The sequence below is a fragment of the Cottoperca gobio genome, chromosome 15 (genome assembly GCF_900634415.1).
Source record: "Cottoperca gobio chromosome 15, fCotGob3.1, whole genome shotgun sequence".
NCBI classification, from domain to species: domain Eukaryota; kingdom Metazoa; phylum Chordata; class Actinopteri; order Perciformes; family Bovichtidae; genus Cottoperca; species Cottoperca gobio.
Genome location: NC_041369.1, coordinates 4876018 through 5132395, shown reverse-complemented (window position 1 = coordinate 5132395; position 256378 = coordinate 4876018). Strand labels below are relative to the sequence as shown.

Below are 256378 nucleotides of genomic sequence, written 5' to 3'. Positions count from 1 at the left end.
TTTTCTGGACTTAAAAGTAGTCTCCCTTTTTCTCCCCGATTTGATCAATTGGAGTAAGTAAGTATGATGTACATTTCCCCGTTGTGAGACTAATATAGGATTTCTGAAAGACATCATTTTGGGTCCAAAGGTAAACTTTTTTTGCAAGAAAACTCATCTGAGCCCAACCAATTATAAAATACTGTACAATCTGCATTGTCAAATATGTAAAATATGATATTAAGTGACCAAAGGTTTCTGGAGTGACTGCAGACACATTGCTTTTTAACAGCTTTTCTTACCGTCACAGTGTATCTGTATTGCAGCATATAGGCTAATTGGAATATACCGCCCCCACGTCTGAGATTCTCGACTCACGACTTTGCAAAAGTGCGCCATATTTTTCTCACAAGCCAATCAAAGCAGACTGGGCTTTTTCTTAAAAAGACAGGCAATACAATAGAGGTACAATACAGGTAGCTATACAAGACAGTATGACAAAATAAATACATTTTCAGAAATGTATTTATAAATTTGAAATAAAGCATGTAGACATGTTCTCGTAGTAACCCAAAATACAAGTGTGAACCTGCAAACTAGCACAAAATGTCCCTTTTAAGTAAGTTCATGTAGTTGCACTTAAATTTTGTTTTTTACACTTTATTTTACTTTATACTTCTACTCTACTGCATTTTGGAGGAAAATTACTTTGAAGTTTTATATTGCTAATACAATATTACTTAATAATATATATAATATATATATATATATATATATATATATATATATATATATATATATATATATATATATATATATATATATATATATATATTATTACAGATTAAGCTCCCAGCAGTATATAAAGTAATTCCAATTAGGCCAACCTTCACCAGCTGCAAAATTAAAGTGATAAAAACATGAATGCATCACTAAATATAATCCAAACTTAGTAATGATTATGAAATGGGACATTCTGCATAATGAGTACTTTCACTTTTGGTACCTTAATAATATTTTGTGTTTTTACTTATATTTTAGATGCAGTACTACAAAGTATTTCTACACTGTTGTAGTGCTACTTTTATTGATGTAAAATATCTGAATACTTCTATACTGCACCACTGTCATGTGTGTCTTGGGGCTCCACATGGCTGCTTTTAGTATTAGAGAGAAAACGGTTGGACGAGCTCATATATCCAGTTTATTCTGTAAACAATCACACTGAATATTTAAATCAGTAAATCATTTAACCTTGTAATACCATAATATGTTCCCCTGACACGACCAGCCGAGTCAACTGTGCTGCTCTGCGTCACCACAAGATGGCGCTATGGAATCACATTTCATCATCAAATCCACTGCAGTGCAAAGGAGCTGCACTGTGCAACAATGCACAGGAGCAATGAGATTAACTCACATGTTGATGCACTGAGGAAGTCTGAGCTCTTATCGGAATTTATTGACAATCCCATTTTGTTTCCCATCATGTTTTAAGCGGATTACATGTATGAGATTTGTGTGTGTTTCTTGTTCAGCTGCTGTTTAATTTCCAGTGTTCCTCTCCTGAGGGAGCTGCAGGTTACAGTCACAGGAAGTCTCATTAAAAGAGGTTCAGCATGGGTGATGTGAAAGTTTAAATAGATTATAAAGCTGCGGCAACTTAATAAATTGATGAGACTAAAATATTTATCAACTGGTTGATTGATTTTGGCGTCTAATATTTAGTGTTGTTAATAAAACAAATATTATTGTAAATATTAGAGAAGAAATTCTAAAATCCTTCTTCTGCTGCTTTACTCACCGGTCATTTAAAAACCGTTTATGCTGTACATACTGTTCATATAGAGATGCGTGTGTAGTTTAGCGCTGGTTCCTGGATATTTCTTATTGAAATGTAAATACATTTGCATATTTAACAAGATATCCTTGGACAACATGATATATTAAAGGTACTTTAATTCATATCTCGTCCTAATGGTGCATTCTCACCGGACCCAAAGTGAATATTTTGCGCGACAAAATTACATATAAAGTCAATGCAAAGATACGCGATACGAATGCCGCGATGCAAATGAAGCGAAGATGAATAATTTGCGTATTCGCGCGAGTTAAAATTTCTCAACTTGAGCAAGAAATTTGGGTGACACTGCTACACAAAAGCCTATCAGCGTTGAGTTCCCCTACTGTCTCACTGAAGTACTGACGTTGTTGAATCAGAAATGGAAGAAAACATTAGCCGTTGGCTGCGGGCGCCGGGACCCGGAGCTACACTACCTCATATTTGTATGACTGGACAATAGACGATGTTTATAAATGTATGTGTACAAACAAACACTGTCTATGGTATAAACAACTAAGACACTGTTGTATTTATGCCTATATCACGTTATTTTAAGTGTTGATGGAGCAGCTACAATGTTAGCCTAGCCCTGATCGAACCTCAACCTGAATCAACCTTCAGAAAACCAAAACAAAACAAAACAAAAATGTTGTGTTCATACCACTGTGATAATGATGTTGTGAACCCAGACAGTGTTTGGTTTGTTGTCCTGCCTTGGACTTCCACAACATGAACAAAGCTGCAATAGTGGTTATTTCGGGCATAGTTGACGAAACGTTGTTGGTGTCTATATGAAGGTAAGCCCCGCCTCCTCTCCGGCGCTTCGGTTACAGTTACAGTCCGGTGTAAACGCACCATTAGATATGAATTCGAATGCTACCGATAAAGAATTTGACACCAAAGATTGGTAGCACACAGAGCTCCACTCACAATCATTGTAGTTATGAACATAAATCAGAAGAAAATACACTTGAAGCACAAAATTACATGTTGCCTTTATGCTCACAGTGCCAATAAATATGAGCTTTCACAATGTCAGAGCAGACAGCTGGATTGGTTCACATAAACACGCAAACACTGCTGGAATGCTTTCTGTGTAGACACACCGTAACTCAGCCAATACATTAAAATGAGTGAGTTCGATATTCTTATTAAGTATGTGAAAAATCATGCCAATCAGCATCAGTGCTTACCAAAGTAACAAGCATTTTGTTCTGGAAATGCTTCAAAAGATATTTTAACAATTGCATTTTGCTGTTTAAACTGATCATATGAAAATCTTGTAATATGTGTTTATAAGACTTCTTCTATTGACATTTGAAATGACATTCAATTCAATAAATTACATTGATTTAGTGACAATATAAAACCAAATTATTGGAAAATGAGCTGGAAAAAGTGACATAAAGGATATTTAAGACACCAAGCAGCAGTATGAGAGTGACTTAGTAAAACGATTCACATATAGATTCAAACATAAGGGAGTACAAGTGTAAAGAAGTCAAGAATGAAACTGCTCAAGTACATGTGACTGCAGACTGCTCTCAGCTGCAACACTTCAGCTAAACATAACATTACCCACTTCATATGACCCACTCTGTGTCAATCACGTGTCCTTGTCATTTGCAAACTGTAAACCTTTGGGACCGTTACCCTCAAACCTTTGTAATCACTAGGCGTTTAGCTCACTATGCTTAACACACTCCCCACTTTTAAAAACAATGTTTCTTGTACTACAGTGTGAGGATGTCCACAGGGGCGTTCAAGGGCTCCCTACAAAGTTGGATAAAGAAATTGTACATTATATAATGTAATATATATATAATATAATAGTTTAGGTTGATGCATATCAATGTTTCAGTTTGGTTAGAACATGTGGTTCTCTGGCACACCACAGAAGATGTGCAGACATTTCTACTTGTCAGTAGGTAAAGCACAGGTGTTACTAATCTCATTAACGATGGCTCCTTTCTATTCAAGTGTGCCAGTAAGCCTGACAGTGTGACAGTGAGCCAGCGTTCACACAACCAGGACTCTGAAACTTAACAAGCTAAATGTACTCTCATTTAACCATCATTCATTGTACTATTAACAATCAGCATAACAATAATACAATTACTTTTTGCTCTGACTGTGAACTGGTACTGTGCATGCTGGCTCATTGGAAGACTTTGCTGGGACACTTAATGGTACCAAGCCATTATTAAAGTTAATGATTTCCCCTGTGCTTTTCCTACAGTAACATATCAAAAATGTCTGCTGTGAAAAAGGGCCATACATGAGATGTGTCACTTCCTTTTCTGCCACAGAAGTATAAAAGCTAATAGGCTAGTACTTGTATAGTTAATTGCTCCAAATAAGAGGCGAAAGAATCAGCTGCAAGTCAAATAAAAATTCAACAAAGTCACACAAAAATCAAACTTTCAGGTATTGTTGGACAAAGAAAACTTTCTCTTCAGTGTTTTATAAAAATGTTTCTAACTAACATTAACGTTTTAAGATTTAGCATTCAACTTAATGCCGGCATTAAACATTTGTCAACTGATTTCCTTTAGTTTGCTACATTAGCTTTTTGAACAGTTTATGGTGATTTTGTGTTTGTCAATGAAGTACCAGTACCGTAACCTTTGAATTCTTGTTGGTACTGTATATGGTGTTAATACAGGGGATAACGATACACATATTGTGTCCACAAACTGCTGATAAGATGAGTTTGTATGAGTCTGCTTGGATTTGAAAGTTTGGTTCAGCTGAATTCTCAAACCCTTCTCTAACAAAAAAATTAATAAAACAAGACTCTGTGGTTTATTCCGTATGATAACCCCCCTAACTGCGGTGGCAGTTGCAGAGCCAGGTATTAAAATCTGAAAAAAAGCTAAGTGTTAGCTATTGATTGCACTAGCATTAGCACAATGTCGTACATGAGAGGGATATTCAGGGCTGACGAACAGTAACGTAATAAACAGTAGGGCTACGACTAGAGAGCCTCTTGTAGTAGAGCTGCCTACAACAAAGGTCATTATGTTTGCAACATAGGACTGTGATTTCACTTACTAGTTGTTTCATTTACTAGATATTATTGTGTAATCACTATACTATGTAGTCCCCCAGCCCCCCACTGAGTCAGCGCACAGCAGGCAGCGGCCTGACAGCTGATCGCTCCTAGCTGGATTTCTTTCAATCCACTGCAATAAAAAAGGACATTTAGAACTTGTATCTCCAAGTGTTAAAAATAAATTACGTTTTACCTTGTATGTCAGTCAATATTCATCTGTCAGTAAGAAGTAACATGATATATGTCTCAGCCATAATTTTAATGTAAAATTCAGTTTCTGATTGTTGAATGGGACGTGGGGTTCAGACAGTTCATGAAAAAGTAAAAAAGTACAGTATGAGGATGTGGAATTATATTTTATTTTATATATGTATATATGTATATATATATATATATATATATATATATATGTATATATCTATCTATCTATATATATATATATATATATATATATATATATATATATATATATATATATATATATATATGTATCTATCTATCTATCTATCTATCTATCTATCTATATATCTATATATATATATATATATATATATATATATATATATGTATATATATATGTATATATCTATATATATATATATGTATATATATATATATATATATATATATATATATATATATATATATATATGTATATATATATTGAAAGGAGTGATGAAGTTCGTCATGGTCTTGGTTCGGATTCGTAACCTCATAAACATAAGTGCAACTCCACCCATTCCTTACAACGTGACTGGCTGATGCCTTTATTCGCGGTGCGAAAGCTCAGAAAAATCGATTCTAGTTCTCCCATTCTAGTATGTTCTGTGTGAAAGTATTCATGGCAAAAAAACAACAGTTTGGGATAATATATTTACATGCAAATTAGTCTCACAAAATAAAAAAACCCTGTGTGCAAAGGCTTAACATGATAATGTGGCCACTAACCAGACTACTGCATGTAAACTGAGGAAGTGTTCTCACAATCTGTTGTGGTTATCATTCCTCCTTCAGTTATTCACTTCTACACAATCAACCACAACAGTCTTATCAGATGGGGCTCTTTAGCACAAAATCTTGTCAAATGTGTTCCCCTGCTCGTTGTCATGTGCAGCCTTAGAGCGTGGACAAACCCAAATACTCACTGCCTCTTCCACCTGCGCACACACACACACACACCTAACTCTATTTGGCCCCACATAGACACACACGTAGACACACCTAACTCTATTTGCCCCCCCGTTTGCCCATCTGCGAGATCACAGCAGAATGGCAGCATTTAGCCTCTATTGAGAGCCCCCGTGCTGGGCGTGTTGGAGTGATCTCTAATCTGCCCCGAGATCTGTGTTTGTCCCCATGGTCTGTGAGCACCATGTAATTGGGCTCAAATTGGAAGCAGGATCTGAGCTTGTTTATGTAACGAGCATTGTGTGTGATAACGCCACTGTGCTGTCTGTTGCTTTGTCTGTTTGTCTGTCTCTTTTCTCTGCTGACTTGCATCCAAAGCTCCTTCGAGGCTCTGAGGCAGCAGGAGTAGCTACATTTCCCACGGATACTAACAGTGGTCCCTATAATGCCTTTTTCTCTGTTTCTAACTCCACCTCTGCATTTTCTTCCTCTTTAGCAGGACATTTTCTCAGAGGTTATTTCAGTGCAGTGGCTACGACCTGGTGGTGGATTTCAAGCCCATGTGTATGCTCTTGTTAAGCCTATTCCTCTTGGTATGTCTCTCTGCCGCTCTGTCTGCCTGTATTCTTTTGTGTCTGACCTCCGAGATTTTGCTGAGAGCCCATGATGAGTCATAGCTCGGGTTGGAGCCTCTGCATCACAGTGGGGGATTCGGGAATACAGAGCAGCTCCAGCTTTTTACCATCACACACATGCACATGCATGAAGGCGGACGATCAGACAGAGGAGCATGGAAACTGAACGACACATACAGAAGTAACATGACTGTGCATATGTCCAAACATGCATAGACACATGGGATATGTAGGAAGAGTGTGAGTGAGTGTGAGACACCTTTTCAAAGGTGAACTCACGTGAAAAGGTGTAAACTCATGAGCACTTCCTTCCAATTAAAAAAATAAATGAATATCATGTACACACACACACACTCACAGACATTGTCATTCATAATAATGCCTCATCCCCGGCAGCAGATTATCTTATTGTCTAACCCTGATCCTGTAATATGCAGCACTGTGACATTCCTGTGATCTTATTCACTTTTGCTGGAATCGTCAAGAGCCCTCCACGTCCCTGATTAATTTCACCCAGCGCTGTGATTGAAATTCACGCTACTACCTAACACGCTGCTACATTAAGACAGTTTCCGCTGTTGTATCCCTGCCATCTCTTGCCGTGCACTCTTTGAGTTTCATCTCTCTGTGACTAAAGAGCGTGTTTTTTCCATTCTCCCACCCCTGCACCTCCCGAGACTGCAGTGGGATCTCAAAAGAGAACAGCATGCTGTGATGTATATTTCAGCTACTTCCTTCAGCAAACCCCATCTTAAAAGCAACCTTTTTTTCTCCCACTCTTTCTCTTCTCTCGCTTCCCTCTTGTGCTGCATGTAGTCGTGACATCGACCCTGGAAACTGTTTAGTTGGGGAGCTTCTGCGTTGGCGAGGATCTTTTTAAATCTTAAATAAGGTTCGGCTGCTCCCCAGATCAATGACTTGGGTTTGATCTATGTGATACCATGCATTAGAAGTGAATAAAGGGCTGAGAGCTGTCTTCAATTTACCCAGGTGAACCTCACCGGGAGTTTGAATGCTTGTGGCCTCCAGCGAGTGACAGCAGAGAGATGAGTCATGATTCAGACACATTCTGGCTCAAGGAAATATGCCACATGTCCTGCAGCAGGGGCGTAGCTAGTCTGGGAGTTTTGCACTGAGCAAAGCCACTACACACCCATAGTGTTTTGTGCTGGTTGCGTCGTCAATATATTAGTCTTGTTAACCAGGTCCACCTGGCCTTAGTCATGTTGACATGTCTTAGGAGTAGTGTGGACTTCACATCCTCTAGGGGGGTCCGGGGGCATGCTCCCCCAGGCAGATTTTTTAAAACACTTTAAAGTGAATTGTATGCATCTGGTGCACTTTGAGAGCAAAGTTAAGATGCTAGATCTAATAGAACTTTGTGGTCTTGGTAAGGGGAGGGGGCACAACTCTCAACACTAATATGAAAAATATATCTGCCTCTCCTTCTGCACAACCCTTTAAAATAAGTTTAAACAATGATTTATTAACTGATCGAGACACTAAAGTAAATTTCATGACATCCAAACGTCATGTTCAAAATGCAAACTGATGACATGTATGGTGTAAGTGTGTACACCCGTACAGTCTATACATAGGGTACCCTGGGGACACCCTTTTCCCCAGGGTCCTAGCGCCCTTGATTTACTCTGAGCCTTCTCTCCCCTCCCCCAGGGTCTTAGTGCCTGGTAGATTACAGCGTTAACCCTTTCCACACAAGAAGGAGCATGAGATGTGAATGCCCTTTTATTTTTTTCAAAATTAATTTAATCTTTTTAAATTTTCATTTGGGTGGGCCCACCTAAAATAGGCCTAGCTACGCCACTGTTGTGCAGCAACACAATACAGTCCATGAATAATGCCAGTGGTCTACACACAGATGCACATTACAACACATGGGTCTCTGTTGTAGAACAGACACTGCCTTGTGAACTCACAGTAACACTGCAATATTACTGCACGGTAGGAAAAAGCAATAAGCTTAAACCTCCTTCTTGGATTTCTGCCTGCACCTGCATTAGCACCTTAACACACACACACACACACTCACACACATACACAAGCACACAGACACCTGCAGACCGAGTTAGAAACTCAGACTAAATTGCAGATTTAAGTAAGGATTTTAAGAGATGCCGCAGCAATTTAGGACTGCACATTCATACAGTAGTGGGACTTGCAAGAGACAGATAAAAAAAATATATATAAATAAAATTGATGCAGAGGCAGAGACATCCTGACATTTAGTCCCCAGTATAGATTAAGCTGCAAAACCGCTGGATCTTACATTTCCCATGATGCAACTCGATGGTGTGTTTCATTAGACCATGCACAGGGTGGTGATGGCCTAGTGGTCTAGCTAGTGGTATGCCTTCCAAACAAAATGCTCCAAGGTTGGGAGTTCAATACCAGGCTGCCACCAGTGTACCCCTGAGCAAGGTACTTAACCCTGAGTTGCTCCAGGGAGACTGTCCCTGTATTTAGTTCAATGTAAGTCACTCTGGATAAGAGTGTCTGCTAAATGACCAGTAATGTAATTGCTGTCTGATGAATGTCCATGTCTTTCTAACTTAAAGCTACCAGTTCCTAAAAGCCTTTTTTACAATATCAAGTATGCCAGCCCAAACTGAGATGACATCACTTTGACATAATCATGCATTTTGTAATATTACAAAACACAAACACATTTGCCATGATTGAATTACAACCTACTACTTTCCACAAAAAACAATTGAGGTACTTTGGAGCCCCTGGGACAGCCTTGGCTCAGAACTGAAGAAAAATCTCCGGGTCTGAAAAGTGAAGCCAATTCGGAAGTGCCTTAAACCTGCATTCTTACAAATGGCCGACAAGGTTTGTATAGAAGACTATGAGAAAATGAGAAATAAACCTCTTACTTGATTTATTACCTCAGTAAAGATTTTCCTGATAAGTTCATTGCCTAAATTGCTTGAGGGCGGGGCTACCTTGTGATTGACACGTTGCTACCACAGAGTTGTCGGTCTGGGTGTTTTGGCGATGGCCAAAAACCAAGATGGCGACGGCCAAAATAATGTACTCAAGGCTTCAAATCGGTAGTCCACAAACCAATGGGTGACTATTTCCACTTCCTATATACAGTCTACGGTCAGGGCAGGTCGGCTGCAACAAAGGACGCACCCACAGCTCAGACAAAGACAGACGAAGACATTAATATTGATACTACCATTTGGAGCGGCAGAAATATTCAACTTCTAAACACAGTGGCTGTAAATATATTTTCCTCTACCAATTAGGGTGACATGATATCTTATGTTTCCAGTCAATTTGTCCATGCATCCATTTTCTGCAAAAGCTAGATCCATACAGAGACTCCGTAGAGTAAATACTTTTCAAGATTAAAAAAAAGGCATCATCATTCATCATCATTACCCAAGTACTAAGGCATAGTTAATTGACCCAAAAAAAATCTTTAAAGAACATTTAAATGAAATCATAATATAATATTAGATTATAGCACTAGTGCAAATTATATTTTGTGTAGTCGGCACACATGCATTTCCACTAAACACACACAGACTTGTACTTGTTGTAAACATACAGACATTGGCTTCTATTTTCTGTGAAGTGGTGTTCCCTTGACTCATAAGAGACAAACTGAGGGATAAAAACAGTCCAGAGAGTCAAGCTCCTCCAGATGTCTATCGCCTTCAGTCTGAGGAGTTCTGTGGTAACTTCCTCTTCAATGTTTACCGTACAGATCCTCCTCTGTTTGATCCCCCAGCATCATCACACTCTTGACGATGTTTGACTAAGAACAATCCTTTTAAATACTTAAGGTAAAAGGCACACAACTGATTATGGTTGGGGAGCTTCTGATCGTCCTATTTTTGGGTTCCTTCTTTATACGCCAGGGAACTTGAGCGCTCTGTCGAATATTGCATTTTTCTTGCTCTGATTTCATTTTCCATAAAAGCTTTTCTGCATAAATGAAAACTGTCGTAGTGAGACATCATGCCATGATGAAGATCAAGGTGACGCGTTTTTATATCATTTTGAATCCTCTTACTCTTTTTTTTCATATAGTTGAAACGCACATTTGAGGTTGCTGGGGGTGAGCACCAGTATCTTTCACAACTGTGTAGTTTTCCATAAAGAACCTTTCAAAATAGCTTATTCCATGTGAGACACAGAAAGGTGTGAAATGTCAAGAGACTGAAAAATGAAAAACCCAACAACACAAAAGCAATTCCACACCTGTGGAATTTATATACCACCACAATGTTAAAATCAGTCAGTGACCGCAGCACATGGGGGGGGGGGGGGGGGGGGGGGTAAGGCCAAAGAGTGGCAGCCGCATGCAGCAGAAGCAAAAGTAAAAGCAAAAAAATAAAAATCTATGTTCTTGAAATCTTTCATATCACATTTCATCGGCAGTCTGGTCCATGTGTTGAGCTGAAGAAAATGGAGAAAGTGGGTTTTTATTGCATACCCCTGTAGAGTAATCAGAAGCAGTGGCTAAGCAGAAGTGACAGCAGCGGTTTGGGATTAGGGTCAGTTGCTGCACACAGCTCACTGCTGAGAGAAAGAAAGGAAAAGGGGAGGAGGGGAGAGTGTGCCAGTGGGCAGGGGCCAGCTGTCAGAGGGACGGCCTCGAGGCCTGGCTTAAATCAGAAAGTTTCATTCCCGTACCTATCAGAAATAACACATCTGCAGCTAAGGCTGATTAACCACCCACTCATGTGTAAAGAAATCTGGTGTGGTTTGTGACTTTTGTGCACCGAGTGTCAATTAGCAGGTGTCAGAGGACTTTATTTAAAGTGAAGATTATGACAGGACCCTATTTCACTCTGGACTCTGCATGACCTCGTGCTCATTAATGGGGTGCTGCAATCAAATGTTAATGCTCCTCTGGATAATGTTCGGCCCATAACCAGGGCGCGTATGTAATGTGGCCATAAATGCTAATATTTGGCTTTCAGTGACACTCATGATGGGTTTAAATGCTTTTGTAATCTGTTTATTTTGGGACAGCAACAGGACAAGTTCAAGCAAATGAAAAAGAGTAGAGATTAGAAAGAGCATTATTATTACTATTGGTATTAGATGATTCCTCCTCGACCCTTCTTACCCCAAAATGTCTATTAGTCTCTATATTCTGTATTATTATTTATTATTATTTTTATTAAATCAGGTTAGAGCACATTGAATTCCCAAGGAAGAAGAATAAACCCTCTTCAAGTAGTGTAATAGACATGATTGTACAAAATGAGGGAGACAAAGAAAAAAACATATTACACACTCAGGAGCAACTAAAACTGCCTCTAAAGAGTGAGCATAATGAAAGCCTTCATCGTCTCCAATAATTTCACCCGATACAGCCCCTGACAAGTACTTTAAATTTAGTATGGCTTGTCAGGGTTTGTGATGCAGAGGAGGCAGACTTTACTGTAAAAAATAACAGCTGTCATCTAGTATTTAGACTGAAAAAATCTGATGTTTTTCAGCATCAAGAAGTCCTCACCAGAGAACAGAGACGTGGTACAGTGAAACCTTATTCCCCTCATGTCCTTTATAAAAGACGCAATAATTATCCACATGGTGACTTTATATGCAGACATTAAATATGTGACTCCCTGGGGTGTGTGTGTGTGTGTGTGTGTGTGTGTTAGGGTGATTTGTCAAGAAAAATAAAATACCCATTGCATTCTTCCAAATTCAGTGTTCATGTGCTTTACATCATGGAAGATGTGTTGCATTTTAACACGTTGGTAGCTGTCTCTGAGTTGCCTCAGGAGGCGTTCATGGAGTTAATTAAATGTTTAAATGTACTCAGTTATTTTCCATAGCTTACAAAGAATGTTAACATTCGTATCAAAGGTGTTAAATAATATATCCTGCATCTGTCCACCAGATTATACCAACACTAAGTAAGAGAACTTCTGCCATTGTGACTGTTTGGTTTATTTTTTATAATTTATAATTTACAATGAATTAAATGAAGGATGAAATGGTAAATTATTACATAAAATCATTCTTCAACATCTGCAGAGCAACAGCAACACAGGGCGTAAAACATCCTGCCGAAGAATCTTCTGATTCTTTCCCCCCACCCTGAGCCGGTGTCTGAGACTCCATCGGAGCCCACGTGGGCATCAGCAGAGTCAGCTGCCAAAGGAGCTTCACCAGCAGAGGGACTATTGACTGCAGCGTTATCTGATTCAGTCATGGGTGGAGCAGTTGTGGCTTCATTAGCTTGAACATATGAGCCACTAACATCTGAGTCTCCACCAGCAAGTACGCTTTCAACACGGGAGCAGCTGCGAGCTGAGACTTCCTCCCTTGGAGCAGCGTCAATTGCCTCTGATCTGACAGACTCACTGAAAGCGTCATCTGCAGCTGCAGAGACATCAGCTGATCCCGCAGCACTCTCTGAGGCCTCATCACAGAGTGAAACGTTGTAATTTACGGCACCATCAGAAGCCTCACTGGAGCAAACAGCGGGTACGGTTTCAACACCTGAGCAACTGGCGTCTGAATCTGCGTTTGATGCTTCAGTGGCAGCACAGGATGCGTCTGTTGAGCTCATGACTGCTGCTGCTCTGTCCATTGCAGGGGAATCACCATCAACTATTGGCTCTTCATCAGCGTGGAAGGAAGTCACGGGGGTGTTGTCTTCCTCCCATGACTCCACTACTGGAGAGTCTTTATCTCCATCCAGTTGGGTCGGGGTTATAAAAGGGTGGAGCAGAGCATCACTTAGTGTTATTCTCTGCTGAGGATTCAGGTGCAGCATCTCACACAGGAGGCTGACAAAGCTTCTCCTACACTCAAAGTTCTCCTCTGGATTCAGCTGCATTTAGAAACAAAGTCAAACATTGTTTCATTAAAACACTACAGAGTATTGGTATTAATTAGAGATGTAACTGTTGTTATGGTTTGTACGTTTAAGTCAAGTGTACAGCGATAGACTGGTCCTCTTTATTTAGGTAACGTATATGAAGTTAAGTTAAGTAAATCCCTCAGTTTTCTTGTAGTTCAGGGGTGGGGAACCTTTTTCCTATCAAGCCATTTTTTCTTTTTACAACATCCTTCGAGGGCCATATTAATTATTGAACTCATAACCTCTGCAAATTTCTTTAAAGACACAGCCCATTCATTTCACCTTTCTTTCATGCTGTGCAAAAAAGCAACTTTTTTATCCATGTATCTTTCTGTTTTATCATAAATCCTTTATTAGTCTCACAACGGGGAAATGTACCTTTTTACAGCAAAATAACATATGAAGTAAAGTGGCAATAAACAATATTTAAATAGAATAAAAAATAATATAAGTACCAAGTGGTTGATAGAAAATAAAGTGAGTATTGCACATGGCAGTGATAATTGCACAGCAGTGGTGGAATAGTCTGTTCTTGGTGTGGTGGTCTACCAATCTGTCTTTTCATGTTTGTATGTTACGCTCTCCAGAGAGCTGCTTGTTGGGCCAAACTCCACTGAAGACCGTTAACTTTATCCAAACGCACTCGTCCTTTCAGATCGTGCAGTTCGGCATGTTTCGTGCAGTAATGACGCTCGAGATTATTTCTCCTGGAAAGTGCGACATTCCACATCCAGCTTTCTCTGTTTTACACTCGCCATGCTGCGTTCACTGATGTCAATGACAGTCTCGTTTAAAATTGAAGATTTTTGACATGACATGACCACGTGATGACAAGTTCCGCTCGTGTTGTGTTCAATGACCCTGACCTTGGCCAGAAAAAAGTCCTCCATTTAAAATATTGCCGTCTAGTTTTTTTTTGCTAGTGGATTTTATTTGCATGCGTTTTAAGAATTACCTCGAGGGCCGGATCAAATGGTCTCGTGGGCCGTATATGGCCCGGAGGCCGGAGGTTCCCCACCCCTGTTGTAGATTTAATAAAACCCAGAAATGTTTTCCCCCATTAACCCCTCCTCCCGAAAAACTAAAACTAAAAAGTCTGCACCAAGCAATGCATTTAGATAATTGTTACACCGCTAGCATTAATCATTTACTCGTACAGTAAACCAGGGGCCACCTACCTTCACCAAGTCATCCAGACAGATGAACCCTGTTGAGCTCCTTCGGTGCTTTTGGGGCAGGAAGCCGGTCGCAGCCTTGTACTCATCAGCCGTCTAAAACAGAACATTTTTGAGATACATGTTTTTCATTAGTTGCATGAGTTGCATCCAAATCTAGAATAAAAGATCTGCTCCACTTGATGCCGTGCAAGATAGAGTTACATACCCTGAGCCTCCATGCTGGCTTTGTGGGGACCTGGTTGGGGCTGAAATAGAGCAGGGTGTGGGTGCGGTCACTTAGGAGTTTGTCCTCCGGCTGACTCTGTGTCCCCACCATAGTTTTCATCTGGATAAATAATATGTACATACACTTACATCAGACAAAAAGGTCAAGTTTGTATTTGGGTTTTGACATTGCAATTACATCTAAGTGTGTTAGATTACATACCTGGTAATACTGGCACCTCTGAGGGAATGGCAGGCTGCCGAGGGACATGTTTGCCAAAACAGCACCCAAAGACCACATATCTGCCTCTGAGAGGGGAAGGCCCAGAATCACATCAGGAGACCTGAGGGTGGAAGACAAGCCTGTTATTTTTAGAATGCCTTTCTGCACAGATATACATATTAATAATCTTTAGTGGCATTATATCACAAAAACAACCAATGATAATGAATAAAAAGCTCTGCAAGAACACAAAACCCACCTGTATCCAACCTCAGCAGATGCAATGGCTGAACCGAAGTCATTGACTTTGACTCTGATGGGTCGGTGCTTCTGGTTCATCAACATGATGTTGTGCGGTCTGATGTCAGTATGAATGACACCAGCAGTCTGCAGAGCCTCGAGTGCTGTGAGCAGCTGCAGACACAGAAGAAGAAGTAAAGGCACTGCAGTAGAACATCTACAGTTCTGAACTTGTTGGTGTGCACAGTGTTAACTCAACATGTTACTGTTACTCTGTGATAGTGATCACACACCTGCTGTGTGATGGGTTTGATTTCCTGAAGAGAGAGCGGGTTGTCACGTCTCTCCCTCAGCAGCTTGTGCAGATTCTTGTCCAACATTTCGAATGCAAGACAAGCGTGCCCTTTGTGTTCAAAGCCCTCAAAGAAGCGAACAATGTTGTCCGAGTCGAGAGCACAGATCTTTTTCAGCACGGCCAGCTGGAGAGCAAACACACGACATCAGGGAGGTGAGACAACTAAGAAAAAGTTAATGTGCTCGTCAAAGCCTCAGATGATCTACCTCTTCGTTGGAAGCATTGGTCGTCTTCTTGAAGATCTTGACGGCTTCTTTGGTTTCTTTGTCATTGCCGTCAGCGACTGTACTGAAGCAGCCGGTAAACCTGAAGCACTGAAGCTTGTGCACACTGATGTCGCTGTGCAGCACGTCCCAGGGTTGCATCTCAACAGGACCTGAGACACATGGAGAGAAGATGTCACAACATTCAGTCAACACGTCCTGCACAAACATACAACTAAACTATCAGATGAGAAGCAACACAGATCCTTTAAATGAGGAGCATTCAACACCCTTCAACAGATTACTCTAAAACATAATATGTTTGAGAAAAAACTCAATATACTCCAAATATATTATTGATACTAAGTTTGAGCGAATTAATTAGTGCTTCTTTAATACTTTGTACTGGTTGCTGTACAAAAGCCTGTTGGCTCAAGCAGCCTGAAGCACAATGAGCATTAACTTCATCACAAAAGGTAACGTAAGAATATATGTGAGCAGTTCCAACATCCACAGCTGGATCAGGACTTGTTGCAGATACACACAGATTGTACATGTTAGACGTGTTGGTGTGTCTCGTCTCTCACCTGATGGACTCCAGCTCTCTGACCTCTGCACGTTTTTCTCTCTCTGAGTTGAAAGTGACATGTTGATTATGTCAAGTTTTGCTAATTCTCAGCACTTAAAGAACAATTTATCTCAGAATGTTTAGTTTAATTTAGAATTCTCATTTAAAAATCAGGAAACAACAATTTGGATGTTTTGACAGCGACAGACAGAGTTTGGGTTTGAGGTTATATTACACAGTTCACCACTGCCTGTCAAGGAGCAAGCTTCACATTCAAGCTGCAGGAACCGCTGAATGTCTGGTTGATAATTGTTTCAATAAAACTCAATTGTTTGTATTGTATTAATTGAACAAATGGATTGTTGCACCACCAGCTGCATAGAGTTATTTACTGTATTTAATCTTTTCATTTGACAAGTTGTGTTTTCTTTTCATTTATTCTACAGTTTTTAATAACTAGTGCAGGATGTTAATGTTCGAGTGCTCCTTCAGAAGACAGGTGTGAGACACGTCAGAGTGGGCTCTTAGATCTCATTGATCAGAGTAGTGTAGGAACATATGAATATTACGCGTCCCACTGGAGCTAAAACAAAAGTATTTAATGATGAAGTTCCTTCTGTGGCGGCTGCATGCTGTCTCTTACATATTTCCAGTCGTCCTGGTTGTTTATGGCAATGACTAATAACTTCACCAACCTCCAAACCGTCCTCTGAAAGAGCAGGTTAAAAAACTGAACAATCTTCAGCTTTTCTGTAAAGTAAGAACATTTGCATGTTGTGATATAGCAGAGCTGTTCCCAGTACAAACCTTCTGCTTGCCATCATTGTCATTCTCTACGACAAAGTGAATAATGTAAAGCTTCAGATACATAATGCACAACAGTGCCTGATAGTGCACGACCTATCCATCACGTGTTGCAGCCGCACTACAGCAGCCGGCAGGTTGAATCTCTCTCCGCTGGCAGCTAAATTAATAGCCTGGTGGATATTGTGGGATTGGTGGAAACAAATGGAAGCTTTACTGTACACTGGAAACTGAATTGATTTTTGCTTCTATAAATACAGGTAGCATTAAAGCTTGTTACAACATCCACAATAAAAGCAGTGGGGCTTCTGGTGGCACAGTCTAGATTTAGACACATTTGCTGGATTGCCAAAATAGGAAAAAATGATCTAACAAAAACTCTTTGCCAATGACAGATCGTGAAAGGTCTGAAATCCTGATGGAAATACGTATTTATCCTCTTTGGGAAAGACAAAAACAGAACTTACGGGTAAAATAGAAGCTAAAGTCTCAACATAGTCTCTGTTTGCAGTAATTAAAGAGGATATTTTATCCGCATTAAAACATTTTTTTTTGTATTTTAGGTTTCTACTAGAAAATGTTTGCGTGCTTTAATGTTTAATAAAGCACATACATGTTTTCATACTGTCTGTCTGATTGTACCTGTATTCACTCTGTCTGAAACGTTCAGTTTTAGCATCTGTCTCTTTAAACCCCCCTTCCAAAAAAACCCAGTCTGTTCTGATTGGTCAGCTTTTCTTGGTCTTCTGTATCTTTGCTCCAGGCATCTCTGCACTATCTATATGTGTGCACATATGTATATATATATATATATATATATATATATATATATATATATATATGTATATACATATATGGTTGTGACATCCCAACCTTACAGAAGTCCTGACGACTGACGACCGTTTAAAGTGACAGTTTGTGAATACGGGCTTTGACTGTTTACAATATGGGACCTTTTAATCGAAAGTGTCATATTATTTTGACATTAACACATTGATCAGTTGTCATTTTCTTTGGTTCTAGTGAAGAGACAGTTATTTGAGATTTTATTGAATTGGCAATAACTGGACACTTTTCTTCTGCTGCGGTTGGAAATGAGCTCTGAACATTCATTATGTGACTAAATCATTTGCTTTAATTTTAAGCATACGGGTCACTTGAAGTGTAATACCTAGAGACACATATCATGTTTACATTTACATCTTCTCCACCCTTATGTGTCCTGACCCAGAGAAAACTAATCAGTCATCACTTCCACGTTGGCTGTGTGTCACCCTTGACTGTTGCCATCTAGACAGAAATCTAAGTGAGATCTGGCAGCCGCTGGGCCGCGTTGGCCTCACCTCTCTGAATCATGATGCATGATGATTGCATAGCTGTAAAATCCTCTCCAATGCTCACTGCTTCCCCTAATTAAGAGCCAGTAGATACAAATGTAGACACAACCTCACACAGCGCAGGCACACATACACAGGCGAGAAGATGACTTAACACTCACATAGACACACAGGAGAATGCAGAAAAAACACAAAGACACACACTCACATCACATATTATATTAGGTGGATATTACCGTCAGTGAGCGTCAGCTTTCTGGTCTGTAAACATCAACAGGAACATATTAAGATGCTTCCCCTGGTGCTCTTTATACTCCAACACATTAAATATGAACTTATTGATCAATACAGTATAAATCATTTAATATTCTCACTCAAGTAATACTACATCCCTGTCTCTTTAATTCATTATATGGGATTGTCAGGCATCTGAGGAAAGCGGGGTCAGTGTAATATTGATAAATGGGGATGGGAAGGTGTTGAGAGATTTATGATTTTATTATCAAAACTTGCCATGACGCGTGTGTGTTTATGTGTGCTGCACAAACATCTGGGTGCTGATATATCTTCGCCACACACACACTCACACTCAAAGGAATAAGTCCAGCTGAAGAGCAGCCCTCTCTAGATTAACTTGTCACAGAGGTAGAGGCCACAGTCCTCAGGGGGTGTCTTATCCCTGGGCAGATTGCTCCGCTAGCTGCTGCTTGTTATTAACTGTGCTCTTATCTGCCGCTCTGGAACCAGGCAAGTTGAACGAGAACGGGCACACATGGTTGCTATGGCCAAGACGCTGCATAAAGGTTTATTTGAAGCATCACTTAATGTCAAACCCTTAATTAGTAAGGAGCAAGGTTTCCTCTGCAGCACAAAAACAAGTTTTTAATCATTTTAGAAAATGATATAAATACAATATCAGAATCAACAAAGATTTTTATATTCCACAGGGATATGTTTTTTTAATTTAGTGAACAATAATACATATGATTGGAGTATTTAAAGCAATGGTTCCAAGGATTCTGTCTCACACTCCCACATTCCAGAAGTACTGGTACCTTCGAAATGTTTACATTTGAACTGATTTTAAAATGGATGTTATTTAATGCCATTAGTTGAATAACAGTGGATATTGTTACTTGTTTTTTTTTTTTTTATTGAACTGTGAATGTTTGTAAAGTTTGCATTCATACTACTGCTACTTAAATAAGCAGCATTTAGATGTTACATGTACTATCCATTACTAGTCCAACAATGTATCCATCTCTGTTATCTATCTACATGATACATCACTTTTAGCTAGCTATTTAAACACTATATAAACAATGTTTCCATTACTTTTCGCTAACTATTTCACATTGTTTATTACTTTTAGCCATATATTTCAAACAATTATCAATTATGTATTCATATTTATTAGCTATTGTAACTATTTACATCATCCAGTACTTGTAGCAATTTCAACTATTTACTTTTAGGATATCCTTTTCAGATATTTATCATTACTTTTAGCTATTTTAACCTTACTTGATGAACATCCATTTATTATACTAACTATTTAGAGATCTCTGTGTTTTCTCTAGTTTAAATGCACTCTCAATTACATTACATGTTTTTCAGGTGTTATTACTGACTCCATATATTGATATACTTTTTCAAATCAAACTGTTAGAAAATAGTACTCTAAACTCTATCTACAGACCCTCTGTCAAACACAGAAGTAGCCTATCACTGGTTGGGAATCACTGCTTTAAGGCACCGTGGAGTGACACGTTGAGAAGAGAAGTATCACCCAGCTCAGTGGAGACAAGAGAGCCTGATGGCTGGTAAAATACCTCGACAACCAATGAGTTGGAAAACTGTCAACTGCAACCTTGCTTGAAACTGACAGGTGTCCAAAAGCACTTGCACGACTGAGGCCTAGTTATACCATTTCAATGAAAGACAGCCTGAGTAAAGGTCAAGCTGCATTTTCCATCCCATAACCTGTAGAGGAGTTGTGTTACAGGGGAGGAATGAGTGAAATAAAATAAAATAAAATAAACTGACCTACTTACAGCTGACAGATGCAGTGTAACACACAAACATTGTTTGGCCTTTACCAGAGTGTGAGAATGGGTGTAAGTACTGGGCAGCTGCTACCTTCTTTGGACTGGAGTCAGAACAACACTTAAGCCGAGCAGATATATTTACAAGGAGTGGTTGTGAATACAGCTGAGGGAAGGAGTGTGACATTTAGATCAGATACAAATCAAATCAGTTAATAAATGACTCTATATCTCATTTATTCAAACACTTTGGATCAGTGATGACTCAGATGTGCAGTTGGACTTCATTTTTCTAACTAATTTGAATCAGCAACATAACTAACTTGTTTATCCATATGAGTCAGAACAGAGAGCTGAGGCTGCTGGAGAGTTTAAGGAAGCCTAAAGGAAATGAAGACTAAACAGAATTATACGCATGCAACCTGTGACGAGAGATCACCAGCAGACCTGGCTTTGTAAACATTTTTTTGAGCAGAACTAAGGAGAGATGTTTTTTTCCTTCTCATGCTGTTATTTGAATAACTTTTAGACTTTAAACCATTTTTTTAATGACCAACCCTAGTGACTCCAAGTTTGGGAATTGCTAGGCTGCATTATAAATGTTAAAATGTACCAATACAGGATTTCATCAGTATCAATATTAATATCCAAGACATATTGACTAATATTCTTCTGGTTTTTACATGTTTTCTCAAACCACCAGAATATTTAGCCACCTGGGGGCAGAACACATCTTGTTAGCAAACCGTTCCCAATTAACTCCTCCAGCAGTACTGACTGGGCATGAACACTTGTTCATCAGTGCATAAATTCAAGTAGATTCAGCCTGTTTTCACTTCTAAATCAAATATGGCAACTTGGTCAGTGGCCCTTCACTTCAAGTTATGACACTCCACATGGCTGTAGTTATGGTGGGAGTAAAGGAAAAAGTCCGGTGACATAGTTTAAAGAGCAACAATGTCCGGGTCAAACAAATGCAGACCACTCTTCTTGTCCCGTGTGAAACCAAAAGTCAACATTGACTTATTTGAAGTTACGTACGTAAGGTAAGCCATGTAACGTTACAAAGAAAGTCCAACCCAAACCATGATCCTTTCCTAAACCCAAACCTAGTAGTTGTATTTCTTTAACCTAACCGAGTTGTTTCCTGCAAACATACAGTATATCTCAAAAGTGAGTACACCCTTTAGATTTTTGCAAATATTCTGTTATATCCTTTCAGGGGATAACATTATCCTACTGAAACTTTGATATAACTTAAAGTAGTCAGTGTGCTGCTTGAATAACAGTATATATTTATTGTCCTTTGAAAATTACTCAGTACACAGCTGTTAATGTCTAAACAGCTGGCAACAAAAGTGAGTACACCCCATAGTGAACATGTCTAAATTGTGCCCAAAGTGTCAATATTTTGTGTGACCACCATTGTTATCTAGCACTGCTTTAACCCTCCTGGGCATGGAATTCACCAGAGCTGCACAGGTTGCTTCTGGAATCTTCTTCCACTCCTCCACGACGACATCACGGAGCGCACGGATGTTGGACACCTTGCACTCCTCCACCTTCCTCTTGAGGATGCCCCACATGTGCTCAATTGGGTTTAGGTCTGGAGACATACTTGGCCAGTCCATCACCTTAACCTTCAGCTTCTTCAGCAAGGCCGTTGTCATCTTGGAGGTGTGTTTAGGGTCATTATCATGTTGGAAAACTGCCCTACGGCCCAGTTTCCGAAGAGAGGGGATCATGCTCTGCTGCAGGATGTCACAGTATATATTGGAATTCATGTGTCCCTCAATGAAATGCAGCTCCCCAGTGCCGGCAGCACTCATGCAGCCCCAGACCATGATGCTGCCACCACCATGCTTGACTGTAGGCAAAACACATTTGTCTTGGTACTCCTCACCAGGGTGCCGCCACACACGCCGGACACCATCTGACCCAAACAGGTTTATTTTGGTCTCATCAGACCACAGGACATGGTTCCAGTAACTCATGTTCTTGGATTCATTGTCTTCAGCAAACTGTTTGCGGGCTTTCTTATGCATCGGTTTCAGAAGGGGCTTCTGTCTGGGGCGACGGCCATACAAACCGATTTGATGCAGTGTGCGGCGTATGGTCTGGGCACTGACAGGCTGACATCCCACTTCTGCAACCTCTGCAGCAATGCTGGAAGCACTCGCACGTCTATTTTTGGAAACCAACCTCTGGATATGACGCTGAGCATGTGGACTCAACTTCTTTGGTCGACCCTGGCGAGGCCTGTTCCGAGTGGAACCTGTCCTGGAAAACCGCTGTATGATCTTAGCCACTGTGCTGCAACTCATTTTCATGGTGTTGGCAATCTTCTTATAGCCAAGGCCATCTTTGTGAAGCGCAATAATCCTTTTTTTCAGCCGCTCAGAGAGTTCCTTGCCATGAGGTGCCATGTTGTCCAGCATTCAGAGAGAATTGTGCCCAAAACACCAAATTTAACAGCCCTGCTTATCATTTACACCTGAATCCTTGTAACACTAACGAGTCACATGACACCAGGGCGGGAAAACAACATCATTGGGCACAATTAGGACATGTTCACTATGGGGTGTACTCACTTTTGTTGCCAGCTGTTTAGACATTAACAGCTGTGTACTGAGTAATTTTCAAAGGACAATAAATCTATACTGTTATTCAAGCAGCACACTGACTACTTTAAGTTATATCAAAGTTTCAGTAGGATAATGTTATCCCCTGAAAGGATATAACAGAATATTTGCAAAAATCTAAAGGGTGTACTCACTTTTGAGATATACTGTAGATATTTAATTTGAAAATATAGTGCACGTAACAAGCGGAAACCGACGCGTGCAAAACTAACGCAGATGGGGCATGTAGGCGTCATAGTTTGAAGTGTTGGGCCACTGACCAAGCTGCCAGAGTTAACGATTTGGGATGACATTTTTTTTTCCGTGTTTACCAGACAGAAGCAACCGGCTGTTTGCTTTGCTATTATTGACACGTGAAACCAGGAACAGTTGGTAATGATGTTTAATGTCAAAGCATAGCAGTTAAAGTGAAGGACAGATAGTCAGCACAAGTATGAACAAATGTCCAAGCAGATGAACCAGTAGGTCATGGCCAGGCAGAGGATCAGGAATCAGACGAGACAGGCAGGCAGGGTCGGCAGCAGGACGAAGTCCAGGACACAGTGCTGGAAAGTCTTGCATGAGTCAAAGTACAATCTGGCCCTGAGTGGGTGAGCAGGACAGGCTTGATTGGAGATGAGATGTAGCTGGAGCCCAGGTGAGCTGATGAGGTGAGAGTGGTTGGATGGTGAGGTGGGGTGAGTGGAACAATACAGAGGTGCAGCAGGTAAGGAGAGGAGGAGACCAGGACAATTATCTCTTGTGACTCACAGGTCTGGGCTAAAATATGTCGTTCTTCTGTTAGTTTTCCTTTAATTGTAAAGTTCTGTTTTTCTTGTCGGGCTGAAGGCAGTCAGAGACTTGATTGGGATGTTACCGTCTATCCAGCTCCGCTTCCTCAACACAATGACAGGATATGATGTCACACGGTACCAGTCTCCAGGCTGCAGGCAGTTTGGGCTGGAGCCTGCAGTGGTGACCATGTTACCCACAAATGAAGGATCTATAGAGGGCTGCGTCTCATACATAACCAGTCCAAAGGAATCAAAAGGTCAGATGGTGTATTTAAATCCATATTTAGAGCGTCTCGGTACTTTTCTGTAAATATGCTTGGGGAAAAATCAGTTTATATTAAAATGTTTGGTGAATTTCTTCACGTCAATTTTGTTGAATGAAAGGAGGTCAAGTGTGCTCATTTGCTTTGTCTTTAATGATGCTTTTAATGCTCGTTTTTCCACTGGAGGTTCTGAGAATAGCTTGACCCCATGGTGACTGACCAGCAGGCACATTAGACATGTCAAGACTCTTTGAAGATAAATCCTGTTGGACCGTTTCCTTAGAGACTCGGGTACAGACAGTGCGGAAGTTATTTCTTGAAATAAAATCATAAAAACAGCCTAACAACTTCTATTGGGAAGTTATGTCCTTGTACATCAGCTAATTTTTGAAGGTAAGTATGCTACCTGTTGACTCACATCAGCCAATCGTAGCTCATGGCCCCAGCCGAGGCCCTGCTGAACCAGCTTCACGAGTGACGCCAGGGAATCAGGATCAACATTTTGCTTGGCGAGCTTCCAGTGTCATGAACTGGAGGGAGTGAAATGGAAGGGAATGGAATGAGGAGAAAAAACAGAACAGGAAAACGAGCTAATATTTTTAACTCCTGCAGTGCGTCACTGAGATGTATGGGCCCGTCTGCTGAGGATAAGAGCAGCCAGAAAAAGGAGTATCTTCAGCCAGGATCTTTCCTCTGAAGTCACTCACAACTTACAATTTGCCTCAGGTTATGTTTTCATGATGTCCATAAGAGGCAGTAAATATCTCCTTGTCTATTTGTGTAGCCAGGTTTTTTTTATAGCTTTTCTCTGCTATGTATATATACAAAGAGACTTAGATGCTGTGCATATGTGTCTGTCTGAGAGAGCAGTTTTCTGTGCATTGACTGTTGATGCAGCTGGAGCCTCCTGAATGCCTGACAGCCAATTGACATCCTCTGTCACTGGGTGCCAGTGCGCAATCATGACTCCATAAGCCCAGGAAATCAGGGGAGAGCGAGAGAGTGCAACCAAAATAAAACACACACATTAGGGTAGGGAGCAGAGGTTAACCGGCCTTGGGGGTTTGAGGGCTCCGGCACTGAGCTTCAAGTTACATCCATCTTGTTCCAAGACCTCCCTGGAGACTACAGTATGTGTGAACATGAGAAACCCTTTGAGGTGACTTGACTTTTACTGGGGTTAATCTGCTCTCCATAGGAACATACTGCCTAACAAAGCCAAACACACTACATATGTAGACCAATATTTAGTCGAAATCAAGTTGAAATCTGATTTGAGAATGTGTTCTGCCATATAGAATATTATGAAATGAATTTCCTTGAAAAGAGCATATTTAATTTGCAATAACTACAAAACAGTTTAAAACCAAGACAAAGCGCTGGCTGACTGGGAAGTTATTGCATTCTGGCTTTGTATTGCTGCCCAGTCTGCATTAACTACATTTTGTGCTGCAGAGACGGACAACTAGACAGCTATAGCAAGAGAGCTAACGTATCAAGTGATGGCTAGCCGGCGTGGCAGCCACTTCTAACCCTAGCTAAAATTAAACTGTTTTTTCCTTACTGCTGTTTCTTTAGCTGTTTATCTCATTTCCATTTTTGATGAACCTAGCTAAACTCCTGCTAATGCTAATGAAGTTTATTTTCTCAAAGTATCTGGTTAAATGGATGAGAAAGCCGGAAAAACACATTTTGTTGGCAGAATGTAACGATGCTAATAGAATGTTACATCTGTGCTCATGTGCAGAGGGGATCGTAACAGCTTATGGTGGCAATTGTACAACACATGTAATACCTTCATATAAATACCAAGTACATAGTTAAAACTATTTAATATTCATTGAACAATTAACTACTCATACCTTCATACCTCAAAATAACTTTCGGTTTGAAGCCTGAAAAAATGTAAAATTAAATCTGAATTTCACAGTTTCTATAGTTACTGCTCTCTGCCCTTGCAGTGCAGCAGATGCCAGTGCAGGACACATCAGGTGATGCTGTTAATGCTAAGACTTTCTGTATACCGTCCTTCATTAATGCTTTTGCTTACCGAGTACAGGACTGAAATAGGACCCATTTTCCTGTGTGGAGGGAGAAAAAAAGTGTTATGTGAGAAATGCGCTTATTTCAAACTGCCACCTTTAACGTTAAAGTCTCAGTGAGGGCAGAGAAAGGTTGCTACAGTATGCTCAATAATTCCAACAAACACCGGTCGTAAAGATCCTGCACAGGCTCTCTGCTACCACATCCAAGAACTTGGAAGACTGACATCTTTATTGTCTCATGACAGTTATGTAATAAAGGGAATAAATGTCCTGCTTAGTCATGTGTTAAACTTATGTAGCTGTTTTAACAGTGCAATTGTCCATAAAGTCCTAACTTGTTGAGAGATATATTTAGCTGACACCCCGTCTGGTTTCATGTCTATATTTTGTAGAGCAAAGAGAATGAATTGACATGAACTATAAAATAATACAAAGAAACGTTACTAAAATGCTTGTTGTATTTCAGTCAATAAAACATGTAAATGGTCCAGTAAGTGAAGAATGAAGCCCAGACAAGGGTCAATAGCAACTACAAATTAAATGGAGACAGATGGGTGGAGATTTCTTGCAAAAGATACTGAAAAGAGTTTAGACCATCCTAGAAAATACTTTTATTTTGTACTATCTGAATTTTCAGATTGGCAAACCTCTACCACAACTGCACATATGTCTGTTTTTACCTGTAGTCAGTTGCTAAATACATAACGCATGCTGAGTGCAGTGATCTGGGATAGCATGAGACACCATCCAGTTGCTAGAAGGGGATTTACACTATCCTGCCGGTTTTGATGATTCCTGTTGGTACAATATATAGTTATGTTAGGTTTCTGTGAAACCTTGCCAACAGGCAACAGGGCAAATACACTGCAGATATGACAACTGCTCTGCCTTCCAGCTGCAGAATCAGTCGCTGATAGACTTAGTTTCAAAAGAAGAACCATCTCGATTTTCTCACAGAAGCCCTCAAATTGAATGAGCTCAGCTGTTCAAGACTATTTGCTGTTATAGCTCATCTGGGAATGCTCAATGTATGACCCTCTGGCTTTTAAGACCATGGTATTTTTTTTTCTCCTGGTGATGCCATCCACGCCCCTCGTCCTTGTGCCCACAGCCCGCTGCATCCTCCCAGTCTTTGCTGTGGCAGAGCAGCGGTGGAACATTCTGTGGGGAGGCCGGGCGGCACTAGCCAAATAAGCGGTTCTGACCAATTAGAGAGCGTTTTGAGCGGAGGGTTCGGTTTGGATGGTAGACTGAAAGTGCGAAAGCGTTGGAGCTGGCGGGCGAAGGCGAGGGAAAAGGCCACCAGCACATCCTGACCATGAAATGTCCATAATGAATGTGTCGCTATAAAGCTCAGAGTTGCTTCACTCTCTTGGCGCGCTGTCTCTGGGTGAAGCAGGGCTTTAGCTGGAGGTTCCTGTGGTGAGAGACATATGCTTTCTTGATTTCCTCCTATCCATCCTCTTTGATGGGGGCAGAAAACAGAAAAGAGATGTTTCTGTATGAAGGCCATGTCGAAATGAGTGGATTTTCAATGAATTAAGGCCAGTTAAAAAAAGAAGCACTTACAGTACTGGGTGCACACTGTAGTATGGCGGGGCCTTGATACACCAAAGTGTCCAACCCTAAGCCTCGCTCAGCAGCTGTGAAGAAGACTCCCCTGGAATGAGGCAAAGCATGTCTGTTTAATAGAGGAGACAGAGAGATAAAGAGACACCTACCGACAGGCGTGACATATCTGCCATGGGAGAGCCTCAGCTCTGACTCTGCGATGACCTATCTCACCACGGAGAACAAGTAGCAATTATGCTACAGAAGTGGGCATCACAGAGCAGGCTATGGGAGCGCTGCCTTGATATTCTGACTTTACAGCCACCAGGGTCAGAGTTCACATGCAAGCCGCCCCTCAGGGCTGTTTTTAGATTCAACCAATAACACAATACATCTTTGTTTGAAATAAGTTCAGAATAGATGTGGGTAATATATGCTCATTTAAAAATAAAAAAATGCTTTTCCATTTCCTGTTCATTGTTTGTATTATAAACAGTGAAAAGCCAGTGTATGGAACCCTGTTCTTTTTTGTTCCCCATTTTAAGCAGTAGTTCACAACCCTTTTCTTTAAGGGGTTTCTCTCATTGAGTAAACTGACAACCCCTGTCTATGTGACATTATATGGATATTTCATATTACATTCAATGCATATCAATAACAGTACAGAACAAACTGATAAACTGTATTTAAATTCATTTATTCATTAATTCATTTTTTTTTTCTGTTCATGCCAAACATTTGGCCCATCCCACATGGGATTACAAGACACAACTATTTTATATACATCCGGTCTTACATACTGTATACAAAGCATGTGGAAAAGGGGGGAAAAAAAGCACAAACAGACAAAAAAAGCGCTGTAGAATAAACCCAAATACTGAATGACTGCAGGAAGTTTGTGTTAAACAAGCGGTGTGGATGAATTTTAAGTAGATCATTTCCTGTGAAGTTTTCCTCTTATTTTTAGGAACGTTTTATACAATTCTCTTTCTGGATTATGTTTTAGTTTTTTTATCTCAAACAATCATTCATACTTTTGCAAATTCCGTGTTTCCTTGTCCCTGACACTTGGCCATTGTTCTTTAGCTCTTTAGTTGTTTTAACAGCGTACTTATCTAATGCAGGACAAGGCTTTTTAACAGAGGGGTCTGTGTATATAGCAGCTTGTGTTTAGATCTTAACCTTATCCTGTTTATATCTTAAAAAAGAACCCCATTTCATTAATTTCTTCTGAAATCCTGAGATATATGCCAACTGTATGTTATTTTAAAAGTTGTCTTGCAGTCCTTAAAATGAAGAAAGCCTTGCAACCCAGTGAAGTTTTTGGCGACCCTTATGGGGTCGGGACCCCCAGGGTCGAACAGTGTTCTAAAGAACATTTAAGCAGTTTCCAACTTTCTACAACAGCGCCCAGTATTGCCAGTTAATTCCCATAACCATGATTAGATCACACTGGTGGGACTGTTTGGTGTATGTGTCTTTCTTTCTCTTCTTGTGTGTGTGTGTGTGTGTGTGCATGTTTCTATCATGCCCTTTCCCAGCTCTGTGAAAAACTGCACACAATCCAAAATATCTAAATAAGTAAAATGCATTTTCATAGTGCAACAAAACTGTCAATTGAAATAATTATGTTATTCTAAAATCTTTAGAAAGAGGAAAAAGCCACTAGAACACATCTAACGTGATGTGTTTCGCAATCTGTTTCAAAAGAGAACCAAGATGAGCTCAAAGGTGCAAGTGAATCTTGTGCGCCCTGCAGGAAGATTGTTTTCAATGTTTTGTTTTATGGAAAAACATGATAAAGTGACTTGTTGAAATAGTATTTCTTTCTTGCAATGCCCTTGCCCTCCGTCTCCTCTGCCAGGAAACGTTCCCATGGTACTTTATCTGCTCATTGGGTCCCCTCTCACGCAGGCCGGATTATAGATGGAGACTAGAATACTTATAAGGCTGGGTTCACTGCTGCACCACAGACAGAGCTGGGCCACTTATCCCCTATCTCTCCAACAATATTCTGTGTCAAAGCAACAAAATAAAAGCCACAGTAAACAGCCTTGAAATACACTGAGCCAAAAATGTGTGTCAAACGTATTGTTGAGGATCGGCATACGGGAGCAGAGTGACCTCCATCGACGCTAATAATGACGAGCGAGCTGATGAAATTTCACGACAATCTTATTGAGATGTAAAAACAAGCGAGGGTTTTATGTGCAGTGCGTTTATGAGTCTTGAGGGGAAACCGTGATTACAAATGAATATACTCGACTTCTTGCTCGTAGTCTCTCTTGAAACAATTTTGTGAAAAAGCTGTTCGGATTGTAAATGAGGTGAAAACGACTGGAGGTCCAACACATTGTTGACATCTGGTTTGAGACGTAGTGCGGATATTCTCAGGCGAGGGAACGTGGAAGACGGCTATGGAGGCAATAACAAATCTAAACTCTCATAAAGCGGCCTCAGAAGAGTCATTCCAGTAGCTTCTGTTCGGATCATTATACATGTTCCAAACCTTTACTCCTTGTGCCGTACTCCCGTGGTTGGTGGTCAGTGGGTCCACCCTGCCGCTGTAGGAACACTAACACGCCAGCTCACACCACATCGTCCTCCATTCTCAAGCTTAAAAGTAGAACTGCTTTTCCGAATCCTCTTGGCACCTTCTGATAGTAAGTCTCAGTTTATTGATGATAAATTCAGCCAAGGACCCCTTTAACCAGGAATGGAAGCCAGGTTGTCCAGCACATACAATGTAATTAGCTTTGTATCCTGCGTTGTTGTTGTACGTGTTGCTCTCTGGTTAGCATTATCACTTGGTTGACTGTTACAGCACTGGATCAGATGCTAACCCCTCACAGAGATGTTGGCTTAGTCACATCTCCATTTTCTTTTGTTCTCTTTAGATGTTTTAAAAAGTGCTTTATAAATAAATTTGATTTGATTTGACTTGACTTTTCTTGACCAAAATCCTCTGGTTAAAAGCCATGGGCTCATGTTGGTGTTCAGTGTGTCAAAACAAGGCATGTCACAGGTGCCCAGTGCCCACTCGCATTTCATCAGACTTATGTGGAGAAGAAAGATTGAGTGAATATGCTGCTTAACTGTCTGGACAACTCATGTTGGACTTACAGAGAGACCGGTAGGTCGTGACCTTCAGGGATTTAGACCTGCCTCCCTCCTCATACTCTGGAGTTGCTACGAAGGGACAGTAAACTACTCTAACTTCAATTACAGTAATAGATTACTTGTGTAAAAAGCAGGTGAAATACTAGCCAAATAAAAGCTGCGGCCCATAAAAACCACAATCACGAGCTGAACGGGACTTCATACAGCTAAGAGGAACTGCAGAGTTGGGGGATGATTCTCTTTGGGTTCGTTACTATAAATAATATTTTTATGTATTTTAAATGTGGATGTGCTGTTTTATAATGTAATTATGAATCTTAAGTATCTGTAAAGCATCTTTGAGTACCTTTTTTAAAAGTGCTTGATAAATAAAATGTATTATTATAACCCCTTTAACATTTCATGTCGTCATTTAATCCATTTGTAGCATAATTTATTTTTATAAGAGCAGATTTATATTTGACAGTTTTTGGACAATTAGAAAATAAAGCAATTTAATATTTATGCAAGTTAATTCACTAAGTACCAATACTATGTAAACATTATTTAAACACATGTTTGGTTTGTAGATGCAATTTCATATATCGTGACATTACACCTTTTAAACTGAAGTAAAGTGTGTTTTTACTTCCTCTGACATTACATATGACTGACTGTTATACAAGAGAACACTTTGTTTTACATGCAAACAGACATGTTGATGACACACATAGAGGATATAAAACTTCACATGTTCAGTTACAGAGAACAATATGTCCGTATAAAGCATGAGCTAAATTCACATGCAGGATTGTTTAAGGACATTTCAACCTCACGCTGAAATAACTGAGGGAGTGTTGTGGTCTCTTTTTAATGTTTCACACCCTACAGATAACAGCAATATTAATGACTGCTATGAGACTAGAAACCACCTGTCACATTTGCTAAAAGCCAAAACAACAGCTCTCCCCTTCGTTTGCACCATATCAACCACACGGCCCATAAACACCAGAAGAAGTTTAAATGCTGTGAGCAGTTATCCCAAAAGTCATGGAGTAATAATGAGTCTGTCATCCTGCTGTAGCCTGGCCCCTTCAAGTGGTGCAGGTAAATATTTAGTGAGGACTGTGATTGCTGCCGGCCATGGCCTATTCATCTCTGTCACCAAGTAATAATGGAGAGCTGTGAACACTAATGTGCGTGAAGGAAAACATGAGAACATGCAGTGCAGAGAAACACTGTTTGCCTTCTTTCAATACCATTGACTCCATCCCTCCATTGTGCGCTAATGAGTCTTGATCTTGAGTTAACGCTGCAATCTGGAGTCGTTTTAACGATTATGTTAAAATATAAAGTATTTTACAGCTCAAATAACGTTGTTTGTGCCGATTAGTGATCATTTTCATCAACAGGCTTTCGGTGTGAAAATACAGTCCCTGCCAGGGAGAAAACCTTTAGAGAACGGGCTCATGTTCACGGTTCTGTTTTCCATTAAGAGCACACAAGTAGCTCAGTGAACAGCCATGGCGCTCATCCAAGGAAATGTTTCTGGAAGCTCCATTAAAGATGGATCACTTCAAATGGTATAGTCAGCTACACTGGGTTACTTTCCTATGGCTTCCCAAGGGTCAGCTGGTGGGAAGATCCTCCTCTGCACTTGCATTCACGAGGTACATATGCATCTGTGAAAACAAGCGTGAGTGACAGTCCGAAAGGGCGTCGTGGGAGCACAATAAGGAGGGAATAAGGCCTCCATATGTGGATAAACAGAGGGGAGGGATGTGTCTGCTCCTGTAGGGAGAATAGAGTCCGTGTTTGCCTGTCAGACAGGAGAATAGGGAACACGGGCTGCTTGCAGGGTCAGTGGGAGCGGCTTCAAATCCTCCTTTGTGCTCTCAGGCCTGTGTCGGAGACAATGTGGATAATGAGGGAGGAATTTGGCGCGGGGTGCAGCGCACACACACACACACACACACACACACACACACACACACAGGGGAAGCACCTCGCCCTGGCCTCGGGGAGCCCAACCAGCCAGCTGTCTCAGCTTCTGTCTCCGCGGGGCAAGACTTTATACACAGGGTCCACCATCACTGGACATGATTGATGTCACCGAATACACTGTGTGGGCATCCTCTGATAAGAATAAGTGTAACTTCTGTGTCTCATTGTCTGTCAACAGCGTCTGGGACTGAATTTGGCTTTTATTTTTACTTTTGGTGATAATGAAAGCTGAAACTGTATTTCGACCTCTTCGACCAGTCCTTTCAGTGCAAACCTGATATTATCTGAACATTCCCATGAGAAGCTGTATGTGAGAATCGAAATCAGGTGAATCGGACAGTAAACAGACTTTACTCTGCCATCTCCTTAGTACAAAAGTCTGTGTAAGGTCCGATTGAGCCCATGTTTGAATAGAGTCCGGAAAATTCAAAGTGAGCGAGTGGGCGCGTTGATGACGTTTTTATTGCGGCTGACGTGAAACCAGAAGAAAACAAACATCTGAGGGTGAAGAAGAAGGGTCGTTCACTTGAACAACAAGATTTGAGAATTCTGTTGGTATGGGCCAATGCAGAAATCGTCAGAGAAAATCAAGGAACGACACAAGAGGTTGTTAATGACCTAATTACTTTTTTTATTATTTGTGTAATTTCCTGCCTCTTGCACACTCAACCCATAAGACACCCATCGCCTAAACCAAAGGGAGTATTTGAAGAAGTGAGAACGCGTCTGACACGAACATCCTCCTGTTGTGTGCCACATGTGTGAAAGAGAAACTCCATACATTGTGCGGACATGATTCTCCGGACATTATCCGTAGATGAGAAAGTAGCAACGATGCGTTCATTTCCAGGTCACACTCACGTTCTCAGGCACCGCAAGTTACTGTTGATGCTCCGCTCTGAGAGATTCCTGCAGCAAAAAATGTTCGGAGAACTTCAAGCATGAAATATCACCTCAACGCAAAGCACTTAGCAGCTCGGAGCTAGCTAGCACTGCCGCTGATGCTAAAGTGAGCGACCCGTCTCGTCATCCCTCGATCCGGCGTTCAGACGCAGAATGAGTCGGTCTACCTGAGACACATTAACAACTCCATCATCAAATGTATTGCAATGGACTGCAGATGGTAGAGGACAGGGGGCTAACGGAGGCTTTACAGATAATTAAAATGACACAACCTTTAAAGATATTGTTTATTGTGCAATGAAAGATTTTATGCCCAATTTGAAATTGCACTTTATGTCAAACTGATGATCTGTGTTGTCTAAGATAATTGTAGCAAACAACATATGGGAGAAATTGTATTGAAATAAAATACATTTTATAACCTTTAAGTTTATAATGCTAATCATTGATTCACTCATCTTCCAATGCTATTTTGAAATGCTTCTCACAGCAAATATTGATATATGCGATTCATTTAGATTAATTAATCACAAAGCTTTTAATTATTATTTTTTTAATTGCTTGACAGCCCTCATTTTTTCACATTTCATTTTGGAGGACACTTGAATAAAAGAACAATATGTATGTGATTGCAAATGTAGGTTTTCCATATGAATCCTTATAGGAATATTATAACTAGACTTGTTATGAAACAGTTCTCGGAGTATCGTAGTGATTCAGAAGTGATTCAAGGTTTACATCATTTCCAGGCCACAGAAAGTGGATACAGTTTGTTTGCAGCTGTTCCGGAGTAAATGGAGAGAATAAAACAAGCACTTTTCATCGTGTCGTGTAAATGTTTGTGTGTGAGAAATCTTGCCTGACAAATGCAGCGAACTGCTGCAGATCCCAAAGTGGGACCCAGGGACCTTCAGTGACCCTTGGGAGTGACGCAGTGAATAGTTTCATTTCATCTTGTGAAAACTGTTTCCCTTCCCAGGAATCTATCAGGTATGTCAGAGGAATGAAAGGAATCAGTGTTCTCTGTTGTGGTTTATTGATATCACATCTTATCAAATGGGTGTCAGTAGCCCCGTTTGGGATATGAAACGTTGAGAATCCCACGCTTGAGTCTTTCAAGACGCTGCGGGGAGGGACTTCTTTGTTTTGTATTAACAAAAACATGAAATAAGTCACTAAAACACAAACAAAACAATAAATACAAAACGAAATCACACAAAAAAAAACATTCATCTTAATAAACACAAACGTGAAGAAATTATAAATAATTGAATAACAAAAGAAAGAAAAGCTGGATCTTTCATATACAATTCATTTAATTATATGGAAAACATTGATTGATTCTGAGGGTAAAAAGCAATTATTTTAAACTCTACACTTATTATCTTTGATAAAACATAAAAAAGTAAAACTTCTTATAACTTTCGTAAACTTTTAAAATCGATTATTTATCCAGGGAGTCTACATCAGAATAAATCGTTTCCCTAACAAAACAATCAGATTAGTAATATAACTAACTCTGTAACATCACCCAATCACGTGGTTGAAGTACAGCTTCATTTTATTCCACATCTTTTGAACCTTCCTCCAAAAGGCAGAAACAACACAACAATACCGGGAGAGATGTACTGTTGACTCAGATTCCATAAAACAACATCTAACTCTACGATACCACAAATCTTTAACATTTCCTAGGAGGCAGAGTTGGTGGCGGGGAGGGACTCTGCGCAACAAGTCCTAGGGCGCAAGAATAGGATGATAGGAGTGAATGGCAACACGGCATGCAGTAGCTCAAACAGGTACGATTCTCTACCTCAACTACATATTCCATCATTCATGATGCCGCTTGGAAAGGATGTGTCGTAGTAAAGTTTATCCGGACTTGACAAGCGCGCCGTTGGAAGTTTTCCAGCATGTCACAGCACAGAACACAGTTTGGAGGACGTGTTATAACACAGAATGGGAAAGATAAAGCGTTTCACACCCCTGGTGATTTTCTTCACTCTCGGGTTTAATCGCAAAAGTATCGCTGAAAGTTTGTTTGGGGGACGCAGCAGGTGACCAGCGGGGCTTTCAGATCTGGACAACAGCCTCGATCACAGGCTGTGCTTTAATGTGACGGAAGGCAACGTGAAATGGTCCCGACTTGTCACAGAAGCTGGGAGGATATAACTTGAAAGGAGCGTGTAAGAATCTCAGTCCATCATGAGAGCGCTGACTTTACTGTGCGTAATAGTCGGGCTGTGGGAGTCCAGCCTGAGCAACAGAAACTGCCCGGATCTGATCGTTGACAGCTGTCACTGCTCTGCGGAGAGGTCGAAGGAGCTGAGCAGGCAGCACGTCCGAGTCAAAGTTGTGTGTGATGATGTGGAGCTGATGGACACACTGCAGCCCAGCTTCTTACCCAACAGAACCGTGTCCCTGTGAGTAGCTTTAGACACTACTACTGCCAACACCTATATAAAAGTATAGGAGCATATATGTCACAGGGAGTCAAACCACACTTTGGACACTTTTTAGATTTGTATGTTGTGTTGGATCATATACATTAACTATTTGAAGTCCATGGTTGATTTCTTTTCTGAAATTAGGACACTGATTTTTGTTGAGTTTATTTCGGTCATTTTTAACTTATACAGCTAAAATACACTTGTAAAAAATGTTAAATAAATAATGATAAGGGTATATATATACTTTCAAAATAAAGACAAACCAAGGCAACGGGAGACTGGGGTCTGTTGGCACACAACTGTTGGTCCACAGAAACAAAACTGGAATATCAAAATGTTTTCTTTCTTGACCTGCACTCATCTGCACCTGGACCTCACAAACTTCTTTCATATTGAAAGTAAATAAAGTATATTTTGGACTGAAGGTATTATACAATTGTGCTCAGATAGAGGTTACTTCTAGTTAATAGACATAAGAATCAGATACATTATGATGTGAGATTTGAAAGTTTGTGATGTGTGATGGCAGCTGGTTTACATAATTTCATCACAAAGTTGGGTCAAATGTGAGCGGGGTTGGTTGGCACATGTCCCATTAATGTAACTGTTAATGTATATTTTGCTGGGGTATTTTTAGAAATTAAAAACTGTTTTAAAAGATTAAAAGCAACGTTTGTATTATAAATCAATTATTATTATTTGTTAATGGTCAATGGCAAAAGTAATTAATTCAAAATGTTGTTTGGTTCTATATTTTACCACCATAACATGTGCCAACCAACCTCGTGATGGGGCTGGTTGGCACAAATTCACAACATGACTTTAATAAAAAATCACCTCATTTTAGAAAACATTTGTGTACATTAAAACATATTTATGTATAGATGAGACCTTAACCTTGAATTTGCTGCTTGTTAGAATATTTTAACATAAACTATGCAAGACAAATACAGCAGAGAGTGAAAGATGTGTCAACCAACCCCGGTCTCCCCTACTGACCGAAAAGGTGTAGGCTGAGGCCTTAACTTATTACGCCTTCCCTTTTTACATTCAATACTTTAATTCTTATTAAATATATACCCTGAAAATGAAAGACAGAAACAAAATAAAATATATGTATATTAAATATCTAATTTATCCAATTAAATCCCAAATTCATATACACACTAGTGTTCATACCTCAGTCTCACAATCATTATTTTTTTTATTTTCTTTATTGTTTTACATCTATTTAATGTATTACACATTTTCATTTATTTTTCTAATCAATTATACAAATGTACTCCTTTTACTGTTTTTGTAAACTTAGTTCATAGTAACTCACTCTCATTTGGAAAAACTTCTGGATACAGTCTGAAAGATCTGAACTTGTGCTTCATACATTAATTGTGCAGCTTTAAAGTCAAATCAACGTTCTAAATTCAAGAGCATGTGAGTCTATCAATAATATGTTTGTTGTACACTTTTTATAGCTCTCTTCTGTACCATGAAAATGTGATCTTTTTGTATGTATTGGTCCGGACCTGTCTCCTCTTGGGGGCCTTGGCGCTCTCTAAAGGGCCCCTGGAGATCATTAAATCCCAGTTAAGAGACCTGAAAGTATTAAGTGTTATAAATTGATTTCACAAGGTTAAAGAGCTTTGACACAATTCATCAGAAAGTCTTTTATCCAAGACAAATGAGTTTTAGAAAGTGCCACACAAATCAAATAAATCAATAATCTGCACCTTATATTCTAAAGAATATACTACAGAAATATTATAGGTCCATACTGGTACCAATAGCTTAAAATAGCACAATACAGTCACTTAATTCACCTGAAGTGCACACCCCAGCAACCATTTTATAGAATCACTATAATAAAGCAAATAAAAGAAAACACAAAGTAGACTTTTTTATCATTGTAGAACTTTACAAACAACCTTTTTGAAACTCTTGTGTTTTACACTTTTTTCTTTTTAAATCAAACACAATCAAACCAATCAAAATTAATAATATTATGGATACTGATTAACTATAATTAAATAATTATGTCCCTGTCTATAGAACCTGAAACATTTAGTCATTTAAGTGATTAGTCAATCAACAGAAAATGAACTGCCAACAACACTGATCATCATTGTTTAAAGATTCAATGTGTAAAATATGCCGGGATTTAAATTTAAACCATGAAAACATATTCTTGTTTATACATATATATATAAACGAACATTATCAACAGAATATGAATAAACAGTGTTGACGTTATGTCAAAGACGTCTATGTGTTGTGTTGAGATATCTACTGAAATTAGCATCTAACTGACTAGCTGCGCTCCGTCCCGTCTGTAATATCACTTGTTCCTCTAGAGGTGATAGTGAGTCACTGCAACTCCAGTCTGCCCTCAGTGCAGAGGGAGAAGAAGTACAGCTGCCTCACTCTCTTGTAAATTAATACACTTACAACCATGTTCCTGTTTTATAGTTTGTTTATTGGATTACATTCAAAGTGGCAGAAACGACCCGAGCCCTCGCTTCACCCTCACAGCTGCCAGGAGGCTGTTTCTCCGAGTGTATAGCTGTCTGCAGCCCTGGGAAATGGATAGCTTCAGTTAGCAGTTAGCTCGAGTTCATCTAAAGCACCGGGGAACTGCACACTCCTTGTTTCTGCCGTTACACAGCTCCAGCAGCCCGCTGTGACTGCTGGGGTTTGTTCTGGCTGAGCTCAAGTCTCTTCAGCTGCTGTCGGAGCCGGCGGCGGCAGAGTGCCGTTTCTGCCGACCTCCCTGCTCCCCCGGCAGGCTGCTCTCCTGACTGCGCCGCCACCGGGAAGACGAGACTAATATGCCGGTCGATTTCTAGTTTCTGACATTTTGGATTGAGTCCAATGAACAAACTAACGTAACGTCACACAGACTACAGCCCAGGTTGACATCAGTGCTTCTTGCCCTCTGACTGACTGACAGGCATTACACAGGAGTAAATGCAATACACCATATAAGGAATACATTATAATACAACAAATATGCCATACTACTACGACTAAAATATAAACATCAGAGATCGTATTAACCCAGTTTAGAGGTGAAGTACTGCCCCATATTTCTTTGGAGCAAGTGGTTCAGAATTACACAATGAACCTTTAAGAGTCAAGTTCAGGCCATATTCACTACCTTTCGAAAATGTGAGGATTTACTGTTTTTCTGTGTTGTAAAACATTTTTAAATGGAATATGTTTTGGACTATCAGTCAGACAAAATCAGATGTTTGAAGATGTCACCTCTGTCTTTCAGAATTATGGACAAACTAATCAACAGATTTATGGACAATTAAGACCATTATTATTCTATAACCTTTAATCGAATGTCATTTGGATCAGATTTGTTTTGCAAGAAATCCTGACAGAAGAAATCACAACAACCAGTCACGCATAACAAAGCATCAGAAACAATAACACACATCTCCAAAAAGGTAGTGTTTACTGGTGGGGTATCAGGACTTAACCAGTTCTCAATAAACTAAGTAAATAAGCTAAGCTAGTGTGTATTTCTATTCTTGTCGCTGGTGAGGACCAGAACACGTTTTCTCATGTACAAAGGGATGAACACGATATTTATCTTGCATCCATGATGTCTGCATCGCAAGTCCTTGTCAAATCTAGCTCTTACTACAGAAAACTTAAATGTGCCTTTGGACCGTTAGGGGTCATTTTAAAAACCACCGTCCCTGTGCAAGACACAAACATACATACTCACCTTTCTTATGTTGTTACACTTGCCCCCTCCGCATACATCTTTTGCTTTTCACCATGCTCTTTATGGATATTATTTGCATTGTTTTCAAAGTTATTCAAACGTAGATCTTGCGCTTCGACAGGGACTTTGAGAAACCTCTCTTAGTATTCATGTGCGCCTCTCTTGTAGATGAAATAGCACTTCAAACACTCGAGGGGTTGATAACTTTCCCCACACGTCCCCCCTCTCTCTGCAGGTGCACACATTGACTGCTAGATTAATAGGCCGTTTTTTTATTCTTGGATACTTGAGATCTGCCTTCGGAGTGTAAAAGCAAATACTAAATGTAAAAGCCCTTGACAAGTTACAGTCGGCTGCTCATTCTGAAATAAGAGCACAGTTGATTAATTGCAGCACTTTGCTAACTGCAATTTATTTGGAGTGGTGTTTGTAGGCAGAGGTGCTTTTGTTCCTTTAAGTGGGGGAATGTATTGTTTTCAACATTCATAAAAGTGGGGCTGTTTTTGTAGCTTGCAGGTACTTACAAAGTTACATTTTTAAATTGTTCTATAAAGATAAACTAAGACTTCAAGTTTTCCATAAAGGTATACAGTAGGTATCAAACTAGCATCGCTCTCACAGAATGACACCTTTTCCTCAGTTCACTTAAGACATGCTGTGTTGTGATTAGACCAGTACAAATAAGCCTATTCCTCACTCCGTCCAATTCCTTGGTGAACTAAATCCGACAGCCGAGCCCTAGCTGGCCAGGAAGCAGTTTTCCTGCGTTAGGAAATGTGACCTTTGTCAGGCTGAAGTGGCCTCCCTGCTCGCTCTTTTGTTTAGATGTGCTGTGCAAATAAACAGATATATCAGGGGAAGTATGCACATACCGATCTTTCCCTGTAGACTGCACAACAAACCTCCCAAATGTCCCCCGGCATGCTCTCTTCTCCCCTGATCTCACCATCTACGTTAGACCATGAGCTCCTTGTAGAGCCATTTCCTCAATGACGACTCAAGCACACTGTGTCACGTTCGAGTACACTCACCCAGATCCAAATGCCACCTCTAATTAAAGCCACACACACTGGGCTTTGTTACTTTTCTTTTTGCCTTTTTATTATTGCATCTATAAAATGTTAATGGGGAATAAAGCTTGCGATAATGCAGCGCCTTGCAAATGCCAAGAAACACTACTTAACAAGATAATAAAAGAACATTAGCATAAATAAGAAATGTAAAAATGTGTACGGAAGAGTTTGTCAGTAACTGTCTGTCCAGCACAACTTCCTGGATTAACATCTCCGACTGTTTCCCTTATCGTCCATGGGGGAGTTGAGGAGTTTGGAGCTCGACCTGACAGCTCTGTTGACCTCTGGTGTAATAGTTTCAATGCTGCCGAGCAGCAGCAGAGGCACTGCCCCTCTGCAGAGTAGCAACTGAAATTGTAGGTGACACCTGTCTCAGGCAGTGCTCTAACAGGAGGACACACCGCTTGTCCAGGGGAGAGGAGGGACAGATTGTGGAAGAGACAAGGGGATAGAGTAAAGATGGGAGATAGACGTGGAGAGGCAGTGAAAGAGCCATTAGAAGAATAGAGGGACTGACAGAGAGGACGCTGGGAAAGTGGGGATGGGAAATGTTTGATTGAGATGATGTGACTGCCACTAACAGGTTGTTTGGTCGGGGAGATGCTCGTCGCACAGTAGCAGCTGATTGTAGCTGAGCCTCGGTGTCTCTTCACGGCTGGAAACTGCATGCAAAGAGAAACACACTGTGCTCTTACATAACTGAAAACTTATAAAGTTCTCACAAACTTCTTATAAAGTACGACAACATGCTGCTGTTTTCTCCCTCACTGAGTTGTTGTGTTGCTACCAGACCCGGTTGCATCATTTGATTATAATTTCTTCGGACTAACCCTAACCCTATTAACCCTAACCCCTCACCCTAACCATACTATTAGCTGCTGAGGGTAGCTAGCCCAATGTGTGGGGTTTGAATTCACTTTCTCTTTTATTTACACTTATTAAACACAGAGGAGTACAATCCTGTTTTGCAATCAAGATTAATTTGTGCAAGAAACAGCAGTGTCAATTTCATATTGATTTAGTCTTTTGACAAAAATCTATATTAGTTGTAGTCACATTTAGATTTTTTCATCATACTTGGTATTAGCAGCATACACCTTGGATGATATTATTGCAGTAATATCCCTTTAGTGAACATCAAACAGAAGATTTAGACACAAGTGGCAATAGACAACTTTTCAAGTGGTATTAGTGGTCATGAAGACAACCAGCTTTTTCCTTAGAGCTTACTACTAACGATAAATATAAGCGACTAATTTAGACCGTCAGGGAAAAAGCAAGAACATTTTTCAAATATATTATATTGTAATACCCAATCCATGGCTCCAACAACAGGGGTCTCTCCCTCTCCTCTTGGCTTTCTCTCCCTCGCTGCAACCGACACAACCACTAATGTTTATGCAAATAGCTGCACAATAGTATTTTTCGTCTGCAGCAGGCAGTTGTTTTTAGCAAGAAAGCTCCAATGGTTTATTCCAGCTGTTTAGTGGCCACTTCTTCTGTAATTTGTATTGGGATTGTGCATGTGCTTTAGTCATTATTCTGTTTCCAAGAACTGGCCACAGGCCAAGCGGTTAAATTAACTAGTGAGAAAAGGTTTCTGGCAGCTGAGGATCAGTCTTATAAGCTACAATGTGCGATTCCACAGATGCGCGCAAGTCGTTGAAGAAAACTGCAATACAGTACATTCATTACATGTACATTCAAAACATTAATTTGTTCATTTTGTTTTGTTTACATTTTGGTGATGAAAATTGTAATACATTTTGTCTTAGTTTTAATTTTCAAAGGTTAGTTTTTACTTAGATGTAATTTTGTTTTCTACTAGGAAAAAAAGACGAATAGTTTTGGTTGTAGTTTTTGCTGACTAAATAAATCAAAACTCCATTTTATTTCTACAATAATGTAACAGTATCTGATAATTACGGCTTTCAGAATTCATCAAATATAATATTTTCAACTTTTTATTGCACTGAAATCAACTGTTGCAGGAGAGATGTAATGCTTCTTATAAACTTGACGTGCAGCTGCTGTGTATATTCTCTGATGGAAGCACGCTAAGCTCATCCAAAACCTGGTTGTCTCCTTTTGGAAACGTGAGAAAATAAGGGCATTTAATCTTGGCTGAACCCAAATCTGTAGGTGTTTGACATGAAGTAGCCTGCTCCGCGGACCCTCATCATCATCATCATCCTTTCAGAGACAGAGAGGAGGGGCTGTTTGCGGTGTCTAGAGTGAAGTGATAAGGACGGGGCCGTGGCCGACTATAAACCCCTGCAACAACATGTCAGTCATCATGCCAGGGTAGAGAAAGACCCAGCAGACACCACAAGAAGCTTGGCTCTAAAATATCTTGTGGTTTTACATCATGTGCTGCTGCACTGTAGGTGGACAGTTTGATATCATCTTCATATAGCATGATCAAAAGAGTCAGAGGCTATTGATCTGTGTGCATCTTCATGAACAAACATTGGCATGGCAGAAAACAACTCATTTTCTTATTTTTTTATATTCCTAAAATGGCTTTCTGCATTCTCTCATCTTATTTTTTTGTATAGCTATAAATATAATCCTGTGTATCTCCCCTCCTCTTATTCCCTCTCATTTTCCCTCGCTGTTGTTCCTCTGGGGCTTTTTTCTCGTCTGCCGAGGTGCTGTTTGTGCTCTACCCTCTTCAGAGTTCTGAGTACTTCTGCATGAATATTTCATTGACATACACACATAGCCCATCCAGATTCTCCTGTGCATTAGCTCGCTAACAAACCCTGTGAGGGCACACACGTAGAGAGTGTTAAATGCGTTAAATGATATGTCACACATATACATAGAGAACTGGCAGATAATCTTTGATGTGACCAAAATGACCCTGATAGAATATGTTGTATCTAACATCTCACGCTGTGGCAAGTCATGCCAATCTCCCTTTCTCTCTCTGTCCCTCTGTTAGCTTCTCCACCGCTTATCTCCAGTGATATGGAAGATTTAAAGAAAGCAAAAGGTTCATCTTTAGATGAGTGCACTCTCCAATATCAGTCGGCTAAGCTCCAGAGGGTGTAATACTTTTAGAACCCCGGCACTTTGCACTCTGCGATAGCTAAAGCCAAGAACATTTGCCCTTGAGTTATCCGTGTGCTCAAGCACCGTCAGGTCAGGGCCAATCCGTAATGTTGCTGCATGTTGGAAGCCGCCAGCCTCCTTAATAAGCAGCTATTGATTAATCTCTTTACCAGCAAAGGGTTAGTATCTTGTCAAGGTTTCCTCCGGGCTTCTGTAGATGTGTATTGATACATCACTCAGAGATGGTGCGGGTCCGCTGGCCTTCAGATTGGCCATCTGAAAAGCTCTGTAACTACAGCTCATGTGGCGTGCTTTATAGAAACAGCTTATCAGTTTTTCTTAAGGCAATAATGATTCACTGATCATGAGTTCATGACCGTAGGATAGGAGTCAGTAAATTGTGCTGCAGCCTTGACAAACCAAGAATGTGTCGAAACCCAGACTTACCATCTAAAAATATTAGGTAAAGATAAATACAGTGTCCGCCAAGAATACTTCTCTGCTCTGCTATCCTTGTCTCCTTCCTACACCGCTGACTAAATATAAGTTACTTGAAGGGTCATAAATTTGAGAGCATTGGAGGGTAACCCACATCTTGTTGTCTTCTCCCTGTTTTAAACTCATTGTAAAACAAGGTGATTAAAACCCTGATGTGTGTTGCTTCTGTTGCAGAGTGTGATCACAGTGGGACGCACATTAGGTCTCCTGCCTGTCTCACAGGACCCTTGGCAGGCTTTTCCCAGCGCCGTGTGCCTGTCTGTGTGTGTATGCATGCTGTGTTTGAATCAGGGATGGGGGTATATGTAAGTGTTTACATGTGTCAGCTTGTATGTTTGTCATTCACAATGCTACCTCATCTCATCCAAATGTTGTTCAGCTCAATCGATGTTCTGTGGTTACATCACATGGTGAGCCAGACACTCTGATCACTTAGGACTCCAGCCAAGTAGTTACAGGTCACTTTAGGGTTATAAGAAATTGTCCTTAAATGTGCTTACCATTTTAAACATCTACCTTACATCGTTTGAGCTGCATGACAATCAACTAATGTTTCACAGTCTAACGTATTGAGAGCCTCTATCTCCTAATGTTTTTGGAGCTTGAGACATAAGAATCTAAGGTCAGTGTTTGATAGTATTTTATTGAATCTGAATACACTATTGAATCTACTTTTAAATCACTTATCACACCCTTTTAAGTTTAACTTTTTAAACTAAACAGTTCAGATGACGTCTGAAATATTTTCTGGCAAAATAATATACGAAATGTTGATTTAATGAATCTGACACATTACAACAACAAACTTAGCCTATTTACCTTGCTAACCTAATTTTTTTACAAGCATGCTCCAGACACTGGAGGTCCCGATGCAGAATTATTAAGGTGGTAAACATAGAACATTACAGTAATATGGTAAGAGTGACGTGATGTCACCCTATTCAGGACCACGCTTCCCATTTGCCCACTTCCTGTTAAGAGAAGGAAGTTGAATGGTTGAATAGTCTTTTTTGATTGAAATTACCCTGAAGTATCTAAGTTGCAGCCAAGATAAGAGCTGGTCAAATTCTCTAAGGAATGGTGCTTCATTGCTTCCTTTCTTAACTCCTTTAGCATAGTGTACACTGGAACATCTTTTACCAAATGAAAGAGAATGGTGCCATCATGTTTGTACCATTAAGGATATTCAGCAGTGGCACACAATGTAAAACTACAGTGTAAACTTTGGAAGAGCCTCTAATCTTCTGAGCAATAATGTCTACCTCGATGTCATCTAGAGACCATGTGAAGCTTTGGTTAATACACACATCTGTAGGTAGAGCAATGTCTGTTTCCTGTCCAAGGTCAATGTTAGTTGATATGAAATATGTTGTTTTGGTTAGCTGTGTCTAGTAACTCGATCTTCTAAAATAACAGAGGGTTTGGCTGTTTGAAGAGAAGTGGCTAGAAACGTTGAGGCCAGCGGATCCAAATGTTTGTAATAGTTCACATTGTGAGTTTTCTCCACTTGGTCCTCATGATTGGTGTGTTGGAGGGCGTCCATTGAAGCTATTTTTGATTCTGTTCTCCGATAATAATATAGTTGGATGTCTCTGGTGCATGGCAGCCGGCTAGTTTTTAGAGCGGTGATTTTTTAGTTGGACCTCACAGAAATATCCAAGCTGAAGCACGGAGAGGGAACAAAAGCCAGAGCTCCTGTTTTAGGGACAAATTGATATGTGTCTTGCTTGCTGTGTTTAATCAGTTCTACTGTATCATCAAAGCTTAAGGACAGAAGCAAGTGTGACTTTGTGACTTTGTCTCTAAAATGTCAGAAAATAATGAAAATTGACCATCACAACTCCCCAGAGCTTGAGGTGAAATCTTCAAATTGCATGTTTTGTCCAACCAACAGCCCAGATGTTTCAGTTTACTAGTTTCCTATCATATAAGAGCAAGCCGTGCAGAAAATCTTCAAATTTGAGAAGCTGGAACCAAAAATGTTTGGCATTCTTACTTGGAAAAAGGTGAAGTCTCTACATTCGTCTTAAGTTTACCTTTTGGATATGTTGATTTTATAAAATGGGAAGTAAAAAAGAGTGAGTATTAAACTACATGAACTTTGCAACCATACAATTTTGAGCTTATGAAAAGCCAAACTCACACTGCCATATGGGAGGATTGTGAAAGTGCAACACGTACCAGCTCTGAACTTGTGGTCAGATGTCCTGCATGTTTCCACGTATGACTGTGGCTGGCACTGAAACACAGTAAGCAAATGACATAAACCATTTGCTGCAGCCCACAGAGACCATACTGAATCTGTGCAATCCTCCCTCATTGAAAGCTGCTTATCCGCAGAGAACATAATTGATAATGTAAATAGAGAGTTGGACGGACGCTCCAGAAGTTTGTCGTGGGGTGTTTACATAATGTTCAATTCTGTTTTTCCTGTGATTTCCTGGACGTTACGCAGAAGCCAGAGATAGGCATGCAGAGGTCGGCATTCAGACGCGCACACACACAAACACACACATACACACACACACATACGCGCAGCACAGCATAGTACAGGACACGCTTGAGTTTGCACAAACAGAGGCTGCCTGTCCCTGACTGGGACGTCCGTCCGCAGAGGGAGGTGCAGTGGTCTGTGGAACAGAAGGGACCCCTGGGACAAAACACAGGGACAGCATTACTATCTCATGATCTCAGTGTTGACTACCTTCACTTCATCACACCATCCATATGTGGCTTTAAAAAAGAGCTGCTACACCTTTTCAGAAATTGTCGGGATACTGTAAGGCCCTGGAAATACAAGAATAAACTCCACCGGGCCTCAGAAACTGAAACTATTATGAGGGCATTGGTTATTTTTCAATAAATCTGTGTGTGAAATATTGTGAAAATGACTCGTTCAGTCTTCAAAGTAGTTTCTCACCATGTCCAGTTGACTCCATGCTGGCTTATATCTGCTGCAGTTTTCTGCTCTCGGAGAGCTTTGTGTCAAGATGAATCCAAACTGACAGAACCCCAGTAGGATATTGATCCAGATCAACAACAATACAAATCCATATGAATTGTTGCTTACTCACTTGCCTCCCTAAATGGCTTTCTGTAAATCTTGTGGTCCATTCTCACACAGCTTAGCTATTCTGATTGATTGGTGGGAAAAGAGAGGTATTTTGCACAGAATTTTACAAGCTCCCACATGTCTGCTTCCTGTTTGCTGCTTACTACTAAGTGGCAGCCTCCGGCCCTGTAAAGTGAAGCCAATGCAGAAGTGCATTAAGCCTGCATTCTTGCTAAAAGCCAGCAGTGGGCGACTCCACCGGTTGCAAAACGAAGCCCGATTGTATTTCGTCTTACAACTTTAACCCTTTCACATTTTGTTTTCATTTCAAGAAATATACTTACCATTTTAATTACATATTTATTTAGAATACAGTAATATTGTACTAGGTGCATGATCAATGATGCCCCTTACTTCATATCTCAGCTGAAGATGGAGTTTTCAACTAACTCACAGAGTTTTAGCATGAGCATTAGCTTACACTAGCTAAAGCTGATAAAATATTCTCAGGATAGTCAGCATGACTTCCGATACATTCCATGGCCGTTGACTTGAAATGAAAAGCCTGCTTTGGTTTACTTCTGTATGAAATCCAAACAGTTTTTTTTGCAAATGAGAGGTGAATCTGTTCGTCTTATCACTGTAAACTGCATATGTGCTTTATGCTGAGAACGAAAGCTTCACATGCAGCGCAACTGCAACTAAGAAACGTAGGGCTTAGTCATTGCTTCTTGTATAGGCTCTGTTGATTTTGTCCTGCACATACTCAGCACTATATTTTGCATTCTGACTGATTTGGCCACTAGTTCTTTGTAAATACGTTTAATTCTGAGGTAATTGAAACTAATATTCTTAGAAGTTTCCTTTTGGTAGAGACCCAAATGTAAACACAATTTTGGATGTTGACATGAATTTGCTGACACAAGTTTGTGTCCATCCTGGCCTGAGAGGGGACTTCCTATTTTCAGTCCTGCTTCTTGTGCCAAGACAACTGTTATCACTCTGGGGAGAGATAGGTACTTTCCCCAAAGACTATGCATAAGCAAGCTTGTAATCAAAATATACTGGCACACATGCAAATTCTGCAGAGTGTATTTTTCCTTGTCCCTTTTGTCCAGGAAAAAGCACAATTAACATATATTCTTGTGACCAAATAAACCAAATATTAGGGTTTTTTTTGTGAATTTAATTTGCATGTCTGTTTGTGCTGTGTGTGAGTCTACACATTTGTAGTGTACACACTTCTGCTGTGCTCCCCTAGCAGTTTGGCCAATTTGCCCATTCAGCACAATGCATTGTGGGATCCCTCTCCTTAATCCTAGTGTTAAAATTGAGTATACGTTCCCTGCAGCCATAACGAACACTCTGTCGTCACAGAGACCGGTGACACATCCCAATTACCCCTCTCTGACTAAACCTGACCAATCACTCCAAAAACCTTGTTTAAAAAAGATGGGACGGTGGTGGGGGGAGGGCGAAGACAGGGATCTGACCTTGAGCCAGTGTGTGTGTGTGTGTGTATGTGTGTGTGGTCATATGCTAACAGGAGATACGCGACATCGCACATGCAAAGAAGGGCTCTCGCCAGCAGATCACATGGACATGCACAAATCCACACCGTCACAGAGACAGAGCAGCCCTGCAGCGGATGATTTAAGAGCTGGTTGGAGCAATCAATATTTTAGCAGATATGAAATCTAGAAACGCCACCCGAGCTGTATTTGAAATGATGTCAATCTGGGCTGTAAAATAAGCGCAATATAAATCAGTAGCCGCTCACCCTATTGTACTATAGCTTACAGCTTTGTATGCAATTGTGTGTGCGTGTGTGTGTGAGTGTGTGTGTGTGTGTGTGTGTGTGTGTGTGTGTGTGTGTGCGTGTATGTGTGTGTGTGTGTGTGTGTGTGTGTGTGTGTGTGTGTGTGTGTGTGTGTGTGTGTGTGTGTGTGCGTGTGTGTGTGGGAGTGTGTGGGAGTGTGTGGGAGAGAGAAGAGTGAAAACAGGATTTTAGAGGACTTTGCCAAGATGAACTTTTGAACATCAAAACTGAGACCAATAGTTGTGATTATTAGCAGTTTAATATCTGTTTATATTTTCAATGTTCCTCCATAATTTAAAAAGCACTTTGCTAACATTGCTACTACCAACTATCATTTCTACTACTACTACAACTACTGTCATGGAAATGAAAATGAAAATAAAAATGAAAAACATGTATTAAAGCCCTTAAGAAGTCCCTAAAAGTCGGTTACATAACTGAAGTATGTAAATATTCATGACTAATTAGTGAGCAGCATAGTTACACCGAAAACACACCCGAGCATTGTCAAAGTGGATCCTGCTGCTAGCTGCCATGATTTGTCTATTCAAAGAGCAGAGCGAGCTATGACCGTTTTGTTTCTGCTGTGAAGTCCAAACTAAAAGTTGCAGTCAAACAATATCAGCAGCTAATCAGTAAACGGAGCAACTCTTCCGTTTGCTATAAACGCCATTTTATTTACTAGCTAGACGCTAACATTGTCTGTGTGATGTTTGTTACTGGGCCACGCACAGTGGGTTTTATAGCTCTAAAAACCTATTTGTAACTAAACACACAATTAAAAAAAGACACAAGAGCTCAGACAGAGAAACTGGTCCAAAATATGTAGTAGTCAAAGAGGCCTTTAGACCTGTGCTCATTCATGACTGCAATTAAAATATCTGCTTTCCTTGTTTCTATATCATTCAGTTGCATCTTATTTATTTGTTTTCTTATGTAAGGTCTTTAAATTGGTGTACCGCACTGTAATGTCCTGTAGCATCACTGTGTTTGGACAAACATTGTGGAACTTATTAGTTGGGTGGACAACTCTCTTGCTCTCGAGCAGCAGTTAACACATGCCTTATGTGGTCTAACAAGTCACTGTGGGATCATAACGCCGCACTGTGTGTGTGTGTGTGTGTGTGCTCTAGTGTTGGTACACTTTCTGTTAACGGGAGACCCCCCCAGATGATTAGGGTGATCATTTCACCAAATGGATATTACCGTAAAACTTGGACAGTTGATTACATACATTAAGACAATTGTTTCTTGTATTACAAGTTTTCAGAATTGTTGTTTGAATATGCAAATGAGGCATTATGTTATTAAATATGTGCTAATTTTCATACATTTCCAGAAAATAAATCTGAACATTAGATAAAGCCACGTTCAAAATCATTGTTTTATTTTTTTGACATATTATGTCAAAGGTTTTTACAGAGGGAATTTTGATTATATTTTTGTATCTCTTGATAAATTAGAAAATACTGTCAACAGCCAAAAAAAAAAGTTTGCCAAGATTTTAGTAATAAATGTTATATAAAAACAGGCGATGAAGAAACCCCTCTGTAAAAACCTTGAGAATATAGAAAGCAATGAAACGTGGTGTATTAAAGTGGAGGTGTAGCTCAGACTATGAATAACACTCATTTTAAACAAAACGTATCTTAAAGACAAGTATTGCAAGTCACAACAGGTGAATAGTGTACAAAAGATAAACTATTGAATATTACCATCAAACTTTCCAAATTGATTATTTACGTTAAGTTATTCATTTTTGTATAACAAAAGCTGCTGAAATGTTATGTTTAAATATGCAAATGGAGCATTATCTAATGCTAACTTTTGGTGAATTCAGAAGAAATCTCAAGACGGGAATTAAAAAAGTTAATCAGATGGACCTTATTATGTATTTTAGATGTTCTCTTTCCACTAGTCTGGAATACATTTTAAGGACGCAAAATACCCGAAATTCTCTAAATTGACCAGTGCATGTGTGTCGCCACATTTTGTAATGATCCTTCCTCCAAGATTGAGGTTTTGTGGGTTAGGTTAAAGGTTAAAGTTAAATCTGGATACTGAGGATTATGTAGTAGGGGTTAGGGAATAAATACCATAAACAGAAAGACCTCACAATAATAGTAATATCAGTGTTGGTGTGTGTATTTATGTGATTGCATTCTTCTCTTTGCTCAAGTCCCAAAACCCAGTGTGTGTGTGTGTGTGTGTGTCTGTGTGTGTGTGTGTGTGTGTGTGTGTGTGTGTGTGTGTGTGTCAGCGAGTAACACAGTCAGCAGGAAGACCTGTCAAAGCACTACTTTTCTTATCTTGCCTGACAAAGATGCACCACGTAAAGAACATTTCACCACTTCAGCATGTTTAAAAAGTTTTTTTTTTAAAGGAAACATAGCAACAACTGCCATTGAAATAATCAAAACGGAGACACTGCATCGCCTCTGCATATTTATTCATCACTTAAAGATCCTTGTGGTGCGTTTTATTGATTTGTTTGCTGTTGTAATGTGAGCAATGGATGATTGAATTGTGCTGAACTCGCGTTTCTTCAAGCTTTTCTATTAGGCCGATATTTTGACATGGAGGAGTAGAAACTGATGTGGGGGGGAGGGGAGGGGGGGGGGGTCGGATCATTATCCATCTTAAACACAAATGGCCATAAATAAGACAGAGACGTGGCGGGGATGAGTAATTTACAGCTGCAATCTCATCAGACATAAATCCTTATCTCTTGCCAACATATTGACAGTCAGAGGATAAACAATTTATCAGCTATTTGAATAAGTAATTTCTTCCCCTGCAGCTCTATTTTTGTGATATTTACAAATGTACCTCCATTCACTTGTTCTGTATGCTCACCTCATCGTCTCTCCCTCATATCTTTTGCTCCTAAACAGAAACCTGAGTAACAACAAGATCTCCCTGCTGAGGAATGGCTCCTTCTATGGCTTGGCTGTGCTGGAAAAACTGTGAGTACTTAAATGAAGCTCTCTTTACTGTTTCGTCTTCCCCAGAGTCCCAATAGCTGTCATCACAGGAGCTCTATCGCTCTGTAAAAGGGGCACATGGCGGGGAATTAGGAGATCCTTGTCGGGGATTTACCTTGCACAAGTCTTGCCAACCTTTTTCACCTTTCAGCCCTCGTGCTTAACCTCAATTGCCACAGTAAATGTCTTAAAAGGGATAATATATAGCATCATATAGAGGCTTAATGCGGTACGCTTTGACAGATGCGCTGACTGCGCCGAGTCCATTTCAATGAGTCCTACATCATATACATTTTCCCAGAGGGCTGTATGCGTGCAGTCTGATGATGAGCTCTATGATGGCTGTCTTTTTCCCGCCCCCTGAAGTCAACTATTGATTGCCTTCACCTCTGTCCAGCCCAGTGATCACCGCTCCTCTACCTGATGGTGACACTCACATTGTCTGATGAGGAGGAAATCACAGAGGGGCTGAAATCACACGGAGAAGACGACTTAATAACTCTTTGCCTTTCAGTCAATCTTTAGATGTATGCATGCAGACTTTCGTTCACAATTAGAAGCTCACACTCACAGGCTATAACAGCGACTGCTCTGAATATTATTACAGTCAGTTGGCCCCAGTCTCCCTGCCTAGTTGACAGTTAAATTCAGATTGTAATGTCAGTGGTGTAATTCTGCCCCTATTTCACTCCTTTTTGGGTGGCTGTGTTGCCGATCGACCTACAGGATGATGTCACCTGTCTCCCCGGGCCTTATTAGTGCCATTAAACCGTTTTACCATCATCCCTCCAGCTCCACAGTGATGGAGGGATGATTGCGAGGCTTTTGAGGACACTCAGCCAAAGGTTTGTCAAGGCTGACCTCTTTGAACAGCATGTTACGTGCCCTATCCCTTCCTTCACCTCACTCTCTGGGTACAGCCTGTCTATCCTTCCGGCCACATGCAGCATTTGGCAGAGATGTGTCTGTCGCTAGCAGTTGATGCCAAGCCAGGTAGCCTCAGTGAGTTGAAAGTGGCGGCCAGCTGTTCCCTCGTCTGGCTCGGCCGACTGACTGCCTGCCTGCCTTCCTTCCCGGCTGGCTGACTGACTGGATCTGAGGGTTGTGGTAAATTGGCAGCTGATTGACAAATATAATAACCCAACCCAACAATGTGAGTGTGTGTGTGTGTTTGCACCATTTGTGCTGCAGCTGTGCACCTTTTGTGGTAGGAACGGAAACACAGTGATCCCAGATTAAGGCATTCTTTGTATGACATAAAAAAAGTTTTCCCAAATTCCACAACCTATTATCTTAATCTCTTAATCTCTACTGGTAGTATCGCGCCATGCAGATCATTTTGGTCTAATTTGTCCTGACTTTGAGACATGCTTCTGCCTCCACAATCCCAATTCAATGGAGGTGATAGGTGCGTTTTCACTCCCAACTGGTCAAATAAGGCAGCATGGTCAGTGGCCCTACACGTCAAACGATAGCTCTCTACGTACTCCTCTATTGTCAGTTTTGAACGTGCAGTGCTGTCTCTTGTGGCTATAGTAATTATGACAGCAGTAAAGGAGGGAGTTAGGTGACATAAGGCAGGATGTTGGGGTGGATGGTCGGATCAAACAAACATAGGACTTTCACCCATCAGACGGCTGTTTGTGCCTTGTGTGGAACCTAAAGTCGACGTTGATTTATCTTAACTTCATTTTACCCTGCATGTTGAAAAATTAGGTTAAAGGGTTACACAGTGTGTTGCCAAAGGGTTCTAACCAAGGGTCAATAGCCTATGTGATGAGCTGGGAGTGAGAACGTGTTGGAATTTCATTGCTAGAAATCTAGCGAGGCTATAGATATCACTAAGGTTAAGAGAGAAAATGTGTTTTTTTTCTGGTATTTAACCAACCCTTTACTCAGAGGTCAGAGAGTGTAAAGCTGAAAGCCCTCCATGATGTTGCTCAATTTGTAGCAGAACTTGGTGCTCCACGCTAAGAATTATCATCACTCATCATGGCATTCAAGTCAAAAGCCCATCAGGAACTTTATTAATCCCCCTAGGGGCAACACCTTTAATGTGATTTGTCTCTTAAGTGTCCTCTTAATGGAGGGTCTCCGTATGTTGCATGATGACCTGGATCCCCCCATATGGACACAAGCCCATTACCATCAGCCACACTTGGTCCCATGGGAGCAAAGCAGGAACAAAGCCCATCACTGTTCTCTGGTCAGTAGCACTGAATCTAGTTTTTGTTTTGCCGCTTCATCATTGGTTCCCACCGCAGTGTGTGAAGAATCTGTGAGAAACAGATAAGGCTGGCATATTTTTCAGTTTTCATACTGATACACTGCATCACATTTAACACTTTGGTATCACAATATATATCTATATATATTGGATTGGAAATACATTTCATTGAGAAAACTAAGATTCTTTTTTCGTAGACTGCGTGGAAAGTCTACACGACACACATCATGTAGAATGTTGAGTCAGAGAAAGAAGTGCTGCACTCTGTTCCTTTTTGGAATTACACACTTTGGATTAAAAAAAGGTTCAAATAAACAAGATTCATTTTGGTGTTGCACAATCCAACAATAACTTTAAACAACAAAATATAAACTATGGCTCAGAATACTATATTGATATAATAATATGGTGAAAGTGTTTTTTAGATGTCAAATGCAATCTTGAAATAAGCACACTTCAATTGGCTACAAGCATATTGCATGTCCTTACAGTAGTGGTTGTTTTTTACTGTTGTGTCGGTGGATGTGACAGATGCTTTGTTCTCAGGAGACCGTCTAAATGTTTTTTATTGAGAGCAGTGGGTTTATTCTTTTTTTGTCTATTTGACCGATCGTTATTTATCCAGCCTGAAATTGAAGGCAGGCTGAATGGACTGTGTGGACCTCGGCCCGTGGCAGAGACGGTATCAGAATTCCGAATGGCATCTGCAATTGCTCATTCTGAAAAGCAGATGTCAGAGGTGAGAGGAGGTGTTCTTTACAAAGTTTTGCAACTCCTGTTGTTCCCATCATGGAGGTGACATTTATTCAGTCTTCCTCACGAGGTGCGTGTCCTTGAGAGGTGATTGATGAGGGCGTGGTTAACCGCTGAGCATAAGAATGTGTGACAGTCTCTGAGATCAGACTGCATGGTGGGAAAAGCCCAATGATCACGTGATCAGAAACCAAACTAACCCAGAGGCTATCCTCAGCGGGTCAAAGGTCAGAGGTTATTAACAGGGACAGCAGGAAATAATGAGTATTATTGAGCCGTCAGAATCGATGACATTTGATCAAAAGCAGGAGATCTCTCAATCTACGATCATAAATAAGTATGAGTATGTTGCTTTGTCAATCAGAAATCACGCCAAAAAGAATTGTTCTTAATTGAGCTTACTGATTATGAAAAATAGAACTGGAGATATTATTTAGCTCTCATACTCAAGATATGGACCCTTCCTTTTTACATCCTTTACTGATATTGTCAAAAGTACAAGTTCTTTTTTTTTACTAAGGACACTAAAAAGATGCAATAAATTCATCTGATTAAAATCTCAGAACATATTTGAAGAACATATCACAGCTACCTTTTTCAATCTTTTTTGTATTTGTTATGTTGTGAAGTATTTAGATTTCCCTTCACTAAGCAAAAGCCTGGCGTGTTTATGGGTGTACCTGAGAGGACATGAAATAAGATGAAGCCTTAAATGGATCAAAGCCTAGTCTTGAATATATTAATGCTTTTATTGTTATTTTACAGTTGCTGGGTCACAGTTGAGGTGAAACATGTGAGCACATTGGGTGTAACCGGAAAGACGGAAAGGACGGATTCTTGTTCTTCGTCTCTCCTCTGTTTCACTTCTCTGCACAGATTGTCTCCTACGATTACAAAAGTAACAGATAGACGCTGGACACCTGATCATTTAATAGAAAGCTTTACAGTATTTATTTCCATCCTGGGAGTATTTGGAGTTGTTTCTTGTTTTGTTATGCTATTTAAAAAACATAGCAAGAGAGCAACAACAGTATCTTTTAAAAGAATTTGCTTCACACTCTCCTTGAACTCTTGCTTTGTTCTGATAGAAATATCTCACACTGATGAGAACAGAAGTACCAAAATAGGACACAGTTGCTCAGCTGTTAACCAAGACCGTGTCTTCTTCACAGTTCAGGGTTTCTTACAGCTTTTTTTTTTCCTCCCTCTGTTGGTTTCATGTGACTGTTTTAATTTTGCACGTTGGCTGAAATGAAGGCGTACTTACAAAGTGACTAACCTTTTTTTCCCTCCACTCCTTTCTGTAATATCTTGAATCTGAGAAAATCACTGCAAATATCCCATAAGCACTGCTCATTTACCCACTAGGAATAAACTGCACTCAACGGTGTTTGAGAAATGTTATAATCATGTTATAATCAACCCAACTGGGTTGAGAATGTGGAGACGTTTAAGTGGCAAACACTCACTTCTTAAAAAAAACCTTATACATACTGTCAAAATATGTTAAATACTACCAGCTTTACATTGATTTGTGTTAAGTGTATTGAATAGGCTATTTGAATTTGCTGTCTGTCTTGCCAAGAAGGTTGAATAATTAATCTATGCCTTAAGGTCTTTAAAGCTTCCTGTATGTTATATTTCCATAATGCAAACACACAGAGAAAAGCCACTGATGCTCTGGCAGCAGTAGCTACAAGCCTGTCACAATGTGTACACATTCAGTCTGTTTAATTGGACTGAACTGTCTGAGTGTCCACCTTTTTCCCTCTCCTCAGTGAGCTTTCAACACATATTAATTTGCAATCCAGTAGGTGGTTGTCTGTCTCAGTGGGTGTTTGCTGTGATTCAGAATGTGTGGCCAGGCCTTCCCTCAAAGCATCTGCAAACTGACCCATGAATATTTAACACGTGAATAAAGGCTTTTAATAATAAACAGATTCCACATTAGCATCAGAGTTGGTGCCAATGTATTGTATGTTACACTGATAATGACAGAGACAGTAAGTCTTTATTACAGTGAGGATGAGAGAACTAAAGTAAATGATTTGCTGCATGCTTTTTAGTTGCATTGCTGTGAAAAACACAAATATGTAATATATACTGTACACTAGAGCTGCAACGATTAGTCAACTCATCGACAAGTTAAAATATACGGCAACTTTTCATGCTCTCAAATACGGAGATTCCCTGCTTTTCTCTGTTTTAAATCATGTTTATGTGAATGCCTTGGGTTTTGGACTGACAAAACAAGACATCACCTTGGACTTTCAGAAACTGGGATAGTAATTGTTTTCTGACATTTTATAGGCCAAACGATTATTGATTAATCTAGAAAAGAATCATCAGATTCATCGATAATGACATGTTTCTCAAGTATTAAACAAGAGTTTAAAGACATGCCAGTGGCTCAGTGAGGCTGTACTTCCAGCTAAATGTGTCACGGGACGTGTTTGGAACCCAAATGCAGCACACAGGAAACCAGGAACAGTTGATAATGACGTTTAATGTCAAAGCCTGGCAGGTACAGGGCAGGACAGATAATGAGCTCAGGGTATATACAAAAGTCTAAGCAGATGAACCAGTAGGGGAGAGGCAGAAGGTAGATTGTGGCCGGGCAGAGGATCAGGAATCAGAAGAGACGAGCAGGTCAGAGGCAGGCAGAGTCTGTAACAGAAAATCAGTCTGGGACGAAGTGCTGGAAAGTCTTGCATTTGTCGAAGTACAATCTGGCCCTGAGTGGGTGAGCAGGAGAGGCTTGAATGGAGATGAGATGCAGCTGGAGCCCAGGTGAGCTGATGAGGTGGGAGTGGCTGGATGGTGAGGTGGAGGCGGGGTGAGTGGAACAATACAGAGGTGCAGCAGGTAAAGAGAGGAGGAGACCAGGACAAAATGCTAACATCAGCATGCTAACATGCTCACAGTTGCAGTGTTAGCATGTTGATGTTTAGCAGTTATATGTTCACTATCTTAGTTTAGCTTGTTAGCACGCTAACATTTGCTAACCAGCCCCAAACACAAAGTACAGTTCACGCTATTGGTAGTGATGGGCAAATTAAGCTTCTGTGAAGCACTGAACCACTTCAGCCAATTGTTTCGAAAATGGGTTCATTACTCGAAGATTCAGGTACAGTGACCTCTACTGGCGAAGTGCAAGGCTGCAGTGGATTTAAAGTATCTTTGCCTTGAAAATTATTTTATGCACACATCTAAGACTGAATATCATGTTCTATTTAAAAATAAAGATTGATGATTGTGTGCATGTGTTATTGAGAATTATTTTTTGGGCTTTTTAGGCCTTAAATTATAGTATTGTTTAAGATTGGATAAAGAGAAGGAAAATTACATGGAGCATATGGGTACTGCTCGGATTCAAACCCTGGGCCACTTTTGGAGAATCATCTGAATGTGGGTCGCCTGCTCTTCAATCTGCACCACTGAGGCTGTGCAGCAATATGTGGGATGTACATTATTGTTTCAACAGATTTAGATATGATTTCTTTATTTGCTCACAAGGAACAGCTGGCGTGCATAAAAATTGTTTCGCTAGTTGGCTGGCTCCATAATGATCCAATACAAACGCAATACCAACAACTAAACAGCAAAAACGCATACTACGACAACAACCCACAAATTTGCGGTTATAAAGTGTTGAATTCAAAACTGTCTCAACCTGTCTGAATCGAAACGAGGCAGTGCCAGTGAATCACCTGATTGGACCGCGAACCAGGCAATGAAGCAGTTACTGTTTTGGACGTCAAATGTCACGTGATTTGAAGCAAGCTTCGAAGCAGTGGTTCTATGGAATTGTCGTTCAGGGTTTGAAGCACGTATTGAAGCTTCAGTATTGCACTGCCATCACTAGCTATTGGTATCCGATCATAAACCCAAGTATAGGACAAGACATTATTTTTACCTGATGTTGGTGCTAAATGAAAAGTTGAAGGATCATTTATTTTATTACACTTCACCTTGAGGGGAGTAAATTAATGTGTGCACCACATGTCATGGTAATCCATCCAATAGTTACTGAGACATTTCACTCAAAACTACAAATGTCAACCGTCTTTAAAGTTGGTGAGATTAATCAAGAAGGAACCATGTTTGTCTGTGCGCTAATATATTCAGTAAATATTGAGATATTTCCCCAGAATGAAATTGTCAACCTGCAGGTGGCCCGAGATTAAATGTCAGACAACCTCCAAAGTCAGTAGGATTAATACCCATGTAACCATAAATGTCTTAACACAATGTCATGTAAATCCATTCAATAGTTTTCAATATATTTCACAAAACAAAAGTGTTAACTTTATGGTGGCGCTGGATGAAAAGTCAGGGAATCACCAAAGTAAGTAGGAATCACTCCCTGGTAACCAGGGATGTTTGTACACAATGTTATAGAAGTCCATTGATTAGTTCTGACAACAAGGTGATCTTGTCCAACCATCATTACAAAACCCCAAAATATTACATTTCCAAAAAAAAAGAAAAGAAAAGTGAAGTGAGGAACAGATCCTCACATTTAATGAGCTGAAAACTGCAACAATTTGGCATTTTTCCTGTACTAAAAACAATTAATAAATCATCAAAATAGTTGCTGAAATCTGTCAATTCAATAAATTACTAATTATTTTAACTCCACTCTCCACTAGTCTAAAATATGATAAAAACTGGATGTAGTTTGAGTGTGTTTGTGCGTCTCTACTGCTCTGACTTGATTATTATCCCTCTACATGTAAGATCCTTTTACATACACACATCCTGCTGAAGACACCAACATGCCACTGAGAAATATGATACAAGTTATACTAATGAATTTATGTCATCGTCTCATTTCATTAAGTGCGCATACAATGGCGTACATCATGCAGTGTCACTTTCCATTTGGTTGAGTGCCCAAGTGGCCACAGCAAGCTACAATTTTATTTGCTTATGTACTTCATGTAGAATTTGACCTTTTGTGAATCTGATTTTGATAATTACATCAACATTGAGATGTAGTTAATGAGACTCTGCGTGATTAAATACTCTCTGTTATCAAAGAGAAAGCAGGGCTCTGTCTGGCGGCTGTGCCTGTGTGTGGTCTGGTCAGTTTATTTTTTCTCACAGTGAGTGCATGTGTTTGCACACTTCATATATAGTGTGACTGCGTGATGTGGTAATCATGTAGATTCGTGGAGGAATCTGCCCATTAGTGTCACATAGTGAGCAGGCTGATATCCTCTGGGTCACATGGCTCGGGAGAAATTGAGCAGGCTACGATATACAGTGCAGTTTAAATTAATTGGGAAGCACTTCAGTAGCTTTTCAAACATTAACCACAAGCAGAGTTTATACTGATGGGCTGATCCTGCTCTTCAAACATGCAGGGCCAGGGGGAGTAGAAAATGATTATTGTTTAAACATTCATCTCATTTGAGCTGCTCCAGCTATATCTACAGTGGATATATGGGGCAAGTCTCCCCAAAGGTAGTTATCATTCCTTTGTGTGGAGCCTACAATAGATTCTCAAATAGTGGCCAGGGCTTTTGTTTACCTCAACAGAAGAGAGAATCAAGTCTTTATTTGAGAAAAACTACTGTCAGAGGCAGTACTTAGATTTTATTTTCTATATTTTCTATACTGTATTTAGGAGTCTCCCTCTTTTCAGAAGTGCTCCACTTTAATATGTTGTTGCTGTTAGCTGTTACTGCAATGTCAGTGCTCGTTATATCTGTTTTATATTTAAAGCTTCAGGTGGCATAATTTCCTCTCTTCCCCGGAAGGCTTTTACTGAGAAACATCGGAAGTGTGCACACAGAAAGTATAGACTTAACAGCAGCATGTTGAAGTACAACAAAATAGTCATAGTCCTTTTTCAGGGAATACATTTCAATTTACAGTGGGAAGAGCACAGATTAAAATAATGAAATTAATGATGGCTGAATTTAGCTGCTTTGATTTCAGGTTTGTGGTAATGTGAATGCTGACACTCTCACTGAAACACTTGTATAGCACAGAGCTATTAGTGCTGTCAGTAACACCTATGCTTTTCTTACTTTGACAAGTCAAAACGTCTGCTGTTAGAAAGGCCAAAGTAACCAGTGTTGTGGCACTGATGGAATTAATGTTGTGGAAATGTAGATGATGCTGAATTTACAATGTATAGGTATATTTGTGAGCGTGTGAGAATATACTACGTATGTCAATGTACTTTTGCAGAGGCCCTTACTATAAATCATTGGAGTCTTGTTAGACATCTGAAGTTGTATGTTAAAGGTGCAGTTGGTTACTTTTAATGAAAAATAATTTGTTGTCATTTTCTGAAACTGTCACTATATCCTGACAGAAATGCTGATAATCTGTGGGGAAAAAAATCATGTTCCTCTGCCTCCTCCTAGTGCTCCTTATGGCATTTGATTCCACCACTTCCAAAGGAAAACAACCAATCAGAGCTGAGGAGTTAAACCTAGTTTAGAAACTACGTTTATTACCAGGCCTATTTACAACCGGATATTCTGTTAAAGCAGTTTTAGAATCCTGTACGTGTGTGAATTAGTTAGCTTAGTGGTTAACACAGTAAGAATGTTCTGGGTTTGATTCAATCAGCCTGCTGAATAGTTTCCTCTGATTATTGAGATCTTTTGGCACCTGTTGTATGTGACAGACCCAACCATTCTGGGACCTGATCAGTTTATAACACATAACCATAATTTATAACATTTATTTGCAGATAATTGTTGGCTCAGGTCTGATGGCTGTACACGTTTGTTGTGTGGCCTTCAAACTCAATTGTTTGTATAATGTGGCTTTAAAAATTACCTCATACACAAAGCCTGGAATTCACAATTCTCTTTTAGTGAATATTATGACAGCAATAATATACAGAGGAGACTCAGAAGTACATGTATGAATCCCAAAGACCCTCATCCAGAGACTCAACATTGCAATTCAAAACTGCAATCAGGTTTGAATATTTCAAATGTTAAAAGGTTGAGAGTTAGGGGCCCTTTCAGGCAATTAGAGTTCTTATAAAGGTGTCCGTGTTGATTGTTTTGTGCATATTATATAATTGGATTCAGCATTGTGTGATATTCTCTATACAGTAGCACATTTCCTGTCTGTACAGGAGACTGAGAAGTGACCTTTGCCCATAATAGGGCAGTCAGTGGATGAAGTGGAACGTTCTGAACATTCAGCAAATTCAGAGAGGCAAGAGCAGTGAGCTGCAAGACAGTTCAGGATAAAAGGAGGTGATGCAGGAACAAGGAATGACCTTTTGACCTCCATCCTCTGCCCGCTCTTTTGTAGTATATTGTAGAAGATCAAAGACAACTTTGAATGAGGGTGGGGATGAGAGCCAGCCCTTGGCCCAACTGACGGGACCAGGAGGTTAGTCTGTCAGGAAGACAACTTCAGGGCTCTTTCCAAAGCCCGCTACACCTTGTTGTGTGAATGACGACTCCTGAAAGATGTCTGAAGAAAGTCTCTTTAGTAATTCTGATTTTGAAAAGTCAGCAGACATAGAAAGCTGAAGCCTCATTACTTATCTTTAATTAAGTTTCAAAGATAGGGCAAATCTTCTTATGACAGGAGCAATTTCTAAACTCATGGCTGTGTCCTCTCCAATCGCAGACCTCCTATCCTATCTTATCTTAACTTATGATATACTAACTATAACTATAACATTTATCCTGCAATCGGCACTTGTTCTGTCATGCCTGTATCTATGTTTAGAATAGCAAGTGATTACCTATCTTTGATAAGAATGTACTGGTAGGCTACTCAAGATGGACAAGCCAACCGCTAGTGATAGCGCTCACTTGTCACTTGCTAGCTATCATGGCCAAAAATATATGGGCATTCAATTGTAGCTACAGGGAGCAAAAAGGAAGTGCATTTGTGATCTGTACGTGCACTGGAGGTAGCATGTCGATCAAATTCAGAATGAATCATCTTGGCAGTCAATAAACAGCCATTAATAGATGGTCTGGGAAATTTAAAGCATCATCATATGGTTTGAGAAGCCTTTCAATCATTATATTTCAGTGTTGTTCCCCATCTTCATTGTCATTGCTATACAGACCTAACAACAGCTGTTGCTATTTTTGGCAGTTATTTTGAATTTAGGACAGTGTCTATACTAATTTAAGATTCCTAATTTGGGAAATCCTTAAATTGTGCGTGTCTGTTCTACATTTACACATTCTTTTTTTATGAGAAGACCATTGGTCTGGACACAACCTGAATGGAGGGCTGTTGGGGGTCCTAATGGTTCAGACAAAGTGTGTTTTAACCATGGGCTGAACAATTTAACACAAGATACAGATCATTAACCCCATATTGGAGTCATCTGTCTGCCGCTAATGATGGCTTGTCTTCTGTATGTGTAACTAATGCTTTACAGTAATGATATAGGAATCCTTGCTTGCAATTTCTAAAGAAAATCTGCATCACTGTATGGATCCTATACATCTTTTATTGTGCACTCAATGTAGAAGGGTGAGTTATTTAGCTTCTGTTTAAATGAGGTAAAGGAAGCGTTTTGCAACCAAACTGTCCCATGTGTCAAAGAAGAGAGTTCTAGCATTACTTTTATTTTCACTTTGGGACAATGGCAGTGGCTTTGATAGTCCCATTGGTCTGGTTTTATTTATTTTGCCTGGCCCTGGACTGGCCTGTGTGACTGTTAATTTAAAAGAAAAAGAAATGTTGGCCCAAAGTGGATGAGTTGAGCTCACATTTGGAAAAAGCCACTACCCTTCTTCTTCTTCTCATCACGCTAGACATACAGTACAAAATGAAAGGAAACCAGGGACACAATTTCAGGAAGTTTTCTTTGGCCTGCAGAGAAAACCAGAAAGGAGAATTTCGGAGATCCATTTTTAGTAGCGGCAGAGGTTTTAGGGTTAGCGGTGGGGGTGGACAAGGAGTGCCTGGCTGAAACCGCAACATGTGTGTTTCCTTGGCTGGATGTGGTCTGTTTCTTAAGCATGCAGGAAATGGTCCGTGCTGTCCGGCTAACAGGTGCAATTTAACTCACTAATGAATGGCCTCATTCTTTCCCAATAAGAATAATATGAACAAAGGTCAACATTAAAAATAGAAATTAATTTAGAAATAGCAGAATTACTTAAGTTATCACTAGGAATGCTTTGGTCTACATGTGATATTAGTTAAAGCTGTCCTTAAGAAAATCTATACATTTCCTTGAGTCCTCTAGCTTGAAAGAAAAAAAACAAAGACCTCCCCTTTATTCCCAACTGCTAGCAAACCATTATTCTCTGAACTGAGCTCTTCCGTGAACAATATAAACCTCCTCATCCCCATTTGAATGAATCATGTTTCCTTGGAAGACCCATGTTTATACAGTCAGCGAGCATGAGCTTAAGTGAATTTCATCTCAAAACTAATGCCTCACCACTGCTCAAAGTGAGTAGATAGATAGACAGACAATAGACAGACAGATATGTAGATAGATGGTAATCACTGACTGCTATCTCTGACTCTTTGTCTCTCTTCTCCAGGGACCTGAAGAATAATTTGATAAGTACATTGGAGCCCGGGGCCTTCCGTGGTCTGCTTGCTCTGAGAAGACTGTGAGTATGACGAAGCATCGTAATAGCCTTCTCCAGGGGACACAGGGACAAGTGCTTTGGCTTTAGAGGCTAAGAAAAGGAGTGTCTAAAGTACAGAGTGAAGAGAGGAATGAAACATTTAACTGAGGCAAAAGTGCTGAAACTATAATTTCAGCCTTTTTTTAGCTTTCTTTGTCCAGGTAATTCTAAGTGAAGGCAGAATGCCTTTTTGTAATCTTCCTAAACGTAAGTAAAGACACATTCACAACTGGGAGCTTCCCGGTGTTCTCATGTTTTGCTAGAGGGCACATCAGCAGGAAGTGTAAAGGAAAGGGATATCATTTGTCACTCACTTTCTCCACTGAGGTTTTGAGGATTAGAATCAGTGATCTTCTGCCGAATAATGTGTTAAAGCAATTCTAGGTAACCTTTGCTAAAGGTACATTGGATTTCCTTACATTTCCCATCATCCTTGAGTCAGTTACTTTAATTAAAAGGCACAATATTATGTTACTTGTGATATTGTTAAACAACGATTTAACTCGGTCAAGTAGAGAAGAGTCATAATTCAGCAAACTGACGCAGAAATCAGCTAAACGCATAAGCTGTGTCTCAATTCAGTGGCTGCAGACTTCGGAGGACACAGCCTTAACGGTCTTTGGAGGCCACAAAGGCTTAACCGAGCGGTCTACAAAATAAGACGGTCTGGTCTACGGAGGATTTCTTGTTACGTCACCAGCTGTTCCTGCCCCTACCTTTTTTACCGCTATTTTTGGGGTTAGGGTTAGGTTAACCCAATACATACATTTAAAAGTATAGTTCCCCGCTGCTGTTGCTGGGTCCAAGGACGCCATTTTTCATAGAAAATAACTTGTCACCGGCGCGTGATTTGTCGGCTGCATTTGAAAGAGTCTCCGAAATGGGACAGCCATGTCAAGGCCACTGTGACGTAATCGGTCTACAAATGCAGCCTCCGAAGGCTCAATTAAAACACAACTATAGACTGTATATAAGAAGTGAACATAGTCACCGTGACATCCCCTTTTGGTTTGTAGACTATGGCTTTGAAGCCTTAAGTTTAAAACTAATTTTCCTGAACTGAAAACACACTGAAGGGTGAAAGTTCTAAGATTTTAAAAAACGGCACCACCCTCAAGCAAATGCTTTATCGTGTATTTTACTCTAAATGTGAACATCAATTACAAAATAAAAAAAATTCTGTATTGAAGAAGACTTGCAACTAGTGATTGAGAGAATGCACTAGTGTGGAAAATGCTTATATATGAAAATTAGCTCAGAATTTGTCAGAGTCCAAATACGTCCAACTTTTCCACAGCGGTGTTGTAGCTGACGTATACATAACGAATACATAACAAATTATTATATGTATGTCTAACCTATTAATAGCGTATCACTTACTTATTTAAAACGTATAAGAGCATCTGGCCAACGGAGCTGGAAAAGTGCCATTTGGTTCACGTCATGCTGATGGAGAACGGCTAGAATGTACTCTTGTCGCAGCCTCTCAGCATCCTCCATGCTCTCTGATGATGGGTTGATGTATTCATGAAGACGTGCTGTGAAGAAGTGAGGATGAGCTACTTACAGGGACCCTATATACTATATTCAAACCCGAATAAGCTCCCAAAATGTTAGCTGAATGCTAGCTGTACTGTAGTAACACGTTTAATAAGTTACTCCTCAGTCAGGCATAAGTGTAGTAGGGTTCACCGTCAGCCGACGTAGCCTATATCTAACGTACCTCTAATGTATTCACATACTGTATTCACGTAAGTATTCACGTAGGTATTAACGTACTGTATTCACGTACTGTATTCACATAGGTATTCACGTACGTATATACGTATGTCTAACTTAACGTAACTTATGTGTAACGTCTGCATAACTTATGAAGCACACGTTGGGTACATCCGAAACTTTTGAACACACTCAAAATTTAGACTCTGACAAATTGTGAGCTATTTTTCGTATACGTTTCTGCCATACGGATATGTGTGACAGGGCCTTTATACAGCCTGCTAACACTAGCCACCATAGGAAGACTTGCTGAAACCTGCATCGTGAGGGTTATTGAATTGAATATACCTTATTTCAAACATTATTATTTATTTTGTATAATTGTATAGCTGAGCTAACACTAACGCTAGTGGTCTGGCTGGCTGTGGGTTTAACCTTATTCTTGTATGATTTTCTTAATAAAAAAAGTTAAAATAGACACTTTTCAGTGGGAATTGATTATAGGAAAGAGGATGTTTATTTCAAAGGCCTTTTGCATTTTAATCATATTTTACAAATTTTTTGGATCGTGTAATGAGATGGGTATGTTGTGTAGTGAAGTGGGTAGTTTGCGAGACTCCATCTGGATGCTTCTTAAAAATGTAAAATTCTTCGAATCACAATTTGTTGAAAATAAATAGAGATCGAAGAATAGAGAAACACGTCATGTTGGTTGAGAGCAGTGCAGTAGAAAATTTGTCTACTTACACATTTGAGTGTCTCCGTCTGTCGTGTGACCTCACCTTGCTGGTCGTAGCGGTCCCCATAGAGTCTCCTATCCACCATAAACTAATGTTCATACCAAACCAAGTAAGAGTCTTAACAGCAAAACCCTTACGTGTATTGAATTGAGCAAGGGTTGTATTTTTACAACTAATTTACAACTTTTCATTTGTTATTAAAGAAAGTTTGCATTATTTCTTCTTTTAAAAGTAAATATCTCCTGGTTTACTACTCCATTTTTAAAACTATGACAGTATTAATTGTAATAAAGCATCTTTATTACTCCTGTTTGTTTATTAACAATCAAACTTACATAAAACTGAAAATGTCTTAAAAACGTACTTGCAATGTAAACATGCACAGAAAGTAAGGAATTTGGCAGAAGAAAAAAGTCTGAGAACTTTTTTTTTTTTCTTTTTTTTTGGTTTGTTCTACTCGAGTAATGATCTCTGCGATTACTCTCATCCTGGCTGTCTACATATAGGCTTCAGAGTGAGTGACATGATTGCAGCCTGATAGTTAGTGGGATCTGGGCTGGCAGGGATGCAGGCAGTGAGTTAGCCATGCTGATTCGGGGCGCGTGTGTGCCAAGCTCGGGGAGCAGCAGAGTGCTAATTTAAGTGCTCCCCAACTGGTGATTACTCGAGTGCTCTGCTTATTTTCCCACAGCTGCTCCAGCAAAGCAGCTCTTTAATTACAGAGTGCGAGGGCACGGAGCCATGGACGCGACAGCGCTCAGCCACTCGCATACGGAAGCAGTGTGTGTGTGTGTGTGTGTGTGTGTGTGTGTGTGTGTGTGTGTGTGTGTGTGTGTGTGTGTGTGTGTGTGTGTGTGTGTGTGGGGGAGGTGCTGTTGTAACCAGCAATGGTTATAGAGAGTAAAAGGTCACAGAAGGTCTGGACAGATATTCCAGGATGTTGAGTAAATGAATGAACATGGTTTCCTAACAGCTTTCACAGATGTTTAAGTTGTTTGTGTTTTAAAAAGGCAAGCATGCATGAAGACGGATACTAACAAAGACACATATTTTCAGTTGTGCTTCCTGTTTTGACTACAATATCAGTAAAATGTGCTATAAAGTTCACTATATGAACATTTGGATGTTCTTCTCTTTCTTTTTTTGTCCAACACAAAAGGGACCTGTCTAACAACAGGATTGGCTGTCTCTCGGCTGAAATGTTTCTCGATCTGGGCAACCTCTCAAAATTGTAAGTAATCCCTAAATTGAAAGCATGCGTTGAACAGCTTTATGCTTAATTTGCTGTCTGTACAGAATATGGTGTTTGATATGTACAACAAAATACAGTTGTGTGGCTTTAGTGCGTGTGAGGAGACATTTCTGGATGAATGTCTTTGTGTCCTTTTTTCCACAAACAGGAATTTATCTGGGAACATCTTCTCCACTCTGACTGTGGGACTCTTTACACACCTCGTGGCTCTCAGAGTGCTGTAAGGCAACCACACATAAATATCATGTGCATAATACATTCAGTTATCTAAGTTGGTGTTAAAAATGTAACCTCTTGTTCTTGATCAGGGTACAAAGGCAAGTCAAGAAGTTATAGGCTGTTTAAATTGCTGATATTTTGACTATAGCAGGAAAGACACACATGTGGCTTGTCACATTTAAGATGACTGTTAAACAGCGATACTAGATGGGAAATTTTAAACTATCGTACCAGAGGCTTAAAAATGTCATATTTTGAGGAAAATGATCGTACACAAGCCACAACCACAATAGGTATAAATATTGAAAACGTAATGCTGACGTAGCAATGATGCAGGGAAGTGGGTTTGTGTCCATACGTTTATCAGTCTTACCATTTATGTACTATTACAAAATAAAATTACAAGACAGCCCTGCTCGCGAATCATGTTCATCAAGAACAAAGCCTACATGATTGACTGGAAAGAGTTCCCGTGAGAAGAGATCTGTAAACACAGTTGTAGCATCCATATTTTTTTCCTATCCAGAAATGTATTTAAATTAGACAGTGCAGTCTAAAACCAACTGCTAATTGTAACCGTGTACATTATGGCACTTTTGTCATTATAAATCGCGCAGGGGGCAAACTTACGGTATAAATGCGATAAGTATCGTATTCTGGCAACGCTGCTATTAAATGTTGCTGGGTCAGTAAGCAGCGAGTCACCATGCACAATACCTGTGCCCTGGAGCTGGCACACATAAGGTAAATTAAACCATCATTGATTTGATGAATTACACCTATGTTTTCCTATTATAAGCTATATTATATAATTTCCTCATATGTCAAAATGCCTTCTGTCCGTCTTTTGGATAAATTAAGTTGTTCAAATTAAGCACTCAACCACACAGATTGTAACTGTGCGCTGGTTTTCCCATCAGGCACTTCAGCACTGAGACTTTGTTCTGTGACTGTCAGCTGAAGTGGCTTCTTCTCTGGGCTCGAAGCAACTCGGTGAGGATCGGCAACGACACGGTGTGTGTGTTCCCCACCCACCTCCACGGACTAGAGTTTCGCAACCTACGTGAACAGCAGCTCAGCTGTGGTAAGGATCTATCATAAAGGTGTAAGGTCAACGTAGAGTGGGCACTATTTGGTTAGTTAAACAAAAATAAAAAGATTAAAAAAGCAGTGTTCAACATGTGATGGTTTGTTATTGAGAAAAAAAAAGAAAGAAAACTTAATCCATATTATTAATTATGTATTTTGCTGCTAGCTTTACACCTAGCTAGCCAGCACTAGTTTGCACATCAGCTAGACAACAATGCTGTTTCTCAATTTGGATACTTCCTTTAGTACACTTCAATATAGTAAACTGTGTACACTATGTACTATGACAGGATATTGTCTCAAATCAAACATGGCTGTTGTGCACTCACTGGAAATGACCATTGTTGTCACGGAATGCATTTCTACCCAAGTACACAGGAAACCAGGAACAGATAGTGAAGTTTAATGTCAAAGCTTGGCAGGCACAGGGCTGGACCGATTCTTAGAACAGGGTAAATACAAAAGTCCAAGTAGACAAACCAGTAGGGGATAGGCAAATGGTAGATCGTAGCCGGGCAGAGGATCGGGAATCAGAAGAGACGAGCAGGTCAGAGGCAGGCAGGGTCGGCAACAGAAAATCAGTACGGAATGAAGTGTTGCAAAGTCTTGCATAAGTCACAGTACAATCTGCAAAGAGTGGGTGAGCAGGAGAGGCTTGATTTGAAGATGAGATCCAACTGGAGCCCAGGTGAGCTGATGAGGTGGGAGTAGCTGGATGGTGAGGTGGAGTGGAGGCGTGGTTAGTGGAAAATACAGAGGCGCAGCAGGTATGGAGAGAAGCAGATAGTGAAAATTGTAACATTTGAATGCTTCTTCTTCTTCTTCTTCTTCTTCTTCTTCTTCTTCTTCTTCTTCTTCTTCTTCTTCTTCTTCTTCTTCTTCTTCTTCTTCTTCTTTTTCTTCTTTTTCTTCTTCTTCTTTTTGGCAAATCTAAACCCGAAGAGCGTAAGCGCCAATATTTAACTGTGATTGTCACACGCCAAAATATCTGCCGGCTTGTTTGCTCATATGAAAATTGGATTTATTGTATTCCAGTGTCCTTCAACTATTTCAGCTTCCTCGGCCACCATTTTTACAAGTTTGGTGATCCCTACCCTGACACTACGTAGCCAAGATGGTGACTATTGAGAGTAAGAGGTGTCAAGTGGTCCACACTCAACCTTTTGACCATTATAAGTACACCATCTGTGAACTCATAGTACACTGCATCTTGCTCATTAATGTTAATGCACTTGTGAAGAATGCAAACTTAGACACAGCATGGTTTTAGCCTTTTTGCTAATAGAAAAATCACAAAGCTAAACACATGGTCATTTAGCTAGTATTTGCTCTACCCTTGGCATGTAGCTCAAAACCCAGTATCATATTACCAAAACTCACTGATGAAATGGAAAAATTAAAAAGCCATAGCAGTTTAAATGCATGCTAAAAAGAGAGTAAAAAAGAGTTATTTACAACTCCGGTGTTATTCTTACTATTCCAACTAACTGAACGAGTAGTGTCATGTTTTATAGGCTAGCTTAAATAAAATTTATAGGCATAGTATGTAATTTATTTTATTTTATTATAGACTTAATTTGTAGCATCAAATTGATATCCTACCCATAGTCCGCAAATAATGTTCCTTGTAATTAACACATTTTTGAATTAGTTAATAATTAATTTCAAGGGGGATGTCCGGTGACTTGCTCAAGGGCACCATGTCAGGGCAGGGACTGAGCCACTGCCGGACAATGTTGAACCGTACACTTGTTCCTGGGGCCTTTTTATAGTGACCAGACCAAGGCACACCTCCTCATGCTGTTTAATCACCATCTTGATATACCACAACTGTCGGGTGGATGGATTATTTTGGACTATTACATATTTTAACACATTTGTGAACAACATTTGAGATAAATCTGTTGTGTGTGTGTGTGTGTAAATAAAGTCTGAAATCTGTCATTTACACATGTGAAAAATGGGAGCAAAAACAAAAGTGTTATTTTTGTTTAATGTAGAAGAAAGAGAAGCAGAAGAAGAGTAATTGATCTTGATTTCTGGTAACTGGACATCATGACTTCTTTTAAGAAATCTGATCAACTGAATATCTGAATATCTATTGCACTGAGAACCAAATTAGATTTTCAAGAAAAAGAAGAAAATAAAAAAAATGTTTTACTTAAATGTGATAAGCCATTTTTTCAGTGGCAAGTATTCCATTCAGATTGAAATGTTTCTTAAAATGAACGTTTGTAAGCTTTGATAAAAGTAATCTATAAGATAAAGGATATCTTTACACTTTGGGAATACCTCCTGACTCTCCTGAGACTTCTCATTAGCAAGAAGCTGTTTCATTTCACTAACATTGCATTTTCAAGTGGTTAGCGCAATGAGAACATGATTAAGTAGATCTATTCTGATAATAGGTTTCTCTCTCCACTGTTATCTCTCCACCTGCTGTGGCTGTGAGCTGTTTGACAAGCCTAATATAAGGCAATGATTTAGTGCAAAATTGCCAGAGAGAAAGCCCCAGGCAAAAATGGTCTCATGAAATGGTATTCGTGCAGTCTTTGCCCTATCATGTACCACCTGAGTTGGGGGCAGTGGTAGCCTTAAAAGCTAAAGGAAGGAGTTTGTGGTGCAGAAGTTGCTCGTTCAAACCCTCAGATCAGCAAAAAAAAAAAGCTGTGCCAGGAAAATAAATGAGCTTTACTCTCCCCTGCCACTCAAATTTCTGTTAAAACACTTTCCGTAAAGCATGTAACCCTTGAGCTGGTAGTTTTTATACTGAAGTTACTCGGTGGCCAGTGGTAGGACAGAAGTTGAGCTGGGCAAATGTCTGAATAGAGTGCTGCAGGAATGAGTCTTAAACCATGGAAAGGAGTTATCACTGGTTCCTTCGTCTCAAAGTCCCTGGGTTTCTTTAATGGGTTTCTGGTTAGACGCTTGAAATAAGCTCTGTGCTCATTTTCAAGTTTTGTTCTACAGCGTAAAATACGACTGTAAATACCCCACTCGTGAATTTTGAAGCTTTTACGTGTCTTTAAACAGGCGGTTGCTAACAAGTGTTTCAGTGAGACGACTGACCTTGAGCTTTTATCTTAGCGGTGGTGACGTGAAGTCATCCGACAGAGGTGTAGGTCGTTTGTAGCCTAACGTTAGCTCTTTACGATTTTATGATTACAAAATCCTGAACGTGGTGTTTATTTGTGAAGATTATCCTACAAAAATAGATCGTCCCTGCAGCACTATATATGTCGCAAAAGAGGTTGGTGGAAAAGATCAGGTGTACCCTGCAAAACCTTTTTCTTATAATGATAGTTTGGAAAATTGGGGGTCCTTCATATAAAAACCATCCAGCATGCTCTGTGTAAGTATCGTATGACCAAAACATATTCGTCCTTGTTTTAATTTTAGGTTGATAGTGGAGTTGTTTTTCGCAGCTAACAAAAGTGTCAATTTTAAAATGCACACTATTTTTAAATATGGCCCTTTTAAGACTAAATAAGTCTGAAGACTAAAATATATAGACTTACATTGTTGCAGTATGGTGTCTAGCAGCAGTGGATGCATCAAGCAGAGTTTTAAAGCAGAACAAAATGGTGTCTTTACTTACTGGAATTTACAGTAAAGAGAAATCCAAGGGTCTTTACTTTCTTCTTTTTCTGAAAGACTGGTTACAGGCAATCTCCCTACGCCTCCCTCCCTGTCTCCCCTCAGTTGCTCTATCTCGCCGTTCGGTGCTGCGGTCCACAGGGGAATTGTATCTCATATGTGATAGACTCATCCTCCTCTTCTCCTTACATCTGCTTCCTCATGGGGATATTGCTCTGGAATGAGAAAATCATTGGTTAGTAGTGGGGTATGTGTGTTTGTGAATGTGTAATGTGTAAAGTGAGTGGGACATTATATGAAGATGCACTATATGCATGATGCAGGGACGTGCAGAGGATGTTAGAGGGGCCTGGGCTCGAATTCATAAAAGGCAAGTTTCGCAAATAATTAAATACATTTAAAAATAATATTTGCCTGGAACGACTACTAATTCATGACACTGTTAAAGGGAAATTAAAATGTGTGTATTAAAAACAAACCTATGACCAAGGGAGTATGTTTCCTTCCAACATTGGTGAGCACACATATTAGGATAGGGGTCCTCCCCCACAAATTATTTTTAGTCTAACACTTCATTTCCTACATTGTGCTGACTTTCTATGCACTCATTTATGGTGGAAATTGTTTTTATTTATGCAAAGGAAAACACAACATTCAGGCAGGTGACAATTCCCATTAAATGGGAATATATAATGCAGTAAAGCAGGCTGTATTGCTTTCAAATATTTATTGTATCCCTGCTGAGTCAACACATGTAGGCATGATCGACTCTTCCCTCCTTTTTTGTGTCTTTTGTTTTGAGAAAGAATCCTCTTTAAATGTGCATAAATTAATTGATTTATAAACCAGTATTTCTGCTCATGTTCAAATCTTTCTGCACATTCAAAACATATGCCACATATCTGTGTTCTTGTAAAAGTTGTAATATATTGAGAAAAAAGTAATATTATATATAGATTAAAATCAAAATTTAATAAGAATAAAGTCTTAAAATTCCAAAGAAGTTGAATAAAGGGTTGTGTGCTGCTCTTCATCAAAGCTAAACTAACAGAAAACACTCAGGATCAGTCCTAGTTTGGCTTATTGTCCACACAAACGTTAACTTCATGCGTGCACTTAAGCGTGTGTGCGTTCTTCACCATAGAAAGCTCGGTGCCAACACAGTGGATGCCACTGCGGCAGGAAACCAGGAGGATTTTGATTCAATCAATATGTGTTCGACATCGCAGGCTGTGTGCAAACAAAAAATAAAAAGGGAAACAGAAAAAGGGCACTTCCCGTGGAGGCCAAACAGCAGGTGCTCAAGTACCCTCTAAAGTCTGTGCACGTGCCAAACATGATGTGAAGCAGTTTTCCGAAATGTAATGAGGAGAAACGTGTCCCAGTCTGCAGCATGTACATGTCCCCCCCCTCTTTAGTTTGTACGTACACAGACAACAGCACTGTCCTGAGACATCTGGACCACTGACATTCTGGAGGTATTCTATGTAATCCTAATTGTAGGTGTTTTTCATTTGCACTGAACAATGCAAAGCAATTACAGGGTAATTCTGCACAGTCTACAGACAAAGAGCCATGAGTGGAATCCAGTGGCAGGACGAATAGCGCTCCTTTCAGGCCCTAAAGCATCCATTATGGGATTACAATGATAACGTTCTGGGCTCCCTGCTCTCGCCATGCTTGGATCTATCCGCCTCTCCACAGCACAGCTCCATCTTACAATACCTTATTCATTCACTTGCCAACAAACAATTTCCAATTGGATACAGTGTGGTGCTCTAACAACCATATTTTCTAATGTTATTTGATGGTTGTTATTTTCATATGGCCTTCGGTATGTAAGGGAATGTTGTACGACAGTGTCCCCCGACCAGCACCTTGTTAAGGCTGCGTAGATGGGATATTGCTCAACACCTGATGCTAGCTTCTTGTTATCAAGAAAAATGATAGGATAGGATGAAAATATCCTTCTTCCACACTCGCATACCATCGGAAATATTAATATTTCTCTTCCTAGTTTCCCCCCCTTTTGTTTTTATGAAGAAGTGTCATAGAAGATGAATCTGTTTCTTTCTCCAGCGGCTCCAGCGTGATGGATAGCAGATGTCTGCACCATACATTCCAGCAATGAGCCCTTGTCCCCACGCTGACACAGGTCGGTTACTGCCTGCAAATGAGGAGGAACGTAGAAGCTTGTGCAGCTTCCGCCAGGATCAGGTGCTTCCTGTGTCGAGGTCAGGGCAGGCGTCTATTCGACTCATCTAGCCATGAACCTTTGGTTCTTTAACACTGCTGAGATGAGAGCCACAGCACAGACTTAAAGTATGGAGCTAACATGGCACGTTATGCACTGCAGGATATAGCAGTATTTATTGCATGATGTCACAGCAGAGCAATTTCCCTTTATGGTGCATTATGTCATGAATCTAATTTCACATGCAGGCTCATTTCTTTAAGCCTCTGGTGTGCCTCTAATGATTTAATGATATAAAAATATCAAGGAATATAACTTGACATAGTCTGACATATGCGTCTTTGAAGTTCAGTCACTTACCTCTTTTAAAGCCAGTTGATTTGAGAAGAAGATAATGAAGTGACTAAAGAAAGCATAGGAGCATCAGTTTAAGAATACAAATATCTGCGTGTTTTATTTTCAAATCTGCTTTGGTACTTTCTGGATTAAAATCACAAAGTTCAACATTTGGCTTTGTGAATAAACAAGGAAAGCTTTCTATCCCTAACATTAGGGCTGTCACAATATCAGATTTTCACTACACGATTATCATGGCCAAAAGCATCCATGATTACCATATTATCGCAATATATAGAACATTTTAATTATTTTTTAATAATGCTGTCAGTCAAATGAATTTGTAAATTTACTTGGCTTTTCTTGTGGACAAAAGCGGTAGTGTTTCCGAGCACCATAGTCCCTTCAGAAAACATCTAACTTTACTGCAGTAGGGTCTGAAAGTTGGCCCGCTAAGTCCTGGTTCTGGTTCTCCCCCCAGCAATCCCAAATTCATCCTGGGCCTCCAGCAGCGTGGTGTAGGTGTTGGCCCCCAGCGCAAAACTTTGGACCCGGAATCGGACCCGGTGGCCCATATGACAATCATTTAGAATAATTATACAGAAATAGCCAGGTCTCATTAACTTATGTTGGTCATATATAGGCATCAGTATTACATTGAGACTGTTTAATAACTAGGTTTTTGAGTTTTTTCTATTTTGTGGCATAGAATTACACTCAAAATACGAGTGTTGGGAGGGGAAGAGAGAGTCTGTTACCATAAGTCTACATAATCATACATAACAAGTGCACTGATGGATAGTAAAAAAGGCAACAATTGATGAACAAAAAATCCACAAGGCCATAAATACAAAGTCAACTGAAACACAATCCCTTGTAGGGTTCAGGGGACCGGGTATTGAGCCAGATACCTAACATACTTACTCTGATAAGACTGTGATTTCATATCCACTGACCATCATTTTTTTCCTATTTTTATTTTTCACATCTGTTTATGGGAAATGTTGTGTAGTATTAACAAAATAATTAAATATGCAGTTATCGTCAGTATATCACAACAACCTTAAATACCATAAATAACTTTTACAAAACAAATCTTTATTTTTAGAGAACTTCAAAATTGTGACAGTTACCATAATAACAATAATGCTAACAGGTGCATAATTATGGAGCCTGGCATGTGACAGTGTGTGAATAATTATAGACTTTTATGATTACTTTTGATCAATAAAATTAATAGATTTAAAATGCTTTCCCAAATTGATGAATTGAATTAACATTTAAATGATGCAGCAGCAGGTGCTTGGATTGGCCTGACCCCACACATGATTCCTGCTGAAACAGCTGAACAATCAAAGCTCCTGTTGTGTCAGTTGGACAAAGTAATGTTAAACATTAAAGCGTGTAAATGTTAAAGCAGGAAACAGATGAAGATGAGTGTGATATGTGTATAAAGGTCAGATGGCGTATCATATGCGTACAATTAAGTAAATCAAATAACAAAAAGTACAAATCTAAAACAATTATTTTGCGATAACCTTTTTAAAATTCTTTCACCAAATCATAATTTAAAGACAGAACAGAGATATAGAATTGCATATTTGGCACATTTCAAATTAAATTGTCAGTCAAATGACCATTGTCTCGTTTAGCAGACACATTTTTGATGCGCGCCTGGGATCAGTGCTAACCGCTCAAAGAAAGAAATTGCATATCCTGCGGCTGCTTTACAATAAAAATGATTTAATGTGAAGCAGCAGCAGTCGGATGTTGATGTTGTATAAAACTTCACTGGATTACATGCATGCAGTATGAAGGCAGTTTGAATCCATAAATACTATCGAAATGGACTTTGATTTCATCAAACATTGAAGGATTAAAAAAATTAATTAGCTAATTGATTAAACACTGTGGAAGTCTATTATTATTGTGGTGGCATGCTTCTGGCTCCATTGAGAAAAAGTTAGCTGCATCCTAACAAAGCCCTGGATGAGGGCGCACCAATGTTTGTCCCACATCCGGAGCCACGCTGCTAATGTAGTCACACTTTAGCCTTTTTCAAATATGAGCTCTGGACGATATCCAGAGAATGAGGTCCGCACAATGTCCGGAGTTTCCCTTTCACACATAGACAGGAGATTGTCCGTGTCAGACATGTTCTCGCTTACTGGAAATACTGCGTTTGGTTTAGGCGAAATCAAACGCCTGGGTGCATAGTGCAGGACATGATGGAATCTATAAAACAATGAGGGGCTCTATTTACATGTGTGCTCAACCGGACATTAAGCTTTGTACTCGGGAGCTGGCAGGCTAAAGTCTGTTTAATGCCTTTCCAAATCATTTTGACGTTTGCATTCTCACAAGAAGCACCATTGAGTAATGTCTAGATAATTTCACGGATGCAGTGCATGTGTGACAGGGACTATACAGGCATACATATCAATACGCCTCTGTCGTCATATCTGTCTCTCTTCCTCTCCTTCTCCTACACCCTAACACACACACCCTTTCTCACACACACACTCTCACACACAACCAATAATTGCATTTTGCTCTGGCAGTGTCCAACGGGCGAAGGCAAGCAGCCACACTCTGATCCTTGGCTCAAAGCGTTGTTTCAACAGTATTAGCATCAGCCAAGTCAACAGTCAATGGCCCCCATGCTGCTTCTGCTGCGTGTTACTCGTAGGAGATAACAAAGCCTCAGCTTCTGTAGCTAAAGACTATCACAGAGTCTTAGCACTCTAACAGGGTCAGCTATAGTAATTAGATGTCATCATAGAAGATCCAGTATTGGTGACAGATTTATTTTAATGTTCCTCTAGAAAGCATGGCACTTTTGATGCACCAATGTTTATGAATGACTTATGTAGAAAATTGAGGTCACAGCTCTGTATGTGTTAATAGACGTGATTGTTCAGTGGGTTATGAATTACCATAAACAGTTGTGCTTACTACTCTTTTCTGCTCAAAGGAAATGTTTAGTCGTGGGCTGGAGACATTCAGCCACATCACCTGACATGGATCTTTCAGTATTTTGTATTTTTTTTTTTTTAAACCAAAGCATGGAGCAATAAATGACTTTATGGCCCATATATCGAATTGCCTGTCAGCAGCAACATCCACAATTGATTGGAATACAAGGGGAGGCAAAGAGTTTGCTTACGCTGCTCTTTAGAACATGTCCAAGGAAATGTCTTGTTTGAACGAACGTGCTCCAAAGGAATTCCCATGGTGGTACAGTGATCTAATACTGCATTTAAAAAAATCATGGCCAGTCTCTGTTCACTAAACCAGGCAATGCTGATACATCTCCACGTGTTCATTATGATCAGAGACGTTTCATTGTCGTATATGTTCTGTGTCTGAAGTAGGAAGTCAGGTCCAGAGGGATTTTCGCTAAAAAATCAAACCCTCTCCAATATTCTGGCACCGGACTAAACACTCCCCTGTCTTCTAATCTCATCCTTATCGTAGTTGTATTCTCTGGCAAAAAGGCTTGAGGATTTAGCCAGCTTCAAGGTACGTAATCCTATCACTGGTAGGCTTCCATTGTGAACATGTAAGGAGTCAAGGAGAGTCCTGGGGAGAGCTCATGGCTGTTCTTCTTTATCAGCAGCTGTTCATCTCGCACAGCAACAGCAGCAACACCTTGACCTTGAGAGTGTGTCTTGTATAATATTATTGGGGAATTGCACATGTATTTGTGTGTATAGGTGTGTGGGGTAAGAATGTGTTTATGGTCGTGTGTGCTGGATTGCTATGAGACATGTATTTAATTCTGCAATCAAAGATTTAACAACACTTGCAAGCATCAACTGTTTAATAGTGGATACAATTACATGGACACATTAGTTTATGGACTACTGTTTCGAAGCCTCGAATTTGGCATTTTGGCTGTCGCCATCTTATTTCTTTAGAACCGGACACGAGAGGATGTAGCTAAGTACAATTGAATGCTAAACAAGACATTTTAAGGTGACCTACATGTTACAATTAACTGTGTTTAGTGAAAAGAGCAGTGCAATGCTGTGGTAGCGATTTTTCAATCACAAAGTAACCACTCCTTAAAACCTACACTGCTCTATTGTCTATTTTAATCTAAATGGGACCATACATTAGAAAAGTAACATCATACTGTATTGAAGAAGTCTTGTAACTATCAATTGAGATCATAAACTCAATAGGAAAATGTTTACTGAGGTAATAAATCAAGTGAGAAGTAGAGCAATTTTCTTATAGTCTTTAATACAACTGGACATCCTTTTTTGCAACCAGTGAAGTCACCCCCTGCAAGCTATTACAGAGAATGCAGGTTTAAGGCACTTTTGCATTGGCTTCACTTTTCCTAACCGGAAGTTGCAACTTACTTGCAAGATACGCAAAATCCAACCCAACACCGATCCCCTAAAACTTCCATTCTGCCTCTATATTTTCCTCCCAAGGATGGAAGAATGACCTCTGTCTCTCTTCATCCTATGGAAGGGGGATGTAAGGTTTACAAGCTGACCTTCCTGTTTTCTCCTCTCCTTGTCTTCCAGATGGACCTCTGGAGATGCCCCTCTTCCAGCTCATTCCTTCCCAGAGACAACTGGTTTTCCACGGAGACCGTTTACCCCTGCAGTGCACCGCATCCTACCTGGACTCTTCGGTGGAGCTGCGGTGGCATCACAACCGGCGCATCGTGACTACGCAGGAGGACCGGGGCGTCTACGTGGAGGAAACCCTGCTTCACGACTGCTGCTTGCTCACCAGGTACACACAGAGGAGAGAGAGGAGGGGGAGGCGAGGAGGGAGGATGAATGGGGGGAATGTGAGCTGGGAGCTGAGTAGCTGTTAACCGGCCCGTTGAACTGACACATACATACACACTTCCAAGGATGTTTGTAAGTCCACCCATGCAGATAAAGTCAAAATACACATGCAATCATGTTACAAAGAGAACTAGAATGTAGAGGACAATGGTGCATTCACGTGCTCCTCGGATGGTCCTATTTCCCCAGTTGGAAAAGTCCTTCTTCCGACTTCGGTGTGTTCACAAGCTCGTAATACGGAAACAGCGTGGACACCAAAAGTAGATGTGTTGTATTTAATTGCTCAAAGTGTTTTCAAATGTTGATACCTGTTTACAAATTGTTTTTCCGAATTCAGTACACGTGAAGTTTTGCAATTGGGTATTCATTTTTCTGATTACTCCGATCAGCGAAACACAAAGGCCCTATCTCGCAAAGTAAACGAACGTGAAACATAATTTTTGTACCCGCCCAATGATTCGGATCCGCTCCAAAATGTATGAGGTTCTTCCTTGGCCTATGTTACACCCTTACAACAAGTTTCATCAAAATTGGTTCTGTAGATTTTGCGTAATCCTGCTAACAGACAGAGAAGCCAATACGAAAACAATCTCCTTGGCGGAGGTAAACATACACATGTAACATGCAAACAATGCAGATTACAGATGTTCATTCATTCAGCATACATGCTCGGGGGTCACACACAGACACAGTAACATATACACACAGAGACGTCCCTCTCTCTATCTCTCACTCACCCATATGAGCTGTGATTTACCTTTTGTTATTGGTGCCCTTGATAAGGATCTGAAAGGACAAGACAGAATTGGCTTGGCAGCGTGCCAACACCTCAGAGCAATCTGTGGCTCCTCTCTAGAGGTTGGCCGCCCAGCCGCTCCCCAAGCACCGGCGCAAGCTGATCACACTATAAGAGGAACAAATGCTGAATCATAATTGCGGTGATAAAGTAGACTAGCATCACTGGTTCTGCACAGTCTTTTGTTACAACACATTGCAGCAAGCCTCCATCCTCTTCCTGTCTTCATTTTCTTGGTGGTCTGCGGCGCGTTTGTGTGTGTATGTATAAATTATAGTAAATGCGTTTGACGTTACGCTGTTGCAACAGGGCTCAGATGCAGGAGCACATTGCTGTTGATTAGTTCAACTGCTGCCTGCTCTGAATCGGCCTCTCTAACATAAATATTGATGGAGTGCTGACAGAAATATGTATCCCTGTGTCAACAGGGCCAGCACGCCTCTTTGTTGTGTGTGTTATTTGGCAACAATAGTGCCAGCTTCATTTCCGCTCCATTTCTGGGACGGTATACCATTCCCCTAACTGCAAACGGCATCAAGTATCAATATTTTCTCTTTTTATTATGTACCAGCTCACTGTTTGACATCCTCAGTGAAATCACTGCTTTAAATGATTGGATTACAGGGCAGAGAGAGAATTCTTGGGGAGTTTTGTGTCCCAGCAGTGATGTTTCTTGGCATAGTTTTTTTTATCAATCGATGCAAGTCAATGCAATTCTTTGTCATTCACTACTCATTGCCTTCCATTATCAACAATGATGGCACCCTTTCAACCAAGTTCCATGACAATTGGGGCAGTAGTTTTTCTGTAATCCTGCAGACAAACAAAACAACCAACACACAAAACAACAAACAAACAAACAAATACAAACAACTTCCTTGTCGGAGGTAATAATATGTGAATATTCTTCTTCTTGTCTTATGTGAAAGTTGCTAAAACAAAAAAATGATGCAAGTTTAAGTAACATTTTAAAGGCATGATTTGTATTTGTAATGCAGTGTTTTTATGCTGCGTTATAGCAACTATTAATGAATGTATGTGTACAGAGTGTGGAATTTGAAAAGCACTTAGTATCACTGTATCACAAAGACACAGTGGCAAGGTGTGAAATCAAAACAAAGACTTCAACACACAGAACTATATGTTACTATAATCATTTAACATTAGACAGTAGACAATACAACTCATTAAGATCATACAACAATAGTTAGATTTAGGTTTGAAGTCACTGGCTTCATACTGAGAAACCTGTCAGAGAGGAGATGAATCCTTATGCCCCTCAATGTTGGCTGCGTCCTGACTGGTGTCGTCAGACTGTCCTGTTCTGCTTCTTCAGTCCCATCAGGACAAACTGTACAGTACTCAATCTCTCCCAAAACGAGTCCGTCCAAATTTTGACTCCAGATCAGTGTCCCCAATGGAACGTAATGAATTTCTCATTGCTCACATTCTGATTAGGCCCCGATTGCAATTCCCCACCACTCTGCTCTTGTATAATGCCATTTTTTCTGTTGTTCTTGGCACCTAAAATGTCTCCCTCCTGTAGAAAACCTGCAAGGAGCAGACATAATTTCTATAGCTGATGAGTGTGTAACAGAGCTCTGTCCAACAAAAACAATCTGCCGTGCCTGGGCTGAACTTCACCCCTCGCTCTGAGCTCTACCTTAAATTGCAGTGTTGAGTGAGACGTGTGGGGGGAAATTAAAGCCCTGCGATTTCACTGCTCCAGCACTCGTTAAGACAAAAAAACCAACTAATGTTTTGGCCTTTGACATGCCAGAGGCTGTCAATGCTCGTTTAGCCACAGTGGACAATATATCAGTCATTACAGCCCGTGTTGATGTCGTTCACCTTGGATAAACGTCCTCTGAGTCAGCCAGCCTCGCCCTGCGTGCCCCATCAGAGGGGAAAGACTGAATACACGGGATTTAGCGCATGGCTTAAAACCCTCGTCTGGATTTGTTGCACAGTGTTGCAGCAACACGAGCTGAGATGCCAAAGCCTCAGCGAAGTGACCTCTTTGAAGGTGAAACCAAAATGTTTTGCAACTATTTTCTCAGCTAAAGCTTTAGGCAGGCAAACAGCCAGTACAGACATACCAATCATCACATGATCTTACTGAAACAGGCTACTGTGATGACATACTGTATGTGTTCTATTTGTTTGTATTGTATTTTTGTCTCTTTCACTTTCACACTGTGCTGTGTCATTATAGCCTTTTATTTGCTGGCACAGGTGGGCCGATAAGCTGATCTGTTTACATTGCTCACAGTGAGCTGCAGAAGAAAACCCAGCCCCATGAGGCCTGATGGTTCTGCGATGTGGGCCAGACTCCTGCTGAGTAATGGTGTCAAGCCAAACTCCCAGTATTAGCTATGCTAGCGGCAGCAGTGGGACCAGCCTGTGATTCATGTTTCATTAATCAAACATTTTAGAGCCCTGTAGCAAGCTACAGCAGACACGTTGGATGTATCCTGCTTAATCCTCTCCATTTTTAATCAGGCTAATCTTGCACAAAATGAAGAACCTGGTTTGGAAATATTACTGAAGGCAAAGGAAAAAGGAAAAAAGTATATATCTGCCTCTTCCTCCGCATCTCTGCTGGTGATCTTGTTTGGAATGAGATATGGTATGTGAGAGATTGGGATGATATAATTAAATAAATATAAATACAGCACCATATACATGAATGAAAAAGAGGATTGTGTGTGGCTCAATAGTAGCAGTGCTGCAATGATGCAGTGCATGTAAAGAGTAAAACGTGCAGACATCAGGTAAGCAGATATGTGATATGAGTTTACAAGCGTTTGTGCATCAGTTGCTAAGGAGACCAAATTTGATTATGTCTACATATATATAATTTTACCTCTGGGTTCATCCCTTAACTGCTTGCCAGTTTAAGTCAATGAAGACAAATAAAAGCTCTTAGTTACATTGGATGAAGTTTAGCAAGGAAATGTAACAGTCTACGTAATACACGGTGCAGAGTTATAGATAGCGTTAAGTTAAGGAGTTAATTTGATATGGACGCTGCTCCAACGCGAATAGTATGTTCATTATATCTGAGTGAATTACAGTATGCCTCTATGTGCGTATGCCTGTGTGCATATTGAAGGTGCACCTGCATGTATGTGTACATGCAGAATGTATTACTCCTCTTGACATCGAAATGTCCCACATTGTGCATTTGTAATGCAGCGACCACACAAGCTGCGATAACTCACAACGTCTTGTGATCAGCGAGCTTGTATTAAAGTGTCCCAGCTTTTGACATTTGCTAAGTAGCAGGGACAGATTGAAAGTTTACAGTCTCTTAAGCAACATTATGTAAACAAATTGTTAAATATCAGCGTGTGAGCATACATGTTCCTAATGAGCCCTTGGGGAGCTGCTCCACAATGGTGCAGTGTTACTGTGGATGTAGGTCAGTGCTTTGTGCATGGCTTATGTGTGCCCCTGCCCTACTGCTTTTCACATACCGGAGCCACGTCTGCATGTGTTTATTACGGGAGGATTACCTGTTTTTGTAAACCGGACTGGCTGTTGGATGGTTTCCTCTGCTCTGCTTGTTTTGTTTGGGTGCAGCCGTATGCAGCAGGGACGTTTGGGATCCGGCTGCAGCAGAATTCGCCTTCAGTAGTGAAGTTTTCCTTTTGTGAGGCAGGTGGTGGGAGACAGGGAGGGAGCAGCAGAGTGAGAGGAGAGGTGGGAGAGGTTGGGTCTGTATGTGTGGGGTAGGGAGGGGGGGTATTTCCCTGTGTATTTTCAAGCATTCAGACAGTTTGGTTCATGTTCAGCAATGATGTAACTGTCCCCTATGCAGACTATTCATGGTAAGAGAGGACAAGTGTAGCAGCTCTGTCACACAGGCCTGCATGCATGTAACCACACAATTGCAAGTACACCCTTTAAGCACCAACCCCACCACCACCTTCAGCACCTGAATCAGTCATCATCCATAAACATTCAAATGAATCTGTTTTGTTTTATGTACTGTACAAGGACACCTACTGTTCCAGTCATTATTTATTATGGCAGCATTCTCCTAAAATATTAATAAATGACCAATAAGGTTTAATGTCACTTTAACAACAGTTTTTGAGTACAACATGTTCTGAGCAAGCCCATTTAATTTAACATTAAAATGAATATTAATGAACAATCCCAAAATGTATCTACACACCTGGGGAGCTTTGTGGACTTGAAAGGAAATCAGAGTTCATCAGCAAATGTGCCTTTTTAGAGCAACGTTAGAGTATATTGCTAATTGCCTACTTTCATTTGTTCTTGCTGGGGCTGGGGGCTATATCATTTAGTGGTGGGACGGATGAAGTTGCGGCTAATTCATAAATAAACAAGGTTATGTGTGGACATGTGGCATTTCAATGTCTGTGCCAACTACAAACACTTGTGATGATTCAAAAATACTACGAACAGTAAAAAAAGTGTTAAAAAGATGCAGAAATAGTCAACTTTTACAGATGAAAAAAATATAGAGTGACTCATACCAGTATCCCCCTCTGACAACGTTAACAGCACCAGAGGAGCTTACAGTACATTACTGAACTCACCCATGTGATTCCAGTTTATCGAATGTTACAATGAAAAAAGGGGGTGATATTGGACCAGATGTTCTGGAAAATTAGAAAATGCTAGTCAGACATCATTCTGTATGTCAAACATCAAACGATCATTCTTTGGTGGGGTTATAGCTCCACCCTCTATACCCACATATCTTTGGGTGAAAACAGATTTTCAGTAATCCTGATCTTCTCTCTTTGTTTTCAATCTATTGGAGTCTGCAGAAGAATGTCTTGAGTGCTCAAATCCCGCATTGCTAAATCAATAAACAAATTGGTAAATCTTTAAAGACATTTGTTACATGAACATTTGCCTTGGCCACAACAAAGAAACATTTGGCTCAACCTTGTGACCAGCAACATATAAAGAGGACGCCATACCAGTGAGTTACTTTACAGCACAAAAATATTATATTAATAAAATAATGCCATTAATTAAACAACTATGAGTATGGAGGCTCGGACCAACAAGAACAAAAGGACAGAAGAAGTCTGGGTCAGCTACACAAGGGACCATGGGACCCCTATACTATCAAAACTGCAACAACTGGACTACAAGGAACCAAAAAAAATTGCTCCAAGGTGATCAGACGTCTGCTTTGCCTGGGAGAGAGAGAGAGAGAGAGAGAGAGAGAGAGAGAGAGAGAGAGAGAGAGAGAGAGAGAGAGCTCCTTGTCCTCCCTTAAATATGGTGGCTAGGCCCCCGCAATCATCAGATCAGTAACACCTGAGAAAGGAGGGAGAAGAGCACAAGAAGGAGGGAGCGTGTAACAGACATACACTGGTATTTCCTACCAATGTCATTATCCTGTGTGACAATACAATGAGGGGTATTCTGTGAATTTCTGTGGTCCCCATGTCATACCAGTCCTTGAACATGAACATGACTCACATGTTTGCTCTCCACTTTACCTTACAATATGACATATATATCATCTGTTTGTAATTGGATTTCAGACACCTTATGTCCTTATTGTGTTTTGTTATATAATCGCTGCACTGCACAGACAGGCTGTTAGCTGGACTGAGCCCAGAGGGTTTACATTTAAAGCCCATCCACATTTTAAACTCAACTTGTGTCCTGTGGAAGAGGGTGGATGTTGTTTGAAACAGGGAGCTGGAGATAGAGACCAAGAGAAAGAGAGAGAGTGATGGAAAGAGTGTCGGATATTCTATGTAAGGCAGAATAAGCATGTGAAAGAGAGGTAGGAGTTAGGGAAATCATCACAGTAAGATCCTTATAGTATGTCTAAAGTTTGTAGGAATCTTAATGACAATACTTCAAAAAGGCTCCTGTCCAAACTATTAAATGACTTGTTCAAATCCCTCTAAACTAGCTAAACATGCCCAGAAGTGGTTTTTTTACAACCGCAAACATTCACATGTACACACACACACATACACACACACACACACACACGTGTTCTCTAGCCCGGAATGTCATCATCTCAGTCAAGCGTTCAAATCTGATTTAGGGCCTTTTAGAAAAGCAATCAGAAAAGAGAGCTTTAGTGGAACACAGAAGATGAAATCAGGACTTATTTTATTCATTTTCATAACTCGCCACCGAAAGTCATTGAAGCAAAGTCACAGGTCCGTTCGGGTACAGGGTATGTCAACAGCATTCTCTGATTTCCGTTTGTCTTCTCTCACAAAACAAACAGCAGCGGAGATGAGCTCCCCCCGAGCACAATGTGATTTCATTTGGACGTTTTCATACACACGTTATCTCTCTTTTCAAAATACCTGAGCTCATTTGTTTCTTTGGTACTGAGTGAAAGTGTTTGACTGACAGACTTCATAGGTTGTTTTTCATTTGTTGGCATCAGTATTTTGTATCATATATTGAACACATAATACACATTAATCATCACTAGAATTACCTTAATCAAAAGAGTAATCAGCGGTCCCCAACCTTTTTTATGCCAAGGACCGGTTTCATAAGTAAGACGGGGGTATAAATTCTTCACTAATAGTAAAAGGTTTCTTCTCTTAGCGACACGGTTAGTCACTAAGTATGACGCTCTCAGTGCACTCGCATGTGTTGATGTGGTGGCCATCAGTAATTCTTTATGTCCTTCTTGTTCATGTTTTTTTCTCTAAAACAACTCCAAGGGCTTGTCTTTTAATGCCGGGTGCCGGCGTTATGAAGTCTTCGTTGCGTCATTTGTGAGCCTGTATATTATGCAGAGCAGCGCATGTAGCGATAAACACGTATTGAGGTGTTTATCGCTACAGGTGGACTCCTGATGTTGTCTTTTAAATGTCTCCTCATTGGGTCTTTTCCCTTTTCCAAAAAAGCTCTTTGAAGACGTTTGTTTTCCTCTCATTGTTGCTTGTGAGTTTATTTTTTTTAAGTAAAGTATCACGTGACGAGCGTCTTGACATGTGTCAAGAGACACAGACTCACAGACAGATGTATCTGGTGATTTTTCAAAATAAAACCTTTCAAAATAAAATAGTTTTTTATTCAATCTTTCTGTGCGGCCCGGTACCAAATGACCCACGGTTGGGGATCACTGGCCTAGAACATGTAAAGGCTTTAAAATAGTTTGTTGTATTTCTGGAACTTTAGATATTTAGTAGTCCATTATTTAGGTGCCAAATGCATAGATTACAAAATGATTCATGAACTCAGTGATTTCTTAGCTAAATTAAATTATTTTGCTCACCCACTAAGTCTAGTTTGTGTCCATATCGTAACCCTCGATTTGCAAAGACTCTTGTGAGACTGGCTGCCCGACGACCGATCTTCAGCCTAACTATTCGAGATCAATGCATAACCTTAACCATCTCGTGAGAGTTTGGCGAATTGAGGGTTAACATTCATACTAGAGTCTAATGCTTGGGCCACACTGCATGCATGAGCAGTGCTTCTGCGTCACAGAACGTCTCCCTGGATCACTGGATGGCATTGTCACATATTAGCTCCAGCACTCTGGTCAATACACCAATCTCACCAAATTTGAGATAGATTGCTTTCCAATTTGGTTGAGACAATCATGGTCCCTGCAGGATGAAAGGTAATAACTTTTCATCTGGTGCCGTCATCAGTTCAATTATAATTTGTTTGATTTTCATTTTAAGTACATCCTCACAAAGCCCACACCTCTTACAGGGGAATTCACAAGGAATGCAATGTGGCCGATGATAGCCCCATGAATTACACATCACTTGCAACCGCTATCTGCCCCGCCTCAAGTCTGATTCACAAAAGATATTGCACTACAATGTTTTTCAGCTGAGTTCAATGTTCTCTTCATTGTGTCTGTTTGCAATTATCCTTTTGGCAAAGTATAAATGTTACCTTTGCGCCAAGAACATAGTAGGCAGAACAATGGCAGAGAGAAAAAGAGCTGCGAGCTACAGGTCCCAATTTACAAGGTGCAGAGGCCTTCACCAAAACTTCAGGCAAGGAATTTATACGTGACAGAGAGAAACCACATTTGGGATTAAATATCCCAGTCTGTCAGCAGACTATAAATATGCATCAGTTACCACCAACTATGTTTTGAGTCAGTCACTTTGTCTTCCCTTGAGGTGTGACTGGCTGTCGGTAGCTATGAGCCAATGACGGACAGTAATCAGTCACAGCCATCACACAGACGTGTGTGGGTAACATGACTGCAACAGTTTTACTTTCTGATGGCATTATAAAAAGTGATGCTGCATGAGATGTGACATAGAACTGTTTTACTGACTGAGCATTTTGTTTATATACAAACCAGTTCTACTTTCTAAAATGCTAATGGTAAATGTGACTTGCATGAAGCTTCAATGGATAAACAGACAGTTAACAATGGCAATGATGTTTATTTCTTTCTTTATTGTCTACTGTGAACAAAATAATTTCCTTATATAAATGAAAAAATATAAGCCAATAGCCTATATTTTTTGTATTTGAGTAAACTTAAATAATGAAACTTAAACATTCTAGGTTTCATTTTCATTATTATTCCGTTATCCATTCCTCTTATTGATCTGACACTTATCGATTTCTGATAAATAACAGGTTTATTAGTGCCATACCTTTTAGTATTTTTTGTATTTTTTATGTCCATGTTCTCAGACAAACTGAAACATGATACAGCATGTGTATGGTGGTACGTCGTTGCTCATGCGCAATTGTTGGAAAGCATCAAAAAGAGAAACCGACAGTCATGGAGGCATGTGATTCCAAGGGCTCAACAACAAGGAACCAGTTCTTAACCGGAACAGATTTTCGATTCCCATCCCTACTTGGTTGCATCACTTTGAAACTTGGGCCAAAACTGTTCATGCTATTCAAATACAATTAGCCTCAAGTTGGAAATTCTATATTTTTCTCTCAATGTTTCGGTAGATCTTGCCCTTCACTAAGGCTGAGGTCAAGGATCTTGGCCTTAAAAAGGTTGGTGACCCCTGGTGTTAGAGTGTTTGCCTGCCTTTCACCCAGTGCATGCTGGGACAGGCTCAGATCTAAAATAGTTGTACTAGTTATAAACATATTGAGACAGAAATGGGTGAAGGAGAGCGAGAGAGTGAGAGAGAGAGAGAGGCATTTCATTTTCTGAATTATATGTCTCTCACATCCTCTGAGAAATATTTTCTGGGATTACAGCTTCTCCACATCAGAGCCGCTCAGTCACTAATCATCTTTACTCTGAAAGATTGCAGTTTCTTGTCCAGCCTGTCACTTTGAATTTTGAATGTCAACTGTCGTGCTTTCCCGTTTATGAACCATTATTCCCTAAGTTGCATTATAAAACTTTATACGCTATTGTGTGGGTTTACTGTGACTTGTATGATGAACACACACAGCTTAATTAAATCTCAAAAAGGCATTATCTCTTTAAGTGCACACAAGGAAAAGTGTATATTTGACTACAACTGGATTGTATTTGGAAATTAACCAGTTGGCATTTCTCAAGGAGGCAGTATTTCCATGGTGATAATGCTCGTTGCTTAGCAATCTCCGCAGCTTTGATCCTTTTTCTTTCATAAGGAGTAAAATCCTCAAGATTAGTCGCCTTGGCAAATGGCCTGCATTGGCTCTTTGTCACTGTTTCACCATCCTTTGTTTAATCAGTCATTTTCCATTGAGATAGGAATCGCCGTGACAAAGTAGGAAAGATAAGCATGAGTAATGATCATCTTAAATCACGGCCAACATTTTAAGCCACTGCATACTCATACATGCACGAGGCTCTCTGAATGAATTTGTGAAGCACACACATGCACGCACTTTTTTGTGGTCCCATCCTGATGAGGAGCTTCCGCTGACTGCAGAATCCTTAAGATGTTGCCCTAAAGTCAACCCACCCCACTGTATGCCTAACTATAATCCTTAGCCTTATCCAAAAATAATCCAAACCACCCTAAATTCAAGTTCAAACACAAAGATAATCCTCAGTCTACATTTAACCCTAAACCCGAGACCTAGTCCTGATCATGCACCTTGTCATTTCAAGGACATTTGAATCTCATAAGAAGAAGTACACAAACACACACACCACTAAAGACACGTAATCCACACGCTCACACTCACAGTTTGATGCCTCTGTTCTCCTCCTACAGTGAGGTCATCCTCTCCAACATCGACGTGGGCATCGCTGGTATCTGGGAGTGCCTGGTGACCAGTTCCCGTGGCAACACTTCTCAGCAAATGGAGATAGTTGTTCTGGAGACGTCTGCACCGTACTGCCCCACTGACAGAGTCACCAACAACAAGGGAGACTTCAGGTGAGTCATTTCTCAGTGGTCACATATGGCCACTTGTCTATGTGGGTTCAACTACGTACACCAGGGGTGTCAAACACATTTTTAGTTCTGGGGCCACATGCAGCACAATTTGATCTCAAGTGGGCCGGACCAGTAAAATCACAGCATAATAACCTGTAAATAACGACATCTCCACATTTCAACAATATTATTAGTTTATCATTTAGACATGTGCATTACAACTCACTGAGCACAGTGTATCTACAAAGGCTTTTACTTATGATCAAAACAACTAATTTTTACACTTTGCAAAGTCATCCCGGATTGGACCCTCTGGCGAGCCGGTTTTGGCCCGCGGGCCGCATGTTTGGCACCCCTGACGTACACTATCATCAGCTCTGACATGGTGGAATAAGGAGGATTTAATGGTATAATATGTAACATTTCCGCATTGAAATGTTTAAAAAATGACTAGACCTATGTTATATATGTTGTTGAGTTGTGTACTTACATTATCACAAATGTTTCAAACTATTTTCAAACCAAGAAAAATCCGTAAATGTAATCAAGGTATCCCCTTTGTGCATGTGTCAGTGTTGTGGTTGTCTGCCAAAAGCAGGTGGTCTGTCATAAATGTACTTTTTATTCAGTTTCAAGCCACATTTTTATGATACTCTTTTTAGATCTTGGTTGATTTTAACTATATAGTTTAATCAGACGAAGGATTTTAGTCATCAACTTAAATTATCAGAGAAAGAAGTTGAGCAAAAGTTATCCCGTTGCCACTCCATCCTATGTCCGCCCTATCGCATCACAAAGACACTTTTATTTCAGTGTTTTTTATTGGTTTTACTAACCGGGTCAGTTTGTTTTTGAGAGAAGGAGACTGGATAATTCGGCTCGGGGTAAAAACCCTCTGACTGTCGGGAGCTTACGTTTTTAGAGAAACAAGCTGAGCAAAAATGTGGCCCCAACTTGCTGCCCCTCTGGGAGAACCTAACTGCAATGACGACAATGGTGGTGAAGACAACAACTCCCATGACTACTTCATGATAAAACCAACCTCCGTCTTTAGTTATGAAAAGATTGATACCACTATCATGTTTGTACAGTAAATACTTTATAAAGCTACCAGCAGCTTAGCACAAAGACTGGAAACAAGGGCAAACAGTAATCCTGGCTTTGTCTAAAGGGAACACAATTCTTAGTTTACATGAGTAGAAGGAAGCACTGCATGGTTCTGATGGCTGATCTCTTTAAGTACAAAACACTTCTCTATCTTCAGGTGAAATGATATCATACATTTATTATTTGAGTAAACAGACAATCTCGCTTATTTAGTCTGTACAGAAAAATTGTTAAACTGGTTTTATGAAGGTTTATGTGCCGGAAGCCAAATTAAACAAACACGATACAATGTGTTGATAAATGAGCCTTTGAGGTAGATTGAATGACCTTTATACAGAACAAGGCTAGCTGCTTCCCCCTGTTTCCAGTCTTTGTACTAAATTGTTAAGGCAGCTAGCAGTAGCTTCATGTCTGTATACGAACACGCTGTCATCAATCTGTTATCTAACTCTTGGAAAGAAAGCGAATAAGCCTTTTTCCTAACATGTCAAACTATTATTTTAAAAGCAAGGTTTTTCTTGCCTCAGGTAAAAAAAGAAAACTTAAAGATCATAAATAAACCATATCCTTGAATCTTAAGTGTAGTTTTCATTTACCAACTAGTCATGCGTAATTAGCGGTGATGAACTGTAATTGCTGGTTTTCAAAGCTGATACTGAGGTCTCAACCAAAATAAGGCAATAGTTTAACCTCACTATAATTTAAATCCACAGTCCCAATTACAGACTCAACTGTAGAAAAAATTAATACTGCAATCAGAGAGCCCACTCACTCTGCCAATATCTCTACATGTACACTGCAGTTGAGGTACTTCAGTCAGCTTCTTGCTGCTTTTTGTTTCACTTGACAAGAATCTGCCACACCTGGTCTGCCTCAAACCAGAGTCGGCTCATTAACCGTCAAAGAGCATAGCTGAGTACGTACAGTAGAGCCTGGACAGTTCATATATTTTAATAACAATTGGATATGTGATGTGAAAACTCCCACAAACATTATGGTCAATATAGTTTAGCTTTATAGCAAGACTATAAAAAAAGGAGAGCACTTGTTCCCGTGTCTCAGGTTTCTTATAAAAAAGAAGGAAAAAAACACACATCTTCCTCACCCTCCATCTATCCTCTTTTTTCCTGTCCTCCACTCCTTGTGACCACCTTGAAACCTTGTACACACACTCTCACATGCTCCACCTCTCCTCCGCCGTGGGTGTGCTGTTGTCGTGTACACTCCTTTGTCGCCGTTGTACTTTACAACCCACTGGAAGTGCAGCAAGCACAGAGGCTTTGTTTCTACTGGAGCATTGGAGTAATGGGCTGGAAAATGAGCCCCCTATTTTGTTAGGGGTGAAATTAATGCCATTTATTACTAAGTAGCTGCTGCTACAGCAACAACATGGATGAAGAGCGAGGGGAAAAAACGAGAATGGGGTGGGGAACAGCGGGATGACAGGTCTCTACCCTCAAAACAGATTACCTGCCTCCTGAGTGCAGTGCTCCTTTATTTTCATTTAGATAAAGTCAAAAGTGTTTCCCACATCATGCATTAGTTCGGCTTCTACAGTAGGACTTTTGCGATGCCTTAAAGAGAAAATCGCAAAACATCAGACGTATGTTTCTCCCCTGATTGTAGACAAATGTGAGAGCACAAACCGCTCTTTCCTAAGGCTGCAGAGGCACAGAAATAAGACCTTTAATCTACAAGAGCGCCAAGAAACAAAACCTGGAGTTCTATTATTATCTGGGAAATGGAGGCTAATGTAGTGGACTGTGAATGTTTGGCAGACTTTTTACACTCAAATGAGCTTTATTTTATTGAAACACTGACATGCATTACCTAGAAAATGAAAATGTCCATTTCCCCGTAAAATCACCCTGGCCCGTATTACAGGTTGGTCAGTAGAGCAGCTCCAGGACTTGGCTCTTGACGACATTATTGACATAGTCTCATTTCTTGCTTCAGAGGAGACTTCATTGAACTTTGCATGGCCATACGAACAACACTTGTAATTACTATTTTAGGCTGAATTTCCCCTTCAGGAAGGAACAGGCAGGAACAGGTTTCTTCTGCATGTATTCATCCTTCTCTGTTGTGTTCCATCTGTGGCAAATTAATATTGCACTTTCATATAGTTGTGGGACTTGAGAGAGACACATTAAATGATTAATGGTCAACATTGAACTTCAGAGGCTGAGATATCCTGACTTTTAGGACCTGGAGTATGGGTCTAGCTCCAAAACACTGAATCCTACATTTCTGGCTGTTAAGTTCCCATGTCTTTCCCCCTCTATGCCCCTATCTTGTTACAAAAGCTTTCTGTTAAAAAGAACTCATCTCCAAGGCATAACCAAACGACCACATAACAAATTGTCATAAAAATGACTATGAATATGAATCATTAAGTTACGCCCAAAGACTTTGCCTTTGAAAACCAAAATATAATGTGGACGTTTGTGCTGAATTTTAAGAAATTCCTCCAATTTGATCCCGAGGGATCACGAGAATGGGAAGGAAGTACAGGGCTGTAATTAAAAATAACCCCAATAAAGTCATCAGGGTATTTCTTTTCAGTATTAAGGTAACTCATTCAGAATACATGATACAACTGTTTTCACAGGAAGTAGTACTCCCCCTGACAAGGGAATTTATCTTGATTCGTAAAATTGGTGGTGTGCCCCTTTTTAAGTGCATTCTGTCTTCAAACAAAACATATTTTTTTGTTTCATGGTGCACAAAGTGGAAAGACAATAAAGTTGATTAATAAAGTCAGTAAATAAAGTTAATTAAGTCAAAAGTCAAGACAACACAATCAAGTATCAGAATCTGGCAGTACTCTGCAAAAATAATTAGAGCTAGCTGGAAATCAAATATGCAAATTAATAATTTCCTAAGTACAGGGAGTATGAAATTGCCATCTGGTGCAGTGAGTGAAGATTCCTAAACTCAACTCACTGCTGATATCTTGTGTGGCAGGTGGCCAAAGACTTTAGCGGGCATCCTTGCCTTCTTGCCCTGCGCTCCTGCCACCTTCGGCTCTGCCCACCACCCCTCTGGCAGCAGTCATCACCCCTCCAGCCAGAGGGAGAAGAAGGCGTGGCGGAGCTGTGACCGGGCTGGACATTGGGCTGAAGAGGACTACACTCAGTGCCCGTATGCCAGTGAAGTGACCCGCGTGCTGCATGAACTCACACAGGTATCAACACACACAACTTGCTCAGATTTTATTCCAACTGTTTTTCTCCCCATTGTCAATGAATCAGTTCCAGCATGTTGGCTTTTACATATTTGTCAACCTACTGAGACTAGGTGGTGGCCTTGTAGTCTAGTGGTACGGCTTCCAAATACAACACCAGTTGGTTGAGAGTTCAATACCAGGGCTGCCACCATTGTGCACCTGAGCAAGGTACTTAACCCTGAGTTGCTCCAGTAGTTAGTTCACTGTAAGTTACTCTGTATAAGAGTGTCTGCTCAATGACTTGCAATAAAAAAAACTTAAAAAAACTGGGGATGCACAATATGGATACCAATAAGATAACAGAAAGAAAAAGTCTTCAAATGTCTCCAGTAGGGGACATCAAAGAAATGTAATCTTGCAATCAAAACTGTGAAAAACCTCCACACCGACATGTTTAGATCTCTGGGTTCTTCTTCTTCTTCTTCTTCTTCTTCTTCTTCTTCTTCTTCTTCTTCTTCTTCTTCTTCTTCTTCTTCTTCTTCTTCTTCTTCTTCTTCTTCTTCTTCTTCTTCTCTGTGTTGATTGGTGGTTACGCTTGTTAAGTCGATGAAACCAATTTGACTTTATATTATCGGCCACTTCTTTATCGGCTATAATTTCATAATTGGAATAATACATAATAATATAAATTATTAAAATAATTCATCTACATCAATATATCGTGCATCCCTAACTCTTTTTGTTTGCCATATTTGATAACTTTCTATTCCTAGAATACAGAAACAAACATCTCCACTAGTTCTTCTGTAGCCTGCAGGTATTTTCAGATCTGTACGTGTAAGCCTTTATATACATAATACAAACTGACTGACAATGAGCTGTTTCATCCTACATTACACATGGGACTACTGTACCACATTAAAGTTCAAAACTACATGCATGGCATCAAATACATGACAGTGATGTATTATTTATTACATGTTGTCACAGCTATTTCTTGTGATTTCCCCGTTGAATTGTTCCGATGGACTTTGTTATCATCCTCTCTGAATATTGCTGTATGTTTGCATTTGATTCCAGATAACTATAAATACTACCAACGCTCAGCCTTTAGGCCAGCAGTTAGTGGCCTTCACCAGCAAGGCGGCTCTCTTCACTGACGTCATGGATGTCATCTTTGTCACACACCTGGTGGAGAGACTGACGAGGCTGGTGGAGAAACGTAAAGATGTAAGAGTGAATGCACGGAGACACGCCACAGCCAGTTTACTTCATGACGTGGCAATGACAATAAAAAATAAAAAAACTGTTTCCTTTGAAGCACAGCTTTTCAAAATCTGACACTGTAATTTAAGGGGATCTGCTGCTCATATTGTTAGCTGCTACTCCTGACAGTACTCATGTACGTGCTCTTTCACATTTATTTGATAGCAATGATTTGTCGCTGCTTAGGTTTATGAGCAAAACTGTTGACTAGCTCATCTAGATGTAACAACGGCTTCTCAAGAGTCCTAACTAACCCTTCACTTAACCTCTCCCCACTTGGTAACTGTTGCTAGGCCTGTCAATATCAATGTCAACGATATCAGCGAGAGATATTCCAAAGGAAATAATAGCAGATTTCTGAAATAATAGTTCTTCAATATGCAGCCCACTGAAAGCTTGACAGGCCTCCAGCGCCTAGTAACGGTTGTTAACGTAGGATTGGACAGTGGCCATTCTAGGGAGGGGCTTAGCGAAAGGTCAATTGACCAAAAAAAAAGGAACGCTTTAGTGGTTTTCAGCTAGAGACATCAGGATCTGCTTAAAAAGACATGGCAGCACGCTGTCTTCTGGCTTCAATCCTTCAATCGATTCCAGACAGATTAACTTTTCACCTCATGCGCTTTCCTCTTGCCTATGGCGTCTTTGGACCTGAATGGCAATGATGGTTATGAAGATGCATCTGTTTTTGAACAAGCTGTGTTTTACCTTAAGTGAACTTCTCTTCTGTCTGTGGCCAGAGGCAATCGGAGGGCTTTACGTCACACTGAAGGTCAGGTTGTGCGAAGGAAAGGGTGTTGAGCTTAGTCAGTGAAAATAATCAATATTAGCTCTCGCTTGTCCAATTACTCATCATAGGTCACTCGGGAGGAGATATTATTAGGAGATACTTAAAGTTGTATCATTCCTAAGACAATGCTGATGAGACCCCCCTCATTCATCCAATAAAGAACAGTCAAATGAAGCAATAATGAAAAGTACAGTAAGTAAATAACGAACTGCCATCCCAAGGAAGCAATTATGCCCCAATGGAGCTGCTAATCTAAATTAAATCTCCCAATAATGAATGAAGCCACCATTGCCTCCCTCACAATTCTGTCTGGAGATCATAATTGTTGCGGATATGATTGATGTGCATGATGAGTCTGCATCGTCGTGTGAGTGTGTGTGGACTTTGTACGAACAATTTGTGTAGCTATGTACATGCTTCAATTTGTATACATGTCTGCTTGTGGTTCTTCAGCTGGGCGACTACATATCAGACATAGCCAGTAATATGATGCTTGTGGAGGAGCATATCCTGTGGATGGCGCAGAATGAGGCCAGAGCGTGCACCCGCATCGTCCAGTGTGTGGAGCGCATCGCTGACCTGGCGCTGACCGGAGACAATCAGGTCATTTCTAAGGTATGGCTGGACATTGAAACAGTAACACCCACATTCACGGCCACACAGTCAGGGCAAAGGTTGATTATCTGACAAAATGTCCCATAGCTTGACTTTTTTTTTAATGCAGCCTAGAATAATAAGAAGTTAATTTGGCTCGAGCAGATAGCTAGAAGAAGGCAAGAGAAAGAGAAATTGCTTCCTTTGTTTCTTCTCGCTTCTGTCTATTTTTTCCCTCTCTGCTGTCACTTGAGATAAAAGCATACACTTAATGACTAATATTAAAATATTTTCCGACACCCTCCAACCCTTCCCCCCCTCTCTATCCAACTCCTAATTCTTGGCCTCCAAGGTATCTGCTAACATAGCTCTGGAGGCCTTTCTGATCCGGCCGTCTAACTTCCTCGGTCTGTCCTGTACGGCACTTCAGCGCCCCCCCTCATCTGCCACATCGCCCCTCCCTGACAGCCACTCCCACACTGACAAGGACAAGAGCAGAGAGCGTGATGCCGCGGGGGAATCGTTGCTCAACTTCAAATGCCACACTGTCAACAACAGCGGCTCACCGGCCCGTCAGCTCAGCAAGGTAAGGCACAAGTTAATAAATGGTGTGAAACTTTCTTAAAATATGCTCCTCAGTTCTTTCGCTCGGCTCTGTTGGCAAAATCCAACGAATCCAGCCTGAGGTCAGAAAGCATCGTTCTTCGACAGCTTCTTTCTCTCACTCCCAGCGGGATTGTTTTTAAAGACCACACATTTTTGTATTTTTTAAGTCTTTTTTCAAATGCAGGAGTGAGAGAAGAAGGAGAGAAATGTTCTAAAAGAGGGGAAAGAAATAAACAAAATATGAGAATGAGAGAACAGCTTGTACAGCAGCTCGTGGGCACAATAAAATGAATTCTCCCACACCACACAGTTGAAGCACAAGGGAAGGATTACCACCTGCCCTTAAGTCTGTTGTTGCCTATTCGTCTCGGCGAGATGACACCTAGTTTGGTGTTGTTGGCACACCATAGATCAGCTGGTGATAGGTTGGGTGGTAGTGGGGGTTCAGCCTGCAAATAGGACGGTAATTTGGGAGTCAGTGAATGCGGGCCACTCCCCTGTGATGAATAAGATGGCCTTGCATCACTGTCACTTTAAATCAGCTACCGCCCTGCCATGACTCCGGTTTGTGGCCGTCCCAAATGACAAATACCACGTAGACAGACGACGGGCACTCTGCATCTGCAGACGGCAGGCAAAACATTCAGCTCCCCTGGCACTGAAGTGGCATAGTTCTGCAATATTTTAACAGTTTGCACCCTCTAGCTATTCCCACCGCCGATAAATACATCAGTGTGCATGTTGAATGTACCCTGTCTGTCCATGTCAGTGTGCATCAGCGGGAGAAAGTGTATGGGTGCGTGTTTGTCTTTCAGTCTGTATGCTTATTTCATTTCACTCATCTTCTTCTCTGGCGAGACAGTGTCAGGTCTCTGCAGTTTAGTCAGCAATTACAGCACGTAGTTCTAGCTTCAGGCTGTGTGTAGAATGCGTGCATGCATGTATGTATGTATGTTTGAGTTTCTGGAAGATGAGGTAAGTCAGCTGTGTCATGGAGAGGACAATACTGAAGTTCTTTAGGCCTCTTCACAAATATGCTCAAAATCACCATTTGATGGTTTCCAGATGGACTTTGTCAAAATATGAGACAAATGTGGAGAAAACATGTTTCTTGGTTAGCACTGAAAACACGACTTCTTGCCTGCGCTTCGTAGGTTTGACAGGTTTTCTCTACACTCTTGAGTTGAATCCAGAATAAATCAGTTGATTTCTCTGTGCTAAAGCTTGGTTGTTGGGCATAACCCCAAGCCATGGCACTATGTGTCCTTGAGAAGCAGACTTGAACATGAAACTCCCAGGATGCTGGATTTGGCTTTTCACAAACTGTAAATATGAGAGGATGTGGTGACATGTGGTGCACTCCAAAGCTTCTAATCATCGCCTAATCTCAAGGAAGGGTCTTCCTCCTAAAGCAGCTTGGAAAAGATTCCTATTTCAGAAAGAAATCTCTTTGTGCTTGTAGATTATATTTGTTGGTGTTAATCATGAAATATGTGGTATTTTATACAGTAGTACATTGTTTGCAATTATCAATTATAACGTTTTATATTAATAATATAATAATAATAATAATAATAATAATTATTATTATTATTATTATTATTATTATTATAATACATAATATATTGTTCTACAAATTATCATATTTAATTCAAGAAATTGAGTTGTTTACTTCTTAATTCTGATAAAATGTGTATGGGATGTGTCAAAAGTCTTGTGCTGATTTAACCACGACCAATGTAATAATCAATCCTGTTGTCATTTAGCTAAATTGCAAATATGTATGGCAATGTAAAACAGGAGCGATAGATAAAGAAGACTACCCTCGTACACCTACGTTTCCTTATTCATTAGTTTGTGTGATATCTTACGAAAAGTTATTCCTCATTTTCCGCGTTCACCTACAAATGTCCAGCAACACGTGTCAATTTACATTCATTACACCCGTACAGTCTTTTCAAAATGAACTTCCATCTTCACAGGACACAAATTGGTTAGGTTTAGGAAACACAACTACTTGGTTAGGTGGTTTGCGTTAAAACTACCCAAGTAATTAATTACAGAAGTTGCATTACAAATAAATCAACGCTGGTTTCACACAGGTGACAAAGTGCGGTCTCCTGAGTGAAAGTCCTGTGTTTTTGAACTCACCCATCCACCCCGCCCTTGTCCCTATGCTGACTTTGTCGCTGTTTATACTGCGTGGTTCATGGTTACATGGATTGCATGCAAATTGATTTTGTGGGATGTGTACAAATTACAGTGCATTACTGTGCACTACAGGGTATTAAAAAAAACCCTGTTAAACATGTATCTACTGCAGCATACGTCAAGTCAAAGTATAAACTGGTGTCAGTTTGCTTGTCCCCACTTGCCCCCGGCTCATGACATTGTGCGTAATAATCCAGCTTGTCGTTTGGATAGAGTTTAGCTCTAAACTCATTGGCTTTTGCTTTACTGCATCACATGACATTCTCGCCCATACTTGTCTCTCGTACTTGTATTCACCTCCTTTAAATTTGACTTTGCATGCATTGATGCTGCTTGTAATTACTTTTTTTCTCTAAGGGAAGTAAGACGAATGCCTGTGTGTTTGCAGTTCTTGTAGAAAGAAAGCAAATTTGCAGTATTAGAGGTTTTCCGTCATGTAATACAAGATATGAAGATGCACTGTGTAATTGCCTCTCCAGACAATCACTCATATCCTAAATGCATCACCTGTTTTACAAAGCCGTGGGATTGTGTATACCTTACTGACTCACAGTAAGACTGTGATGGGGATTATTACCCTGTCACTGGCTAGCTGGCAGGGAGAAATCATAATAATAGCTGAACATTAGAGGCTAAATCCATAATGCATCTCCATTAAGTGAATCTTGATTTAACAAGGCACATTGACTAATAACATCACATAAATGAAGTACCCGATTCAAAGCAGGTCACAACTGCTTGTAGGTGGCAAGAGGATTACACACATGAATATTGCTCAAGTATGACTAAGACAATACACATTTCAGCATATTAACCTAAGAGGACGATACTTTAAAGGGATATTATTGCAGAATCATTCTGCACAGAAGACCACAATTGAAAGAGATATCATCGGAATTAATCTCAGTATCCACTGTCTGTGCTTAGATTTGGCAAATGTTCACCATTTTTGCAATTATTTCTGGGGGTCCATCCACTCTTGCTGTTAAAGACTTGATATATTTGTGTAGTTTTTAGAAGAAAATAATCTCTTGAAAGGTCAGTTTTTGAGCGGGAGATGAAGAAGTGTATAATACTATTTCTGCTTCATTTAGCATGCAGAATGAACACAGCTTGTCCTCCCCAGACGATTCACACTCTCACACCTACAAGCTGCCCAGTTTCCACATCTCCTGTTCGTCTGGAACAGTTGTGGGGTGAAGAGCGACGCCCTGCTCGAGAGCACTTTAATGGTAATTGTTGAGGGACACGAAAGTGACTTGAACAGCCTATAAAAGGGCTCTAATCTGTTCGAGGTATCACATCCCTGCAACAATATCTTTCTATTCCTCCCCCTCTCTCTCTACCTTTCACAGGGCATGTGGGAAAGCCAATTACTGATAATCTGGGAAAATCTCTTAGGCTGAATACTTAAGCACATGCTGTGGCAGCCAGTCTCACACACAAACACACAGAGGAGCAAACTCACAAAGAATCCACATCCAGTTCACTTTGTGTTTTTTCAGTTTTGATACAACTAAATAAATGTGACAAATCATGAAATTACTTTACATGTAATATTACCCCCACTTTTTTTATATGCTTTTATATATACAGTATATCTCAAAAGTGAGTACACCCTTTAGATTTTTGCAAATATTCTGTTATATCCTTTCAGGGGATAACATTATCCTACTGAAACTTTGATATAACTTAAAGTAGTCAGTGTGCTGCTTGAATAACAGTATAGATTTATTGTCCTTTGAAAATTACTCAGTACACAGCTGTTAATGTCTAAACAGCTGGCAACAAAAGTGAGTACACCCCATAGTGAACATGTCTAAATTGTGCCCAAAGTGTCAATATTTTGTGTGACCACCATTGTTATCTAGCACTGCTTTAACCCTCCTGGGCATGGAATTCACCAGAGCTGCACAGGTTGCTTCTGGAATCTTCTTCCACTCCTCCACGACGACATCACGGAGCGCACGGATGTTGGACACCTTGCACTCCTCCACCTTCCTCTTGAGGATGCCCCACATGTGCTCAATTGGGTTTAGGTCTGGAGACATACTTGGCCAGTCCATCACCTTAACCTTCAGCTTCTTCAGCAAGGCCGTTGTCATCTTGGAGGTGTGTTTAGGGTCATTATCATGTTGGAAAACTGCCCTACGGCCCAGTTTCCGAAGAGAGGGGATCATGCTCTGCTGCAGGATGTCACAGTATATATTGGAATTCATGTGTCCCTCAATGAAATGCAGCTCCCCAGTGCCGGCAGCACTCATGCAGCCCCAGACCATGATGCTGCCACCACCATGCTTGACTGTAGGCAAAACACATTTGTCTTGGTACTCCTCACCAGGGTGCCGCCACACACGCCGGACACCATCTGACCCAAACAGGTTTATTTTGGTCTCATCAGACCACAGGACATGGTTCCAGTAACTCATGTTCTTGGATTCATTGTCTTCAGCAAACTGTTTGCGGGCTTTCTTATGCATCGGTTTCAGAAGGGGCTTCTGTCTGGGGCGACGGCCATACAAACCGATTTGATGCAGTGTGCGGCGTATGGTCTGGGCACTGACAGGCTGACATCCCACTTCTGCAACCTCTGCAGCAATGCTGGAAGCACTCGCACGTCTATTTTTGGAAACCAACCTCTGGATATGACGCTGAGCACGTGGACTCAACTTCTTTGGTCGACCCTGGCGAGGCCTGTTCCGAGTGGAACCTGTCCTGGAAAACCGCTGTATGATCTTAGCCACTGTGCTGCAACTCATTTTCATGGTGTTGGCAATCTTCTTATAGCCAAGGCCATCTTTGTGAAGCGCAATAATCCTTTTTTTCAGCCGCTCAGAGAGTTCCTTGCCATGAGGTGCCATGTTGTCCAGCATTCAGAGAGAATTGTGCCCAAAACACCAAATTTAACAGCCCTGCTTATCATTTACACCTGAATCCTTGTAACACTAACGAGTCACATGACACCAGGGCGGGAAAACAACATCATTGGGCACAATTAGGACATGTTCACTATGGGGTGTACTCACTTTTGTTGCCAGCTGTTTAGACATTAACAGCTGTGTACTGAGTAATTTTCAAAGGACAATAAATCTATACTGTTATTCAAGCAGCACACTGACTACTTTAAGTTATATCAAAGTTTCAGTAGGATAATGTTATCCCCTGAAAGGATATAACAGAATATTTGCAAAAATCTAAAGGGTGTACTCACTTTTGAGATATACTGTATATATATCGTTTTTATTTCAATATTGAATTTAGCAATGTCTGTTAAAAGCGCTGTTAGTAGTCATTTTTTGGAATTTCAAAAATGTAGTATTAAAATGTATGTAATGTTAATACCATGTGCAAAAAGGGCTTTCAGGCCAGTAGCATGATGGTATTCTTTGCTTCTGTTGCTCAGAATCAGTGGAGAGGACTTTAGTTCATCCAACGATCTTATTCCAAACTCTTCTCATACAGACGCTTGATCACAACCCCTTGGCGTCGCTTTCTAATGCACTTGGCAGCCCCACGCGTCAACCTATGATGCTCTACTACGCTTGTCTTTCTTTTTATCTCATATTTCAATGCTCTAAGTATCAAGTGTTGCCATGAAAATAAGTAAACCAATACATCATTCAGCTGAGACAAATCTCATAATTGTGGGTTTCACAGCAGGCTGCCTAAACCAGTGTGGATGAAGGAAGCTTATACACCAACTAGCCTTTTAAAAGATGCATCCAATTAAAAACAAAACCACCAAGTGTTCGAATGGAGCAGAAGTATCGATGTAGTGAGAAATATCCTTTCAGATCATCTGGGGTTAGACACTAAAATGACATGAGCAGCCATTCTGACTTGATAATAAAGTAGCTATTTTTTCAACCTACACGAAGGTTCAGATTGCAAATTTAATGCATTTGGTACATCAGGAGCACAGAAAATAATATACACACACACACACACCTACACACACACACACACACACACACACACACACACACACACACACACACACACACACAGATGTACTCCTCTATGACTCATCAGTCAGCCTGTCTAACACCGTGAAGGCTGCCATACACAGACCGCACCACTGCTTGTTATAGAGCAAAGGAGATACTACAAAGATACAAACAGGCAAAAAAGAAAGACCAAGCAGGGAAAAAAATCCAAGTTGGATACACAGTCATCACATAATCATAATTTATTTTGTTTAAGGGGACATACATGTATATAGCTAATGTTCAGGTTCAAACTCCTATTTTGGGCTTCTACTAGAATGTTTACATGCTTTAATGTAAAAAAAACACATAATTTTTCTCTCCCTGTCTGTCTGCATATACCAGTATTCACCTTCTGTCTGAAACACTCCTTTTAAGCGCCTGTCTCTTTATTAAGCCCCCCCACCACCTGAAAAAGGGTCTGATTGGCTTGCGACAAAAATTGGTAGTTTTCCAGTTACTGGCTTGTCTAATTTTACAGTTTGTGGGTTGGTAGGCAATCAAGATACTCAAATGTATGTGCACAAGCACTGACATTGTGAGTTTTTCATGCTATGTCCCCCTTAAATGTAGGTTATTATGTTGTTGTAGTATTTTAACCTATCTGTTAATTGTGTGATTGTAATTTGTCATTGAATTGTACATACAATAAATTATAATGTAAGTGAAATGAACGTCAGCTTGCATGAGCTTTGTGTGACGTCGATGTTGACTTCCAACAGCAGTCGGGGGCCTGTGTCATTAACTACAACAGTGGAACACAAACTTTTAAAAGAAGGGCTTTAAAAAAGTGATTAATAGACTAGCTCCTAAAAACCTGACGACTTCCCATAAACTCGGCTTCTTTTCCAGGCTGTTCACTGCAACCACACGCAACTGACTGACTGGCTGAGTGATCTTCTCTATCTCGCTCTGGCAGAAGCTCAGCACCGTTTAGAGCCATTTGGGTCCAACTGGACTGAGACATACAGCATATGGCCCCGCTGTGCCAACACCTTGCCAAAGCGTGGCGTAATAAAACTCAGCCCTTAATCATCAGCACCTTACATAATGCATTCTAATGCAAAAGTATTTGTCTTCCGGTTAAATTTCTATATTTTCACAGATACATTTTGCCAGATTGTTAGAAGAAGGATAAAAGAAATAGGAATCTTAACGGAGATGTCTAATTAGCAAGTCTCGTGGCAGTGACTCTATTAGGCATGTATACATGATATACCTTGATTTTGGCATCTTGGCCATCGCCATCTTGGAACGTGAAGTTCAACCGAGCGCAGGATAGGGTTGCTTTCTTCTGACTTTGATTCGATCAGACTTCTTTTTGCAAGCGGTGGAGTCGCCCCATACTGGCCATTAGAAATAATGCAAGTTTAAGGCACTTCTGTATTGGCTTTGTTTTTCTGAAGCGGAAGTTGCCGTCTGGTTAAGATAATCTGCTAAAATTCAAGCCAATCATTATATTGTGGTAGAAAGGTGATTTAACATGGCATGGTTTGAGTTTTTCAGAGCTGCTGATCTACTGGGATTTTCATGCCCAACTATCTCTAGGGTTTATAGAGATTGGTCCGGAAATGCCTTGTTGATGGCAGAGATCAGAGGAGAATGGTTACAATTTGCACAGGCTCTCCAATATTGGACAATAAAATATTTGAAAAATGTTGCCTGGTCTGATAGAGTCTTGATTTCTGCTGCGACATTCAGAGGAGAGAGTCAGAGTTTGGTGTTGGCAACATGAAAGCATGGATCCACCCTGCCTTGTATCAACGGTTCAGGCTGGTCGTGGTGGTGTAATGGTGTGGGGAATATTTTCTTGGCACACTTTTTGCCCTTTAGTACCAATTGAGCATTGTTTAAACGCCACAGCCTCCCTGATCATCGTTGCTGACCGTTTATGACCACAGTGTACCCATGTTCTGACTTTCTGTCAGCCATCAAATAAACACCAAAATACCACAGAAGTAATCCCAGGTATTTTATTTTTCTCTCTAGACCACTAAAGCAGCATAACTGTTCTACCCTGGAAACACATTCAAATCTACTGAAGCAACCTGCTGTTAGAGGGAAAGTTGTGTGGACATATTCTCTCTAGAGTAGGCCAAATATAATGAGACTTAATGCAGGTGATTGGTTATTTAAATACAAGACTAAGAATGTAGCAGCTCTTTCAGAATATTTCTAGTCATATTGATGTTTTAAATAAAATGCTAATCTCAGTATGCTAATATAGTCACAAGGATATTGTTAACATGCTGATGTTTAGCAGGTAAAATGTTTATCATGTTTACCGTCGTAGTTTGGTGTGTTAGCATTAACATTAGCTAATTACCCCTAACACAAAATACAGCTGTGGCTGATGGGAATGCCATCCGTTCAGCAGGTGTTTAATCATAAACCAACGTATTGGGCCACTTGATAATATTGCTAGATGAATAGTTAAGAGATCACCAAAGATTTTGCAATTCATCCTGAGGGTATGATTAACATTTGATTCAATTATATGTAAATCCATCCAATAATTGCCGAGACATTTCACTCAAAACCACAAATTTGACACAAACTTGATGGTGCCGCTAGAGGAAAAGTTAGGGCGTCATTAAAGTCATTAGTTTTCATTGGCACCATGGTTATCTGTGCCAAATTTCATAGCAATTCAACCCAAAGTTGTTGGGATATTTCAGAAACAACGTGTTGGACCAACCAGCGACCGACACTACCATCCCTAAAGCCACATAACTACCATGCCTCAAACCAGCGTCACTGGTAAACATCAATTTATGTGTGTCTGTATGGGGGACACAAAATAATTAAAGAAGGAGACTTGTCTATCGACCTTTTAGATTCTCTTATTGAGTGTTGCTAATCACATACAACCAACTGCCATGATTGTCTGTGTATAGACAGACAAAGATACCAATCAGTGTCAGTTTGTTGTTCAATCATTATCTATTTGCTATGAATTTATCTGAATAGGATAAGTGTGCATGCTCAAATCATGCCAAATATTAACCACAAAAATATTCAAATGCTGACCTGATTTTCCATTTAATTTGGTTTAGTGAACAAGGTGGGGCAATTACAGGTTCATGAATTTGTTTGTTTTTTTTCTAAGAAGATTTTTAGCGTTTCTGCTTTTTGAGATCGTGAAAGCTTGGAAAGAGACAGGAAAGGCGGAGGAGAGAGAAGAGATGACATGCAGCAAAGGGCCGTCGGATTCCAACCTGAGCTGCAGTTAGTACTCAGCCTTGTTACCTGGTACATACGCTCTACCAGTTGAGCTACCGGTACGCCCCATACTTGACATTTATAACCTCTTACACTAAACACATGTGAGAGGCATCTATTGTTTCTCTGATTCCCACTAGAATTATATTTTCACATCTCTGTGTAGATTATTTCACCCACATATTATGATTATAACATCGCACAAATATGAATATATATATGTATATGTTGTATATGTAAATTAACAAGTCACTCAGTTGCATTTGATTGCAAACCACATTCTTATCAAATGCTGTTTCTAGGTCTGCTTAAAACCTAATTGGTAGGGAAAGATCTGACATAGTGAAAGCTTTGCTTATTGAACGTTTCCAAAAAGTCACCATCAAAAACCGTACGCCTTCTCTGTCTTCACACACAGTAGAACATTTTGCTTTGACACTGTGGCCTTAAATATTCAAAATATGAACACTATCTGGAAGAATTTGTGGCACAGATAGAAAATGTCACACTGGAAGCTTTCTTGTGTGAATGAGACAAAAAAAAAATCAGGTTAAGGGATTTTTTTCAGTGCTAGGTTGTGTATATTTAGGTGATTGACAGTTGTCACAGGGTATTAAAGCTGCCTTAGCAAGGGTTTTATTCGACTTCTCAAAATAGTCTAACACATCTGTTCCCAATGCAAGGTACAGAAACTATATTTCATGATATTTACAACAGATAAGCAAGATACAAATAGTTATATAATACAATAATTTGATTACTCATGGCATTTTGTTTCTAAGTGACCATCGTATGAGCAAGATAATACTTTCCAAGTTGTACATCCCATTAATGTTGTAGAATACTTGAACCACCTGATGCGAAGCACATCATCCATTACAATCAAGAAATGTAAGACATGGCAGGTGTTAAGCAAAGAGTAGCAAAAATCTGAAAAGAAACAATTTTGAGCAGCAGAAATATGTATTTTCTGCTTTCCTTTCTGTTAATCATCTCACAACCCCTCATATTTGTTTCGGGTTGGGTCCCATCTAGGATGAGAAAAAAACAAAGAAAAACGAGATTACACATCTCGTTTCCCAATAAATATAATAACAGAAAAATAGTAACAATTTGTTACGTTATAGGCATAAACCAAATAGGATGATGCGTACAAAATATATGTATCACAACGTAATATGTAAGCAGGGAGTTGGCAGTGATGCAAAACCCAGCAGCACAACGGTAACTTCCTTTTGGCTCACCAAATTGTATCTATTGTAAGCTCGACCCTCTAAATTATGCTAACACAACACAAAGTCTGCCACCAGCTTTGCTTGGAAATACTTCAAAAGACTGAAGAATGAAGACGCAAACTGAATGCGAACAGAATAGGAATCTGTCTCCGCTTAGTAGAATGACATTGAAAACGCTTTAACGCTTTAAAAATGTCTTGTTTTAACAAATCAATTATAAACTCAATCAACATATTTTAAACGCAACTCTACATCTTTATACGTTGGCACATTTGTCTGCTTCACAACCAAAACACAATCTTTAAATCTGCAATTAGATTGAGTTTTTGAAAAAAGAACACTTTTTTCTTTCTCCATCTTCTCAGCATCTTTCCCGATCAGTGCGTGTCTGCCGTCTGACCTTTAGTTGGTGTCACACTGTTTAAAACCACAACAAGTCAAGTGTGTCTTTGTTTGGAACATATTTGGAACTAATAATGCCTAAATTACACAAACATATGGCATCTTATTATTTCCCCTGTCGGCGGGTATTATCCTTGAACTGAATTGCGGAGTGTGGAGTGTGGTTCATTGAGGATGACAGTTTGGGACAATATTTACCCCTTTAGATCTCCCTCTTCCTTGTCATTGACAGGTAATTAGTGGAAGCCTTTAGGCTGAACGGGTGGAGTAATCCCACCTACCTTTCTCCTCAGATAGCCTCTCTCTGCTCCATGGAGCTACACTGCTTTTTAATTACAACCACCCGGCTCGGCGTGGGTGGATGTTTGTGTTGTTTATTTTAAGGGAGGGGGAGGGGGGTAATGTGGATGTGTTTGTATTTTTTGGTGTGAGGGTGTGTTTGGTTGTGTGTATGCTTCAGCTGCCCTCCAGGTTATGACTCTATCAGGGGACAATGTTGCAGCAGAATAGAGCCGGGGGCTGGCACACAGTAAACCAATCCTCTATGACAGCACAGGGATCTAAGACAGCCAAATATGACCCAGTTTGTCCCGATACAGTAAACATGGCGCTTTATGAATGTGAATGCTTAATATCTAGATCATTTAATTCTAATTGGAATATGTTAGGGTTGCGTTGTGTACTGTTATGTAGGATTTAAAGTACTTAACTCCAACACGAAGTGCAAGGACTCTTCATTAGCTCGTTGACCTGCGTCTCTGTGTGGAGGGGGCACAGATTGAGGAAATCTTCTCTCCATATTTGACATGCAAACGACTGGAGGTTAATTGTATGGGTGTTGAACTGCAGTTAAGTGTCAAAGTCAAATGGCATTGGGCATTAACATTGGATGGCTATTAAGGTTAAGTAGTTCATGTTATGCTTCATAATGAATAGTAGGTGTGTTGAGCGTGTCTTCCGTGTGTGGGTGGGTGTATGAATCTGAAAGCATACATGCATGCCTGTGTGTCTTTATAGAAGAAAAATATTCATATATGCATGCTTGCGTCACGTTTTGTTTGCGTGTGTATGCGGAGATGTGACTACTAAGCCTTTATATGTGTGGCTGCATTTCCATGCAGATGCATTATGCTCCACAGTGAGAAGGCATATAGAAATTTTACTCCGTCCCTGAGGAATTGCATCTTTTTTTTGCTTCTCTTTGCAGCTCGGTGAAACAAACAGGCCTGTGATGCAGCGGTGAGAGGCCTTGAATGCTAAACACATCATAAGAGAGGAAGGCAGTTGAGAGGAGGAGGAGGAGGAGGAGGAGGAGGAGGGCTGGAGACAAAAAGAGAACTGGAATTGAAAAAGAATGAGAAAGGATAGGATACAGCAAAAAGTGACAAATGAAGGACTCGAGGCAGACAGGTAGACGTATCCAGGAAATGGAGAGTGAGAAGTGAGATGGAGAGACTTAAGCAGGGAACAAGGGAGAGGGATACTATAAGCAGGAGAATGAGCTAGAAGAATTGTCCTATCAATGGCTGGAGATCAGCAGGCCTTGGGGACTTCTCTCCATTTCCACTGAATGAGAGACAGAGAAGGAGAAGAGAATTTGATTCTTCTCTTTGCAGAAATAGTTGTCCCCAACTGAATAATTTCGACCCATCCCATCTTTTCTAAAAATGGAGCATCCAATCCTGACTCTTTCATCAGAACCCTAAGAGCACTCACACCTTCACTGTCCTTTTCTGCCCCACCCAATTTCTCCAGTTTATTTCATCAAACATTGTGTTGAATCATGCAGGAAACTGCAGAACCTAGCCTCTGTTGGCTGTGTTGTCCAATGCAGTCTTTTACTGCTGCACAACAATGTTTTTTCTCCCTCTGCACCACACAGAAGAGATGAATGAAGGCATTTGCTCATCACTGACTGTCCATTTTTTTTATACATTCATAGCCAAGATGATTTTCTCTGCGGTGTGCCACAGTGTTATCAGACAAGCTGTACCATATTCTCAGCCTTCTACGTCCTGACAGCTACTGTAGAAACGACAGCTCAAGCCTACCCACCGCTTCTGGAAAAATAATCCCTTGAAAAATGGGTCATTTTCAATTATACATTATATCTGCATCTAAATAGTGTCTTCTGTAATCATGTCAAAGAGAGTATATTAATGAGTTTTGCTGTCCACAGCCACACTGTAAACCTGCATCACTCATAACAGCGTCACCTCAAATGAGCAGAGAAGTTTCACAGTGTAATATGAAATGGAAACCTTAGCTTTGGAAATACCTTTTTAAACTGTTTGGAAAACTGACAAAGGAGAAATATTTATATTCTGATTTTACAGATCAAGGTAGGTAGTAGGTTTGAAAAATCGGGGGATGTTGTTTTGGCTTTCATTTCACTGCTACAGTATATTTACACAGGCTGGTGCAGGCCGCAGCGTCAGCTCTATTCAAAGTCAGAACGTTTGCAGGGATCTGTTACGTGGCAAACAAAGAGCCATAAGGCAAAACATAAACTGTGTGTTTTAGGGTTACTTTAAGGTTTTCATGAAGTTCAGGATCATTTTGTGTTTCTGGTTGTCGGTTTTTTTTTTGGGTGATTTTTGTCATTTTATTTAGCTAATTGAATGATCCGCCCCGAAGAGTGAGTGAGAGCCACTGCTAAGTAGTCTGATGCTCAGTGGGCAGAGAGAGAGACAACGGGGGAAAATAGCGTCTATAGAGCAGTCGTATTTTCACATCTAAAGCGATGAATTAAGGGTTTATTTTGACCATACCAGAGTTGGTGATTATTGGAACAGTGGAAAGACAAACTACATTTTCACCACACACGCAAATATATTGTCAAAAAAACCCTGTTTAAAAACATTTAACTTCATCTGGGTAGGCAATATGACACTATGCATATAATGAGACTTGGCTTGGGCGATATGCCGAAATGATCGTTCAACATGATATTTGTTGGCCACGATAAGATGATTAGCCTAGACCAGGGCTATTTAACTTCATTAGCAAGTGGGCCGAATAGGAAAATCACTGGGGGTTTGTGGGCCACACAATACTTTGTCAATGAATCACTACAAATAACTCTTACTTACATTAGTGTTAATAGTTATTAATACATAAAATGAACTAGTCACGTGCATCCCCTTTTTTCACTTTATTTGTATCACCTTAATTCATTACAGAAAGCAACCAGTCCATTCAAAACAGTAGGAAAGCTATGGTTTCAAGGCTTGACACAAAAGTGCAAAATGTTGCATCTTGAAAACCAAGGAGACATGAGTTGTTTTCCAAACATGTCCATGTCCACTAATGTAGAACAAAAGATGAATATAACAAAACAGTATTCACCACTTTACCAGTAAGTAGCCCTGTTTATAATATCCTCAACCCTCCCAAGCATACATAAGGTGCTTTGAAAACAAGTCCATATCCATAAAATTAAATACTAAATGCAAATAGAACATAGTAAAACAGTAGCATCAGACTCACAATAACATTACAGTTCATTAGGTGACGCTTTTGTCCAAAGCGACGTACAAAAAGTGCAAACAATCATGGAGATACAACTCCGAACAGCAAGAATCTTGTAAGTACAATAGCTTCAATCTTGGATACATTTTTACAATTTAACAGTAAGTAGGCTTATTTGAATCATAAAGCAGATATGTCTTTGCATTTACACTAAGCATGCATTACATGCCTAAGTCAGGTGATGTATTCCTATAGAACTAACAAACGTATCAGACTTCTGTCATTTTGAGCCTGTTTGAGTCAGTGAGAGAAATTACACTTTTGGGGGTTTTTTTATATTCAGAACTCACATTGAACAGGTGCTCTTTTATTAAATTATATTTATCTTGTTTATGTGCACGTTTACGTGTTTACTGCGTTACTTTGCGCTTTCACATTATCTCCTCTGCTTCGTGAACACACACATACACACACACACACACACACACGACATGTGCGCACATACCTACAGTCAGTCAGTCAGTCAGACACAGAGCGGAGAAAAGGAGAGGAGAGAACAGAAAAAAAGCAGGGCTGCTATCGTGGCTCTCTCTTGTTCCGTGCAAAAGCGACCAAAAGCCACTTGACTCCGTTCACATGATGCTAGCGGTCCCTGTACTTTCCTTCTCCGTTCCTCTGAGCCTATGGGAAATCTGGCAGAAAACGAGCCGTGATTTGACTTGTAGTGCCGCTTCCCGGTGTCTTCTTTCATCACAGAAATACATTTGTTGCATGATAAACACACCAGTGTTTTACTTGTTGCAGCTGGCAAAGTAAATCAATATTTGTCAGACCATTTTCTCTGGAATTGACGATTTTCAGAATCATCTTTAGGTTTCTTTGGCTTGGAGAGAGACACCGGCGTTTTCGACGCATTTAGTGTGAATCAGGCTTTAGTTTTATTTATGCTATATATCTTGCAGGCTAGAAAAAAGTTCAGAAGGGCCGTATCCGGCTCGTGGGCCGCTAGTTGGTCGGGCCTGGCCTAGACAATGAGTGTAAAATAATATGACGTACATGCGTGGGTTCAGCAACAGATGCGTCTCCAGTCCATTTTTCTATATCTTTGTTTTTCTTAAAGCCATGTCACCAGTAGCGGAATTTCAATATCGCCCAACCCTAAATGAGACAGTATGAATTTGTCAATATTGGATTTATAAAAATGTTCTGGGAACCATCACCTTACCGTGGTAGAGAGGTTTGTGTATCCCTATGAACCTGAGAGTTGTGTTGTCTGGAGCCTAGTGCTCCTGCTAGGGTCTCCCAAGGCAAATTGGTCTCAGGCGAGGGGCCAGACTAAGTATGGTTCAAAATGACCTCATGAAACAGAGGGAAAGAGAAGGAGAGACCTCCGAGCAGGGAGCCCCGTCTGGAGCCAGGCCCAGAGGGAGGGCCCGACAGCGAGCGCCTGGTGGCCGGGAAGAAGCTACGTGGTGCCTCACATCCATCCATCCTGTGGGCCCACCACTCATGGGAAACACCGCTGGGGTCGGGTGCGCTGTCACACGGGTGGCAGTGATGGTCAGGGACCTCGACGGACCAGACCCGGGCAGCAGAGGCTGGCTCTGGGGACGTGGAACGTCACCTCTCTGTGGGGGAAGGAGCCGGAACTAGTGCGGGAGGTGAAGCGCTACCAGTTGGATCTGGTGGGGCTTACCTCTACACACAGTCTTGGCTCTGGAGTTGCGCAAGGTGTGAGGCGCCGGGCGGGTGTGGGGATACTCACAAGTTGCCGGCTGAGTGCTGCTACATTGTTGTTCGCCCCGGTGGACGAGAGGGTTGCCTGCCTACGCCTTCGGGTTATGGGAGGGAAAGCTCTGACTGTTCGGAGTATTCGGCCTTCTTGGAGACCCTAAATGGAGCCCTGCAGGGGCTCCAGTAGGGGACTCCGTAGTCTTGCTGGGAGACTTCAACACGCACGTGGGAAACGATGGAGACACCTGGAGAGGCGTGATTGGGAGGGACGGCCTCCCTGATCTGATCCCTGATCTGATCCCTGACTCTTATCTAAACCTGAACGGTCGTTTGTTGTTAGACTTCTGTGCTAGTCATGGAATGGCCATAATAAACACCATGTTCGAACATAAGGATGCTCATAAGTGTACATGGTACGAGAGCACCCTAGGCCAAAGGTCAATGATCGATTTTGTGATCCTATCATCTGATCTGAGACCGCATGTTTTGGACACTCAGGTGAAGAGAGGGGCGAAGCTGTCAACTGATCCCCATCTGGTGGAGAAGGGGTGGGGGAAGACTCTGGACAGACCTGGTAAGCCCAAACGGGTAGTGCGGATGAACTGGGAACGTCTGGAGGAAGCCCCTATCCGGGAGATCTTCAACTCACACCTCTGGCGGAGCTTTTCAGACATCCCTGTAGAGGTTGGGGGCATTGAACTTGAGTGGGCAATGTTCAAAACGTCTATTAATGAAACTGCGGTGAGGAGCTGTCGTCTCAAGGTCTTAGGTGCCTCAAGGGGCGGTAACCCTCGAAAACCGTGGTGGACCCCGGTGGTCAGGGAAGCCGTCCGACTGAAGAAGGAGTCCTTCCGGGTTATGTTATCCAGGAGGACTCCGGAAACAGTTGCAGGGTACCGACAGACTCGAAGGGCGGCAGCCTCTGGCCTTTCAGTCGGCACGAAGGTGCTTCTGGAAAACCGTCCAGCACCTCCGGAGGGGGAAGCGGGGAAGCGAGGAACCATCCAAGCTGTGTACAGCAAGGTTGGGACCCTGCTGACTTCAACTGAGAAGGTTATCGGCCACTGGAAGGAGCACTTTGAGGAACTCCTAAATTTGACTAACATGCTATCTATGGTAGAGGCAGAGCTTGAAGCTGATGGGGAACCATCGTCAATTACCCTGTTGGAGGTCAATGACAACTCCACAGTGGCAAAGCCGCAGGGGTTGATGAGATCCGTCTAGAAATGCTGAAGGCTTTGGGTGTTGAGTAGCTGTCTTGGTTGACACGCCTCGTCAACATTGCGTGGAAGTCTGGAACAGTGCCTAGGGGGTGGTGGTTCCCTTATTCAAAAAGGGGGACCAGAGTATGTGCCAACTACAGGGGTATCACACTTCTCAGCTTCCCTGGTAAAGTCTACTCCAAGGTTCTTGAAAGGAGGGTTCGGCCAATAGTCAAACCTCTGATTGAAGAGGAACGATGCGGATTCCGTCTTGGTCATGGAACAACGGACCAACTCTTCACTCTCACAAGGATCCTGGAGGGGGCCTTGGAGTACGCCCACCCGGTCTACATGTGTTTTGTGGATCTGGAGAAGGCATATGACCGGGTCCCCCGGGTGATACTGTGGGAGGTGCTACTGTGGGAGGTGCTACGGGAGTATGGGCTGAGTGGGTCACTTCTGAGGGCCATCCAATCCCTATAAGCCCAAAGCAAGAGTTGAGTCCGGATACTTGGCAGTAAGTCAGACTCGTTCCCAGTGAATGTTGGCCTCCTCCAGGGCTGCGCTTTATCACCAATACTGTTTGTGATTTTCATGGCCAGGATATCGAGGCGTAGTCGTGGAGGAGAGGGGTTGCAGTTCGGTGGCCTGAGGATCTCATCGCTGCTCTTTGCAGATGATGTGGTCCTGATGACGTCATCGGTCTGTGACCTTCGGCAGTCACGAGAATGGTTCGCAGCCGAGTTTGAGGCGGTTGGGATGAGGATCAGCACCTCAAAATCTGAAGCCATGGCTCTCAGCAGGAAACCGGTGGATTGCCTACTCCGGGTGGGGAATGAGCCCTTACCCAAGTGAAGAAGTTCAAGTACCTCGGGGTCTTGTTCGCGAGTGAGGGAACGATGGAGCGAGAGATTGGCCGGAGAATCGGAGCAGCGGGGGCGGTATTGCATTCGCTTAACCACACCGTTGTGACGAAAAGAGAGCTGAGCCAGAATGCAAAGCTCTCGATCTACCAGTTGATCTTCATTCCTACCCTCACCTATGGTCATGAAGGCTGGGTCATGACCGAAAGAACGAGATCGCGGGTACAAGCAGCCAAAATGGGTTTTCTCATGTATTTCATCACAATATAGTGCTTGAAGGTTCTTTATTGACTTTGGGAATATTAGTCTGACAAAAACACTCTTGGCAAAGACTCGAGGAAAGATCGATGCCAGAAAGCATTGTTGAAAAAAGATGGGAGTTACAATCTCCCCTGTATAAAAAACTAAACTTGAGAAATATGGATTAATCTCAATGCAAACCGAGCAAAAAGGCGTGATGTGGCTGGTTTTTAGTAAAGTTTCTAGTTAGTGGGCTTTGTGCTAGGCTTTTTTGGTGGGCAAATATCATAATCAGGGATGTGACCAACAATTATTGTAGCCAAAATGATCATCATAAATGATATTATCAAGATGACATTTAACAGAAATACTATCACACGTGCCAAGATATAATACATTTACTTCACACCATGATCAACTTCAATGTAATCAAACCTAACAAAGTGTACAGTGAACTGAATAGTGCAGCTTTGTTGGACTTAAATGAGCGAACAGCAAATGCAAAAGAAAAAGACTATAAAGAAAGCAGCTTGGTTGTTAAATGTTTAGGACAGTTGACTAGAAATTATTACTTTAAAAGCAGCACAGCGTCTTCTAGATTTGATGAACCCATTTGTGTTTTCCCATGTTCTCATTCATTTTGGCTGTTAATAGTTTATAATAGTTTATTTAGGATGTTTCACCCTTCAGACCTTCGTATGGTAACTTCATGAATAGATTTTCAGTGTACAGGATTTTTTGGTTCATTAAAAGTCTGAAGTTTATTATCTGACCCAAGTGTCTATAAGACTTACAGTGCAATAATGTGTGGTGTTGTCAGTGTTTTGTGCTTAGTGTTAAAGGTTGAAAGGCAAAATGTTTACTCGCACCAAGACACTAGCGCCAGGCTACTAGCACCGCACAACTAGCGCCTCGCTTGCGCCCCCTGCTCTCCTGTACATCATCTCTGCATTGCTACTAACAAATACCAGAGTTGAAGCTGACCTATGAGGAAGAACATGTGCCAGCCAGTCACTTGATATTACGCTCTGTCTGACTGAATGTTACTACCGAGCACCCATAAACTAGCCGTGGTCCAGTAGGATGATGAGCTAATCATCATTAACAGAGTGGCTTGAGTTAGACAGACAGGGAGCCTGGTTCTCTGGTCCTGTAGTGACTGCTGTGCCTCTGTTTGACGGTTAAAAAGATTTTCCCTTTTTGCTAATCAAATTGCTAATGGTGCCCTCTGAAAATGACAATAATGATGGTGATAAAAATTGTTGCCGGTATTACGACTAGTTTTTCACCATATATATATATATATATATAATTATATATATATAGTAGTTTACTGGAACATCTTTAATTGTGATATACAATGTACACTGGTACTCTGATAGACAACCATTTATCCATCGTCTATGGGTTGGAAAAATCCTCTGCCTTTTGAAATCTGAAAATGTTTTCATGTAAAGTGGATGTTGATTTTGTTGCTACAAAGGTTTTCTGCCAACAGTAGCAATATGGTTCATGTCCCAGTGTCACTCTGAAAGTGAATGAGCAACACCTTTCCTCCCTAAGTAATGAAGCCAGCACTAGAAGACTGGCCAGCATTGGAAGCCTGTTGCACTGGGCCGCTGCCAGCTGTTTCTGTGTATCACTCCAAATTTAAAGCAAGACTTTGCTGAAAATGTGCGCAGCAAACTTCATCTAGATGAATATTATAGGTCTAAATATTACCTCACCTGATTCTAGCATCCTAAATTACTTTGTCCACTTCTGTGACAGCTGCTGACATTTCATCTCTGAAGCTAGTTAACTGTGCCTCCAGTTTGACATGACATGAGGTCATTATGGCCAAGTCACTCTACTATAGTCAGATGACATTCATCATCCCCTGCCCTCTCATTCAACTCAAACGTATTTGATCCCTCCAGGAATGAAACAACATGTTTCAGCATTGGCATTTTACAATCTAGACACAGATGACCCTCCCGCGTTTTGTGATCTCTTGCCTTTTTTCCCTCTCTCATTATCTCTCAAACACACACACACACACACACACACACACACACACACACACACACACACACACACACACACACACACACACACACACACACTCATAAAAATCAATACTTTAAATGCAGAATGTTAGTTGATTTTTACACGTCCGATACATTAGATGCCGTCTGGAACGTTACAGAAATATTACTCTGCCTCCTAAACAGACTACTCTGCCATTAAAATATACTATTTTATAAACTACCACCACAATAGTGTAAACTAAAGCACACAAATCTAAACACACATTTTAACCATTCCTCTCACTTCATGCTCCCCCTCCTCCTGCCCTCGTCCTTCTTCTCTGGCTCTTTTCATGTGACTAAAAGCAACAAATGCTGAGCCAACTGGCTGAGTTTGCCTCCCATGCGCTAGTTTGTCTGGCCTGTCCTGCTTTATCTTCCACCTTTGCTTCTGGTCTACAAATCACAGCTCAATTGACTCCCATTTCTATCCTTCTTTCTCTCCCCCTGCCCTCCTTCATGTCCAACAGTAGGCACCTCCTCATAAAAGTAGGATGCAGCAGCAGGGGGGCCGTTGTAATCCGTCTCCTCTGTTCCCTGTCTCAACTTCACACACAACGCCTTCCCTTCCATTGTGTTTTTCTCAGTCTGTTGCAAGCTGCTTTCACCCTCTCATCCTACATCCCACACTACGTGGAGTAATTAGAGGTAAATTAATAGAGCATGAGGATGCTGTAAGAGCAGGTTGCCCAAGGTCGGGGGCCAATAATCTATGACTGGCATGCAGAAAAACTGTAGTTGCGTTTCAATAAATGTATTTTATGTGCATTTTGAATTAAAAAGCTGTATGGAATCAGCAAAATGCGCTAGAACTTCCTCAATCGCACAAAACCCTTGAGGTGCTTTTTGCCTTTTTCGCTGAACTCTGACATTTTTATTCCACCAGAATGTTACAATTAATTTCCATCAACTGAAAACACTGTGAAAGGGTTAAAGTTCTAAGACGAAAACACAAAACAACAAAGTGGTAGCAACCTGTCAATCACAAGGTAGCCACGCCCTAAAGCATACACTGCTTTCTTTTCTATCTCTAAATGGGACCATTATTAACAAAATGTACATCATGCTGTATTGAAGAAGATTTGAAACTAACGATAGATATCATGAAACCTTGCAACCAGAGGAGTCGCCCCCCCCTGCTGGCCATTAGAAAGGATGCCGTTTTAAGGCTCTTCCACATTGGCTTCACTTTTCAGACCTTTCTCTAAACCCGTTGATGGAAACGCACCTAATTCACATTTATTTTTTATGACATTTTCAAAAGTTTGTTTAAAATTCACTTTTGAACAATTGAATTGCACAATTGAATTGAACAATAAGCATGACTTGTGTTGACTTAATATGATATGCCACTTCACAAGGTGCACACAAAGACACAAATCTTAGTATCCCTGTAAACTGACATCGAACATCTGTTGATAAGACAGCCAGCATCCAACACACATGAAAATCTAATTTGAGAAGTTTTTGGGTCGTCTATAGTTAATACCTGCATTGTTTTTGGAATTAGGACTTACATTTATTTTTGACATCAGCTCCAGGTAGAGTCCTTTGTAACTTAGGTTGTTGAACTCTGCTTCTTCCTAAATGTCGCTGTGAAATGCTTGCTAAGAAGTGCTAAAATATAAGGAACACTCTTTATGTTGCACCTGCACATTTAGACACATGTGATGCTTGTGTTAGGGACAACATATGTGTTACATAAAATGTCTATATGACCGTTAGTTATGAATAGGAAGCACTGACAACTCATACTTGCCTGGCAACATTCTTTCTGTGATGAATAAAACCTGAAAACATTCACACATTTGAGAAAAACACATCCGTCGGTTCTCACGTAAAACACACATTTCAACTTCCTTCTGCCCCTCACTCTTTCCTCTGAATTCCCCCTCTTTTATAAGCCCCATCCACTTCCGCATGTGTTGGGGAAACAGTCTCCTCTAATTCCGCCCAAAAGGAGAGGAAAAAATTACTTTTTATAATTGCTCTGCACTGTGTTTGCATGTTGCACCATCTGTGGAGCTTCTGCCATTCCCTCAATTAGAATTCTTAGATCAACGAGATTGGAGTTTTACTGCACCGCCAGTGTTTGCGCAGATGGAATCTGCTGCAAGAGCACCGGCTTTCACAAGTTATAATTACAGTAACACTGTGCTCCTCTCTCAACAGTGGGATATATCTGTCTTTCTCTCTGTATATTTCTCTCTAATTATTGTTATTCCTCATGTGGAAATGGTAGTTTTCACCCCCCTACTGTATCTGTTACTGCACTGTGCAAAGCTGTAAATTTGGCATAGCAGTTACGAGTCCTCCCACGGAGTCTCCATAATTTTGGATTTACTGAAACAATATAATCCGCTTAGTTTTCATGAAACATGTGTGTGTTTCATTCAAAATACACACACACACACACACACACACACACACACACACACACACACACACACACACACACACACACACACAAAGCCTCTAACCCATGTTCCACCAACTGTACCAAACCCGTATAAGGTTCAAATTACCTCTGCTTTGTGTGCCTGTTTGATTTGGTTCATTGAGACCAGTGTGAGTTTTGTGAGGACTAAACTGCTCTGGTTGTTGTCCAAGCAAATTGTAGTGAGGTGTGTTTGTTGTGTGAGAGGGAAGCAGACCAAACACATTGGGTTTTCTAAGAAAAGATAATGTAATTTTAGCATGAATTCAAAAGCTGAACTATTGAATCCATCTGCTGAACACAAATCTCCCTATTTCTATAGGTGATATATGTAATCTGCTGCCAAAAGTGATCCTAGGAGTATAGGAAAATAAAAATCTTCCTCAAGGCTCTTAATATCGTAGCCCGTCGTGTCAATGTACCGTTCATTTACATTGACAAATCCTTTCACGGATGTAGTGGTTATGTTTACACTGTCTCCAGGGAGAAATTTGATTCTGATGTCTTTTACGCTTTCTTTACATTGTGGTTCACTGACACTGCTTCCCAGTGGACAGGTACATCACACCCCCAACCCTCTTAAGTAGAAAAGAAGCACACACACGAACAAACCCGCCTGCAGCCTTAGGAATAATTCCAACAATGTTAGGTTACAGTTTTTCACAATTGTTTATATACTAAAGTTAGAACTTAAACAGCAATAACTGAAACCTGAAACTCATGTACCACATCCCTCAACCAAGTTCGCAAAATTACAAGAACAATTTCTGCTTTACACTCAGTTTACAATTCTAAATCACACCTATTGCAAAAAACAGTTTTCTACATTAGGAAGAACCATTGAAATTTAAATCTCTTGTGTTCCATTCAAAAGCAACGCCAATCACAATGCCAAGCTGTATTTATCAACTGGCAACACCCTCTGGACTAGTTGCATAAATGTTCTCTCAGAAATCAGAGCTTTAGCCACAGAGCTCATGACGCTGTTTCATCGGCCTTCCACAATTTATTGATCTAAACCTCACAACATATTCTTCATTCTTAAACACGGTTGAAGAGGTTTTTTCGGCACGGCGATGAAAGGTGTATGACCGGCATACCCTCGCACGCATGCCTCTTCTCCAGGCGATGAAGGATGCACGTGGTGAAGTTAATGTGAGGTGCTTCCGGCGGCTGGATCCGTCAGTCCAGAAGATTCTTTCCACGTTGTTCAGTCAGGGAGAACATTGTGTGTTATGTAGATGTAGAGGTGCTGTGGTCAGACCAAAATAGGAGGCAGGATAGGATGGAGGCAGTTTTTTTACATTTGTTTTTATCTTTTTATGTTTAGAGTTTTTGAAAAATTTACCACTTTTATATATAAATATACATACACAATTTTTACACAAAAAACCCTATATCTTACTGAATGTTTTTCTTTATTATGTAAAGTGTCATATAGAAAACACAAATGTTCCAAATTACTACATTTTGGAATATAAATAAGTAATAATAATGTTATGTTTGTTACTGCATTGCATTTGTGTGTGAGTGTGTGTGTGTGTTTATATTTATTTGAGTACATTACTGTAACAATCTTCTATAACCGGCTACAGAGTACAACACTGAAAAGCCACAAATGGCATACACCTTCAGATAAGATATTCATAGCTGTGTTTTGTGTTTTTGGTTGTTAGAAAGATACTGTATATTCATGTGATGGCTTGTTTGGTGCAATAATAAAAAAAAAGGTTTTGGAAAGAGATAAATGCAGTGTTTGCATTTGCTTTAGATTTATAGAGTTTTGCATTTTGTGTTTGAGCTTTTATGTTTAAATCCAGGTCTCTGAATGGACGTGAACGTGCACCACATACAATGCACTGCATGCATATCCATAAACACAACCTCCACCTTACCTTACACCTCAATACATATAGGGCGCACTACTGTATATTACTTGCATTAGCACTCATTGGCAGTTATCAATACACACAATGAAATTTGCCAAAATGTATCTGAGCACTACTGTGGAAGCCCAGTATTCACTTTAAATGATGTTTTGACCTTTCAGTAGGGAATGCAGTGGGTACACGTCCCTTTAAACCTACTCTCACCCATGCAGACTGTGGGTGGCTCGACCCGGCCATGTACTGTGTTTACATTCTATATCCTTGCTCACAGAAGGTTCAGCAATGTTTGCTTAACTTACTGTCAGTCACCAGAGTTATATTTCCAACTTGGGTCCAGTAGCAGTGATAATGAAGGATGGCAATGATCAAAACTGTCCGATGATTGACTTCCTGTGTCAATCCATATGACTTCATGTTTACAGTTTGGGGTTCATTTGTAATAACAGTCCACAACTAAACTGCAAAAACGTATCTTGAAAGTTGCGTGTCACTGACACCAAGAATGTCTGAGGCCTTCCTTTAGTTTGGTTTATTTGAACGAGTGAGAACATTTACATTTTTGTCTAGGTGATTGTTTTTAGGAATGAGAATGTTATCTGAACAAATTGTAATTGTGAGGTCTTTGGGGTTTAATAGGAAAGATATTGACATCGAGCAGTTGCTTGTTCTTAGAAACCGTAGCATTAGAATATGAACTGAGGACAAACCACCGTCTAAAATCCATCATGCTTAGATTAAAGTTACAGGGACTGGAATCACATTTGTTTTGATTCCCTATCTGGTGAGATGAGCTTCTTTTCTGCCTGGACTTGTGTTTACAAGCACTGCTGTGAGTCTAATTGTGATCCTAAATGAATGAAACTCAAAAAAAGTTTCTGCTCTTCAGGGCAAAGAAAACAAAACTGTATGAATGTTTATGTTGCATTGCAACACCTGCTTTTCCAGATACAACTGAACATCATGTCAAATATTTCCTGCAGATGTTTTACAACCTACGTTAAGCTACAGACTGTTTAGTCTTAAATCTATATCACAGTACCATTAAAAACCTTTTAAAAGTCTTAAATTAGGCTTTCCAAAAGCTGCAGACAGCTGTGGTGCAGTAGTTAACATCTCTATAACTAATCCCCACCTTGTTTTCCTCTCAGCTCTGTCGCTCCATACATTATACAGAGGGTGATGCTGCATCCACAGAATCCACAATGCATGTATTATTCTGTGCTATGACGGCAGAAATCAGGAATCCTCAGTCCTCATTCATACTCACCTCTAGAGTTCATTGCTGCGTCTGCACGCCCACTCTTGCTGCAGTCTTCTTCTCCCACACACTCCTTCACAAACATGCTGTCATCACTTTGAGTCGGACTCAGAATGTACATTGGCTCTCTGCATAAATACCGAGCATCTGCTTTAGTTGTATTGTCCAGTTTAAAGGGTTGTGCAGAAAATTCAGTGACTGCAGCTAAGAGGATGTGTAACACTCAGTAGTGCATTGCCAGTTCAGTGTTTAACCTGCTGTTTATCGTCGATGTCTTGTTTCTCTTACACCTCTTAGGTCATTGTGTATTCTGATCCAGATTCCTTCTGATTCTAGTGATACCTGCATTGAAATGGTTAGCATGTTGACTCTGTTCAGTGGAATATCTACCTGCAGTAGATATGGAGCAGGAGTGGGCTGCAGTAATTACAATACAAGAGACTGATACTGCTCAACAGGCCTGGAATGTTAATGCCTTGTCAGGCTGGTGTATATGACTGCAGCTGTAGAAGGAAGACAAGGCACCTGTACTCTGATCTACATTTTTTTAACTGCCTTAAAAGTCAGTCTAAATCAGAGCCTTTAAAGCTGCCTTTTATTGCCAGGTTAGCTGGTGCTTATCGTGAATTATGTGTTTTCTTGAAGGACATAAAATCAATGCTGAGAGATAACTCTCTTTGCTTTTGATGCAAATCAGCTTTTATTGAGAGTTGTTATATGTCTTCTTCTTGCAATTAAGATCCTTGGCATCCCCAAAATGATCATGAAAAAAAAAGCGTGAAAGTGGTTCGCAGCTCCGGCCATAAGCCTTACAGCACCCCTCGCCCAGAACCTGTCTGCCCCCCTGTGCCAGCTCTCCCTGCGGGGAGCGACGGGGCCTTATTTACCATGCTTTGTGGGTGTGGCTTTTTTGCAATGTCATCACTATTCATATCTATATGAGTATATCTATATACATGTAGATCTATATACATCGTTAAATGTGTTGCAAGAGCACAAAGGTCTTCATAGATGTATCTTGTTAATTTTGCTCTCAAAGTGCACCACACACATGCTGAAGGCCCCTCCACTTCTCCTACAGCAAGACACACAGACTTTACAGTAGTTTAGCCTGCTTTTGTTCTTGTTTTGTTGCGCTTTGCAGTCTTTATGCACCTCTGGTATTGTCTCTCTTTTTGGTTATTTTGTAGATGTTCTGTGTCACCGTGTGGTTGTTTTGTGTCTCTTTGTGGTAACTTTATGTCTCCTTGTAGTCATGTTGAGTGTCTTTGTAGTTGTTTTGTCCCTTGTTCATAGTCACTGTCAGTCTCTTTGTGGTCTCTGTTGTCTTTTTGTGTGTTTTGTAGTCAATTTGAGTCTCTTCCTGGTTGATACGTGTACCTTTGAGTGACATTTTGTAGGTGTAGGCCCATTCTGTAATCTGTAATCTGTAATTCTGTAAGACTATTGTCATCTGCAGATATGGCATGCTAGCACACATTTACGGCAGCAGGATGGTGAATGTGGGATTGATTCAATAATGAACTAGTGTGTGTGTGTGTGTGTGTGTGTGTGTGTGTGTGCGTGTGTGTGTGTGTGTGTGTGTGTGTGTGTGTGTGTGTGTGTGTGTGTGTGTGTGTGTGTGTGTGTTCATGGTAATGAAGGAACATGTCACCCAGAGCAACAGTGTGGCTCATTGATGTTTTAACAATGGAGCTCTATGGCACAGAGGAAGAAGATATATAAGGCTTTGATACATGTACACTACTGTTGGTTTTGGTATTTTCACTTGTTGACAGTTGGAAAATGACCAGCATTATCCTTTAATATGTTATTCTTCAATATCATATTGATCTAAATTCAATTGCAGATACATCTTACTAATCACAGGTATGATATTTCTGCATTATCCATGTTCAATTATAACACTATAATTGCATTACTGTCTGTGCTACATTATCTGCAAACAATCCAGATCACATTCAGTGTCAAACATCAGGCCACTGTCATTAACTTCTTTCTCACTGCTAATTAAAACCAGGATCTGACGCACACTAATTACCAAATTACAAAAAAAACACAGGAATTTGTCTCGGTGAAACAAGCGGAGAAACATCGCACATACAAAGTAAGGGCCAGGAAATGGCTCATTTATTCAAGCAAAAAGAGCACGAGTTCCAGTAATATTCCCACCCAGTCTACACGGGCACATATGTCTGACTATACTGTCAGAAAGAGGAAAGGTAGACTTCTCTAATTACCTTTGCTGCTGTGAGCTTGTTCTTCCTGCTCATCCTTCTCTCATGCGCATTGAAGTGTGTAACCTTTTCCCCAGCTGTGTAATCCAGTGTGGCGCTGCTCTGTGTTCTCCTGAAGAGCATAAGCAACTCCCAGCCCTGCTAATCCATACTGGAGCTCTCAACTCTTTCTATGCGCAGCACCCGACTCGAATCCTAAAACGAGGGATCATCTGTATGTATTTGCCAGCAGCTCGGCTCATCTCGTTAGCTGGCTTACTTTGCATTCACGCTGCTTCCAGCCATATTGTTCTGCTACTGTCTGATGACATAAGGTAGCTGACAGCCATCCTCACATTGCCAGGATTAGAAATCTGGTTGGGAAATACTGTATTCCTCACCTTGTGTTTGCTTAAAAGTAGTCAAATTATATAAATATATAATAGTAAAAAAAATTGGCTTATGACGTGTAATTTCTTCTAAAACAAATACATTCCATGACATCAGTATCTTTAATAGCTACAGCCCTGACAGCTGCTTTGTGCAGATCCAGCACGTATACACATGTATACAATGTGTTGAGCTTACAATAGAGAAGTGACTAAATGTAGGATTCTTAAAAATAAATCTTGATTTGTGTGTGCTGTTGCATTATGGGGCAATAGTGTATATTATACTATTGTCCCAGAATGCAATGCGACAACAATGTAATGAAGGAAACATAACAAACAAACCTTTGGCAATCTGTTAATAGTTCTGGACCTCTCGTAGCACTATGGAGCTGTTTATGTTATGCACAAGGACGCATATTTGTGTGTGTGAACATTCCTGCCAATTGCGAGGCACAGCAGTTCTCTGAGGTAAATACTAGCATGGGAACATGCACAGTGACAGTGGTGGCATGCTGATATTTCAAAGGCAATGATTACAATGCCAACATGCTAACATTTGCCAACACTAAACATAAAGTACAACTGAGGTTTATGGGAGTTGTTAGTTTTGCAGGCATTTGGTCATAAACCAAAGCATTAGGCAAACACAATTATGAAGGCTAATGATCACCAAAGTGATTACAAACCATCCTGCGGGGGTCATAGATTTATGTGCCAAATATCATGGAAATCCATCCAGTAGATGTCGAGGCTTTTCCCTTTTTACCAAAATTATTCAACCTGCCTGTGGCTCTAGACGAAAAGTCAAGGGATCACTTGATTCATGAGCATCGGATAGACATTTCACAGCAATCCATCCAATAGTTGTATGGATATTTCTGAAACAAAGTTGTAGATCCACTGGCTGACATTGCCATCCTGAGAGCTCCTGTCTTTTAAGGTTGGCCCAGAGTGAAATGTCTTTTTTTTTTTTTTATGGATTTCCATGTAATGTGGTTTCATCCCTAGAGGCCTGCGTTAATATCAAAATCACTACATAGATAATACTGTATGCTAAGAGTATGGAGTATGGATTTGGGACTAGTGAAATGCTGTTGAACACAGGTAGAGTATTAAGCTCTCATTCCTCCCAGTCATACTGCACCCAATTAGTTAATGGTAAAGACTAATGCAACCATTAGAGCAGAATTAGTTGCTACATCAGTGTTTCTCTTGTAGAAAAAAGAGCATAACTATACAACGAATAAGTAATGCTCGCAAACTGCAGATCGGACATTTTGATCCCAGTTGAATCTTCGTCAGTTTGACCTGGTGTCAGTCTGCAGGCTATGCTTTAGTGCTGACAAGGTTTCAGTTGTGACAGTACTTGTGGTGTGTTTGGGCTGAGGCAGGTGGATTGGTGATCTGTGTGCGTCACACACGTTTTGGGGCGGGTGGAGGTCACAACGGTTTAAATAATTCATCCCAAAGGTCTACAGAACAAGGTGTTTCTGACTGGATTGCAGTACCTCTCCTTTCTGAGCTGCTTCAACAGAGAGGCAGGCAGACAGTGAGATGCGTTTCTGTCCAGGCCACTGGACAGTGAACGTTCATAATTCATGAGAGTTTTATAAGGAAGTAAAAGCCTCCTCTTACTTAGACAAAAAGCAGGTGACAGAGAGTAAGAGAGAAGAGGAGCAAGATGGCGGATAGGAAGGAGGGACTATAAGGTGGAGAAGATGAAGGTGTATACATTGAAGACAATAAATGGCAAAGAAAAGGTGAGGGTAATTATACATGTGGAGGCCTGAGAAAAGGAGATAGAGATAGACGGAGACATACATAAAGCATGGATGAAGGAGGGAGAGGGAGTTAATTTGATTGTTTTGTCCCTTGAGAAACCTCAGCACCACATATCCCAAGATGCTTTGTAAAATAGTCCTCTACTGAGTCATCCAGCGCTATCACCTGCATAAACCTGGACCAGCAATACCTCAACTCAAGTAGGGAGATTCTGAAGGATATGCCCATCCTCTGAGGATCTTCTCCAATTGAATTTGAATATGATGATTATTGTGGATGACAGATATATAAGCTTCAACACACTTCTGAAAAATACAGAAATTGTGATTTTTTTCTTTGCCCCCTTCCTCTGTGCCTGTAAGCGCTCCGGTTTTTCCACGTCTTCCTGTGTCTGTGTGTCCCTGGCTCTGCTTCAGTGGCAGTGGGAGATCATTAGCGCTCTTTGCTCCTGGCAGCAGCACAGTGGTCCGAGGATCTGGATGCTGTCTGGAAAGCCCGGAGCACGAGGCAGCAGCCAATCCCACCAGACTACAGCAGGAGAGGAGGCACGAGCCGCACTCCCTGTGCAATGATTGGTGCATTGTTTCAAGGCACTCGCTGCCTGGCAGATTGACGGAGTGGGATGCACTGAAAGAGGGCGATATGGAAGGGGAGAAGGTGAGCAGTGAGGGATGGAGAGAAAAAAAAGTGCCTGCTGCTCTTTTAGATAACAGGTTTCTCTTTGCAATTTTACTTTCAGTTTCAGAGGACATTTGATGAGACCTGGGAGATTATGTGAGTAGAGGTGCACTTCCATGATATGTGAGGTCTTTCTCAAGGAAACAGAAACCAGAAGAGACTTAAAAGATCATTTAACTTCATTAAAGTTGCCTTTTTATTTTGTACAGACATCGTTTCTGTCAGTTATGATAAAATTGTAATTGAGTGTTTGACAAACCCCTCCCCTGAAAAGGGATTCTCCAATCACATTGTAGCAACCGCATCGAATAAGGTTTTAGGTTCTTGACATGTTAACTCTATAAACAAGGCTAAAGATAGTAAGAGCCTTACCCAACATTTTAATGGGACACATTATCCTCATTTTCAGGTTCATTTGTGTATTTCGGGTTTCTACTACAAATTGTTTACATGCTTTGATGTGAAGAAAAAACACAAATAATTATTTTTGAATATAAATGTTTTCACCCTCTGGCTGAAACACACGTTTAAGCGCTTGTCTCTTTAAGCCCCAGTCTGCTCTTATTGGCTTGTGACACAGATTGTAAAGGTAGTTCTTAAGCTGTGGGTGGAGATACTTAGATGGGGAAGGGGGGTATATGCTAATGAAGTGACACAGAAAGGGGAGCCAAATCTGCATTGCTTGTTGAATCCCATGTTTTCGGACATACAGTAGGCAGCCCACAAAAAAACTGACTGGATTGTCTTATTCTACAGTTTGTAGGTTGGTGGCCATTCCAGATGAACAAGAACTATTCAGCCTTTATTTATACATTGAGACACAAGGTCTCATTCTTAAGAGAGACCTGACCAGATGGTAACAGTACCATACAAAGTTACATACTTACAGGACACTAAACACAGAGGCAACAGTCAAAAAAACATCATAAAACATTGTCATTGAAAATGCAAAGTGCGTAGAATTAGGTATTGCAAGAACAAACACACAGAGGATTTCTCCAGATTTTTAAAAATGAGTTTAAAATCTCCTTGGGGTATCAAGCTAGGACAGCTTAAGTTCCTGCTGAAGCGTGTTCCAGGTTGAGGGGGCCGAGTAAGACAAGGCCTTTTTTCCAAGTTCCATGCGGATTGAGGGGACGGACAGAGTGATGTAGTTCTGAGATCGTAGCCCACAGCTGTACTGTTTGTGCATGATGGCTTCTCTTTTTAACTCTTTCCAAAATTCAAGACGCAAGAGAAAAAGTGTTAGGAATAGATTAATCAGTGTGTGTCTCTCTTTAACGTAAGGTACAATAGCATGTCCAGCTAACTAGCTTACTACAGTCGGAAATAAGCATTTCTACAAACACCGGTATAAAAAGGTCAATAATGCGTCATTTTAATTCTGTGCTCATTGTTCAGTGTGATTCCCATGCTGCTCTGTGTCTCTCCGGGGCAAGCGGCTGTATGAAAATGACACGGCTATGTGACATGGAGATCTCTTATTTCCTCATTCCTCAGGACATGTACTGTCACATCCCATTATGGCGCCACGGCATTGGGAATAGAACAGGGCCTGACAGACTGAGATGAATTTAGATGTAGCGATCTTGTCTGGGATAAGCTTTAATAGATTACATTTTATGGTGATGCGGCCTGTCCCTTGTCGCTCAATGTGCACTTATCCTCTGAGCTTTACACATGCACACAAACACACAATCCCAAACAAACACACACCCGCCCACTCTCATCAAGACTCTATCCGTCCCTATCACTTCCTAACTGTCTATTACTCTGTCTCTCACTTGTCGCTTCATCACAATATTACGCCATGGTGTTTGGCTTGTGCCCTCCACCAGTGCCTCCTCTCTGATGAGATTTGGAAGCTCCCTGAGTGATGCGTCTGTTTGCCTTGACATTAAGGAATCAGATGTGCTAATGATAACTGCACTATAATTGCATAGATTGAATAGGGTGTTGTTGTGATTCCCTCTTGTCTCCCCTCTCTATTTTTATCAGGTCAGGCCCCGTAGCGACGGGATTGTTAGTAGCTAATGGTGGCAAAGCAACAAAACCTCATATTACATTTGGCACTGGGGGTTTAATGGTTTAATAAAAAATCTGTTTTACCCACTACTGTCTCGCTGCCCCAACCATCCTACCAACCACTAGCTCCCCAACTCAACTCCAACGGTCTCCTAACTGAGCACTCCAATAACACTCATGATGTAGACCTTCTTTTGTATGGCCGTGTAGCTATCCACAATTCAGCTTTCCAATTAAAGCAACATAATGTAAGATTCATTATATTTGAAATTTCGAGTGGTTCAAGTTCCCGAACTGACCAAGTACGGAGTGTGGACTGGTACCTGGTAAGGTTCCAGTTCACCTCCTGGGCATTGCTGGCGTGCCGTTGAGCAAAGCACCAGACCCCCACACTGCTCACCGATCTGCTCCTAGTACTACAATGGGTTAAATGCAGAGTCTAAATGTCTCTGTGTGCGCTGTGCTGTGTACATGTGTGACGAAAAGTTGATTCGATTTGAATCCTCCATTTCCATTTCACTGTACCTGTGTGACCTAGATGAAAATGGTCAAACCTCTCCCTATAGTGATTCGATTTATGTCAGTGTCTGTGTAAGACAGCAGGAATAAGAATCACATTCACGTCCACAAAATGAGGGGACACATTTGGAGGACAAATATACTCCTATACTGGATCACAGATGTAATTCACACAAGTACACGATCCCCACATTGTTTTATATAATACTATCATACCCTCTGAATATGAGGCAAAGACAAGCATTTAAGCACTCATTCAAACCTTTTTTCGCTTCCAGGGGGAAAATTCAGTGCCTCCCGTTCCAGTCATGTCATAATTTATTCATTAAAATCCGTTATCTGATTATCTCCATTAATCAGCGTTGTGTGTTCCTGTAAACAGAGCGTGAGGACAAAGAACAGATCCACCTGAACTTCTTTCCAGCTCCTCATGCCTGCGGCGCGGACAGAAGAGCCGGCAAGATTTGGGTTGTGAGCGAGTGCGGGTGTCGATTAAGAATTTATAATGTGAGAAGTGGGGGTGGATAGGGCCCGTGTAACAGGGGACGCTAAACAAAACAAGCCAGTGCCAAACATGGAGCCAAGCCTCTCCACGAGACCATGAATAATGTAGCAGAGGAAAACACTACATTCTGTCGTCGCACCGCAGCAGTAAACAGACAATTAACATAATAACAGACACACACACTCATACAAACTACACAGTGGAAGGTGTGCCCTTGCCGTGCAGGGTAGTATTAGTTCTGACAAAGCACTGCAAATGAACTGGGTTACATACAGGTGAAACCAAACCTCAGAATACATTTGAAAAATAACTTTATTGTGTCTCTTTGTTGGTCCTCTTTGCAGACTTTCAGTTTACCCTGCTTTGAAAATCTGTCCTCCAAAAAGTATCTTTGTTCTATATTTATCCTAATGCCCTCATTCTTATTCAGTCCAGGCCTTCTCATAGATTTCCTTATTCAGTACTTATTTGAATGGGATTTTCAAGGCTGCTCTCCTCCCACTGCAAGTGCTGAACTTTGGTTATCATCACTAGGCGGAGGTGTAGCATCGCTGATGTTCTCCTCATTTATTCGGGTCAATTAAAGCATTAGCCCATTAAACAGGGTCAAACTTGGGGCAGGGGAAAATCCTCTCAGTTTGGATCTGGAGGTTTCTGTTTACATCTTGGAAGTACCACATCTTACCTAAATATTGCGCAATTTTATATTTTCTCTCTATTTTCTACCTTTTCCAATAAGAACCAAAGGTCTAACATGACGTGAGGTAAACTGACGAATAAACATATTTTAAAACCTAAAGCTGAGATAAAACATTGTATTTTATTTGTTTGTAAAGGTTAAAGCATTTTCAATCACCTACCTGCATCTTCACTATAATCAACGGGACATTAATGCATTGTGAGCAGCCGCTTTGTCAAAATACAAAAGAAGAGCAGCCAACTGGTGTCAGTTTGCAGTGCAACTAAAAATAACTGTGGCTGCTCGTTGTTATTCCATAACTCGCTTGAAAAACATTACTATTGTCTTTTTTTGTAGACCCATTTTAGATAAACAATAACGGTTGGTGCTAAGCACGGTGACAAATATTTGTTTCCTTTGACTCCTTCACAATAAAAGCCACCCAGTGTTTGCTGGTTGAACACTTCATATGAACTAGCAAGGTAGTATTTAACAGTGATGCTGGATTACACATGTATACTCTATTTCCTGTGAATGCCTCCTGTGTGTGAAGGCTTTTGGAATCCAACTCAGGAGTGACCGCAACAGTAGGAAGGGTGGAGAGCCGAGATGGGCGCTAAACTAATCTAGCTAGGACCCAAGGATGTTCCTTTTCCCAGCCTGCTCCTGGCTGATGTCCTGTCGGAATTAAAAAAAGATGGATAAAATAGGAGTAACTCTGCAGCATCGGAGACTTTGTGCCCACATCTTTACGGAGACTTGGCTCCACCGTGGCATCCCAGATCACGCTATCGCACTTTACGGGTGGAGCGTGAGAGGAGACGGACTCTGTGTTTAAATCAATGACGCTTGGTCCCCAAATGTCAAAGTTGATGGACAATAATTTCCTGATGTCCAATTTTTTCAATGTTGAAGATGTCGGCCCTATTATCTGCATAGAGAATTCACCATTGTTTTGTTGCTGCTGTTTACGTTCCTCCTGATGCAAATAAAAAAAATGCACTTTAGGAAATCACTACTGTGTTTCAATCAGGAGAGCCCTATTTCTGGGTGAACAAATATTTATTGACATGTGCATGATCAAGAGGAGGAAAAATTTATATCGTCTTTGGTGATTAAACCCTATCGTAAAATCATATATGTTTAGGGGGTGGTGACGCCTTAAGTAGAATAGGAATAGTAGAATGACAATAAAAATACTCCACCACTAACACCTTCTATATATTACTAGAATTCTATATTGAATTTATGAAATATGGATTCTAACTATTATATTATTATAACAGTCCGGACCTTACACTAGAAACATTAGCCCCCTCATCAGGTCACTGTATGAGCTCTCTCAGGAGCCTCTGGCTTGTGAGCAGGCCACAGCAAAGAGACAGTATTTAGATAATTTAGATATCTTACAATGATTGTATACAGACAAGAACCTCGCCCCCTCCTGGAGTGTTGATTGACAGCGCCTGTTTACACACACTGGGCTGTTTGGAGCATGTATCTAGGTCCTGCAACCCCTGGAGTGTACTTTGGCCTGGATTGGCAGATTTGGAAGCAGCCTTAGTTGGTAATGAGAAGGTAGATGTGATACATTGTGGCCTTGAGGAGAGAGATGCTAGGTAAAGTGTATTAGGTTATGTCTTGTAGATATAAACCTACGCTGGAGTTTCCATGGAGATACAACAAAGGTTGATGGTTTTTGGGATCACATGAGGAGTCAGCTGTGAGTTATCCAGCGCACCTCTCTCTCTCTCTCTCTCTCTCTCTCTCTCTCTCTCTCTCTCTCTCTCTCTCCCTCACTCTCTCTCTCCCTCCCTCTCCCTCTCCTCTCTCTCTTCTCTCTCTCTCTCTCTCTCTCTCTCTCTCTCTCTCTCCCTCTCCCTCTCCTCTCTCTCTCCCTCCCTCTCTCTCTCCCTCCCTCTCTCTCTCCCTCTCGGGACTGGGGACTGAAGACTGTCTATGGAAGGTCATGCAGATAAGGTTGAATGTTGTTCTGCTGTGGAGATAGGGAACAGCCGCAATTACTGCCTCGTCAATGAAAAGGCCTTTAAATATCTACTGCTCTATGAGGAGGGGAGGTGGCCAATTACTCTCTTGGTGCATTATTAAACGTACATCTCAACAATCCATTTCATTTCATTACATTTTTAAGCTTTTTCTTTCTGAAAACGTGGGCATGTCTGTAATTTCACCACACATATTATTCAGGCTTTTCTCTTGTCTTTAATGTCTTTTAGAATGATCGAATTTCCTTTTATATATCGTATAGTTGATCAGACTCATTAAGATGTAAACACGATTACGTTTAACATATTTATTTCAGCATAGTGCTGCACAACTTCCAGGCTTTATTGTTGGACATACATGAGATTAGACTAAACATGCTGGTAAGATCTAGCACTTAATGCTGGAAATAGTCTGACCCAATTTCATTTTCATTTTCCAAAATTACTAGCAAACGTAAAATAGGTTATAAAGATTTATTTCAACAGTTCAAGGAATATTTGAGCTGGTGATTCATGCCCACCAGTAAATGGATTTAAACCTAGTTGTAAAATTCAGTACATCGCTCTGCTCCGATGTTTGGCTTAATATCAAACCAGTCTAACCCTACAAGATAGATTGTAAACATATAGAATGGATCCAGGACAACATCAGAAAGGGAAAGGAAAGGAGAGACCCTGCCTGGAGGAAGCCCGGGGCCCCTGTCTGGAGCCAGGCCCAGAGCGAGGGCCCGACAGCGAGCGCCTGGTGGCCGGGTTTGCCACGGAGCCCGGTCGGTCGACAGCCCGAAGAAGCTACGTGGTGTCTCCCATCCATCCATCCTGTGGGCCCACCACTCATGGGAAAAAACGCTGGGGTCGGGTGCGCTGTCACATGGGTGGCAGTGATGGTCAGGGACCTCGACGGACCAGACCCGGGCAGCAGAGGCTGGCTCTGGGGACGTGGAACGTCACCTCTCTGTGGGGGAAGGAGCCGGAACTAGTGCGGGAGGTGGATCGCTACCAGTTGGATCTGGTGGGGCTTACCTCCACGCACAGTCTTGGCTCTGGAACCGTACTCCTGGATAGGGGTTGGACTCTATTCTTCTCCGGAGTTGCTCAAGGTGTGAGGCGTCAGGCCGGGGCGGGGATACTCACTAGCCCCCGGCTGAGCGCCGCTACGTTGGAGTTTATCCCGGTGGACGAGAGGGTCGCCTCCCTACGCCTTCGGGTTGTTTGTGCCTATGCCCCAAACCGCAGTCTTGCTGGGAGACTTCAACGCACACGTGGGAAACGATGGAGACACCTGGAGAGGCTTGATTGGGAGGAAGGGCCTCCCTGATCTAAACCCGAACGGTCGTTTGTTGTTGGACTTCTGTGCTAGTCATGGAATGGCCATAACAAACACCATGTTCGAACATAAGGATGCTCATAAGTGCACGTGGTACCAGAGCACCCTAGGCCAAAGGTCAATGATCGATTTCGTAATCGTATCATCTGATCTGAGGCCGCATGTTTTGGACACTCGGGTGAAGAGAGGGGCGGAGCTGTCGACTGATCACCACCTGGTGGTGAGTTGGATCAAGGGGTGGGGAAGACTCTGGACTGACCTGGTAAACCCAAACGGGTAGTGCGGGTGAACTGGGAACGTCTGGAGGAAGCCCCTATCCTGGGGATCTTTAACTCACACCTCCGGCGGAGCTTTTCAGCCATCCCTGTGGAGGTTGGGGGCATTGAACCTGAGTGGTCGATGTTCAAAACCTCTATTGCTGAAGCTACGGTGATGAGCTGTGGTCTCAAGGTCCTAGGTGCTTCAAAGGGTGGTAACCCTCGAACACCGTGGTGGACCCCGGTGGTCAGGGAAGCCGTCCGACTGAAGAAGGAGTCCTTCCGGGTTATGTTATCCGGGAGGACTCCGGAAACAGTTGCAGGGTATCGAAGGACTAGAAGGGCGGCAGCTTCTGCCGTGTCAGAAGCAAAGCAGCGGGTGTGGGAGAAGTTCGGAGAAGCTATGGAGAAGGACTTTCAGGTCAGCACCAAGGTGCTTCTGGAAAACCATCCGGCACCTCAGGAGGGGGAAGCGAGGAACCATCCAAGCTGTGTACAGCAAGGGTGGGACCCTGCTGACTTCAACTGAAAAGGTTATCGGCCACTGGAAGGAGCACTTTGAGGAACTCCTGAATCCGACTAACACGCCCTCTATGGTAGAGGCAGAGCTGGAAGCTGATGGGGGATCATCGTCAATTTCCCTGATGGAAGTCACTGAGGTAGTCAAACAACTCCACAGTGGCAAAGCCGCAGGGGTTGATGAGATCCGTCCAGAAATGCTGAAGGCTTTGGGTGTTGAGGGGCTGTCTTGGTTGACACGCCTCGTCAACATTGCGTGGAAGTCTGGGACAGCGCCTAGGGGTTGGCAGACCGGGGTGGTGATTCCCCTATTTAAAAAGGGGGACCAGAGAGTGTGTGCCAACTACAGGGGTATCACACTTCTCAGCCTCCCTGGTAAAGTCTACTCCAAGGTACTGGAAAGGAGGGTTCGGCCGGTAGTCGAACCTCTGATTGAAGAGGAACAATGCGGATTCCGTCCTGGTCGTGGAACAACAGACCAACTCTTTACTCTTGCAAGGATCCTGGAGGGGGCCTGAGAGTACGCCCATCCGGTCTACATGTGTTTTGTGGATCTGGAGAAGGCGTATGACCGGGTCCCCCGGGTGATACTGTGGGAGGTGCTGCGGGAGTATGGGGTGAGGGGGTCACTTTTGAGGGCCATCCAATCCCTGTACGCCCAAAGCCAGAGTTGTGTCCGGATACTCGGCAGTAAGTCGGACTCGTTTCCCGTGAATGTTGGCCTCCGCCAGGGCTGCGCTTTATCACCAATCCTGTTCGTGATTTTCATGGATAGGATATCGAGGCGTAGTCGCGGAGGAGAGGGGTTGCAGTTCGGTGACCTGAGGATCTCATCGCTGCTCTTTGCAGATGATGTGGTCCTTATGGTATCATCGGTCTGTGACCTTCAACAGTCACTGGATCGGTTCGGTGGATTGCTTACTCCGGGTAGGGAATGAGCCATTACCCCAAGTGAAGGAGTTCAAGTACCTCGGGGTCTTGTTCGCGAGTGAGGGGACAATGGAGCGAGAGATTGGCCGGAGAATTGGAGCAGCGGGGGTGGTATTACAGTCACTTTACCGCACCGTGACGAAAAGAGAGCTGAGCCAGAAGGCAAAGCTCTCAATATACCGGTCGATCTTCGTTCCTACCCTCACCTATGGTCATGAAGGCTGGGTCATGACCGAAAGAACGAGATCACGGGTACAAGCGAGGTGGGAGGTGTTCCAGGCACGTCCAGCTGGGAGGAGACCCCGGGGAAGATCCAGGACTCAGTGGAGAGATTATATCTCCTCACTGGCCTGGGAACGCCTCAGGATCCCCCAGTCGGAGCTGGAGGATGTGGCCCGGAGAAGGGAAGATTGGGGTTCCTTACTGGAGCTGCTGCCCCCGCGACCCGATCCCGGATAAGCGGTAGATGATGGATGGATGGATGGAGGACAACATCAACCAACCTCAAGTGTCGTAATAAGTTAGTGACATTTTTGTGTGACATACACAAGGACTGATTGTCCCTGATGTTAGCGACATAACGTTGGCGGTGCTCTCTGCTGTCTGTCTCACAGCTTTCCTGGCCTGCGGTGATCGACTTGTTGTGAACTGGTTTTGTTACTACGACCACTGTAGCTAAACCACCAGGCAAAAGCTTGTTGGGATTTTCACATCGAGTGAGACGAACAGAACGCATCGAATAAAGAAAAACGTTTCTAAAACGAGTGTTTTTAAGGAGTTAGTAAGGAGGACTTCATGTTGTCGGAGTCACCAAACTATATCAACTGGGTTCTCAGTCAGGGTTAGTCAGCTAGCTCTCAGGACTGCCACATTGAGCACAATGAAGTGTTCTTATCTTTCCAATTATTTGACAGACACATGTCCCTCCAGTCCCTACATCTTTTGTCGATCAACAGCGACTTACAGTTAAATCACTGACATTCCTACAGCTAACTTATTATAGGCTACTATGATAGGTTATTATAGCACAGTAACAATACTTATATAAACCTTTTTAAACCGTTGCTATTTTATCAGACAGATAGATAACTTTCATATTGGTGTTGCTTGAACACGTTTTGAATTCTAAAGGGAAAGACATTGTCTGTGTGAAATTACATTTGATCCCAGCAGTGAATGTTATGTGCATTATGGTCATACAGGACACTTCACATGGGATACAGCGCATCAACAGTATGTACACGTGCGTGTCTGTACGTATGCATACAAGCATATCCACAGATTGTCTCACACTGATTTAATTTCTCACATTGTCTCTGTGTTACTGTCTCTCTCTCTAACTATCACTCTCACACCTTAATCCGGGATCTGAGGCGAGGAGGTACCTGGGGTGCTTTAACTGAGTGAAAATCACATTTACACTGACATGGAAAGGCAGGTCCATCCCTGGAGTGGAACCAAAGTCTTGCTGGTGCTAGCCGCTGTCACGCATCCATTCTCATACAAATCTCCCTGGAGGCTCACTTTTGAGAAGAGTGTTTGAGGGAGACGTGTCACAATCCCCACCATGGTCTCATTGAGCTGGTTTCTCATCTGCAGCCTCCCTGCACTTTGGTTGTTTATGTGTATGTGAAAGTGGATGTGGCCAGGCCCGCTACCAGGGGATGTCAAAGGGTACAGATGACCCAGGCCCAAGCCCCAGGCCAATGCAAATGTCTATGGTGAAAAAGCAACATTGTCAACAATACAATATATATTAGAGAGGGAATGATGACTTGCTCTAAGCATCTTTTAATACATAATTGAAACTACTAATGCCAAGGTTTTCTATAATCAAAGCAAATATTTAAAAACAATCATGTATTTCCTGCATCTGCACTTGTTGATCCTCTTCTCTTGTCTGATTTGATTGTGTTTGTTAAAATCCCCTTCTCTCATGTCTCAGTTGCAATCTTCTGTACATGTTCATTCTTTATAAGGCTAAATATTCCCTTTAGTTCTACTACCACTTGTATTTGTTTATATTTGACTTAAATCTAAAAATGTCAATAAATTGCAAAAAGAATGGAGTTGTATTTCACATACAACTAAATGGCTCATTATATGGAAAACCAGGAATTTCTGAAGTAAAACGTAAGAGATCTGATGTCAATAAAGCCATTAGAGTTGATCATTGTACTTTAGTTCTATTGATTTTTTTTTTCTATTTTGGATCATTGTTGTATTTTTCTTTGATAGAGTTGGTCTTCAGACTGCTATCATCAGACTGAACAGCTGTTTTTAGTGATAAAGCTCTGATATACCCACAGTACACTCCCTGCACGGCACCAAAAAGCCAAACACATAATTTAGCAACTAGCTGGTAAAGAAAGTGGAACATTTAGCAGCTACAAAGCAGATATTCTCCCCTAAAAGTCGGTGGAGACCAAAGCAGAGGTAAAAGGAGAGTGCATTGTAATTACGTAAATCACCAGAATACGATTCCAGATTAATGCAAATGTTTCTCTTGTCAGCTGTGAATAAGAAACAGTTTGCTGACATCAGAATAATTATTTTAATAATATTATTAGAGTAATTATCTGAGCTGCAACAATTAGTCAACTAAACGTTTAGTCGATTTGTAAGAAAAAAACGAATTTGTAAACCAATTAAGCGTTAAAGTAATTTTTCATGCAGAAATGGCAGAAAATGCTGTTTTCAGGCTTCAGTTAATCTTGCTTTTCTATGTTTTATTATCATATTACAGTGAATATTTTTGTCAAAACAAGACATTTAAAGACATCATCTTGGGAAACTGAGATGAACATTGTAATAAGTTTTTGTTAGTTTCATGTGTCGTTTTCCAACCATTGTGCAACCAATAGTCCAAAACGCTGTGATCCATTTCAGTTTTAAGTTTTATTCGTCAAATGGAGGTTAGCACAGGGTCAAGGGTACAATGAAATGTGTTTAAGACAGACAGCATGTCAGCTCAGCAGTCAAATAAGAAATATAAAATGTAATATATAAAATACAGTACTATATAAAATTAAGTTAAAATAATAATAAAAAACAATATAGCGTATGTACATATATGAAAAAAGAGGGGTTGTGCAGTACAATAATAATAATATTTATGTTTATTTAGTGCAGACAGTGAGTGAGTGTGTCTGTGGGTCTGGAAGTGGTAGAAACTGTCCCTGAGTCTGGTGGTGCGTGCGGGATATTTAGTTTATTATAGAAAAGGCAGAACATCCTCACATTTGAGAAAGTGGAACTGAGTAACAGTAACAACTAATCCATTATTAAAATGGTTGCCTATTAGTCTTCTGTTAATTACTATTTGTTTTAACTCTAGTGTACGGACAGTGATTCACTTTACGTTTCCAGCAGCGGGAGCAAGACCTTGAATTAAGGAAGTAGAAGAAGACCTAGGTAGTTAGCATGAGTGGGGACAGCCACCATGCCTGAACAGGCAAAGACATATTGAAACTCAAACTTTATTAACAGATAACTCAAGGAAAGACATCACCATACACTGTTTGATTGACAACTAAACTATTGGAAAGGCACTTCACAAACTCGACAGCAAGCACTTAACTCAGTACTGTCAGGAAAGTTATTTTAATGGTGATCTAGTGGACAAACCTTTTACGGACACGGAAACCTAAAGTAATATTGCTTGAATTACAGCATTTAAGTAGCCAGATTGACTTTTAAATGAATCCGAGGTCGAAGCAAGGAGCAAATCTTTGTATCAGCCCCAACACAGCGGTCAAATCTCTTGCCGTAATGATGCCTTGATGACAGCACTAACCTCTTCTGAAGAGAGTGGTTGAGACAGACTGACTGCCATTAAGTGACCAATTAGCTCACACCCCTGAGATGCTTGTAGCTCAAATGCTGTGACATAGCGACGGTGGTTGAGGGGCATGTGGCAGGCTCTTTCGTTTGATGGAGCCGGAAATGGCTGGCAGTGGTAGCCTGGGGTCAAAGGATCGCAGGCAAACAGCTAGATAGTGTCACTTTGAGGACAGAGTGGACAGCAGCAATGGGTTTGTTGGTATAACCCCCCCCTCATCCATTCCCGCCAACATTACCATAGCTGAATCCCACTACAGTCTGACACTGGAGAGGAGAGTCAAGGTGGAGTATGCCTTCTGCCTCTTCATGGGATGCTGTGCTGTATGTTTGTGCATACATTTGGATGTTTATTTAGCTGTTAGTCTTGTTGAGTTCAAGGAGCTCTCAGGACATTGCTGCAAAAAATTAAAAGTACTAAAGTATATTTTAATCTTGAATCTAGTCCTACAATATACATGTACCAATGGCTAGAGATTAAACCATATTTCTGTTGAAAAAATAACTGTTGACAGCCCACTAATTACACTGTAAATACTTTGTACATACTGTATGAGGTAGCAATTCATTTTGGACTCTTAGCTAAGGTTTGACAAACATGCAAACAGTAAGGGAGAACTGTTAGGGCTAATCTTCAAACCTTTATGCAAATCAGACAATGCTTACCATTTGATATAGCTCTAACGTTTATTCATGCAATGATTTTTACTCATCCTTCATACATAACTCTTGGTTTCAAGAAAGTCATTTACAAGAAACTACTAAAATGTCGTCATTGCAATATCCTAAAGAAGTATGTTGTTCTCATTTTTGACCATTTTATTAAATATTCCAACATCACATACATAATGGTACATTTAAATGTACCATTAAGCTCAATCTATTTTCAACACTTTCATTACTAGACCCCACTATACTGCCACTAACACTTTTATATCAGAAGGAAATTGTCGAATTAGACACTATATGACTTCCTTTGCACAAACTGCATCCACCCTCTGGAATTCCCTACCAGCCAGCTCAAAATGTTTGTATACCATTTCAACAACATTCAAGTCCTCATCAAAACTTGTCCAGAACTGTAATCATGACACCAACTCGTCATTATTCCTGTACTTGAGTCAATTCTCTCTTGTGAGAGTGTGTGTGTGTGTGTGTGTGTGTGTGTGTGTGTGTGTGTGTGTGTGGATGGTTGTTCTTGATTTAGATCAATAAATGCACTGATTTTAACATGTTAAACTGTAACATGTAATTGTATCTGGATTACCAATGCCCATCAAGTCATTGTTGGTAATTAACTTTAGCAATATTTAATGTACAGCACATCAGACATGGCTTCTGCAGCCGTCATTGTTTCTCTGTACTTTTCCCTTACAATTATTTAAAAAGAATAAATTAAATGAAATCACTTACTGGGAACCTACTGCTACTGGGTACATAACAACATTATTTTAGAGCCTGCATATCCTGTACCTGCACTATAATTACAGTGAAAAGAAAGTAAACAAGGGTTTTATATTACAGCCCTCATACCCCAGGCCTACACTGTAATAACTTTCATTTTGTGATACCACATAAACTGAATAATTACACTGCAATTTGCAAGTGTTTAATACGATTATCAGTACCAATAAAATAACATGTAATTTGGCTTTATGTCAAGATATTCCTGAGATAAGTTAGAGCAGCGATATTCCCCCTGTTGGGTCTGTCAGCACTGTTGCCATTGTTAGCATTATTAGCGCGGTTGGCACCATTAGCTTCTACCCGCCGGCTCAGCCATCTCCATGTTAAGAGCTATGATGCTGGCCCAGACTCTGAATCATAAATAGCCTCTGCTCTGCTCGCATATTTCCCCTTTAAAGAATGGATGGTACTCCTCAGTGAAAAAGAGTCAGGCTGTATGCTCCTAAACTAAGCTGGAGAGGTAAATCATCGATTTTACGGTCCAACTTGGAACAAGCACAAAAATCAATCAAAAACAATCGCTTCAAATCTCTTTGTTCCACCTTTTTCCCAGGCTCCATCGCTTGGATCAAGGATGATTGTAGCATTCTGAAGCATATGTTAAACAGCAAGATGAGACAAAGGTCAGTGGGTTGTTAACACCATTACTTTGCTTGTTTCCTAATCAGGGTGAAAACATATCTCTGATGAATGACTTCTCTCCCTCTACCTCTCCCTGTCTCTCTGTGGTCACTGTGTACACTAAGTGGGATAGCTAATAAGTCCCTGTTGGGTGACATGGCTGGCTCCCAGCTAATCACTTTTTGAGACAGAATCTTCAAAGTGTGCCCTCTTGTGTGATGCTAATCTGGGCCAAGTGGGGGCTCTGTAGATGGATGACTGTGTGCTGTGGGTAGATTGGCTCGAGTTAGGTCTGCTCCATCCAAATCATCTGTCTGTTTATTTCACTGATGTGGTATGGGTGACTGTGTAAAAGCCTGATAAATTGACACTGACGTTATGATGTGCAGCCATTAAATATAGATTCTGACCTTGGACCTCGGTCAGAGACAAGGGAAATGTTTGTTTTTATGTGCCTGGAGACAAATGGTAACATAAGAAAAAAATGTGATAGATTAACAGTACTATAAGGTTCCCACCAACAAAATAAACACTACAAATTAATGGGAAATTCCAACTTTTTTGGACGCTTCAGCTACACTTATATTATTTTGCAATATGCACGGTTAACCTTTGTAGTACTGTAAAATGAGTCCTGAAGTCCTTTTGCTTTTAGGGATGCAACAGATGTCAATCCCAGTTTGCCAGAATCCAAGCTGATGTCTTCAAACGTCTTGTTGGTCTAGTCAACGGTCAAACATTGTTATAGAAGACTGGAGAAAACCAATTATTCACATTTGGAACTGTAACAGAAGCTGTAAACAGCAATTTCTTTACATTTTTGCATAACAAATAACAAACAATTATTCGATTATCTAAATACACACTAATTCATTTACTTTCTATCAGCTTTACCAATTAATTGACAATGGATTCATCTCTACTTGCTAGTTATCCCATGAATTGAGTTTGGCTGGGGTCCTTTGTTGAATGTTTCCCATTTCTCCCTCACTTCATTTCCTGTTTGCTGTTTACTTTCTAATAGATCCTTACAATTCTCCCACAAAATACATAAGCGATAATCGGAATAATCAGCGGAAGAATATGAATGAATCTGTAAGAATATGTCTCATTTAGTGTATTCTTTACCATCACTTCATGTATGAGAATCCCTATGCGGTCAACTAAGTGCGTCTCTGTGCACTTGGAATTTAACCTGGTATTTTAATATATATTTGAAGTCACTAGTTCAGACCAACTCCATTACCACAGGGCTCACACCAGCTTTTTATTGCCATTGTGAAAAATCGGCAATATATTGACACCAGTATATTACCTCAGTTTAACAGATTCAATGGCTGACGAATTGAGTGCAGATCCTAGTGGATTTCATTTGCACATAGTAAGCTCATACCATCATCTTTTTGTTCATCTTATTAAGAGAATTGCCTTTCCCATCATGGCCATCACCATCATGGCGCTGGATAAAGTTAGAATGATGGTCGATTGAGAAATACAAGTCTCCTTCTCTTTTCACTATATATATATATATATATATATATATATATATATATATATATATATATATATATATATATATATATATGAGTCAATTGACTCTGGTCCCACTGTATTTGGAGGGGGGGTTGGGATGACTATGGAGGGGACCTTCATTGATCCAAACATGGAGGGGGGTGGGGGAGAGCTGAACAGTCAGAGTGAGCTGACTATGGTAATGCTTCAACAGATCGATTAAAGGGATGTGCGTTTGAGGCACAAGAGCGCTCCAATAAATCCTCCATCCTACACTTGCTTACGTTGAAGTGTCTTGGATTCCTCGGCATGACCAAGACTGGAAGACTTGTACAGAATACCAAACAGCAGCTGTGGACAAACACATCACAAGTGCATGCATTACATAAAAACTGATAGACTCAACTTTGAGGAATCGTTTATTTCTTGTCACATTAATAAAATTGTAACTATTGTATGTTACTCATAAGATAGCTTCCCCATAACTGTATTTAAAGGTTTCTCTGTCTAACGTAAAACAGGATAATCACATTTAAATGAGCGGAAAACTCAAATGAAAATCTTTTTGTTTAATGTGAAATACTCACCACGTGTAGGCTGTAATGGAATGTCTTCACGGGTCCAATAGTTTGGTCCGGATCTGAAACCGACCAAAAACCAAAGTGCATTAATGAATCTCAACAAAAATAAAAATAATCCAAATCAGGACCTGAGGAAAGTTACATCAGGTCTAAGACCTGAGGACAATTTGATCTGATCCAAATCGCAGTTGAATCGAAGAGATCCAAGTAGAAAGGGACCTCCAACACTGGCAGCAGCAGCACATGCAGAGGTGGGACGAAGCCATTGTTTTCTAAGTCGCAAGTAAGTCACAAGTCTTGTGAAACCCTAAGTCAAAACCAACAAGTCCAAGCCAAGTCCAAGTCCTAAACAAGTATGTATTTATCTCTATGATGTTCTGCACTGCCAAACGCACCTTCCCCACTTATTCGTGCAAAGTGATTGGCAGCTGTTTGAAAGTGTATCTGTTGTCAAGAAAAGGCTTGCGGAGGACATAAACACAAGTCATTTGTGCACATATTTGATAATTGTCCAGTTTTTAACCTCTTCTGTAATTTTAGATACTTGCCACTACCTACTCTGTAGTTGTTGTAGTTGCAAACTCTGAACCCATCAGATATTGGTCTGACGACGTTATACTTCTGGGGACAAGGTGCTATATTTCTTTGCCCCCATGAAACAGTAGCTCTGGGGATTTGAAGCTTTGAAGAGGTGCAAAACCGAAATTGTGTAGTCAGCAATTATATGGAGAACCTATAAGTGTTTGGAATTTAATACACATACAAATCAAGATGAAGAGGTTTCCGTAAGATTTCACTTTTTACTAGAAAAGTAAATATTATATGTCCAGCTATGATTGTGTGAAGAAACAAACTTTTTGACTTCAAAATGTGGAGGCTAGAATTTTGATAAAGCTAATGTTATGTGACTAAGCACAGTGGGTGGAAGCTTTATCCTGGGTGGGTTATGTTTGGTTAATACACTTATTCTTGTTTTTTTGTCTTGCTCTGCATCACATTTGCACTGTTACACACATACACGTAGGAACTGATTAATACAACCTTTAACTGCGTAATAAACATTCCACTGGCCTGGTGGTGAGTTTTTCATTTTCACCAGAGAGTTCATCATCAGCCCAATGAGATAAAGATGACCACCAAAGCCATTACAGTTTTATTTGGTGCAGCTGAAGGATTAGTAGGAAGGGATTAATATGGTAAAAGGAGGCCATAAACATACGGCACTCTCCTTCTCGCTTTTTTCTGTGCTTTAATTTCCTTCCCAGATCCTCTAGATTTTCCCTGGCAATGCCCTTGGGCATTTTCCAGACAAGACGTTAAATGCAAAATGAGAGAACAGGCTACTGAAGATGTCGTCTCTAGACAATGATAATGGTATCTTAAATACATTTAAGCAAAGCAATGTCTATTTTTAGACTTTGTACATTTTCATATTCGCAATTGCTGTGCTGGTTTAAAAAATGGCTATAGCTATAATTGCAATTAACACCTTATTTAAGCATGTAGCATGACCTGGTCCTGGACCTAAGACTTTTATGATGATTTGCCATGTAATGTTCCCACTCTGCAGCCTTTGCCTTTACACAGCGCTGCGTGGTGAATTCCATGTTGTTGTGTTTGTCCTGACAGGACACATGTGTGTGTGTGTGTGTAAGGTTCAGCTAGAAGCAGTCAGCTTGTTGCATCATATAGCACAATGTGTGGACCGTAGAAGTCTTGTTATGCTGTTTAGACACTTGTGCACGGAGGTGATTCATCTCCAAAATCTTTGTTCCTTTTCCTCGGAGTGATTTGTCTTAGCTATGCAGACCTCTGGACCCTCTAGACCCTCTGGACCCCCTGGACTCTCATTCATTTGCACGCAGCAGCAGGTGTGTGCAGATGTGAGGGATGATATGCCACTGTGTAGGAGAAATAGAATAGAAAAATAGATTAAATGGTTTTACGAGATCATTTGACGAGTACAAAAGAAAATGGCGATTGTTGTTAGCTATTATGGTGACAACACACATTAGTGGGGCCTCACAGTGTGGTTGCATATCCCTGGAAAGAGAGCAGACACAGCTCTGGAGACGGATAGCAGGCTACGTTGCTTGACCGGAGTAGTGGGGAGTGAGGTATAGGGACCGTTAGACCCGGGGCAGTCGTGGGCCACCAGCCTGCTGTTTGGCTCATTTTCTGTAACCAGTGTAGCATTAAAGTATGGTGGAATTCCCAAGCTAGCCAGCCAAGTTGCAGACGGCTGGCTATTTAGCTAGCTTTATAGGTGTGCTATGTTTTAATGCTACACGGGTTACAAAAAATTAGCCAAACAAAGTCACTCATCAGTTTAGGAATGTGCTTTTATACGCTTTGACATTACAGTGTGGAAGAAGTATTACGTTGTTAAATTTGACTCATTTACTCTGGCTCTCTATGCTTTGTAACGTTACCACTCCACTGTGGTAACGTTTTTTAGTTGACAGTGCAAAACATAACCTCAGTGAGTCCATGTCGGTTTGTCGGTTCGGTACACATAAACATAACCTCCGCTCTTTCCATCCATCTAGTTTAATTTGAATGGAAAAATCAGTTATCCTCCTATTTCTTTGAGGATAAATCCTATAAAGCTGCAGCCTGTGTTGAATTACCAGCAATGAGCAGCTCTCAGACCACTCTATATATTGCATTATCAAGCTCACAAGAAATCTTACACTTTCCTGAGGGTTGATTAAATCACATATGAAAATTTAATAACTGGGTTTTTTTTTATATCTTTGAGATCTTAATAGTTTGATCTCAGCTGAAGAGTTGTTTGAGAGGGTGGTTCATCGATGAATGACCCCCTGCTCCCCACAATCATGCATATTCATGCATACCCATGTGGATGTTAAGGCTCATAACACATGAAGCGCCCGCTAGCCCCCTGCTCTGCCACCGTGGAGGGAAATTGTTAAGTCACTCAGATTCATTGGCAGGTTACCATGGAGACAGCTCTAACTATACTTTGTTGCCGCTGCAAACTAAATAAGAAGGAGACACTATGGGCCAACATAGGTCAATGGTAATTACTATACTAATACATACTATACATCATGGAAGGGAGACAAGATACACATCTCAAATCATGTTTGTGTTGCAGCATGAACATCAACTGTTAGGGTTACACTCAACGTAACTATTCCAGTTCATTTACCAAGCTCACCTTTTCCCCTCAAACTGAAAACGGTTTGATGGCAGACGTTTAGGGGATAAATAGTTAGCCTTAGCTCGGCAAAATTGAGCGATTGTCATAAACACCACACACGCGGAAAATCAAATAGCGACTGGAAAGTAATTGAATGATTCAATCTGCGAAGCACACACACCAGTTCACATCCATTTCACCTCCGAACCAAATCTCAAATTACAATCTGAAAAGGCCCAAAGAGACCACAATTGTTCTACCCCCTCTCTCTTCATGGAGATCTGCTTTAATCACGCTGTTGGAGTGGAATGCACACGTTCTGGTTAAACCTGTGGTTCTGACAGTCGTGCGATCGACGGACGAGTTGTGACATTTGATATCAGCGCAGTACATTAGTTTCTGGTTTGAGACGCAGTGTGTCTGAAATAACACCGTCCGACAGGTGCGACAGAAGTGAGAAATCTATTAATAATCTAGAGGCTCAACATGACCATGATGGTATGGTTGTCTTGTCCTTTTCTACATTGGACAAATGGCCCAAAATCAGGATGATTTGGAAGCAATTGAACAAAACAGAGCTCTTAGATCTACTGAATTAAGTGGAATTTATACGCTTATCCCTGCGGTCTAATCCAAAGTTATGACTGTGTTTCACCTCTCGGGCAGTGCTAGAACACCCACTTTGTGTGATAGCCAACTGTTATTGCTGCACCAAATGACCGCTCATTAATCCTGTCTCCCTGCCCCGCAGCTGAATCAGACTTGAGAAGCATGAGCGTGGGAGAGAACATGTGGTGATAGTAAAGCACGACCTGGACTCGCTCCAAAAGGACCCACGTGTGTGTGTGTATGTTTGTGTGTCTGTGTGTGTGTGTGAAATCCTTTCTCAGCCTACGGTTAAAAGGTATATTGTTGTGGACCGGATGCTGACTCTTCCCAATTATATCATATATTCAGCATTATTCAGAGTGAACATGTTAGTGAATAAACAGGTAATGAATGGTTTGGAGAGTGAATGAATGCATGAATAGATTAAAGGGTCTGGGATTGTCATTGGCTCTCTCTGCAGGCGCTCGCTGGAGAGTCGTGTCTTCACCTCGAACAGACAAGAATATGAATGTTATTTACTAAAGGACGCATCGAAACCTTTACTCTATCTGCTCATTAACAGTGAGACAATAGAGACACAGATGTCATGTTTTCACCTGAACCATCGAGACACAGTCCTTTTGAGTCAGTGTGTCAGCACAACTGGATTTTCACTGAAATGTAAATTGCAGATTAATGATAAAGTCAAATTTCCCCTCAAAGACAAGAATAGTTTATAGTTATATATTCATTATATCAAAGGGTTGGGTCATCCACATTACAAATCAACATATTCTCTCAAATACTCACAGGGGTATTCAGCCATGCAGATATTTTGGGTTTTATTTCCTATCTTGAATATATTCCACAACTCCAGTAATACAGTGTTAGGCCGATAAGAAGAAACAGAGGCTGAGGTAGGGGTTGTTATGAGCAGTTAAGGTGGATTTATAGGGTTACACAGCTTACCCACATAGCCACAGTAGCGATGCCATAATTGATGTGTGTCTCCTCAAACATTTACATTGATTCCACAGCAGCAGTCTCAGTAATGAGACAAGGCAGAAATAATTGAGTCAGCTATCAGCGGGCAGAATCCAACACTAAACTATAAATAAAACCTAGGACTGCTGTTAACTCCTTGCTTCAAGTGTGAATCCAGCATTAGGTTAACGTTTGTCACAATGATAGAAGATTTAAGAGTTGTTATTTCCGTCATTTGACTTAAAGCAGCAGGTGCAGCTTCATTGATCTCATCTGAAATTGACGCCATTATTCTGTCACTATTTTGGATGTAGCTACTTTTTTGGCTCTGATACAGGAAGATGATGTCCTTATCCTTGACCCACAAAGCTCTGATTAGTTTAGTTATTGCCAAACTGGGAATGAACCACCAATCGTAACAAAACAGACTTATTTCATGCAGGAAATGTGGCTATTTAATTAGAGACCTTGATCCAAAATAATACAGATGACAATACAATAGAGGTCACTGTAACTGTATCTGTGGTGCTCACAGGATAAAACATTTCATTGACTCATTTCATATGAACTCGGAAGCAACCTGCCTTTCTGTAATTGTCATGCACATATATTGCAAAAAGCAATATATTCTATCTTTTAAAAACCTAAAAGACATTGTTGTTTAACTTCATCTGGAGTTTTGAACAAATCGTCCAATATCAACATTTGTTCTGGCGATAAAGATGCTTTCCATCCTTTTACTGTGGATAATTATGTACACCTCCCTGTGGACAGTTGTCAGTGAGCAGTTCTATATATCTAACAACATCGCAAGATTCATCAGTGGATATTTAAAAAACCTCTGCACATTAAACAGAAACTGTCTGCATGGATTGATACCACCCAGTTAGAATATGTTATTTTGTGATTTGGGTGAACTGACCCTTTAAGAATAATGGGAGATGACTCAGAGGAATGGAATAATGTTATTTTTTTCCCCCTTTGTGTGGTCGAATAGTTTCTCATTATTACAGTGCTGCCTGAAAACATGTGCTTTAAGAAACATTCTGTCCTGAATCACAGTCATCTTTGGCTTCACTAATAATGGGCATGTAGGCTGCACTGACGTGGCATCGGGAGACTGATGAGACAAACTCTTACAAAACATCTCTGGATACAATGGAGGTTCTGTAGAGAGCCATGTATATTGCATTAATTAATGCTGTGAATTTCCCTCCTAAGATCTGTTTTGTCTCAAAGAGTCTGCTCTTTTTGGCTCATTATCAATCGCCCTGCAGCTAATATTGTTAGTTATGCTTTTGCAGAAAAATTAATCCATTCATTTGTAATCCACATCGGCCTTTTAATCAAACAATGTGGTCCAACTGTTGCAGCCTTTTGAATGTGTTTTATTAAGACACAACCCTGTGATGTGACTGCTTGAGTCAGAGCTGACTGAGGAGAGTGTAGCTGACAGCTGAAGCACATATCTGCCACTCCAAAGAGCCTGATTTCCTGCTTCAAAACTGCCCCCCCCCCCAACCCCCCAACCCCCACCCTCCCTCACAACCAACACAACCTGTCTGGAGGAAACATACTCCTGTTGGCATGGCAACCGTGTAGGACTGTGTTTTAATTTCTCTTGATAAGTAATGCTAACAACGCTACAACATAATAATGCTGTAACGCCTTTCAAGCTGCAACCATGGCAATCACTGTTGTATAATTATGTTTCCTTTGTGTATATTTTTAATGTTGGGCTATACAAATACAAACCTGGAAAGTAGCTCCAGCAGAGGCGTGTGTACAAGGTCTGGCTAAATGTTGCTTCTGAGCAAAATGTGATTCATTGTCAGACTCTGAAACATTATGGGCAGAAATGACCCCCTAAAGTTTCCTGATGTCTACCTATTTGTCATGGTCACTGTGTCTTTGACCACGTCTGTGCTGACAGGACTGCCAATGATTACAAAGAAAGAATTATGCAAATCTCCCATCATGCTCGTCAGCAGTTTTCCTCGGCTGGGGCCGAGCTCAGCGGGCTGCCCTTTGAGCGAAATTCATTTCAATTATAGTTAATTTTCAAGTTGCCGCCTGCGCAAATAAATAAATGTATCTCTCCCACAGATATATCTACAAAGGCACAGAGCCGTAGCTTTTTTTTCTAATTTTGAATTATGCAATAAAAACACACTTACTGGCTATTAATTTTCACCTCTTTGTCTAAACACACATCGACAGTAATCCCCCCCTGTGAAGTCATGGAGCCATGTTTAAGTTTGATGTTTCTGCTGTGATTTGGTGGCTGCCCCGGGTTAAACAGCGCTGTTGTGTTTTGCCCTGCAGGCTGTTTTGCAGCTTTGTGGTTCTATCGAGCAGGGCCGTGCATCGAGGAGCAGGTGGGGGGAGGATGAAGGGAGGGAGGTGGAGGAGAAGGAACAGTCTGAAATAGGAGCTGACCTTCACCTGGATGCCCTCTGTAGGGAAAGGAAGAAGCAGAAAAAAATAGGAGAAGCAGAATGATCCTGAGGCTAGAGCGAGAGATGGAGGGGAGCGCGTGATTATGGTTACTAAGGCTACAGCATGCTGCCCTGTTGTAACGGGAGGGGCTTGGAGGAAGGTCAGACGGCTGAGGTACAACCAGCTAAATCAACTCTGAAGTGTGAGGTCCCCGGTGGCGTCGGGGTTGAGGAAATGTAGCTGTTTAGGTTGCTCAGGAGGAACACAGATTGTCGTTTGGAACGGGACCTTGCGCAAGCCGTGGCTTATAGCACACCCTCTGGGCTGTAAATCCCTTTGATATGCCACATTAAAGAGGATAAAAGATGTAGAAAGAGATGAGGGAACAAGTATACAAGATAAGATTTATTTTTGTGAGTTGTGCGCCTTGAAAAACATTCCCCAGAGGGATGGAGGTCACCTGGCATCTGTGTTCACCGTACGAAAAGGGACCCCTCGGAGAGAGTGCTGGCCCCGCCTCCTGTTTAACTCTTTCATCTCTCGATGGCCGCCAAGGCTCAAATCCTCTCCGCCTCTATCTGTGATGTCTGTATCTCATGACGTCTAGGAAAAAGACTTCCAAGCTTGAGCTGTTTGGAGAAAGGAAATGATGCAACATAAATTTGAAGGCAAGGATTCTCTGTCTTTTCTCCTCTCCCCACACATACACACGCTGCAGGATGAAAATCAATAGCCTTTCAAGAGTGAGTCAATGCAGAAACTAATAGTGAACAATCCCGATACTGTAAAATCACCGCTGGCTCCTCACACGGTGGGTGTAATGTAAAGGAATTGTGCTTAATCACTGCGTTTTCCAGGAGAATGGAGGATGAAAACAACCTTGTGTATACGAGGAAGTCACGAAGCCTATCATCGCCAGGGCAGGGCTCCCACATTTAACAAACACCAACTGGGTTCTGTGACCTTAAAGAAGTCTTCAAAAGCATTGAATTCATTAATCTAAAACATAAGACCTTCATGTGTATTGAAATGCCTTGAATCAATCTTTCACAAGTCTTAAAAATGCTTTTCTTCTCTTCTGTAATTGCAATGAAAAATCTCAAATGATTGGTAACATCCTTTTTTCAAATAATTTACCCAATGCCTCTTGCATTTACGTCACACACATCAGGAAAGCGTAATAGGATAGTCCCCAAACCAATGGGTGACGTCACAGGGACGACATCCACTTCTTCTAAATGTTCCATGTGCATGGCTGAAACGGTAATGTGCACGAGGCACGATGTATTTTGTGCTGGGACTCGCCACAATAATATCATTTCTTTCCTTCAGTTTTGTAAAGTTGTTTAAATATATCTTACACCTTAAGCTGTGGGAACCCTGGAGAAACATAAAGGAGCAAAGGAGCTCTTGTTTAACTTGATTAAGAAATGTAATCATTCTCGACATTGATTGGGCTGAACGTCTGAGTAAGCAGCTCCCCATTAACTGTAAGGGCACTTTATGGGCATCCTCATCCATCTTGGGCCGGAAGCTTCCTTCCCCTTCAGGCTCAAAGTGCTGATCCGCTCACACTGTAGGGTGACGTGATTGAAAGCCGAACAAAACCGACTCCATTTGGAAAGTGAGCCCCCGCGTAACAAACACAATCATTACCTTGACAATGAACACATCATCAGCCTCGTCATTAGCATCGTTCTCCGTCAGGGACACTTAATGGATAAACAGGGTCTCGCTTCTTCCTAGAAATTAAATTCATGGTGCAGAAATGTCCTAATAAATTCAACAGCTTCTGTCGAAGGAACCAGAAGATTAGCACTATTCGGAGAAAATTACAACTAACATCATGTGTGTTGAAAACGTTGCTTTTATACATGTTACATTACCTTTATGTATGAAATATTGTGCCGGTCACAGCCTGTGCAGTTGCATTACCTGATAGGATGCGTAAAGTGGAGTGTGTAGTCACATATGCAGCTCTTATTTGCTGACTGGGCCATTTTGAAGGCTTTTTTTATTATTAAACTTGATCTTGTGGCAGGGTTAAGTGCTGCCTGTCCTTTCCTAAGTGCAGCCACTCACCAGTCCACACACCCTTGAGCAACATTTCCGTCCACCAGGGGCTACAATCCAACTATAGCTGTGGCAAAGTTCCTGCTGCTGTTATCATGCAGCTCCAACAGGCATTGTTCCTGTTTTTTTAGCACACATTTTCTTGGGACCAAAAGGGCATACAGACCCGACTGCAATATGTAATGTGTTAATTATGTAAACATGATCAGCTACAGGGCACAGCAGATCAGAGGGATTGTGGATCTTGAATGCAACTCTGATGGGATTTCTGGCTGCACAGGGGACTCTTGGAGGGGTTTTGCTTGCAGTTACAGAAATAAAAAGCATGTTTACAAGATTAGTTTAGATTCACTTGTGCTCAAAGATGGCGAGTGCCAACACCTTCACATACCCAAGCCATGCTTTCCTCCTAGAAACCCTTTTCCTCCAAATGTTGCCAAGGATGTTTTGTTTTTGTGTGTTTATAGTCGTTGAAAAGAAGATAAAGTGAGACCGGTTGTCTCTTTAAATCAAGCTGCAGTGTTGATGTGCCCTCAAGCCGAAATGGTAAGAACCATTTCCACCTCTGCGGCAGGGAGCCTGACCAAATAGGCGCACTAGAGCGCTTCAAACATGATTCTCATTCCCTTGGTCACTTGTGGTCTATGGTCGACTCCACTCCTGGAGAGGAAATAAATTGTCAGTCTTTTTCTATGGGAGTTTGTTTTTTCCCCTGCGCATCTCGGAGACATTATTTAATTTTTATTTTCCTCTCTTTATTTTGTTCCACCCGCAGAACTCAGTGGCAGTCGCCTCAATCCATTTACCGCTGGCTGGTACGCCTATCTCCTCCTCTGCGTTGCAATCTGTTGATAACTCCACTTGCAAGCTGCAGTTTATTGTGTTTCGCAATGGGAAACTCTTTCCTTGCACGGGGAATTCGTCCAATCTCGCAGACGATGGGAAGCGTAGGAGCGTTTCGACACCAGTTGCTTTCACCAAATTAGGTAAGAGGAAATCCATTTTTATCATCATCATGTCTGTGATGTCAACGCTGCACTGTATTGCCGACATGCTTACACACACACACACACACACACACACACACACACACACACACACACACACACGCACGCACTGTCTATCAGTTTGCTCTGCGCAACATGTTGTCACACGAGCTTTGCATCCATAGTGTGCCGTGTTGCCAAAATAAATCAAAGCCTAATTACTTTCTGTTGTTTATTGCATGTACATGTATGAATCACCGCATCACATTCCACATCACTGAAGCATACATATACAAAAATGCTACGTTGGGTTTCTATTTTAGATGAAAGTTAATTTACAACACTTCACACAACAGTCTGTCAACTGCAGTACTAGTCACCTGAGCAATGTCTACATAACGCTCGTGTATGTGTTTGTATGTTAATGTATGCGCCCTATGTCCACGCTTCTTTTGGCCATAGCACTTATAGACTTTCCACTTGGTTTCCTTAATTGAATGTTTTTCTTGCAGATGGGTGCAGCCTCGGGAGCGCCGTGCACTCCGTTACTATTGCTCTCAGGCACTTCGCACTGGGTGTAGACCCCACCGCAGCCTATTGGGATTTTGACCTACTGGATGGACACGGTGGCTGGAGGGCAGAGGGCTGCCACATAACAGGCTCCGGGGGCAACACGACCACTATTCATTGCACCCATCATAATAACTTTGCTGTGCTAATGGTGAGTAGTCTACTGTATGGTACCCAGTGTCATTCATTTGTAGCACCACCATGCCCCCACATATCTGCCTCTGCTTAGGGCCTATTAAGGATCAAATGCATCTTTTCTTTTTCACCATGGAATAGCTGGAGTTACGTGATTTAAGAGGCGCTTCATGCAGGGACCTTTACATGCTTCCTTTATTGTTGCTCCTCAGCAGAGGGGAAGGAATTGTCAAATGCGCTTCGGGGATTTATTGGCTTTGGAGTATGTGCTACGCTAAATTCCCCCCCCCCCCCCCCCCCCCTATATCCTGGAAATGAGAAGTTGCGTGTGTTGTATAGTCTGCCACCTTTTTCCAAAAAGCAGCACAGCAGCTGAAATAGAAGCGAGGCTCGAGAGAAGGAGCGCCTTGTCAGGAGCTATTCGCCTCCGAGCGCAAGTGGTGTGCTAATTGGTTGCAACCATCGCCGAGCAAAAACAAATGTTGGACTGTAACGCGTAGCATCGTTCTTCTGTGTCGCTCAAGTTGGTTTCGACGCCGCCGAGATGCCTTCTCCTCCTGACGACGTCCCCCTGTTCAAATTGATTTCATGAGGATAATACCAAAAGCGCAATGGCATCGCATCGCCCAGTCGCTCCATAGAGCCGCTGCGCCTGGTCCGCTTTTTTTGGATGAAAAGAAATCCTCCGGATGTTTACCGAAGAGTGGGATACGTTAGACTGGGAGGTCAGTTCTCAGTAGAGCATGAAAAGTGTGGTGCTTGAGATGTCGATGTTTTCCGAGTTGCCTTTTTACCTGCATATTTCATGAAGCCGCTGTTCAATTCCGTTGTTGTTCGTGTGTGGAAATAAGCTGGCTCGGAGGGGAGAAAAAAAAGCCGCATAGGAATGAGAAAGAGTGGGGTACGGAGGGAAAGCGGCATAGGAAAAAAACATGGCATGGGGTGCTCTGTGGGAGAGAGTGGGGTGTCTGTGTGGAATACTAAGCTGCTGTCAGATGGAGAGCAGATGTCAGGTTGTCATTGTGCATGTATTTTTCTATCAAACACGGGCTTGGGGAGGCGCACCGTCAATGGGCACCTCGCTCCCGGAATAAAGCAAGATTGGCAAAATGTGTCAAATTTCGTGGCAACAGATTAATGATTTGAACTTCAAGACACGTCCGACAAGTAGAAGGTAGTCATATCGATGGTGGAAAGCCGTCACAGGAATGTCCATATTATGGTTGTGGGAGCGTTTGCGCTGAGGATTGCGCGTCTGCTAATGCAGTCACCACACCCGCCTGGTCTCTGCAGTGCCCGAGAAAAGGACCCTTATTTACAGACTTGTGACATCATTCTTCTGTTGGCCTCATCTAAAATACTATATATTGCAACAATGACCCTTATAGCCGTATAGGGTGGCTTCTGCAAGTACTAGACCTGTTGCATAAGCTTTTCATGTCAAACTGAGAGGAATTACTGGCTGCAAGTTGTTAATTTACAGTATATCCAAGTAAGGCACCTCCATCAGTGAAGCTCTCATTTGTTACATGAGTTACAAATGAAAGCATTGAACCATAACATCAATGCTGCTTTGGTGTTCTGAGGGGAAATTAGGGTAACAAGTTACAAAGTCTACATGACAAAAGGTCCTGTGACAATGGTACAAAAAGTGTGACAACTGTGTTCGCATTCCCTGAGTGTAAAGCATGCTTTGTACCCCATTGTTTGATCTCATCAGCAGTCACATCAGTATCTGTAATATAGCTGAATCACCTTCCTTTGCTTCTAAATGATACAGCTGGATTCCTACTTAGATCATCTGTCTGCAATGTACAGTGTGCAAATCCATCTCATGGTGCATCTGTGATGTTGAGCAAACTGACAAAGGGTTAGCCACAAAGCTTGACAGCTTTCAAAGATGAATAATGCAACAAAATCATTTCAAAGAATAGTGGTGGTGTGGTGGGGGGCGGCGACAGGGGGGAGGGGACAATGCTTTCAATATTCAATATCCAATTCCTGTTGATCCAGACCCTTTCACATTGACTTCATATGGGGCTAGTGTGTGTGTTCGGAGATGATTAATCTACAAATAGCATAAAAACTCAACACAATTGTCCCTGGGGACTGAGGTTTGGGACATAAAAAGTACTTTAATGATAATCTTTTTGACTCGGCTCTGAAAGAAAGACTTGGCAGAGAATCTCCCTCCCCTGGCTTTGTGATCAGAATTCCAAACAACCGACTTGGGATGAAATTTGTGTGGAATAGACTCGACAGCAAAGCTTTTGTTTGGACATACAATACACCTCCCCCCCACACACACGCACACACTATGGATTTAGAAGTTTGTTGCTGTAGGTGTAACGAATGCATCATTTTGTTTTTCTCGCAAGTCAATTACTGACCTGTTACACTGAAACTAGTGATGCAGATTGTCTCAGATATTGGTCAGGTATTGAAAGGCAGCATGCCTCTATTTTGCACTGAGTTGAACTTGAAGCTGTTGGAAAGCAGTTGTTCTGGATTTCAGCACCGGGGACAGTTCCCATGCATTTCCCTGTCTCCCTTCTTGTGTCCCGCCTACTCTGCCTGCCCTGTGTCTGTCTGAAGGGAGGGCTGACTCACTGGTTTACAGCAGTGCAGCCTAATCATCTGTCGTTATCACAGTGTCATGTCTCACCCCCCCCCACCCTTTTTTTTAACACCCCCCAAAAGACACACCTCCGACCACACCGTGTACGTTCTGACTGACTCAGTCGTGGCTTATTTCATTTATTTATTTATCCATTTAAAGGATAATGTAGATGAAGGAGTTCCTGCATTTGATTGCTGCAACAATCCAGACTGTTTAATATGCAGGAGCAGACCTTTGGAACGAGAGGGGGGAGGGGGGGTGGCTGGCATTTTGTAAGTATCCAATCACAACAAAGGCCCTAAGGCCACGCTCCAATAAGGGAAGAGCTGTTCAGAGATGTATCCCATACATGCAGGATATAATGAATATGTGGAGTGAAGTGGATTCCTGGGAACAGGAGGCTCCTCTGCATCACAGTTACAGTTACAGTTACAGTAGAGCAGGTGTTGGCTAAATGTGGTAGAGTCTCATGCAGTGTTGATGTAATTGTGGAACAAAGGCATCTGCATTTGAAAGTGGATAGTGGTGGTAATTTTGTGGATGATATTCTGCAGGGAAGAGAATGATGAAGACAGGAGGAGAGTCAGGTGTACTGGTGGAAGAAGAGTTCAGATCCTTTGCTTTGATTCTTTTCATTGCCCCCACATTGTGGAAATTTGGATTGGGCTTCCACCCATGCTGCATCTGTAAAACCCATTCCACAAGACATGGGTAAAACAACTACAGAAAACAAGAAACATATCCAAAGACATAAAACTAAAACACACACTGATGGTAAAATAGATTAGAAGCGCATCCTCTGGAAAATAGTTAATCATCAATAAATATGTGAGAATAAAGCTATTGGTTTTTATCTCGATTATTTGAACTGCAACTGTTTGAATTTTGTATTTAAGTAGGGATAAAATGAACTAGTAACAACAGCTGTCAAATACAAGTACAATATTTCCTCACAATTGTACTTAAGCACAGTACTTATATAAAGGATGTTATGTTCCACCACCGGAGTAGTCTGTGTTAATGTATGTTTTTATATATATATATATATATATATACAGTATATGATATTAGCAGGATAAGAAGAGACTCTTATTGCAGTCATGGTCATTACTGAAGCCAGTGAAAACACAAATCATTTGGCCTCATTCAATAATGTTCTCAGGAAATTCCCGAGTGGTCTCAACGTGTTGTTTCTCATCATTTGACTTAAGAATTGTAATGCCCTAATCCGAACGGGTTTGGAGTTTGTTACTGAAATCAGCCATTCAGTGTGATGCGGTGTGCATTTTGGCACATCACATCACACTGGTTTTGGTTTGTTGGGAAAATTCTCACTCACCACCAGTCGTCCCGTGGTCTTCCTGCAGGTCGCTTCCTCCATCACCTGACATTATAACCTCCCCTGTAATGGAATGCACTGTGATATCACGTTGACTTGACCACCTCCCATTTCAGTCATGGACTCCTTTTGGCTTCTTCGTTATCGTTTAATCTGCCAATTATTTTCTCAGTTAAAATTGTTTGCTATGAAAGGAAAAATAAGTACGAAAAAATGCCAAAGATGTCAAACCAATAATCCAAATCTGAAAGATGTTCAGTTTAAAATCATATAAATGATACAATGCAGCAAATCCTCATCATTTAGGAGATGGAACCAAAAATGCGTTGTAACAAATATCAAAATAGCTGCAGATGTATATTCAGACTAACCAATAATCAAGTAACTATTGAAGCTGTACGCAGCTTTAGCATCAAACCTAGTGTAAAACCATTGCTTCTTTAGTTTTGTCATGGTACGGTGTTGCCAGCTTCAGTAAATGATTTTGGGCTCCTGTAATACGACTAATGTGCTGTAACCACTCGGCTACCAAAGCATCCCTTATGTAGCTATTTAGTAATAACGTTTTGATAACATGAAAATGTTCTCGCATGAGGCCCTGAGACCACAATTCACTTGTCTTCGCTGCTGCACCTCCATCTTGAACCAAACCAACCAACACAGGATCCCATCTTGATGCATTAGTTCTCATTGGCTGAGCCTTCCATCAGGCTCCATACCAGTGTGACATTACTGCTGACTGCTGGAGCTGACCACAAGCTCTTGTCTCCCATACAGAGGGACACAATACAGCAGAACCATCCATACGTTCTCCAAAGTGTTATCCCGACGACTACGAGAACACGGACACAATCAGACTGCACTTTAAAAACAATATCTACTATGCTTTTTGATGTAAAATGTTTATTGCCAATTCAATCCCTGTAATTGTCACTCATAAGGTAGTAACTTGGAGGAAATGAAGAATGAATGTATGGTTGGAGGGGAGAGGAGATACAATTAGAAAGCCTTGTGTGCTTCAGTGGAGAGGAAAGACCAATTGATTGTGATTGCATTCTTAAAAACTTCCTTTAAAGTGAGTTGTTTACTCAAATTCAATACACATTTGGTGCTTTCTTGTTGAGCAATTATGGCTAATACACACATACTGTAAATGGTGCAGGATATGTGTTGCTAATGGAAAATAACCTCCTGGCAACTTCCAGATCTTCTGGAGCTCACAAACAGTGCTTTCTTGTTTGAATCTCATTTTCTCTGTCTATTTTTCAGCATATAGCAATATCAAAGCTGTGTGTCCTCATTAGTCCTTTGTCCACATCCTTTGCTCAAGACGGACATAATAAGACAACAAGCAGGTTTTCATCGTTCGCCTGCAAGCTGGCTCTCGCTTCGGGGGGGTTAACTTCATCCCCATGCCCTGGACTTCTCTATCTTTTCATACTAAAGGAGCTTTGCTGTGTGTGTTTAAGGAGATGAAGGGATTTACAGTGATAATGACGATGACCTGTTTCGATATGCAACCGCATCTCACATCCCCATGTTGACATTTTCTGTTCAAATGCGTTGTAGTAGGAGGAGAAGAGGGAAGGGGCGATGACAGACTGTGATATCATCACACGGGGGTGATGCCTTGTGGTTGTGGATTTAAAAAAGGAGCATTGTGTCAGGGGAACATGGCATGATACAATATGCACCTCTTAGCCTCTGGAGATATGCAAATGTTGATACTGCGAGAGCAGTAAATTGGCAACATCGCTGTGACGACAAGACTCCAGAAAGTCACTGCGCCTGGACAATAAATAGTCCAGCAGACCACCCACAACATCCCAATCTGGGTTTTTACCACATGGTTTGTGGACGATGGTCATTTTCCTGACTTCTATATGTACAACGGGACTTCTTATTGCACCTAGTGGAGGTGCCGCCTGTTGGACATTAGAAAGAATGCAGATTTAGCACTTCCGCCTTGGCGCCACCTTTCAGACACGGGTATTGTCACTTGGTTTTTACACTTCGGGTTTTTGTTTTTAGTACACATTAAACAAGCGATATATAACTTGTAAATGAGTGAGCTGTAGAGGTGCTGGTAGATTGATTCCGTTACCTTTGACAGAGCCAGGCTACCTGTTTACAGTCTATGCTAAGCTAAGCTAATCGTCTACTGGCTTTAGCTTGATATTTAACCAAACACACGTGAAAGTGTTAACAAACTTCTCATCTAACTCTTGGACTCTAGAGAAATGTTATTGTTTTAAAAATGTATTTCTCAAAATTGTACATATTCCCTTCAACTTGATTTGGGTTAAAGATGTTCGTAAAATGAGAGAGAACATTTTTTTTTTAAACACTTCGAAATTCTATTTCCTGTGGACGTAGAGTAAAGCACTAATGTAACTGAAAGTAACCACCTAGTTTTACAGGATATGAGTAATCACTAATGCGTGATGTGTTTGTGTTGGTGTTATGCTTTGTCATATAATCATGCAGCTTAAGCTAATACTTAGAGTAAATGCCAATTATTTGCAGCATCAGCTACCTTTCACCCTTTACCTCACTTGCACTTGTTCCAAACGTGGCAGCTGACAGACGAGCACTAATCCTCCTCCTCCCTCAGTGAGTAGGCTGCCATGCACTGCAACTTCTCACCGGCATGCCGCTGACTTAACCGGTTACACTGAGGCTTACTTCTGTGCTGTGTGAACTTACGGCACATGAGTCAAGGTTTGGGTTAGGTTAATATTTAATAAATACACTCGTGTTCCATTTGTGAGCATTAACTTGTGTTCAATGTCGGGCATGATTACGTTAGCTCATGGGGATTGCTTTGTGTGTGTGCTTGCTGAAACCACACTGCAGAATTTATTCTGTTGCCGCGGTTCTGATTTAACCTCTCAGTGTTTGCTGACTGCAGACAGGTGTGGAAGGGTCTGGCTCATCCAGCAGCCCCCCCCCCCCCTGTCCCCCTGTCCCCCCTGCAAACCTGACATGTGATGCAGATTGTTTCCTCCCTGACTAATGAGTTCAGAGCTCACAGACCTACATTTATCTCAAACATCAACAGTTTTGCTGGAGTGAGCCAATACCTATTACTGGCTCTTCTCCCCGATGCTCTGTATCGGACGTTCTATTATGAATGCAGTGTGTATCCCTCTTTTAGCCCAGATACAAATTGCATTGCTTTAACCTATTGTTATTCAAATTATGTATGCTCCTCAGATGAGTGTATGACAGATTATAATAGTGCTGCTCCCAGCAGAAGGGATTGTTGCACTTAATGTGTGTGCGTGTGTGTAAAGAAAGTTAATAGGCTATTCGATGGTCTCATGGTTTTGATGTTGTTTGTATACAGTCACTGATCAATTGGCAGCCAAAACTGTGCTTTATAGAAAAGCAATCCGCTTGAAATGTAAAACTGTCCTTGCTGACAAACAGTCTTTATGAAAGATAATGATGTAGTTGCATTTTGATTTTATTTCCAACTTGATGATTTTGGCACACATTTTTTGGATGGTATAAATTAGTTTTGTTTTTTTCATGGCAATACTGTGTGGACTTGCATGCATCTGTTGCACCGTCTATGATTAGTCACAAGTGATTCAAATCAAACAGGTCCTGCTTGTCCTTGTCCATGTGACAGAGGCCATCTGACACACATGATTCACGTCCGCTGTCGGAGCACACAGTCTCGACCAAACAGTACTTGAGCAAAGAAAAAAAAAATCATAATATGGCATGTGATCGGAAACTGTCCATGTTCAAATGTCTCCCCCCTCCCCCCTCTCTCACCAGCTGTTCCCTAGTCGACAGTGGGACCCTCTCTGAATACCAGAAATGAGGGCAGGCCGTGTAAACAGCCTCTCTCTGTGTCTTTCTCTTTCCCCTCACTCTGCCTCTATTTGAGTTTCTGTCACTGGCTTTCAATTGGCTTGCTGTATTTGTGCATTTAACTGAACCGGACAGCACCTCATTTGCACAATGCTGGCCAGTCTAGACAAACACATTAAGAGCTTTATTTTCCTCTATTAGGTCAGTGTAGAAAGTGATCCAGACCTTGTGGCAGGCCGGCCGGCTGTCTGCATGTCGACCTCCCTTGTCAACCAAGACGGCAGCTCCCAGAATGCACCACTCTGCCCCTCAAACTCACTGCTTCTGCTGCCAGGCCAGGTCCCGATTAGCAAAAGTATATCACCACCAATACAGAAAAGGCCGCAGGTTAAAGGTGACAGTCATTTTCATAACAGACTTGAAAAATTAAGCTCCTGCAAGTGGTTTATTATACACCGTGGCCTTCTCCACTACAGGTACTCATGATCTCCATGACCTTTCACGTTTAACCTTATGGCCACATTGCTTTGTAGAAGTGCATTCTTCTCTTTGGCATACAAAGAGTGCACAGCCCTGCAGTTTAGATCTTTTTTAGATCTACTGTAAGGGCTGCTGCTACTGCTGGTTGTTAGACGTATAATTAGGGAGCAGCTATTGATGCAATGTGGCCCCCTGTGCACTCCTAGGAGAAAGATAAGAGCAGAAAATGAGACGTCTGCAATTAGAAGGGGAAGTGATAACATGACAGGTGAAGGGGTATATCTTTAGGCAAGGTCTGTTGAGAGCCCTTCAGATTTTTATTCAGCGGTCTCACAGTTTGGATTATTTTAGGGTGGGATATTAATATATGCATTTCACTGTTTTTACACAGAAAATTATTGTCTTGGCTACAGTGGGGCTGCCAAGTTTTTGTTAGATTAGAGCCAACCTTGCAAATTGTTCACAATTTTCAATTATTTTCGTATCCAATAAATAAATTGCAAGACCACCTGATGAAATCTGGGACAATTCCACAGACGGATCAGTTCAACATGAATGTGTGCTCTCTGATAGGACACACCAAGAAAAAGAAAGAAGCATAATTTTTGGGTGATAACAGTGAAATGACTAAAAACAACTTGTTTATCCCTCTAACAGAAATGTTCCTGTTCAGCCAAAGCCTGATGTACCAGTACCTTATTCCTTTGAAGCCATAGAGCTTCATTGTTGTCAAAAACTATTAAAACTCATCAGTGAGCCACACCGTTGTAGAGTGACATGTTTGTGGGCAGCATTGTTTATTTGGAGTAAGTTTCAAATTCACAATCCTGATCCTTTAAATGTGCGTATTAATCTACAGTTGAAAATAGTCCCCATACATGCAATAGTTCCTCACAGTAGTAACATTTAGCTTGAAACTACAGTTCCCAGCTGTTTTAGGACATTACTGAACCCTACTGATCAGCTTTAAAGATCTAATGTCTTCATAGAAACAAAGAAGGTGCTGTGGTTTTGGTCTATTCATGGGTTTTCTTGGCAAGGTGAAAAACACAAAATAATGCCTTTTCCTTGAAGGAGGATTGGAACAGGCCATTTTGCCTACTTGGAATCTTCATTCATAAGAGTGTGGATGATACATGAACAGGGCAGTAGCTGTCATCCTGGACTGTGAATTGGACCCATGACAATGTTTGAGACAAGATCCCTTTTCTCATATGAACTCCACACATTGTTCGTGGTTTCCTTTTTCACACATGTAGCACACAACGGGAGATTTCCCGTGGCAGACGCGTTCTTTCTTACTGGAAATACTGTGTTTGGTTTAGGCGAGGGCGCCTGGGTAGAGCGTGTAGGAGGCACAACATGACGTAGATTACAACACGTCACGAAGCCGGTCACCATCGGCTCTTACAGACAGAAGTCTCTCGAGATTGTTTATGTTGGCGTCTTCTCGTTAATGACCCCTTCTTCTTCACCCTCGTTTGTTCGTTCCGGTTTCACGCCAGCCACGATTCAAATGTCTTTAAAACTCACTCTCCACAAATACTCTGGAAAAAGAGCTTCTCTATTCACACATGCGTCAAATTGGACATTAACCAAAGCTATAAACTGAAGAAACATGTACGATAAGGCGTCAAAAGTCGGATTTCTTTGCATAGCCCAAAATAACACGCAATGTCTCCCAGGGCTTAAAAGGCCCAAGACAGCAACAAGGAATTATTCCTCAAACAACGTCAGCACATTAAGAAAAGAAAAGAGGAAACCTCAGGAGAGTCTATACAAAGAGAGTTTCCTCCTCCTTGGACAGCTGGGTGTGCAACAGCCGCTGTAGGTGGAAATACTTGCTATAACAGTACAATTATAATTTAACAATATGATCATAAAGTCTCAGGAAAAGGTCCAGTGAAACTCTCCAATGAAACAAATCTATGACAGATCCAAGATCAGTTCTTCAAATTGTCCAAGGGGCCAGTTGGGTGGGGTCAGTGAGCAGTTTGGAGTGGCAGCAAGGTAGTTTGAGAGAAGCTTTTCCTCGATGCTGCAGAACAGAATAATGTCAGCTTGATTGATGGCAGTAGAGGTCATTTTAAACGGAAATCTTTTCCCATTGGGTTTATCTTCAGTGTTGATTGGCATTGTATCATTCTAAGTGTTTTCTCTGTGTATCTCTCATGTTATGAGTTCATGTGTACTTGGTACTTGTGTTTGATAGTATTGGTCTGAAAAAGATGTATGTCAGAGTGAATTACCCATCCATAGAAGGCCTTTGTATAGCTGGGTGAGCGATGCGCTCTGGTATCAAAGGTGAAAACTAATGTGTGCACTGACATTCCCTGCTCTTTCACTGTCCTGACACTTTGCATTTGCCTTACAAATGGCACTGACGAGATGCAAACATGTAAATTGGCGGTGGAGTAGATGGAGCGTCCACTTACGTCTAAATGGCACAGATAGCACAACTGTCAGATGGTAAAATGAAACTGGGCTGAGATCACGGCGAGCAATCTGTAATCAAAAATGGAGGAAGATTGCATTGCGGTTGGGGTATGGAGGGATGGGAAAAGAGGCTGTCATACAGTATCTTCCTGGGCTGAAGGGGTAATGATTTACCTCTATGTCCTTCTCTCTCAATCTGTCTCCATGCTTTTTGTCTATATAATCACTCTTCATCTCCTTATCTCCCCTATCACTGCTTTTCATTGTTGTCCCTACTACGAGCTGTTTTCTGTTAGATGCACAACCTAACATATTCTTCATGCATTAATTCTTTGCACGGTCAACTGCACTCATTCGATAGCATCCCGCCTCTCTGAGGCAGCTAAATGCTACCGCAGTTAGAGAACATGGCAGCAACAGTCCAGCGCTGGTAACACTGCTGACAAATGCCTTTATTTTGGTTTTTCAGGGAGATGGTGACAAGACCCCATACCTGCGAACGTGCATTGTGGTTTCTATGGCGATATAAATAGAGCCATCAAATGCCTGACTTTACACAGTTGCTTTTTATGCAGCACTAAGGGCTATTAGAGGTTTGAACTGGAGACAGAGAAATGGCACGTGAAAATGGTGGACAGCAACAGTGTATTTTTGTGAGCTCCACACAGGCAAATGCGCGCTGAGACCTCCATTACCAGAGAGCAATGCATTCTGTTAGAGAGGCTATTTGCATTGTGTTGCTTGCAGCAGCTCTAGATAACAGTGCATCCTCTCTGCCACTCCATCTTTAAGTGTTAACAGAGCAGGACCTGTGGACCGCTGCCCTATTCTCGTCCATTGTTACAGGGAAGAAATGGCATGTTTTGGTACAATGTCTCGACCTGCAAGGGTCTGCACCTCGTTGGAAATGTATGCTCCCACTAGGTGTGCTGAGCACCATGCCTCCAAGGGACCGGAGAGCAGAGCGTGAGCAGTGTGTGTAAGACGGCCAAGGTGTTTCTGGCATGCGTGTGTGTGCTTAGATCTGCCTCTGTGTGACAATGAGTGTGTGTGTGTGTACGTGCACACTTGTGAGCCCGAGCTATTGAGCATTCTGTGGCGTGAAGCGGTTGGAAGAGATGAGTCACCCCTCTCATACAACACCAACCAACCAGCTCTCTCTCTCTCACTCTCTCTCTCTCTCTCTCTCTCTCTCTCTCTCTCTCTCTCCTCTCTCTCTCTTTCTCTCATCTCTCTTCTCTCTCTCGCTCTGTCTCTCTGTCTCTCTGTTTCTCTGTCTTCCCTCTCTCTCTCTCTCCCTCTCCATGTCTCTTCTCTCTCTCTCTCTCTCTGTCTCTCTGTCTCTCTCTCGCTCTCTCTCTCTGTGTCTGTCTCTCTCGCTCTCTCTCTCTCTGTCTCTCTCTCTCTGTCTCTCTCCCTCTCTCTCTCTCCCTCTCTTTCTCTCTGTCTCTCTCTCCCTCTCCATTTCTCTTCTCTCTCTCTCTCTCTCTCTCTCTCTCTCTCTGTCTCTCTCCCCCACTGATGTGCACACACATGTAAAGACAATGAGAGACATGACGTTGGCAAGCAGAGTTTCAGGCATGCTCATTTAAAAAAAAAAAAAACCCTGTTGAAGAGGTTAGTCTCATTCCAGTCTCTTTGCTCTACATTTTAAGACGATCTTCTCTCCGATTCATTTTTTCATTGATTCTTGTTGCCAGACTGAGGTTTTCTAACATGTATGGAGGACCAGGGTGGTAGCTTGAATCTAAAAATAAGGAAATTGGGGTTGCGCAGTGCCATTTTGGTGTGACTAAAGTCAGAGGCAATAAGAAATACCTTGTGGAATCTTGTATTACTCTTTGCTCTTTTTTATGCAATATACAAAAGGTAAAAGTTTGTAACACCAACTGTTACTTTGACAGATTGTTATAGCTGTATTTAATTGATGTTGATTCTTGCAGTAACTTGCAGAATCTCAACAGTATCTAACAGTAAAGGTCTAACAGCTACAGTTATACATTGTGTTGAGTTGTGTACTTGCATTATCCCAAATGTTTCAAACTATTTTCAAACAAACAGAAAGCTGTCATTTTAACCAATGTAACGTCCGTTTCATTTGGTTGCCTTTATTGTCGTTGTATCCTTTTTGAGCATCTGTCAGCGTTATGGTTGTCCGGTTAACCGGATGAAGGACTTTAGTCATCGGACAGACGTCTCGACGTTATCAGAGAAACAAGCTGAGCAAACCTATGTCTCCAGAGCCTTGTTGAATAAGCACAGATTTGTTATGTGAAACTGCCTTATTTTGTGTTATTACCGGTTTTACTCACCGGAGAAGCTGACTTTAATGAAGACGATGACCCATGATGCCACGCTGTTTCACGACACCACCAAACTCTGTCTCTGACATTCATGTCACAAAGGATAAATTGTAATAACTTTGGTGATCCCTTAACTTTTCACCATATACCTGGAAAAACAAATGAAATCAGCCTTAGCTGTGTTTAATGCTTATTATTAAGATGGTGATCGTTATAAACATTATACGACCTTAGCATGTTTGCATTGTCATTGTGAGGACTGTGTATGGGCTTAGTGTGCTAAAGTGAGCTTTAAGTTCAAAGCACCACTCAGTCTCACAGGGCCACACTCATGGCTGTATACTAGAAAAGCTACAACAGTGTTGTCACTTCAGTCTGAAATGCAACCTTTAAAACCAGGAAAAGACACTTATGCGTTATAACGATATCTAAAATCTAAGAAGTCATCTATTCTCATATCACCACAAACTACATCCTCCATCTTTTTAAATCTTTTAGCTAAAACTGAACGTTATAACTTTCATGAAGTTTGGATTTATTGCACGTCTGTGGAGCTACTCAGTAAACTCTAGTCAGCCTGTGGTAAGATTGGGTAGCTCCCAGTAGCCAATGTGTTAAACTGTATTAGAAAGGAGGCATCATGCTCAGCCAATCTTCCCTGGATAAATAAAAAGCTAAAGAAAGAAAGAGATTAGAGTCACGCCGTGTCTCCGTCCTATATTAAAAAGGATTCTTCTCCCTACTTTCACATTTGTTTGTATTGATTCTTTCTGTCCGTAGCAGGCGTGAGTACTTCCAGTTGTAGGGGGAGGGGAACAGTGAATTATGAGCTTGTACTCTGTTTACAAGGTTGAGCAGTGCACAAGGCTCATTTTGTTGATAGTCATGCTTTAAATATCTCCACAGAACAGCGATTGCAATAACTTTTGTATAGGAATTTGAATAGCCTAAAGCTAAATGCAACACTTCTAATCTGAGGCTCTGGAGAAATTAATGCTAATGAAACAATGCCCCCTTGATGTTTGAGAGATAAATTCACCACAACCTATGTATCTGAGCCTCATCTAGAAGGGGCTTCATCTTTCACACCGAGCAGGGTTCTTCATCAGCTCCTGATGTTTTTGATGCATGTGTACTTGATTCCACGTGATTCGATCACTCGTTTCACGCTGGGCCTTGTTTGCCTCCGCTGTCGAACATTTTCTGTGGCGAGGCGCTGATTACGAGCATGAACGTATCTCAAATCTACGAGCTCACTGACAGCCACCAGGTGCGGTTGAAACATTGATGACCTGCATGACTGTTTTTCTGACTCTTGTCAAGTCCGGAGGTTATTCTGTCCTGTCCTGTCTCTCTCTGTAATCTGGTGGTGTATGGACTTGATTTGCACACTCACTCGGTTCTGTTCCTGCGTTCACGTGGCCACTCAAGGATGATAAAATACAGTGCTGGATGGGAGCCGGGAACCCGCAGGCTGTTCACTAGAGGATTTTAATTTTGTTTTTCTCTCACTCCCTTTCTCTCCCTTCTCTCCCACAATGTTTGCGCACTCTTGCGTGTACCAATGTGATTATAACAGGGAAGGGGGCACATTTGCGAGGACATATGTCACAGATTGGCTTCCAGATTCTGCAATTTCAATTAAAGTAAAATGCAGTAAATTCAAAAGAGTTTGGGTTCTACAGGTTGTGTAGTGCATCATCATAACCAATCACCAGGCTAAAACAAGGCACTGAGCCTGTAAGTCCTCTCAGATGAACTGTGTGTTTTCCCCATTTTATATTGTAGGGCTGATAACCTTGCACCCACTGTGCCTGTTCGCTGAGATTTTGGATCAAGTTTAATTGCCTCTGGTAATCTGATTTTGGCATGGGGAGGAAGGATCCTGGATTACAGTTGTAACTACAACACAAACAGAGGATCCGGGGCCTGTTTAGCTGCGGGAGCTACTGGACAATGGAGACATGTTTAGTTGTAACATGCCAGCGCTAATCCAGAAGAGGCTAAACTAAACTGCCCTGCATGCTAGTATTGTTGCCTCTCTGTAATGAATTTCACTGTCAGAGGGCTGGTCACATTGTCCTGCCACACAGTAATAAAGTGGCCAGTGGTGCAGTGATGTAATATGATAGCAATAATGATAATAACTGGAGTGGAGGAATTACATTTGAAGCTGGCTGCTCCTGTCCCCAGCTGACATTCTGCTATTGGCTTCTGCAAGGAAGTGTACAACAGGGAAGAGTTGTTTAGCAAACGCCGCAAGCTACGCCAATGGCCTATCAGTCATCATGACAGCCAGGTCGACATGGGAAATGCAACTTTACAGTCAGTATCTGTTGCACAGTACAGTGAGATCTATACATAATGTAAATGTACAGGAGACTATGTAACGCTCAAATGAAGGCAGCCTTTAAGAGTTTCACAACTGTGGTTTGGTTCATTCGGTCCAGGACCAAGGGGGAAACAATGATTCATTGATGGTAGTTTGACTTTGAAACCATGTTGAAATCACATATCTGCTATCATAAAATCCTGCGTTTGGTTTGTTTGCTTCACACCACAAACAAACCACACTAGAGTCCACTTGTTTATTCCGCTCCAGGTTTGATTGACAGCTTCCACACCAGCCCAAACAAAGCGTATTAACCGGTAACAACAGTGCGGAGAAAAGCTATAGTTCTTGAGTCAGTGTTGAGTATGAAATACAGTACTCTCAAGCCTTCTCTTCTAGATGTGCTGCAGCAGTTTGCCTTGCATCACCCCTGGAGAATAAACGTTGCTTCTAGGAGCCATATGAACAATTTGTTCAGCGCATCCTGAAGTCCGCCCCACCATTTTCTTTACGGACTATTCATCTGCTGAAAGGGACAGTCTCCCTTCAGCCTTCAGCCTGTTTCTTTATATTCTCTCCCACCAGCTCTGCCTGCTTTAACCTTTATTTGTCCAAGGGAGTGTTCTGCTGAGCATGCAGAAGCTTTGCCCTTCTTTACTTTTATACTCTTCTGCTGTATATGCTGCTCCATAAAATGGAAGTTCCTCTATTGTTGGCCTCTGAGCTGTTCAGCACCTCGCGCAAGAGTACCTTTGTAGTAGTTGTGAAGAGGGGTTGTTACTCAAACACTTTCAGCCAGCTTCTCCTCAATACTTTAGGTTACTGCTGTCTTTCTTTGGGTGGACTGGAAGCTGACCGGTCCACCAGCACATCGGCTTGAAATGTTTTTTTAATATGCCGTGTCTCAATTCAGATTCTTTCCGTTAGTACACTTCCATGTAGTACACTGTATACACTATGTACTTATTTGCACAATGCGTGAATTTCGGACAGGGTAGTGCTGTTTCAAATGGAACACGGCTGTTCACTTACCGGAAATGACGATCTCAACATTCTTCTTCTTCTTTTTAAATGGCAAATTGCAAGCAGGCGGAGCATTACGGCGATTTGACCCCAAAGGTCACCTGCTAAATGATCTGCCGGCACTTTGACAATGGTATTGATTAAATTCCAGTTTTTACCCAAGAAACCGCAACCTTTCTACAAGTTTGGTTGGCTCTTCTGCTACGTAGCCAAAATGGCGACCATTGACAGTGAGAGGTGTCCACCGTTCCCCACTCAACTTAGACCGTTATGAGTACACCATCTGGGAACTCATAGTCCACTGCATTTAGGCACACTAGCAAGTGTAGGTATTGAGACACAGCCTTAGTCTCATGTAACTCTTGAATAGTTTTTGCTGTACTCCTGATTCTATGTATCAGGGCTGCAACTAAACAATTAATCAGTTATGAAAAGTTACATTACTGCATTTTGGTGATTGACCAATTGATAAATAGTTTCAGCTCTACTGTTTTTCTAACACTTTGTCCCTTTAAGGTGTTGATGGCGGTAACATGTTACATCAGTGTCACATCACAACTGTTTTGCCTTTTCATGGGTGTAATGTCTTTCAAAGGTTTGCCTTTCTCAATTACTCAATCATGTGGTCTATAAGATATCAGAAAAAAGTTAAAAGGCCCATCATAATCTTCCAGATTGACATATCCAAACTGCCTGTTTTGTAATATGCTGTTGATTGACTGATTAATTATCAATTTGTTACAGCTCTAGTCTCAACCCAGTGAGCATGCATTGCAAAGAAATCTTGAATGCTGTAACACATGACTTTTCTCATTCATAAATAAAAACAATAATGATGAGTCTGTCTGTCCGTTCCATTCTTGCGGGCGCGATATCTTAGGTCTGGAGGGAACGTTCTCTCTTTCGTACTCTCAAAGATGAACTGATTGGATTCAGATTTTTGGCCACAACTCAATAATTCATATGCCAGTTATGACGATTTCACACAACTGTGTAATGGGATAAAATAATGATGTGATGACATTTTAGACAGACATGGATATAAACTGTAACTTGACTGGTTGGCGGAGGCATACAAACCCGAGGCAGTAATTGTAGTTTTATTTCTTCCAATAATACCCCCAACCACGCCAGTGTGCATAATTATATTGCTTAATTTTTGAATGTGACATTAATTAATGGACACTGCTGTCTCACAATGCGATGCGATGAGGAACTAGTAGAGCCAGCAAAGAGTGAAAAGATGGTAGACAGTGCTGTGAATAAATAAATAAAATTAAGTAAAAAACAAAGAATTAATGAACATAAAAAAAAAGCAGTCTCTTTTTTTGAACGTTTACTAATTGGCAGTAGTTCAAAGCTGCAGCACAGTTTCCATTTGTCCGTGCAGCTTTTGTGCACAGGACATTAATTTCTTACTAGAAGTCAATTTACAACTTTTTAGTAACTATGCACTGGGTCACATGTATGGTTTTCTGATTAACCAATTCTAAGATGCATGAAGTCTTATGGATTTTGAGGAAAGCAGCTCAGCACAGCTGTGGGCTGGTGAGCTTTATTTGTTGGGGTGAGAAATGGTTAAAGACTCTGGAGGCGAGAAGCTGACATTCCCAGCCAACGTTTTAAGCCCAGTGATGATGATCATGTATCCCATGAGAACGTTCAACTTCCTCCCTCACACCTAAAGCCATTTAACCATGGCTGCCGTCACTCATGTGACGCTTCGCATCACACCGAACGGCTCAATATGTCTGGGCACGCTTTAGGTTTTTACTGATGCAGTCACTGGTTCTCTCTGAAACATTATCTCTTTGACCTTTGGTTAAGATGATGTTTTTGTGGGGTTATTTTTCCTTGATCTAAAACCCTATGAAGTGTGTTTTGCTCTTTAAGTATATAAATCAGCTTACTGACTTAAAAGCTTCATTACAGCAGGATTTCTTGCTCATGCTTCAGGCCTTGATTATTTTTCTCAGCAACTTCTATTCATTGAGCTGTAATTAACACCAGTTGTTATTGTCCTTCCATGACATCGCTCCAGGGACAAATACAAACTTAATAATTCCCTGTAAAACTGTCGCTACCAAATTATGTGAAGCTGTTTACAATTTTGGAATGTGTTTGTCATGTGTTTCCCCCCAAAAGGGCCACCCCCCTACTGCACTTCTCCGACATGTTTTCCCTTCCTCTTTCTGTCTGTGTGCTACTGTGCTCCCAAATGATGGTATATTTTATTGCTCAGGTCTATAGTCCTCTCTCCTGCTCTTTCCCTAGCTCCCTCTTGTCGTTTTTGATTTTCTGTCAATAGTTATTCGGAGACATTATGGTTAGTATTAAAACTGCTCTAATCGATATTTTTGTTTTAGCAATGGATCAAATGACTATGTATCTGGAAGGTGTCGCACTCAATGACAAACAAACCCAACAATTATCACCCGACTACAGTTCCTCTCAGCTCTGTGGTTTATTTGCTTCTTTCAGCTTTTGGTTTTATCGCCCCCAACTAAACCTTTTTGATCTAGTCTCATCACTCTCACCAGTCTTGTTTTCAGAAGCAGCAGATTGGGAGCTTTCTTTTGAAAACAGCTCTGTACACGACCTGTTTAGCACTAAACAACAGAGCAGTAACTAGCTGGTGAACAAAGTGGAGCATTTAGCAACTTAGAAAGTAAAGAGCTAAAAGGAGAGGGAACACACATGCAGTTCAAAATGCTTGCACCGCGGCACCGACAGGAACCGATTATTTTCATAGCCACACACACACTCACAGGTTCAAATAAATGGCAGTTTCCTCTCCATCTCTGATTGACATTTAGCATGAACGATTGGCCTGCACCAGTACATGTTTTACTGCCCAGCTGGGGCCTCGTTGGTGCCGTTCTGTGTGAGTTTGCATTTTCTCCTGGTGTCTTTGTTCTGTGTCCTGCGGGTGCCCGGGTTTCCTCTTAAAATCCAAAGATGGCACATTAGCAATTTACAATGATAACAGAGACAGCTTCATTCCTCAAAATTCTTGGTCATCTTTTAAACAATGGAGGCTTGATTTCCTAAGTACACATAAGCTGGCGTCTCGTATGTAGCCGCCGTTTTTGCCGGTTGAAATGACAATTTTTGCTATCGGATTTTATCAGCTTTAGCCAGCTAACTCATAAGTTAACGTTGGAAACCCCTTCGTCAACTGTAGAGCAGATACACACAAAGTGTAATCCATTCCTTAGACTTTAGCGCATGTGTCTTACTGTAGGTGTGATTGTGACAGTAAATGATTGTCGGTCTTGTCAAAGGAAAAAGACTTCAGCCACCTGGTTCAAAAGTTATCAGCCATTTAAATGGCCTCATAGATGTAGGTCAGAACGGGTTGATACCGAAAGAAGGAATAAAAGAAGCCGACACCTCTAGAGACCGTAGTCAGGTGACATAGTATGAAGGGCGAGTATTAGAATAGTAGCCATAACAACTGATAACACCTATTTAATCAGCTGATAACAAAGCATGGGTGCTCCAGCTCACCATGTCAGTGTACAGTTAGTGGTGGAGGAAGTATTCAGATCGTATACATAACTTGTAGCAACACCATAGTATATAAATACTTTATTACAACTAAAAGTCCTGTATTTAAAATGTTAAGTAAGACAAAGTACAAAAATGTTAACTTCAAAATATAGTTAATACCAAAAGTAAAAGTACTCGTGCAGAATGGCCCATCTCAGAAGAATGTTTATTCTGAGATGGATTGCTTAGAATAGACGAGGCAGAGCTCAAATTAATAACTAAATACTGCTGGGTAGCTTCACCTACGTATAATATATCATCATTTATTTGTTGGTTATGTTTTGTATTAATAATCTGAATCTGCAAAAAGTAATTTAAATGAGTAAATGCATGTTGAATAAAGAGTACAATATTTGCCTTTGACATGTAGCTAAGTAGAAATGTTAAGTAGAATAAAATGGAAATACTCAATTAAAGTACAAGTTCCTCAAAATGTTCCTTAAATACAGTACTTCAGTAAATTACTTAGTTACTTTCCACCACTGGGTACAAGGTAATAAGTGATGAATGGCGAGATCGACGAATGGATGAAAAACATGTTTTAGTGCATCAAAAGTGACGTATTGTATGCAGTTTAATATAAAGTGATCTCTTGGAAGTAGCAGAACAATATACAAGCGATGAATCCTTCATGATGAACACCTCCAAAAAAAGTGAACCCCTCTAAAAGTTACATTGTGAAAATATATCTCTATAACTTGAATATAAATCTCCAGTTCTTTCACTTCCCTTTGCCATGTTTCTGTTTACAAGTGGAGGAAAGGCTTTATTTGACTCAGTGATGACTGTTGGACTGAGTGTCTTTACTCCCCAGTGTCCTGTCCCCAGACCTTTTTATTTCATCTCGGGCCACTGCTTTACAACTGTGCTTAAAAATGCTCAGTTCAAGGTCACGACCCCTCACTGTCCCCAACAGGCTCATCCTCAACCTTTGGATAAACACGGGGAGAGAATATCCCACTTGGCTACTCACCAAGACAATGATAGTGTATTGTGTGTGTGTGTGTGTGTGTGTGTGTGTGTGTGTGTGTGTGGATCACTCTCGCAGACACAAACTTGCAGTGAGCTGGCAGGGTTATGGAGATACGGTGCGCTTTATTTAGCAACACTGCTGGCCCCACATAGAGATGCAAAATTGCTGAGGAGATTTTGCTGTAGCTTGTTTTGTCTGTTAATACAACAGATGTCAAGCATACAGCAATAAGTATCAGGGGAGACACTACAGGTCAATAGGGTTTACATTTTTCTAATAGATATCACCGTGAAACTTCCCCAGTTGATTACTTACATTAAGACAATACTTTTTTGTATTACACGTTTTCTGAAATGTTATGTTTAAATATGCAAATGAGGCATTATCTTATTAAATATGTGCTAATTTGCATACATTTCCAGAACAATAATCTGAACATTAGATAAAGCCACGTTCAATATTTTCTTTCATTTTGTTGACATATTAGAGTCAAACGTTTTGTAAAGAGGAGATTCTGGATATCTGTTTGTATCACTCCATAAAGCACAAAATACTGTCAACAGCCGTAAAGAAAAAATTATCTTTTTAGTAATAAAATGCTCTATAAATCAGGCTATGAATGATAGATGAGTAAACCCCTTAGTAAAAACCTTCAGAATACAGATAGGAATGAAGCTAAAAGGTTTGGTGTATGTAAGAGCTGCTGAAGTGGACATTTCTGGCTCAGTCTGAGAAAAAACACATTTTTAGAAAACAGCCTTAATTGTACAATTCCATACATTTTGCAAGACACTACAGGTGAATAGGGTAAAATATTTTAACACAAAGATATCACTATGAAACATCTCCAGTTGATTCTTCACATTAAGACAATAACTTTTTTGTATTACACATTTTCTGACATGTTATGTTTAAACATGCAAATGAAGCATTATCTAATGCTAACTTTGTGAATTTAGGAGAAATCTACAGATGTTTTCTGTTCACTGTTCTTCGAAGTAAAATAGTCCAAACTAAAGTTGTGTCTGCTTTGAGAGTTTTAAAGCTTTTTCAATCTGTCAAAATGTGTACTGTAAGAGTTGAGGACAAGAGTTGGTCCTCAAGACATCATGTAGAATAAATTACAAAGCAAATGGACTGTGATGTTGATAAGAGCTTAATGAGCGTCTGTTAACAATGTGCCTTTAGAGACCCAAAAAGCATCTTAAGTTTGTTTTCATTTTTTGTCTTCGTGCTTGGCTGCTATCCATTTTTGTTTTGCTTTTTATGTTGGCAGACTAGGAAGATTATGCTATTGTTGCACTCAGTCGCTCTGACTAAGAGTGTCAGCTAAACGCCTGAAATGTAAATGCGGGAGGAAGAATATTCACTCGACAGGGTTGTTCCTCTTTTATGCTGATTTGGACAACATTCTAACTCAAAGACATTTCCTTGATATTTATTTGTATTTCGCTTGCATATCTTGTCGGCACAGTTTACACTTTCTTTTTTGGGTGGATTGTGGGAAATGCTGTCTCTGTGCAGGCCGAGATCGTGCTCACTGATTGTGTTTGAGATGACTGTATTTCTGATGGCTTCTGTCTGATCCCCACTTTTCACTCTCTTTTTCTGCCTTAGGATCTGAAGAAGGTGCTGTCTTTCCCCCCGTACCCTGGGGAGTTTCTGCACCCGGTCGTGTATGCCTGCACGGCGGTCATGTTGCTCTGCCTCTTCGCCTCCATCATCACGTACATAGTGCACCACAGGTAAGAAGAAAGCATCACCTGTAATCTGTTGGATTTAAACTCAACCCCTTGAACTTAATTTCTACATCTGGACACTCAGACACGCAGACGCTTTTGTAATCTCTGACCTTTTTTCCTTCATGCTTTATTTTTGAGTACTCTGTCACAGATCCTGGGAGTGAGTCAGATGCTTTAGGCTGGCGTAAAGCACTGCAGACTGTCTGACTAAGAGGATCTAAAACACATACACAGATGTGTGTATATATGTGTGTGTGTGTGTTTCAGACATTCAAAGCAGAAATGTATGCTTCTAATGGATTTCTAAGGGGCATTTAGGCCACCTCTTCTGCTATTATTCCATATGGAGAGGAAGAATGTACCGTGTGGCTCCTGTGGTTTTGCACTGTGGCATCTGTCTGCTCTTCTTAAGTTCATCTGTTGTTATGAAAACAGGGGGAGCCTGACTGGCGCATTATTTCAGCACGGCAGTTCATCTCCTTTTGTCCTTGTGGAGCATCAGTCATTTTACCATGTCAGTGGCATTCATTTGGTAATATTGTAGCTCCATCCAATTTAATATAAAAGAAATAGGAAATGTATCAAGTGTCACGTTTTCAAAAGGATATTGTTTTCTTAGGATAACACAGTTAACTGATATTTCCTCAGACAAGTTTATTTGGTTGTATTTATGTTTTCCTGTCCTTACTGTGACTAAAGCACAAATAGTTATCAAACTGTGTGAACACGCTGCAGCATTTGGAGTTTGCATCCATCTGTGACACCTGGGACAGAGACAGGGTGCGTCCTTCTGCAGTCAGACAGCGATTACAGCATCTGGGGCTCCAAACAGCAGCATCACTAACTGTCGTCTGGCACTGCAGTATTGACTGAAGGAAAAAAAAGAAAACTGCAATACAGGCAGGAGCAATTTCAAATTCGCTGAAGATTAAGAATTATTTTTAGAGTAAAATGTAAAACAGTTTCCAAACACCATTGGATATTCTGATGGTTTGTGCAGGATTAGTTTATTATTAGTGAAACTAAATAAAACAATAATGCACCAGGATCCATAAAGTTTAAACACATATTCATTGTAATGAGGTGAAGAAGAGAAAAACCCTTTAAAAAATGCATTTATGAAGGAAAAACACAAATATTCCCCAAAAATTGAATTAATCTTTGAATTAACATTAAAGGTGCTAAACTATGGTGGTTGCAAAGTAACACGTGTTACCAAAGTTACCAGTGTAGATCTTTAGTTGATACATAATACTGAGATACATACTACATATTACACTTCAAAACTGAGGGACTGGACTCTTTATGTTGTAATATAATATTTAGCATCTTAAAGTTATAAAAATAAAACACATTATTTAAATGTATTACTATGCAATGATGCCTTTTTGCAGTTCTGCCAAATGTATTCATATTACTGACAGAGCAGACTGATGGGTAAATACACAAAGAATGGATGGCGGCCGCTGATAGGACAATGAATTACGCATCATTTGAAACCGCTATCTGCCTCAAGTCCGATTCACAAGAGATATTTTAGCATATTTGCAGCTGAGTGCAATTTGCTCGTTTTCAGTCTGATTGCAAGGATCCATGTGGAAAAGTATAAATGTTGCCTTTGTGTCAAGAACACGGCAGGCAGAACAATAGCAGAGAAGAAAAAGAAAAATTACATTTTATGACGGCGAGCTAAAGGTTCTGTCCGACAAGACATTCCTCTAAAACTTCAGGCAAGGAATTTAAACAGAGAGAAACCATATTTGGAATTAGTCTGTCAGTGGGCTATCAATGCGCTTCAGTTACCACCAACTCTGTGAAGACGCTAATAACGTCATTGTAACTGTGTGTGGCTATCAGTGCACATGATTAGATCTTTCTCAATTGGCATTATTTTGCAATGAGGCTCCTTTAGAAAGGGGTCGATTTTGCAACAGATGTGTGCATATTACCAACATTTAAATATGTGCATATAGCACAGGAGCACCGAGACCACATTTGCTTGGCCCTTTGGGGGAGCTCAGAGAATTACACTTTTATTTTTTTTTATTATTTAGTGGTCGAGTATTCCGCGTATTATGAATTGGCCCCTGAGTATGTTTACATGCACATTAGTGTCCCAGTCTTACCCTGCTTTAGTTCATATTTGGGATATGAGGTTTATATGGAACATGAGGAACCTGGTTATTCATATCCCTGTGTACATAAACCGATCGCCTACCTGCTGGTGTGTCTTCACCTGGAAAAGGTGTTTACATGCAACAGTATGTCACTTTCTAAGGGCGTGCTCCAGCGAGCTCGCCCAGGTTTTTCAAAAACCGGACTAAGGGCTTATCCATGTTTCTGAATCCGGGATAAGGTGTTTACATGGGTAAAGCATAACTTGGATATTACAAAATATGATACTTGTGTGCACGTTAACACACTCATTCATCACAAAGTGCTTCTCAGAGGAAAAATACATTAATTCCAGTCCAAACTAGAGAGAGAAAAAGGCCATGTTTAAGATATGAAGCCAGAGCTTTTGTGGTGTCTGTCACACACAGGGGAGGGTTAGAGGGTTTTTCTTTCAACAGCACTCACATTAACTAAATCCAACACCTCCTCGTCCTCCTCACCTCCCTCAAGGCACTCCCCAGCACTAAAACACATCTCTGTTTAGTAACACTTTAGTTATGTAGTGTAATTCCCGCTGACTGACAGTATCCGAGCCGTGAAGCGTGGGGACCGCGTGTTAAATGTGCAGAATGTGAGCGAGGCTGTTTGAGGAGAGGCACAGTAGATTGTGCATGTTTGAATATGACACTTTCTCATAATAAACACATACGCACATAAATATATGCATACACTAAGTGCCGTTGATTCTTTCTCTGCCAGCAAGATGAGCCAAGAGAGAATCTGATCTGTTATTATCGGTGAAATGCTGATGTAAGAGTAACAGGATGTTTCTCCTCACAATTATCAAACTGAATTACTTTGTTTTTATTTATTGGCAGCTAGATCATTTACAGAAGACAATTTCAAATGCTTTACCTGACGCCTGTTGTGATAATTGTACATCAAAACAAAATAAAATGCTTAAGGAAATTAACAAAAAAGCAAACAAAACAAAGAAACAAACAAAAAAAACATCCAGGTTCAAATCAATTTGCTTTAGATTCATCATCAAGACATTATATTAAATAACAATAATTCAAAATGAATAAATGGAAAAATAACAATGCAATAATGAAAAATTGCACTTTTGCCTGTTAATTGTTATATGTTTCTTGTTTAACCCAACATTTCTCACATTTAAAACTCTATATCAGAAATATAAAGCAGCATAATAAAATTTCCAGGTCAATAAAAAAATATATTTTTGTCTATATTTTGCAGGAGTCAACCAAACAGAACTATGTACAGGACAAATTAAATATGAGGAATGGTAATATTCAACGTATGCACGTCTCATGCAAAGTTGTGTCTTTGGGGTCTGACAACAACTTTTTCTTCTGGAAAAACACATACTGCATACAGGCTTAACAAATATAGGCTCATTTGTAGCCCATAGCTAACTAACTGACACCATGGCAACATTACATTAAATCTTAAATAACTTGTTATGGATCCCATAAGAAGGAGAAATACAATAGGAATGACAAAATAATGTTTCACATTATCCATATATTGTGTGACTGTATTAGGGAATTAAGTTTCAAATGCCTGTAGTTAAAGGGAGCAGAATCAGCACAGAGTTCATAATGCCTATCAACATTTATGTTTCCTGATCATGTTTAGAGAAAAGTAATCCAAAAGTATATTTCAGTAAAGAGCTGCCGGTGACAGTTCAGTTATATCAGACTAATGGAATCATAATGACAATATGATCATGTTGTTTTATCTTTTTCCATCCAAATTAATGATTTAAAAAGCAATAAAATAAAATACTTAAAGCTGCTGTAATCCATATTTTTATAATAAAACATAAAAATGTCCTTTTATCCTTTATTTATACAGGTAAAATCTCATTGAGACACAGGGTCTCATTCTCAAGTGAGACCTAATCAGATGGTAACAGTACCATACAAGTTACAGACCTACAGGACACTAAACACAGAGGCAACAGTCAAATAAAATATCATAAATAAAATTGTCAGCTGATTTCTCCAGATATTTTAAAACTTGTTTAAAATGTCCCAGGGGTATCAAGCTGGACAGCTTAAGTTCCTGCTGAAGCGTGTTCCAGGTTGAGGGGGCCGAGTATGACAAGGCCTTTTTTCCAACTTCCGTGCAAATTGAGTGGATGGACAGAGTGATGTAGTTCTGAGATCGTAGCCCAGAGCTGTACTGTTTGTGTGATATGTAAGTGGATATGTAGATGGACAGCAGTCCAAGCATATATGTGTAGATGAATTTGTACCAGTGCAGAGATCTGTGCATTGATAGTGATGTCCAGTTGACTAAAGAGTACAGCGTGCAATGGTGTGTGAGGGGTTTACAGTTGGTTATGAACCTCAGAGCCCCATGATACACAGCGTCCAGCAGATGAAGGGAGTGAGCTGAGGCGTTCATGTACACAACATCCCCATAGTCCAAGAGCGGCAAAAATGTGGCAAAAATGTGGCATAAAACAAGTCGTTTTCTAGCACTGGTGGAGAAGCAGGCCTTGTTTCTAAATAAGAAGCCCAGTTTTAATTTCAGTTTCCTTAAAAGATTGTCAATATGGTGTTTAAAGCAGAGGTTGTCGTCAATAGTGATGCCTAAGTATTTCTAGGTGTTGACAATTTCAATGGGGGTACCCTGTGCAGACATGATGCAGGGAAGAACAGCTGGTACCCTTTTCTTATTGGAAAATAACATGACCTTTGTCTTGTCTGCATTTAACACCAACCTGAGATGGAATAGGTGCGACTGAATAATGTTAAAAGCAGACTGCAGACCTTCAAATGCAACAGCAACAGTGCTAGCACAACAGTATACAACAGTATCGTCGGCATAAAGATGTACAGAGGCATCAATATTTTGACACATATCATTTACATAAATTGTAAAAAGGGTGGGTCCTAAGACCGAACCTTGAGGAACACCTCTGGTGACATTAAGAAAGCTGGAGGAGACACTGCTGAATTGTACACATTGCTTACGATTTGAAAGGTAGTTTGGAAACCAACCAACAAACAGTTTGGTCACACATGTCTATATCTGATAACTTCTAGCATAAAATGCCATGGTCCACAGTATCAAATGCCTTGGATAAATCTATAAAACGGGCAGTACAATAACTATTTGCGTCCAAGCCTTCAACAATATCAATCACTACTTTCAAAGCAGCCATTAATGTACTATGCTGCTTCCTAAAGCCCGACTGATACAATGTTGTTCAAGCTTAAGTATTCTTTGATTTGATCATTCACCAGCCTTTCAAGTACTTTAGCTAAAATAGAGAGCTTGGAAATTGGTCTGTAATTTATCATCACCGTGGGGTCACCACCTTCCTAATAGGGGGAGAACACTTCTTCCTTGTGTTACAGAGATATCTATTGAAGTTTGCATGCTAACTAGCTAATCCCGGCCCAGTCTTGTAATACCACTTGTTCCTCTAGAGGTGATAGTGAGTAACTGTAGCTCCAGTCTGCCTCAGTCCAACATGAGAGAACAAAGAAGTAGAGCAGCACCGAGTGTTCCAGGAGATGGACCTTCAGTTAGCAGTTAGCTTCAGTCAGAACAAACCCCAGCACCAGTCTGATCCCAGCAGACTGCCCCCACTCCCTGCAAAATCAACAAACCTTCTGTAGCTGCCAGTACACAGGTCAGGACGAAACAAAAACACACATCTAAACTCAACATGGACCATACAGCCCCGGTTAGTGGCAAAGTAAACACACAGGTGGCTAACGTCAACTATAGGCCTACACCTCACATGAAGATTATAAAATGCAGTGTTATTTTGACTGACTTTCAGAGTTTCAGCAGTTTGGTCGAATTTTGTGTATTAAAAAGTAATTAGTTGTAATTAGTTTTTCTTTATATAACTGATTTCTCTAAAACTTGATTATATGCACCAAGAAGTAGAGGTGAAATGCTGATCCATATTTCTCTGGAACATATGGCCACACATTGTACTTTTAACAGCGCTGCTAGCTACCTCTGGTTTATGGCACTGATCAGCGTGTTTGGAACGTTTCTTCCGCCAATGAAAACTACCCATTGTATAATGTGTCATATTATACTGTCCATAGCTTTATTGTCTTTTACAGTTGGCTCAGTAGTGGATGCAGGGTGAGGGAGCAGATGCAGAGAGAGGACAGTTTTATCCCTCTCCCCTACCTTCTGGGAGATGGGGATGTGGAGGGTTGCCAGGTTAATGTACTTGACCCAATGAAAGCCCAGAGCAGAGCCTATGAAAACCCCCTTCCAGGGAGGCCAGGAGCCAGCCTGATTTATTGCCTCTTTGCTGGATGGAGTTCAGCACTTGGACCGCGGCAGAGGCATCTACAGCAGCGGCAGCTTTAACTCTCCCTCCCCTTACACAGAGCAGTGAAGCCCGGCCCCAGACACGCCTCATAGCTCACTGCTGAGCAACTGCTTCATCTACAGTTGGCTCACGTGCAGCTGGGACTCCGCTCCTCCATTTTGGGGAGTGGAGATTTCCAACACAAGGTTATATAATTTCAAATGGTGACAGTGACTGTATGAATGAAAAGGAGGGGGCTGACATAGGAAATTAATTAGAAGAATGGACGATCTGTGAATTCACGTGCAACAAATATGTTAGTATTGTCTGACCTATTTAGCCTATTTTCTAACAGCTGGATGGAAAATGGTAATGTGGGTTAAGTGCCCTGCCCAAGAGTGTGTAACCCCCCCTGGCTAATGCCATATTTCATAAAGTGGATATGAGTGCATGGTTTTACATTGTAAAAATGTCAATTGGCTCAGCCAACTGGAAGCAATCTCTTTTATTTCATCATCAAATCAGCACAGTGAGTCCTGTTTGTGTGCATATAGCCCTGCATGTACTGTATGTGTGAAATAGTGTGAAGGAGCTCTGTTGGAAGGCTGTGCACTGAATAACACACTGAGCCTTTATCGTATGTGATCTGTGAATAGCCCTTTGCCTAAGGTCCATCTTAAGAAAATACATATTACACAGTTTGTTGGAAGTGTTATCATTTTGTTAGCAGAGGTTTTTTATTTAAAAAATGATACATTGAAATTGTTATAACCTTTTTCAGGGTTCCCCTGGACCCTTTAAGTCCTTAAAGCAATTTAAATCATTATTCTAGAAATAAGGCCTTAACTGGTATTAAAAGGTCTTGGATCGATCGTTCAAATGTCTTGACATGAGAAGTAGGATTTTATGACATTTTTTCTGACATTACAATTTCCAAATTTCAATATCATTTGTAACATCTATTTTTTTTAAATAATTGACTGAATGCATCTGGCATTAATGTCACACAGATCTGGATAGCAGAAACAATAACAATCATATTGTGTTTGCTAACAAAGTGCAGATTTGCAAATTCAAAGATAACTGTCTATTTAACAAAGATTTTTCTGCAATGTGTACGAAGCCTACTGAATGTTGTGCTTGGAGTGTTTCAAACTCGGCACGATTTCCAACATTTGAACTAGATCATCTAAGTGTTTCACTGGACCATAAAAGTCATGTTTTATGTTACCATAAACATTTGTGGAAAAATACATAAATGTCTTAAATTTTGGTCATTGTAAAGTTGGTCTTTAATTTCCAGTGTCATTAAAAAAAAGGTGTAGCTCTTAAAACTGATTCTTTGGATTTTTTTCAGCACTTTCTCTTCATTGTCATGAAACAGTTGAAGTACAATTAATATGAATTTAAAAGCAGCGCGTCTCTGTCACTGTATTGCATGGATCTTCTTTGAATGTTTGTGCTGTTTTACCTTTTACATAAAATAAATCTTATGAGGAAACTATTTGTTTTTCATACAGTTGCGCCCAAAGTGAAAGAGACACATTTGGTTTGGTCCACTTCTTTCTGCTAGACAATCAGATAGTATCAATGCAAAGAAATTAAGTTAAAGTTTACATTTTGACTTTCGCAGTTGACTCTTGTGTATTCATGTAATCAGGATTATTCACTCTGACCAAGATGTTGTTTTGTATTTGGACTTTTTAAAAATGCTTATTTGAGCAAACCTAAAAATAGCATTTTATATAAGTTTGTGTACAGTAAGCAAAACTCCCAGCATGCACTGGGGACACATACTCATGAGCATAAGTGTAATGTGACTGTATGTGTGTTCCTGCACTGTTACAGGTGTATTGTGTTTTGTTGTTCTACAACTGTTCCACAATAGCATTGTTGTAATACAGTTATGAAGTTAGACCATGAGTGATTTTGTGTACATGATTGATGACATGCTTCCCAATTAATCTGTATGAGTTCATGGCTAAATAAATATGTCTCTCTCTGTTGTGTATTCTGTCAGACATGACATCTCAAAAAAGAGCTTGCTAAGCCTGGTGAGGCTATATATTGTACTTAGGGTTGTCACAATATCAGATTTTCACTACACAATTATTGTGTAGCCAAAAGGGTTCACAATAACAATATTATTGTCATATTTAAAGCAAATAATAATAATAATAATTTGATTTGCTAACTGTCATGAAAAGGTAACGGTCTGTCAAAGTTTTAAAAATCAGCTCTTGGCCATAATAAAAAATAAACAAATCTATTTTCGTTAGATGAATTATGTTGACTCAACTTGAAAATATTTAATGTTGAGCCAAGGTTGAAATGTTTTCAGTCTTGAAAGTATTCTATTATTCAGCACGTATTGGCAGCCGAGTATGTAATGGCATGTTTGCACAACTCAAACGCTATGAGCACCATTCCCCAGGCTCTCCTGTGGTTGTTAATCTATATGGCAGTAGCAAGGTAAAAAATAAAAAGAGGCAATGTATGCAGACCTTGTGAAAGACTGGCTTAAATCATACTTGAAGTGACTGATGGGCAATATACCTTGAAAACTGAATCTCAATGAGATTTGACTATGATAAACCACACAACATTATGGTGTATGGTATTTACCTGCTAATTCTTTTGATTCTTGGTCTTTTTTGGCAGCGCAATCCGCATCAGTCGGAAGGGATGGCATATGCTTCTCAACTTCTGTTTCCACACGGCTCTGACCTTTGCTGTGTTTGCCGGCGGCATCAATCGAATCAAATACCCCATCATCTGTCAAGCAGTAAGTGCATTCCCTTTTCATTCATCCCACTCTCAAAGCTTTTCAGAAAATTGATTATGAATGTCTACTCAGGTGTTGGAAACCAAAGCCCAGAGTGCAGTATGTGGACCTATAGTAACCTTCTTTAAGTCTTTCATGCTTCTGCTGCATGTATGGATTCGTCACTCTCATAGTAAAGTGTTGACACAATAAGCCATGATGGGTCAGGTTGTCCCGTCATAAGTGCACTCACTCTCTGTCTCTCTATTGAATGTGTTGATGCCTGGGGTTAGTGGTAGGCGTTACAGCCCCAATCTTATATCATAATTGGCAGTATGTAAAACATTTTGTTGTCAGTAGAATTCCACACAAATATGTTTTTCCACTGAAGTTGAACCTTGCATTGTTACCACTTAACTGTTCATAAAATGACAGTTTTACAGGTATTATGACATTTTTATTTGGAGCATTCATGCACACATTCTAACACCCTCTACAGCTGCCAGACCGTCAAATGCAATGTAATTGTTCCTGTTAACATTAATAATGCATTTGTTTTGAGGAAGTTACTAGAAATGTTGGGAAATAAAGAAAATATTATAGATCATAGAGCAGGATCGGCAACCTTTTCGTGCCAATATGCCGACTTCATATTTATTTATAACCCACATTGATATATTTCTGCTTCTGTAAATCCAAATGGATCCATTTGCCTTACAATGCTAGAATAAAACTAAACTAAATATAACTTGTAGCCTGTATTGCAGGCTTCAGGTCGAAGTATGTAGACGTATTAAATATCTCTGGAACGCTGCATACGAGAGACTTACTTCTGCCCAGAAGCTAACCGTTGTGCCGACTCTTGTGCGATCGTATCTCCTTTCAGAAGCTTTGCAATCCAGCCTTCAACTGAAGTGTCATTTTGGAGACTTGGTCAAATAAATCCATCATGATAAATCCAACATTGAATGTTTTGGTGATTATTTATTTATTGTTCCATGTTGAAAACTGTCATTGTTGTTGTTAGCCGTCCACTATCAATTCCTGATGTCTTCATACAATCAGAGGCTGTGTTTCTGACTGTGTGGTCTGAAATGTTTCAACTATTCATAACTATAACACTATTCATTGTTCCCAGAGAATGTGACTTTTATTCAGCACTCAGGTAAAAAAACATATATATACTTTGTTTTATGAAATACTTGCAAAACTAATGACATTCCCAGCACCATCAGCTGTACTTTGTGTTAGCTGGTTAATTGTCAGTATGTTAACACACTAAACTAATATAGTGAAGATGTTAAACAGTATACCTGCTAAACATCAGCGTGTTAGCATTGTCATTGTGAGCACTCACATTAGCATCCACTCACAACAGTGTTTAGCTCAGAGCACCGCTGTGCATAAGTACAGCCTCATTGAGCCGTTCACGTGGACGTTATCTCTTCATCTTGTTTAGGATTATTTGTGTCTGAATATTCATTGTGTTGTCTTTCATTTAGATGCAGATTAGTTTTACTTTCACTTCCATCAAAATTCATCTCTCTGCTTGCATAAAGCGGCTTCATGGTTGCACCTTGTAAAGTTTTGTACGTACTGAGAAATGCTTCTGGATCATCATTCATACAACACCAGCTATATTGCCTGAGATGAGGGATATTGTGATGCCTCAGTGTGTCCCTGCAGTTGGACTTTCTGACCCTTTGCAATCAGTGTGTGGTCACATGGGTGGTGCCTCCATCTCTGCAGCCCACAGTTGTGAATGAGTAAGCGGAGCTTTGTGGAGAGACTTGGAGATTTGGGATGTCAGGATAGATTTGGAAACAGGTCAGAGAGAAATGCTTTCTTGTCTGCTGGCACCACACTATTTTTAGGTTGTTATACATCAAGAATGCAGATGGAACAAAGGTGATAGCTTGAAGTATATGAAAGGAAATGTAGTAAACACAAAATGTTCAGTGAAAAATAGAGATTATTGTTTTTATTGTAATTAGAGTGTCAGGGACAGTTCACCCAGAAAATCAAAAATACATAAAGTGCTATTTATCAATCTAGATTGTTTGGTGTGAGTTGCAGTGTTGGAGATATCGGCCGTAGAGATGTCTGCCTTCTCTCCAATATAATAGAACTGGAAGGCACTCGGCTTGTGGTGCTCAAAGAAAGAAATACATTTTAAAAAGTCTAAATCAACGTCTCTTTCCAGAAATCCTAGTTTCTCAAGATAATCCAAGACCTTGATGTGGGTAGTTTAATTTAGGAACTATTTTCTTTCTACCAAACTACACCTGCCGACCGTATCACTGCACAGAGTGAAGTGTAGACGAGAGGCTCTCTTGAGCTCACCTGAGCCAGCTAACGTCACAGCTCAGCCGAGGAGGACGCCATTAATGTTTACATTACGCTGCCACAAGCCTCTCGTCCATATGTAGATGCACCTTTCTTTCTGCACGGTGATACGGTAAGCGGAGATAGATCGGTAGAAAGAAAATAATTCCTAAATGAACCACAACAAGGTCTGTGGATTATCTTGAGTAACCATGATTTCATGAAACATTACTGTTGAGTTTAAGATAAAAAATGTGGGTGCTTTGTGCACCACAGGCCAATAGCCATCTAGTTCTATTGTATTGGAGAGAAGGCAGACATCTCTACGGCGGGTATCTCCAATTTATGGCAACTCACACCAAAACAATCTAGCTTGATATCGCTATTTAGATTGTTATAGTATTTTTTGTCCCGTTAAGGTACTGTAGTTGAGATTAGATTTCAAGATAAGGTGTAGGTGTCAAAAATAGAGAAAGTGAGAATAAAAACAGGTAATATATTTCTTTTTTTTTAGCCATATGGTCCTTGTGGATTTCCTTTCCACTTGATTGATAGCTGGACCTGTTCAGGTTGTGAACATTAAACATCAGCTTGAACAGAGCATCCTCCACTGTCAGCTCACCTCAGCAGGGATGCATTTACCGTATGTAGGTGCAAAGAGATTGATGTACACTTCTTTTCCCTCCCAGGTTCAACTGCCTTCACTCCCTGTTCTCTATCAATGGACCTTGTTCGCTCCCTTTATTGTGAGGTGCAGCGGGTTTGGGACTCAGCTGCCTCTCCTGCTGTCACAAGCACTTTAGGTGGCCCCTTATTCCAGACTAGAGACTCCACCTCTACGTGCAGAAACGCAGAGCGTCATCTTTCATGCCTGAGCTGCCAAGCATGAGGCTCGGTGACAGAAGTCTGTAAGAAGTCACCACATGTGTCACAGCCCTCACGTTTTCCTCGACAGCTGCTGGCAGCCATGAGGATGTGGTTCTTAGACGCCAATGCCAAAATGCTGTTTTAATAGTGTGTTCATGCATACATTGACAGTCTTAACTATTGACTGTTTTTTCACAGATATATTGGCATTGACTTAAATGTCGGAGATTAGAAACAAGAAGTTGCAGCACAGAAATGCCAAAGCTCGGTATAAATTGTGGTTAGCTGTGGGCGTCAGGAGTCCACAGGAACTTGGCTTGGTATTCAAGTCTTTGCACAACTTGTAAGGTAGAGAAACACTTTTAATCTGATGTTCACAGACTAATATTAGTACAACATTTTGAGTTCCACATCTATCCTGTTTTGATGTGTTATGTTTACATGTGTCAGGCGATTCATTGTTCTTTAAATAGGCTCGCTGTCCTTTTCTACAGAGGCCTTACATATTTAACGTGTTCGGCTCGTGAGGTGGTGCTCATTGTGGGGGGCCAGCGATTGTATAAGGGTGGCTGTCGCTGCTTCCAACTCCTGAGGGAAATATCTGTGTCTGAAGCAGCTAAATGATCCACTATTTCCACCAGGTCGTCGCTAACTCTGTCCGCTGGTTGGTGCCGAGCAGGTGCAGTGCACTTTTAGAGATATGTCTCTGAAATAAGAACAGTTGTGGTTGTGAAACTACGAGCTGAAACTCACTAAACGAGCTCCGTAAAGCTGCACATTCAGCTGAACATTCTCTGTAAGTTCATCACCACCAGCTCCGCCTTTCACATTGTTATATTGTTTTAACATTGTCACTATAAAATAAATCGTTTATAACTGCTTTAATGCTTTATTGACCAGTAGTAACACATTGTCAAGGTTGCTATTATGTGAGCAATCACTTTGGCAGGTGTATCTGCATTGTCTACTTGCTCTATAATACATCTTGCTATTACACATTTTAACTTACTGACATAACTGAAGTTGATTACTAATCAGAAAGTAAGTTGCTTATAATAAGCAATCAGAGATCTGCAGCTAAACGTGTCGGTAGGTTCTTGTTAAGTTATTCTTCCACTGCAATAATCCATCAATTGCAGATGTGTATTTGAATCAGTTGTTGTTTTGGTTTGGATATTCACAAGGTTGAGGCAGCCAAGGTGCTCTTCCCACGTCACACACCGGTTCATTACAATATACCAACCCAGTTAAAAGGATTTATCACAACATGGCAACCTAAAACTTGTTCTGTTTAAACGCTTACTGCTACGATCTGTAAAGCAAATGATGTATTACCTATAAATGCATCCATTAGTTACAACGTATAAACCCTTCATGAAGTATGCCTTATTAGAAAATAATTGTTTGTGAAGTCATGCGGCACACCTCCTGTCCAGCAGCGTGAGGGCAGGTGTTGTTGACAAAGCCATGCAGCTTAGTTGGCCCTGCTGTAGCTCTTGTTTAGCATTCATTCATTTATCTAATTTTATCCCGGGGCCTTTGAATGTTTCTCGCTGCTCCTCCTTTACCCAATCACTGCTAACAGGAGAACTCTCTGCAGATTTGGGCAGGAGCCCAGATTGTCTGCTGTTCCACTGGGATGGAGGCAGGCCCCAGCAGACACAATTTGGGATAATTACAGGACTGCTTGAGGAGATGTGTGATCGCCTGACGCACACGGATGCATACACACATTCAAATTTCACACACTTATACACGTAGTGCCTTCTGAGTTCTCGCCCCAATCTTTCCCCCACCCCTCTACACACACACATACACAGACACACACACATGCTACTCTTCCCTCCTCCCATGGGGACACATAAGTACACGCTCTCCCTTCGACAGAGGGAACTTCAAGGAGCTCTGAAACTAGCTTTGGCAGCTCTTGCAGCACTTCAAGCATGCACCAGCCCTCCCCCTCACCCTCCTCCTTTACCATCTCCACCTGCATCTCTATACTCATCTTCCTCGCTCTCTATCTGTATGGCACTCCTCAGTCTTACTCCGCCTCCCAGCCCACTGTGTCACTGCCGCTATGCAGCATCCGATGTCTTTACGGCCTCAAAGTCATCTCTGATCTCTATTTCTATCTTTTCTTCCAACGATGCTCGTTTTGTTATTGGTTTGAGCAACACCCCGGTTGTCACGTTACATCTTCTGTTTGCTCACATTAAGCAACAGAACAATGTACAGTATATCCTCATTGTCCCTCTCCTTACCTCGTCTTACCTTACACCATCACATTTAGATTAGACATCTCAGTTGATTGTTCAGTGAGTGTGACCAGCGTTAAATTACCTATTCATTTAGCAAAGAACTTGGCTAAGGATGTGACCTAGATATGAGGTTACATCTCCAACTGTCAGCTTAAAGATGCTTTACAGAGGATTTCCTCATTAGCGTGTCACTGTGAAATTAGTTGTGACTGCAAACTCTGGCAAAAAAAGGCTCTAGACATTATAGTATCTGCAGTGATTTGCTTTGTACTTCCATTGGGTCCAATTTGAGTGTTCCTGAGCTCATTTCCCCACATGTGAAATGCTTCCAGGAGACTGGTTATTACTTATGCATCCAAACAGTAGGGAGCTGATATAATGAATATACCCATGGAAGGCAGCTTAGAGGGACCTTTGAATTTAGCTCTGTTAGCATATGCTAAAATTGTTAAAATAATTAATCTGACAGTATTTTCCTTTCAGAAATGCTAAAACTAGGGTGTCAAACAAGGGTCAAGGGTCAGAACTGGCCCGCTGGATGACTTTGCAAAGTGGGAAAATTGCAGATAAATCAACTGCTATTCCTATTTTGTCCACAGGGGGTCGTATTGTCCTAATAAGAGTAGCAGGCTGGATCCGCTTTTATAGATCACACTTGCTTACGTACATGCGACGTGTTCATGCAGAAAATGCCGATGGAAAATGTTTTTGTCGAAAAGGAGAAAAGTGGAAATAGTGTCGGGTTTTACAAAAAAAATTGACCATTTCCTTTTTCTTCACAGAGGTTAATGAGAAGCCAGTATGCTTGATGTTTTTACACTAAAAGAAGGGAAACATTTATAGTTTTGGTTATTTATAGGTTATTATGCAATGGTTTTACTGGTCCGGCCCACTTGAGATCAAGTTGGACTGTAGGTGGCCCATGAACTAAAATGAGTTTGACACCCCTGTGCTGAAAGCTGGCATTCTAAATTAACTCTGGAAATACTGAGGAATAAAGCTGAATATTAGGTACTCACTTTTTAAATAGCAACACATTAGGTCCAGAACAAAAAATTGGTTGGTTTCGTCCTCCAGGCATGATGTTCATTTTGTAAATCGTGTTCCTGTTTAGAGTAAAATAGAAGATAAAGCTGGGTATGCTTTAGGGCGTGGCTACCTTGTGATTGACAGGTTGCTACCAGGGGTTTGTCCGTCTTGGGTGTTTTCATCTTGCAACTTTAGCCCTTTCACAGTGTGCTTTCAGGTCATGAATGTTAATTGCAACATGTTGGTGGCCTAAAGGTTCTTGTTCAGTTTCACTTGGTTCCACCCTCTCGTCCTGTCTTTGTTACTTCCGGTTCCAAAGAAACACGATGGTGGCCCCTTTGTTTACTATCTCTGTCCTGTTTTATTACTATAATTGTCTGGTACTACTTTATTTGGAGCATTTTATATGTTGGTAATAGTGTTGTACTGGTGTTCTCTGTATCTATTGTTATGCTACTGGTAGACTTTTATTGATACTTTGTGCTGCTCTGTGATATCTGGTGATGTGTCACGCACTTTCTTCTGATTAAGTTGTCACACAACAACAAACATTTAGTCGGCTCAGAAAAAAATAACTGCACGTCTTTCTTTTTGCGGGTGGAAGTAAAAAAAAGTACAACACTGTGACTGTGCACTCAAGACGGCTGTCAGTTTGTTAGAGCAGAACATAAAACATTATCGTGGAACGGCTCTAACTATTGCAAATAGTGTGTAATTAAATTGTAACAATGGGTATGAAGCTTTTGACACGTAGGATCAATGAATAATTATCTCTATCACTGATGAAGTGATTGGTCGCACTGATGGAATATAATTCCTATAATATCTGAGAGTATGTGTTCCTATAATATCTCAGTGTGCAGCTGCGGAATATAGTTTCAAGTTTTATTTGTAGGTTAACACAGGGTCAACGGTACAATGACATGTGTTTGAGAGAGACAGCATGTCAGCTCAGCAGTCAAAAACATAATAATAAAAATAAATATATCCTGTGGGTCTGGAGGTTGAGAAGCCTGAAGGCTTGGTGGTAAAAACTGTCCCTGAGTCTGGAGGTGCAGCCAGGCTCCTGTATCGTCTGCCTGACGGTAACAGGGAGAACAGTCTGCGTGCTGGGTGGCTGTGGTCCTTGATGATGCTGCCGCTGGTGGAAAATGTCCCGAATGGCCCGGGATACTGTTGCCACTGGTGTGCTGCCTCCACTCTCTGAAGCGACGGCTGTGAGCAGAACAGTTCCCGTACCAGGATGAGGATGCTGGTGTTCATGCCAAACTTCCTCAGTCTTCTCAGGAGTCTTCTTGGTCACTGTGTCCGTGTGGAGTGTCCAGGAGAGATCTTCAGTGATGTGCACACCGAGGAACTTAAAGCTGCTGACCCTTTCAACCTCAGCATCACCGACATGGATGGGGAGGTGTCCACCCCCTTCTGTCTCCTGTAGTCCACGATCATCTCTTTAGTTTTGCTGACGTTGAGAGAGAGGTTTTTTTCCACCAGCTGTGCAGTATCTTCACCTCCTCTCCGTCTCATCATTGTTTATGATGAGGCCCATGATGGTCGTATCGTCAGCGAACTTAAAGATGATGTTTGAACTGTGCTTGGCTGTACAGTTGTAGGTGAACAGGGAGTACAGGAGGGGGCTGAGCACACAGCCTTGTGGTGCACCCGTGTTCAGTGTCAGCGAGTTAGAAGTGTGGCTGCCAATTCTCACCACCTGCCCGTCAGTGATTTTTTTTTTTTAAATAGGCTGCGTATCGTTTAATTTTAAAATGTATTATATATGTTGAAGTAGGTGATATAACGCTACTGAATGCTGTTGAGCCAAAATCCAAATAGAGGTCTAAAATGTAAAATCTACTTTAAAATGACCGAACACATTATTACTGGATCAGATTGTGAGCTCACTACTACATGTCTTTGAACTATCTATTTAGTCAATCTTTTTCATCTTCAGTTGCTGGCCCCTGTCGTCATATTAAAGCTGTAATAGACATTTAAATGCAACAGCCTAATACACATTCAGATCCCACCACTTTAGAACCCATTAAGGACATGTAAATCTTGTAAATTATGAATTAATGGACAACACTGAATAAAACTTAATTGTGTTAATGTATCTCGGGCTCTTTTCTTTTTAAGATAAATGTGCACAGTCCACATATACTGTAGTACCGGCATCATAATCTCTACGTTCACTGGATTCAAATGGAGGCGATGCCTTTACCTGTTGCCATGTCTATCGTAGTATCGGAGCTCCATTGATGATGCCCTTTTTCTTTTCTCCATGCACAAGCTTAACTCAGACTGAACCTACTCAGAGTTTATTGAACTAACTCTGCTCCGCTGTTCTGGAATCAAACATTTAAGAGTTTTCCTTCTCAGGATTATTCAACTCAGAGTTTAGGCTAATGCTATATCCACACTACGAGCAACAAAACTGTGAGCAGCTACATGGTCGCTGAACGGCGATGTTGTTTGAGCGCTCGTTGACGTAGTTATCACATTATTGCCAGCTCAACTTTGCACGCAGATACACACAAATGAAGTGGGCATATATCTGCACTGCAAAGCTAGCTACAGCTGACACGTTAGCTGTATGTTGTGATGTAGTATGTCTGTGCTGATTTGATGCTGTGTATTGATACTGCAGCAAGTCATTTTATTTTTGTGACATCACATATGCAAAATACAGAATTAATGTTTGGCTGACACATTTTCATGAGTATAAATAAAACCTTTTGTTTATGGGTGTGCAGTTTGATTAATTAATGCGTCATTGACACCTCTCCCAAGTGATGAAAGAGTGAGTTGGACGTGACAGCAGCTGAGGCTTTTCAATGAAGACGCATTGATCTGGTTTTCTGGGGCAGTTTGCAGCTCCTGAGTTGTTAACTGTGTGATCATCGTGCTGCTCACTGATCCGATCACTGACTGGAAGTATGTTTTTGCTCAGATTTTCTACTAACAAAGGGACATCAGGTGAAAACACACAGAAACTATGAATAGTAAAATATCAAAATGAGACTGTGTTTTTTAGTTCTTAAACTAAAACTATTCATATAACTGTTTTCAAATCTGATACCGCTGTATGTAAAGTTTGTGTAGGTTAAGGCTAAAACGGACTTATTAACTAAGGTTAAGAGAACCATCATTGACTGTTTGTGAACCGTGTCACTTGGCTGAACTCTAACAGATTTTGTGTAAGACTTTGTAATAACCATCATTAATAAATGGTAAGTTTATGTACTTCAACTTTAGTTAATAGTTTTAATTTAGTTAATTAATGTTTATTGTTAACAAAAATTGTTTACTAATTATTAGTAATGCTATATTTTTTTGAAAACTTTATTGTTGCACACATTATAATATTTGATGTATTATATTAAGTATTTGTTAATGATTGCCAAATTATTTGTTAACCTTTAAAACATTTTTGTACAAATAATATAGTAATAATTAACAAAAACTAAATAGAAATGTTATAATGTGTGCTACAATAAACTATTAATAAATAATTGTATTAACGAAATCAGAATATAATTGTTACTGTCTCTTATCAGCTCTGATATGATATATAATTTAGAAAATAATTGTGTTGTATTACACAAACTTCAAACCACTATTTTAATCCAACTGATAACTTTCTGGTCAAAATCAGAAATATCAGCTGGTGAATTGAGAAGACTTGTTGGCCAGTTTCTCTCGCAAAGTCAAGACCTGACCCACCGCTGTTAAAGGAGTTGACTTAGAACGCCATTTCTTTAACCTGGGAGATCCTTTTGTTGTTGCGTGTGATGGCTCGTCTTGGTTGAGGACGTCCAAAGCTTGACTTAAAATATGTAACGACTAGACCTATGTTGTATATGGTGTTGAGTCGTGTACTTACATTGTACCAAATGTTTCCAATGTTCAAACCTTGAGAAATAAGTCATTTTAATCAAGGTTAGCGTCTGTTTCATTTGGTCCCATGTAATGCCGACAATCCCCTCTGAGCATGCGTCAGCTGGGGTTGTCTGCTAGGAGCTGGCATGAATTGACTTGTTATCCAGTTTTAAGCCACAATGTTGACACTATAGACGTCTGGATCTTAAGTTAGCGAATGGCAGCTCAGCCTCAGAGAAACATTTTGAACATGAAACTGTTTTATTCTGTGTTGTTACCCTCTGTAGATAATTCGGCTCCTGGTAAAAACCTCCTAAACTACTGGATCTTGAGTTATCCGAGAAACAAGCTGAGCAAGTGTTGAAAAACATTGATTTTTACCGTGAAACTGCTTTATTCATTATATTTACCAATTTTACTGTCCGGGTCCATTTGTTTTTGAGAGGAGACCTCTTCGTTTAAAACTGAACGATGTAGAATGAAGGAATTCTAACTGGGAGAAGCTGTAATGACGACAATGGTGCCGAAGACAACAACTCCCAGTGAACTCATACACGAGACACGTCCCTGAAATTGTACTTATACATATACACGCATCAGATTTGCATCTATAGTGTGAAAAATGGGATTAAACCTCCCCCACCTTTACCATCGCTTTTAATTTGAGAAGCTCTGCTCTCACCTTAATTCCATATTACAAACACACTTCCTTTCTGTCTATTCTTGGCACTAATGAAGCTCTGAAGCGTGCAGACTCTGCGTTAGTGAGTGAGTTACCACCTGCTCTTTGCTCTCTATAACTAGCTCAAGGACACTTCCAATTAGCATCTGGACTCTGGTACACTAGCTCCGGTCCCTCGGCCTACCAGGCGGGAGAGAAGCCAGTTGATTGGGTGTCTCAGGTTGTCAGTACCTCATGAACTGGGTGGAGAAAAGGCTCAGTGCATTTTAATTTTCTCCCTCCATTCTCTCGCTCTCTTTTTGAAACTCTCATCTCTCCAATCTTTCTATGAACTGGCAAAGCCTTTAAACAAAGTTAGATCAGTTCCCCCATTCGAACATAATTCATGAATATTAAAACGAAGATGAGCGGAGATATGTATACAGTGCGTTTTGGAACACAATCACGCGCTGATGGTTGTCAACGTGACTATCATTTATATTCAGATTTGGTATTCGCAGTGCACACCTCGTGTCCTCTAACTCAACTGATAAGGAGCTGCTCAGTATCCGTCAGTATAACCTCTGCATAATGCTCTTATCCCAAACAACCTTGATGATTCAATAGCACTTTTTGAACCTGTCTTTCCATTCTTGTATTATTGTCTTTTAGTAAAGGATAAGACAAAGCAGTCAGGTCTTGAAGGAAAACGTCTGTGGAGACACCCTTGAGGTGACATTGATGATGAGTTTGCGAGAGCAGTGGCAGCTCTTCCTGAACATCTTCTCTTTGACGTGAAGGAATATAATCAAGTCTGACATTTTTCAGAGAGGCATACTGTACAGTAAGCAAAAGTTCAGAAAAGTCAAATAAATACCTTGACGTACCCTCTTTCACCCATGACAGGTCGGGGTCGTGCTGCACTACTCGTCTCTGTCGACCATGCTGTGGCTCGGGGTGACGGCCAGGAACATTTACAAACAGGTGACCAAGAAGCCTCCGCAGAGCCAAGATGGTGACCCGCCTCCGCCCCCTAAACAGCCCTTGTTGAGGTAAGCACAAATGTCCTCGCAACCCTCCTCAACCCTTACTGCCGTGAGATGGAAAAGTACACAAACAGCTGTGTGTGACCGGTATTTTTTTTATATTTCTTGTTCTGTTTTTGCCTCTTGGACAAGGACTGGTTCACTGCACAATTATTTGCTTTCTTATTTCATTTTTGTTTTGTCAGTACATAACCCGGCTGAGACTGCGAGACGCAAGTAGAAGTCATATAAAATCACAGGCTATTCCTGCCCCAGCTTGTATTTATGATTCGAAGCTGTGGAAGAGGAAGTATTCACAAGTACCAATACAACAATGTAAACATACTCAATTACAAGGAAACTTCATACAAAATTCTGCAAAAGAAATGGCTGAAATCAAGTCAAATGCCCTATTTGCAATGTTAATGAAAGTGAAACATAATTTGTGTATCTGCCCTGTGATTCAATGGGGTCATATTTGGTCCATGCTACAACCTTCCACCAAGTTCCAGGAAAATTGTGCCAGTAGTTTATTTTAAACAAAAACAAAACCTCCTTGTCAGAGGTAATAAAGTTCTTCACACATGTTATGTAATTCTCTTTGGACTTTGAACTGTTTCTTTGCTTTTTTTTGTTCACCATTGGATAATTCTACCTCTTTAGTCCATCAAACAACATTTAAATGAAACCCTCCGAGAAGTTTAAAGGGCTAACAATTCATAGAGATCTGAACATGGCCCCAAATAGACAATGTTTGGTACGGGGTCACAAGCCAAACAGATTGGGAACCAATGTTCATGTTTAACAATGCTTTGTATTTTTATAAGTTTATCATCTGTTTGTTTTTGTTTTTAATGTAAATCTCTACCTGACAAATAATGTAGTGGGGTGAAAAGTAAAATAATTGCTTCTTAAATGTTGAATGAATTATAAAGTCGCTTTAAATAGTAACACAAAAAGTACAATGCTTGAAAGTACACTACTTGTACTCATTTACTTCACCACAGATCAGTTTCTTCTTTTCTAATTACACATTTTTAAATGTTTTATGTTATTTTTTCAGGTGTTTGCCGGCTCATGTTTCCTTTAGATGGCAACAATTGCTTTACACAGATGAGTTATTGCATCGTTTATCTGCAGGGACATCCGCAGCTAGTTTGCATTCTTTCAAGCCTCTAGCTTTGTTCACTCTGTTGTAAAAGCTGTCAGGTCTTCCTATTTGTATCATATTGGCTCTCCTTGTGGATTTCTCCCACATTTGCTCATGTTAAGAAATTTCATTTTTAATCTGAGTCACTGTCAGCCACAAGTAAAGAAGTCTAGGTTTTGAATGGTAATGTTTCACTTTGCGACGTGAACATTAGTCAGAGAAATACCAGAGATAAGAGGAGCAAAGTGAATTCCTTTTAACACAGTTATGATCTATTTAGCTCGGACTCACCTGTTACAGGTGATATTCAAGCTGCAAACTGCTGCTCTTTTAGTCTTCTCAAAAGTAACGTTTCATTCAGTTTCATAACCTATTAGAACGGTTGTTTGTATGTTTCACTCAAACACGTGAATCAATGATATAACCTACTAGTCGCTGTAGCTGCGCCCTTCTGACCCACATCTACCAGGCTGATTACCACTGATAACGACAATGTAATCACATGACAACATTCACAATGGATGCCAGAGGCTGCTGGAACTCCTCAAGTCTTTTGAGATTGCATGAAAACTAGTTATCAAGCAAGCAGAGAAGTCCACATAGTTAGTTAAAAGTAATGGATAAACATCTGTAATATTTAACCGAATGTAAGGGCTAAACTGTTGAAATAATAACCTAAAATGAATTGCTTAACTGGTGGAATGCTTTGCTCAAAGCAATGGGTCAATAGTTTTCGGGGAAAAAATAGTATCAAGTCAACAGTACAAACAAAATTAGCTAATAATTCTATTTTTACATAGTTTGCTTAAAGTCATTTTTAAACAAATAATCAACTTAAAGTAATGGATAAATTATTGAACTAGTTAAAGCAGTTGAAATAATGCACTAAAACTAATTGATAAAGAGCTAAAACAGCTAGCTAAAAGTCACTGATAAATGGTTGAAATAGTTAGCTAAAAATAATTCAATAATAGTTTAAATAATTAGCTAAATGTAATGGATAAACACTGCTAGCTACAAGTAAAGGATAAAGGAAAATGTCCAGCTTCAGCCACTTCAATTGGGATTAGTAATCAAACTTAACCAAACCAACCTAAACAATGACAATTCAATGGTATGGAAAATATACTGTAAATGGATCTACTTTTATTAAGTAATGTTACTTAACGTCAACTATAAAATCAACTGAAATGACCAGCTTCGGAACATGACAGGTGGCGTTGAGTTGCTCATGTGAGAGGGATGTGGGTTTTGGAACCGCTGCTCTAGTCTGACAATGTTGTATGGGCTACAATGAAGAGTCCTTTAAACATTTGCAAGATATCACAGAATGCATTAATGTTGCAGGATTGAATTTAAAGGTTTTAAGATGAAAGAGTGGTGTGCCACAAGGTTCAATTGTACGCCCACAGTTGTTTACTTTGTATATTAATGATATCTTTACCTCAGGAGACAACTGCAGACCATTCTTTAATGCAGACGATACAATGTGTCAACGACACAGTGTCAAATATTCAATGTGCATTTGACTGTGTGCAGAAATCCTTAAAAAAAATCTCCATATTGGTTCTAAATGAGTCTAAGACCAAATGTATGTTATTTACACGCTCAATTAAGTATGCTCATGATGTCTACAGCATTCGTTCCTTTAAATGGGGCCCAAATCGAACGTGTCACAGATTAGAAATATCCGGGCATTTGGTTAGATGAGATGCTTTCATTTAAATCACACGTGCTTTAGCTCACACATAAGGTGGGAATTAAACTAGGAGCACTGTAAGGATTGCAAGTTACCCTTCTACCTCACTTCTCTTCAAAATCTCAAATGAATTTGTCATCATGCATACAACACTTACAGGAATTGTTATCCCTTGAAACTCCTCAGAGCAATACTGACCTTGGTAAATTAACTTTTGGTTTTTCACACCAAATAAATGGAACAAATACAAAAGGTATTGATATTAGGTTCATGTCAGTAGATCATCTTCAGGGCATGCTAGATGATTTAATAGTTGTACAGTGTACAGCGTACCTGTTAATTATCAGACATGGTTGTTATTTATTGTCTATTATTTTAAATGTACATGCTATTGTTGTATTGTTGTATATCCTTCCTTCTAGGCAGACTTGTTTGTTATTTTATTGTTGTTAGTTAACTTAGCCCGTATGATTGTGAATTCAGAGCATGGACAACTTAATGCTCAGGCAAATTCCCTGAATAAACAATAGTTGATGATGATATTTGTGGAAGTTTTTGAAACATTTTGAAACGTCTCATTCTGCAGTTTTCTCAATCTTGCATGCATTTGTTAGAGGAAGGTGTCTGGATTAGCTGTGTTCAATGTTCTGGCTCAGTTATTATGTTTAAGGCTTCCTAACTACCCTGTAAGGTAAGAAGGATGCAGGCAGATGAATGTTAGGAGGAGGAGGAGGAGGAGGAGGAGGAGGAAGGACGAAGAGGTGAAGAACTTAAAACAACCTGTTACAATGGCATCACCCCCATGCTATGACTAATTACCTCAATCACCCAGGAGGCTGCTGAGCTAGGAGCCTTATCACAAATCTAAATGCATTTAGCCTTTTGACCCATTAAATTCCTATTCGCTTAGACACACATCAGATTGAATTTCTACTTTTTGTGATTTATTTTTTCCCACTCATTCTCCACTTCATTCCTTTTCTGCTTAGTCACGACATTTGGCATGTTTAAGAGGATCATCTTTTGGACACATACGGTGCTCTTCCTCTGTGGTGAGAAGGTGCTGCGTGAGCTCTTCTGCACACTGCATTTGTGCTGCAGAGCTGAACTCCAGAAGCTTCAACCAGAAATCCTTTTAAGGGAAGGTTTGAGAGCAGAGACACGGAGGCAAACAGAGGGTACGCCGTAACAAATGCCTGTTTGTCATTTTAAATCTTTTATTTGGTTTTGGTGAGCAATTTCCTTAAAGCTATTGGAAAATATCAAGTGCCGTTTCAGTTGCTTGAATTTTCTTGAACTTTATGAAGTATTTTGAAGACGATATAGTAAATGACCCCACGCAAGAAAATGATTTAAACATGTGGAGCTGCACTGGATATGAACCCGACTGGAATACTTTACTACGTTTACAGTGGGCTTGCTTACTATCGTTATTTTACTATTGAGACACATGTAGCACTCACATTTATCAGCCATACACCTAAAACTAATATCTATAAAAATCTATTATATGTTTGACATTTTTAAAACTAGAAACTGCTCAATAATGTATTCCTGAAGAGTCACTGAAAGTCATTGAGGATAAGGATCCCTCAACCCTATAAGCAGCACTCTCCTTGCAAAGCAAATCCTCAGACACCTGCGTGATTGGGGTTTTTAATATGTTCTCGAGGCACTCCCATCATGCACCGCTTGTGAATGAGATAATTTGTCTGAGGGCAGGCGGGGGGGGGATTGTGTGGCGCTGCAGTCGAGTTGATCCACGGTGATTGACTGTAATGCTCCCCGTCAGACAGGCTCATGCAATGAGACTAAAGGGTAGGAAAAAGCTGAAGAACTCGGAGCTTGAATGTCGAATCAAAACAGCAATCCTCTAGTTCAATCGATATATTTATTTAACGTGATAAGTCAAACATAGAAAATACTCTCAGCTGAGGACACTTTTCACTTCGCCGTTTCCACAGACTGAACGCTCTAAAAGCCCCAGTTAACTGTCTGACGGTCCCGCTCCAAGTGTGTACAAAGGGTTGTAAACATCTCATCTAATACATGGAGTAGGCGTTGACCTTCTCCTCATTGGTCCCAGTTTGGCGCCCTCACGCTCCTCCGTCAGCAGTCAGGAAGTGATGGTTTGTTGACCTGTTACTCTTAAAGGGGAAGTGCCCCTATTATGTTTGTAATACATTCAGTGCAGAAAATACATAATAGTGCAGAAAATACATAATAGTGCAGAAAATACATAATAGTGCAGAAACATATTCGTAGTGTCATAATATATATTGATTGAGGTAGACAAATACATATGATAGTCTTTCCAGTGTGGATTAATACTAATCAGGATTTATTTACCTGACAATTCCCCCTTTACACACCATTTATGGTGTGTATAATCTCCAGTAAATATAAGGCACCGAGTGGTGTACAAATTCAGCATATGGTATACAAGAATACATTCACATTGCACTTGTTTTTATTCCAGTCATAAAAAGTACCTTTGGTAGAAAACATCAACTTTAATAAAGAATACCTTCTGTATAAAACATCAACTGTACTAAAGAACACCTTCAGTATAATAACAAAGAACTTCACTTTTTATTCCAGCATAAAGACAATTAGCTTCAGTATAATAAAAAACACTTCCAGTAAAAGACTGTAAATATCAGTAAACATTAACATCAGTAAAAGACTGTAAATATTAGTAAACTTTAACATCAGTAAAAGACTGTAACATCTGTATACGACTGAGAGACTGTGGCTACAATAAAAGACTGTAGCTACAATAAGTCTGTGGCTTCGGTATGGCAGCAAAAAACACTTTGTAGAGTTTTTCACACGAAATTATTTTCCTGGTTTTCGTGTTCCTGCTCTATATCATAGTCTATGAGTAACTTGGTTTGCTCTTGCATAAAAAACTGACCTTTCTCAGTTTCTTTCTCTTTGCTCAGGGCAGTGGTGATCAATCTAGTGGTCAGGGTGTGGATACATGGAATGCCACAGCATCCACATAGGATTATTATGCCTATCATTATCGGTATGAACAATACCAACATCTTATACTGACCAAACCAACGCTCCAGGGAGTCTGTGAAGTAATTCTCTACCCCACTGTTTGATGCTAGCTCTTTGCTCAGTCTGTCAAGTCCTTTCAAAGCTCTGGTAAAGGATCCATCAGGAGCTGTGTTATTTGGGATGAAAGTACAACACATAGATCCAAACAATTTACAGACACCCCCTTTTTCAGCTAGCAACATGTCTAATGCAATTCTGTTCTGTTGAGTCATCAGGCTAGTCCGCCCTAACTGCTCATGCACCCCAGTTAGAGCATCTCTGGTGAAGTTCACAAATCTCTGCTGGTTGTAATAAATGTAATTAATCCAATTTACATTTTTGTTGATAGTGACCTGAGCGAAAATGGACTCCAGACCCGCAAATACTGGATTTCTAGCTTTGAATTCATTGGGCACACCTCGTGGTACTCCTATGGAGTCTATGTAAATTGTGGAGCTGAAACTTCCACCGGGAGCAGAACGTTTAACTCGACTCTTGAGAGTCTCTCCATTAGCCAGATCAGTAAGTTCTTCTGGAGTAAATGGCATTATGTAGAAAGGCATTACCAACTGCACTAATGCACAGGTACCTACCCAGTCTGCTGGTAGATTTGGATACAGGATATGTGTACCACAATACCACCATACATCAGCTCTGGCATATAACATGAATGATATAGGTGTTTCCAGGACTATCCCTTGTGGGTTGACCTCTATGGTAGAATTACACCCTTTAAAATGTCCTACTTCAGTGCCTGTACCCTTGGTTCTCTTGATGCACTCATAATCGCCCTCGTAGGCTCTGAATGGGGGTGGAATGATGTCCTTTCTAGTCACTGGATACAACAATGCTAATGATTTGCAGCCGTTTGGTTCAAGAGATGTGTACAATGCGAGCATGCACTTAATACCTGTTGGGTCTTTCCTCAGATTCAATGGGAATGGCACAGTTGCTAAACTAGGTCTAGCCGTGGCACATGCAACACAGTTTGGCTGATAATTATGTGCAGCCGAATATCTCACCCAATCCAACCATGCATTTTTCTCTTGATATCCTGTCTCCGCTGCCATTGTATCTTTAAGACTATTGACATTCAGATAAGTCACTTTCGTTCTTTTCTTTTCCAAATCAGCATGCAATATATAGGGTGTCTTCCTAGGCTCGATTACCCTTAACGTGAAGCTGAAAAGTGGGTCTTTAGGATTCTTTGATATACCTAAATAGTACAGGCCAGAATCAGTGGAATCGGGATTGAAGATCGTGATGACCACAGGGTTACAATTTGTCGGATGACCATTACCAGGCAAAGTTCTTGGATCAGGGTTAGTATTTGGTGGTTCTTTCACACCGCACTGACATGGGCTTCGTTTTATGATTCTCCATTTTTCAACCAAGCGATGGTCTAGATTAATCCATCCTCCGTTCGAGTGTGAAAATACATCGCCAAAATAACAGGGAGGTGTACATAGATACTTGGCTTTATTGGAATCACATTGTGTGCTCCATTGGAAAGCGTTTACAGACTTCATGGTGTTTACATCAAATTCAAACGAGGTGATCTTGCCTTCCTCTACTGTTACAGTAATTCCCTCTTTGTTAATATCTACGGTTTCGTCCCGTTTCATGCGTTTCATGCGTAGGTTGTTAGGGGGTGAAGTTTCATTTTGGAATTGGTTAGTTGTTAGATTATCTGGTTCTTTACGTGATTCATGCGGGTCAAACTCCCCCCATGTCAAGGGGAGTACTATAAGGACAGCAAGCAGCGCTATCCCGGCTAACACCGAAGTGCTTCCCCACAGAGTGATATTCTTTTTCATTATCTTGTCTATATCGCTTAATGTTGGCTGGTTTTATCGGCTTGCTTAAATGAACCTGCACGTTGTCGTAACAGGTGTAAAGTGGGGGTAATCTAAAGACAATTTGTCCTCTGATGCTTTTTCTAGACTCACACTATATTATTCATTAGCGTTTTGTTCTGACAGGCTCAGATCTTGTCTAACTTCTGCCAGAGTGCGAGCAGGCGCCAGTGCGGGTACACAATGTGTGAGGTGGTGCCAATTAGCTCCTGTTTTACCTTTTACTCGGAGCGCGTGTGAAGTGCGTTCTATCACCTCCCACGGTCCCGTCCACCTAGGTTCAGACCACTTTCTTTTGTGGACCTTGAGCCTTACCCAATCACCTGGTCCAACAGGAGTCTCTGGTGGTTCCTCAGGTACCTCTGCTGCTGCTTGCACCTGTGTAGACAAAACGCTTATGATTTTAGTCAATTCCCTGACATATTCATCTACTTCAATTTGCCATAGATCTAAAACAGGTCCATGCCCTCCTTCTCTTGGAGGGCCAGGCATCGGTCTCCCTGTTAACAGCTCATGTGGAGACAAATGTGTTTGATTACTTTGTGAGGATCTCATGGACATGAGTGCCAAGGGTAAAGCATCTACCCATTTTAGCTTGTTACCATAACATGCTTTAGCAATTTTTCTTTTGAGTGTTTGATTTGCACGCTCTACCAGACCCTGAGATGCCGGATGGTAGACTGAGCCAAAATTGTGTGTTATGCCGAAATATTGTTCTACTTCTGCAAGCTTGTGGCTGGTAAAGTGTGTTCCATTATCTGATCTTATACAGCGTGGCACTCCATACCTTGGTATGAGTTCCTTTTGTAACCATTTGATTACAGAGTTGGCATCCTCTTTTTTACAGGGGATGGCTTCAATCCACTTGGTGAAACGATCAACCATCACCAGGATATATCTGTATCCTCTCACAACATTGTCTGCTCCCATGTCAGTATAGTCAATACATATCTCCTTAAATGGAGCATCTGGAACTGGAAACCGACCCATTGGACACTTGTATGTTCGTTTGTCATTAAAATTGTTGCAGGTGTCACACTCTGTCACAAAATTTTCCACCATCTCTTTCATGTATGGATGCCACCATTGTACCTCGACATCTCTTGTTGTTCTTAATTTTCCAACATGTGTGGGGCCATGGGCTTGTTTTATCAGCATGTGGCATAACTTAGCTGGTGCCACTAGCCTGCCATCATGTGCTCTCCACAGCCCTTCTGTATGGGCGGCACCCTTTTGAACCCATTGCGTTTGTTCATATGGACCTGCTAGTTTCTGCATTTCTTTAATGCTCTCCAAAGTCAGCTCTCCTTCTCTCTCACTGTTTAGACAAATCATTTGCTGTATGTAGCCGCCTGCTAGTTTAGCTGCCTTATCTGCTGCGTCATTGCCTTTTGCTACTGCTGTATCTGTTTTCTGATGGCCTTTGCACTTTATTACAGCAACCTGTGATGGCAGTAGTACAGCTTTTAGTAGGGCTTTTAAGGCTTCAGTATGTCTAACAGGAGTTTTGGATGAAGTCAAAAAACCTCTTCTGATCCACTGAGGTCCGTCAATGTGGACTGCTCCATGAGCATAGGCTGAGTCTGTGTATATGTTTACTCTCTTGCCTTCTCCATGTTTTAACGCTTGTGTTAACGCAACTATTTCTGCTAGTTGCGCAGAGGCTGGTTGTGGAATGATGCAAGCTTCCAATGTTATTATCTCTTTTCCATTTTGTTGCACCACAGCATAAGAAGCCACATTTCCTTCTTCTCCTTTATAGCAACAACCGTCACTATATATAGTTTGCTCTGGATCTTGAAGTGGCTCTGCTTCCAGATTTGACCTTATCTTGAGGTCTTGTTGTGAGACGAATGCGCAGTCATGAGCGTCGTGGTTTTTTGAATTCAGTCCTGTTGCCATGTTAATTGTCTCTGCCACATATGTGATGTGTGGTTTAGTCAGCACTTCTTCAATTTGTATTTTCCTGACTGGTGAAAAGGTGAAAGCTTGTGAGTTTAGAAAAGCCACTACTCCATGCGTAGTGTTTACTTTGAGTGGATGGCACATCACCACGTGTGCCGTCTTCTTGATTGTCTTTGCCAATGCAGCCAAATGTCTTGCACAACCTGTTTGTCCTAGCTCCACACTGTCCAATTTTGAGCTGTGGTACATCAGTACATGTCTCTCTCCCCCTTTTTTCTGGAACAGAACACCATTTACCATCCCTTCTGTTTCAGAAACATCCAAATGAAAGTCCGCATTGTAGTCTGGGGAGCAGAGATGGGCAGCTTGTCCCAAGGCTTGCTTGGTCTTGGTGAAGGCTTCCTCGCCTTCTATGGTCCAGATAAGTTCAGCGGTGAGGTTTCTGTTTCCTGCTTCCGCAAGCATGTCTCTGAGAGGTTGGGTCAGATTGACGTACTCTGGTACATGAGTTCTGCTATAACCCGTCAGGCCGAGAAATGCTAGCATGTGTTGTACAGTCTTTGGTTTGCCATGTGACAGGATTGAGGTCCTTTGTGCATTGGTTAAGGTCAGACTGTTTGCAGAAATTAGTCTTCCTAAGAAGGTGACTGATCTTCTAGCGACTTGTGTTTTCTCCTTTTTCACCTTGTATCCTGCTCTAGCAAGTAGTGCGAGGAGATCAGCTGTAGCTTCTAGACACGACTCAGCAGTAGTACCTGCAAGCAGCAAGTCGTCAACGTACTGGATCAGAGTTACACCCTGTGGTAAGTGTAACATGGTTAAATCCTTTTTCAGCGCTTGATTGAACAACCCTGGGCTATCTTTGTACCCTTGTGGCATTCTGTTGTAGGTGTATCTCTGTCCTCTGTATGTGAATGCAAACAGGTCCTGTACTTCAGGATCCAATGGTAAACAAAAGAAAGCGTTTGCCAAGTCTATCACAGTGAAGTACTTGTGTTCAGGGTTCAGATTTTGTAGCGCCACATAGGGGTCTGGTACAGGGATGTGTTGTGAAACGGTGGCTGAATTGATTCTTCTTAGATCATGAACCATTCTCCAGCCTTTGTTGCCTGCTTTTGGGACTGGCAAAATAGGAGTGTTCCAGGTGGAGTTTGAGGGTCTGATTACTCCTGCACCTAGAAGTCCAGTGATTGTTGCTCCTATACCTTCAATCTGTTCCTTCTTGAGGTTGTATTGTGGCAACCAACATGACATCTGCCCAGGTCTCAGAGTGACTGAGACCTGATGATTAGGTACATAACCTACATCATAGTCTCCAGTAGCCCACAGATAGTGTGGTACTGTCTTTAGGGTTTCTTCGGTGTCAGGATGGTTGGTGTGTTCTCTCCCATGATCCCTTTCCAGTTCGTGTTGTTCCAAGATGCCAACATCCATACTGTGATGAGTTATTTTCCACATGGTCTCGTCGTCTGATTTCCATATGCGGGCAATGTTGGTAGGGAGCCAGTTCATTGTTCTGGCTTTTTTGACCATGGGACCTAAAGATCTTGCTTCAGCTCCTACTGCCAGTGCCAGTGTGATGTGTGGCACGGCTTCAGTCGACAGTGCATACCATTGTTGCTGTTCTGTCTTGAGAGCACAATATGCAGCCACACCCTGAGGTCCTATATAAATGTCTTTGACCATCAGTTGCTCTCTCTCTCTGTCTTTTTCTTCTTCCCAGGCTTGTTGGTATTCTTCGTCTGGTTGGCGTAGGTAGTTATAGGTGCAATGCAGAGGGTCAAGCGGAGGACCATATGGACCCAAAGTGTTGATCCAGGGTTTCCATTCCATGTAGGCCTTCTGAACTCCCGGAGCATCTTGTTCATCAGTCAACAGTCGATTCCAATACACTGTTGTTGTGGCCTCCTCCATTTCACGATTTGGGCTGGCAGCCATTACCATAATTCTTTGATCATTCTGGTAATGTCCATGCAGGGGTATTTGTCCTGGGAACTGTATGACCAACCCATCACAAGAACACAGAATTCGTGCTCCTGTCTTGACCAGCAGGTCTCTGCCCATTAGGTTTACAGGACATTTTGGGGAATATAGGAACGGATGTAGTAGGGATTGTTTACCAACTGCAGTAACCAATGGCACGGTATACTTTTGCTCTTCTGATCTTCCCGAGTATCCAACTATCCGAAGGGTTTTAGAGGAGAGAGGTGGTACTTTTCCTTTCAGGGAAGTCAGACAGGACGCTGTAGCTCCTGTGTCCACCATCAACTCCATCTTTTCTCCTTCTATTATACAGGTGACCATTGGTTCATTTTTAGCTGGAATAGCTTCACCTGCAGTTGGATCCTCTGGGCATCCTCATTGGTAGGAGCCATCCCACTGCTGGGGCGGTTCCCAAGCAGAGAGGGGCAGTTGATGGGTGTTTGGTGGGTTGCCACCTCTCCCATAACCTCTTTGTCCTCTCCCTCCTCTTCTATTATTGTTAGGGAGTCCCCTCCCACGCTGCATGTACTGTGGGGGCCCATACCGCTGAGCACTTTGATAATTTGGGCAATCTTTGAGCCAATGGCTGTGATCTCCACAACCAAAGCACCTAGTTGACTGGTCTTGTACTCTGGCTCTGTAGCGATTTCCTCCCGCTCTCCACTGTTCTCCGCGTGGCTCTGTCGGGTAGTAAGGCGGGGCACTAAACTGGGCTTCTCTATTATAGGGATGAGCCTTGAACGGCCCTGTAGGGTAATAGGGCTGAGCACTGACCTCCAGTGTAGCCTGTTGCTGCGCTTGCCCTTCTGTTCCGAATTCCACTGCAGCTGGAGAACCCATCACCATTTGTCTCTTCTCTCTCTTAAGCCTTGAAGCCTCGCTGTCTTTTTCAGCCACTTGCATCCTTAACAATCTCTTGGTAAGCGCATTCACTTCTTCGTTTTTATCTCCTTCCGTTTTCCTGTTCTTAAGGTCGTGGTGTACAAGGTATTCTCTCCATTCCTCATTAGACTTTGTGTCTAGTCCCACCACATCCTCCAGTTGTTCTCGAACTCGAGGAGGCAGGGCCTTTATCACTGCATTTCTCCATAGCATGGTGACTGCTGGGGTGGAGTCATGTCTCTCTCCAGTGCCGTCTATCCAGACGCCTTCGCTCCTTTTTAAGAAAAGATGCATGTCTTCTTCAATTCCTTTCTTCAGGCTGGACATAGCTGTCAGGCTGCGAGTGGTGGGGTAGGTGTCTCTCAGGGCAGTCCAGTAGTGATTCCTGCATGCATTGAACGACAGTTCATCATCCGCCCCACTGCATCCTGTTTTAGTGTCAATTTCCCTCGCCTTCAGACTTCCTTCCAGTCTGGCAATGACACATCTCAAATCACCCACACACACTCTGTCTCCTGCAGTATACTTTTCAAATTCCGAAATCCACTTTTGTCCTCCGCCGCTGAGGGGAGGAAGTTTGGACACCAAACCCTCCAAGTCTCGATGACTCCATGGTTGGTATATCATGTTCCCTCCTTGAGTTGTCATGAGGGGGGCCTGCACCTCTCTTAATTGATCCCGTCTTCTGGTTCTGCTGGCGATGGAGGCTTCTTCAGCCACTGTCATGCTTCCTTCCAGTATGGTTAATTTCGTTCGGCCGTCTTCTGTAACTGAGTTCTTTCTGCTGGGATCCTTTTCTGCATCCCCTTGGAATCCTCCCGCTTGTGATGCGCCCTTCTGTCCTCCCCAGTCCTTCTCCCTTGATGATCCAATCCCTTGTGTCACACTCTGTCCCACGTAGTCATGATAGTTTGTTCGGGTCAATAGCTCAGCCATTCCTTGTGATCCCTTTTGCTTTGTTCCGTCCCCACTCATTTGTCTTGCTTCTTTGTCCATGGTCATGCTCTCCAGTCTTCCAGAGGAATTTGGAAGTGACTGGGGATGATATAGCGATTGGACAGGATGAGAGGTCTGGGCAGCCTCCAAGATACTGTGGGGCAAGTGTGCTGGAACTGGGGTTGAGAGAACATCCTTCTGGAACCCTCTGTCTTTCATTTTCATGCTGTGTTCCCTCATGCTGTGTTCCCTCATGCCATGTTCCACCATTCTCTGTTCCTCGTCTGAGAGTTTTGTGAATTGTTTCAGCACGGATCCCATACGTGCGCTTCTCTCATTTTCCTCGAGTTCCAAAACTCCTCCACTCACCTTGTACACGGGTGCTTGAATGGAAGTGGAAGGGAAAGGATTGCTATTGGATAAGTATGCCGGAGTGTCGGCCACTTGGGACAAATCTGGGTAGAGCTGAGGAGTTTGAGAGATGTGTGTCTTCTGATCTTTGCTGTCATCTTTTGTCTCTCCCGCTTTCTTGACCACGCAGATTGTACCCTCCGCATTTGGTGGTACATATTTAAGATGGAAAAGAAGACTCGTGGCACGAGCCTTCCTCTTTTCAGCTTTCTGAAATGCTCTATATGCAGTGCCGAATCCTTTTTTCCCCGCTTTCTCCCAGGCTGTGGCGTGTTGCAGATATTCTCCGTTTTCATAGTCAACAACTGCTTTTCGTTGTTTTACAGTAAGACCTGGCTTGTCATCTTCTGAGATGAGTTTTCTTGTTTGCCACAGCTGGAGCAGCTCTTCCATTTTTTCTCTGACTTTCCTTCTTTCAGTAGGTTCAGTGGAGGCTTCCAGCCTTTTGAACATCGTCACTTTCAAGTCTGCTGTGGTTACAGTCTTGACTGGTTTTGAGTCCCCCTTGTCCGCCATTGTAACTGATGTACGCAGTACCCCACTAAGGGACAAATGTTGTTTATTTGTTAAATCCCGGATTTCTAAAGATGTTAAAAAATGTTTAACTTTAATAAAATGGTTTAAACAAAACAAAATTTGATAAAACATATATGTATTAAATTTCTGGATTTCCTAAAAATGTTAATCTAAAAACAAATTTGTAATATTAAAATTGGGTTAAACAAAAACAAACTTTAGCTCAAAAACTAAAATAATGAATGTTAATCAAAGTATCTTTTTGTTTTCTAATATTTTGTCTAAAAATAAATGAAAGCGACGTTTTAATCAAAATAAATGTTCAATTAATCAATGTAAGTGAACAAAATGTTAATCTGAAAATCTAATGAAAATTGCAATAAAAAATGTAATGAATTGTTGATTAGAAAAATATTAATCAAAATGTTTCTATTTTTTAAACAAATGCCAATTTGCAAAAATATTTTTTAATCAAAAGGTATAAAAACTGTAATATGCAAAAATATTTTTTAATCAAAAGATATAAAACTGTAATAAAAATGAATGAACCGAGAGATTTACTGAAAAAATAAATGTTCAATTGGTCACTCAGAGAAAAATTAATCAAGAATTCAAAAGTCCATCTACTCTATCCTTGAATTTCTATTGCCCGATTTTTAAATTTAGGTGCGCTTCACTTGCCGTCCTACAGGTGGAGGTGTTTAAATTTTGTAAAGTTTCTATAAACTTCTAGTTGTAGTCTCAATTTTGTCCACCAGAGGCATTTTTAGCTCTCAACCGGATGTGGGGTTTTTTTTGAATTCCCACCGGATGAAGAAGGATAGAAAATGGAGGTTTCTTTGTTCTAAATTTTCTCTCCTCCTAGTTTGGAGAAAACTCGCATCTTTGGTTTAATCACTCGGTCACTACATCACATATGCATTTTATTTCCACACACACTGCTCCAGCACAAGTTTCAAGGTTTAGTTTATCACAATTTACTTTCTCATGCCTCGTAACATCAAGCAGGCGGAATTAGCGACCCAGCATCACTTGGCCACAGTTAGCTGGTCCTAATCTCAGAGGCCTCTCACAAAAACGTCTCCTGCTTTCACGTTTTTCCAACTCAAAACTACTTCACACACTTTACTCACAACAATACAACAATACAACAAATCTTAACATGTTTTACACTATGCTTGCCCCAAAGGAGATGATATACAACATCTGAGACTATGAGGCGATCGTCATCGGTTCTCACGTAATTCAGGATTATAATCACTATTCTCCTTTGGTAAACAACACTGGCTTCTAAGCCACGCTTCCCTTAAGTCTTTTAATTAAACTATACCTATCTGCCTTCCATAGGACTTCTTTAACATTAAACTAACTAAGCTTTCTTAGCTACCTTCCGTAGGTGTTTTCGTATTAAACTACATCAATGCAAGCTTACCGTAAGCTTTATCCGGTACCAGACCGGACACCCATTACGGGCTTTCTTTGATTAAGTATGAGTTTCCCGTAAACTCTAACCAGAACTTCGCTGGAACCCTCCGTAGGCTTTTTAGTGATTAATATGAGCTTTTCCTGCCCTAACCAGACCTTCGCTGGAACCCTCCGTAGGCTTTTTAGTGATTATAAATATCGTGAAACACAATTAATATCTTCAATGCTTGCTCTTATCACATGCATTTCAACATTCAGGATTGCTTTCTATCGTTTAACAGCAGTTGTATTAGCTATGACCGTCGAACATTGTTGCTGGCATTCATTAATAAATTTTCCTAATCTACCTGTAGTGAATATTTGTTTTAACCGGTGTTCACTCTCACCTGATCTTTTGCACGTGCAATGAATACCAGTCAACGATACTCGGCGATCGTTCTTCACTTCTCCTTTCTGGGCCCACCCAGGGACGCCAATTAAAGGGTAGGAAAAAGCTGAAGAACTCGGAGCTTGAATGTCGAATCAAAACAGCAATCCTCTAGTTCAATCGATATATTTATTTAACGTGATAAGTCAAACATAGAAAATACTCTCAGCTGAGGACACTTTTCACTTCGCCGTTTCCACAGACTGAACGCTCTAAAAGCCCCAGTTAACTGTCTGACGGTCCCGCTCCAAGTGTGTACAAAGGGTTGTAAACATCTCATCTAATACATGGAGTAGGCGTTGACCTTCTCCTCATTGGTCCCAGTTTGGCGCCCTCACGCTCCTCCGTCAGCAGTCAGGAAGTGATGGTTTGTTGACCTGTTACTCTTAAAGGGGAAGTGCCCCTATTATGTTTGTAATACATTCAGTGCAGAAAATACATAATAGTGCAGAAAATACATAATAGTGCAGAAAATACATAATAGTGCAGAAACATATTCGTAGTGTCATAATATATATTGATTGAGGTAGACAAATACATATGATAGTCTTTCCAGTGTGGATTAATACTAATCAAGATTTATTTACCTGACAAGACTTAACAGCTGGAGACAAATCAATTTCTCCTCTGAGCATCCCCCCTCCCAGCAACCAACCTATTCCTCCTCACCTACCTCTTTGCTTGTCCCTCCTCTCCTGACAGAATCCGATGGCGTATCCAACAGACCATCGCACTGACCTTTGTCTGGAAATCTGCTACACTGTGTTGGACCAAACACCTTAAACCCCTCTGTTCATGCTATTAACCAACAGTCATCTGGTGTGATGGGTGAAGATCATTCCTCTAAAGGAATGTCTTCCCTTCTAGTATATAATCTCCAACATTTGTTGAATGTCACCACCAGCATTTCTCACCAGCTGTCAATATTAAGAATTCCAAACAAGCAAATTCACTTTCTAAAAGGCACTGTCTGAGTCACAGAATAAAATAATATTACATAGATATGCTTTTTTTCTGGTTTGGGAAGCTTTAGAAAAGCTATTCTTAGATGTATGAAAGGGAAAAGGCTAGTATCATTGACTGCTGATGCATGAACTATGAGATATGAGTATTCAAAAACTGGTCTAGTGAGGTAGAATATCTCTCTGAAATCACAAAATGACCCAACAGCACTGAAGACGAACATGAAATGAATATACGAGACTGTTACACGTTGCACTTTTAAAGAAATACTGTAGTACAACATTTTCGTAAAAAGCTATACGCTTATTTGCTTTTTCAGATGAGAACACTGACACCACTCTCATATCTGTCCGTTAGGCTACAGCTAGCCGCCTGTTAGCTTAGCTGGAAACGGGTTTACAGCTAGCTTGCAGTGCATAACTTCTCATTAAACTACAACCTGAATTTTTCAGTTTTTGTATGGATTAAATTCTAAATAATGTGTTAATTACTGGGTTTAGAAGTGCTGTTACCTTTTGTCAGAGCCGGGCTAGCTGTTTCCCCCCGTTTCCAGTCTTTATGCTGAGCTAAGCTAACTGGCTGCTGATGCTATCCTCATATCTATCTACAACTTCACATTTAACTCACAGCAAGTAAGCAAATTAGCGTATTTTCCAAAATGTTAACCCATTGCCATAGACCAGGGGTCGGGAACCTATGGCTCACAGACAATTTTGAGTTGACATTTTTTAACATGATTAACAAGTAATAAATAATTATACTGTGTAATTTTAAAGTAAAACATTTAGCTGCGGATTTTGTTTTAGTTCTCCCCTCTCCTTTCCTCCGCTCTGTCTCTGACTGTAACTGTGTGCGCGCGTGTGTGTGTGTGTGCGTGTGTGCGTGTGTGTGTGTGTGTGTAGGGGGCGGAGCCCTGCCCTTCGCGAAACAGCTGAGGAGAAACTGCGCAAAGCAAGCACTAGACCAGGGGTGTCAAACTCAATCACAGAGAGGGCCAACATTAAGGCATCGTTTTGGGGGTGAAGCGTGGAAACTGCAGTGTGTCGCTACACTGGAGGTCAATCAGCTCCATTTGAATGTTCACATGTGCTGTTTCCACGTCAACTGCAAACGGATTGCTGAGCAGTTCATGCGCAGTCGGGAACACAGCGGTGGAGATGGTTTGTCAGTGTTTGGAAACACGCAGTGACCAAAGTTCCCTGGCTGCATCCGAGTCTCCCACATGCAGTTTTGCTTCGCTGTCACACGGCCCTGTCAACTCGCCTGCACAGTTCTCCCGCTGCATATTCTCCCGCCTCCTGCCCACTAATCCGCTCTTTTCATCACCGTCTGTCGTCAATCCCAGCAGTTTGTCCCGGGGCAGTTTCATTTAATTCACACATTTAGATACTTCCTCAAATATGTATTTTACCGTGGTTGTGCCATGCATTGATTTAATTACCAGGGGGCCAGTTATGATAGAAATATGATATTTTCTTGTGGGCCGAATATAATTGTGGCCTTGAGTTTGACACCGCAGTAAACACTGAAACGTGCTCATAAATTAGATAAATAACATAAGCATGTAGTTTATTTAATAAAAGAGCACCTGTCAATGTGAAAAGGGAGTTGTGAATATAAAATTAATAATAATAATAAGAGGGGGGCACGGGGTTCCGTTAGGGGGCACAGACAATGGTAGGGGAAACACTGATAGCGCTTTTAGTACTCGGAGATGTGATATACTTAAAACTCAATTTAATTAAATATATGGCTCTCAAGGAAATACATTTAAAAATATTTGGTTTTATGGCTCTCCCAGCCAAAAAGGTTCCCGACCCCTGCCATAGACTGTATATAAGAAGTGGGCATAGGCAGCTTGACATCATCCACTGATTTGTGAACTGTAGTTTGGAAGCATTGAGTTTGGCATTTTGGCCGTCGCCATCTTGTTTTTTTGCAACCAGAAATGACAAGACATTTTTAGGCGACCAAAATGTCATTGGACAACACTCAAACCAGACATCACTGGTAGCAACCTGTCAATCACAAGGTAGCCACGCCCTAAAGCATACCCTGCTTTATTGTCTCATTTAGAGTAAATGAGACAATAATCTACTAAATAAACAGCATGCTGTATTGACGGATACTTGAAACTAGTGAGTGAAACTATTAACACCTCAGGAACATGTTTACTGAGGTAATAAATAAAGTAAATATTTTCTCATAGATTTATGCACAATCTGACTTCCTTTTGCAACCTGTGAAGTCGCCCCCTGCTGGCCATTACAAAGAATGCTGGTTTAAAGCACTTACAGGACATTGTCTTCATTTTTCAGACATGGAGGTTTTTGCTTGCCCATTGCTTTAAAATAAGCTCACTTCAGACATAAAGGGTTTTAGTTTCAGTTGAGTATGTACATAATTTATGCATAGTCCAGCTTTATCCATAAGCCTCTGCTCTGTGCTGGAGCTATATGACCATCCGTTGTCCCCTGCTGTGCTATGTATATCCTGAACCAGGAGAGAGGACAGCTCACAGTCACAAAATAGGGGACAGGGCATAGGCAGAGGAACAAGGATGAGTGGGGAGTCGCTGTGTACCTGCTAGCTAAAAGGCACTTCAGGGTCTGTGTGTGTGTGTGTGTGTTTGCGTGTGCGTGTGTGTGTGCGTGTGCGTGTGCGTGCGTGCCTGCGTGCGTGCATGCCTGCATGCGTGCCTGCTTGCGTGCGTGTGTGTCCACAAGAGCGAGTGCATTGGCAAGAATTTTAATGTAAAGGGGCATCTTTTTTGCTTAAAAGCAGAGCAGCATTTAGACATTAATTTGATTACACATGCTCTAATTTGTTGTATATGTATGTGCATGCCTGCAGGAAAAACAAGCAGGCATTCCTTGAGGGGATAAAGGGGAATGAAGCTTATAAAGCGCAGGGTGCTTTAACATCCACTAGTTCTTCTCATTTATGCTTATCTGGCTGACGGCTGTGTAAATGGCTTTCTGTTGAAGGAGAGTCCCCTGGGGTAACCGTTCCACTCAGAGACAGTGACAGGCCGGTAATGCCGCCTCGCCACCCCCCACCCAATCCCCCCTCCCATCCACCAAACCACCCCTCACCAAACCAACCCAGACAAACATCTTGATTGTAATTGAATTTTTGGGACGGGTGCTGTGTGACAGATTGGGAGAGAGAGAAGGGAGGAAACTGAGGATGAAGATTGAGGAAGATGGAGTGGTGAAAAGGTTAGAGCAGTGACAGAGGTTGAGATTGAACTGGAAGGAAGAGGAAATAGCAAGGTGGTGTATAGGAAAGTGGATGACTGCAGAGAGAGGATACAAGGACAGTACAAAAAGGGAGCCGCTGGGGATAGGCTTTGTTCCTGCGCTGAATTCTTGAAGCTTGTATGTATACTGTGACGCAAGTGCATTACTTGCCAGAATACTTTTGTGTACCTGAATAATTAAGAAGTATATTCACCGGGCGGCAGATGACGGCCGGAACATTGCAAGATGACATCAGAATACCTTTCTTGAGAACTTCCAATTTTATAAGCATGACTAAACATTACAATACCCAAAGGGTTTACAATAGTGGCAATGTTAAAGACTAACATTTTGTGTCTTAATTGTCCCAATGTTTTGATTGGTCCAGTGTTAGGCGAGACTCCTGCAACCGGCAGCCGCAAAACAGGCAATTTCTCCTTGAGGGACACTTGAAGTTGTTAGACACGGTAACAACAGATCTAGCTAAGGGTAAAGAAAAACGTTTTATTTCTCTGTAGGGTCCCAACAATGTGAGCCTGTGGCAAATACAAACACTTTTAGTGGACGTACATTGATGGTGCGCATTTGCCCCCGAGCGATTACATTGCCGCCTGTTTCGCGGCTGTCTGCAGTGTTCTCCCTCAATACTGGACCAATTTCAAAAATGGTTGTCCACATTGGTCACTTGGACACAACACATTGTTAAATAGGAGCCCAGCATGAAAAAACACCCTCTAAGAACATGGCAGAGGTATCAAAAAACAAACATACAGTGGGATCCGTCAATCACTCATATCATCTTGTTATCAGTTAGTTAGTCCGTTTAAACAATTGCCTCACTCTTTAAATATTCTGTCTTTCCTGCGTGACTACTTAAATGATATTTTATTTATTATATTTATTTTGGAGGTGCTGTGTATTACACCTCAACTATAAACAAATCACACAAATCACATATTCTTTATATATTAATGAACTATATCTATAATAATCCGTCAAGACCCACAGTTTCAATGAGAGAATTTATATGTGCAGTGGACAGGAAAATACATTTAATAAATAAAACTCCCATTTTCTACCTGTATACTCCCAACAGGGTTTATATGAGAACCTACACCTAAGGTCAAAGTCAGTTTTGATTGAAAGGACAGAGGATGGTGGTGCTTGATATGTATCACTGACCTCTTGAGTCGGATGTGAATTTAAAGGAAGAGTATTGATGATAATATATATTATTATGATAATATTAGCATAAATAATCCAGCGCCTCTTAAATAATTACCTTTTGTACCGTCATGGTTACAGACTCTGTCTTAACTTCCCTACACTTGTGTTTTGAGTGTAATTTAATGAGACAAAAAAGAGACAAAACACTCGCTCGCTAATACTCACTCTCCACACTATGAGATCTAACAGTTTGCCCTGTGATGGTAATCCTGTCCAGTAGCCAAATGTATTAAGCCCTCTCTTGTATAGTCTCACTTGTAATGTCTGCTTCACTAAATAAAATAAAATAAAAAAGATAAAACAAAACGTTGGCCATGATATTCTTGTGTGTGACACTGAAAGCTCTAATTCACACCCAACACCATATAAAATCTTTAGTATGGTTTGTATGCAAAGAGGAGAACATTGCTATTGAAACCACACCTACTTACTTAAAAATGTTTGTTCGTCATTCAAACAACAATTATCTTCTAATTCTTAAGACATTGAAAATACAATTTTGAAAATTCCTAAATAATCGGGCTTTGTTAATTAACAAGAATGTGCAAAGCCCAAGTCTTATGATGGTGAGGAAAACCCAGCTGTTTATTCTAGCAACATGTTGGTTAAGATGTTGGTGACAGTCTTATGTGAACAAACACGTATGTAAACAGAATGTGCAATATTGATATATATTATAAATATATATGAATATATTGTCCATATATCGTACGATAAGTTAAAAACGTAAAAATGATCGAGGTCATGCCCACAAACGATAAGTCAATAGCGTATTATCATGACAGGCCTGCATCCGACTGGAAGACACTTCTTATGCTTCGCATACAAATCTGAATATATATTCAGTTCCTGCTCAAATATCCATGTTTCTCTTCACGTATCAATGAGCGGTTATGATCAGCAGATGCCGTAAAATGCAGCAATGAGTGCTGAAAAGTCAATCAAGCTGACATCGACAGGAAACATATTTGTTTTTTTACAGTAAAATTCACACTTTTGGTTTGTGGCAAAACAAACAAAGTGTGGGTGTGATCGCACCACTAGAGTGTGATCAGAGACACGTTGACAAGTCATATTTGAGGAAAGTATAGGGAGAGGATATCTGGCAAATATGTTCTTGTGCCTGTTGCTCAGTGTCATTTTCTGTTTGTTTGTTGTCAGCTTTAGTCACTGCACAAGTCTATAATCTTCTTTGTTTTTATGGATCTTGTGGTTATTATCTTTCTTGTGTGTCTTAAACAATTCCTCAGTCAGATTTTGACAGTGCGCTGTTGTAATCCGGATGTGAGGTATAGGATTTGTAAAATGCCTTTTTCACGCCAAACATTCTCATACTTTCTTATTCTCTCTGCCTCTGTTTGTCCCTCACAGATTTTATTTAGTCAGTGGTGGAGTGCCCCTCATCATCTGCGGGGTCACGGCAGCTGTCAATATAGACAACTATGGCAGCGGGGAGCAAGCGCCGTAGTAAGTCCTACATTTGCTTCTGCTCTCAAGGTTAAATTACACACTCTGTTGGTGCTTTTAAAGCAAGGTTGCATGTCAGTACATTTGGTTATATTAATGCTGTTTGCACTGTGTGGGTAATGCTTTATATTGAGGTCCTTGTAATGTAGTTAATAGGTAATAAGGTCCTTATAAGATGCGTATTAACATTAGTAAGTCTTAATAAGACTATACAAGTGTTAATAATTATTATATATTTTGAAACACTTGAAAAAAAATAAAAAAAAAATAAAAGACTTATTCCTATAACTGTTTACAATAGCATTACAAACACATTAATTGAGTTTAACTATCTTACCTGTTATTTCATTGTTTAACCTTCTTGTAATTCTATATTCACACGTTGTCTACATTGACAACATAAAGTGCTCATTCCAGATGTGCGAGCTGCACAAAGCAAAGCTTACTGTGGAGCGCCTTTGTAGCTGAGTAGTTTTCGTGCATGCCACATTACTGCGACGTCCTGGGTTTGATTCCAGCCTTTTTTTGCATATCATATCCCTTGCGCTTCTCCTTCTCAGAAAAATTATCTATAAAAAAGTGATGATAATAATAATAAAGGATTTATTTACCTTAATAAGGCATTGTTCTCACTTTAGATCAGGTAGCTGCAGAAATAATACTTAATAAGTGCATAGTTAACTGCTAGTGAATGCATAATAAAGTAAGGGCTAATCTTAATAAAGCAACACAAATGACTTAATAGGTATGTTAGTTAAACTTAATAAATGGGTTTGTAATGCTATCAAACTATTATAAGCTTTTATAAAACGTTGTTAAAATCTAACATTAATCGTTTTTATGATGCTATTATTGACATTTGTACTTGTATTTTTAACACATAATAATGTTAATAAGCATCTTATAAGTACCTTATTACATATTTACTGTTGCTTATTACAAGAACCTTAATATAAAGCGTTACCAAAACATGTCAACATAAGTAATAGAGTTTGTTTCATTCAGTATTTCAGTACTTGTTTTTTTCTGAAATCAAAGTATTAAATCAAAGTATTAAAATGCATTGCTGTTCATGTGTGTTGCAGCTGCTGGATGGCATGGGAGCCCAGCCTGGGAGCCTTCTTTGGCCCTCTGGCCTTCATCGTCCTGGTGACATGCATCTACTTCCTCTGTACATTCATCCAGCTGCGGCGACACCCCGAAAAGAAGTACGAGCTCAAGCAGCTGACGGAGGAGCAGCAGAGGCTGGCCGCTGTCGATGTGCAGACCCACTGCCACCAGGGAGCCGAGCCGGGAGCCTTGGCAGCCCCGCCCGGTGGGGGCCACTGCCCCGCTGGCTGCCCAGGCGTTCCCATCAACCCCGCACTGCTGGCCAACGAGCACTCCTTCAAGGCTCAGTTACGAACGGCGGCCTTCACCCTTTTCCTGTTCCTGGCCACCTGGACTTTCGGGGCGCTGGCCGTGTCACAGGGCCACTTCCTGGACATGATCTTCAGCTGCCTTTACGGTGCCTTCTCCGTCACCCTTGGCCTCTTCATTCTCATCCATCACTGTGCCAAGCGTGATGATGTCTGGCATTGTTGGTGTTCCTGTTGTCCCGGACGACATGCCAATGCCTGCTCTGGAGCCCATGGGCCCGCTCAAGCGCGGCCCAAGGTCAACGTGAATGGAGACACCCCCGGGCATGGCCATGGTCACAGCCACTGCCACCATGATTCACCATGTCATGGTAAAACACTGATGAGCTGCGGTCATGGCAGTTTAGGTCACTGTAAACACGGCGCCCTTCCGTCGTCGCAAAACCACGTGGCGTGTCTAGCACCGGTGACGCCGTGCTGCGGCGCCCTGCATAGCCAGCAGCTGATGGAAGAGGAACCTGCAGCAACACATGTGCTACTACATGCTGACCCAGAGGGTTACCGGCCGGGGATCCAATTGCACCCCTGCCTAAAGAGCAGCACCAGGACTAAAAGCCGCCACTTCAGCCGCCGGGCCGGGGCCGGTGCTTGCGCAGCCGGCAGTGAAAGGGAATACGCCTATCACATCCCCTCCAGCGTGGATGGAGGCAGCGTGCACAGCTCACACACTGACAGCCCCCACAGCACACATGAGCGTCACGCCCACATTTGTCCACATCTGGCCCACGAAGGCCACCATGATGGGCATCACACATGCCACTGCGCTGCTACCACCGCCACGCACGAGGCTCTGGTATGCCATAATCCCTGCCACAGGCATATCTGCTGTGCCAAGGCAGACCTTTTCCCTTCTCTGTGCCCGGCAGAGGCAGGCGATACAGGCATCTTCCTGTGTGGTTGCGGCAAAGTGGCCGAGCAGGACCCGATGGCAACACATCACCATCTGGAGATGCACGCCCCGCGCAGACAATCTTACCCCCAGAACCCGACCAATCAGAATGGGATTCTAAAGGGGGGCTTGCAAGAAGGACTCCTGTACAGCTCGGACAGCACAGGGAATATACGCACTGGGCCGTGGAAGAATGAAACTACTGTGTAGTGTGGGAAACAGGGGAGCAGCACCCCTGCCCCTTCCCACCAAAAATACCCTTGCCTCCCTTTGTAGAATAAAAAAAAAAATGAATTGAACAACATTTTAAACATCACAATCAGCGTGGGATATTTTTATTTTAATGTCCTCATGTTTATATGTGTGCTGTTTTACTGTACAGAAATCTGATATCATGTAAATGCTCACTGAAGAGCGTCCATACACAGAACAGATTCTCCTCCATCAAGAAGAATACATGAAATGTGTCATGCCATCAGATGTAATTGAAGGTATTTCCACTGTTCCATATTACTACAGATCTCTCTCTCTATATATATATACAAGAACATGAATGGTTGTATGTATGAAAATGTGTGTTAGTGCTTAAAGGCAACACGCTGCAAGATTTCTTTTTACACTTTGAATCTGAATCCATCCCATAGTCTACGATGACAGTCCTCCAGTACTTATAAGAACTCTTGGCATCCATGTTTTAGACGACTAAACCAGCAATTTTAGACTTCATGGGTATTTTTGCCATTCAGTCAAGCAACTGTGAACATCTATAGATTTTCTAAATATTATACAAAGATACTGTCGCTTGCCAGAGATGTGTGGATGGAAGTTTAAGTTGTGAAAATTTAAAGCAACCGAAAAAGAGAGGTGAAATTAAGCATCCTCTTCCAGGTTGGCATTGATCGTGTTGTCTGTATGATGTCTTCACTGTTGTGTTTATTTTTTTCTGGAGAGAAGTAAATAACGGCAACATCAACAGCAACACCGTTGGCCATTGTGAATAGAGAGGTGATGTCATTGAGTCATTGGATCCAGTGTCATTTTTGTTAACACTGTGCCACATAGAGAAAGGTCCTCACAGACAGTTCATTGCCAAACTAGTGTGCAGGTTTTTTTATTCTCTTTAGCTCAGCTCGCACATGCTTTCAGACATTATAAAATCAGCATATGGTTCCTTGTAGAACTCAACACTCAAATGTTTTAGGAAAAAAAGAGTGTGAATGTGATTATAGAAGAAACAACAAGCTGCTTTGGGAAACCCGCCTGTGAGCAATGTCCTATTATTTTTATTAAAAACATTTTAGCCAACCTCACCCCACTATTAGCAAAAGCCACAGAATGACACATGGAAGAAATTAGAGCAATTGCAGTCCCTTTATATTTCCTTTATTGCTAATTGTTTTCATAAAAGCTCCAAAGCATGCATGCCTTGTTGTATGAAGCGATGTGCTATATTTTAACAGTGTAAATGAAAGCCCATACATGGACGTATTATTTGCCTCGACCGCTGCAGCTTGTCATGTATAATTTCTGTTACATTTTGGATTAAGACCAGTTCTCAACAGACACTGTATTATTTCCCAATGGTGATCTCCATTTAACAAGACTATGGCTGGGTTGCACCAGCAAGGATCCATTTAATCAAATATTAGTTATAGTCATAGTTTAGCAAAACTAGGTTTAAATTGTGTAAATCTATTTTTTTAATTAAGCAGAGTTCTGTTTCACGATAAAGAGTTATTCTCTTTCAGGTGCTTTTAGGACCTCGTAAGTATAAAAGAAGTGCCATTAACTCTCCGCTGCTTTGTAGTCCTTAACAAAACGTCACATTGTTTGCTAGCTAGCTAAAAAGTCAGTTAGTTAGCCCAAAATGACTCATGATTCTCCTCCTTTGAAAAAACGTGTTGGCCAAATGATCGAATCACATCACATTTTAAATTGGAGTTTAATGTTTTGATGCAACATAATTCTATTTAATATCTAAACTAAACTGAGGTTTAAAGAGAGGTTCAAATGTAATCTTTCTGAATTGTAAGCTAGTTTTAAAGTTTAGTACGACATGATATCAAATTAAACCATAATTTAATCTGGTTTAAAACTGAATCGTTGTTGGTGCAACCCAGCCTAAATTTATCCTAGAGAGACCAAGGTGAAGTATGGATGTTTTTTATTTATTTTTATGAATGAATGATGATATTGAGTATGATACTGCTGAAAAAAAACACTCATAAATTTCATCAGAAAAGCCAAACTTAAAAAAAATGTACACTCAAGCAGCGCATATAATCTCACAGCAAACCCTGCTCTCGCGAAACCTCGGCATGCACACCATCTCTTTATCCATCTTGTGCACTATTGTCTGTGTATATTGAATCAGTTTCTGATGAATTATTTTTTATGAGATTTAAGATATTTAAGAATAAAATAAGTCTATATGTAAAGAAAGTTGTATTGGGAAAAGAATCTGACCTCTCAATGTTAATACTCAGTATCTGAGTTTAGAAATGTCCTTTTTGTTTTCTAATGCCTTTTTTTTCTGTTGCAATTTTAGTTGATCTCATAAAGTATGCAGACTCGCCATGTGTTGTGAGTTTATCCTGTCATATCAGAAATAGAAAATGCACTACCCATAATGACATTTGGCCTGCCAGAGTAGAATGTGTCACTTGCAGTATGTTTATTATAGAAATGTTTGTTCAGAACTATTTGACTTTAAAAAAGTGACAAGAGAAATATTAATGTGATACTCCCTTTATTTGGATGGCAGGCTTTTGAATAGTGAAAGGAGGCCCTAGTAAACATCAAAGATGATGCATGAACCTCATAGCTTTGCACAGGACCACAAGTTATTTCCAGGGTCTGGGACAAAATGGGATATTATGGGCCAAACCTATTAGTTATAAAACAGTATTTGATCTCACAATATGGGCTCCTTTGAGCCACCTTAGATGATGGCAGTCAGTGGCCCTGGCTTTATAGTTATTGGAAAGGGATTTGTAACAGTATCACAACAAAACATTTGAAATCAGCCTCTCCAGCTGAACCCACATTAAGCTGAGAGAACAATGGGCTAGGTTAATTGCTGTACAACATGTGTATTTGCTGGTGGTGTGTCTTTAGGAGCAACCCGAGCTTCTCACCGTCTGTGAGACGATGTGTTTAGTGTCATGGGCCACCGCAGGCCAACTTCTCTGTTGTCGTCAGTAGCAGATGTACTGCCCTAAACGAGCTTGCTGACTTGGTTTCGGCTCACCGGACGGCTGCTGGAATATTCACCTGTGGTACTGTGACAAAAACCTAAAGCCAGTTTTCACTTTTTTCTACATTGACACAGATTCCAATAAATGTATTTTTTCACCATGCAACGGATGAGAGCATCTTTGGCTTGTGTTTGTGTTTGTGAGAGTGCATTTAACGTATATGACGATGAATGCGAGTGAAAGAAAAAGCTTGTTTTTTTTCTTTTCTGTCTCAATTCTCATCGTAATGTGTTTATTTCTTCTGACAGCGTGATGGAGATTGAGATGCCTTACAGAGCCACCACAGGGGAGGAATTCAAATGATAGCAGGCTTGACTGCCGCTGTGTGTTTGGGTGTGTGTGTTGTGCATGCCCAGGCCTTGTACACATACATGCACAGGCGTCCATGTGTGCACACATAATACCCAGGAAGTGAGGCAGTGTGTCTTCCGTGCATCACAAATTCACACCCAGGTTTGACAGGCCATGAAACGCCTGAGAACATTTAATATGCAGCTAGATTTTTTTTATTTTCCAAGGCCACACAGCTCCCCACCTCCCTTCCATCATTGTATTTGTCTGACTGAAAGCCATGTGAAATGTCAGACCCCATCTCTCCTTCTCAGTCTGCTATGAAGACGCAGACTGAACATGAGTACTGCAGGGCGTCTATTAAAGGTGAGTCATTGACGTCTAAAGCAAGTACCTTTCCAAAAGGAAGCAGAATTATTTTGTGTGCTGCAGTGCCAAATGAGCTGCAGTGGTGATAGTATATGAGTAGAGTATAAGGTTATGGTGGCTTTAATTACCGGGGGTGTCTTTGAACCAATAAGTGTGTGTTTTTTTCTCCAGATAGTGCTGTCGCTTTTAGCTTAACGGAGAGTCAGTAAAGCAAAAGGATGCTTCGCCATGTGGTTGCAGGGCTGCAGGCCGCGGGAGGTTGGTGAAGGGAGAAATTGGCCCAGGATGGCATCTGTTTCATTAAAAATGTATCTGGTTTCAGTAACACAGATGTGTGTTTATGATACAATTAACTGTGTTTTAATTTCCTGCTGTAATAAATAGATTTGTAAATAGAGAGTATGAGTAGAGAGAGGACGGGGAGACAAATTGATAATGTGCCCGATAAAATACACGGGTTCTTCTGAGGAGAACTAATGCGTTACACATAATACATTTTTCTTAAATTACTCTTTTTTCCTTAAATTTTCTGTTAAGAGAGAAAATAAGAGAAGTCAACTCAAGATGCACCAAACGTTCTTAACAATCCAGATCTGTTCTTACCCAGGTGTGCTGAGTGATGAATCCACTGGATCATAAATTGGAGCATGTTAGTATATAACGCCCCCTAAACACCATATAAGGGCAGGTGTTGTGACGTGTGCAAATACTCTGGAACATGCACAAGAATTTGAGAAATACCGTCAAATAAAGGCTGTAAGAAGAAGAAGAACTTCGGCGGTAGTGAAATTCAGGTAATCAAGTAAACATGTGATTTTCCAGAGCATCAGTAGCGGCGTTACAGGACAATCAAAGAGCATCTAAGAGCAGTTTGTAAAGTACTCAGAAGCTGAACGCACACAATATCATCCTGCAAGGGATCAATGGACTATTAGTATTTATTTAGCCCACAAATGTAATAATCCAATCATTAGAATTTCTCTAAAACATGTAAAAATCACAATTTGATTATACAATATTCATGGGTTTTCTATATTGCTCAAATGTAAACCTTAGGTTTCGCTCAGCAGGACAAATAATTAGTTTTTGTTCTTTTGACCACTCGGACACTGTTCTATTACCTAAGGGTAGAGCAACATTAAGAAAACATTGGTGAATCCCAAAAATCAGTGGATACAAACAAAAATAAGAGCACATTTGTTTGTGTATCTCTTCCTGCATGAGGCCCAATGAGTTGCATGTACAGTAGTTCTTCATCTAGGCACACATGAGTAATCGGATGTGGAGCAGGGACTCATACATACAGTCTGATTGGGTTTCACGTAATCACATAGGAGCTGCACATATGATCGGGGACATGATTTTAGAGTCTCTTTGTTAGCCCATCTCTTGACACTTGTGAAAAATGCTTTTGTCTTTCATTGACTGAGAGGAGAGGGATTTCTTCAAATGTGTAGATCAACCCGACAACGCGTGGCACGCAAACGGATTATGTCGTTCTTTAATGTAGAAACATGTATCCTTTGTCTCACGTAATCACAAGTCATCTTTAATGATGTGTTATCATGTCCCCATATGCCTTCAGCTCCATCTCCCTCTCTCTCTTTTTTCACATTTTGCATGTTTAGTCCTTCTCGCTCCACTCCAATAACAAAGCCCGCTCCTCCAGCTCCAGCCTTGGCAGACTTGTGATAGAAGGCTGTGATCGTCATGCTAATGCCGTCCTTGACTTAAATAACATGCTGGAGAGACTCGCGGGGCGGGAGAGCGATGCAGGCGGAGCTGCAGAGTGAACAGAGAGAGACAGAGAGGGGGGATTTGGGATGGATAGTTTGAGGCTTACAGGAAGAAAGAATCAGAAGGAGTAAGGTGGAGAGATCAAAGAGGGAGAGAAGACAGAGAGAGGTGGGCAAAACTTCTTATTAAATATCATCACTTGGGTTCTTGGAAGCTGCATTTCTAATGGGGCCTCTGCAGTTGCCGTGTTTATAAGGCAACTGCAGTGGTGCAAGTCATTTAGTACAAGTAGTACTGTACATGAGACAGCGACTTACATGTGAATACTCCTTTACTCATCTCTGGGAGTAATACTAAGCCTGTGAAAACTGTAGTATCATTTCTTCTGTGGCTCTGGAGGAAAAGTCTGAGAAAAAAACCCTGATGATGTCATAATTCATTATTACGAATAATAATTTGGGTTATCTCGGCTTGGACCTAGAGGCTTACATTGTTTTATGTAAAGCCTGTTTTACAAACTGGGGGCATGGAGTTTAAAATATATGAGCATTTACATGGCAGGGAGGGTCTAATACAAAACACTATTGCATTATGGTAAATGTTGTAAGTGCTTTAACTTAACTTTAACAGAATTACAATACTAACTCCCTGCACAATTCTTAGATACTCCTTTCTATGTTATGCTACTTTATACTTCCATTACATTTCAGAGTGAAATATTTCACTTTTTACACCACTATCTGACAGCTAACTTATATAGTTACTTTATAAATGCAATAAAATATATGTTGTATCTAAAAGATATGAGGAATAACATAAACTACTCAACACTGTATGTATGTGTAGAGTAGTTCAAGTTTAACTCCATTAAAATGCTGCTTATTCTTTAATGCATCTGCAATTTTCGTAATGTAATGGATTATTTTTACACAGGCCTTCTAACAGCAGACATTATGATGTGTCACAGTTAGCAAATGCTAAGCTGTAAATATTAGTTATTATTGATTCCATTTAGCTGTTTTAGTTTCAGGGTGCTGGTTTTGTGCTTGCTGACAAGACTTACTGAGAGCCATTGTTACTGAACACCAATTTAAAATCGATATGTTGCAACAAAGCCTAAAGATGACTTTATTGAAAATGTTATTGACAGTGACTTTCCCCCACTGTCAATAACATTTTCAGGTAAATGTATTTTTCTCCGGGATAACGTTTATTTTTATTTTTTCTAATCAAAGTCCAGCGGAAGGTTCACGCGGGAGATTGGTGTCCCGGGCAGAACTTAAAGTCAACGTTGACTTTTTCAAAAGTACGTCTGTAACTCCAAAAATGTCACAAATGTGCTTATTTTAAGCAAAACCATGATCTTTTAGATTTGTTGCCTTTCAGCTCTGTTTTGGTCTCCACCGATAATACTCCACAACTACATCTTTAACCTGCTAAATGCTGCACTATCTTTAGCTTGCTGAAACGTGCTGCCTGCTGTGCGTAGAAACAACAAGACTCCTCCTTTAACAGCATCCTTAATATTAGAAATATGTGCAGCTGTACGTAAAGATCTGAACACTTCCACAACTCTTGTGTACGCCGCATTAGTGATGAGGCAGTCATTGTGATGCGGTAATTGATAGTGGCATATACGCCAATGAAGCATGTTGCTCTGTCAACCTACATATTCACTTGAAAGGCACAGCCTGCCTTTCCTCACACAGACTTGTACTGTAGTTGTTTGCCTCGCAGGCAAAGCACAGGATGTATGCTAATGAAGAGCAAAAGGGCTTGAGACATGGGAAAACAATAACAGCTCTATTGGTTTCTTGTCATAGCTGTGTTTCTCTTCAGTATATGTCTCCCTCTGCAGAGGCTGCCTTCCAGCCAATTGCTATCTCTCAGCATCTCAAAAGAAGACCTCTGAAGACTTACATTGCCTGTCAAAGCACATGAAAGTAATGAACAAAAACCTCAACCTATTTTATCTAGCTCAACCCCATTCTGCTATTTCACAGTGGCTTACTGTCAACACAGCCGCACCTGATTTTCACTTCATGATTTGACAATCCGAGGTAGCTTCTGAAAAAAAAAAAAAAAAAGACTCTGACGTCCTGGTGAGTGACACCTCTGAATATTTCCTTTAACTTGTTTTCTTGTCACAGCCATTGGCCCCTGCTGCGCTGCCAAATTTCATAATGCATCAAATCCTTTGTGAGCATTGTGACGCATGCCAAAGAGTAAGTCAGGTAAGTGTGAACATTACTGCGCTCACTAACTCAAAGCTGCATGTTGGGTTGGGAGAGAGCCAGTAGCTGCCAATCTGTGTTGTTCCATGCATGTGACGGCCCTGTGTCTCCCCTCCCTCCCCCGCAGTCCCTCTCCGTTATTTATAGCTTCTTCAAATGGTGACGCAACACGGTACAACCGAAAGGGAGCAAAGCGTCATGTGATGGTTTTAATGAAACAAACCAATGGATTATGGTGGCCTAAGAGGCTGCTACTGCAGTCTGCAAACATCAAGGCACGAACATGACAGCTAAGCAGGCAGGGCCAGCTCTCCCTCCCCTCTTCCTCCCCTCTTCCTCCCCTCCTTCAGCAGAGAGAGAGCAGGACAGCTGGAGACGGCATGGTGGGCAAAAGACCAGGGAGCAGGGAGGAGAATTGAGAGGATGGAGAGGGCTGAGTGAAGCCAGGGGATTACGCTACAGTAGTTGTTTGTTATGGGTGTTAAATCCTACACACGGTGTCCACCTCCTCTATATCCACAAAATGAAGGTTTACCCTCTGAAACACAAGAATCCGTAACATTCTCTATGACACCCATGTCTACTATGCATTATAAACATACTTATGATGCTTTATAATCTGTTTATAGCGCTGGATAAATATTCATTATGCTTTACAACAATAATCATAACACTTATAAGGTCACGTTGTTGGTCACTCACTGACATTATTTTGTAAGGATCATAGTGTGTTATGTTTACATACATTTTTTAAATACATTTATAATAATGTTATATGCATTATAATCACTGTGGCATGGTCTTTTTTTTGTTGGTCAAAAGCAAATATTATCTTCTATGATAAACTTTACTTTACTTGACGCAAACAAGGACCACGTAGAGTAACTTACATTACATTTTATTGACATTATAATGCATTATAACAGTGAATTTAATGCATTAAATTAGTTGTCCGGCAGTGGCTCAGTCAGTAGGGAGCTGTGAGCCGTAGGGTTGCTGGTTCCGTCACCGACCTAACCTAAATAAATGGAGTGTGACTGCTACTTGGAGAGGTCCCAGTTCACCTCCTGCCTTGCCGTGGTGCCCTTGAGCAAGGCACCGGACATCCCCCTTCCCCCCTCACTCCGATTGCTCCCCGGGCGCTGTCCTATGAGCTGCCCACTGCTCCTAGTACTAGAGTCCTGGTACTAGGATGGGTTAAAAGCAGAGAACAAATGTCACTGTGTGTGCTGTGTGCTCTGCATGTGTGACCATTAAAAAGAGGGTTTTCTTCTTATTATTATTATTATTATAAAGATTATAATGTATAACAACAATAAAAATATAATACACTATGATCCTTTCAAAATAAATAATTAAGGAGTAATCATACATCCTAATAAATCATTAAATGCTTTGTAATGTGTTAGGATTATTATTTTAAAGCATTCTAAATATTATTGAGTAATTAACAATAATTATATGGTGGTATAGACAGATTTTAACACATTATAAGTATGTCTATATTACATTATGGGCGTCACAGACAGTGTTACCAAAGTAAAGGGAACTGCAGCTCTGCAAAGGGGGGCTGCTTGAAGTTAAACATGACAGTACGTTTGTTTTCTAAATGTGTGTGATTTGGCAAGCCTGGCAAGACTTCCACTTCTTATAGGTAAAATATGACAGATAATTGGTATTGATATCCAATATTTCCAGCCTGAATATGATTAAATAAGACTACTTTCTAGCCAAAAAAAATCAATAAATAACAATCTGGATGTTGTGAAAATTAGTTCCCAAAGCTATCAGAAGGCAGTAAAAGGTTAGAAAAACAAGTCAAAAAGTGTTATGCATAAATAATATTGCTGGTTAAATAATTAAAATGTATATTTAAAAGAAATATAAAGAGTTATTATTTTCCTTTCTCCTCAAATCAGTTGGTAAAAAAGGAAAATGTTTTTTCTTTCCATTTGATGAAACAAAATAAAAAATGTATTTATTTTATTCTTCTTTTATCTATTACCAGCTCTTTTAATTTAGTTTTGCTTTTAATATGTTCCATTTTTATTTATTTGTTTCTTGTCTGTGCACACATTTAATTATTTTCTATTCCATATTTTCCCCCAGCAACATTTCCAATTTCCCTTAAGCTTATATGATAATGAGAGGGCCGTATCGCAGAACGCCGAGGGCGAGGGTTGGTGTAGGAGACGAGTAGTAACATCAGCAGTGAGAGCGTTCTGCTGCAGCTAGCTTTCAATGTACACCACACAACGTTAATTCCCATATCCAGTGTAAAACCATTTACTGCCTTTTTGTTGGTTTCAGGGCTCCATATTGAAAAATCATCAACACCCTCATTTTGGGAAATCTAATTTTCAAACAGTCTCACTGCACAGTTCAGTGAAGGGGTTAAGGCACCAGCCATGAACTCAATGTCCAGCCAGGGCCTCTGTTGCACGCCATTCCCCATCTCTCTCTTCTCATTCCCTCTACTGTTACTGTCTAATAAAGGAATAACATCGCCAAAAGAATACAATTGAAATAAAATGGTTTATAGACTTAATTATCTATGAGTGGGCCTCAGCATTTCTAAAATCCTGGCTACAACCCTGGGTGCAATCTTTCATTTTAGACTCTATATTCCTTCATTAAGTATTCATGGTGCTGATTGTATTTCATGAGCTCTGGGAATCTCATATTGCACATGTGCACTGAACTCTTAAAGACTTTGAGCATGTGGACAAATGTCAGTTGTAGCATGGAGAAGCATTCAGAGAGGGTTTTCACTCTTTCACTGTGACACAAATCTAGACGTGACTTAAATAAACGCTGTGAGAAGATCTACTTCCGCTCACCTACGATACGAAAACAGACGGGGTTAATGCATGATGTAACATAGCTAGCAGTTGCTTCAGTTGTCAACAAGGCAAATGCATGGAAACATCTGACTGCCAGGTCTGTCTCTTCTCCACTCTACTCTCTATACAGGTCTGCCATCTAGTGGTTAAACCTGGTAACTCGAGGTGTCAAAGAGCCCACGTTGGTGTCAGTGAATAGACTTAGTTTGACACAAAGGTCGACAGGCAGGATGCACGAATGCACGAGCTGTGTTTCTCTTTGTGGTTGCAGAAGGATGTTTCACACGGAGACAGAAAGAGAAACTCATCATAAACCAGATGAGAGATGATCTCTGCTGCTGCAGTTGCCAGACAAAAAAAAAAAAAAAACACAACAAAGATTATGCCAATGATTGAGGTCAAAACATCGTCAATGATAAAAATTAAAACATGTATGTAAAAGGTGAGAAGAGTACACATGTATGGAAGTCTAATTGCAAGACTAATCTGCTAGGCACAAAATATTTTCCTGGCCAAGTGTAGCAGAAACACTGGGGCATCGATCCAGTCTCTCTAAATCACTGCTTATATCCAGCCATATTTAATGGTTCTTTATTAAGTGAAAGATTAGCCAGCTGAAGTAATTAAGTGTTCAGTTAGAGGTGAAATATATGGGGGGGGGGGGTGCGCTGCTGAACTCAACCCCGCAGCCAAATGCAAATGTAGGCAGGGATACACTCAAACTCCTTCCTTTCGCTCTTCCTGTGAAGCATTATCATGCGGCAAGTCCATGGGGTGAGTTCATAAATGTTTGTCCTACTGTAACATATCGAGTCTTACTGCAACTCTTTAACCGGCGGGGTTATGCCACTACGTTATTTTGTCTGCGAGGCCTGATGAATATGCATTCTTTTCCCCTTCCAGATGTTTATGCCCGAGTGCTTCCTCATACAAGCACACACACACACACACACACACACACACACACACACACACACACACACACACACACACACACACACACACACACACACACACACACACACATGCTGACATGCACAGGGACACACTTGGGCACGACACCAATCCACACCCATACAATGTTTACACAGATCTGCATGAATTGTAATGCGTTCAGTAATTCGCTTTACTGGAGATACATCTTTCATTACATTTATTGCTATGTATTGCAGCAATATCATTACGCCTGACGTACTAATTAGTTTGCTCTTTGAAGGGTAACTTCTGTATATTTTCAAACCTATTTTCACATGTTTTTGTGTCTCAGTGACTAATGGGGACGACAGTTTTTGAATGTGGTCCAGTATTGAGGGAGAACGCTGCAGACAAAACAGGCTGCAATGTAATCCTTATGGTGCAAACCCTCACGTCAATGTACAGCCACTAAAAGCGTTTGTTTTTGCCACCGGCAGGGTCCGATTGTTGTTGTCTGTCTGTTATTGTGTCTATCCAAGTTTCAATCTTGTTCTAAAACCAGCTTAATATTCATACACTGAAAATCTTTTAGATAACACAGAGCTACACTTTCTGTACTCCAACACAACAAGATCTCAAGACAGCAAACTTAAAGCAGTAAGAGAACATGGAAATGCAACAACAATAGAGATAATACACAAATGATGAACCATAGAAAAGTAAAGTAAGCTCAATAAAAAGGGTAAAATTAAAGAAACTTAATCCTTAAACACATTCTTTAGGCCAAGGTTTTTCAAAGTTTGACACTCACAGTTTTCTTTGGCCTATATTTGTTTACACTGGTGAAACCGCACCATTAAAAGTATACAGAATGATCTATTAGCAGTCCCTGTTTGCATATACCAATGGGTGTACCCACAACTAACACTGCGTTACTTTGATACCGAAGAAAACTTAAAAATGTGACGATTCTCAGGCAGGTTCTGGAGTCATAAAGAGCTTTCTTACTATGATTTCTAAGCAGATATATTGATGTTCCTTCACGATGGATATTGACCTAAAGTCTAAATCACACTGAATCTGAAAATAAGGCTATCATATCTGTGTGTTCGAATTTGACTAATGATTGGAAGAAGGAAGGTCAATTGTGAAATTAATTGCGGGCGAAACTACTTCCTGTTTATATAACACCTGTATGCTCGTGATGAAAAATTAACTTGTTGGAACTAATCTATCATGTGCTTAAATCTCTTTATTTTACCCTCCATCTGTTTGTATGTACCGGGGAAGCCTGTCGAACGTCCGATCATTACTTCTTAATAGCAAAAAAACAAACCAGTAAAGTAATATCTTTATATATGTGAACTTATACATGATGACTAATACAATACATTGACGAGAAGTTTTACGGGTCGGGCAGCAAAGTTCTATTATGGAGTGTCACAGAGAAACTGGCGGCATATTATAGAAAAAGTATCAAAACTCTAAAGGTTTAAAAGGTTCGCTACATTTACATGTATTAACTCGAAGTAATACTACTGACACTGTGAAAAGAGTGGGTCTGCACATCACTACCGTGTTTCTCTACAAGGTTGTTAGGGTCTTAAGGTCGGAGGTAATGTGTAATATTTGACAATAAAGATGGGTATGAAGCAACTCATGATGAGGATTTTAAGGCCAGCATAGTGAACAATAAGTTAATTTAGAGGCAGAAGTGGAGTATAGTGAGTACAGTAAACTGGACTGTGACCATTGTTGTATTATAAAAACTCTATTATAATTACTATGACTACAAAACGCAGCCGTGTTGCAATGCTGGTGGATAGTGACTGACTTGTTGTTACTGTACCACCTAATTTAACATTCACAGAGGCCTCTGTGTACAGCAGTACAAAGTGTAAATGACCATACAAAATACTCAGGTTATACATTGTTTAAAGATATGAATAATGTTTTGAAAATTACATGTATGACTGCAAAATTAACATTTCAAAAATGTGTTTTGCAGGGTTTCTTATTTTACATTTTTAAAGGGTTTTAAAGCACTAATCTGTAGCTCGATCTGTGTTATTTGAATTACATGCAAGTGAGGGTAAAATGTTCCACCTTTTATGTGAATCAGTGTTGATGGTAAATGTAGTTGATTGAAGCAATACATTCCTTAGTGCGTGCTATATTGACCGAGAAATCAGAGTTTTCCTGCTCATGTCGGCATGCCTACAGGGATCGGGACGCATTGTGTGCCCAGAGGCTCCCCGCCTGCCATATGCGCTTGCACCGCTAACGCAGCCGCGGCCTCGGCCTCTGGGACGCCATTTTCGCAGAAAACTTAGCTGCTTTGCTATAGACGGAATCGGAGTTTCGGGCTTCCGGTGGAATCGCAATGCATGCTGGGGTGGCAAGCCTAGAAAAGTGAGCACCAACTTTACAAGGGCCGCCATATTGGATTTATTCTCTACGTGTTTACATTGTATTTGGCTTATTCTTCAAGCGTGTTTACATTGTATTTGGCTAGTTTTTAGTGTGTAATCATCGCTCTTCTAGTTATGGGATTTGGACACCGACATTGTGTGGTGAAAGGATGTTCAAACAGTGGGAGAAAGATAAATAAATGGGCAGAATCTCATTGTGAGCTTCACGATTGCAAAAATTGCGACTGCAAGCCCCCGTTCGAACTATTTCCATTTCCAACAGCACTAAAGAACAATGATAGAAGGCTAGCATGGACCAAAGCTGTAAAGAGACAGGATTACAATGGGAAGTCTTGGGAGCCCAAGAAATCTTCGCGGATTTGCAGTAAGCATTTCATGCAAGGAAAACCAACAAATGAATTCCCTGATCCTGAACTCGACCTGGGGTATGTAGTCTATCTACTTAATTTATATATTGACAAATGTACTTTCTATATATTGAGTTTTATAATAATTAACAAACACAAGTTAGGTATATATTTATAATAGCTTAATAGATTGAAAGATATTTGTTTCAACCAGCCAGAGTCAAACAGTCTAAATGATTTGCCTTCTTTGTATTCGTTCAAAGTTCGTTTATGAAACTTGACATCGTTCCCTGGGTGGTCAGACATTAAAAATAACGTTATATCGCTGAGGTATATTGGCGGCCAAGAAGTCATGCTGTTGTTTTCATTGACCCAACCATCCTGCAATGTCAAGGGATCAGGCACTGAAATGCCACTCGGCATAACCAAAAGCTTCGTCTTTTCTTTTTCTGTGATTGAAAGTCTTTCGTTAGCTGTTGGTTGCTCCTCAATGCTCATCTCTGATGCAGCAAACACCCTGGCAATAAGCTCCAGTTTTGTTCCTGAAACCTTTAAATTCCGCTTGCGGCAAAATACTTTCAAAGCTTCGACTTTCCACATCTGAACCTCATCATAAGAAAGGAGTTCAGATCTCATTGTAGAGTAGTAGGTTTGTTTACAACACGCTTGAAGAATAAGCTAAATAAACACGTAGAGAAGAAATCCAATATGGCGGCCCTTGTAGAGTTGGTGCTCACTTTTCTAGGCTTGCCACACCAGCATGCAATGCGATTCCACTGGAAGCCCGAAACTCCGATTCCGTCTATACCAGCGAAGAGAACAAGGACGTTCTTCTGGAACATGCGCGGCCCCTGGCTACCCAGAGGCGGAGACTACAAATCTAAGATGAATCTTCTCGCCTGTGTATGTGTGCCTGCGCTGTGTGAGGTTGTGTCTACATTTGTATCTACTGGCTCTTAATTAGGGGAAGCAGTGAGCATTGGAGGGGATTTTACGGCTATGCAATCATCATGCATCATGATTCAGAGAGGTGAGGCCAACGCGGCCCAGCGGCTGCCAGATCTCACTTAGATTTCTGTCTAGATGGCAACAGTCAAGGGTGACACACAGCCAACGTGGAAGTGATGACTGATTAGTTTTCTCTGGGTCAGGACACATAAGGGTGGAGAAGATGTAAATGTAAACATGATATGTGTCTCTAGGTATTACACTTCAAGTGACCCGTATGCTTAAAATTAAAGCAAATGATTTAGTCACATAATGAATGTTCAGAGCTCATTTCCAACCGCAGCAGAAGAAAAGTGTCCAGTTATTGCCAATTCAATAAAATCTCAAATAACTGTCTCTTCACTAGAACCAAAGAAAATGACAACTGATCAATGTGTTAATGTCAAAATAATTATGACACTTTCGTTTAAAAGGTCCCATATTGTAAACAGTCAGATGTCCATGTCTTTCTTCATTATAAATGTGCGAGATGTTATAATAAATACTAAAGATCAAATAAACACAGAGAAATGCACAAAGCCTGTATTCACAAACTGTGCCTTTAAACGAATCATCAGGACTTATGTAAGGTTGTGATGTCACAACCATATATGTATATACTGTACATATATATGTACAGTATATATACACATATATATATATACATATGTGCACACATATAGATAGTGCAGAGATGCCTGGAGCAAAGATACAGAAGACCAAGAAAAGCTGACCAATCAGAACAGACTGGGTTTTTTTGGAAGGGGGGTTTAAAGAGACAGATGCTAAAACTGAACGTTTCAGACAGAGAGTGAATACAGGTACAATCAGACAGACAGTATGAAAACATGTATGTGCTTTATTAAACATTAAAGCACGCAAACATTTTCTAGTAGAAACCTAAAATACAAAAAAAAATGTTTTAATGCGGATAAAATATCCTCTTTAATTACTGCAAACAGAGACTATGTTGAGACTTTAGCTTCTATTTTACCCGTAAGTTCTGTTTTTGTCTTTCCCAAAGAGGATAAATACGTATTTCCATCAGGATTTCAGGATCTGTCATTGGCAAAGAGTTTTTGTTAGATCATTTTTTCCTATTTTGGCAATCCAGCAAATGTGTCTAAATCTAGACTGTGCCACCAGAAGCCCCACTGCTTTTATTGTGGATGTTGTAACAAGCTTTAATGCTACCTGTATTTATAGAAGCAAAAATCAATTCAGTTTCCAGTGTACAGTAAAGCTCCCATTTGTTTCCACCAATCCCACAATATCCACCAGGCTATTAATTTAGCTGCCAGCGGAGAGAGATTCAACCTGCCGGCTGCTGTAGTGTGGCTGCAACACGTGATGGATAGGTCGTGCACTAGTCAGGCACTGTTGTGCATTATGTATCTGAAGCTTTACATTATTCACTTTGTCGTAGAGAATGACAATGATGGCAAGCAGAAGGTTTGTACTGGGAACAGCTCTGCTATATCACAACATGCAAATGTTCTTACTTTACAGAAAAGCTGAAGATTGTTCAGTTTTTTAACCTGCTCTTTCAGAGGACGGTTTGGAGGTTGGTGAAGTTATTAGTCATTGCCATAAACAACCAGGACGACTGGAAATATGTAAGAGACAGCATGCAGCCGCCACAGAAGGAACTTCATCATTAAATACTTTTGTTTTAGCTCCAGTGGGACGCGTAATATTCATATGTTCCTACACTACTCTGATCAATGAGATCTAAGAGCCCACTCTGACGTGTCTCACACCTGTCTTCTGAAGGAGCACTCGAACATTAACATCCTGCACTAGTTATTAAAAACTGTAGAATAAATGAAAAGAAAACACAACTTGTCAAATGAAAAGATTAAATACAGTAAATAACTGTATGCAGCTGGTGGTGCAACAATCCATTTGTTCAATTAATACAATACAAACAATTGAGTTTTATTGAAACAATTATCAACCAGACATTCAGCGGTTCCTGCAGCTTGAATGTGAAGATGTGCTGCTGTTTATAATTATCCCATTATAATTATTATTATTATTATTATTATTCATCCAAATGCAATCCTGCCCACAGTATGCAGTATTTAATAATAAATCAAAGGTTTGAAGACATCACCTGGGGTTCTAGGAAACACAGAAGAGATTATTTATTTTCTTAGACATTTTATAAGAGATGTGATTCACACATTAAATAAAAAAATGAAAATAGTTAAACAATGATAATAATCAAAATGATCATTCCCTGAGTGGAGAAAGGATTAAAGGCCTTTTATGTATTCTGAGAATAGAGGAGTGGAGAGTGACTTGTTTTTAAAGTCTAATTTAATTATTATTATTATTATTATTAATAGATTTTGCTCCTTGACAGGCAGTGGTGAACTGTGTAATATAACCTCAAACCCAAACTCTGTCTGTCGCTGTCAAAACATCCAAATTGTTGTTTCCTGATTTTTAAATGAGAATTCTAAATTAAACTAAACATTCTGAGATAAATTGTTCTTTAAGTGCTGAGAATTAGCAAAACTTGACATAATCAACATGTCACTTTCAACTCAGAGAGAGAAAAACGTGCAGAGGTCAGAGAGCTGGAGTCCATCAGGTGAGAGACGAGACACACCAACACGTCTAACATGTACAATCTGTGTGTATCTGCAACAAGTCCTGATCCAGCTGTGGATGTTGGAACTGCTCACATATATTCTTACGTTACCTTTTGTGATGAAGTTAATGCTCATTGTGCTTCAGGCTGCTTGAGCCAACAGGCTTTTGTACAGCAACCAGTACAAAGTATTAAAGAAGCACTAATTAATTCGCTCAAACTTAGTATCAATAATATATTTGGAGTATATTGAGTTTTTTCTCAAACATATTATGTTTTAGAGTAATCTGTTGAAGGGTGTTGAATGCTCCTCATTTAAAGGATCTGTATTGCTTTTCATCTGATAGTTTAGTTGTATGTTTGTGCAGGACGTGTTGACTGAATGTTGTGACATCTTCTCTCCATGTGTCTCAGGTCCTGTTGAGATGCAACCCTGGGACGTGCTGCACAGCGACATCAGTGTGCACAAGCTTCAGTGCTTCAGGTTTACCGGCTGCTTCAGTACAGTCGCTGACGGCAACGACAAAGAAACCAAAGAAGCCGTCAAGATCTTCAAGAAGACGACCAATGGTTCCAACGAAGAGGTAGATCATCTGAAGCTTTGACAAGCACATTAACTTTTTCTTAGTTGTCTCACCTCCCTGATGTCGTGTGTTTGCTCTCCAGCTGGCCGTGCTGAAAAAGATTTGTGCTCTCGACTCGGACAACATTGTTCGCTTCTTTGAGGGCTTTGAACACAAAGGGCACGCTTGTCTTGCATTCGAAATGTTGGACAAGAATCTGCACGAGCTGCTGAGGGAGAGACGTGACAACCCGCTCTCTCTTCAGGAAATCAAACCCATCACACAGCAGGTGTGTGATAACTATCACAGAGTAACAGTAACATGTTGAGTTAACACTGTGCACACCAAAAAGTTCAGAACTGTAGATGTTCTACTGCAGTGCCTTTACTTCTTCTTCTGTGTCTGCAGCTGCTCACAGCACTCGAGGCTCTGCAGACTGCTGGTGTCATTCATACTGACATCAGACCGCACAACATCATGTTGATGAACCAGAAGCACCGACCCATCAGAGTCAAAGTCAATGACTTCGGTTCAGCCATTGCATCTGCTGAGGTTGGATACAGGTGGGTTTTGTGTTCTTGCAGAGCTTTTTATTCATTATCATTGGTTGTTTTTGTGATATAATGCCACCAAAGATTATTAATATGTATATCTGTGCAGAAAGGCATTCTAAAAATAACAGGCTTGTCTTCCACCCTCAGGTCTCCTGATGTGATTCTGGGCCTTCCCCTCTCAGAGGCAGATATGTGGTCTTTGGGTGCTGTTTTGGCAAACATGTCCCTCGGCAGCCTGCCATTCCCTCAGAGGTGCCAGTATTACCAGGTATGTAATCTAACACACTTAGATGTAATTGCAATGTCAAAACCCAAATACAAACTTGACCTTTTTGTCTGATGTAAGTGTATGTACATATTATTTATCCAGATGAAAACTATGGTGGAGACACAGAGTCAGCCGGAGGACAAACTCCTAAGTGACCGCACCCACACCCTGCTCTATTTCAGCCCCAACCAGGTCCCCACAAAGCCAGCATGGAGGCTCAGGGTATGTAACTCTATCTTGCACGGCATCAAGTGGAGCAGATATTTTATTCTAGATTTGGATGCAACTCATGCAACTAATGAAAAACATGTATGTGGACCCTCTTGTCCACAGTCAGGGATAATTAGGACAGAGAGGAGGTGTAGTGTCACACACACGCTTTATTCTCACACAGGTATGGTTTATACACAGGCACAGCTGACACAGGTCGCTCTCCTGTCGGTCGCTCTGCTGTCCGCTGCTCTCCAGGCTGCTCTGCGTCGTGGCTGCAGAAGCGTCTCCGTTTAGTCTCGAACCCAGCCTACTGCAAGAGAACAGAACCAGGCCATCACCGTGCATTTATTATGTGACTTATTACCTGATTCCGTTCAGCTGTCTGGCCTCCAGCTGGGACACTCCTGTCTCTCCACAGCAGCCGGCGGTCTAACCACACCCCACTGCCACACTGTATCTCAAAAATGTTCTGTTTAAGACGGCTGATGAGTACAAGGCTGCGACCGGCTTCCTGCCCCAAAAGCACCGAAGGAGCTCAACAGGGTTCATCTGTCTGGATGACTTGGTGAAGGTAGGTGGCCCCTGGTTTACTGTACGAGTAAATGATTAATTCTAGCGGTGTAACAATTCTCTAAATGCATCGCTGGGTTCAGACCTTTTTGTTTTTGTTTTTCGAGAGGAAGGGTTAATGGGGGAAAACATTTCTGGGTGTTATTAAATCACAACTACAACAGGGATGGGGAACCTCCGTATACGGCCCGCGATACCATTTGATCCGGCCCTCGAGGTAATTCGTAAAACGCACGCAAATAAAATCCACTAGCAAAAAAAAACTTGACGACAATATTTTAAATGGGGGACTGACTGTTTTTCCTGGCCAAGGTCAGGATCCTTGAACACAACACGAGCGGAACTTGTCATCACGTGGTCATGTCATGTCAAAAATCTTCAATCTTAAACGAGACTGTCATTAACATCAGTGAACGCAGCATGGCGAGTGTAAAACAGAGAAAGCTGGATGTGGAATGTCGCACTTTCCAGGAGAAATAATCTCGAGCGTCATTACTGCACGAAACATGCCGAACTGCACGAGCTGAAAGGACGAGTGCGTTTGGCATAAAGTTAACGCTCTTCAGTGGAGTTTGGCCCAACAAGCAGCTCTCTGCAGAGCGTAACATACAAACATGAAAAGACAGATTGGTAGACCACCACACCCAAAACTGTCAGGACAGACAGACGAGGACCCAGGAGCGCAATTTCGAGATCAAGGTTTTATTGAAACATACACACAACAGGACCGAAATGAGGCACGGCAGTAGTACAGTTCAGGGATATTCTAAACTCGTAGTCGTAAGGCGGAAGGCAAGTCGGGTTTACCGGGGCTGGAGATCAGAGTAGTAGTAACAGATCACAGATCAGGAGTCAGAGTTGCAGGCAGGCAGGCAGGCAGCCAGGATTCCGATGTAGGCTTGCAGATGATCTGACAAGGCAGGGAGAGGGCTCATGACAAAAACAGACTGTTCCACCACTGCTGTGCAATTATCACTTCCATTTACAATATTCACTTTATTTTCTATCAACCACTTGGTACTTATATTATTTTTTATTCTATTTAAATATTGTTTACTGCCACTTTACTTCATATGTTATTTTGCTGTAACAAGGTACATTTCCCCGTTGTGAGACTAATAAAGGATTTCTGATAAAACAGAAAGATACATGGATAAAAAAGTTGCTTTTTTGCACAGCATGAAAGAAAGGTGAAATGAATGGGCTGTGTCTTAAAGAAATTTGCCGAGGTTATGAGTTCAATAATTAATATGGCCCTCGAAGGATGTTGTAAAAAGAAAAAATGGCTTGATAGGAAAAAGGTTCCCCACCCCTGAACTACAAGAAAACTGAGGGATTTACTTAACTTAACTTCATATACGTTACCTAAATAAAGAGGACCAGTCTATCGCTGTCACTTGACTTAAACGTACAAACCATAACAACAGTTACACCTCTAATTAATACCAATACTCTGTAGTGTTTTAATGAAACAATGTTTGACTTTGTTTCTAAATGCAGCTGAATCCAGAGGAGAACTTTGAGTGTAGGAGAAGCTTTGTCAGCCTCCTGCGTGAGATGCTGCACCTGAATCCTCAGCAGAGAATAACACTAAGTGATGCTCTGCTCCATCCATTTATAAACCCTGATCCAACTGGATGGATTATAAAGACTCTCCAGTAGTGGAGTCATGGGAGGAAGACAACACCCCTGTGACTTCCTTCCACGCTGATGAAGAGCCAATAGTTGATGGTGATTCCCCTGCAATGGAAAATAAATGGAAAAGTACATTTAATCATTAAATCACCTACGTGAACGCCTCCTGAGGTTGTTTCCACATTACACATTAAAGCACAAAACACACTGAATTTAGAAGAACATTGATGATATTTATTAATTATCTTCCACCACTGTCCTTAGTTGACAATTTCCAGGAAATCTGCAAATTAAAATGTAAATTAAAGAGCCTACGAAATGATATTTCGTCCGTATTATTGGGCTTGGTATATGATAGAGGTTGCATTTCTATTGGGAAATGTGCCATATATTTTTTTATACATATATTTATATTTATATATATTTATTAATACATATTATATATATATATATATATATTTATTAATGCATATCATATATATATATATATTTATTAATACATATTATATATATATATATATATATATATATATATTTCTTGATTATAAAACATCTTTTTTGCAGAGTATGTTACAGAACTCTTGACCGAGACTCTACGCTTGTGCCAAGACAATGTTGATGAGGAACCTTTCGAAGACAAGAACAAGAGGGATGCTGCTGTCCTGTATAGAAGCAGATTCAATCACTGAACTGATATTGTGTTTTGTTATTGACTCTAATAAAGTGCTGGATACTTGAACAACGTGTAGTTGTCAGATGGAAATGTAGCACAGATCTTTTGAATGTTACATGATGGCAGTCTGTGGTTCTTACCAAGTATTCCTCAGCAATATCTCACCAGCTGGCAGTATGCCACATAGCGATACATTCTGTAAAATACAAGATAATACATGTCAATGGTAATCACTTCAACCTTATATGCTTATATGAAGAGAATAGACTATGGGGAATAATTTTATACATATTTGTGGAAAAAATATATCAAAATTAAATTTATATTCTGATGATGTTTAGGCCAGCAGAGAAGGCCTTGCTGGCCCTGACAGCCCACCACTGCACACATGTGTGCACACACCTACAGAGCGGAAGAAAGGAGAGGGGAGAACTAAATAGAAACCACGCCACGCACACGCACGCAATCTCCCCGCGTCACGAACGCGCATGCAATTCCCCCCCCCCACCACGTCGCACGGTGAGCGCCCCTCCAAAGCAGTAAACCTAGGGGAAGCACTGTTACTCATTACGTGGCTGATCACCTGCTTGTTGTCTGTCCCTCTTCGAATACCTTTGGTAGGCTGCAACACCCAAACATCCAGACAATTAGATTGGAATCCTGGGTGATCTGTTATGCAGGTTATGTTTGCACCATGTCCTTCATATTCATTGAGTTCCTTCATGACATAATTTTCTTGGCAGCAGCTCTTCAATTGCTTCCATAATTTTACAGTTTTCACATGTACACCTAATTGTACAACAAAAGAGTGATAAGGACATGTACACAATATGCAATATCCAGAAAAAAGGCCAATATTAACGTCATCTTAATTTCATACTATTTATATGCCTATGTTTCACGACTCGTATACAGCTCATAAGCCTGTTATGGTCGTGCGGACGTCGGATCTACCTAGTAGCAACTTTTTACCCGTTTCACGTAATTCTCGTAAAGTTACGACATCGTAACTTTCATGAAAATGTGGTAAGTGTTCCGGCTACTATAGGCAGCCGTAAGACGTCAGTAGGCAGACTATACTTTATCAAACAGTGCTGTCCTCCGGTCTGATAGTTAGCTAATAACTAATGTTTTATATACAGCACGTAATATATGACTTTTGACATCAGACACAACAATAGAACCTCAACCGCAGAAACTTCGAGAAAGAATCAAGTTATCAAGCTTTACAGACGTCGATGTGTCCAAGTTGAGAAATAATTGAATATTTAGCTATCGAGCAATTTGCGGGTCGGGTTAGTCGGGTTCATAACAATTCAAGAAAACCAAGCTATCGACTCGATAGAGGATAGCTTGTGATCTATTTACGATCGAGGATAATGTTACGTTTTGTTATGATGTATTTACTATTGTGAAATAAATAACTCCTGATTGTATTAATACGTAACATTGCAAAAATAAGACACATCTTGTCTCAAAATGATGCAGAAAAACTAGTCCATGCATTTGTTACTTCAAGGCTGGATTACTGCAACTCATTGTCATCAGGTTGTCCCAAAAAGTCGCTTCAGACTCTTCAGTTAATCCAAAATGCACCGGCACGTGTATTGACAAGAACAAGGAAACGGGATCATATTACTCCTGTATTAGCTGCTCTGCACTGGCTCCCGGTAAAATACAGAATAGAATTCAAAATCCTTCTCCTGACTTACAAAGCAATTAATGGTCAGGCTCCAGCATATCTTAAAGATCTCATAGTACCTTATAAACCAACTAGAGCATTACGCTCCCAGACTGCAGGGTTACTTGTGGTTCCTAGAGTCTCTAAGAGTACAATGGGAGCCAGAGCCTTCAGCTATCAAGCTCCTCTCCAGTGGAACCAACTTCCAGTTTGTGTTCGGGAGGCAGACACACTCTCCACATTTAAGAGTAGGCTAAAGACTTTCCTTTTTGATAAAGCTTATAGTTAGGGCTGGCTCAGGTTTGCCCTGGATCAGCCCCTAGTTATGCTGCTATAGGCTTAGACTGCCGGGGGACACCTCCCTGCTCTCTTCCTTCTCTTCCTCTCTCCTCCCCTCCCTCTCTTCTTCTCCCTCTCTATCTGTATGCATTTATGTAAATGTATGTTACTAACTCATCATCCGGGGCATCATCCCCGGAGTTTCTGTCTCTCATGTGGCAGGTTGCCACTGATAAAGTTTATGTCAGGATCAGGAATCGTGGCTGCGCCTGCTGCCCTGGTCCTGCTGGATACCGGGAAGCCTTTTTGACATTTTCCTGGATTCATCCAAACTTTCTCTTTTTTCAACACAACATCATTTCTGTCAAATGTTGTATTTGTACTATGTTGTTTATCCTGTACACACGACATCTATTGCACGTCTGTCCGTCCTGGGAGAGGGATCCCTCCTCAGTTGCTCTCCCCGAGATTTCTTCCATTTTTCCCCCTTTAATTATGGGGTTTCTTTTCGGAAGTTTTTCCTTGTGCGATGCGAGGGTCTAAGGACAGAGGGTGTTGTAACCTGTACAGTCTGTAAAGCACACTGAGACAAATGTATAATTTGTGATATTGGGCTATACAAATAAATTTGATTTGATTTGATTTGATCCACACTTGAAAGACTATCATATGTATTTGTCTACCTCAATTAATATGTATTTCTGCACAATATGTATTTTCTGCACTGAATGTATTACGAGCACAATATTGAATGTAAACACAGTAGGAACACTTCCCTCTTTAAGAGAACAGGTCAACAACCATCACTTCCTGACTGCTCACCAAGGAGCGTGACCGCGCCAACAGGGACCAATGAGGAGAAGGTTGCCTCCTTCTTTTCAGTATAAGCCATATGTTTTACGATCTTTTGTACACACTTCTCGCCGAACCGTCAGACAGCAACCTGGGTTTTCTTAGTAATTCAGTCTGTAGAAACAATGATATGATTAGTGTCCTCAGCTGAGAGTATTTTCCATGTTTGACTTATCACGTTAATAAATATATCGATTTAACGAGAAGTTTGCTGTTTTGATTCGACATTCAAGCTCCGAGTTCTTCAACTTTTTGCTCAACACTATTCATTGACAATGTTCTTGAAGGTGCAACAAGTCTATTGACGATTTCGAAATATCCGAGCCAGAGTCCGACATCGCCACGTCTGCTGTGCTGTCTGTGTATTCAACTGGTGGACTGTGTTCTACTTGTGACGTCAGAACACGGCGTCGGCTGTTTCCGGTAGCGCCGATGTCAACATCGGTGGTCGACATAATAAATCGTGATTTATTAAATACTGTCATTAATAGTGTCATTAATAACACATAATTTTACACCACAAATAGCATTTGGGTCATTCCAGAATTGGAGGACAATTTAGACATCAACACTTTGGAAAAATTCTTTTTTGTTATGTATTTAGGAAAAACAGATAATAAACAATCAAAAAAAGTGATTTGGCCAGCAAAGGCATCAAATGTACACTTTAAATTAGATGTTTTATTTGTTGTGTGCCATGTTTTGTGCAACCCTGTGACACATACTCATTAAGCAGAAAAAGGTATTTTTAAAAACATTCTTCAATAAAACTCTTTACTATTAAGTAAAGAAAGTCACATTTATATTAAATACTGATGTAGTTTGGGATAAAACTGGTTTAATGTTAATTTAAGTAGCTTTTTAAATCGATCTTGCCCAACTTTTCAATTGTCACACGTTTCTTTTTACCAATTTCTGTATTTAATTTGAAATATTTGCTCAAATACATTATGCATATAATTAATCAAGCTATTAAAAGGACATTAGTTTAAACTTAAGTGAGCTGAGAAAATTATTTAAGAATGATATAGTAACAGGGTTGAAATTAGAGTAACAGGGTTGCATAAAGTAACAGGGTTGAATGGCTACATTACTTTTGGTTGTAGATCATGACATAAATGTAACAAATAAATACTCAGGACCACAGAAATGTTGTTAGATAATATTCTATATATATTTTCCAATGAAGGATTAACAGGAAGAGTATCAATGATACATAAAAAAACATGTCAAAACAACAACAAACTGGATATAATCAAATATACACTGGACAAATATAAAACATGGAGGTCACTGAGGTAGTCAAACAACTCCACAGTGGAAAGCCCCCAGTGGTTGATGAGATGCGTCCAGAAACAATTAAGGCTTTGGGTGTTGAGGGGCTCAACATTGCGTGGAAGTCTAGGAGAGTGCCTATGGGGTGGCAAACTGGGGTGGTGGTTCCCCTATTCAAAGAGGGGGACCAGAGAGTGTGTGCCAACTACAGGGGTATCACACTTCTCAGCCTGGTAAAGTCTACTCCAAGGTGCTGGAAAGGAGGGTTTGGCCGATAGTCGAACCTCTGATTGAAGAGGATCAATGCGGATTCCTCTCTGGGAACCATCACCTTATCGTGGTGGAGAGGTTTGTGTGTCCCTATGAACCTGAGAGCTGTGTTGTCTGGAGTCTAGTGCTCCTGGTAGGGTCTCCCAAGGCAAATTGGTCTCAGGCAAGGGGCCAGACTAAGAATGGTTCAAAAACGACTTCATGAAAAAAAGGGAAAGGAAAGGAGAGACCCTGCCCGGAGCCCTGACCTGGGGATCTTCAACTCACACCTCCGGCGGCGCTTTTCAGACATCCCTGTGGAGGTTGGGGGCATTGAACCTGAGTTGGCGATGTTCAAAACCTCTATTGCTGAAGCTGCAGTGATGAGCTGTGGTCTCAAGGTCTTAGGTGCCTCAAGGGGTGGTATTCCTCGAACACCGTAGTGGACCCCGGTGGTCAGGGAAGCCGTCCGACTGAAGAGTCCTTCCGGGTTATGTTATCCGGGAGGACTCTGGAAACAGTTGCAGGGTACCGAAGGACTAGAAGGGCAGGTAGCAGCGGGTGTGGGAGAAGTTCGGAGAAGCTATGGAGAAGGACATTCGGTCGGCACCAAGGTGCTTCTGGAAAAGCATCCGGCACCTCAGGAGGGGGAAGCGAGGAACCATCCAAGCTGTGTACAGCAAGGGTGGGACCCTGCTGACTTTGACTGAGAAGGTTATCGGCCAGTGGAAGGAGCACTTTGAGGAACTCCTGAATCTGACTAGCACGTCCTCTATGGTAGAGGCAGAGCTAGAAGCTGATGGGGGATCATCGTCAATTTCCCTGATGGAAGTCACTGAGGTAGTCAAACAACTCCACAGTAGCAAAGCCGCAGGGGTTGATGAGATTCGTCCAGAAATGCTGAAGGCTTTGGGTGTTGAGGAGCTGTCTTGGTTGACACGCCTCGTCAACATTGCGTGGAAGTCTGGGACAGTGCCTAGGGGTTGGCAGACCGGGGTGGTGGTTCCCCTATTTAAGAAGGGGGACCAGAGAGTGTGTGCCAACTACAGGGGTATCACACTTCTCAGCCTCCCTGGTAAAGTCTAGTCCAAGGTACTGGAAAGGAGGGTTCGGCCGGTAGTCGAACCTCTGATTGAAGAGGAACAATGCAGATTCCGTCCTGGTCGTGGAACAACGGACCAACTCTTCACTCTCGCTAGGATCCTGGAGGGGGCCTGGGAGTACGCCCATCCGGTCTACATGTGCTTTGTGGATCTGGAGAAGGCGTATGACCGGGTCCCCCAGGTGATAGTGTGGGAGGTGCTGCGGGAGTATGGGGTGAGGGGGTCACTTCTGAGGGCCATCCAATCCCTGTACGCCTAAAGCGAGAGTTGTGTTCGGATACTCGGCAGTAAGTCGGACTCGTTCCCAGTGAATGTTGGCCTCCGCCAGGGCTGCGCTTTATCACCAATCCTGTTTGTGATTT

The 256378-nt window shown here is 40.9% G+C and overlaps 1 protein-coding gene across 1 annotated transcript; it reads left to right on the top strand.

Moving 5' to 3' along the window:
- The first annotated feature begins 35632 nt into the window (after positions 1-35632).
- On the top strand, positions 35633-231449 carry adgra1b (adhesion G protein-coupled receptor A1b). Its single transcript, XM_029449473.1, has 19 exons — positions 35633-36362; positions 52516-52587; positions 65092-65163; positions 68800-68871; positions 69041-69112; positions 70032-70195; positions 80869-81082; positions 92074-92238; positions 96313-96532; positions 97595-97744; positions 99021-99182; positions 99514-99747; positions 157868-158078; positions 158591-158799; positions 181284-181411; positions 190503-190626; positions 202528-202673; positions 225688-225783; positions 226869-231449. The coding sequence occupies exons 1-19, from the start codon at positions 36145-36147 to the stop codon at positions 228298-228300; spliced, it is 4161 nt and encodes a 1386-aa protein (XP_029305333.1). The 5' UTR covers positions 35633-36144; the 3' UTR covers positions 228301-231449.
- Positions 231450-256378: the final 24929 nt, after the last annotated feature.

Coding starts and splice junctions, on each gene's coding strand:
- adgra1b (XM_029449473.1), top strand. CDS start 36,145: ATGAGAGCGCTGACTTTACTGTGCGTAATAGTCGGGCTGTGGGAGTCC. Junction 158,079..158,590: donor AGTTGCTTTCACCAAATTAG/GTAAGAGGAAAT, acceptor TTTTTCTTGCAG/ATGGGTGCAGCCTCGGGAGC. Junction 158,800..181,283: donor ATAACTTTGCTGTGCTAATG/GTGAGTAGTCTA, acceptor TTTCTGCCTTAG/GATCTGAAGAAGGTGCTGTC.